The 288,358-nt window shown below is 39.0% G+C and overlaps 4 protein-coding genes across 12 annotated transcripts; 1 reads left to right on the top strand and 3 right to left on the bottom strand.

Annotated features, from left to right (window-relative positions):
* Positions 1–4,261: 4,261 nt before the first annotated feature.
* ZNF131 (zinc finger protein 131) lies at positions 4,262–20,041 on the bottom strand. 4 transcript variants are annotated; one of them, XM_062600362.1, is made up of 8 exons: positions 19,962–20,041; positions 16,556–16,694; positions 14,730–14,831; positions 13,836–13,980; positions 11,604–11,967; positions 11,279–11,501; positions 8,580–8,710; positions 4,262–6,028 (listed from the first exon to the last, which is right to left on the bottom strand). In XM_062600362.1, exons 2-8 carry the CDS (start codon positions 16,677–16,679, stop codon positions 5,369–5,371), a joined length of 1,749 nt encoding a protein of 582 aa, XP_062456346.1. In that variant the 5' UTR covers positions 16,680–16,694; positions 19,962–20,041; the 3' UTR covers positions 4,262–5,368. The 4 variants fall into 4 exon arrangements, with proteins under 4 accessions (XP_062456346.1, XP_062456344.1, XP_062456347.1 ...); XM_062600360.1 differs by having other exon boundaries at positions 11,279–11,967; XM_062600363.1 differs by lacking the exon at positions 19,962–20,041 and adding an exon at positions 19,598–19,663 and having other exon boundaries at positions 11,279–11,967.
* A 12,504-nt stretch (positions 20,042–32,545) lies between these two features.
* Positions 32,546–41,428, top strand: SELENOP (selenoprotein P). The gene is given in 5 exon segments (XM_062599505.1): positions 32,546–32,636; positions 34,052–34,255; positions 36,074–36,286; positions 37,916–38,033; positions 39,747–41,428. Coding segments are annotated over 4 exon segments (906 nt in total). The 5' UTR covers positions 32,546–32,636; positions 34,052–34,064; the 3' UTR covers positions 40,131–41,428.
* Positions 41,429–41,525: 97 nt separating this feature from the next.
* On the bottom strand, positions 41,526–59,370 carry CCDC152 (coiled-coil domain containing 152). Its single transcript, XM_062600137.1, has 8 exons — positions 59,284–59,370; positions 57,562–57,667; positions 47,317–47,385; positions 46,035–46,099; positions 44,062–44,164; positions 43,193–43,320; positions 42,176–42,262; positions 41,526–41,648 (listed from the first exon to the last, which is right to left on the bottom strand). The coding sequence occupies exons 1-8, from the start codon at positions 59,368–59,370 to the stop codon at positions 41,526–41,528; spliced, it is 768 nt and encodes a 255-aa protein (XP_062456121.1).
* A 12,670-nt stretch (positions 59,371–72,040) lies between these two features.
* Positions 72,041–202,839, bottom strand: GHR (growth hormone receptor). 6 transcript variants are annotated; one of them, XM_062600015.1, is made up of 11 exons: positions 202,677–202,838; positions 184,899–185,004; positions 156,932–157,016; positions 140,966–141,046; positions 88,852–88,981; positions 86,328–86,488; positions 85,092–85,270; positions 80,032–80,203; positions 77,757–77,847; positions 75,130–75,199; positions 72,041–74,871 (listed from the first exon to the last, which is right to left on the bottom strand). In XM_062600015.1, exons 4-11 carry the CDS (start codon positions 141,033–141,035, stop codon positions 73,900–73,902), a joined length of 1,845 nt encoding a protein of 614 aa, XP_062455999.1. In that variant the 5' UTR covers positions 141,036–141,046; positions 156,932–157,016; positions 184,899–185,004; positions 202,677–202,838; the 3' UTR covers positions 72,041–73,899. The 6 variants fall into 6 exon arrangements, with proteins under 6 accessions (XP_062455999.1, XP_062455998.1, XP_062456001.1 ...); XM_062600014.1 differs by lacking the exon at positions 184,899–185,004; XM_062600017.1 differs by lacking the exons at positions 184,899–185,004; positions 202,677–202,838 and adding an exon at positions 202,268–202,440.
* Between the last annotated feature and the right edge of the window lie 85,519 nt (positions 202,840–288,358).

The following is a 288,358-nucleotide window of genomic DNA, read 5'->3' on the forward strand; positions in this document are numbered from 1 at the left end:
CTGTAGGAAGGACCCAAAGAAAAATCGTTCTGAGCAAAGGGCTAATCAATCAGTTTATTATGCTGTTGCTGCTTTCTGAGGAACTGATACTTTTCAGTGAAAATTAACTGCCTTCAAAACAGAATTACTAGACCAAAATGTATTGTAATAAATGATTATATTTGCAGTAGGGCAGGCCCTGGTTAGCTTGATTGAGTTACCTGACAGCATCATTCTATTTTCACAGAACAAAGCTAAGGAGCTCGCAGCCGGGCAACATCTTTCAGAATACCCTAGAAGCTTCAATTTCTAAAATAACGGTCTCAAAGAATTCCGAGCACATCAATCAAACCTAAGAATAGTAGAAATCAACATAGGCAGATATCTTTAGGTCCTAACTCCCAAACAGAACAGTTGTCTAAATCTTTTCAAGTTCTTGCATCTGTTTGTGGGGTAAGATACTATTTACATACAAAATATTAGTAGAATTAAAAGCACTAAAAAAATGGGTGACGATACTTGTCAGGAAAAAGATCAAGAAATTTATTCTCCCTCATTTACAGAAAAAAAAGGTATTGCTCAACCCCTGGAACTGAGAAAATATTAGAAAAGAAGTTACCCCAATACTGAAAAGGAAAAGAGAAGAGGAGGAAAAATAGAAAAAGATTCTTCTTCCCTTCCGGTAATGTCCATGACACAGATGTAATCCACGGAGGGAGGCAACCTGCCGCCGCCCTCTCCAGCGCGCACACACCTGCGACTGCCGGGAGCGCAGCTGCCGCCGTCCGGGCCAACACGGGGCCGCATCCTCGAGGGACGCGGCCGCGGGCCGGGCGAGCCGGCGGCGCCGCGCTCAGAAGCGAGCGCTGCGCGACGGGGAACGCCGCCGCGCCGAAAACGCCGAAGCACGAGCGTGGCCCTGGCCGCTCGCCTGGCGTTGGTCGAACGCCCCGCGCAAACGCACGGGATTTCGTACGCTGAAAGTATTTTGGCTTTACGTTCCGATCGGTACTTCAAATGATCTGCATTTAGGTAACAAAAAACAAACAAACAACCCCCAAACCACACGTGTATATCGTGCTCAGTTTTGACAGCAAAAACGCTTTTTTGGCCTTTTAGGGCAGCGCACGAGGAGGTAACGCAACACTCCAAAGGAACCTGACCACGTCCCCAGCAAGGGATGCGATAAACCAGGTCACGCCTCCAGCACGACGACATTTTCTGTTTTAAATACTGCATGTGTTTAAATGTTTTATTAAGAAAAGCCACGATCAGAAGAAACACGGGGCCCCGGCCTCCCAAGCCTTCCCCAAATCGGCGAGCGATGAAAGCGGCCGCCGCCCCGGCGCCCTGCCGCGGCCCCCCGGGGGCTTCCGAGAGCCGCAGCTCCCTCGAGGGCACACGGGACGGCTGGTGACCGAGCCGCGCTTCCCGGCATACCCGCGGGTCCGTCCTCCCCGGCCGCCGCCACAGCCACGGTTCCCGCCGCCGCGGCCGCGCTGCTCGGCCCCGGCCCGCCATTTGCTCCCGTCAGCCCGCCCGCCATTTGCCCGCGCCGCCGCACGCAGCGGGCAACGGCTCCCGGCCGCCGCCGCCGCCCGCGGGGGCCGGGCACGGGCCGCGCCGCGCCGCGCCGCGCCGGCCCCGCGCCGCCAAACCTTGGACAGCTCCCGGCGCCGCCGGCTGCCGCAGGGCGCGCGGGGGCAGCGGCGCTGCCCGCAGCCGCGCGTTGGCGGCGTTTCTCGCCTCCGGGCGGGTCGGAAACGCACGGCGGGCGGCGAAGGCGGGAGCCGTGCCGGCGGTTCTCATCCTCGTCACGGTGGCGAGCCGGTGAACGAGGAAAAGGCTCCGTCTGCCGCTATAACTTACCGCAAATTATTTTTACTTTCTTTGTAAACTGATCATGTGCATTTCTAAGTTGCTTACCAGAAAAAAAAGAAGTGTAACTTCAGGAAAAAAAGTGTCTGAAGCATGGCACCGCCACCAAACTTCTATTTCGATATGGTACTGAGTCCCTATAGAGGGGAGTTCAATCCTTAGAAATAAGCTACACTCAAACAAAATTGTGTTTCCTCATTTGAAATAATAGTTGCTTACAGAATTTCTGTAACTGAGTACCATGTTCTGAAGAATTTTCTTGGAATTTTCACTATGGGCAGAAAAGCCAAAGCATCAATTCAAAGGTCTTCTCTACTAACTATTCCATCCTAATAAGTCTGCGAATTAATTTTTCTTTGGCTCAAATATATTAAAAAAAAAAATGAAACAGCTAATTCTATCTTACACTGAATAATTCAGCAGCTCTCAAACTATTGCTCGGTCCCTTTCCCATCCCTACTCTATTTTCTGAAATAGTTTGTGGCCTCTCAAGGGGCTATTATGTATGATCTAGAGGTTTACCCCTAAAACTCCCTCTGAAGAGAATTTAATGCTCACATTTTGCATCCAAACACACTTCACAGATTTCTGTTCATTTCCACTTTTCCATTTCTCACTGCCTAGACCCACTTGCTTTACCAGATGAACTTCATTCTACATGGATCCAGCCACTTACTCTGCATGCCAAGCAAGTCCACCAGCACGCCATCCCATGGTATATACGAGAAATAGAGACTAATAGTATAGTGTAATACCAGGCTTGGTGATCAAAGTAGGTATTTAGAAGAAAGAACTCCAACGATATATGTATATTTGAGGCAGAAAGATCATGCCAAGGTGGCCACAACAGGGAATGACTAGAACTTGTGACTCCTTAAACTTCTTCCCCCAGGATTAGCTGTTGTAGTAAGGAGACCGCGGGGGCTCTATTGACTTGATTCCTCAGAGGGCAGCAAGTTGTACTTCAGACGTTTCAGAAGGAAATTTTAGGGGTTTGCAAAAACAAAACAAATAAAACCACTGTCCAGTTGAGTTGACTTGAAAAGTCCCTTTCACAGCCCATCCCTCAGGCCATTCAACCAGCCCCTTCCCCCCACAGAACTCAAACTCTTAACCCCACGCAGCCCCCACTCACGCAGCTAGACACTCAATGGCAACCTCCGGCTCTCCGAGCACCTCAGAAACACACACTTGTGGGTACAAATCCCACTTAGGACCTGGGCTCCTCCTCTGTACAGGAACAAAGTGGCCTGTCTTCCTCTCGTTCCTTTGCTGAAGATGTAAGGGACCGCATAGTCTCCCAGGCTCAGCTGGGATCTGGGCAGAGGCAGGGCTAGGTGCGGCAACAGAACATCTCTTCCCTGCTCCCTAATTTGAGGGCTGTTTCACTTAGAAAGTGACAGCTGTTGAAAAGGGAAGAACAAACAGAACAAAGATCCCAACTGTGCTTACCAAAGCATGGCCCTGTAGCAAATACCACACAACTTCTCAATGGACCTTGGACATTTGATTATCTATGTTTTAGTTTCAGTGGATAAACATCCAGCCATTCTGTTCCTTTAATTCCACAGATGCAGACCTTGTCTTTATATGCCCAGCTTTACAACTGCCTGAAAGAAAAATTAGTTATGCAATAACTAAGCAGGCTGTTGTCCCCTGCTTGTTATCACAGAGTGGAGCAGGAACTAATAGAAATCATTTTAGCTAAATAAATTCCATCAAAAAATTAGAATGCTTATTTAAGATTGTTTTAAATGATTAAAAACAGAGTGCAATGATTTCAGAGCCATGTATAAATACAAAAGCCATTTTTTACTTTCATTATTAAACACTGGGCCACATTTTCTCCTCTGCTCAAAATCTCACCATGTCACTTGCATTTTAGAAAACAAAGTTTAAAGCATCATAAAAAGAAAGAATGCAAGTTACATTAATCAAAATTGTTTCAAATTTTAATCAAGATCCATTTGTTGTGCAACAGTTTCTCAGATGCTATGACAAAACACAACAATCATTTTGAGTGAGACTACATAAAAATATTTGAACAAGTCTGAGGAAATCTGCACTTGGAGAAGACTGAGTAGAAAAGCCTAATTTTAATTAAGATCTATAGGATTATTCAGAGCATTAGAGAACTCTTGCATGATTTCCCCCTTAAGGGAAAGTTTTTCAGAAATATGAAGCACCTCTAACCTCAAGGCAATAATTGAAAATTAGAAGTTCTTAGCATCTTCAAAAATACAGCCAGATCAGTATTTACTAAACAAGTCTTACAATAATGAACTCTTATCTTAACAAAATGAGACTGATACCTAACAGTGGGACCTGGCACTGTAATTGATCTGTAAAACAGTCATCTCCTCACTCATTCCCTAACTTATTGGATGAAGCAAATAATGCAACATTTCATGGTTGGTACTGTTTTATTGTCTAATATTGATTAAAATATTTACATTCCTACTTTTTACTCCGTATTTAACACTCATACCTATGGCTTTTACTTTTATTTTTAGCACAACATCTTTGTGTCAAGTGTCAGAATTTCATTTCAAAAAAACCCAGGAACCTGATACCATATAGACAAATCATCTCTATGTTTAAACATAGTCATTTTTAAAAATGAAAGATTTATAAAAGAGGAGTCCGATAGTAGGATGCTTTCTTCCAGCTCATGTTTACCACAGATTCTACTGGGCTTTTCCTATTTTAAAGTGTCCCTTTTAAAGTGTCCCACTGCCTCCATGTGGAATCTGTTTTCTCCCTCAACCCCTCCCCCCCAATCTAAATTGAATGCAAAAAATCGGTTGCTGACAGTTTTAAGCAAAAATATAAAGCACTATAACATTACCTACATTGCCTTTAACTGCACTCGGTTCTTGAACACTCTAGGAGCTTTGTGGAAGTTTTAATCAGTCAGTGTTGAAAAGGCACGGGATTTTTGTGCTCCGAGACCTCCATGATTTTTCCCCAGCCTGAAAGTTCAGAAGTACTCGGCTGATAGAGAACTAACCGGATTAAAAGGAAAGCAAGGACTGCTGTTAGGACACAGCACTGTTGTTGGATGGCAGTTTGCCTAAAAAATTCACAGGTACCCAACTGGCTGTTTACATTAAAACCCAACAGATGTTAACTAATTCTTTTGCTGTAGACACCCTGCAAATCTGTAACAAGAGCTTGATTCTATGGCAAAAGGAAGAGAGGTCAAATTACTTTTATGTATACCTGGGCATGGTATAACAGTGATACAGGCATTTCATTATTAAAATCCTCACAAAGCTGTCCATTTCTCTGGTAGTTTCTGCTCCTTGGTACTACATGAATGGAAAAGTTCTCTCTCATGTATAAGAGATATTTAGTTGGACATGAAGAAAATTAACTTTGGTCCACTTGTCCAGCTTCCTGAGGACAGCATACTGGAAAGCTGATCACTGATGGTGCAAAAACTAATGTAAAAGTTAACAAAAATAATTTGGTATTTCATCCCTAAACCTGCACAATGTGGTTATTTGTCCTAGTCATCCACCTTTTCATTTCGTGTGTCTACTAATTGTTGAGTTAAGTCTTCAGCTTGTTCATGATCTTCCTTATTTGTATCTTCTACTGGACTAGGCTCCTTTTCTTCTGCTTCTCCTTGATCAACATTTTCATATTCTACTTGTTCAAGTTCCGTTCCATCTATAAGTTCTGCCTGTACTTCTTCCATTTGTATTTGATTTACATGCTCAACATGTAACTGCTCCACATGAACCTCAGCACCTTGTTCAGTCTGAATGTGTTCAACTTCCAAGTAGCTAATTTGTACCTGTTCTTGCAGTTCATCTATCTGCGTGCCTTTCACTTGATTGTCCTGTATGAGATCCTGGTGCATCTGTTCCACAGTTACTTGTGCAGGATCCACTTGTACCTGAATTACTGGTAGCACATGGACTTGCTCCACTTGTTCTATTATAGTCATTGACGTTACTGGTTCTGCTTCCACAGCTTCCACTGGAAGAACTTCTTCTGTCACTATTCGTTCTGAAATATTGTGTATGTCTTTGAGGTGCCTTCTCAGCTCACTGCCTTGCATAAACCACAAATCACATAAGGTGCAGTGGTTGGGTTTGTCACCTGTATGTATTACCAAGTGATCTTTAAATTGATCCCAGCTGTTAAACACGCTGTTACACACCTGAAACAAAGGTACAGTATGTTAAACAGTGCCAACTGAAATATGAAAAAGCATACTATTTCACATCATGGCTTTACACAGTGTAGCTTCTTGCTACTTGGATTAAAAAAAATGCATGTTAGAGGTCAAAGCTGTAAATACAGCTTCAAACGTACAGAATGCCTGCTTTTGGGGGGCTGTTTTTCTTAAGAAGCAGCATGTCACTGAATTACATACACAGGATACCTACAGACTTTATGGATCTGTGCAGCATTTGACTATTTTCTTAATTTAAACTTATCATGTGAAATTCACACACAGAATCATGACCCAATAAAATTCTGGTGCTAGAATTGTGTGTGGAAAGCTATTTTTATAAAAATACTGTATGATGAAACTATAACACAAATTGTCCTTTTACTGAAGTTCTAGATGCAGTACCACTAGCCAACTTTTCCTCATCAGCTTTCGTTTGTTATAGTATTGAGATTTAACTGGCTAGAATAAACTCTTCCATTTTGCCATTTCAAAAAAAAAAAAAAAAGAAAAAAATATATATATATACATACACATACACACACACGCAAAGAGTGATTTCAGCAGATAAAGATCTCTGAAAATTTTATCCCTTAAGTCTCTTCCAGTTGAAATTGCTGCCTACACTGCAGATGCACTATTTTCAGAAAGCACTTAAGCACACTTCTTCCCTCAGCTGGCACTGAAATAAGCACCTTGAAAATGATACACAAAAACACTGCAGACATGGATGAGGTGCTAAGATGTAGAGTTGAAGGAGTGGGATAGACTTGTGCCTGGGGTAAAGAGACAGGCTCAAGAGTCTTGTCCATGCTAGTGTTCCTGGCTGTAGAAAGAAGCAAAGAACACTCTACAAGTTTGAACACTCCTTCACTGTCAGCAAATATTTTTGAAACAAAGTATTCTACCTCCTCCTCATTTCCCGCAATAAGCACAGAAAGACAATGGAATATCTGACAGGGATTAATTCAAAGAATAGGTTTGTGAAATGGAGCTAAATATCACCATTTTGCTGTTGAAGTCTGATAAAACCAAGCTAGTGATGCACTCCCTCCACGCTCAGTTTGCACTTCTGAAAAAAGGAAGCTGCATTTACACTTTTAAAAATACTAAGCTTATAGTCAAGCACTCAAAACTAGTCAGTCATTATATTAAGGCAATGACTATCACTAATGCCTAAGTATGTAATTATCGTTCTTGCCATAAATCTTGGCCTAACTCAGCACACAAAATACACAAAAAACACTGAAAGTGCTCGTTGAGCAAATTCATTTTTTTCTCCTCTTTGTTCGTTGAGCTAAGATTTTGTTATTGATCACTATTCTAATTTAGTTGTAGAGTCAAAGACTTACGAAAAATTTATTTAAGAACTACTGTAGTGGCTAAGGGCTTAAGAAACATTAATCCACATTTCACAAAAGTTGTGAAAGAAGGTGATACCATTTGAGAAAATGAAAGCTATAAACCAGAGCAATTAAACTGAAGGATTGCAAAGATAATAGTTTCAAATTGAATATACTGTTTTAAGTACAACTATATAAGTAGTTCTTATGTTCAAGACCTATAAACTTAAATTTATCATTAAGACAGTTGCACTCTCAAGGACTAGCTTCAGAGTAACATAACTATATTATATAACAGCACCAGTGAAACTTCTGGTTAAATGATCTGATTAATAACGTGAAGAATTCAGTTATCTCCTATTGTGTTCACTGCTTTCTGTGAATGAGATCACCCTTTCTTTTGAGGCAAATAAAGCTGATGTCCAGCAATTTTCTTCAATGCGCAACCCAATTTAACCTCAAAACATAGCTGTTCTGTGAACTGAACGAGCTAAGTCTCTTAAGGAAAAAAAGAACAAAAAACCCACAACACATTTGTGTTCTTTTTAAGACTGTAACAGTGTTGGTACAGCAAAATGGTAAATAGAAGTCCTACAACCAATTTTCATTCTCACATTTCTGGCTTTAGAAAGCTGATTATTAAAAGCTAAATAATATTCTTCTGAGCAGCTTTTAGAATGTCAGTTATAAATAGTGTCCAAGTATCTCAGCTATCCATTTATAGCATTTATGTTTAAGAGACACTACAGATTGTCATGAGTTGGAACAACTTTCCAGACAAGAGTCAAGATGTTGGGTATCAAACAAAAGAACAATAAAATAGGAAATAAAATAGTACTTTGCATTTTGGACTTTAGTGAAGCATGCTCACAAGCAGGAAAGGCCTAGGTCTGTGCATCAAGAACCTTGAAAAGGAAGCAGAAAGATCAGTAAAATGCAGCTAAACACTTACCTACCCACAAGCATCTCTATGATTAACAAAGTGTTATGAAGCTCCACATGCTAAATGGAACCACCTAGATATAAATAACTGATCTGGATGTTACAGTCAGATATGATCCTTATAGGTATTTTACTAGAGTGGGTTCATGTCTCCAATAACTACTACTCATTGCCTTTTCAACTCAGTATTCCCACACTTCCTCAACACAGGAAGCAGGTAACTAGCCTCATACCCTACTTCCACTACTCACCTGACATTCATACAGCTTCTTTCTTCCCTTTTTAGCTCCAGCTCCAGACTGACAGGCTGTCAAGTGACATTTGAGTGTGCTATTCCTAGCAAAACGTTCGTGGCAGTTTGGACATTCAAATGGTTTCTCACCTAGTAAGACAGGCACAGAGATTTGTAAGTATAGATGAAAGAACCAGTTTTCTGTCAGCTTTCCCTTTTTCACCTCTCCCCTTTGTGTAGATAGAGATATATGCTGAAAAGACTTGGGGGAAAATATTTTAAAGCGCTAAGAGGCAGTCAACTAGATTATTCTACAAAATAAGAGAAAGGCAGTTTATATAACCTTTACTTATGTAAATAAAAGGGCAAACCTAATGTGGAGTCAAAACTCTCATTTAGAAAAAGACAATTTAACATAATTACAGATAACATTTAAAGTACAGTAAAGTATTTATGCAACTTACAGAAGTAGCTGCTATTTCATTAAAATATTTTACAGAAGAGCAGTTTTTTTTGACTTAATATTTACAGTTAAATACTCAGCTTTAGTAATTATAGTCATCTGTTATTCAGGAAGAAAGTAATTTAGTAATTTAGATAAAATTTTATTTTCAAGAATTATAACTCAGCTTACGCTTGAGAGTTTTGTTTTCCTGAAACAGAGCTCAATATAAAACTGATAACTTGTTCCTCTTTCCCCAGTGTGTCATCCCGCCACTAGCTTAGTCTTACCAAGTAAGATCCGCTCTCATTCTGAGAGGAGATTGTCCGATATAGTGCTGGTCCTTTAAAATCTTACAGATACAGGAAAGAGTTCCCCCCAAATAAATGCTTTTTAATCCCCTCAAAAGAAATTCAGAGTTCTTCATAACAGTACATACTATGATTTTTATTTGCCTAATATATAGGAAACATCAATTAATTCATCTGGTACCATAAAAACACTACATCAGTATTTAAACTGCGTTTAGAGAGAAGTATTAATAAGCCCCCCCCCTTTTTTTTTCCACTAAAATACTCGAGGAAGAAATGTATCAAATGAATTCCTTTGTAGCACTTATTCAAGGTATGCAAACCATTTATATGGCCATTTATTCATTTCTACAGTTTAAAGTACATGTCCCATAAAACTTAGATTTACCACAGAATTGCAAAGACCTTGATTAAATTTTCCAAAGTTTATATTTTTGTAAATACAGATTAGTACAGTTAAAGCGTTGATTAGTTTAGCAGCTTGGAAGTCAAATTCCTTCACTTCCATCTTTGCTCATGTGAGTACCTGCACCCTTCATAAAAGAGAAAAATATCTATCCATAAATCCTATATATCAATCTATCCATCTATAATCAAAAAGGCCTTTTTTTGAGAACTACTCAGCAGTCAAAATTCCCAGTCAAACCACAGGGAATCAAAGTTGTTCATTGTCTCTTTCTGCTAGGGGACAAGCTTCATAAAACACCAAGATTAGACAAGCATATGCTGAACAGTAGCTTCATTCTAAGAATAACTTGTATACAAGTAAATTGTTTTTCTTGTGGAAGACAAGTAACAGCTATTGAATTCCATGGATATATGTTATTTAAAGTGCAGCCTTGCAGAAACTGTCCTCCTGCGAGTTACTTATGATTTTAAGTGAAATCTCATTCATTCTCATAATGGAGAAAAAGATAATCATGAGATCATGTTAATATGTTCAGTTATGTGATATTCAAGGCAATTGTCTTAGAGCAAGCTACCAGCCAGTGACATATTTCTTCTGTTCTTACTCAGATTCTTACAGTCAGAAGCTGCTTAAGGCTCTGCTGAGACAAGGTGGAGGGGGGGGAGGAAAGGAGAAAAGAAAACCAGCAATGTCAAATTATATCAAACGTGATTATCCACATCCATAGGTTGTCTTTGTTCATCATTTCTTCATCATCTGCTACTTTCAGTTTATTACCGGCCTTGTAAATAAGTAGCAACAAGATCACACACATTGTAGGACTTTTTATCCTCAGCCTTTTAATTTTATTTAGTTTTCAATCAATGCCATGCAGAATTCAGAGCTTAGAAAGCTTTTGGCTCAATACAAGTTTTTTTCCCCTGCATTTCCTGTGATGCGCAAAGTTGCTTTGTCCCCAGAACCCTTTGCTGCAACAGTAACCAACCTGTGGTGACATCTGGGTTACTCTGGTAATCTACCACTAACTTCTCTCTGAAAAGACTTCTTGAAGTACCTTTATTTGGCTTGGTCATAACAGAAAAATACTCCCTTCTTTATAAAGGATAAGGATTCCTTAAAGCCTTTTTATAATGGCTACTTTTAAGTGGCTATTGGGAGTAGATAAGATACAGTGTCGTATTAATACCCAGCAGTCCCATACCCAGGTGCAAAGAAGTTCTAGTCAGAAGGCTTTAACAACAAAAACAAGCTGCAAAAGAATAGGGCTGCTACCCTCCATTAAATTCTTCCTGATGAATTGTGACCGACATTAAAAACCATCTAGAGAATGCCCATTTTGAACTGCTTAAAATATGTATCTCACCACAGCATCTATTTTTCACAGTTTATATGAGGGCGGGGGGAAGAAATCAACATTTCAGTTTAAACAGAAGCCAAATATTGCTAGCATTGTTACTGCTCCCAGGTCAGAGCATATGCTTCAGCATCTTCTCTACTTCACTAAAACATGCGAGATGTTAGAGCCAAAGCCACAAGTACAGGAGTAGTGCTCTTACCTGTGTGTTTCCGAAGGTGCTCTTTAAAGTGTCCAAAATGGTCAAACTGTTTATCACAGTACTGGCATATATGTATTTTTTTGCCAGGTCTTTGCTTCTTGCTGGCGCCACCTTCATCAAGGTGGTAACAGGTGAGGTGCTGTTTCAAAGCACTCTCCCGTAGGTACCTTTTATTGCATATGTCACACTTGTAACTCTCAGTAGAGTGTGTTTTCATGTGTTCCTTAAAATGGTAAAACAATTTAAACGAACGGTTACATTTCTCACAGTGGAATAAATTGTTCACGTGTGACAGTTGAAGTTCCACAATTTCAATACCTTCTACCTGTTTGCACGAGGGATCAAGTGCACTGTCACCTTCTTCTTGGATCTGGCATTTTCTCTCTCCCTGACGATACTTGCTGGTGATATCCGCCAAAAGAGCCAAAGCTGATTCATCTGACGTACCAGTAGTCTGTATGTACTTTATGGATTGCTCTGCAGAAGCCACTTCTTCAAGTGTTTCAATGCTGTCATCTTCCACTTCAATTGTCCCTTCAGCAATCTCAACCTCAATTTCAACAGGCTCCGATTCTGCAGATGGCAATGTTTCTGTGATAACATTAGAGGTTTCAGCTATCTTCCTCTTTTTCAGTTTATTTTTACCTTGTGTTTGATTTGATTCTAAGGGTGATGAATTTTCTTTGTTCCTGTAAAAAATTTGCATAAAAATGGTTAAGATCCACCAGCACTTACCTGACAATTCCTCCCTGATATTAAGCTTCTGCATTAAACACCTTCTAGCTGTTTCTCAAAGGAGTTGCATGATGCAAGACCACATAATCTGCATGTATTTCTAAAGGTAATTTGTCCTAATCCATATTCCTTACAGCTGTAAAATAGCATTGTTAAAGCTGTGGAGTCTCTGACATGAGGTTTCTCAACCATTTTCAAAAGCTCTGCTTAAAAGATAAACATATCAAAGAGAAAGAACAGTTAGCCTGATTTCTTGTTTTAATCCAAGAAACTTGTGAAATTCTGCACCTTGGAAGAAAACTTCCCTCAAGGGAGGAGTTTTGCCCCGCCTTCTCAGAAATGAGATTCAAGTCCTTCCTATGCTATTCATCTTCTTTAAGCCCTGGAGAGCAAATGATTGCTCACAGTACTTATGGCTTGTTAGAGAAAACATACAGCTGTGACTTCAAACAATGATTATAATCACATCTCATACTTCAGGAAAGTGCACAGCTTACTGCTGTGTAAGAAAAATCTACATACTGGGATGAGGATAGAGTCAATTTCTTCAATTTTTGGGGCTTAAGAACTCCAGCTCTCTTCCTCCTCCTGTTCAAAAAAGGAGAATCTACAATTATAGAAATAAATGTTTTGTTCACTAAACACAAATGCAAGCCATTTTTTGATTATATTTGTTTCCTTGTAACTTAGTTAAAACATTTACTAGTGAAGGACAACAAATAACCTGCTACCAGGCTTAATCTTGATAATGTTCAAGAAACAGGGAAGAAGGAAAGGGAATAAGAGGATAAGACTAGAAATACACAACTCTGTTGTTTTATTTTTCCTATATAGAAGAGATACAACAACAAGCCATGTGTGCTTATTCAGCTCTGCTGGCAATCCACAGAGTAAGTACTTAAAAATAAAAATCTATGCTAAAAAAAAAATTTTCAGTGTACCATGTTACGGAAGTTTTTAAACAAAATGTTATTTGGTGCCACTATAGGAACTCTGGCCCAGTGCTGTTCCCTTGGCTAATGTGTTTATGGAGAGATAAAAAGAACCAACAGCCTTTCCTTAAGCTTGACACAAAGGCATCTCAGAAGGTCTAGAAAAGACAGCAAGGATGACTGTAAAGCCAGGAACCATTTATTGCTCCCCACTCTGCTTTCATGATGGAAGAGCAGTTCAGCATTCAGAAGGAAAGAGGACATTACAATATTCAGTGTTTAAGAGTGATAGGAAAGGAAAACAGCATAATGGAAATTGCACCTGCTTTTTTCAGGTTGCAGTTTGGTGACAGAGTACAGTTCCTGGCATTGGATAGAAGGTGACAGCAATATCTGATTAAGTGTTCATCCAGTATAAGACTGATTATAACTATTATATCTGTTCAAGTAATTTGAGAGATTAGTTTTGCATCAAGAAGCTTAAATCACTGCCTATTCTCCCACAAATAGCAGAAAGCTATGTGAAATCAAAACACCAGCACAAACTCATTAATGCAGACTAACTACAAGATGCACACTGTCACTGCACGTCCAGCAAACTTCTCTGAACCTGGTATAGGTCACACAAAGTCACAGCCGACAATATACGCAACATTTGCTAGCCATGTCACTGGCCAACGAGTTCCAGTCCAAAGAATGTAACATTCATTTTTTTAGCTTTGTAATTCCTACTCATACCTTACTGTAGAAGGGTATATGGTCCCACAGAAGTTTAGAAGGCTTCAGGATAAGGAATAGTGCTGCAAAACACTGGTAGCCTGCTCTGGTAAAAAGATTCCTCAGACAGTGCATTTCAGTGTTTAGGAAGAAAGACAGACCTATGAGTTTACCTGATTTCAAGTGCTTTGATTGCTTCTAACATCTGTAGGTACTCAGCTGCTTTCCAAACATCATTTGCCTCTTCCTCACCTTGGACCATTAGTTTTGCTGTATAAGTGAACTCAATTAGGTGACGAAATGCCATGTTACTTACACCTGTTTAGAAGCAAGAAAAACAACAATTCAATCAGCAATTTCTCAATCTTGTCTGTTTGAAAAGTCTTGCCCTCTTATCTATGCAGCATTACGCTCAAATACTTTGGCTGCTCATTTTATGAAGCTGGCATTCTTGAAAGGCTCATGCTGGATTAAGAAGTCTACTTTAGAAATATGAAAATCTGGAAAATCTACAAAATCAAGCCATTAAGACAATCATAAAGGAAGAACAGAAGTAGTTTGTACAGGATAGTAAGAAGTAAACAGCCCACACAAATCAAAGACTATTCATTTAAACACAAAAGATACAGTATCTGTCTCAAGAGACCTCTGAGCAGCAAGTTAATGGAGGCTGAAGTGCCCACCAGGGAAGTACTGCTCAATATCTCTGCTGTTCTTCACTCCACCAAGGCATCTGCCACTGACCACCACTGGGTGTTTTCAAGGAAAAGGTTGATATATTAGGTTGTCCTGAAAACATATAGGGACCGCAACCTCTATTAGGAATATATAGGAAAAGAGATAACACAATTTCCCTTCCAAAAGTGTTCTTTTTTTTTTTTCTCCAAGCTGTTTCCTTCAAGGGTAGTTTCTTCCAGTGGCAATAGCTGCCTCATGAACTGATACTCAAAGCTGACTATACGAGCAACCATGCATGTTACTCCATTTAGTCCGTACCACCAACATTGGGTTAATTTCTAGACTGAAAACAGAACTGTAAAGGTGTTTATTTGCATAAATCAGATTACCTTCTATCTCCACCAAAGGTTCCTGAGTGAAATCTTGGAAGAATTTGTAGAAGAACTGGCTACAGGCAGCAAGAACTGCCTTATGAGCTTTGAAATGGTGACCTAGAAAGAGAGACATAAAACTTCAATTTAGGATAATACCTTCCTTATTCACAATAACAAACAAATCACAGATGCAAATAGTTAAAAGAATACAGCTGCAGAACATAGGCTACAAATCCATTCTAGAAGCACATGGTCACTTAATGTAGCTGCTTGCAACACGGGATACCATTGTAGGCAGTCTGTCCTTTCTTGTGCAAAACCTTGCTCACATCACTGACCTTGCTGAAGCTCTGCAACTCAATCACTTCGAGGACTAACTCACTGCAGAGTCTCTCTTTTCAGGTATTTAAGTTACAGGAAATTCCTGTGCGAATCTCTCTCCCTTATTATGTTTTAGCTAAGCTCTCAGGTTTTATCCAAATTCTCCTGTTTCTACTGAGCTTACAGATCAATGTATTTCACCACCATTTCAGTCAACACAAACACCCTTGCAGTTCTGCTCTGTCCTTCCTGTTTTCCAGGTTGCACTGTGCTGCTACCAGGCACAGACATCAACATTCATAACGTACACAGGCAAGAGACAGGAGAAGCAACCTGGATTAGAACTACAAAGCTGCACAGGAAAATAGTTTTGTTCACCACAAAGGACTTGTTAATGCTAGAGCAGGAGCAAATATCCAGGATAAGTTACGAGCAAGCACTGCTACTGAAACTATGGTGACAGATTCTAGAAAAGTAATCTTCTCCCGGTTTGTTTGCCTTTTTCTAATTCAAGACCTTTTTCATTCATGGGAGTTCTTGCTATCCTTTCGAGAGCGAGCTGGCTTTACTCTAGTTAAATCTGTCCTGGTAGATGCTGACTATTGTTTCTTGAATCAGAGTGGTTGAGGTTGGAAGAGACCTCTGGAGATCATCTAGTCCAACCTCCCTGCTCAAGCAGGGTCACCTAGAGCATGTTAGACAAGGTTGCATCCAGGCAGGTATTGATTATCTCCAGAGAAGGAGACTCCACAACCTCTCTGGGCAACCTGTCCAGTGCTCTGTCACCCTCACAGTAAAGAAGTTCTTCCTAATATTCAGGTGGAACTTCCTGTGTTTTAGTTTGTGCCTGTTGCCTCTTGTCCTTGAGCCTGAACAGCTTATCCATTCTAAGACATCTTCAGGACAAGATAAGAAAAGGAGGTGTTTGATATATCACATAAGGCTATTTCTTAACTGGATAAAAGCATGCAAAAGATGCAAGTGCTTATTAAGCTTATATTTGTGTCTCTAAATCACATAGGAAAAGAAAGTTGATTTCTTGTACCCTGCTTTAATTCTACATTAAAATAATGAGCAGATACCACAGAAGCAAATAGTCAATCTTATTTCAAGCTTTGAAAAAGTTTGTACAAGTTCTTTGCATGGATGCAGTTTGCTCAAGTTAGGGAGAAATATTTTAACAATGTTTTGGAAATACTTAGACAACATCTTAAATATAGCACTGCAGTTTCAAAGAGGGCTTCTATCTGAAAATATTTAGCCCCTTGGTTGAAAAAAATGAAGCACTCTTACTAACCACTGCTGGAAACTCCTTTTAAAACCTTGGGGTGCACAGAAAGAAGGAAGCCCACCTGCACCTCGCAGACCTGTACACAAATAGGAAGCAGGTGGGTTTTTTTGGTTTTGCTTTTCTTAAACTAGCCCAGTTTGACAACTGGCCCATGGGAAAAAATGGACAGCTTCCCAGCACAGCTTTCAGAATTCTCTGTCTACCAACAGGCCTATACGCCTATACGTACCATCTACGATCAGAGTGATATCTGTAAACTGGTCCTGCTCACGTTGTTCATTCAATCTATCCAGAATAACTTTATAATGTTCTGGGAACTCCTGGATGCATTCCATTGTCTCTTCAGCTTCCATGGCGAAAGGACTGGTCTACAAAAGATATTAGCAGAATAAGAATATTGTGCCACTCTGTAAATACACACAGTCAAATTAGTATAAAAATATGAACTAGCTGAAAATTTTTAATAGACTACAAAAAAATCAATAGAAACACAGAATTATTCACCTGATTTTAGCTAGCAGGTAGGACACACCTGGGTTAAAGTACAGTATGGCCTTACTTATACACAAAGACCAGTCAAACTCTTGGCCAATACACAAGAGTATTTCTTCTACCAATTCAGCAGAGACCCATCGTCCTCAAAGCAGATAACGCATGGATGCAACATCTTCACAGCTGACTACTGAACAGTATCTCAGGAGCACGTCAGAATCTTTACACAGTTCCTTCATGCTATTCTACCAGTCCCCTTTACGGGCAAACAGTTCTTAAAATTTTCAATTTTAAGCTACATTATAGATCTAGTTAACACAAGATGTTTACTTCCCTTAAATAACAATGTACTAAGGCAGCACTTCCCAGCTTTTGAGCACACAGGATTTGCCAGGGACTTAAAGCATTGTTACATTCAAGAGCAAAGAACATATTATTCACCCAGCCTACTTACCTTGCAGGAGAAGTGTAAAATATTATTTTCCAACCTTTTGAAATTGGCACACAAATCATAAGTTTATAATCTGACATTCCTTCCTTCCTTATTATACAATAAATGTAGCTGGGTGTGTGATTTATGGAGGTTCTCAAATGAGATCAAGCAAAATCTCTGTGCCAGTGGATGAGATGTGGATGTTAGTCTGCTGTTTATGCAAGAGAACCTCTGGGAAAAGTCCAAACACTTGAAGAAAAGCATTTCACAAGCTAACTTAAGGTAAAATGACTTCAGATCTGCCCAGCAGCACTTCAACTCCCACATTCACATTGCTATCACACTGAGAGCATCTTACAAATAGCAAAGACATTTCAGAACTACACTAGCAATTTATTTTCAGAGTCAAACTCACTTTGAAAAACAGTGGTTTCTGAGAGAAAACAATAATTAGGCTTGAATAAGTCTCAAATACACATGAGAAATACCTTCACTATATTGTTTTACTTAGTATGGGCAAAATAAGTTTCATAAACCTGCTCAAAACCAAAGAGAATAACAAGCTGAAAATTAGGAGAGCAGCTAGCATTAAACCTAACAGACTGCAGAGCAGGAAGTGTATAGTGTGACAAATAAGCCAATGTGCCAGAAAAAAACACATCTGAGCTGCCGCTTGCTAACTCCCCAGTTCAGCTGTTTAAGTTCTGCCTCACTTCAAACACACATACTAGTAATGGGGTTTGATGGAAGCAGAGAGGAGAAAAATTACTGGGTTACAATAGAGGCAAATACTTCTTTATTGCTAGCAGACATCAAATAGAGGAAATCATGAAACTCCTATTTTCAGCACAAGACAGACTCTTCCTTGTATCTTAGGAAACTGTCCCACGGAGAAGAGTCGTTTTGCGAAGTGTCAGGGGAGGGAGGGAAGAGCAGAAGCATTTGCTTATGGAAGTCTAGTTCTACCTCTTATCAGTACTTTGCTAATTGGATGGCAAAACATATGTCAGGCTCTTAAAGCATGCAGAGAAGACCAGCCTAGGGGAAGGGATTGGGGGCAGAAGGAGAAGGTGAAATGAAAGAATGCTGTTCCTCCTGTTTTCACTTCACTTCTGTTACAGTGAACCTAAGATGACCAGCAACTCCTGCCTTTCCTTTACCATCTGGTGTCCCACATAAAAGTCTCATGTGAGAGAGACTTATCAGCTTCCTTATCAGCTGTTTACTTCATTGTTTAATTCTGTCTATTTTTGACAAGACATACAAAGATAGATGACTTGAAGTTAAAAGTAAAATTTCCTCAAAGTTAAAAAGTACTTGTTACAGTATCACTTGTGTATTCTCATTTTAAACTCTGTGGTACTGCAGAAAAACAACATAACAGCATACGTCAGCAGGAATACTTTGAAGGCAGAAGTGAGCAATACAGCACCAAGAGAAAAATCTTGGTAACATAACAAGGAAGACAGGCAGAAGAGACCTACTTAACAGTTACAGGCAGGCTTACAGGTAAGTGATAGAAACTATATTTACTACTTGATTCTCTACTTAGATTTTCTTGGAAGACTCCATTACAGGCCTGACTTAACCGTAGCAGCTTGCGAAATTCACGTGACATGCGTAACATCTACAAACTGTTGCTAATAACTACTTCAGTGAAGCCATACTACTACTACTACTCTCCTGGACCACAACAGGAACTCCTCTTATCTCAGGCATCAGACAAAACGCTCTCTCTGCCTGCACTGGCCAGCTCCGACCGTGGCTCGGCCTGCAGGCAGGCCGAGGGCCCTCACAGCAGACCGGCCGAGCAGGGGCCAGCTGTGGCTGCTTTTCGCAGGCACCACAAGAAGGCAGAACCGGAGGGGGCTTTTGGAAGATGACAAGCAAACTGCTCTGCTGGAAGTAGCCGCTTCGCCTCAGGAGCGGGAGGGAGGAATGAGGCATTCTTTTAAGCGCAAGGGGCGAGCACGAGGCAGCGCGCCCGGCCTCGCTGCCCAGATCGCCTCGCTAACGCGCTGCCCTCGCTCCAACGCGCTTCGCTACGCCCAGCTCGGAGGGAGAGCAGCGACGCGAATGCGCCTCCCGCGGCGCCTGAGAACAGCGGCTGCCCGGGGAGGAGGCGACCGCCACCGCGGCCCGCCGCTCCCGACCGGCCGGGCCCGGCGCAGGGGGCCGCGCTGAGCCGGGCGCGGCGGCGGCCCCGGCCCCTCCCGGCCGCGCGGAGGCGCCACGCGCGCCGCCGCCCCCGGGCGCCGCCGCCGCCGCCGCGCCCGGCCCCAGCCCGCGCCGCGGGGCGCCCCAGGCCCAGCCCCGTTGGCGGCCGCCGGTGGCAGTCAAGAGCACCTCTGCCAATCGCGCGGCCGCGGCTGAGCCCGCCCCGGGCGGAGGAGCCAATGAGCGCTCGCCGAATCCCGGGAGCGGGAGAAGGCGGAAGGCCTAGCGAGCGCCGAGCGCCCGGCGGGCGCGGGCGCTGCGGGAGCGGCGCGGGGGGCCGCCGGCAGGGCGAGCATCCCCCGGGCGCGCCCCCGAGACGGGCGCCGGGCCGCGGCCGGCCCGAGCCCCACGCTCGGCGGCACCGCCGGCTCGTTAGTCGTTATTACGTCATCAAAGCGCGCATTAAATCGATCCCTTTTCAATTCCCGGCCGGGCCGCGCCCCGGCGGCGCGCGCGGCCCCGGCGTGGGGAGGGGGGTCCGCCCGGTACTCACGGCCGGGATCCCCTCGCCCCTCCGCGCCGGCTCTGCCGTTGCCGCTTCCTGCTCCCCAGCACGCCGAAAAGCGGGGCGGGCGCCGGCCAATCGCGACTCGCATTCCCGGCCTGCACCACGCGGCGGAAGTGACGGCCGCGTCACCTTTAACACGACAGGACGCGCGGGCGCCGGGGGAGGGGCTGGCCGGGCCGGTGCCTGCTGGGAGTTGTAGTCTCGGGGGAGGCGCCGCGGCGGCCGTTGGGGGCGGCCGTTGGGGCGGGCGCAGGCGGGAGGAGGCGCGCCCGCGGCGGGCCGCTCGCAGCAGGCCTTTTGCAGGGCCGCCGGCAGCCCGCCAGCGGGAGCGGCGCGTGCTCGTGCGGCGCGGCGGAGCCGCAGGAGCCGGTGGCGGCGCCGCCGTTTGGCGCCGCGCGGCGGGAGGCGGCCTGGGCTGTTCCTCCTCGGGCAGGGGCGGGCCCGTCTCGGAACATGAGAGAAAAATGCAATTAAATGCATTATTAAAATGAGACTAAACACTGCCATTTTCCCCAGACCTCAAGTCTGCTTTCATCAGTTTCATAAATGAACCAACAAGTCTGTGCAAATCAGTACAGTAACCGCAGGGACTGCAATACTTGTCTGCCCTTACCATAAGATCAAAAAAACCCACAGCCCCTTATATATGTGTATTTTGATTGCTGAAGCAAAATGCTTGTGTCTGCTCTTCCAGACATACTTTGGAAAGTTATATTGCTGTTATTTTGTGGCAGTGAGGATGTTACTGAGTGGGATCTGCCACAGTATTCTGAAAATCAGATTGGAGCAGGGGCTGGGAATACTTTTCACCTCCAGCCTTTACAAACATGAATCTACATTCACTTGACCGTCTTTTCCAGCTCTTACTCCTCACTGGACCAACCTTCCTCTATGAAACATTTGTTTTTACAAATATGTAAGACAAACACACCATGTAGTTATTATTTTATAATTAAGTGGTATTCAAAATGAGTACTGTTAAGTCGCATCAAAAATGCCTGTGCTATATACCATACCCTGCAACGACATTTTGCTCAGCAGTTTTAAGTGTTCCTTTCGTGGGCTGCCTCTATCCCATGTAGGTCTAAGTTCCCACAACTCTTCCATTAAATTGAATAAGAAGAAAGTAGCTGAGCAGCATCTAGCAGCTCTAAGAGAATTGCTGGTTTATTTGGATGAGATGCCTTAGGAAAAGAAAACCGTAGTTGCCAGTCTGACTATAATTGCTCCGTCCAGTGTCATGTCAAAGGTTGGCAACATGAAACTACGATTTTTCTTCTAGGCCACCAGTCTTCCTGGGCATCCATAGTCAGCAGGGACTTCGTATGTTGTCACCAAATGAAAACTTACTTGTCCAAATAAGCCAGCGCGATAATTTAACTTGTCAAAACCAACACTATGATCATCCCTTTGAGTCATTATGCCAATCTGAACAATAGAAGAGCTGCCACATGCAATGGTAAATGTTTTTATGAGCTTACCCGCATAATTGCTGTTAATGAGCTTGTTTTATGAACTTTCTCAGCACTAACCCCTAGCACCAGATCTACATGATTTTCTTCACCCTGTTCCTCCTTCGTTAAATGGACAAATGCCTGTGAAGTTGATGCACCACAGAAATCCAACAACATCACATCAAATAAAAATTCAGTCAAGTTCATTTTAATGTTTTCATATAGTCTCATAAATTGAAGTGTTTGTTCAGTGTTTTATCATACACTACTACAGAAAGATTGCCAGTTTTATCAGTGCTAATGGTTTGTAATATAACATAAAGAGGTTTAAAGTCCCTCTTATTTCCTCGTGTTATTGCTTGATGGATAAGCCAATGTGATAAAATTATTTTTTGTATTAATAGGTCTGTTTAGACTAACCAATCTGATAGCCGCCTGTGATGGAATGACTGGGTGGGTAGATGAGGGGAGAGCAGTGGATGTTGTGTACCTTGACTTCAGCAAGGCTTTTGATACTGTCTTCCATAACATCCTCCTAGATAAGCTCAGGAACTGTGGGTTAGATGAGTGGACAGTGAGGTGGATTGAGAACTGGCTGAAAGGCAGAGCTCAGAGAGTCGTCATCAGTGGCGTGGAGAGGCTGGAGGCCTGTGGCTAGTGGTGTCCCCCAGGGCTCAGTACTTGTTAGTCAATGACCTGGAGGAGGGGAGAGTGCCTCCTCTGCAAGTTTGCCAATGATACCAAGCTGGGAGGAGTGGCTGACACACCTGAGGGCTGTGCTGCCATTCAGAGAGACCTGGACAGGCTGGAGAGCTGGGCGGAGAGGAACCTCAAGAGGTTCAACAAGGGCAAGTGCAGAGTCCTGCACCTGGGGAAAAATAACCTTAGGCACCAGTACAAGGTGGGGGCTGACCTTCTGGAGAGCAGCTCTGCAGAGGAGGATGTGGGAGTGCTGGTGCATGACAAACTACCATGAGCCAGCAGTGTGCCCTTGTGGCGAAGAAGGCCAACGGTAGCCGGGGCTGCATTAGGAAGAATGTCGCCAGCAAGTCAAGGGAGGTGATCCTGCCACTCTACTCAGCCCTGGGGAAGCCTCATCTCGAGTGCTGAGTCTGGTTCTGGGCTCCCCAGTACGAGAGAGACATGGAGCTACTGGAGAGAGTCCAGCGTAGGGCTATGAAGATGGTCAGAGGGCTGGAGCACCTGCCCTATGAGGAACAGCTGCGAGAGCTGGGCCTCTTCAGCCTGGGGAAGAGAAGACTGAGGTGGGATCTTATCAATGTGTACAAGTACCTGAAGGGAGGGTGTCAAGGGGACGGGGACAAGCTCTTTTCAGTTGTCCCATGTGACAGGGCAAGAGGCAATGGGCAGAAACTGAAGCACAGGAAGTTCTGCCTGACCGTGAGGGGGAATTTCTTCCCTGTGAGAGTGATGGAGCACTGGACAGGTTGCCCAGAGAGGCTGTGGAGTCTCCTTCTCTGGAGATCTTCAAGGCCTGCCTGGATGCAACCCTGTCTACCATGCTCTAGGTGACCCTGCTGAGCAGGGAGGTTGGACTAGATGATCTCCAGAGGTCCATTCCAACCTTACTGATTCTATGATTCTATGATTTTTGGTCTAGGAGTGGTCTGCCACACCTATTCTTGCTTTCTTCTATGTGGGAGTACTTTAAAGAGTGTTGATGCCTTGTGCATTTAATAATTATAAAGGCTCACTTCAAACTATAATGAGTCTAATTTTTAGCTGAAGTACTGTATCTTGAATAGGTTGTAATTCAAACAGAAATAATGCTAAAGTTACCACTGTAGGACCAAAACGCAGTACAACTAACAGTCTTTCAGACTTTCCATTCCAACTCCTCATTATCAAGACTGCTGGATTGCTTATTTTTCATCAATTTATGTTTTTTTTTTTCTGACCATTTGCTTTTTCCCCCTGACATCCCCAACATCTTCCATGTTGTTTCTTTCTTTACTTTTTGCTTACGGCTTTACTCTTCTAATTGTCCTGTTGCAGGTCAGATGGGAGCAAGTAACTCATAATTTGTCCTAAAGCTTTTTAAAGATAAAATTTAAATTTCAAATTTAAAAATTTTTAAAGATAAATTTAGACTAGCTGATATATTACTTTTCAGGTTCTTCTTTTTTTCTCTTAGAGATGGGTGCAATGTTTGCCCACAGCTACCTCTCTGATTTATGACAGTTTTGTTACAAATGAATACAATTTAGTTTTAAGTCCCAAAATAACCTGGTCTATAGTTCATTTATTTATGTGAGAAAAAATATTAAGTAAACCACCTGTAGCATCCAAATGATCTTATCTATATCTTTTCTATTCAATCCATATTAGTCATTTCTATGGCTAATAACTCCGTATGCTTTTTTCCTAATAACATGTGACTTGCTTTTTCCAAAATCACCTCAGCAGCACTCTGGAGAAATTTGTATTCATGAAGATAACCTGATAAAACTTCTGGCACAACATTCAGCTGAGAATAATAGCAAGCTTAGGAAGAATATGTGTTTCCTTCCAGCTATGAGCTTTTTACTGCAGTGTTAAAGAAGGTAGAGAACGTTCAACCAGACTGAGTGTTTGCAGGCTGTCCTGTGGAGTGGCATTAAGCAGCAGAGAGCACAAAATGAATACTAAACTAACCACAGAAAAGTGTGATTAATGCATTTACTTTCTTTAATAAAAAACCCTCATTTAATGCATTTCCCTTCTTTAATAAAAGACCTTGTCTGAAGAAATGAAGGAATTAAACTGCAGATATGAAATCAAATATTAAGAAGCCCTGCTTATATGCAACATTGAGTAGATACCATTTTCCAAAAGCAGCTGAGTCAGATTTTAAGTGAAGGCCAAAAGGGACCATTAGATTATCTAGCCAAAGGCTATCCACCAAGCAGTCTGTGAGGCAGACACAACTTGCTGGAGATTCCTGTCTGGCTTCCTAAATGGTTTTGAAAGCCTTTTAGTGCACTCAGATACGCCCAGATGTATATCCCCACCACACTGTCCTTCATTATGATTGGATGATTGCCCCAAAGAGGTGTAGAACCCTGATAGTCATAATGGGGCCTTTTCTGGCTTCTTCTATTAAAAAAAAAAAAAAAAGAAAGAAAAAGGTCTTATGAAATCAACAGCTCATCCCTGTAGTGATATCAATCATTTGTAAGAAATCTTTTCTGTAGCAGAAGACTAAAAAAGTCTCCATTGTGCAGTGGCTCAGACAGTCATGCCTAGAGCAGGCCAGATGTATGCTATTACGCAAGAGAAAAACATGTCTACAGTGCTGCTTTGATACACACTGAAACAATACCAGTGACTGTTTAATTTTTTTGAAGAAAAATTAAGGTTGGTTGTGCCTCAGCCAGTGTGATAGACAGCATTCTAATTCTCCTCATCCTATTACTATTTCAAGAGAGAAGGAGAGATATAAGAAGTTAACGACAGTGAAGATGCTAGTGATAATTATAAAATGCAATACTTAAAAACTGTCACATGTGGAACTCTGAATTGTTTGATGTTAAAAATCCTTAAATGGTACACCTGTGAGAAAAAGATATCAGCTTGTTCCTTGGTTGTCTTTAAGTTTTTGGAAGAAATGCACAGCTCTTGCAGGATGTGCATTTATTTTTACTCAGTATTTTCTGCTGCCTTACAAACTCCAGGTTACTGTGCTGTAACCTCACAAAATCAGCTAACAAAATCAGTGAGATCAGAGTTTGGGGAATGCTGCAAGAGAAAAGGATTAAAATCTAGCCTTTTTATCCAAATATTTTCTTTTAAATTATTCTAAGTTTCTGGAAGATGAAACAAGTCTAAGAATTTAAGGTTTATGTTTCAAAAATCCTACTGATTTGGATCTGTAAAGGCATGAAAAGCATGCCTAAAATAATTGTATAATGACTTAGGGTTTAAATAAAAGTGTTAAGTATTTTGGTAGTTTTTCCTTTTATCATAGTGTAAATTCAGCGTATCTTGGCTATGTCAGTATTTATCTGGGAAACCTCTTAAGGAATATTTATGTAGAAAGGTTACGTAAGTTTTCTGTTTCAGTAAATAAATATCATGCTATTTTCTGTATGGGTGTGCATTGTTCATTGTAGGTAGAAATAACATATACACACACTGTATGTAAGCACATTCTACATATAGACATACATCTTCAATGGTAACCCAGATTTTCACAAGGAAACCTTCTGTACTCTGATTTGCAAAAATGTTTTGTGTTTTTGATACACAAAGGTTAACACAGGACATGAAATGTGATGATTTTTCTAGGTTTCTTTAATAATCCATGGAAATCTGTACTATCTGAAAAGGTTTAAAGCTGAAATGGTAGACGAGGTTTTGGCTTATTCCACCAGCAGTTCTGCTGTTCCACATATTATACATGTAGAAACATTAAAAGTTAATTTTAAATTCCCTCTTTCAGACCATATCATCTTACTAGAAAGCTGTAGATCTATGGACTATCTTATTGCTGAGAAGACATAATGTCCGGCTGATACATTCTTAAAATGTTCATCATACATAAAAATTTACTTTGGATCCTAGAGCCCGTAATCAGAAATGTTCCACGTGCAATTAAGACGATACTAAGGGCAATAAAAACTGGGAAAGCAAGCAGTCTAGAAATACTAATTCCCAATAACTAAGGGAAGATTTTTTCCTTCAAGAACTTTTTCCCTTCTAGCACAGCCTTCCATCCATGCAAGACTGTGTGCGCTATGTGGCTAACTGTACCTGTGCCGATTAAAAAAGGCATCTCCTTTTGCAGTAACACAGATGGAGCGGCCACCACAGCACATGTGCTCTTGAAAGAACCCCTGGCCTCTATCCCTCCTGTCATTTAAGTTTTTAAGATCATCCTCATCTACTATCCACACTGTAAACCTCAAACAGGTGCTAAAAAGAGCCTTAGCCTGAGCCACTGAGGGCACAAAGATTTGCCTAAACAAAAGATGCAGAAGGAAGCCCTGCATTTGGCTGCAGAATTTGGTATCTTTAACCCTTAATGACCATTGATTATATATTTTGTAACTTACTTCAGGGACATCTCTGTGTTAAAAAATAATCAGAAATTTTATCATTAACTTAGAATTTTTATAAGTGATGAGTTGTGAAGAAAAGGGAAAGATAATTTAGAAATATTTATTGTTAAATACTGCTATTACTGCAGTCACAGGATTACTTATGTATCTAGTTTTCTGATCTCTCTCTCCATCAGAATGCCTGCTAGCAGTATTAAGAAAATGTTCTGCAGCTTTATTGCCATTTGCCAGCATTTTTAAAGTGCTACAAGTTTTTTCACTTCACATTCATATTTTGTTTCCTCTTCTTGAGTTCACACAGGAAATCTGGCAAAGATTGTGATGCAGCATCAGCAGAACTCCCTAAGTTGTCTGTTTTCTTTTTTTTTTCTTTTTTTTTTTCTTTTTTTTTTTGCTGACAAGCACAGTTCAGAGAAATGCAGCTTACAGTTTGGACAGCTGCATAAAATTCCGGTGGTTAAAGATGGGCATAGGAGCTGCTCATCTGCTCCACTATGAGACACTGACTGCAGGCTGTACCAGGAGTGATACAGCCTCTTTAAATCCTATTCCAGTAAAACTACATTTAAGACTGCTATATGCCCAATATGTAAATAATAAATGTTTTGAACATGTCTCACTGCCAAGAGACAGGAAAAAAAAAAAAAGAAAAAAAGAAAGAAAGAAAGAAAGAAAGAAAGAAAATGGAAGTCAGCTGGAGATGAGGACTTACCACAGTAAAATGGCAAACTGGGATACATCTTTCCTGTAGTGGTACAAGAGCCCTCATGGATCTGGAAAGATGAAGGAACAGCCATGCCGTAATGACTATTTCTTTTCAGGACCAGGATTCAGTCACTTTTCAAGTTCCACAAGTTGAGTCAATACTTTTGAAACTGGAAGAATATGATATGAAGACATTTTGGTGTAGAAGTTCTCAGACAAGTCAATATGTTCATCCAAGCACATGTAAACATTTTAAATAAAGGCAACTTCACAGAAGTAACCAATAATGGCTGCAAGTGAGTTTCATAGTGCATTTTTTTCATGCCTTTGTTATCTGTCATGGAGCAATGTAAGGAAATGAGATGGCTTGTGCAGGTGACTTCCAAAGATGACCTCAGGAAAGGGTCATCATATCTCCTTCTCTACTCTCACTTCCCCTCTTCCCTTCAAACACTATGTTATCTCCTCTATGTTGCGCATGTTGGCCTTTCTTCTGGAATATCATTACAGTTCTACTACTATTATTTTGGCTTTTCCTCTTGACCACCCAAAATCTAGGAGACCAAAGATATAGAAAAATAGGAGGACTGTTACAGTCAAGGTAGAGATAGTATGTTTGTCATACACAACAGTCTCCAATCTTTGCTAGCCCATTGCCAACCTATTACAGAAATAACATTCTGCAGTCAAAATTTACTCTCATTGGTATGTTGAAGAACTGTAATGGTGGAAAATAAAATATAGGACTGTAATATCATGGGTTTGGGGACTTCTATATATATATTCTATATATTCAATATGCCCACAAAGAAATGTATGTTACTTAATAATTATCACTTTCAACAAAATGTGAACTCTTCAGAAAAAAAGAAAAAGCTTTGAAATCTGAAGCTAGTGATTATCTTCCTATCAGATTTTTTCACCACTTGCTGTGAATTTATGAAAGATATATTATGTACTCTGATATTCAAGTTAGTCCAGCCACAACTGTACTCTGAGGGAAACTAAGCAACACAGAACCCCCAAAAGAAATGTAAATAAAAATATGTGATCTGTTTTTCATCACAATTCAACAGTCTTGCAAGAGAATTTTTTCATACAAAATCTCTCTTACTCATTAGCTGGATCCAGTCTTTAGTTTTCAGGTATTTTACATCAGATAAGCAAAGAACACACTTGCATTTTGTGCAAAGATCACTAGACTGTCACAGAGTCCCATGTGCTATGCTTCTCTCATAGTTTCCATTCTTTGGCTAGAGTTCAGTGCAGTGAACTATGCTTGGATGATCTGTTATGTTTAATTAACAAGAACTTGCTTTCACAGATAGACTCTGTTGAGACCTGATCTGTTAATGTCAAGAGAACTGTCTGCATACAGCAGAATCAGGATTGCAGTTATGTTTTTATTATGATTTTTCTCTTTGTATTTATTTGTCTGGATCTTAAACTGCTTTAGTTATTTGTTGGATCACTGTATGGCACTGGAAAGCCAAAAGCTGCTTGCAGAATTCCAGATGCAATTGCATCATCCCTATGGAAAGTGGGATCACTGATTACTGTGTGAAATATTAGATCCATAAAGAAGATCTATACAGATACCCCACTTTGTCATCATTGCATTATTAAATTTGCTTCTTCCTGACTTGTTATCCACAACACCAGGAGCCTAAGCAGAGTCCACCAAACTGAAGGAATTTGCAGCTTTCTTCTGTAGCCCACAGGACTAGCAAGTGTTGATAACTACGTTAAAGCACACAAGTACCAAACATTTCCAGTAACTATGATCTTAATGTTCCTCTTTTTAACCACCTGCTATGTAAAGTCAAATAATTTGTCCTTCCTTCAAATAATGAGATGACCCATTGGTTTCAGGCGTTGCTGAGATGACATGTGAAACTTGCAGTTTGATACAAATACTGAAGAGCAAATGCTTAAAGTAAACAGAGCCAATAAGGAATTCAGATATGTGTGTAGGTCTTCAGCAACTAGGGTCAGTTTGCAATTGTAATCTGTGCAGTGATTATGACTGAAGACATATCAGATGAAAAGAATACTTCCCTTGCTAATCACAGTGTACTACAGGTAGGTTAAAGTAGAGAAAGGTATTTCATTATTATAATAGAATTTCCAAGTAGAAAAACAAAACAACATTTATCTAAAAGATCAGAGTCTCATTTTGTATTTAAATAGGCATTTGCATGTATCAGCTGTTCCTTAGTTCACTGAGACAGCCTCCAGGTCTGTATCGGAGCATGTCAGCTTTCTTCAAGTTCTGGGAAGTAGCACCTGGTTATCTCATGCTGCTCTGGATCTCACATGATAGGAGCACAAGACCAAACATTGCACCACTGTCCTTATTTTTGGAGTTACTTTAACTAATGCACTTGTGGTCCCAATTATCTTGCTGAATATACCTTAGTCTAACTCCTTAGCCTTCACTTAAATTACCCTTTAGTTATAGCACTTAACCAATGGTTTAATGCCTCACAAGCAAATGAAAATTTTTCCATGTAAGTATTGGGTAAACCCTGACAGCCTGTTTCTATTGCAATTTATTCCAGTGTAACGTATAAGTCACTCCACTAAAGCTGACACAGTCAAACTGTTATAAAATCAGAGGATGTATAAGAAGAGAGTTATGATCTGGCCAATGGACTTTGAATTCCCTGTTTGTGACATCTTTCATGCACGAAAGCGAAACAGACTTTGAAGTCCTAAGGTCTCATGCCTGAATAAGGCTGGATCCTTATTCTGCTTCTGTCCTCTCATTATTTGCACATTCCAGATGACTACAGCAGACTTTACCAGAGTAGAATTGCCTCATAATTCCCTGTCCACTTCTGGTTTTAAAGAAATGTGTACATTTGTGTTATAAATTGTGTTACCAATGTGTTATCAATTAAGATTACAGAAATAGTGAACGTCAGTTCCTGGGTAGTGGTATTTCTGTGCTGTGATATTTGAAAAGTTTGATTGAGACATGTCAAAGAAGACTTTAATGTTCAAGAAGGAGGAAAAGGTGCTATTATCTCCAACAGCATTACTCCCCCTAAATATGAAAGACAGTGAGTAGAAACAGGATTATAATTATAAAAATTATTGTTTGAAACTAAATACTTGTCCAAATTAGAGTTGATAACTTCCTCCTGCAGTGAGATTGGAACATACTCGACAACTAATAAATACTCACAGTGGGAAGCAAAATTAAGATTTAAGACAATTACTTCTTAGAAGCTAAGGAGAAATGGCTGTAGAGTCTACTAGTTCAAGGGGAATGAATATAAGAAACTGAGTGGTCTTACTTTTACACTGTGATTTAACAATTACTATTTTCTTTATTCTACTGTTCATAAAAAAAAAAGTGGAGGAGGAGTTTTTCCCCACTCAAAAAGTGTAAAGCTTCAGACTGATGTTTAAACATATTTTGGGATTCATACGTATCTAAGACAACTAAATTAGATCTATCTCCTCCCAGACACAACACTACAATATTCCTTACCACCTGTTTTGAGATCAAGGAACTTTTTTTCTGAGTAAATCTTGAGGCAGAATAATGATCTTAGGCAGGGTAGACGTTATAAAAGATGCCTGTGGCTTGTCACTACAAATGTGGTCAAAGTATCCTTTTTAATATTATAAAGGCACAAGTTATTAGCACACTGAGACTTGCTAACAGACACAATAGCTGTTTCTCAGTTCTCTTTGAGAGGTGTATGGAGGTGACTCTGCATACTACCTAGAAGCAAACACTTAACTTTTTACGGGGACCACTGTACAGTTTTATCCTCAGTGTGCTTTTCACAGCAAATTAGCTGTTTTGTAACTTAGTTGCTTCACTTTGCTTTGCTTTGGTCCTTCATTCTTCAGTACTTTGGAGCTGCTGGTCTCAGCAGCACTCAGTGGTAATGCACAGAGCTCACAGACTCAGTACTTGCTAACCCACCCTTGTGCACATCCCTACACACAGTAGCAAAAGGAATATCACTGAAATATTGCTCTTTATTTGATGTTATCTCCACCTGTGTTGCAATTCTGGCAACAGACTAGTCACTACTGAACAGCATTTGATTCCTTTCCCTTTTAATAGAACTACACCTGTACAACCTCTTTTTGGCTACTTCAGTGGTTATTTAGGAGTTAATAGGATGTATATAAATTATTTACAGCAAAACTCACTATTATCACTGAAAATCAACATCCTATCCCGAAGGGTGAGGCCCAGCAAATATTTTATCATTTGGAACAGTAAGGGACATAATCACAGATAGAAGGGTCCTAACTGGGCAGAGAATATGAGGGTCTGTTTCCCTAACAATATGAGCAACTGTGAGCACATCATACCTTTTAAAACATTAGTCCCATCTGTTTCTGCTTTCCATGTTATGTCCTAAGAGACTACTGAATAGAACTGCAGCTCTTTGTCCTTTTCATCAGCTTGAGCATAGGATTTCTAGAGGACAAACCTGAAGGTTGGCAGTTCCATTTCTCAAACTCAGGCCACAAAGCAAAACAACATAGATCTCCTCACCTTAAATTCTGAGGGCACAACTTTTTAAACATTTATTTCTGCACAAACATACATAACATTGACATTAAAGAAAATCAAACTCAAGCAAACTACTACCAAAATAAAGCATTACATGCATAAACAATTGTCCCACTGAGGAGACAGAATAAGAGAACAGTTTAACATGAATGTTCTTAGATACCTCCATGACGATGGAGTAAGAAAACCTGCTAAAATAATATGAAGAACTAAAGAACTTCCACTAAGTTGCCACTTAGGAGAACTTCATGGCTTGCATGTAGCTGCACTGATTTAAATGTCTGGAAACCTGGACTTAAACCTTCAACGTAAGCTGATAAACTGGTAGGCTCTCCAGAAAGTTTTAAAGCCAGCTGACATAATCAAGAGCAGCTGTGCTAATGGAGTTTTGCTATGCACATGCACCCGGACACGGTTTGCCATTGTCTTCTCCAGGCAAATACCAGATAAAGAACAGGAGAAAGAAACTACTAGCTCAGCAAGTTTATGAATAGACAAGTACCTTCCCTCTCACACTGTGGTTACCACTGTGTTCAGAAAATTACTGTTTAGCCCATCCCCCTCCTCTGACTGTACCACTACCTCCAACTTACTGGGGTGACTGGCAAACTGCATAGCCGAATATTCAAAGTCATTATATTAAAAATATCTTTCCATGCTGCATGATAAATGGTTACCACTTGGAATTAGCTAACCAAGAAACATTTTGGCTGCTTTCGCTAACGTGGTTTGCTTTGCTTGCAAGGTCATTTTGAATGACCTCCCTGAACTTTGAACTGTATCTGCACAGTGAGATAAACAAGAGCTGTATAAATACCACAGCCCTTCTCCCTATGCTGTTTTCTTCTGCAGTGCACAGTCAAAGAGAGCAGCCAAGGAGGGGAGGGAGGAAAGGGTAAGTGTGTTGTTTTTGCTGTGAAAGAGCTTCATGACTTAAGGTTTGGCAGACTATGTTTGTTTCTTTGGCTGTAAAGATGAACTGTGGAAATTTCCATTGGAAACCAAGTAAAAAGCTGAAATGTTACAGGAAGTGTAATGCAGAGCATAACTTTTATCTTGTTCGCACAGCTAGGCAGCTGTTGCTAGTCTTTGTACATGAGTGCTGCAGAAAGCTATGAAAGTACAGAAGAATCTCAGCATGGCTTAGGAGCTTTATGCCTTTGCAATGGAGAAAGGGCAGGCAGGTTTCCAGGTGTGCAGGAAGAGTAAAAACACCTGGCCCTAAAGATACCAACTGGGCCATAATTTCATCCTCAATTGTCCCTAAAATGCTTTTGGTAGAACTGCAGGAAAGAAAGAGGGAAAGCGGGATTTCTACAAATGATGTTGAGAGTTCCAGTAGCTGGCTCTTGCTTTAAACGATCAGTAATTAAAATATTTTTTTATTGGAATATGACAAGATTGATGAAAAAAACATGCTATTTATCAAAACTTACTGTTTCCGAAGTATTCTGTTTTTTCTGCTGATGTGAATGGTGGAACTGTAGAATCCCACAACTTATGGCAGGTTGGAGAGCAGTTTTTAAGTTTCATTTCTCAGTAACAGGCATTTTTCTGAACACATTAAGCCAAAATTATTATGTAATTGGAATAAAATGATCACTTTTTTTGATTCTCATAAACATGAAAAGGACTCAGTGTGGGCAGATTTTGTAAAATCTAGGAAATTCTAAAACTGAATTTTCATTTCCTGTTTTTGCAGAATTGCATCTAGTGACTGCATTCTTAAGAGATTTTTATGAATGGCACAAAAATGCTACAAACTGGCTTGCAAAAAACTTTAAGCTTTTTTTGTGCCAGGTTATAGAATATTTTCTATCTATCAAACATACAGTTGGTATAGCTACTTTAAAGTTAGTGGAACTGTGCTGCACTGGACTGGAATCAGACTAGAATCTGGACTGAACTGGTCTAGGTTGTTTCTGGTGAAAACTGGCTCAGCACCACTGACTTAAAAGCACAAGAAATGAGGTCACTTCAAAATCACTGAAGTGTTAAAAACCTGAAATATTGCAAAAAGCAAGGAACAACCTAGTATTTTAGTAGCATTAAAAGAAAAACCCCTTATATTATACTACTTTTAGCTGTTTACACATAACAAAAACCTAGACTTATTTATTATTGGGAAACTCTACTGCAAAACCTAAGAAATATGACCAAGGAGTAAATGTATTGTTCAAATGCATCCTTATACCTTACTATATATTTAAACTGAACAGATAAAATATCCTGCTGTTTTGTTATAGAAATTTCAGAATCTGAACTTTCTGTAAGCATTGATATCATTTTGTTTATTTTCTCTCTTTTCAGATAAAGCCCAGCCATGTGGGCAGGGCTTGGGCTAGTTCTGAGTCTCTGCCTCCTCCCAGGAGGAGAGGCAGAGATCCAGAACTGCAAAGAGCCCCCAGAATGGTATATTGGGGAAGAGAATCCAATGCTGAACTCTAGGGGGTCAGTGACAGTGGTAGCCCTCCTCCAAGCAAGCTGATACTTGTGCCTGCTGCAGGCTTCCAGGTAAGTGTAAATCTCTCTTCCAGTTTTTGTTAAAAAATGATCCGTCAGTTTTAAAAGCCATCTGAGGATAATGTATACCTCCAACTGCAGATATACTCAATGAACTACAGCTTCCTCAAATGACAGTGTACTTGCTAGAATGTGTCACCTGGCCTTGCTGACCTGGTTAATTCCCAGTGGGAACATTTTGGGCCAGTGTTTCAGATTCTTCAGCTTTTGGCTTAGTACTCATTGCCAGATTAGCTTTTCCAGATTGTAGTTACAACATAAAAGTACTATCAATTTAATATTCATGAAAACCAAAACACAAAAGTCAAACAGAAACAGTTCCTCAAGAGCTATACTTCAGGTAGGAACAGATTAATGTAGCAAAGATGCTGAAGCCAGGAAACATTGTAATTGTCTGACGTGGACAGAAACACCTGAAGCAGATCCTTATATTTTACTAATGCTTCATATAAACACATGTTGAATCACATAATCTTTATATAAGTTCTGTAGGGGAAAAGACAAATCAAATGTGAATTTTTACTGTACTTTCCCTAGCCCATGTTCAAAAAAGAAAACTTTAGAAGATACAGTAAAAAGAGTGGCCTTGCAGAAAATAGATGAGATGCTCAAGGGAACAATGCTCTATTTTTTATAAGACCTGAGACATTAGCGTGCTAAGCCCTTATCTTGGATTCAAATAGGTTGTAAATATGTGGTTGTAAAATACCTTTGGTTTAAAAGTTGATAGTGCTGGTTTCACAGCTTGATTTTGGTCAGTGTAATAAAATCTCAGTACCCCTCCACACCCATAAGATACATAACTTCATAATATAGTAGACCTTGCAAGTTTTCCCAGAACTGGATTTTGAAAATTTGGTGGTAAATCTCTGGCTCTAAGTCAAAAGTGGGTTTTGTGGTTCATTTCTAAGGTATTTGGATTTGATTCCATGCACTTTAGAAAGTCTTGAAGGAATCTGACAAATTCAAGACCATTAAAATGTTTTATTTTTTTTCTGAAACTGAAAAAATAATTTTTCTAGAGCCATTCAGTAGGAAAGAATGACTCTGATAAAAATGAAATGAGCAAAAAGCACTGTACAGTAAGAAAGAAGTTTTCTGTATTACACAGCAAAAAAAGTGATATACATATTCTAGTATTAGAGAGGAAATACTAATAACAGCCAGCCAGCCAGCTCATGTATAAATTCCATAGCCATCCTTCTGTTACAGTGGCCATAATACCTCTTTCTTGGTTATTATGGAAAATAGCCATGTCAGGAAGAATAGGAGAATGATCAGCCTTTTAACTGCAGGTTTGCTTTCTTGATTATCCACTTTGCTGCTGTCTTTAGTCTCTGCACCCTTTTACTAGTTGTATGACCCAAAACTGAACATCTAAGTAAAGACATTAGATAAATTATGTTAGAAATATGGGGAAAAAAAAAATGAAATGAAAATATCACCAAAAATCGGTCTGAAAACAAATGTGTCTGCTTGATTTAGCACTGTATTCTACTTAAAAGGACAGGAACCATGACATGTCACTACAGTGCTAGCTGTTTTATGATCTGGTTTTGTGATAATGTAGTTGATGGTGATGACAAATAGGAAGAATCTCTTATTAGTTTTAGACTTGCATCCATTAAAACTTGGAGGAAATAACATTCACTTTAATGAAAGCAGGATGGAACTTACTGGCTTTTGATGAGTAAGGCAAATAATAGATCTCTGGAAGCATGCATATATTAAAAATAACATATTGCAAAGGAAAAGAATTTTATGATTCCCTGTTGATTAATGATCTTCTTTCTTTATATTCTTTATTAGATTGGAGGACCTGCGAGTAAAGTTAGAGAATGAAGGACTGGTCAATATCTCATATGTGGTTGTCAACCACCAGGGAACTCAATCACATAGGAAATTTCACCTACTGAAAGAAAGTGTTTCAGACTATATTACTGTTTACCAGCAGGATGAACAGCAAGCTGATGTATGGACTACCTTGAATGGCAACAAAGATGATTTTTTGATCTATGACAGGTTTGTGTATAAAAATGGGAATATATTTGCATGTACTTAAAATAATGCTTTGTAATTCACTATAATTCATCAATTTGCAAATAACCTAGTTAGCACACACCATAGATTTTATAGTCAGCTTATATAAAGTACTGTGTAAAGAACTTCTACTTTTACAGGAAGAAGAGAATGGAACTCTAAAACAAAAACTGTTTTGTTTTAACAAAACAGAAGTCTATTTTTGTTTAGATAAGTCTGGGATGAATACGTTCCCTTTTTGGTTACTATAGATCTACATTAATAAAAGAGTAGAATTTGATAGTGTGATTCTTGCACTGTTTTTATTCTCTGAAAACTTCATGACATGGATGCATGTGAAAATAGAATCAAGCTAGAAAAGCTACCTAAATTTTCATGAGAACAATTTAATGAGAACTGTTCAAAAATGTCTTGTATCTTCCCATCTCCCTGTAGAATTTTTAGGTGAAACTTAAAACTTTGAAAAAATCCTAGCTTTTTGATCATAAGATTCTGGAATATGTTAGCTTTTGGGACAACTAGTAATAATCGCTTAATTGAAATCAAACATTCTCAATTCATATTAAAGCACAGTTAAGTTTAATAAAGAACTAGAATTCTTTTCTACTATGAAGAAATTGCATAAATTAGATAAATTAGACCTGTGGGCTGCAACTAACACTTCAGTGATCTTTGGCGAGGGAACAGATACTTCTGCAGCAAACATGCCTGAGCATGTGGGAGGAGAGTTGTTGTCACATGACAGATGAACAAAACAAGGCTGTATGCAGCCCATGAAGGAAGCCCAAAACTGACACCTGGCTCACAAAATCTAAAAGGTTGAACCAGTCTGTGACATGGACATACAAGGTGTCGCTACCAATTGTTTTAGCACTGGTTTGGCTGCAGTTCATTATAGTTCAAGGAATATATGTCCCTACTATGTCTTTATTGGCAATGAAGTTTGTCAGTTGCTGGTCCTTGATATGCACTGCACCCATACAGACAGCTATGGCTGGAGAACTTTGTTGTCCATGTTGCAAATGCGGCACTTAATATGGCGTGTGGTGTACAACTTCTGCCTTTGTTCCAGCTGCTCTGAGTGTACCAGTGGTGTACTCCACTCCACTGTACACCTGAAAACTCCAGAACAGACACAGGGCACTATCAAAATCTCCTTGTGCACACTAGATCACTAGTGTGATCCATAATACATATGGATTGCAGTGCACATTAACAATCAAGAAACATGTTACACTGCATTAGAACATTCCGTGAATGAATGCAGCAACGATCCTGCTATTTGTACCACTATGCAAACAGCAGTCCTCATTAACAAGATAGCTATGTAAAGAGTGTACCTTTGGTAGTCCAAATGCTGCTAAATGGGAGGCTTCTGCCAAGAGAATTATGTCAATAAGAAATCATGCTTCACCCTATTGACTGATGTAGTTGAGAAGGTAGAAGTGTGTAACACAGATACTGCTTTTTATTCCTTGGACAGAAGCAGTCTCTGTACAACTGTGATGGTATCGGAGGATTGAGGTGAATAAAATAAAGATACGAGGAGAAGTAGAGAGATTTAATTATGTAACTATGTATACGTAATTATGAAGTTCTTTCTCTCTTTAGATGCGGCCGTCTAGTGTATCATCTGGGTCTGCCCTACTCTTTCCTGTCCTTCCCATATGTAGAAGAATCTATAAAGATTGCATACTGTGAAAAGAAGTGTGGAAATTGCTCTTACACGGTATTTTCTTATTTAATTCTGTACATACTAGGAAGGAAAGTGGACTCAACTGGTATTTAAAAAGAATTCAATATGATTAATTCCAAAATACATAACTTAAAATCTAAACATTTCATGCCTCTTACTAGAGGCATTAAATATTTTTTAAAATAAAGCAAATCTAATTTAGAATCAACTGATTCAGAAAGACTGATTATCTGAATTCCTGCCTTGATAGAAATGTGAATTGTTTTTAGAAATCTAAGTCTGATCTTGGATGCTATTCAATTTCTGGAGTTTATACATACACTTAGCAATCATTTAATATTCCAGTCTTGGGGGCCAGGTAGGTACTTAAACAGTTAGTATACTTGTAGAAGACTCAGGAGTCAGATCTGAGCTGGTTTGAGTTACTATTCTTTTTAGTTTATATTTAAACATAATATATAATACTTTAAAAAGTTGTAATACAAGTTCCAAAAAAAAAGCAGCTTTGTTTTAAGTATAACTGAAGATCAGGACACTACTTCAAAGGTTATCAAAAAATGTACATACCTAGTTGTAAAAGTACAGCCAGAAGCATCACGGTTTCAGTTTCCATCATAGAGTTTTCCAGCAGAATGTAGACCACAGCAGGTCAAATGTGGGATCCTAGCATAAGGAAACATTTTATTAGCAATTATTTGAATTTTGACTCCTCAATTTACATTAGGAGCCTGTGTAGTTATCAGTGACGCTATAGACCAAGGTTCCTTTTGATAGTCACACCTTTCTTCAGTGAAGTAGCACTCTTACAAAAAGAAGCCCTTCTTTCTGAGATAGTCTTAAAGGGGACGATTCAGAAGAATTCAGATGTCAAACACTGTATATATGTTTAGAAGGAATTTCAGAGTGCCTATGTGCCTATCTCACATTCAGTCTGTAGTACTTATACAGGTGCTCATAGTTTAAATCATCTAGCTTGATTAATCAGATTTACTTTGCTCACATTTTTTTTCCTTTACAGCTCAATTACTGTGCTTCCCTTGAATTAAGAACCTATGACATTCAGTAGCACAATAGAGAAGAATTTCCTTCTTGAATTTGGTGTCCTTCGTGTTTTTAAAAGAATACTTAGTATGTAAAGAAAAATAATTAGTTTTACTGAAAAAACTCCAAAACTCCATCTCCCATCAATATGGCCTTGTTTTCATAGCTACTCCACTGACATACTTAAACTACCTGAAGAATACAACTAGAAAAAAAGTGGCAATTAAGCCCAATAACCTGAGGTATACAAAAGACTGAGCCTCACAGATAAATCTTGGAAGCAGATCTTCCTAGTTTTCCCTTTTCCTGGAAGCAGATCTTCCTAGTTTTCCTTTTTCCTGCAAGACCTTTCACAAGGTGCTGCAGATTCCCTGCTTGGCACCAACTTGTTCTGCTTTCCATCTACCCGCATACTTTTGGAACAGACTTAAAGATCTCCAAAAGACAGAACTTTTTTGCATTGCCCTTGTATTTTCTTGATCTTATTGGAAGCAGAAAAGCTAAATGAATTACTGTTTTCTGTAAGGAAGTATAGGCTGTTGTCTACCTTTTATATTACAGCATTAGTCTTTCAAAAATATTTATAAAAATAATTAAAGCAATCCATTGCCTAGATCTCAGGTACTGCAAAAATATCAACAGGATGATTATTTTACAGCTAGTTTAATTAGGTACAATGCCTTATTTGGACTTTTTATTTTCTAGGAACCTGATATTGATGATGTATGTGAAAACATCACTAAAAAGGCAGATGAAAAGCTAGCAGATATAGAACCAAGACCAACTGGCCAACATTCACATCATCACCACCTACACAGACACAGACATCACCACCGGGAGGGGAGTCGTCATCCTGAAACTGCAGAACGACATCCTTCTCAAGGCAGCAGGCGTCATAGAGTTTTTGGCCGTAACAGACATGATCAGAGAGGTAGCCAAGAACAGGTAGAAACGCTTCCTCAGGGAGAAGGTGCAGATTTTCTTACACAAGGTAAAAACCTATGAAAAAAGGGAAAAATCAACTGTAAAAATCAGCTAACTTGAAACTGGGAGAAAGCATCAGATTCAACTTCTAGTAGCTGATGCTGACATTGTCGACACCTTTTGTTTGAACAGCTAGGGAATTCTGTCACTTGACAGTGTCGTGGGGCACTTCCCAATTCTTGCAGGTGACATGGCCAGCTGTTAGCAGAGGACATTACTGAATCTTGACAGTGACGTCTGCTATCAGCTGCCTGACAGTCATCAGCAGCAAGTGAAACTCGTGACACCTGACAGTGACGGGAAAAGGCAGGAAACTGAGCCTGAGAAACAAACTAAACACCTTAAAACACTGCCTAAATTAATTTAATTGTAAGAGTGGAAAAATTAACAGATCAAGTGTTTTTATTGGCCCACAATAAAAAAATCATCTTAAGACAGGTGACAGGGGTGTGGAGTTAAAGTGTAAATACTGTAAACAACCGGTGTTTTGCAGCAGTGCTCTTAAGAGGTACACAAAACCTGTCAAATTCCATCAATGTAAAGCTTTGTTTTTTAAAGTAATTTAATTGACCCATAGTTTGTTTTTCAGTTGTAGCTGAAAGGTGTCTGGATTCTTGATTAATTTGTCTGTCTTGTTATTCTTCTAACATTCTGCTTGCATTTGTGAGGACAGAAGCATAAACTATGACCTAGGGGCTTCTGTTTGATGCCAGCAAACAAGAATAGAAGATGACAAAAAAGATATTTTAATCATACTTTATTATTAAGAAAGAACATGGAATATATTCAGAAGTTTTTTCCTAACCTATGGATACAAAATGTGTACAATGAAAGCTTAGTCCTAAGCTAACACACCAAAATACCTTTTTATCTTAAATGTAACCACTAATTGCATTATTTTAAAGTAACAGATTTATATGTTTATCTTATATTGCTATATACTGTATCAGAGCCCAATAATACATACTGCTGTGGCTTGTAAAATCTCATTAAATGAATAGGATCATGTCTAAAATGAGACAGCCTTAACAGCCCTTGATGCGGATCAGTATCTGTACCACCTCCCCCCCTAAATTCAGTCTTAATGTTTATCTTTGTAACAGTGCTGAATTTGATAATCTATATTGATTTGTAATTTGTAAACTTCTGTTTGTAACTTAGTATTCTTTAACTTTGATTAACCAAGTTGAAGTGAAAAGAAAGTTGTTTGAAAGATTCTTGGATAAGGAAAGGAAAGCTACTTTGAGAGCATACACCATAATTAATGATGGTTTAATAGGGAAATTTTTATTCCTACAAACCTGAAGCTTCTTATGGTGGATAAGCAAGAAAGTAATACTGAACAGAATGTATGCTTATGGAATATTTGACAAGAGAGTTTTCCAATAAAAACAGATTCACTACTTCCTTGTATTTTGCTTTTGCTTTTGAAGTGTGCAGTTTGAGATACTTTGTCATACAGTGAGAACTAAAAATAGTGTATTTCAGCAGTACGAATTCTCAAAACCGTTTCCGTTTGAAGTACAAGTCCTGGCCTTTATTAAGACGTTGCTCCAAGTCTCTTATGGTATTACGCAGAATTTCAATTTCTTTGTTTTTTTCCTCCTGGAGATGCTGCAGTTTCTGTAAAGATGTAAGTAAATACTTCATTATCAAGTATCTTACAAAATTATGTACTGATACAATATGCTGTTGCTAATGAGAAATATTCTAACAATATTTTTCACAGTATTACAAAAATGACTTCCCCAGATTCCTGTTTCTGTGACGTCCCAAAGTTCCTAGACTACAAAACAATAGTGCACATACTTCATTTATATCACAGTCAGTGATGTCACTTGTATCTTAAGTTCCCAAGTTAACAATTCTATATAAGAACCCACTTGACATGAGGGCTTTTGGTGCTGCTGATGTCAAAGTTATTAAGCACACCCATATGAAGAGCAGTGTGAAAAGGCATTAAATAAGTTTTCCAAAGGTGGGAGGGAAGTGTTGGAAAAGTGAATGATATGGATCCTGTCAGACACGGAACATTTTTTTTCCCCTCCATATTTTTTTTGCAGAGCAAACCAAACAATAAAACATAAGGAACAGCAGTTTGAAAGATACTCTAACAATAATTGCAGACTCTAGGCTATTCAATCACATACCCTGCGATAGATACTTTGTGGCAAGACAGATGCATCTGAAAATGGTTTTGCAGTTTTATTCTGAACTCTTGCTAATTTAGCATTAAACTGAAAGAATCGGGAAAAGATAAAACATTAATAACCCAACAGGGGAAAAAATATGCTAAATAATAAACGCACAATTTTCAATTTTTATCCATGTTTTTGTAGTTAGAATAGTAAGAGCAAGCTTATCTACTCTTTAATCATAGGACAATAAAACTAAAAGTTTATTTAAAAAAGAATGCAATTACATGTTAAGTTTTTGAAGTCAATGCTTCAAATTATTTCAAAAAGAAAAAATTGATATAAAATAATGCCAATTTTCCATATATAAATATTTCTGAAATGTTAAATGAACAAAAACTCTGCCAAAAAATGCTCAAAGAACAAAGATGGTTCCCAGGCCCACATGTGCAGGAAGAGAGAATGGGGAGGATGCTAAAAACACTTGAAACCATTACCCTTCCTTCATGTTCCAAGGGGAACTCAGTCCAAACAATTTTAGACCTTATTTCTTTTTTAATGTGAAAGGTTTGAAGTACTTCCTTAATTACTGAATAATTAAGAGAGTGGCCTTAAAACCTTACCCATGAAATACACATTGAATTCTGTGACTCTCAGAGCTCTGCAGGATTAGAAGTTTTTAAGCTCTTAAGTTTATGAATAACCATATCTTCCAAACATTAACAAAATTAAAAAGAAGTAGAAAATATTTTCATTTTATTATAGCACAAAAAAACAGATGACAAAATTTCAAAAAATAACTTAAGAATGCAGAATGTCCTTATATAGCAGATAAAACATTTTTGAGCAGAAACTATTCAGATGCAGTTATGGAAGGTAGTATATGCCACTGCCATTTGTATAATCTCTTGAATTTTCTTAGGTTCCATCAAATTACTCTATTAAAATACCATTTACACCATTCTTCACTACACAAAATCTTCTAAGTATACCAGTGTCCAATTATCTTTAACTTAGCTTCATAATGCATACCTCTATCTGCAGTTTAATTATTTCATTCTGCTTCTCTTCATCTTGAGTTTTCAGCTGTCTGGTTAACTCTAATATTTCCAGTTCTTTTTTCTCGATTTGTTCTTTATACTCCACTTCTATTAGTTCAACTAGTAACAGTAGTAAACCAAAATATGATGATTAAACTATAAAGAGACTTAGATGGAAAAATAATAGCAGTATTTCACAAATATTAAGACTTTCTTGAACAGTCTTGAAGTACCTCACAGGAAAACAATGTTAGTGAAACTGAAAATATATTTTAAAACTACATGGAAATGACCTGTTCCATCACAGTAAGATGGAGTCCCTTTAAGGAGGCACTGCTTTGTTAGCCTTTTTTGAGTTGACTGGATAACCAAAAACACCTACCCTTGAAAGTTACATCAGTAATGAAAAAAATTAATATTGGAATCAGGTATTTCTATGTGGCAGTATTAATTACTTACAAAAATGCACGAAGTCCTGTTCTTCTGAGCAGAGCTGGAACAACAATCTATCTCACGGTTCCAGCCAGCACTTAACTCAAAATTTCATCCCTTTGGATTTTTGTTAGGCCCACATTCCCAGTGTTTGTTCCACCTGATTTGGAATTTCTGATCATCTTGTACTTCTGTACTATTACCTCACTGCAACTGTCTACTCCTGAGCTAAGGTAAAATTCAGTTAAACACTCTATCCACTTAGAGCTTTCATGTGTCTTTTTGAGTACTATATTTGTACTTTACCTAAAAAAATTTTTCCAGTCATATGTTTCCATTAGGAAGTTGAACTATCTTGTGTTTAATCCTAGAATAGATTCCAGTATGGTTTACTCAGCTCCACAGCATTTAAGTCTTTAGAGAACTTACTTTTTTTTCTCATGTCACAATTCAATTGTGTTATTTCTAATTTGTGGTCTTCCTCTTTGTTTTTAATTTCTATCAAAAGCTTCTCAATCTGAAGTTTATATTCCTGTGAATGTAAAAAGCTTCATAAAAAATCTTCAGGTTTCTGTGAACTACAACATTCTGATCAAAATGTACAATACTCTATATAATTCAGTATTTGTATTTCTTTCCTCTAGTAAATTCACAATGTCCAGTTACTACTTCCACAACCTGATGAATTCCACAGATGAAAAAAAATAGCAGATACAAATTGTGTTACAGCTATCAGTATTGTTAAAATAAAATTAGAATCACAGAATCAGTAAGGTTGGCAGGGACCTCTGGAGATCATCTAGTCCAACCTCCCCGCTCAGCAGGGTCACCTACAGCATGTTAGACAGGGTTGCATCCAGGCAGGCCTTGAAGATCTCCAGAGAAGGAGACTCCACAACCTCTCTGGGCAACCTGTGCCAGGGCTCCGTCACTCTCACAGGGAAGAAATTCCCCCTCTCGTTCAGGCAGAACTTCCTGTGCTTCAATTTCTGCCCATTGCCTCTTGTCCTGTCACATGGGACAACTGAAAAGAGTTTGTCCCCGTCCCCTTGACACCCTCCCTTCAGGTACTTGTACACACTGATAAGATCCCCCCTCAGTCTTTTCTTCTCCAGGCTAGAGAGGCCCAGCTCTCACAGCCATTCCTCATAGGGCAGGTGCTCCAGCCCTCTGATCAAAATTGATCTTATTAGGAAAAAGGGATGAATAGAGAGGTAACAGCCCATTTCCCTAAACCAGCGCTCTAGTTAGTTAATGACTAGTTACACATTCACAGAGTTTGACTAAAGATTGTATAACAATGAATTGTATTTATAATATATAATTTTGTTACTATTGTTTATATCAAAGATTCCACAACTTCTCACTGGCAGCAATGAAAATGGTAGGGGTTTTAGCCGCAGTGATGCTGGTGACACCGATACCTGAGGAAAGGAAGTTTGAACATTCCTATTATAAGTTTGCTCTATTATGTTAAGAAATACTCCAGAATTACCAAGCAGTAATTACTGGCTGTAGTTGCCAGTACAGAGATGCTTACTCCAAAGCTCCTGCCCAAGTTCTCTTCTCTAGGCAGTCACTGACCAGAGTAATGTCGAGGCACTTTAAAAAGTAATTACTGATTGATGTTAATAGTATATGTGTCAGTTAAGTGCCTTCAAAACATTGGGAGGCTCCACCATGTATATAATCATAGTTTGTATGCCACAATTTGAAGACTAATAATATAGGTTTTCTTACCCTTTTTGAAAGCTTTACTTATTTTATCCTCAAACCATCAAGATAACAGCTTACAGTATGAATTTAATTTAAACAACTCAGTATTAATGCAGACAAAGAAAATCAGTATTGAGAGTGTTCCAAATACTATATAGGTAACGAATGTGCAATCTTAGTACAGAGTACTGACATGACTCCTCACTAGCATTGCTGGTGTTGTCTCTCTTCCAAAAAAAGTGTAAAATAGATGAAAAGTAGAGAGATACTAGATGGAATCTGTTATGAGCCAAGGGACCTATACTTTGTAGCATTCACTCCCAAGGAAACCAGACAAAATTCAGAGTGGTTCTTGATTCTCTGGCAGTAAAGCAGTTATCTTGTACATCAAAGGTGTTTAAATTTTTGGCCTACAAAGCTGAATTTAAAGCAAATACAGCTAAAAGTAAGTGCAACTTAGACTGTGCCAGAGGTCTCAGCACTTAGTAGAACTGATCTTAGTCTTTGTAACACATTCTCATATTGGTACTGGTTTGAGAACAACTGTTCTCTTTGTACACATGATAAACTCTAGGAAAAGAGAAAAAATAATGATGTGATCAGTAGCAAAGAGTTTAAGCATATATAAACTGTTACAATAGAAAAACTTTATTCCTGTGCCAAAAGAATGACCATTTGTGACAGACCTGTTCACGAGCCTTTAATTTCTCTTCCAAGATGTGAATGTTATCCTTCAGTCTCTCATTTTCATCTATGTAATAATAAAATAAACTGTATGAAACACTAAAAAGTTCATTTCAGCAGTATTATTAAGAGTAAAAAATATTACTTCCATTTGACTTGTCTAAACTTTAAGAACTGTTAACATTTTGAAGACATGATAATCTTCATTTACACAACTATGCAATTTTAGTTGCCATTTTTGAACAGAAAATTTATCGTTTAATCATATTTGCCTAATATTACTACTTTTGTTTTTAGCCTTCTTATTATTGATTCAGTCAATAAAACTGCAAAGTTCTTTAATTCAGAAATTAAGAAATTATTATCATGTCTCTGGCACTTGCAAATAGGAGGTGCAACGCTTTCTTTTTAAGTACCTGTTCCCCAAAATAGGAGCTCAGTAAATATGTGTAGGTTCCCTTGCACCCTGACTGTAGTGATAGTAAATACGCTATTATTAGTAAATATGCTATTAAATTGAAAGTAGCATTGCAAAGACAGAATTTTTAATAAGTAGATGGTTTTATTATTAAAAATCATTCTGATTATTAAAAAAGCCACATACTTCCCATTTTTAGATGTTTATTTCTATGTTTATTAACATTTATGTTACTGTGCCTTGAACACATAATGGGTATAAAATTAAGTATATGATATATATATGATATAATATACACTGTGATAGAAAGTTACCTTGGTTCATGTTATATTAAAAAATGTAATACATATTTATATATTATATATTTACATATTTATATTATACATTGCATGTATATATTTTTATTTTAAAATAGCAATGAGACTTTGTCAAATTTTACAGACAACAACTAAATTTTAAAACATCAGCTGAGGATTAAGATTCTGATCTAATAAAGCACTTAAACATGTAAAAACTATGCCTAAATGCTTTACTAGACTACAGTCCAAAGAACGAATAAAACTCTCACTTCCTTGTAATATTTCTTGGGCAACACTGAACTAAAATTAAAACGCAACTATTGATTAAAAGTCTCACTGAGCTAGAACTTCTTTTACTAGCAGATTTTAAGGATAATTGCAATAGACATTTACTAAGCACACAGACCACTAAAACATGCATAGGATTGATTTTAGATACAATTTGCTTCCTTTCTGATCGGCTGCCAGTGAGCTTTCCTCTCTGAAAAAAAGCATTAAATATAAATTCAACTTTTAAATGCCTTATTTTAAATTATAGTACAGTATATATAACATTTTTGTTTTTACCTTTCACGTTACACTGGTTCTCAACAGTTTTTGTTAGACCATTTATCACATTCTGTAGAGCAGTACATTCTAAAATAAATGACAAATCCAGTAATTTTGAATAATTTCTTCACTATTTTCATTTTGGAATTCATTATAAGTATCAAAACCAAATAATAAACATTACATTTAGGTATTTTTTAAACTGCATCAAAGAATAACATATTTTTATAATAGAAGTCTAAACATACATCAGCTTGACCTTCCCAGAATATTCAGTATTTTGAATTGTAGGAACAAAATAATCCTTTGCCAACTGTAAAAACAACTGAAACTCTTTCTTCAAGAATCTCTGTACAAATACGATCAACTATCTTTTTTTTTTCTAAGACATTCTCCTTATTTCATTTATCATACAACTTTGGAGAAGGCTATGTTTTCAAAGAATGACTTCTGGACTATATTTAATTATATATTATATATAATATATATATATAAGCGTATATGTGTATATATACACATATGTAAAAGTATATATATTTATTATATTTACTTAAACCTCACTTCCATAACTCAGGTTAAAGACTCCTAGTCTTTTATTAACAGACCACAAAACTTCAGAAAAAAAGAATCTATATATTGTGTTGCCCAAAGATTGTACATATAAAACAAAAGTAAGTAAGTTACTTCATATTTGAGATTTAGCTTATTTAACAACGTCATTATCCCAAGCCTCTCCTTTGCAGATGTACTTCAGGTTAAGACAATGGCATGCAAGAAAAAAGGCTGCTGAACATTTTGTTAATGTTGTTAACGGCTATATAAACAGGAAACATTTGGCACGTACAACTGTTAGAATAGTTTATTTTAAAGATTCAGTGAACATGGTGTATAGGATAGGGGCTTGAAAAATAGTAACAAGACAGATATCACTAGATGGATTTGGGAGTTCCCAGTGTATCAAAGTGCTCTGACAGGTAGATGTTGCTCTGTAATTAGACCTGATGTCAGACCCTACATCCTTTAACCTGGATGTTTCTTCTGCTAGTAATTAAATATGCTTGATTACAATGAAAAAAACCCCCAGAGATTGAGCAAGACATTGTGCCAGAAACTGAGGCTAGGATTGGAGGGGCAGGTACTAGAAGTGCCAACAATGGGGACTGGCATAAGGAGCAAAAAGGATCGTAAGGGTAAGATGACATATACAAATCCACCAAGGTGAGGTGGATCATCAGGAAATCTAGGGAAGGATAAAGGCAGGATATAAGAAATCAGGCTTTAGGAATGTCAGCGCAACCCTACTGATGAACCATGATGATACCTGTTGGAATTTCTGTATTTCCCGTTATTTTATTAAAAACAGACACTATATACAAAAATCTATATAAATGGAACATTAAGACTGCAAGTCAAACTTCCAAAAATTTGGATATGATGGAATTAAGATTGCTTAAAAATCATAGTTTGTCTTGAATACATGTGCAGTAATACACAATTCTTCCCCAGAATGAACTAGATGAAGAGAATGAGGAGAGACAAAGACAGTGATCTGGGGATAAATCATTACCATTGCCATTTCAGTTATACAAAGTCAGAATTTTATTTTGAGTGAAATGGGATGCAGTAGGACAGGGAAAGTTTGGTACCACAGCGCAATAGATTCCATCCCTGCCTCCCTCAAACAGTTTCTTTGTAGTACCTCTAAGCCAGGAGATGGTGTCAGTGTGCCACTGTCCATAGTCTGTGCTACTAAGTGTCCTGCAAGCCACTGTGACTACGTAATATATCACATTCCTGCAGGCATATTAAGACCAGAATAAAGTGTCCTTGACCACTTACTCCTCATTTTATGGATACTTACCTTGAGATACGAGCTTCCAGGTACTGCAAATATGTAACTACTAAACAAGACTGTGCAAACCTACCAAATCATAGAATCAGTAAGGTTGGAATGGACCTCTGGAGATCATCTAGTCCAACCTCCCTGCTCAGCAGGGTCACCAAAAGCATGGTAGACAGGGTTGCATCCAGGCAGGCCTTGAAGATCTCCAGAGAAGGAGACTCCACAGCCTCTCTGGGCAACCTGTGCCAGGGCTCCGTCACTCTCACAGGGAAGAAATTCCCCCTCACGGTCAGGCGGAACTTCCTGTGCTTCAATTTCTGCCCATTGCCTCTTGTCCTGTCACATGGGACAACTGAAAAGAGTTTGTCCCCGTCCCCTTGACACCCTCCCTTCAGGTACTTGTACACATTGATAAGATCCCCCCTCAGTTTTCTCTTCCCCAGGCTGAAGAGGCCCAGCTCTCACAGCCGTTCCTCATGGGGCAGATGCTCCAGCCCTCTGACCATCTTCATAGCCCTACGCTGGACTCTCTCCAGTAGCTCCATGTCTCTCCTGTACTGGGGAGCCCAGAACCAGACTCAGCACTCAAGATGAGGCCTCCCCAGGGCTGAGGAGAGGGGCAGGATCACCTCCCTCGACTTGCTGGCAACACTCTTCCTAATGCACCCCAGGACACCATTGGCTTTCTTGGCCACGAGGGCACATTGCTGGCTCATGGTCAATTTGTCATCCACCAGCACTCCCACGTCCTTCTCTGCAGAGCTGCTCTCCAGAAGGTCAGCCCCCACCTTGTACTGGTGCCTGGGGTTATTTCTCCCTAGGTGCAGGACTCTGCACTTGCCCTTGTTGAATCTCATGAGGTTCCTCTCTGCCCAGCTCTCCAGCCTGTCCAGGTCTCTCTGAATGGCAGCACAGCCCTCAGGTGGTCCAGCCACTCCTCCCAGCTTGGTATCATCGGCAAACTTGCTGAGGAGGCACTCTGTCCCCTCATCCAGGTTGTTGATGAATAAGTTGAACAGGATGGGACCCAGTACTGAGCCCTGGGGATACCACTAGCCACAGGCCTTCAACTAGACTCCACGCCACTGATGATGACCCTCTGAGCTCTGCCTTTCAGCCAGTTCTCAATCCACCTCACTGTCCACTCATGTAACCCACACTTCCTGAGCTTCTCTAGGAGGATGTTATGGGAGACAGGGTCAAAAGCCAAGTATAACAGACTATGAAGAATTAGACTTAAAGTGGACACCTACAATTGAGGGATTTTTTTTGACATTCATATTCATATCCAGTACAAATGGATTCCCATTTGTAAAAGGGAAACAATAGAAGATCTGCTTTTCCTTAAATAGTATTTATACACCTTGGGTTCCTTGTAACCTTATCAGTAAAGTTACAAATCATTCAAAGACTGAGGAAAATTTGAAATTCAAATTGCCTGCTCTTAAAACTTTCCTTTTTATTTCTGGAATACCAGTGCATTTCTGAAATGGCTTTTAATTTCTAAAATAAATAAAGCACATTAAACAACAATTTCTCATCCCGTAACACGAAAGCTCTTTTGAAAACAGTAGATCATATAATTAAAGAGTACATCACAAATAAGGCAGTCAATAAGAGGAATTAAGAACCCAGCCCTAAGATTAGGTTTTCTAATCAATTTTATCTTTAATCTGTTTTTCCATCAGACGCTTTGCATGCATCTAAATTGTCAGCTTATCACATTCTCCTGTTGCATGCTTTCAAAGAAGCAGTAGAGGGAGCACTAACAGCACAGAAACTACCTGCCCTCAGTTTCTATACTAGGTACCACAGCAGCTCAAAAGAATTTGCAGAAAAACCTGCTCAAAAGCTGAAGCTCCAAGTTAGTACGCTTAGTACACAGAGAATATTAATTATGCAGAGATAAATCTTAATTTTCAATAGAGATAATTCTGGAGACTGAAAAATTGGGCAAATAGGAAAGGTTTCCCATGAAAAAAACACAAAAAATATCATTTTCACCACAAAATTTCTAAAAATATTATGTCTCTGCTCTAAAATATGAAGAGGCAAGAACTTCTCCAAAAAAAGCTTTAAGATATTCTATCAAAATAATTCTTTTTTGATTTTTTCTGCTCTTGGTTTGGAAAAACACTGACATGTTTGTGTTGAAGTGTAAACTACGTGAATTCAGAGTGAGACAGGCACCTGCTACAGAAATTTGCACTGTGAACTGTCTGACAGAGATATAATCAACTGAAAACCTGTTAATCTTTACCACAGGCAGCAATAGTAACTCACCCTGTAATTTAAAGAACTTAATGGCTCACTCTAAGCCATGGAAGAATGATTCTTCTCTCTTATCACTTCTACTAATAATTACAATGCATTAAACAGTGCATTATTTGGGTGCCTTACAGGTTTATTCTCCTGTAGGTCTGTTTGTGCTGGAAGAAATTTCCACATTTTCATGTATGGACAGAAGCTAAAACAAGACTGCTTTCTTAAAATGTGACTCTTCCAAACTGTTCACAGTGTTTGTACTGAACTAGTTCTACTACAAACTTTCTATCCTTCCAGAATGTATGGATGTCAATTCAAATGCCTGAAATTTATGCAGAAACTGGAAACATCTGGGTAAACGTGGAAACAGCAGCTAGTCTTAACAGTAAACCACAGCCATTTTACATGCAAGTCATTTCAGACAAAACACATCCAGTCCCAAGAATATTTCCTTATTTTTATTATCTTTAAAGCATATAGCTTGACAAAATCATTTTAACAGTTGTGTGACTGTAAAATTTACTGGGAACCCATGGTGAGTTTTGTTTGCCTACATTAAGGAAGAAAAAGCAAAATTGTGCTGAATTGTTGCAACTTTGTTAGGTCATATGGCATTAGCATCTGTTAGCAATCCTGCACTGTTACTCCTCTGTAAAGGATACTCCATACATGCAGAAAAACTTAACAGCCTAATCTTTTTCCATGTTTCTAATTTACTGCAGTTTCTTCCATCTGCAGTTACACTTGAAGCTACTGGCTTTCTTAATAGGGCAAGTTACATCAATCATTTTTTAAGCACATTCAACACACTAAGTCAACATCCTCCACAAATACGTGACCCAGAAGTTGCTCTGAAAATGTGACATGCAATATGTCTGTCCTTGCTTGGTTACTAAGGAGCGTCCTCTACTGCTACAGAGCAACAGTGAAGGAATTAACTGTTAGCAAACATATTCTAACGAAGTGTTAATTTAGTCAAAATGAAACCATAAAGTGTTTTACAGGTAATTAGATTGCTTTCTTTTCAATGATTACAGCAGATGCAACAGTCTACTGCAACAGCAGAGCCTACTTGGTCACCACAGATGTTCAGGGACAGGGGGAAAAAACAAGAATTACAGAGTTTTGTCTGTCTTCTGTGAATCTGCAGTGAGTTTTCATCAAACTAAAACTATGGACCTGAAGCTTTGTTTAGCAAAAAACGTATTAGAATAAAGCAAGGCTTATTTATGACTGTTCAGAATACACTTGCCCAGCTTTCTCACCCTTTAAACAAAACTAGGGTAAAAAAAGGTATCACTCTCCTCTCTTCCTTTAGCTTTAAACATTTTTCTTCCCCTTTTGCATTTTGTTCAGAGTTCCCACTCTTATGCTACCTTAAACAATTCTAGAGATAAATTTTTGGCAATGAAAGAATATCAGGGAGCCCTCAAATTCTCACCGATACTTCACAAAGATTTCTTCAGCCATGAAAATACTATCCCTATCACTGTTTCTCCCACTAAGAATTCTTTAGGTGGAATAAAGTTGCTCCACACCACCACCACTAGCAGCCATGAATCCTTTAGGGTAGATGGAACAAGAACCTCCCTTCCATAATGCTGCTTCTCTTTGCTACTCTGCTGTACGCAGCATGTTTGTTTGGGATTATATGTGAACCGTTCACGAGCAGGTGGCCTCTCATGCTTTTTCCTTAGCCCTTCTGCGAGTCTCTTGGTGGTCTACTATAATGCCTTACATTGTAAGGCTGAATTGTTTACTTACCCTATGAATACATTTACTCCTGTTTCAAACTTGTAATATGATGACCTGAGCATTAAGAATGCATATCGATATTGTTGATCATGATGTTGATGCAACTGTCCCAACCCAGCAATTTCACCTGCCTTTGTACTGACTCTTCAGTTGATACACTTGACAAGTGTGGCTGGTTTGGATTCTGGGAAGTGGTTTGGGATGTGAGACTAGAAGGTTTATCTTTTCCAAGTTGTCAGGATCACTGTATAAAGCCATTCTCATAACAAGAGTCCCTAAGGATAATGTTGCCAGAAAAAGAATGGAAGTGTCAACGCTACATTTGATCCCGTGCATCTTCTCCAGGCCATGAGGATCTATTTCCCCAATCAAAGAAATTTTTAAACACACAGTGCTTTGACTTTCAAAAATGTTTTACAAAGCAGTAATCAAACTACCTGACACAACACTTTTAGTGTTTTGATTCTAAAAATACAGTATACTACTACAACACAATAGACTTAATAATAAATCTGTCTTCTGAAGGGCAGATGTAGGTGAATTTGATGAAGGTGTGAAGAACGTTATCCACTTTAGAAAGAAAAAGCAAAATGCTGTAGTAACATTTTGTAATAACTTATTAAACTCTAATGCCCTTATGAGCTATGGACGTTGGTGATAACCAGTAATGCTGTAACTGTTTATTTGAAGATTCCTCTGACAGCAAATACTGTACATTACAGCAATTTCCTGCCCAAGATAGTTTATGAAACTATGCTCTGATTACCATTAAATGAGTGCAGTTCAAAAGATTATTTATACAACTAAAAGATTACTTCCAACATTCTGGCATATCAGAATTCTATTGGAGTATCTTATTGGTACCTCAGTCTAATAAAATAGCCCTATTAATTGTCCTAATTTCTAAATACAGTCTATTTACTCTGCATCTCTCATTTACTTTCTACCTCTTTAACATCAAATGGCTTTCAGAATCACCTGTTGGATAGCCCATATTGTTGCAAGTTCCTGCTTTTCCTTTTTTTTTTTCTTTCTTTCTGCTATTAACAGTTTGGCAATCTCTCTTACTTCTTAGACTGGAATCCTTGCTTTCCGATAGTTCTGCCTCCCTATCCACATTCTTAATAATTTGTACAACTACTATGACTTGAATATTATTGAAATCTGTTCTTTCCTGACTAACCCTGCTGTTAAAACTCTGGTTCCTATTTCATGCTGATTGCTCTGGTATTTCTACTTGGCCTTCTGCCTTCCACATTTTCTTCCCCCATCAAGTGTTTCAAAACAGCTCCAGAGGTCATTCTCTATCAGTTATGACATCAACGTAGCTATCTCCTCAAATCATTTTGCTCTTATCTCATCAAATTGAGGAGCTACTTTCCATCTAAAAAGCCCAAATCTGCCATCTGACTTCCATCTGTTTTTAGTCCATTTGCTTCCACACTCCTTTCTGCAATCTTCCCAGCTGATCTGACTTCCTGCTTTCTCTCTCTCACATTGCCTGCTCTGTCTTCTCCATTGGTTTTATGTTAGAAATAACATTTTTTGTCCACCTTCTTCCATCCCTCTTTGAAATCTATCTTGTACAAAAATCCTCCTCTTGTTTTCATCAACTATTATTGATGAACCATCTGTTAATCAACCATCTCAATCTGTTTCTGAGCAACTGTCCTACATTGTGTTTTGTGCTTGATTGATTGAAAAACAAATGGTTCAGCCCAGATTTCCATCCAGTTTGCTAATCTATTTTGTTATATTCAGTAGTAGATGCTTCCGGAAGGGGTAAAAAACCTTGGACAAACACGATCCTTAAAATACTCTCTCAGCTTCACAATAATAACAAGCGAACAATAACCACAAGGAAGACCTGCATGAGAGATACTGTCTTTAACAAACTTGATAAAGTTTTCTTTCACAATTTTGTCTCATCTTTTTGGACTCATCTAGACTTTTGACATCCACAAACTCCTGTGACAAATGATTCAAAAACTTCACTTTACAATACGTGGGAAAAGTTCCTCCTTTTGTTTGCTTTAAAGAATATTATCCATCAACAAATTTGATTTCCATCTATTTATTACAATGAACAGTGAATAATCATCCCCTAGTCATTTTCTCCACACCATTCTTAATTTTATCGCTATCAGTAATATCCCAACGCTGCTGTTTCTGTTTAGGCTGAAAAATATCTGTCAGACTAAGTCTTTCCTCAGATATTCCATAATTGTTACCATACCTTCCAGGGTGTTAAGTGCTTCCTCCCCCAATCCCTTCCTGAGGGTTTGACTGCCTGGGCTCAGGGCCAGCTTGGAAAGAGTGCAGCTGGTGACCTCGAAACATGCTGTTTGAACAGAGCTGGAAGACGACTCAGCAATGGCTGCCCCTCTTTCCCTTGGGAGCTGCTTTTACATTGCAGCTGCCTTGCGGCCATGTATCCTGTAGAGCCAGAGCCCAATCATGACCTATGGACTAACTTCCTGGCTTCCTTTCAGACCTGCCTCAATACTATGGACATACTGGTGATCACTGGACCTGTTACTGTTTCTAGACCTGATTCTAACCCCAACTCACCTTCCTGTCTTGACCTCCAACCTGCCTCATCACTATAGACTTGTTCACTAACGTGGACTCTTAGCTGACCCTCACAACCATGCCTGGGCCTGCCCTGCCCTCCTGCTCACGTACAGCGGGGTCAGGTCCCTGTGGGTCAGGTCCCTGCCTCTGTCAGCCTTGTTACATATGAGGCTCCCTGACAATACTGAACTGAATAGATTACTACCACTAGCAAACTTGTATTCACTTTTTCAATAGCTTTTCCTGTTCATTTCTGAGTACATTAAATAATTTAAGTCCCTGCAAAGATGTAAGTAAGTGAAAGCCACTGGCAACTTTACTCCTGTGTGAAACTAAATTTATTCCTACCCTGTTTCCTAACTTAAGCAGTTTGACTTGTCTGAGACTGAAGTTTTGTAAGAAGATACACCTTTCAGTGCTCTTATGAACTACAGAAGAACAGAAAACCACAACACTATATATACATAGATTATATGCTATATATGTATAAATATATAAAGTACCAGATATTATTTCCCTTTTTTAAACAGCCATATGAAAAGATATACTTCCAGCACAGAAACATTAAAAAAGAAAAAAAAAATCCTTCATGTTTACATTCATTTTTTATTTTTAATTCCTCAAATATATGGGAACATTTTTATTACAAGCTAGGGTCTTAAAATTCCCGAAGTATTACAAATAGTTAAATGCCATCTTATTATTTAACTTTAGCTGTTATTAAACAGTTTGAATACTCTTAACATTTAGATAAACTATTATTACTGTCCGTAACTTTTTACTGCCATAATGACATCTGTTATGCAAAGTAAAAGAAATATGATCAAAACCTTGATCACATTAAAACTAACAGAAAGACAAATACATCCTATGGAATAAACTTATGACAGTAATCAGTGTAATTGAACTCAAGCTTGAAGGAATTATGTGTAGTTGCTAACAATACATAACTGAGTTGGAAATGCAACTGTGGTAAAATATTGATGATTACATAAAGTCAAACAGGCTATCACATTGTTTAATCTGACCTCTTAGCATCACAGGGGATTAAATCTCACACAGATATAAAGTCTAATCCCTTTGGATAGACTAAAGCTTTTAATTCCTCAAGAAGTTAAAGAAATGCTTAGGGAGAATGCCAGACTTGGGTTTCACCAATACCTAAAGTCCAATACAATGGCACAGAATTAATTTAGGTTAAATTATTTCAGTGACCAATATTAAAAGAGTACTAGTAGAACTTCAATACACCTGTCATCATGGTGCAGGGAAGAATGTTGTCCAGACCCAAACGAGGCTATCAGATTGACCTTAAATAAACCAAATCGCACAGGCAGCTAAGAGAAAACATTTTTACACCATCTCAGAGCATCACTCCCACCAGCCCGACATCCCATCTCCAATTATAGGCAAACATTGATGTTTTGGAACTCTGACATTTTCAAACTTCGATATTTTCAGAAGACAGTAAAACACGCATCCAAGAATGTGCCAAAAAAGCAGAGAGAAAATACAGAAGGGAAGCTTTTCTTTCATAGATACCACATGAAATCAAAAATCTATTAATGTGGATAGATACTAGTCTTGACTTGAAAAAAATAATTATTTTAACTCTGCTCTCAAAATGCAGTTGTGGATTAAATTTATGTTATGCAAATGAGGTTGACTCCATTGCATTATCAAAAATTAAGCATTACTATTTTTCAAAGTGTTTTAGATCCTTGCTATTTTGTTTTTATATTTGAGATTATCACAGATAAAGGAAATATTTCTCAAAACTTCCTTAATTCAAAAAAAGAACATACTGTTTTCAAAATACTATTTACCTTCTTTTACTGAATCCTCTCTTGATTGGCTGAATTTTACCAACATGTTAGATTTTTCTAGCTGAAGAACCAGTAGGTTATTTGCTTCGTTAATTTTTGATATTTTCTAGAAAATTGGTAAGAGACTGATGTTATACTAAGAATTTTTGATAAAAGTTTTAGATTTAGAATTTTTGATACAAGATCTTGAGTTTTAAATTCATAAAAACATTTACACAACACAATAGTTGCAAGCCTGTTTTACTTGACACTCTGGGAATTCCATTACAGAGAAGAACAAAGTTAGACTCGAAAGCCTGTGCTGTACATAATTCAATATTTACCATCCATAAACACAACCTTGACTTACCTCATTACTTACAAACTCCAGGAATCTTTGCAAGAGAGAGTCCAGAATTATACTTGTCAAAATTAAATATACTAAATAAATGTTACAAAAGGGCACAAAGTAGAAAATGTACCTGCAAAACTGCTTAATCCCACCTTAATTTAATTGCTTCCTCTGAACTCCATAGTCTAGATCAATTCTCAGCACGGTTCTTTCTGTTGCTTTGCATACAATGCCCTCATTGAGTACTGAGTAATGTGTGTGAATAGTGATTGGTGTGATAACTTCCATGAGAATCACAAAATTTCTTCCAGGTGCTCCTTCTGTACTATCTCTGGTAAGCATTTACTGATCAGGATCAATCAGCAGAGAGATAGCCAAAATGGGTCTAATCAAACGAGAAATACAGCACTGATTTTCTCAGTGGATCCATCTTTAAAGAACCGACCTGTTCTTAAAGTAAAGAGAGCTCAGCACATTTGGAATTTAAGAACAGATGCGCCTGCTATGGCAATGACTTAAAAAAAAAAAAAAAAAAAGAATAAGGAACAATTTCTGCAATGAGTACAACAAAGCTGTGTAATATGAGTATCTCCAATAGAGGCTTCTGATGCAAATACTTGCACGTATTTCCTGAGGAACTAAGTTCTACCACAGAACACTTATTGAGCAGACCCCACAGATTTCAACAAGTCAGGCATTCTAAGATAAATTTTAATCTGGGAATCTAAAGGTTTTGGACCATAAAAAAAGTGTCTGTTTGCATGCTTATGCAACCTAGATGGCCTTATAAATCTGATTTTACATCCACAAATTCTGATATTCAGAACTACTACTAGCTTCTTTTAACCCACTCCATCTTTACATACAGAGATTCTGATTCACTATCAGAAAGTTTGTTTTTAAGTGCCTAAAGATAAAACATCTTTGACTATCTATGGACACAGAAGTCTGAAGCTTACTATACTGAATAGGCACATGTAGAGTTAAGTATTCATTAGGAATAACAAAAGAAATACATATCTTTCCTGCAGACAAAAGGCATTTTAATGGATCACATGTAAATTGGCAGTTATCTGGGATCTATTGTTATTCACCTGTGAAAAATGATCCAAGATCCTCCTTCAAACAAACATTAAATGCACAACAGCACAATTTTCACGTGCTACTTCATAAATCAGCAGTAAAAAGGAGGGACATAATCATTCATCTTGAATCATTCTGAGCACTAACAGCCAGTACAGACACTTACTTTCCAAACAAAATTGGTGTTGCAAGACACAATAAGAATAAACAGACACCACTTAGAAGAAACTTTCACCTGAGAAGCATATTAAAACATGCCAAAGTATTTACAGATAGTAATTTCAATGATTTTTACCGTTGTCACTTACCTTTTCTATCACTGAGAAGTCATCTAGAAGTTTACCAAGATTCACCAAACTGATCTTTTTCATAGTTCCTTCACAGCTGTGATCCATTTATTTCTGCAACATGTCATCCAATGTTCATTGTATGCATAAAAAAAAATTCAAAGAATTTTTATATTCCTCACTCACACTATTTCAAAAGAATTCCATAGATGTAAATATAAACAGAATACAGAACACCTTTTTTAAACTTAAAACTATTTTTGCATGTTAAACTAAATTTTAACCACTCTCAGTTCCAGCACTTCTAGGAAGTCAGAAAGCTCAAGCCAAACCTATCAGCTAGATGGTATCACTGAATTTGGAATTTTTGTTGCTGTTTAAAAACAAACCTGAATCCACTTCCGTAGACACTACACCACAATTTTACCTAAAAACAGTGCTCTACATGTTGGATGCTTGTAAAACATTATATGACTGACTCCTCTTTATATGCTACTAAGACAGATTGGTCTTCCTATACTTGTTTTAAAGACTAGGGAATTGAATCAGGGAAGCAATTCAGCAAGTAACCCAAGGCCACAATAATTTTTATGTTTCAATAAACAATTACTCATTCTCTGTGTATATGTTAGAAGCAACAGATCAATTTTTGTTAGATTTGGTAACTTGAAAAATGTTACTGAAGTAAATGAGACTTTACCAAGACTAGATCCTGCATTAACATATTCTGGGCTTTAAGTCCCTTACATGTTCGCTCTGAAGTTATATTCTTCATCATTCAGTATTTACAAGTGTTTACATACATACATATATATATATGTAATTTCCTTACCAAAAAGGTAGATAAAAAGATAGTTCTCTGCACTTAACGCACAATTGTGTCTTCTATCCACTGTTTCCTCAACAGGACTAATAAAACAGCTAATTAACTTTTATTTTCTCTACCAGTAATTTTAAGGAATATGTAACATTAAGAATTAATACTTTTCTCTGTAGGTTAGTTGTTTTCTTCTCTGAAAGTTAAATGAGTAATTTCAATAATCTGTAACTCTTATTACAATGCAGTAACTGTTAGAATGGATTTTGGGAATAAATATTTATCAACTTTGCAAAACAATAATTGATCTTAATATGCTATTGGTTAATAATCTAAATGTACAGTGTGACTGCCAAGTCCTGATCTTTCCAGTCTTCATCATGGACAGCATCTTTTCCATTTGTTTATCACCCTTTTCACCATGCTTTTAGAACCGTTTCTTTGTTGTTATAGTTTTTTGTATGTCATCCTCTAAATTTTGACTGAGGATGGATGTTGAGGGAGCAGTCAGGTTGTACACTGCTTTGCTTGTGTGTCTGTGCACTGCCTGGCATCACCTCTTCTTTTACAGGACAGGATGTGCTCAGCACTTAGCAGCATTAGCCAACAGTACCAAAGGGAATAAAACTCTTGTTGAACTAAAATGCTAAATTCAAAATAATTATAATACAAAATAACTATAATACATTTCCCATCAGGAAAACTCATTGTTTTTATTTTTGTATAAGATTACTACATATGCCAGATCATCCAAAGACACTTTTGTTCAGACTTTCACCTCTACTTTGAACAGTATTTATTTAACTAAAGGAAAAAAAATCGAAGACCTAACACGTATTTTCGACTGTCTTAAAACTATTCAACCTTTCTATGACCCTCCCTCCACCATGACTGTCTCTCAGTATATTTTTTTTATTACTGTAGCTGATACCCGAATTTAGAAATTAAGGTTTCATTTTTGTTTCACGTGACAGTGAAACATGTATTAAAAACCAAAATAACAAGAAAACTTCTTCTTAGATTACTAACTGCATGTCTCCATCGAATATTAATTATTCAGTAACAGCACCTTTAAGCAGTCTCACCCTTTTTCTGCACTTCACCCTTTTTAAAGACAGACAACTAATATTTGCATTGAGTCCAACCTCACTTGAACCACTCAGTCTGTGAGGATCGCGGACCCCGAGGACACCGCAGAGCACCCGCGGCGGCGCGGCGAGCAAAGCGGCCCCGACGGCCTCGCCGAAGGCGGGAAACCAGCGCCGCCCGCGGAGCGTACCACTAGCGACCCTGTGGGGGGTCCCTCCTCCTTCTCCCCCTCTCCCCCGCCGAGCCGCTCTTGGACTCGACCGGCAGGCGCGTGGCAGCCGTTGGAGCTTCGCGCGCCAAGCGCTGCCGTTGCCCCGCCCTGCGGGGAGGGGGCGCTGCGGCGCGCGAAGAGAGCGACTGTTGCGGGGTGCGCGAGGCAGCGGCGGCTGAGGGCGCTCGGGGTGCTCGGCGCTGTGGCCGGCCTCTCGTAACGGTCTCTGTTATGGGCGACGGCTGTCCCTCTGGGGGAACTGGGGAAGCAAGTGGACTGTGCTGTGCGCCCTCATGCTGTATTGACACAACCCAAGTGCTTCAGCGGCACCCTTGCTCAAAAAAAAAAAAAAGCCCCCAAACAAACCAAACAGCCCACCTCAGAGGATCATCCGTGAAGGGCCTGATTTCACTCTGCTGTGCAGTCTGTGAATTATTTTATCAAATGGCTCCTCACATCGACGTTGATGTGAGCTGAGGGGGGTGATTTAATGTGTGAATGCTCCTTTGAAGAGCAGTGAATAGACATCGGGGGGGGGGGTGCTTTTGTGAGTGACAGAGACCGATTCATTCCCTTTATCTTTAGTTTCTCAGCGTTTATACTATGCTTGTAACTATGGTTACCAAGCAGTGGTACTCCCCCTGCCTATCACTCCTTTCTGAGGAGAATTATCACAAAGAGCTTTTGAGAGAAGTTTCCAAGATATCCATGCTAGTCTGGGAGTGTGCCAGCAGGCTTGAGACTGATCAGCTAGGATTTCTTATTACAATCAAGACCTTGTCTCCTCTGTAGAAAGGTTGCTATTTTGGGGCAAAGTGCTCAGATGCTGTCACTGTGCTAGTGTCTGAAGAGTCTGCAGCTGCTTTGAGTAGACTGGGAAAATGATGGTTCTGCTTAAATATGAAAAGGAGCACGTTTCCCTATTAATTGTTCTGTTACTGAAATTTGATAATGAATCCAGTTAAGATTGCTTTGGCCTGATACCTTTTATGTCTTGCCAGACTTTGTTAAAAGTATACATATAAGACTGGAAAGGACCTGTTGCATGATTGAATATCCCTGTGAAATCGCAGGCAACCTCCTCTGTCCCAGCCTGTTGCCACTTTACTACATATAGATTGCTTCTTTTTTCAGGTTAACATTGAGCCCATGACCAAGACATATCAACCTGGCGTATGACAATCCTGCTAGGAGCATCTATATTTGCTTCTTAACACCCTGTCTTACCATGGAAACAAACTGTCCTGGGGCAGTGGGGGCTTTTCTGCAGATAGGTTCATAGCAGTTAAATGTAACTGCAAAGAACAACTCATCAGCTAGATAGTCCTGCTGAGAGGTTCACAGAAAAACATTAAATATTTTAACATTTGCATCATTAGTTTTCAAGGTTGGTAGTACTAGATGAGTAAGAGAATCACAGAATAATTCAGGTCAGAAGGGACCTCTGGAGGTCACCTAGTTCAGAACCCTTTTCCAAGCAGGGCCAGTTTCAAAGCTACGTTGGGTTGCTCATGGCCGTGTCATGTTTGGAGAATCTGCAAGGAAGAGATTGTTTTATGGCATAATCTGAAAAGATTTTGTTTTAGGGTAGGACTTGAAAACACTACACGAATGTAGATTTTTCAGAAAGAAGCTACAATATTATATTCCTAGGGCCACATCTGCATGCTATAAAAAGTGTCCTTGCTCTCAGAAATGCTAAAATATGCCATAGGGTTCCCAGATGGTGCATTTTTATTTGTATTAGAGAGGAAATATGATATAGCTTCAATGCCTTTTGATGCTAATTAGTTGAATGTTGATTGCAGATTACAAGCCAAAGGAGCATGCAGGACTTTACCTGAACGTGTCCAGAGAAGCAACAACCTACCAGGCACAGTGACAAATGCTGTTTGCAGGCAACTATATGATTAGAATGTCAGAGGGTTGTTGTCCACTGGGATATAGACACAGACAAAGTAATTAAAATCATTTTTGTGCATAGAGGATCTGCAGCTGAGATGCAACTGGGAAAAGGAGGACTACGCTATCAATCCTAGCACTAGACTAGGCAGTCTAAGTGTGTTGCAATGGCTGACACTAAGACGATCCTCTTGTCATCCCCTAGTGAACTCTTTGTGATTTCTTGCGTACCTTTCCTGCTTCACTGGTCAATTTTTTACAAAACATGTTATAACCTTTTAGCTGTCCTTGAAAACTGTACCACCCCTAAAACCCTGCTTTAAAGGTTAAGTACTTAAATAAAAAATTCAATCTCTAATAGAACTATTTGTGGACAAGACTAGATCAGTGCTTTAGTCAAACATCACAATAATGACTGTTCTTCTCAGGCCTGGAAAAAGGTGCGCAATCACTTTTGATTGCTATAAAGATTTTTTTTTTAACCTGAGTGGTGAGGAGTTTACAGTACAGTCTGGCTTGTGATTATTTAGTGATGGTTTTATTTTATAGATTGCATTCATAGGAAGACAGAGAATGAAGATCCAACACTCATGATTAGGCAAAAACAGACTTTGACAAAGAAATACATAGCATAATAAAAGACGAGACTTTGGGAGACAGAGCTTTAAACTTACAATAGGTTTAGCAGTCAGCAAGTATTCTTATGTTTTAGCTTCTGAAATGCTGCTAAACTAGGAAGCAATCTGGTAGCTCTAAAAGCCAAAATATGAGAGTTTTGCTATTTATAGACTCTAAACTCTAAACTCATTTAGAATTTATTCTATTTTTTTGCCTTTTTATAGATTAGAAACTTTTCTGGAAAGACACTCAAGGATTCTAGTGGTCACTGGAAGATATAATACATACACAGTGTATTAGGCAGATAGGGTAGTATTTTGTGGCAAAAATCAAGTTAATTGCTGAGTAATGCTGTATTAATACATTGCAACCTGTAGCGGGCTCCTAACAGTGGGAAACACAAATGCATTTTATTGCCATAATGAGCATCCCTGTAAGAGAAAGTTCTCTGTGCCAGAGAACTATGAGATGGTAGTCCCAACCAGATTTCCTGTTACCACAAACAGCATCATCTGTGTACATTGAAAATGTCATTGTTAGGCCGAGACTTGAGTAATTTTTTACTGATCTGTATGTTATTCTTGCATTTTCGCGTTCCTCCCTAAACGTCCCTCCAATCATATCAAAGGAAGGTAGCATCTGCAGTTAAAATACCAACAGTGCTAATATTTACTAGAATTAAGGTTTGCAAAATTCAACTCAATTTACAAAATGATTCTTTTCATATTACTCTAAAGAACACATGGGAGGATGTGCATAGGTTTCAGCTTGCTCTAAACTTTTAGTGTCAGACTCATCGCAGTAGTTAACACTCTACAATGTGAGACTGCAGAGCCATTTAATAAAATCGAGGAAGAAATTATACTATTGTGCATCGTGGGCATCGGCACTGTTCTTGCTGTTGTTATAGTCCTATTGATAAAGGAGTTCATTTTTCTCATTTCAGAAATGAAAGGTTTCAGGTTAGGGTTTTGGTTCAGAGGCATCTGCTTCTGTTGTGTTCTCCAAAAATCTCTGTATTTGTCCAGAAGACAAAAATGTATCAAAATATACAAATGTATGTTTATTAAGTATTTTAATATACTAGAATGCATTTAAATATAGACATTTAAGTGTATAAATACACACATATATAGACACCTTGCAACTGAAGCCATCAAACAATGAAAAAAGGTCACTTAGTTTCAGCGTGTGCTTGAGTTATTTTGTTCAGAAACAAAAAATAAGGATTTTTTTTTCTGTGCAGCATTCTTTTTCCTGCATACTTATGTCTTTTTACTAGGCAAAAGATGACCTAATCCTTCCTTTGTAACTGCAGTAATTGAATAAACAATAGCTTAGCTTTTTTATTTTTTAGTTTTTACAGTATCTATCAAAATACAAGTCTCATTATTTCTAACAGGACAGTGGTAGGCAATAAATTTCTGATATTGCTTATATAAATTCCATATGCTTGTAAACCTAACAGTAGTGGTCTGTGATGCAGGATGAACTGAAAAAAAGGAAGGTATACACCAGGTAAAATGGAAATGAAAACTGTTAAAATGTGTATCACTCTGTGCCTCTGTGATAAGCTTGATTTTGTAGTCTCCAGATGTTACCTATGTCAGATGTAAAATCACACAGTCTTCTGTGTTAGCTGTACTACATGCTTGACTTAAAATATTTTTGGTCTGCCTTCTGAAATAACTTTGTTAGTGATTGGATGAAAAATAACTCACTATATCATGTTGTCTACAAGACTTTGTCTGAAATAGCCTGTGTTTGTCTACAGCATAACTTTTATTAACATATTTGGCCATATGGTGTTGAAGGTAGACAGCATGTTCCAGCACTAGCCTGCCTAGGCAGGCTGGACGTGCTGTTTCCAAGGGGAAAAAAAGCCCCTTGTATTTAACTGGAGCCTAAGAGACCTTACAATCATTTAGCTTGTCAGAGCAATATTTTTCATTTTAAAAGTCTCAACCATCACTCAAGTGAGAGTGAAAACTTTAAATTGTAGCACAGCTTATTGCTTTTTTTCTGACACACATGCTCATTTATGTTGACTCAGTTTTGATTAAATTCCCTTGTGTGTATACATACACGTATACTTACTGAGGCCCAAAGAGAAAGCACATACCTGCATTCAATCATTGTAATACAATATTATCAAATTTTAATCTATGCTGCAAGGCAGAAAATGTCTGTCTACACACAGATTCAGATATCTTTATGTCTTGAGTGAACTTAAATGTCTTCAGTATTTTTCGTGTGTGTCAATATAATTTATAATGTGCGTCAATATAATTTACTTTGTGTCAGATTTTGGGAGAACCTAATTGTGCAAAAAATATATTGTTGATTTTGAAGACATGCATGCATAAAACTTCAAGGCACTAATTAATTATTTTTCCTTCTTGAAAGATTTTCACTGTATGAATCACTGTTAACTGTTTGTACCGTGGCTGTGTCAGCACTGCAACCATGTCAACCGTGTTGCTCTGACTGTGCAAGCTTATTAAAAGGCAGTCTTTGCTTAGAAGCACGTACGAGATAGATGTCATAGGCAGTTTAAATAGGATATGACAAAGAAGATGGATAAACATTAGGGATAAAGAGCAGTGAAGAAAGAAGGACAAAGTCAACATAATAAAAGTCAACAGAAATAATTGTATTGCTTCCACTGAATTCCCAAGTAACCATGCATGCATACCTTTGCTTTCTTATTTACATAATATTGATCTTTTGGCATATTGATGAGTCAAACTGTAATAATTTTTATTTTAATTAGATTTGCAATAATTATGCTGTTTTTATAATTTATTTGTGATTCTGGTTCTGTTGTAATCCTAAAGTAATGCTGAAGTTCTCTTGACTAACTTTTCTTTCTTTTTTTTTTTTAAAAAAAAAAAAACAACCTAAAACTAGGGTGCTTGTGTGTGTGTCAGAAGCAAAATTTCTTAAATGCATCTAAAACACTATAGGACCATGCTGCTTTGATAGGGACCACATTTTTGCGAAAGTATTGTCCCGTCTAATTGATCCCATCCAAAGCAACCCATTTGGATGGCATGTTTTTTATTTTGTCCTGGTTTACTTTCTTTGTTTCTCCCTCTTGTCCTGGCTCCAACTATTACCTATTAGCACTTCTACAGAAGTTAGGCAATGGAATAGTCTTGTAAGGAACGAAAGCTCATGTTGAAAGTGTCATTTACTGCACTATGGAGGTAGAAAGGCAACTTGTGAAGACACATATGCTTTTATTTTCTTGTACTTCAATTTGTGATAGTGTTCAACCATCAGTGTGCCATGCTAAAAACATGCATCTTGCATCTAAATAGTAATTTAGTACATTACCGAATGGAGGTAAATTCAGGAGCCTGTTATCAAATCAGCTAATTAATAGTAATCACATTCCAGGAAGAAAGCGACACCACTTTACAGTTATTTATACTATAGAAGCAACAGGCTTTTTATTCCTATATCTTTTCATAAAATAGGTCATTCTTTGGCCAGTTGTTGTTGTAGTCTGACTACTGTTATAAAATGTATAAAGTAGAGATAGGCAAAATTTTACCCCTTTACATACTGAGGAATGGCAAACCTAACTTGTCTATAGATAATACAGCTCATTGTCCACAGTTGCATGTTCTTCCATCAGCAATTTGGCTCAGAGAATTTAACTTAAAAGATTTCATGGCATTTCAACACACTAGCAAATTGTTCTGATTCCATCATAAAAAATACACCATGACTTAAAATTCCAATATATAGATAAAAACTTAATGAGTCTAAAGAATCCTACACAGCTAGGCCAGAGATGGAGGACAAGGTAGATGCTCATAAAGATTTTAACGTGTCTGGGTAACAAACTTAACAGAGCACAAACTATCACGGAAGCAGTGCTGGACCCCACTCATTTGGTAGCACAGTTTTGCTAGGAATCATGTTGCCTCTGGAAATTTTCCAAGCTGGTGCCTCACTCTCTTCCAAGGAAAGTACATTTAGTTGGCTCACAGAACAAGTTCCTGAAGACGTTTTCCATTGAGAAGGGCAAGCTATTTCCTTAGTTTGTAACTAGAGATTGTAGCTGCATGGATAGCTGCTGTGAGATAGATCAGAAAATATAATTTCTTTCTTAGCATGTGAAAGCTATACAAAAACCATATGGTTCTCTAGCTAAGGTCTTTCTGGTATAATGTAATATTTCATTTAAAATACAAATTAAAAAATGTAAAATAATATTCTGTTTCTTTTTTTTTTTAATAGTAAAATTAACAGAATATTATTTTACATTTTTTGATGTAAATCTTACTGATGAGAGGAATCAGTTTCCTGGCATACATAAGACTCAGATGTCTCTTAGGAAACACATTTATTTCTTTCCACGTAAGTGCAAAAGCAGACTAAGGACAGTAGTGGAAGCATGAGTTATTTCTGCTCCGGTAGTGTCTGTGACTACAGACAGCTCTACAGAGAGCTGACAGCGCTTCAACTTTATTTTTACTCCTGCTCGTTGAGGACAAGGCTCTTACTCCTTCCCATCTGTAAGACAGGAGTTTACCTATGTTCTCTCGCAATTTGCAACATGACATGGAAGGATCCTATGCCTCTCTGACAAATTTCAGGAGGCCAATGCATCATTAGTCTGCTAAATTTCATATATGAGACGAAAGAAGCTCACATTATACGAAAAGAATGTTAAAGCTTGTGGGAAAATATTTAAACCTGTCAAACATTTATGTCAATTTATTGGATGTGTTGATTTAAATAGATGCGTCTGCTTTTCATTACAACTGGCTACAGTTGTCATCTACACACCACTCCTACAGCTCCACCTACAACTAATTACCCTGTGCATGGCTGACTCCTTTTGGCAGCTGCCCCATTTTGCCTGGTTCTCTGACACCACTGTTACTGTCTTCCTCCTCTTCTGTCTCTTTGTAGTGTTGCCTACTCCCTCTACTGGCACTGATTAGTGAAGGTGAGGAAATACCAGAGTGCTTAAGTAATATACAAATCATAGAAATGGACTTAGGCTACATCTTTTGTTTGGCCTAAGGGCATGCGTTCTATGGCAGTTAAAGTGTTGGCTGTGTATATAATTAATAAAGATTAGTCAGAAAGCAAAATCTGTGGAATAAAATTAGATTTAAGCAGAGGGAGTTCCAACAGAGAAATATATCTAGTGGTATCTCTTCAAAGTCAGTCAGCTATAAACTCTGATTAAGTCCTTATCAATTTCATTCTCTTGGTGAATTAGGATATTCTTCTGAATTAGAACTAACAAATATCTAATGTAATCCTCCCTGGCTAACACGCTGTAGGCGACCCTGCTCAAGCAGGGAGGTTGAACTAGATGATCTCTAGAGGTTCCTTCCAACCTTACTGATTCTATGATTAACCTCTTTGTCTTCCCATTCTCCCAAACAAAGTTTGCCCTGCTTCTTTAATAAATATTCTAAACTTTTTTCCTCTCTTTTCTTGGCAAGTAAAGCAATCTATCACCTTGGGTCAGGCACACTCTTTTTTGTGTAGTAATAGCCCCGAGTTACCATGTCTCAGTGCTGGCAAAAAAGGTCATCTGTGGGTACACTTCATACAGCTCTCAGTTTTGCTTTGAACTAGAGCATCATTTCCATTTCTTAAGACTTGCTGATACATAGAAATCTGTGTATAGTAAGGTCTGAATGGCAGTAGAGTGCTCCCAGCTTGGATTGCCATCTTAATAAACTTGAAGCATTTTTAAAAATGGTGCAAGACTACAGAACACCTCCCATTCTCTTTAATACTCTTCCTAGTTTGAAAAAACAGAGCATGTCTTTGACAATGTTAATTTTCATTCATAAAAACTGGACAGCTCTCATGGGCTGCTGATCGCTCCTTTTGCGTCTTGGAAATGCATATTGAGCTATTGTGCACTGTTGTATTTTCAATCAAAATACTCCTCGCTAATAGTATCCCTCTGCGATGTTTGTGTCTTTTCTCCTTCAATAGTTTATCTAGTGATTAAACTTAGCAAATAAAAAATTTAGCTGGCATTTTGCCATGTTATGATTAGAAGTATTTTTAAAAGAATTAATTCTATCACTTTTTCTTTGAATTGTATGTATGGCTAACATCATTGAAACAATATATAGCATTATTTCTCTATATGAGTAAGAGAGGAGATGATAAATTACTGGCCCAAAGGCTCTTTCTATAGACATCAGATATATTTTTCTCCACCACAAAGAGAAGTTGAAAATAAATAAGCATGTTGCTTTGCAACAGTGTAGTACAAGCTTTTCTCTCTCTGACAAACATACGCTGAAATAGTATGTAGTTGTATTCAGTAGAAAAATAGTGAATTGCCAGAATAAGAAAAAAGAAATGGTCAGAGACAACTGCAAGTCTGACGCTCAGACCCCTATATGTGAACAGTGCCCACAGACTGCAATTGCCAGGCATGGGATTACTTGAGCTATGTTACTGCCATAGGGGGCCCAGGTTGGCTTTCCACAATCCGTTAAAGCTGACCTAGGTAATAGGATAGCTACCACCAAGAGTTCTTTACACTACCTTCCTGCAAGCCCACACCTACTTTAAAAGTTGTATATTCCTCCTGCCTCTTCCACAGAGCTGCATGCAGGCTGTTTTGGCTAAAAAGATATTTTTGGGAAGACCCTCTAGTTCCTCCCCTTTCTCTTGTCCATGTGGTCCCGTCTCTCTTCCCTGCTTCTCATCGGGGACTTTAACGAATCACTTGAATTCATTAATCAGCAGAAAAAGGCTTCTGATAGTTTGCTCCCATAATTATTTCAGGTTTTAGAGAGTTGGATCAGCTCACAGAGAAGTCTGGAGAGCACAAGAACTTGCACAGTTAAACAAGGGGAGCAGGAGTTCCCCCCCATGGCAGTGGTGAGTCACTGTGTTCATTCTTTGCCATCTCTTACCTTCCTTCAGTCCACCTACGAATCCTCACATTCCCACCGAAGCACAAGCATTTTTAGAGCCTTACGAAAGGCATAAGCCACTTGAAACTTAATTCTTCACATGGCAAGAGTAAGCAGTGTATTTACTCATCACGTTAGTTCATTTGCACTGAGTTCTAAAGATAAAGTTGTTTTTACACAGAGCATAAGCAATGAGAAAAAATGCCAGTCACTCCCTCTGGCCTAGCTTGTCCACAGGGGTCAGTTAAGGTGAAATTAAGCTCAATATTAAGACACCTTAATTAACACATTTTGGTGTCTGAACGTGAGCAAGATGTCCAAGCTCCCATTACAGTCTGAAGAGTCAAGAACACCAGTCAGCCCATCTAAAACAGACACCTGTATTTGGTCCGCGAAATAGCTCTTTAGACTCCACTAACTATAATGGTAACTTAGACCTGCCTGACACAAAGACATTTACGTTCCTGGTGCTGCATCCTTCCGCGAGGGACTGAGTTGCCAAAACATGGGCTCTGCCATAATTTAGCCTGACAGGTAAGACAGAATCTACAAGAGACCTATTCCGAACCAGCTGCTGGAAGCCAGATTGCATACCCTAAATGACACTGGATTTCTATCTGTAGGCAACTGAATCATAGCCTGATTCCCTTGAGAGGGAAGGGTTTACTCTTATCTGATTGGATTCTTTCAACAGCTCCCTTCATTTCAGTCAACAGGGAAGATGGGCAGTAATGAAATACTGAGCTACATGCTGACAGACATAGAAGATAAAACAGCTTTCATAGAGACAGACTTTTCAGAGTTCATATACTGCTAGGACAGATTCCTTTTAACTATTGCTGTAAGTGACTGATGAGATTTGTCAGAATATCTCATTTGTGGATTCAGCTATAGGTGCAAATCTTGAACTAGTACAGCTTACTTATTTGCAACCACAGGTTGTTCCCACAAAAGGTGAACTGGGCAGCTAAATCAGTAACACATGTCTTGGGCAGTTCTGCGTACAACGTGTCCTATCTCCGTCTGTAAATTTAGGTCTGTGCTTCTATTTTTAGCTATATACATATCAATCAGTGAAAACATGGATCCCAGTTGGCCTTGCTTCTGTATAAAGCAAGCTGCAATCTACTCTATTCAATGAGAAATACTTGATTTCTCCTGATAAAATCTCTACACTCTATAAAATTTAATTATCTGCAATAAAACACATTGTGTCGGGACAGATCAAAGACAATACATTTATTAAACTTTGAGAAAAAACAAACAAAACACTGACATAAGGAAAGTTAAATAGAAACTGAAAGACACAAATCTTCTGACCGGCGCATAATGGCTTGTGTGACCAGTAAAGTACCAAAATGACATTCTGAGTTTGATTGAGGTATTTATCTATTTTTGGCAATAGAAACAGAGTAAGAAACTTCTTCCAAACACACACATAGGCATTAATTGTATTAGTGTCTATCTTCTATGAAATTTTATATGAAACTAAATAACACAGCTGTTAGAAAAATATAGCAGCAAATTAGCAGAATATCTAATGCACATTTACCATAAAGTCTGTGCTAAACCTAAAAATCCCTCCCAATAGTTGGGCCCCATCCTGTAGCCCTTGGTCACAAAGAGCATCAGTGAATTCAGTGGGAGATATCATGAGCAACAGCTGCATTCGCTGCACTTCATAAACTTCTATTCAGGTAACAGAAAGGAAATGAACATCCCTATTTGTTTTCTAAGTAGTACTTCTGCTACGATGGACCTGTGGCCTGCTAAGTTAACTTCTGAAGCCATAACAGTTGATCGCAAAGCTTGTAAAGTTCCTAATGTACTTAGGAACAAAAAGCTTCCCCACTGAGTTTTGTTTTTCTCTCCTTTCCTTCTGAAAGCCTGCCTAACGCAGTCAGAGGAGATGCTGTTAGGCTGCAAAAGGGAGAAACACTTTTCAGCAATACTATATTCACTTCCCTTGTTCCACTGAAGTCATTTAATCCCAATATAGCTTCAAAAATGAACTGCTGGCCAAATCCTGAAGTCCTTATTTTATTTGTTTAATCAATGCTTTATGTGGCACAAACTAATGACTGTAGCGATAGCTTTGGTTGTAAGAGGGCTTCAGAACTTGGTCAAATGTGAAAAGATTATGCTGCTAAATCACTAGAGCTTATTCACATGTGTTTCAAAATTGTTCAATGAAAGTGTAGTTCTACACTGTTAAATATTGTGGTCAACAAAAACTTGCTTATAAAAAGTGTATTATTAGTATTAACGAGGATCTGATGAAGCAGAAAATATCATTTGCCCAAATATTCTGTATATTTTAAAGTTTTCTACAAAACTTTAAATTTAATGTATATTTCTATATTAGTTACTGTAAGAAAGTAATAGGATCAGTTACTGTAAGTTCCTATAATATTTCAAAATTTCTCTATAGGGTTCTTTGGAGGTATAAAATGGCTCTGTAAAAAAATCTATTCTTTTTTCCTTTTTGCTGCAAACAAAATTTTTATAAAACAGAAAATACTTTCTAAGATTGCAGCAATTGCATTGCTTAGATGGGTCATCATAATTCAACTACAGTGTGTAGTGTAATATAAAACATTTATGCTTTTATGACTAAAATATTAAAATATATTTTATTAATTTATATAAATCAAAATAAATGTGTTCTTTATTCAAACTACTTTTGTTTTTTCACCTATATGTTCAGTTCCCAATTACTGATATAAAGATCTCTGCCAACAGCATTTTTATTAAATTCTTAGACTTTAAACCACTTGATTTTTAGCTTTATCAAAAAGCATGATTTACTGTACATTAAACATAGTAATTTCAATGCTTAGTATCACAAAAATCAACACCCACAATAACAAGACAGTCACTGCTTGTAAAACAGTCTCAAGACAAATTCATAGATAATATTTACAGAACACAATAGGAATACTTTGATGAATATTTTATGTTTCAACATTTCAGATAAAATTATAACAACCACAAGAAACTTTTAAACTTCATTTTGGTTTCAGCATACAAGCCCAAGCTGACTCTCTGCTGTGAAATACTGCATACACCTAGTCAAAGAAGAGCTATGGCATGATTTTGTTCAGTTGGTCTGTGCTCACATAGCCACAAGACATGTTAAATTCTTTGTCTGGCACAGGCAGCGCAGTTGCATTGAGCACAAGCCCTTGTGGAGAGTGAACTATATGAATAGAAGTATAGTCTGGGACAGGCATCTCCGAACTCGGAGCCTCTGTTGCCGCCCCTCCAAGATTGACACCAGTAGTGGTAAGGCTCTCTGTGGTGAAGTAAGCGTCCTCATTACAGCTTTGCTCCTGAACGGGTGGATCATCCTCTTCGCGCGAAGTCACAGCAATACATTTTTTCACGTCTGCCTCACAGAAGTAGGCACTGTCCGTGGTGAAGTTTTGTTCTGTGCAGCCTTCACACTCTGCTCTCCCCACCTTGGATTTCTGCCCAGGTGAGAGTACAACACTGCCTGCTGGAGTAATATCACTCACTTGCGCATAAAAGTCAGTATTTGTCATAGAATTCTGGTTACTTAGCTGGGTATGGACTGATGGACTGGCTGATTCAATGCTGTCAGCAAAAGGTGGCCACGACTCGTTATTTTCACACTGAATTTTAGCATTTTTAGTATTAGGCTCTTGGGTGTCTATGTCTAGGATTAGACTAGGAAGTGACTCATTATCTTTCCTATCAAGGCACAAGAGATCCTCTTCTTTTTCAGTTATCTTTTTAAACTGATCAATATCAGAGATGGCATCACATGTGTCACTAGCACTGAAGTCTGTCTCTGGAATATCTGGTTCACAACAACTGGCCCGTCCAGAATCATCATCCTTCGCCCCCAGGCAGCTGTTTGATTTCAAATGATCGTCAGTTAAGAGCCTGTCGGTATCTGAACCTCTGTTCTTTTCATCAGGGTCTTCTATGTCCAACTCAATAAACTCAACCCACAAGTCGTCGTTGTATAGCTGTGTCTTGTAGCTGTCATGGCTGGCTAAGATGGAGTTCACTTCATCTAGCTTTCCTTTCTATAAAGCAAGAAAAAATTAATGTTATAAAGCAACAAGTAAAAATGTGCTTTTTAAGATGTTGACCTAAGGAGATATAACTGTAGCTGATGTAGTAATTGCAAGGTGTGTTCTTCTGTACTTAATGAAAACTAATTTTATGGCAACTCCTCTGATTTCATGATTTCTTTCTGCAAAACTGTTCTGCCTGGGAGAACAACTGTCACCTGGTACTACTACAATGATTCCCACTCAGAAGATTTTAGAACATAACATTACCTTTAGGAGATCGGGGTCAATCCCTTTAATCTTTGGAACTGGCACAGGAGGAAAAATCAGCATTTTTAACCTGGAAAAAAAAGAGAGATGTTTTTTAATTTGAAATTGTTCTTTTTGAGGAGTTCAGAAATAAGGGGTTTTTATTTTTTTCCATTGCATTTATACTTCAAAAGTGAAATGCTTAAGGATTCAATTTACAATAATGCTAAGGAGAAGGATTGTTTCCTTCTTTCATTCCAAATAAAAACCAAGCTTTTTGCAGTCTGCCTTGTTGAAATCACATACATTTATGCTGGACTCCATTCTGGACTCCAGTTTTTGATACCTAATGCTCTATAAAAGGAGAGTAAATTCCTAGAGTGCTGTCAATAGTTTTCCTTTTTACATAATTTGCAGAAGAACTTAATACAAGTCTCAGTGTTCAGAGTGACTTTCCCTCCCTTTTTTTTGGGGGGGGGGGGAGGGCGGGGAGGAGCAACGTAGTCTTGCAGAAGGCCAAGAAATACAAGTAAGGGAACAGAGAAGGAGGAGTTGGTGAAAAGCAGTGAATTACTTTAGTAGTAATGAACAAAACAATTGAAACACAACTGCAAACACACAGGCTAATGTTTTGCCATCTCTGTGATTCTTCTGTCTTCCCAGGTATTAATGTAACAAGTAAATTATAACAACAGCAGTCTGGGTTTTATCCTTGTAAAAAAAGAACTGGTCACTTTCTAATGCATGATTACTTACTACAGAAATAGGTATTATTCTAGTTGTTCATAAAGCAAGTAAATTTCAAATTATTTGAAGAGAAAAAAATCCAAATAGAATGATGATTTTCCATTAATAATACTTGGTCCTTTTGCAAATGAATGATCTGTACTTCCCAAAAGGAAAATCCAGCATTCTCTTTATACTTGCCTATTTCAGAAGGTGAGTAAACTATGCAAATATAACATCCAAATCCAAATATTAGTTTTGCTCTATTGTTAGTGACCTTGGTGAGGCCCAGGAAGGATCTAAGGAGTCTTAAAAAGTGCTAGAGAGATTTAGGCACCTTCTGCTTAACTATGGAAGGCCCAAATTCCCTAGATGCTTTGTTTTTTTGGCAGGCATTGCCCAGTAAGTTAGAATGACAGTCAGAAATCCTGTAACTTTCCACCTAATCCCTGGAGGGGCTGTGCTTGCTGTGCACTGGCCATGCTCTCAGAGCAGCTACAGGGCTGAGCACTGCCTCTAACAAAACAGCTGAAAATTTCTACCTCTTGCTGCTTGGAGAAATCATTCAGGAGGGAGAACTAGGCTCAGTTCCTTTCTTTTCCTCAGATAGTTCAAACCTGCATCTCAACTCTAAGAGAACGAGCTAACCCCTAAGAATAGAGCATCTGTCCTAGGGAGCCTCGTTTGGATCTTGTGAGGTCAGAGTTGAGAGAAATATGAATTGGTACCTGGTATCCTGCAGCTTCAGGAGGAAACTGAACTTTGGTATTTTGTGTTATGAGAAATCTATGCAGCCTTCTCCTCTACAGAAGTTCCCACTCCCACCACAAGGAAAGGGTAAGAGCTAACAGGTCCAAAGCCTTCCCAGATAAAGGGCCCTCAGTGGAGGAAAGCCTCTTCCAATAGTCATGAGTAGTATCTAATCTAAGATATCTGTGATCAGATATGCTTCAGCCTTAGGATCTTCTGTGACCAAGACCAAACCACTCCATGCTGACTTCAGTAAGCTCAAGGTCCTGTATGTGAGCTGCTCTCTCCCTATTCTGACACATCTAGATTTTCTCATGCATTGTAGAGTTTTGATGTTAGCGCCAGATCACAATACTACTACAGGGAGTGGCTGCCTGAAAGTTAAGCATTGCCAAAGCTTAGAGCTGCTTGCCTAAATTATTTTTTTAGAGGTAGCTCAAACTGCACCCGTTGCCCCATCTTATTTTCATTTCAATGATTTCCTGCCATGATGGTACGTGAAAAACACCTCAATGTTCATTTTCAGAGTGTATGTACAAGATCACTGACATGCATGGGGGACTGGCCATGATATTGCTCCATACTCTAGGACAGTACTGCCATGACATCCAAACTGAATTAATTCTGCCAAATCTGAACACACATTTTAGGCAACGAATTCACTTTGAAACCACTGTGTCATTTTTATAAATGACACAATCCCGAGCTTTGTTTTGTTTTAGTCATGTTATTTATAGGAACAGCAGTCTGTCCACAAACACCAAATATTGCCTTATGACTCAAGCTCTTTCCCTTGGCTCAGTGAAGAAATAGTCAGTGATCAGCTGAATAGTCTAAGAACAACAAATATATTGACATATGTTTGTATGAAATTTTTGAACAATAAGTGTAAAATAGTATTTACAAAATTTGAACAGACTAAAAACCCAACCCCATTCAAAGCCAAAGTAAATTAGCCAAATACTGTGCTCTGCAATCCAAAAGCAACAGGAGCTGTCGATAAGACTCCCAATGTTCAAGACCCAATGCTTATAAATGCCAGTATCCATGTAGCTTAAGAGGATGGGAAACAATCCCCAAAATAGTTTCTAGTCCCCCAAATTTAAAAAATCTGAAGCACTTCATTTTTTAAACTACAAGCAAAGAAAACCTGACAGATAAAAACTCCCTACCTTGGTTGCTTAGACAACAGGACTAAGATCACTGTTACAGCCAGCCCACATGCTCCACAGATGACAACTAAGAGCCAGGGAAACTCAATTTCTGAAACAACAGAACAAAAACTTATTAGCAGGAATCTGCATCTCTGTTGCACCTTTAATTTCAATTTTCTCTTCTGCTGCCCAAGGATTCCAAAGCCATAAAAACTGATAAGAGAATTTCTGGTTACTTAAAGGTGAAAATTTAATATTAGGCAGGAACAAAAATACTCTTTTAGTCTCAGTAGTTTCCATATTGCAATTGTGAGTCTTCTTAGACTCCTTAAAAAAACAGACCGAGCTTTTTCATATAAACAAAATCCTAGAAGAGACAACATAAGAAGCCAAAACAGTCATGAGAGGAACATTCTGCCTACTTGGAACACACTAGTAGTCGTGACAGCATATAGGGCTGCAGACCATGTTACTGCTGCTGTCTGCCAAAACCAAGTGAACACTATTTATAGAGTATAATTCTACTAATCATAGGCAAACCATCCCTCTTTCACAAACTAAACATGGTTGTGTCAAAAATTGTAACGTTACTCTTTCAATGGCACAATATTAATTACATTGTGAGCAGTGTCAAATGCAAAAAAATGTGATTTCTTTTCCTCTTTTTATTTACATTGCAGATCATTACAAGGAGACAACTTAGCTGATTGATAGAAGTGGTAGGATTAAAGAACAATGAAGATAAATTAAATGCTTTCTCTCTTAAATACTGGCAATTCCATCATACTCAAGCTGGCACTGTAGAAAAATGTAAAGTATAGAAACATTTCTTCTGGCTGTAGCCTTAGATTCTTCTCATTTGTTCCCAATGTTAAGTTTTCCGTACAAACTTCACTTATTTTTGTGGCCAAGAAATACTGGACAGGGAGCTTTAGAGTTCTATATATGAATATAAATATATAGTCTTTTGGAAAAAAGTAGTTTCCGGCAGTGGTTTTAGCCCTCTATTCACAGCTTAGATTATAGCTGGACATGTTTTGAAGCATGAGTATTTACAGTCTTATGTGGATAGACTGTGCCTATGTTAGACAGTTCCCTGTTTTGATAGAGGAGAAGCAGTAACTCCTTGTCACGTCAGCAAGAGCTGTGAGTATCTGGCTGTTTTGAAAAATTGGAAGATTACATTCAAATTTAAATGCTTAACTTTTAACATTGACAATTTCAAGTTTAATTCAATGTTCCTAAAGGTGAAGTATCAAACAAGCAAAAATAAATTTTGCCACACCATAGTATGGTGTCTCAATTTTCTTGTGTGGAATTTCCAACTTAGTCCCAATCAAGCAACTCAATACACGGAGGGGAAACCATCCATCAAATCAGATCACAGCTGCTATGTGAGACATGCAGATATCCAGGTTGTAGTGATTGAGTAAAATTGTACAAGCACGACAACTTAGATTTTCACAGTGTTTTCATTTTGTTTATATGAAAATTGTGACAATTCAGATTGATTTGGGATAATAAAAATAACGCCAAGTGTTCATATAAACTATGAATGAAAACTATTAATATAAAAAGTTAAAAATGGGAATCTAGCAAGATTTTGAAAGATAAGAGTTATGTCTGGTTTTATTTAACATCTCTACTATATTCTAGAAAACAAAGTGAAGTAGTGTGTTAAAAGAATTTGCTGAAGAGATCATATTTTGAAGAGTTAAGTTTAGTAGCTCAGACCTGAAAATGCTTTAGGATAAGGCACTACCCCATTGTTTTAATGGCGAAAAGGTAGTGCCCAGCAGTTGTTTCTTCTTCTATCTTATTTAATAGCACTTTAAAAGCAAGTACAAGCACAGAAGCAAGAATCAGGAAAACACTATCCTTGACAGTTTCAGGCAGATCAGGAATGCACACCACAGTTCTAGTAACAGACTTAGCCAGCTGTATGGAAGTGATAATTCTCTTCTTCACTTCTGGAGTGATCAGTTTACATAATAAAGTATGAGATTTAACTGTCTTTATTTTAGGCTCTATGGTGTGGGCAACAGCAGCTATTATTTCTGTTTCTTGAAACTATCCATATTTTTGCTCTCTGAAGAGCTCAGAGTTTTTCTGAGTTTACTTCTGAAACTGTATATGAAACTTGTACACTCAATCTCATCAAATAAGTTTCACGTAATAGGCTGAATTACCAATCTATTCAGGTATAAAATATAAAAGGAAAGGAGAAATTAAAAAAAGGGACAAAAACACGGCAATGCTTATTAAAACGTTTTGCTACATTTTGCTTATTTACCTTCAGCACAATGAACAAATTCAACGCCTGTTTGAGAAAAAGATACATAAAGGATTTCACTGAACTCCCCAAATGTTTCGGAAGTACGTTGTCTTGATCGAACTCTTATCTCATAATCTCTTCCCATCTTCAGAGAGTACAGTGGGACCATTGTTGAGAGCCTGGGTTCTAACTGTAAAGACAAAATGACTGTGATTTACTTGTTTGAGTTGTACTTGCAAATTTATACTGCTTCTTATTTCAAAAATAAGCATTGGGAGGCATTTTTGCTACTTGGAATCTTTAAGGGCACCACAAGAAGAGTTCAGAGAAAATTCACACCATTTACTTTGGACTTACTAGCCATCAGACTCTGCTGTGATTCAGGAGACCAAGGTGGAGAATCAAAGTTCCCTGTAAGTCCCATCAATAAAGTAAGGCAGCTGCCTCCAATTACATGCTCTAAGTAGGTGGTGTGAATATCTCCCAATGATCTTATCAAGTTGTAAATCTTTTTTGCTGTTACAACACACCATTATCAACTTCACAATGCCCAAAGCATTGTTAAAATAACATGAAAGAAACTACTGTAATCCCCACTACAGAATCTATCTTAAGAAGGAAAAAAATGATTTAAAGGCCTTCTAGCCAAATTTATTACATATAATACAGATCTGCTTTTTTTTTGGAAGACTGCATAGCTTTCAAAATCTGCAACTATATATAAATGGCATAATGCATAGAGCTGAGATCAGACTAGTTCTAAAGACTTCTATGTTTAAGTATCAACTGCAGCATACTTGGATATTGCTGCATACCAAACTATGTGGGAAGTTACACTGGAGATCTTAATATGTGAAATCTCTCCTTATGTTCCTCTTCTATGGAATATGTTTTCTCGCTCCAACAGACCAGCACGAGTATACAAAAAATAAGGAAAATGTGCAGAAAATACAAATACATCTGGCAGATATTATATTCTACTTTTATTTCAGAATCAAGGATAATACTGGCAAAAATGATCATGGGCTAGGAGTTAAAACGGCTGGAAAACAATAGCCATTGGGGATTTAAAAGAAGCTTCAACAATGCAATCCTACTATTACTGCACCTGCACAACCTACAACTTGAAACACATTCTGTTGGTAGCTATGATCTATGAAGTGCCTGTAATCTTTAGTATCTCTAGACTGAAGTGTTTTGAGTACTAATCAGTCAGATTTTGCAAGAGCCAGTGATCACAGATTCCTTTCCTCTGCCAGTGGTTTACAGCAAGACACTGGAGAAGCATTGCTTTGCGTCACGGAAGTTTTTATACTGTGAAGCCAATTCAGTTGGAAGGTGGCAGGGAGAGAATACGATCGGCACCAGCCCATTTTACTCATTTCAGGCTATGAAGTCACAAAGAAGTAGTACATTAAATTTTTACACTAGATGTTTTTACTGAGACAATTAAAGGAGATTCTTATTACAGGAATGCCAGGCCACATAAAATCGCATGTGCCCCAGATAATAGTGGCCAAAGCACTTGGAAATGGCAGTATATAGCCCAAAACGGAGACCTGAAAAACGTGAAGTATAATTACTGCAGCTGTGTAATTGAATTGACCTGAACTTGCCAGAGTTGCTGAAAACCAGATGATTGATTAGTAGGCAAGATATCTCTAGTTCATCAGTGGACTAACAAAAGTTTATGTAAGACACCTGGATGGTGCAAGATGTATAGATTGAAGAAGGTACAGCATGAACTAGAAGTATGTCATATGGATCAAATCAATTAAAAACTGTATGAGAGACACACAATAAAAGATAACCAATAAAAATGAATGACTGTGCACAGGAAACTCATTTAAAATACCTGAAAGGGAGCTTGGAATCAGACTGCTGGGCTGCTGGACCCTACTGCCTGTGGTTTAGTTAGTGCACGCTGTTACGCCTGTGACCACCATACCGTTCTGACTACGGAAACGTTTGACAAATCTGGTGTCACACTGAGCTGTGAAATTGCTCAGCTTGTGCAAGTCTGGCCCCTGTGAGAGGGTGGTGAAAACTGAGCAAGTGTTTATCAGCAGCAGGCCAGAGCCCCCGGGGTGCTGAGGGTGCCCACTGGGGCACCAGCACCCAAGGCAGAGTCTGGCCCAGGCACAGCAGCCAACACAGCAACCGAACCACTGGCTTTAACTGACCCCGGTGGAAAGAACAGTGAAAACTGGGAGAAGCACCGTGCCAGGGCACAGTTCAGAGTGCACAGGGCAGGCGCAGCACCAGCCGTACGGCACAGTACTCCATGGGGATGTCTATCTAATGCTGGTAGGGATATGAGACTGGCAGCCTCCAAGCACCGCCCTACCTCTCAGGAAGGCTGATCAGCTCAGTCACAGTGGTGTATGGATGTAGCTATGGACTTCAGCTCTAAAGACAGTACATCATGTGTCACTGCCCTAAGAATACTTCACTGCAAAATTGACCTTTTCCTGCAAAAATTCAACAAGGTATGATAGCCAGCAGTGAGTCCTCACTGGTCCATTCCTCTTCGCTGAGGACTGACTTGTGATCATCGGTGTCATCCCATGTCAGGTGGGATGTATTTGGGCCTGTATTTTTTTGTAAATAAATCAGAAGATCAACCCAATCTAAAATACGATAAGAACTAGAGGAAGATTAGACTCTCAAGATTCCCTATTTTGTATATATTTTTAGGCACCTCGTAGTTAGCCACTTCACTTCTAGATCACCACTCTTCACTGCTGTTCATGTAACATGCAAGTTTTCACACCTTATTAGAAGAACACAACAGCCTCACAGAGACTTTATAACTATTGCTACTCATAATTAGCAGACTTGCACTGAAATAAGAGGGGACAAACTTTTAGCCTTGTGAATGAAATGGGCAACATTTTAAGATAAGAGTAGAATTTTAAAAAGATACTCAACAAAGAGCTAGTAACAACAGCAAAAGCTTTTCAAAGAAAGAGTAAACTAGATTAAATTTGGATCTGTCTCATGAACAGCCACTAAACGAGGATGGAGATTTTATTGTTTTAGAAAGTTGCTCAGGAAATAATTTTGTAGCACTGTAGTACTGTAGTACTGTAGCAGTACTTTATTAATTAACTAATGTTTTATCCCTCTATCAATATGTAAGTTATCTACTTTCAATTATCAAATGGATTGAAGGAACAGGTATGATGTACATGAAAAACCAACAAAAGCACCTAAAATAAAATTACAAACAAGTCTGATTTCAAAGTACCATAAATTCATTTTTGTATCAGTTATATATAGAAAGCATTATGACATATTTAAGTAGCCAGAGATCATCCTTTGTGTACAAAAGTAGTAATTTAGTAATGGAAAATATAACTTTCCACTAGACATCCTTCCTTTACTTCTTCAACATTCATTTTAGAAGACATTTGCAGAAAGGAATGCAAAGAGTGAAATCATGGCTATATTGTTGCCATTAGAAGTTTTGCTATTGTCTTAGTCCAGACCAAAATTTTGTCCAGAAATTTCAGTTCTGTGTTCTAACTGATAATTTTGCATGGAATTACGCCATGCTGTGTAGGCTGAAAGGCACAATAATATACAGTACAGCCCTAATACATCATAACCTGTGATACTATATTCTTGAGGCAAGTACAGCATTCAGCAATTCCTTAATTCCTTTTCTGAAAGAAGAAAGAGTAAACTTCAAGTCTTTGCCCTCCTGAGAAGAACTATTCTCAAGGCATACTGCAATTACCAGTACGGGAACAAGCAAAGAGATTTATTAGGGTATTTATATGATTGATAGCTAAAGGCTTATAAAAAAAGCAAGACTGGGCATTTTTAAAGATGTATCTGTATTGCCACCTTCTTTTGCAAGTCTCATAGAAAAACCCTGCAGGCTTTTAGGTTGCTCTTAAGGAGTATGGATTTATTGCCTAAACTTAAACTATTAGTAGACTTTAAAACACAGAAGGTATACAGTAAATAAATACAGCCTAAATCAGTATAGAAAGAAATTCAGACAAGGAAAAAGTTAAGAAAAAGTTATACACATTCTAGCTCCTGCTTGACTATAGATTTACTAATAAGATATAAAATAAACAGAAAATGTTAGTATTGAAAAGGATCAGAGGTGAGAAGGGGTCGAAAGTCTACCACAGATGAAGGCCAACATATCAGCTTGACTATATATGTTTCAGTTGGTAAATTTGCCTTTTATAAATTAACACAAATTCTTAATGGTGTTAGCTGCTTTCCTTCTGTCAGTTAATTCAGTTCCTATTAATAAGATGATCAAAGGTGGGTTCTACTCTGAAAAGATGTTCTTACTTCATTGAACTGATGTTTAGGAAGAAATCCCCATATCCAAATATTCTGCAACACTCTGACACTTAGCCTATACATTCAGGTAAGCCAGGTATAATTTTTTCGTGATAATAGGAAAACTAACTTCATGAGAAGTTAGTGATCTTCAAAAGAAAACTTAAAGATTTGGAGTGTAAACATTTTATTTTTTTATGTCTTATCTTTATAGACACATTTCTCATATTGCTTTCTTGTATGAAACCTGTATGTCTTGTCTATGTTGCATGCTTGCATTTGCTTACTATATCAAAATTTAAATTATAGGTAATTAAAAAAAAAATCATTTGAAAGATTTGAAAGAATTCATAAATACCAGAATTTTACAGATACCCTGGAAAATCTGGACAGACATTGTGACATTTTCCAAGAATAAAATACCTATTCCAGCTATTAAAAATAGCATGCACTGTTTCAAATAGCTGTGATTTAGGAATCTAATAGAGAAATATTTTATCCTTGAAAAACTTGTATATATCTGACTATTACTATACTTTCTAATCTAACACAGGGATCTCAGGGTCTCTTATGTGTGCCAGCTATCTGGACATGAAAAGTTATGGTATTTGCCAGAAAACCTCAGAAGATTCTGAGTATATTGTTTAAGACTTAAAGTATTATCTAATTAGCAATTAAAAACCTGTTACTTTTCATAATAGTACAAAAGTGTTAGGGACAGAACAAGCCTGCACTGTGCTGCTTTTACATAAGAAGTATTTGCTTCATACCTCCTTCCATTTTGTCTCATTAACTTCTTTGTACTGCAATTCATACTCCAGAGTAATCCATCCCTTCTGAACATCTGCTGTTGGTGGTGGATCCCATCTTACTTGGATATCCCCATGGATCCCAGTCTGACTAGTATTTAGCAGAGTCCAGTTAAGGTGGACAGGGGGATCAGGTAGTACTGTTTAAACAGAGTATTTGGAATAAAACAGCCAGTTTTCAATGTGAAATGACCATTCTTGCTATACACTGTTAAATGATTTCAGGACTTAAAAAGCATATTAACCACACATTTGCTGATCATCATCTAATCCTACAAGTTAATGACAAATTCACTAGAAGTTTGGTAATAAGAAGGCATCCTGCTTTGGAGGCAGATATGCTCTGTGTAAATCTTATCCAAATGACTAATAAAGACTAAGAATGTATCACCTATTACACTGTTTTTTCCAATAGCACCTTATAAAGCACTGAGACATACACAATTGTCCATCAAAATTTAAATCTGTAAATTTAAATTTGGAGTTCTGACTATGAATAAAAACAATAATTGAAGTTACATACTTTGTAACTACTTCAGAAATAGTGTAGAAGCTCAATGATAAAGTACCGTATCTGAAAAATGATTGTGATTTGGTTAAGCTGAAGAAAAGGGAACAGTGGGTATTCTAGTCACTTGCAGGAATAAAATGTTAATTGCACGTGTGTACATCCCTGATCTGAACAAACAGTAACATCCAAAAGTCGAAGGACAGTCACAATTCATATAGCAATAAATATAAGCTCTAGCTTAGAAATGCGAGACATGCTGATTCTGCAGACTAGTGCTGATTCAGGAACGAAAACATATTTGGTTCCAGAACTTTGCAGAATCAAGATTTTATGACACTCTCCTTGCTCATACAAAACAGAGCACGTACTATCCATTAGAAAGGGCCTGGAGTGACAGCAAAGGCAAACTCATCTTCATACATTTGAGTGACCACTGGTATTCATAAAGACAAATCACACATTTACTTTTATCCTTTTAGCATTCTTTCATTCTGGGCAATACTTTCTCATATGGATCACATTATGTATGTTACAAAACCAAATCTTTTTCTATACATTGTATTTTTTTAAAACTAACCTTCCCAAGAGAGAGAATAATTAAATACAGTATGAATAATAAGAAACCTTATAGAACCATCCTACTGTGGTATAAAAAAATAGAGTTAAAATGCAAAATGGAAGCATACCTATTTCATCAACACTGAAACATTTTTCATCAAATACTTCATCTTTATTGGCAAGCTTAACGCAATATGGTATCCAAATAGAGGTGTAAGACGTGTTGAAATAACAGCTATTTTCTCCTGCAGTGATATAATCAGGACATTCTTTCCAGTCTTCATCATTCCTAGAATGACAATAGAAACATAATATAAATGAGAGAGAGATTTATAGATTTCGTAAGATACAAATTATAGATTTTACAAGACACATTGTTGGTAAGTCGTAACTTGCATGGAAGTGAGAAATATATGTCAATATTTATTGTGATTTACAATGAAGCCAAACTGCTATCCAAGCTAGATGTGTCTAGATTCTCATATACTGTTAGTGGCATTTCCATGGTTTGGATGGTGCTGCTGAAGGAATATTCAGAGGTAATACTTTAAGCAACTGCTATCCAGGCTAAATTAAATTGCAACAAGATGCTCATCTGCATAATGAGATCTGAAGCACTGGAAGGCAGTCTGTAAGGCCGATCAGTACTGCAAGCTGCAAAGCTCAACCAGGGGAGTGAGTTTCCCTGAGGAACTGAACGCGAATGCAGGCACTGGCGTATTGATGGCTAACCCTGGCAAGCGCCCAAGGGCGAATGCTGCAAGAGACATGGCACAAACCAGCGGAGAACTGTACCCCGTGCCAGGGAAGAGAAACGCAGCGCTGCAAGTGAGGAGAGGCTGAGCTCCTTGGGATACAGGACTTCTACGACACAGGCTCGGAACTACGAGCAAACAAACTACTTATGTTTTTCCATTCTGACTTTGTTCAGAAAGTCATGTTATTTGTAAATTAAAGAATTGCAAAGTAATATCATATTCATATAAATCATTTCACCTCTTAGAAGAGACAACCTAGCAGAGTCATAAATATTGGCTTGAATTTTCAGACAGAGAAACACTGCTAGTGTATACTGTCATTTTCAGGTGGCCAAGCCGAAACTATCTAGCAGGTCCAAACCCCAAAATGTCTTCAATGAAAGCAAAACGGGAAGGACCAGCTTGTCAGAAATGTTCTACAGGAAAAGTGACAGGTGTCACAACAAAACTCACAGTGAATAGATCTGCTGTTGCTGTTGTTCATCTCTACCACTACTCTCAGACCAAATGTAGACTGAATAGGGATCTTTACAAATACTTTTAGATGTTTGTTGGAGAAATAACAGTCTTGTTTTTAAAAAAGTATAACTAAAATGTTTCTTCTTACTAAGAGCCATTCAAGCTGCACAGGAGGATTGCCAAGTGCAGCCTTCAGTACTTGTGTGGCTGTTTAAGAACCCAAATGTGAAATGTAGATGCTACATAAACTGAAAAAAGAGCATTCTTGCCACTAGGCACAGGTCTTGCAGTTACCTGATGAGACTAGACGCTTTTCTAGAAGAAATGCTGTAGTCAGGACCTGATGCAAGTGTTAGGAGATAATATGGCCTGCTCTATGCATGAGACTGGGTTAGGTGGTACAGTTGTGTCCTTAGCCTTAAATGTGGTTTGCAAGTTAAAACAGAAATATGTTCAGTTCACATCTTTTACCTCAATATACTTATTTCTGCGGCAAAGATGAAATGTGTTCAACTTACGTGGCAATGCTTTATCACAGTTTAAGTATTTTTTAAAGTCTGTACTCTCTTGGTGCTTGCCACTAACAACTGTCAGCTAATCATTTACACTTAAACAGTGGTTTTTAGTTTGAGTCCCTGTATTTCTGAGAGACCCAGGAAAAGTAACTAGGAAAGCAAGCTTTGCCATTAAGCTTAAGTTTGCTAAGGAAATGTATCATCATTAGTGGAAAGTTTTAAAAAGTATGAAAACCAGTACATTAGTTGGAACATAAATCCACATCCACCTCTAGTTCATGTGAACAAGAGGGTTTTGTCCTTAACAGCCAGTACTGATAATATGTATGTCCTCTTTCAGGCTGCTCACTTTAATACTTGAAAATTACAGATGCTTAAGGAAAATGTGAATCTAAGCTATTTAATTCAGCAAGACTCAATAAAACATCATCCCCAGTCTCAGAGCAGACCTCCTGGACATACACATTCAAAAATTAAACTAGCACTTGATCAGTGAAGCTTCCATAAAACTAATAAAAATTTGAGAGGGGCTTGGATCCAAAATCCACATACATAATGCAGAGACATAATGAATCCCATTGCTGCATGTTAGGTTGATAAGAAATAAACTGAAGTTCTATATTAACACTCCCTTCTCAAGCCATACAGTGTTCAAACTCAGATTCTGGAACATGGATCTGTATTTACAAAAAATGTTTTCGTAATTATCTCCCAAGTGAGACTGGTCACTGCAAAAGGCTTTAGTATTAACAAAGAATTCTAACATTGAAAAATACATATTTAAAACACAATTTTATGCCCTTAAAACGCAGTATGGTTTATACCATAGCAAGAAAGCAATGAGATAGCAGGCATATCTAAGTATATGACTTCTTTCTTTCTTCTATTCTTTCAGTCTTTTGTTCTTTTCATTTTATTACCTTTTCATGTATAACAATTGTATTGTTCCTGGAGCAGTTAGGTTATAAAAATCTCCATCAGTCCAATAACAAGAAAATGTCTCCAGTTCAGGTGATCTGCACTTGCTGATCTGTGGCCACCGCAGAAGATCTGTCATGAAAAACGCCAGCAGACTGAATGAGACTTAAATACATAAACCAGACTAACATGCTGTTAAAATAAACCTTGGCATTTTTACAAGTAATTGTCTTTTTCTTTCAATTACTTATGCACAATGAGGCAAGATTTAAAATCCTCTTACATGCATCTATCTAGGTGACTATACCTGAAAAAGCCAAATTAGTAAGACAGAAAAAACTATTGTACAGTGTGGAAATTTTAGTATCACAGCTTCATACACAGAGTGGGGATATGTCAGTTCTGTGGCTGTAGTTCAGTACAGACATACCTGAATTAGCCCAGCACTTGCTTTAAAGAAACTGTGGTGCTCCAGAGCTCACCATTAGACTAACTACAACCTAAGTATTTACCCAGCTGAACAGTTTTGCAATGTATGAGGCTCTGCAGGGCTAACTTAGTGTAGGTACCTTGAACTGAGATCAGGTTTGCCTGTGCTACACTGTGTAGATACAACCTTGCTCTAAGAGAGATAAGGGCAACTCTAAGCATGTGCCTGTTGTGCCACATGTTGCTTCTCTACTCACGATTTCTATTCTTTGTCAAAACTGTAATGATGTAGGATCATGCAGTGGCAGGTACAATTAGTCAACCTTATTAATCTTCGTGAAAAAAATAAAAACAAAAGCTGCAAGTATGATTCATTGCTTCCAAAGTAGGTACCTAATTTTTTTCTGATTTTTAATGATCTAATGGTTTTACGAAGCAGTCATCCAAAAATACCAATGGTTTCTATTTAGCCTGCAAAGATTTCCAGAGAGGCATTCATGCACATGGAAGTGGCTACCTCTTTTCACTGACTAGCTAGGAAACACGAGCATTTACTAAGAAAATTTCAGCATTAGGCACCTAAAATTTTGTCATGAGTTGGGCGTTTCTGATGATAGGTGAAATGATCCCTGGCCAGTGAGGAACATAACGCTACTGTATTGTGCATGTGAAGGTCTTCGCAAATATTTTTGCAATATCATAACTGTAAATATTTGGTACAAAATATTAAACACTCAAAATTGAAGAAAGTATCCACAATACAGATGCTTCCTCCTATGTATGAGGATTCCTGCATGTGGAGTCTTACAGCACATTGACTCTTTATTTAAGGCTTTTACAGACTGCAGACACTGAAAGACAAAGCAACTTGTATTTCTTTAGCTTAATGGTTCAAACTGTCCCCTCTACACTGTACACTGCTAACCATCCACAGTGGCAAAAAATAACTAATATATGAATACTATGAATTTCTGATTTGCTTACTCCATATCATCGCCTGATTTAACACTTTGGACATTGAACAAGGCCTGAACAGAAGTGTGTAAATAAAAGATTTTGCAAGTTTGGTGGCTAAACCGAAAGAGCATTTAATATTTTTTTTGTCAACCTAAACTAATTGATGTTTGATTAAACAATTTAAACGAACAGGATTTCCTTAGCTAGAAAGTTCCTTTTTACTGAACTGTAAAGAAATTTCTTTTTTAAATTGAAAAAAAAATTACACAGAAATGTTGCAGCAAATGGAAAGATCAAATTGTTCTTTTTCAGAAAACACTGAAATAAAACATTTTAACTATTGCACATTGTTTTGTTTGGCATGTATTCAGTGTTTGACAGCTTAGGCCTAAAATCCCCCAAACACTTTTGGCTGACCTTGATCTGAGATTTTATATATTTTAACATCATTCTTGAAATAGATTTTTACCTAGTAAAAATACTATGGTAAAAAACATGATAATGAAATTACAAACTACTATAATATATAACCACAAGAAAATGGAATAAAAGATCCAGGAACACTATTATATTTATCGTTTTTAAAATTCATGAATGTTCCAGCTTTCAAACTTTACATTTCTTCTCTATTTAATGTAAAATCAAACCCAAAACAAAGAAAAAGAAATGAAATTTTGTGCACCTCCTTCAGAGACATCACTAAAATTGCCTCAATTGCATAATACCTATAATCAAGGAAATGAGTCTCTCCCTTCTTCTATAAACAGATAATGTGCACAGAAGTATATGTTACGTTTTTTCCTGTTTCTATCCTCAGCTATGAGAACCAAGAACAAATATAGACAATTTCACTGAAGCAGGTAAGAACTTAAGAAAATGATATACTGAAAACATCCTCCTAAATTAGAATATTTCTGTTGATGCTGGCACTGTATTTGTAACTAGGACATAAAATATTTAAAGTCCATGCAGATCATGTCCTCATCTCCAGCTATATATGAAGTCACACGATCATTTCTTAACATGACTGAGTAACAGCTGGAGTCAAACTTCACTTACGCTTTTGGAGATTGAGCAGGAGTTTAGATTTAGGCTCTATTATATCTTAACAATGAACGCAGCTGAACTCACCAGCTTTATATATGAGCTAAATTAAGGACTTTAAGATATGTAAACTCTTCTAGAAAAATGGATTATAGCGTAGCCAGAATTAGCATCAATTACAATAGACAGGATTCGCAATTCACCCTGAACACAAATTCAGATGTGGTCCCTTACAGCCTAAGTTTAGGGGAATGTATTCCTAAAGTCGCACTTGTTTGTCTACTTTCTCATGACAAGACTCCTACTGCTTTGTCTGGACAGATGCTCCTTCAACAGGCCCAAGAATTTTTCAGCAGAGAACAGATTTGTTTAGGATTCATATACTCTTAGTTTAGTGGTTTATAATTTTTATTTTGGTATTTTATGACTACTTCCGTTTGTAAAGAAAATTACCTTCTGATTGATCATTTCCAGTTTGTGTGCCAAATTTTCAGCTTTCAAAACAGCAGGTCTTTGTGACAGACTGGAGGAAACTTTCGTCAAATTGACTTGTTTAATGCTTGGCACTCTTGAGGTAGATCTCCTGAATTCCTTATTTCCCCCCAAATCAATTATCAACATTTTACAGGACCCTGTGTGAGCTCCATCTTCTGAACAAACCGTACTAGAATGTGATAAATGAGCACAACAGCTCAGTGGAATGTGTTTAGGCATAAAAGCAGCAGGCTACTGAGGTAAAGGCTGTCAAACCGAGATTTAAAATAGACCAGAAAAGTAAAACAAAACACAAATACATACTCCCTCTTTTCCCACCTGATTGAATAAATTCTGCTTGGATTGTCACAAACATAAATTTCAATCACTGCATTCAAGTCACAGCATTTAAGACACTGCATATGGGAGTAGTTTGCAATCTCTTACACTTGGCAAAATACTCAGATTCAATGGCAGAAAACACGGAAAAGGACTAGAAACTCTGTGGCTTCCACTATGGCTGCTAAGAAAGTTTGATAGAAAAGTTTGAGAGGAAAGCGAGTCCTGCCTTAGGGTTCGGTGGAAGGTAAAATGTTACGCTACCACAACCACGCTGCATACGAGTAAAGTCTCTTCCCACCCAGCTTTCGTTTTGTTATGACCACGGATTAGCTATGGTCCAACTCTGGCTCAGCTTGAATAAACTGTGCCAACACAGTAGCCAAAACAACAGTGTGGTTTATGGAAAGAATCAGGAATGCAGATGTACATCTCTTCTTACATTTGTCTGTAGGTCATCAGCTTGCAGTTTTCCATTTAGTGTAGTTTCAATGCTATATATAATCATTAAAAACAGAATACTGTAACTGTTGTTAACAGAAATTAATATTTAGATGGCCTGCAAAACAAAAAAAAAGTCTTAAAGACAACCTAACCTTCTCAGCAGGCCAACTCTTTTACAGATCAATTTTCCTCGAGTTATAGTCTGTCTTAGGTATTGTTTGGTTTAGAAGTCCTGCTAACAAAAATCTAACGTTAAAGGGAGCTGGCCACGAGTGTAGAGCAGCAATTGTTAAATACCAACAGGAACTGAAGTTTATAACCTGAGTATAACCGAGCAGGTTACTCTCACCTTGGGGGAAATCCTGCTGCCGCCAGAGCCCTAACAGATCTGTGAGAACAGCAGCAGAGCATTACAAGAGTTGCAAAGAAACTTCTCCTACCAGTATGGTGCAGGTAAATTCATAATGATCGTAGAAAAGAATCAAGCTGACTTGATCACTACGCTAACTTAATCAGTAAATGAAGAAAGAGAATTTTTTTTGCTGAACTCAAGGAAGTATTTCTGGTCGTGGTGATTTTAAAAGCTTTATGTAAAATTGTCCGTTATCAGAACTTTTACAATACCTATCAAACTTAGAACAAACTTACACTTTCAATAACATGTTCTAATATGAAAATCAGTGATAGGGGAAACCTTATGCAACAATATATATCTTCATATGATCAACTCTCAAAGCATACACAATGCGTCATTTGTAGAGCATAACAGAGAAAGATGAAAAAGTAGCAGAACTACATCTAAAATTGGAAATAGTTATGAAAAACTGGAGGGTTATTTGCCATAGCTCAAATTTGTACATTGAAAGTGACTGTTCTGTCAATTAGGATCTGCTCCTGAATCCACTAAGCTCAACAAATGCTGGTGCAATTTACTTCAATAAGAGCAAGATAATTTCTATTACTGGTACTAGGAAGTTCTGATTCTTTCAAATTGCACAAAATAGACAACATTTGCTGTCAGTGGATGACATTTTTAAGTACAGTCCAGTACTAATATATTAACAGACATCACACACATGAGAAGTGGGATGCAGTAGGCAGAGACAACCACAAGGTCACTTCCTAATTAGGTTGCTTCCTAATCTGACTTTTGATCTAGTGCACCCTTGCCATGAACGGCCAGTAGCAAAGTTTCAGAACAACTTTTGGGGAAAAAGAAGAAGAATTTCTTTCATATCAGTAATGAGTGAGATCCTTTCACATGATGTCCTCAACAGAAAGGAAGTTTAGTGACTCTAAAATAGATACTATATTGCTATGAGACCTGAAGGTAAGACAGTATTTTGCCTATGGAATTAGTCTAAATATTGTAATGCTTCTTGATAAATACTGGTGCTTTCCTAAGGCTTGCCTAAAACACTAGTGATGTGTTTTAACCACTGCATTAAGACTATTTTAGTGACTGCTACTTAGAGCAATGATACATCAGCATCCCTGCGTAACATGGGGCTGGGCTCAGAGTTTTGGGGAATGCCAGAAGTAATTTTTAACAACTTTGCAACATAGTTCATGAACAAAAAAATCAAAATCCTGTTCTGGAGTTTGATAACACTGAACAACAGAGATGCAATAGACAGTTATTCTCTTTCAGAACAAACTTCCTTTTATCTTTGTGAGACTGATATGGTGAAAAGGATAAAAGCTTTGCGGAAGCAGATCTGTTCCACAGCACCACAACGCAATCGCTATTCTGTTTTCCCCATGTGCTCTGTGCTACTAAACGTCCATAACAACAGAAGACATTGTAGCTTGCAGAAATGCTGTCGATAAGACACACGATGCTGCTCAGGTACACAACAAAATTAACCAGTTAAAGCTCAGAACTGTGGGAAAAACAGACGCCGCCTGCAGCGCTGCTAGACAGTGCAGGGATTAGCAAGGACGTAGATATGTGCTATGTCCCAAGCTTTTTTGGCATATGCTTTCATATCCTGCTATATGCTGTGGCAAAATCACATAATTCTGTTATATGCAGGCCAAAAAAACTAGCCTGCCTACGTATAAAGGCAAGTGGATAGATGGAGAACACCACATTTGTAAATGAAAGGCAGTTAACGCAACGAACACAACTGCAATTGCTTCTTAATTGATCACATACTTTTAGCTCAAAATGCAATTATATTTTCAAGAAAGTATATAAAAATAATAATGAGTAGTGCTTTTATCTTTTACTGTCGTAGTGGTAGACATTCAATATTGCCTCACATTAGCTGGTAGGGCATATGAGGAAAGCTGCATTCTTACAGGAATGCAAAGGAGGTCCTGTTAGAAAACCGTATGTGCAATAACCAATGATCACAAAAGGTTTTCCATTCCCTTCTTAGAGAAAGCAACTTCTATAGTACTAACAACATAACCCCCAACAGTCTTCTTTCTCCTGTGCATCTAGCAGTGACTTCCCATCTGAAGCCCAGTTCAAAGGTAAGAGCTATTTAATTGCAAACCCACTGCTTTATCGTAATGAAGCACAATAAAGCCACTCAGCTGTGAGAGGACTGGGTTGTCCCACCAGAGCTTCTCAGACACGGCTGTCACCTTCCTGCTGAAAATGGAGCGCTCAAAACCAGAACTGAGGTTTCTCCGGAAGTGCAAACTGGAGCATATAATCTGGCACTCACAAATCCCGTTCCAAGCTGACTGGCACAGCTCCCAAGACTCCAACAGGAAGATGGTTGGAGAGTCTGGGGGTAAGACTGTTAGATTATGCATCCTATTTTGTGAACTGCAGTTTTACAGCTACCTTCATAGAAGCCATGAAAGGGCACATCATGACAGTCTTGGCTAAATCGAACTATTTATTTTCCTTGTTTTGACATTAGGCTGTTTCCTACAAAAAAGAAGGGGCAGTTTGACAGTTTTAGAATGAGCATTCACACGATACTGATATTTTGGTTTGACTTCAGGAGAAGGGGTGATCCAGTCTTGAGCTCCAGGAGGCCTTCAGAAGCACCCGGTGGATCAGAGAAGCCTGCTGAGGATCCAGCACAAGATCCACACCAGATGCGCATGGCAGATGCAATACTAGCAAAGCTGCGTGAGGTGGCAGCAAATAGTTATACAGCACAGTTAGAAAAGCAAACAACAGAAGTGCCAATGTGAGAACAATATGGAGAGTGTTTGTACAAAACAAAAGTTAAAGCACAGCTAACACACACAGTGGAAGTGGACAGATGAAGTACAAGATAAAGAAGGACAAAGAAATAGGAAAAAAGATGAAAAATAAGATTATATATTTGGAAAGAGAAGCATGAGAGAACACAAATGGGATGTGTATAAGAAGAAGACAGAGAAGGGCAGCAAAAGACTTGAGGTGAAAGAAGAAGAAATATAATACTGACAATTTGTAAATGAAATGTTAAGGTGACATAAAGATGCGATCACACTGTCACTCAGTTTAAATAGTGAAGATGACAATTACTTGGTCTGATATATAAATATCCTGATACGTGGAGGAGAAATTGCGTATTTCGGGGATCACCAAAAGAGAGAGTGAGTGAGTGAGAGATGGGGGAGCAAACAAGCAGTGCGAGGACAGTTCAAGTGGCAAGGCAGAGGAAATAAGAAATTAAAGAAAATATTACAATGCACCTCTGTTTAAGGATGTTTCCAGAATGATGGCAACTCAACAGAAATACTGCAGTCTCCCTTACAAATCTAACAAGATTTCAGTCCCTAGGTTTAGTAGAATCAATACTCCATAAAAGCAGGGCCACGGATTTGCTGGGATCCATTAGACAGACACAGCTGTGTATTATCAATTACCAATGACACTATGTCCCCAAATCTGTATTTCATCATCAAAACAGTGCTTGTTATGCACAAGCTCATCCCGACATTTCTTGTTGTTTATTCCCCCTCCACACCCTCGTTACATTCGAATGAAGTAACTCATGAAGATACTGGCCCTCAATCAGTGCTTGTTCTTGACCTTTAATCATTTTAACTCACACTGCTATTGTGAGACCAGAATTAAATGTAAATTCTTGAACTTGTTGTTGCTTCAAGCTACTCCTGGCTTCTGCAGATTTTAACCTTTCTTCAAAATAATGACTGCCTGTTGTGTGAAGAATAACGCTTGCATATAATAGTTAGAAAAATCCTACTCTGCATTCTACAGAGATTTCAACGAGACCCAGTCTCAACAATCTCCATTTCACAAAATTTGAAGTGTTGTAATTTGGTGCTGCTTTCAGTCATCAGAGAAGGAAAAATGTCATTTTTGACTCTATCGGAATGCATTTGGAGGAAACTCCCAGGAGCAATCTTCTTCAGTCCAGAGAGATGTTTCTTGTTACAATCAACACATATCAACTAAGAACTGGAGAGAGAAAAAGCTTCCAGAGGTTGTTATTAAGAGGATTGTTCATACCCTTCCACATCTGCAACCCCAAAGGGCATTACTGATCTGCCAGTCAGAGACTCCTCTGAGATGTCCTGCTACAAGATTCACCTCTCACAGCAAGGGGACATTTACAGAAAAAAGATAATGAGTTTTCAGAGCAGTCTGGGGATTTAGCTGTTGCACTACAATCAAATGTAATGAGAACTGAAACCTAAATACGCTTTGAATATCTGAAGATAGATTCTTCAAATATTTTTTATTCCATGGTGAAAAATGCTTGAGTTCATCTTTGCACAGAGACTGAGAAAAAGACAGTGCTTACATGATATTTTCACTTTTTTTTTCCATATCTGGGCCATAATAACTTTCCTTGGGTCACAGAGAATACTGCATCAATTTGAGTATTTTAGAACTTTCTGGCATAGATTATCTCTCCTGTGCTTTCTGGAGTGTCTGATTTATTGCTGCAGCCAGGATGTTTATTTATTCAGTAATTCAGAGCTTTATTATTGCAATGAATCATGAGCTATGAGTTACCAACTTCAAGAAAAATCCAATGAAATTTAAAAAACAAACTACAGAAGAATAAAGTATTTTCTTCTGCTCAGTTTATCATCAGACTTAGCAAGAACCTGAAACTTTTGTATTTTTGCGTTTTTTTATAAAGCATCCTTTCTTAAATGGTTTTCAAAAAGAAAATGACTGTAACAAATTTTGTCCCCCTACTTATGTAGAGTTATTATAGACTTACTTTTTTTCCCTTTGATAGTATTTCTAAAGTAATAATCTCTTTTTTCCCCTCTCACTTTTAATGGTCTGAAATGAAGCCAATAATGTCATTTTTCACGTAAAACACCTGCTAAATTAACAAGCAAGTTTTCCTTTAAGAAAATCCCACCAACAATCAGAGTATCAAGCAGTTCTCAAGAACATGACTAGCCTGGTATGCTTTGGATCCTGGTTGGACTCTTGCATACGAAAGGAAATACATGCAACACATTTAAATTTACAAACATGGAGTATCTGATGTTCTGCTGAAAATAGGAAAATTGCTGAGCTGGATATGTTTTAACCTACTGTGAAATTCAGGATGATGTAAATACCAAAAGAGAGAGAAATCATGACGATGACTTTAGGCAGATGGAATTATATTAAGAGTAGAAAAACAAGCCCCGGAGAAGCAGTGGACATATAACACTAGGATGAACAAAGCACTAGACAACACAAACAGGGAGTATTCATGACTCAGAGGAGAGCTGAACTTAACAGAATAATACACATTTTCCTTCAGTTTTCATTTCTGCAATCTGGCTGTGATCCCGAAAGAATTTTCTGATCATCTGCATAGCAAGTGGCCTGAAGTATGCTTCCAGATTCATCCTGCATTTAGTGATTCGCATGCACAAGAAACTTGGACAAAACAATCACATTCAAAATCACAGTGGACAGATCTGTGATCTCATTTTTTTCTGACAGACTGCCAAAAATCTCATTTTTTTTCTGTCAGACTGCCAAAAATGATTTAAGTTTTACATATCCTCTGCTGAACTTAACTTTCTCTAACATGCACTCCCTTTTTGTGAGACCTGAGTGGTGTCAGCCTGAGGTTTCACAGCACAGTTAAGTAGGAATTGCAGAGAAAGGTGGTGAGGGTCTGCTCTTCTCAGTGCTTGAAATACACTTGAACTCATGGTATTAAAGACCAATGGGTTTGTAAGAGGTCAAGTCTGATCACTACAAAAAATGGGTTTTCCCACTTGGCTTGTTTCCCAGCTTCCCCCAATGTCTTTTCACAAAGGAGCTTTTTCAAATAAACGTAGGAGGAATGCAGAGGGAAGCCCTCATTTTTTTCTTCTGAAAACACAGCCGTTTCCTCCCTGGTCAAAACAGAGCGCAAACGACCAAGTCACCTAAAGACCAGTCCAAGTATCTAGAATTACAGGTCCCACATTACTCCTCAGCACAACTCCTAGGACAACTCCACTTCCGACAAAAGCATGGACTTTAAGGGTACTGTGCCAAGGAGGGACTCATTCCCAGTGACGGAGCGACACTGATACAGAAGCAATATGGCACTCATGATTTATTTAGATTAACAAGAGATTCATGGGCGCTGTCAATAAACATATACCCAAAGATTCTTTAAAACAATCAAACAAACACAAGTCTGCCAAAAACTGCTCTTACCTATCATCTATAGCAGTCCTTGCTTGTCCTCTCTATCAAGCTTTCCAAAATCCACTTTAGGTCAGTGGGTTCTGGTCAATTATAATTATGTGCTTTGTAGGTCGCCCCATTCAAGCTGTCATTCAAACGACAGCACGTAACTCCCTTAAAATGATTATGCCATACGCATTTTTCTGCATTTTGCAGTAGGAAAACAGGGGAAGAGAGGTTCATTAGGTGAACTCCAGCTGAGCTTGAAAAGTGGAAAGGAAGGACAGTCATCAAAGTCAAAATGATCACTCAGAAATTCCTAGCATCCCCGACTTGCTCTATGTCTCAGACACTGTGTTGCCAATCAGTTACATAACTCCATTCACATTCAGGTTTCTAAACACATGTATTATCATTAATCATTACTATATCTGGTATAGACTGGCACCAGGTATTACTATGAGATATACCTTGCCTGCCTTCAGCCCCTGTAACTCTGGAAAGCCTTAAGGCAGATATTGCAGAATCCGTCACCTCTGACAATGCCCATGTCTCACCTTGCTTCTGGCCCAGCTTTTCTGCTTCTTCTCACTTTTGTCTCATTATCTCTGTGTATTCTGTAGGTATCAATAAATGCAACACTTAAGCCAGCGGTCACTCTGTTGACTTTGCTCCACTGCCTTTGCAATGGAAAATATGGCTTACAACAGCCCACAAACCACTTCGCTGCATTTAGCCAGATTTACGCATTTTGACTATAGTTTCAACAACTATGATCCCATCTACGCTCCTGCACAGTAACAGAGAGAGGTTTCTACTCGGGTCTTTGGAATAATGTTATAATTGCACCATTTTCTCAGCTACAATCACAAGCTGTAATTATACATAAGGACCAAAACTACATTTATGACATAAATAAAACACATGCGATTAAGTGATTCATTCAGGACCTCTACGGGGAATCAGAAAAACATATAAATGCAGGGAGTTTCATCTTCAAACATAATTTCTTAACAATAAGTAGAAATAGTAAGGAAGATGGAAATTGAAGTGAAAGCACCACTGAGTCACAGGATGACAATTTTATTTCAGCAAATGGTTATTTCAGTGAAAACTCCCTAGTTAATGCTGTTCAATTAACATCAACAGGTGAATTGGATTTATCCAAGTGTAAGAGACAAATGAAACCAAGCCCATATCCAATTTAATTTTGGGTAGAAAATTATTGTATAATTTCCTTCATACTCTTATTTTTGGCAAGTATGTTCCACATCCCCATTGGTTTGCAGGCTGGTAATTTTTTGATTAAGAAATACATAAGATTTAAAGAGCTCTTAAAAATTATTCATATTTTAATTTTTATTATGTCATTTTTGAAAGATCTTTTGATCTTTTAAAAATTATATTTAGGCAGCTTTATGGTAAGAAAAGGAACAATCATAGCACTACTAGACTGTACCTTTAATTTCTGCGCATTTACAGCACAGACATATGAACTGTGCCTTCAGACGTACTATCCGTGTATATAAACATCCATTTTTGTTTCTAGAACAGTAAGTTTATTTGTAAATCTAAACTCCTGTATTTATGAAGTCCATGTTTTCCTCATGATACTGAAAGTGGAGTTTGCCCTGGTACAAACCGTCAGGTCCTAATCCCTGCTGATTTTTATCAACTGTAATTCTTTTCATTGCTCACAGAAGTCCAAGAGTCCCAGCTGCAACACAGAAACAGCTTGGGAGATTTTGCCAGCTGTGATTTTTCTTAGCCATGTAGATTAAGAAATTTGTATGGATTTATTGATATAATTTAAGAAAATACAGAGACTGTATGGTAAGACTAGAATTAGAAAATGCAAAAAAAGCAGATGCGAACACCTGATTTTAAGCAGCTAAATGCTTTTTCTTCAGCAACAAGAGAGAACTTGTAAAAAATGTTACCCTTTTATTTAGATCTAATCATTGATTATCATACTGTCTCAGTTTATTTAAGGAAATGCTAAATCTTGATGGCCAGCCAATACAAATTTGGGAAAGTGAGATGATTATACAGTGGCCTTGAGATTTACCTTGAGATTTATAGTGCTGAACCCCTAATCTAACCTTTAAATACGCCTGTATTTTCAGTCACTAAAGATGTTATGCGAGTTAAACGCAGCTGAGAATAAGTAGGTGGAAACAGGCAGGAAAAAAAAAGGAAGAAGAAGAACAACAAAAAAAGCATCCGGAAAGAAAACAAAGCCATGAACTGTAAGCCATGAAGACACCTATACCTGAAAGCTGCCTGCTTTTAAACTCTTATCACAGAAAGCAACTGCTGCAAAGATACTAAAAATGAAGCTAAATTTTTTGATTGTGTATATACCAGTGAGATTTCCTTATGAGTGGTGCTGGCAGACCTGCCTGTAAATGGCAGACGGGCAATGGGCAGCAGCGATTTCCCGGGGCCGCAAGAACTGAGAGATACAGTCGCACTGGGACCGAGAACCGTGTGCTGCGGGTTCAGTCAGTGCCACTCAGCAACAGTGAGACGCGAGAGTTACCAGCAAACTGAAATGCTAGACTGGCAACTTACGTAAAGTTTGCATAAAATTTAGCCAGAAATTACTCTTTTTTTTCCTGCTTAACATGTCTGTTTTAAAAACTTGCCTCATTTCTCATCACATGTTTTAGCGAGAAAAAAATATTTTGATTTTTTCCAGGGCAAACGCATCGGCTCTCCGTTTGAGCGCCTCCCCCTGTTTGCTGGTGACTGAGCGGAGATCCGGTGCGGCTCGGTGCCCAGCTGATGCCAAGTGCAGGAGTTCAAGGTTGTTTCGGAGCCTGGACAGCGAGAGGCAGCTTCACAGCGTGCACGCGAGCACCCACGCAAAACGAACGGAGCCGTGGAGGCCAGCTGTGCCCACCACCTTGCTCGGTGAAATGAACACTTGACCCGAGTGTTTGACTGATCGTGAGAGAGGCCAGAAGCTACAGCAGGAGACAAATTGAATGTTTCTAAGAAAGAAAATAAGATTTCAGCAGTATACACCCGATCTGCGAACAGAAGAGTCCGTGCTACAGGCACAGACAGACACATGTGGTTGTTGAACTGAACTATATTGCACCAATTCTTTTGTATTACAGACACATGTAACATTTATACCAGGTTTCAAAGAAGTCAGAAAGTAAAAATTACACCTACCGGCATTTGTCGTAAGAATCAGCTAGGCTGAATAAGATGTATAATAACAGATAAAAAAAATTAATCAGAAACAAATTCTGTTCTTTTCAACAGATCCAATCCTTGTGATTCCGAGTATCTACAAAAATTTTTTTTTAGTGAAAACAGATAGAGAAAAAATTTTTCTGTGGAAGCTTGACATTCAAGAAACACAAGGGATAAGCAAAAGCTAAGACAAAAGACTGGAAGATCTCAAAAGGCTCCCGACAGAGGAAAAAGAGTAAATGGTAAAAAAATCCTAAACAAAGTAGAGTATGTTGAGACTTATTTGCACCTACTGGAATGTCTGGGAAGGCAATTCATCAGTAAGAGCCTGTAGTATTTGCATTTCATCATTTACTTTGAGATCAGAACTATCCTGAACAGTCTGATGAGTTTACATCGGCAGCTAATGTTTAACTTTGTAGACAGTAAAAAACCCCATTATCTCCTACAGCATTTGCAGTAAAGAATCTACCATAAGAACAGCACTATTTCTACTAAAAACCACTTTCTTAGGAGATGTTCATTAGTGCTGAACACCAGTGACAGTGTTGGACTGACCTCAGACTATCTGAAAGCTTCATTCAGCATTTCAAGCTTGTATGCTTATTTGCATCTCTAGAGACATAGTTTTTTTTAAACTTGCAATCCCGCTGGCTTTAGCAAGGTAAATATTACATTATTAAGAACAGAATATGATCTATGGTCTGCAAATCTGAGTAGGAAGTCTCTGAACAAGCCCTCTCACGGGATCTTCAGCACCATTGTTTTATTGCCAAGCTAAAAGTAACACTAGAACAGTCTCATAATGGTTTTTCCCCTTCTCTATCTAAAGTTTTTGCTTAAACTGTAAATTAATGGTAAATTCCTCCCAGCATTCCACTGTTTCTCACTGATTCTTTATTAAGAAGGGACTGATTGATCCCAAGGTACCATGAAGAAATCTCTTGTATGTGAATCCCATAGTTTGTAACTTCAAGCAACTAACAAAGATCTGCTTCTTCAGCTGGTGGTGCTTTAATGGTCACTACCTTCCAGCATTTCCTGTTTATTCGTAGGCTATCCTGTCTAAACTGTTTAGAGTGGGCTTCATGGATTATAATTATTTTCATGGTCCTTTCAGCACATAAGCTGTCTTCCCTAAGTGATCAACAATTCGATTAACGTGGGCAGTAAGGCATATCTGGCTGAGAGAGAATGAACGGCTCACGCATTGCTCGCAATTGCAGAGTCCATGATTTCATATACACTTATAATTATTAATTGCACTTTTGTTATGCTTAGGTGAAAATAATTATGCCTAGAGAGGCTACCTAGCTTGGATTTGTCTATTTTGCAACACTCACTACTGTGTTCCAGTCCAAATGTAAAAAGACCAATCTACCAAGGAAATATTAAAACTAAATAGGGGCCATTTCAGTGTTTCTTTTCACCTTGTTTATGTCAGAACCAAGACAACATTATATTGAACAACACGGGACATCATATTCTCATGGTCACTTCAGAAATAACATGCAAACCAACTTCTGCTACGTCTGGACAGGATATAGTTATTAGGATGTATAACCAGCAAATAAGCACACACCTAACACAGCACTGAGTCAGGTCCAAGACAACAGAAATTCAAATAATACTGATTATTTTAATGTGCTTTAGCAGCTTCCGTTAGCTGTCAGACAATTCATAAATAGGAAGATGTTATTAATTTAAGAAGCATTAAAATCCTCCAGCTCTCCAACGGCTTCTGTTTCTCCTGAAAAGGTAAGCAACACATGCATCACATCTGATAGTGCCCAGGCAATCACACAACAAATTAATCTTTATAGAAACAACAAAGAGTTGAAATGATGCTATGACTGTAGAGCTTGGAGAAAAGAGAAGTGAGGAAGACACACTCTTACATGCTTTGTGGTGGTAACAACGAACAATTGGTGTTACAAAGGAAGACAAGAAGGAATGGCTGTGAGGAGAGAGGACAGCCGGGGAGTCCTGCTGTGAAGCAGCTTGATGCTGACAATAATATTCAGGAACTCCGTCTCCTGCGGTGCAGCTCACTGTGACGGGGAATTCGGGGCACCTCAGCACAAGCTGTGGCCTTCAAGCAATGCAAACCTAAGGCAGACAAGGCAAGCGCAAGCCACCACTTACAAAGCCCCCGCTGACACTTCCACGAGGAGCAATGAGGTGTGGTGACAATCGCCTGATGCAGTTTTATCATTATGCCACATTTATATTGACCTTACCCAGAATTTTGGGACCTTGCTACCAGTGAAGGAGCCAATGCTGTCGTGGTTTTATTTAAAACATATCAAAACACAGCTAAGAACCCTAAACAGTAAATCTAACTGTATATTAAAATGTTTGCACTAATTGGGAGGTACAGTATGTACAAAGGGTGCAGGCTGGATAATCTCTTTGTGGCGTTCCTCCTAACATTAAAACAAGGAAATGCAGCAAATATTTCCTTGCTGCAGCCTGTTCTGTCTAGCCTCTTCCAAGAAGCCTGGTATCTGGTTTTTAACAGTCCCAACTCGGTGTTGGCAAAACACCCTCGACTGCACGTTCCCCAGACTGCGATGGACCCGCACCACCAGGGCTGCCCCGAAGTCTTCCTTGTTCTGGGCGCGCTCCAGCGCTTTCCTTTTCCCCGGGCACCCTTTCTGGGTGCTAAGATATGGATTCTTGCCTTCTATGTTACAGAAAGAACGTAACTGATGCCCCTGAACTGCCACCTGGAGCTACAGACGGCTCCTCACTGACGGCAGCTCATCGAAGCCGTGGAGAGAAGCAGGCTCAGAGGCCGTTCGCCCCCTCCTGCCCCGCTCCGCGAGCCCGTAGGACCATGGGGTACGCTTGGCTGGGCAAGGGGAACAGCTGAAAGCTACCACTTGGAGGTGGTGGTGGGGGAAGGATTATTTTCCAGTCAGATTGGTTCCTCAAACAGCTTCCTGTGTGACTGCAAAAGAGCTTTTGCCAGCACATCCACGGAGGCAGCAAAGGCTTGGGAATCAGCAGCCAGGCGACAGATGAGCCCACTTCTTTTGGTGGCAATAAAGCACTTACTTCAGAAAAATCTTTGCTCCTTATTTGGTGCCTGAAGGTGAGAACTAGTGTTTCTGCACAGCAAAAACATGATGTGGGGGACGTATATCCTCAGTAAGAGGTTCAGATAAAATCCCGATTCAGCCCCTTGTCATAACTTGCTATGTGACTCTAGCAGCAGGAATTAGGATAAAAGGTAAAACCTACCTCTGAGAACTTGGTTTCTGTGATTTGCAACTCCCACACATGGGCTTACGGAGAGAAACTTATATTGGTTGAATGATTCTGAAATTTTGAATAACGTCTCTGTGTTGACAGTATGTCTGGTTCCAACAATTACGAGATATGTGTATGTTAAAGAGTCGTAAGTAAGCCAGTTTATGAAACAAGAATAGCATATTTTACACAAGCTTATTACTTTGCTTTGTTTGAAATTTGAAAGACTGAAGCTAATTTTTTTTCACTCTTTCATATTTTATTTATTCTTCCTTAACCTTTTAAGTTAGCAGAAATGGAAATGTCAAATTAACATTAAAAAGATGAGTTTCAAAGCACAAATTGTTCCAACAGAAGCAGGAACAAAGAAATATAGGAAGTACTTACACACACCTGTTCTTTTAAGATTTCTAGGCTCATTTGTAGACCGTTAAAGCATAACCTAGGCCTCCAAATTCAATCACAACATTTAAGAGAGAGAGAAGGAAAAAAATGGAAATCAGAACTCATTTTGCCTAGATCTTGGAAAAAAAATGGAAATCAGAACTCATTTTATCTAGATAGTTCTTGGAACCTTATCTTAGCATTAATTATGGAGAGAAAAATTACTGGAAGGTGGAAAGAGTAGGGAGAGTAGAGTGGGTAGGAACAGCATTCACAAGACAGAACAGATATGTAAGATGCCAGACAGTGTGCTACACATCAAAATAAAGTATATATCAGCAGTAGGGCTAGCAATGCCATCTGCTAAGGCTTCCTCATATATCCCACTACAAAATTTGGTATTCATTCACTTGACACGTTGCTATAATTTATTTCTTTGGGCTCAAAATCTTATTATCAGGTGCCTGCCTTTTATGGATAGCACCAGCTAAAGCAGTTCAGCTAGTTCTGAGCAGAAGGCTACAGAAAACAGCTAGCTCATGCTAAGTAATTCTGATGTCCTTCATTTTGAAAACAGCTTTTAGATTAGGAGCATGTCATCTTCCTGTAGAAATCTGCCCTAATTCCATTATGTACCATGCCGAGGGCTTCACGTTGTGCCCAGATTTGCACCAGCCCTCTGCATTGGACCCGATTTTACGACATGATGCTCACATAGACCTTCTACATTTATTAAAGTGACTGCTTATATAATGCTACTGTAGGTCAGGGTAGGTCTCAGTCTATTGGCAAGATGTTCATGGTGTTACCTGAGCTGGGAAACCTAACCCAGGAGCGATCACCTTTGGTATCCTGCAGGCACGCAACGTTGTGGCACATGTTGTGAATTCCTAGGACAGTGGCAAAATGCTGACAGATTAATCTTCACCTGGCTTCAAAAAGTCCTGGCATGTCTCACCAAACTATATCAAACGTGTTTTTACAAGGTTTCTTCTTTTAGAAATAACTCAGCAAATATTTTGAGCTAAAATCAAGCAAGGATCCTTTTTCTCATGAAAGTGCCAAGTCCTTTAAAAGCTACTGTTAATGGAGGAGCTTATTGAAGTGTCACTCGCTTCTGAAAAACACAAACTTTAAAGCAGCTGGAGGAACAAGCACTACAAAGAAAAGCATCTCTCTGATGCTGCTGTGCAGAAGGTAAGCCACGGAGTCATTGCCTACTACCCATGATCCTGTAACATTTCCAGCGAGCTGCCCCCACATTCAGCAGCAGTCTGCATGCCTGGTGGGGTTCTCCGTGCTCCCTTCTGCCCTTGCCCAGTCGCACTACGTGAGGGTGAAAACACCACGGTGCGGAGGGCAGCGTGGCGTGCTGCGTACGCATGCACGTACACACCTGCACACCTCTTCCCCCTCCAACAGACCTGACTTCCCATCATACATTGTTTTCAGACAAGGCCTACCGAGCAAACTAAAGAACAGATTGTTTATGATTAAATAAGCAAGGACATTCCAGCATGGAAAAGAAACAGCTTAGCATGCAGAGATCTACCAAATCAAAAAGGACATAGAAAAGATGAAGTGGAATTGATTAGTTAGCTCTGTCAATGAATGAAATACTCAAACTTAATGTGATTTGCTAAAAAAGAGCTGTGATAAAAAGTTTCTTATCTTTCTTACTCTCAGTTAAAACACATGGAGTTAAAATCATATTAGATCATAGCTCTGTGCCAGTCAGTTCTGCTATCCCATTTTATCTCTGCAAAGGAACCTGAGTTACATACTGAGAGCTCAGAAAGAACAGTATGGCAAGAACAGCAGAAAATTAATGGTTTTGAAAAGTGTGAAGTCCCGTCTCCTTCTCTTAAATGCTGTCCTAAATCTTATGTTTGTAAACTACACCCTCTCAAGCTCCTGTATGTGTTATTATATAGCACAATGCTGTGAGTGTAGCCAGACACGAGGGGATCTAAGCTATATAACCCATTTGGTCCATGGACAAGGTGGTTCTTTTTTTTTTTTTTTTTTTTTTTTTTGAAAAGGCGGCAGAAGGGAGGAAACATCAAGCTGTAAGAAGAGGCAGCCTAATAAATTCCTTCAACATCCAGTAATTTAGCACCAATAAAACTGATATGCCTTTCTTGCATATAAAATTCATACTAATTTCTCAGTTATCAGAATGCAACATTCACGGTGGTTTTTAGCTTGCTTCCCAGCCATAGCTCCGACATACAATAGTGACTTGAAAAACTGAAAGAACAGATTATTTCTTGAACTTTTGCCATGTGATTATTCTACTGCTGAGATAGGCAGGGGACAGACAGAAAAAGATTTATTTTGTTGGAAGGCCTCCTACAAACACTATTAGGTTATGATCTTTTTTTTTCCTCTTTGTAAATCTTGTGGAGCAGTTCATGCAGCATTAATTCTCTCCATGACTTCTACATCACACATGAAGATAAGGCAGAGCATGTACAGCTATGGGGAGTAGTCACTGATGACATACCAAGACCAGTAAGCAAGCAAAATAGCAGGGACTCTATATAACTAGATATAACTCTATGTAACTCTATAAACCATCAAAGGAACCTAAAACGTTTTCAAGCTCTGAAGAGTCAGATGCACTGTATCTTTCGTGAGGGATTTGTGACAGTGCAGCAGGGCAGACTGTTTCACAGCCCTCAGTGATGCACTAGTAAGAAAAGGTGATTAGTGGAATAATCCCAAAGCATGATCAACTTTCCTACTTTTCTGTGGGAACTGAACACCCATGGGGCCAGGCTCCTAGAAGGGTGACAGTCAAATAAAAGGCAATGTTGGGATTTGTTAAGCCCAGTTTTCAAAGAGAATGTCTTCAAGGAAGAATGTGTGTGTGACAGGAAGATAAGAAAACTAAAATCCCTTTCATGTTTCAGAGTACTGAGGAGTTCAGCTTTTGTCCCTTACCCTAGTGATGCAAGTCCCTCAGCACTTTCCATTTTACACTTTTTCTCCTTTCATTCTCCTTTCACTTCCTCTCTTTTCCTCACTGAGCTCTTTACTTCCACTGATGAATTCCTTCATTTCTGTTTTCTCAAAGCCTTTTCCTTTTATCCTCATTTTCCTTCCTTCCCTCTTTGATATCCAACCTTCTTTGCTGGTAGTTCTGCAATTCTGAGTTAATTTTCAGCATTTTCTCTGATGGATGAAGCTGTGAGTGTATGATACATTGTCATGGGATGCCCGTAAGAGGATGCTGCTGTGTACAGCAGACTGCTGCGGAATGAGAAAAATCCAAATACAGTCCCAAGACAGTTCTCTATTTTCTGTTTACAGCCTGAAGTTCCCAGCTAATTTTGTGAAGTGGAAGAGTAGAAACTGGCTAGTTCAGTTCAATTGAAGAAACAAGATTTACTAAGGGATCTACCTTATCATCTGGAAGTAGTACAATTAGGGCTCATTCAACGCTATATACTTCAAAGGAAACATGAAGTTTTTGCTATTGAGTCAATGGCACAGAACTTGAACTACCTATAAAGTAAGAAAATACAATTTGGCCAACATTTGTGCAAATTTTGTTTTGCGTTTTGAAAAGGGCCCATGAGAACTACAGATCTGTTATGTGACCTTTAGCACTTACCAAAGTGTGTTTAAAAACTGCAACAGTAACACATCAAATGAACTGCACAAATCTTTCAAAGGAGAACGCATTAAATCCCTACAATTCTACAAAACTCCCTCAAAACTGTTGTTACAGAATCCTTGCCATTCCTTCTAAAAGCCTTGTATAATGAAGCTGTTGCAGCATTTAGAAATTTTAGAGATGGATTTAATTTTGTCACAGGCATCCTGGTGAGAAACCTTTTGTTGCTGTAGACAATGGCAATTTCTTCTATGGAAACCATCTTTTATGTTCACATCAAAGACGCATCAAACAGACATTAACATTTCTACTGCTTTTAGAAAGTTAGGTTATAAATTAAAAATGTCAAGATTACAGTGACTCCTGACCAATTCAATTCCTGTCACTTGCACTAAAAATACACATTCATTATTAAATGAACACAGGATGGGACTGATTCTTACTGATGCTTACTCATGCTGAACAGCATGTACCTAGATAAACTACCATGGGCTCATTTGGCAAATTGTAGAACAGGCCTTTCTGATTAAAACAGGAGAAAAAGGGTAACCAAACATTTACAGTCTAACACCTTCATATGCAGATCTGCTGAGCCTAATGACACAAAAGTTTGGTGCTCTTCTGGTACACTGCCTAGATGAATCTCAGTCACTAGCAGATTTATGTTTTCTGCTTTCTGCAGCTCTAATGTGTAATGGAAAAACGACGTATGTACATAGGAAGAAAATATATAACAGATAAGAGCCAATCTTTCTGAATGCCAGCTCCAACAACACTGATTGCCTGGATGTGAAAGGCCTAATTGCTGGCTCTCTAGAGCTGCTGCAGATGTGCACTTTGCCGGTGAGATTTGTATCTACTCACTACGAAGCAGCAGACCGGTGAGACTAAGGAATCTTTAGTTCTAATTCAGTCTCAGAAGAAAGCAGGTTGTAGAGCTTACACAGAGCCTCTCTGCGCATTTCCCTGCCAGTGTGACCCCTTCTAGCTCAGTATCACAAACCTGTCCTTACCTGCTTCTGACTTCTCCTTATCACAGGATCTAAACTTCAAGCTTCTGTGCTCAATTCTGCTTTTCTGTTCAGACAATTCTAATCTTTGCTTTGCCTCAGTGGTCCTCAAATATACAGCAAGCTGTTATACAGTTTCTTCCCTTCAGTCCTATCTCAACGAGCCTCACCTAGGTCCTTGGCGGACATCTGGCAAACGGGTGCTCTGCACCGCAGCATGCCCCTGGATGCAGGACTGCATGTCTGCTGTAGTCAGCCTAACGCGAACTCTGGCTGCTTTGTATCTCATCTGCCAGACTACCTTAGGTAGCACCTGCATGATGTTACCAAAACAGCAGTAGATAACACAGGTAAAGGCTGTACAAAGGACTGTATCTGATCATACTGCAGCTAAGTTCATTCCACAGGACTATTTAAACACAAGATACACTGGAAATTTCTCCTGCAACATGAAGAGGGTCACTCCAGAAAGCAGTCCCAAAAGCATTCAAGTAGGTAAGTAACAAAGATGGTTATCTGTCTGGATCATTGAAACTCTTTTAGTTCTGCTCTGTAAAACTGCATAAATTCAACCCTTGCCTATTTCCCTTTCTCCCAGCTTAGTTCTTGCCCCACTAAATTTGAATCTGTTCCCTTCCCCACATGGTCTTGGCACCACCAAGAGGGTCACTGAATGCACACCAGAGACAGGCTTCCTGCTCTCATTTCCAGGACTTGGCCACATCCCAGCCCACAGCAGCTGGCTGGAGCCGCTAAGAGAAATTCTGCTTTGCCTGCAGGACAGAGCATGCTCAGACACCATCGGCGGGCAGCACACGCAGGCTCGTTAGTACTAATTGCTAGGAAAAGCCTAAGCAGACTGTGATGTCGAAGCCTTGGGAAATTTTATCTACTAAATGCAAGACAGTTTTTACTGAAAACATATACAAAAATATGAGAATTCTCATGGGATTACCAAAATCTGAGTACATTTTCACAGACAAGATAAAAGACAATTTCCTAGTGAGTTAGAAGCTTCTTGGAACATTTCAGTAGGAAGAGTTAGGCAACCTTAATCACATACAGTGTTAGCAGCACTTCCTACAGTCATTTTATTATCAGTTAATTTGGAAGTGCAGAGCAGCAAGCAAAGTTAGTCTAGGAACAGCACCAAAACAAGAGCAAAGTTCTCTTACTCTGCAAGCTCCACCATGCACCCTGCACAGAAAGTTTGTGCTACAAAAAATATGCAATATCCGTGCATCTGTCCATTATTTTAAATTGATAATGAACATAATGAATTGATAATGAATTTTGATATGAACAGTGAAAGCCCAGGACCATGAGAGATCAGAACTGAACTGACCATTCTTATCAGGGGTGCTCAGATGTCACATCATTATATAAACAATTATTTTTCAAATCTGACAATCTTTACAACGAAAAATATTAGCCAATTGTCTGTTTCTTATGCTACCCAAGTGAAACCAGAGATTTATCCAGGAAGACCCATAAATATATAAGGGTTCTGAAATCCAGAAACTAACACAGATGCATTGATTTATGTGAATGACAGAATTCAGGTAGGAGGAATTTCAGGCGGTGGTCTAGTACAATCCCATATTCAAAGCACAGCCAACTTCAAAGTTGGATGAGGCTGCTCCAGCCTTGCTCCTATCCTGAGTATCTCCATAGGTGGGATTCTGCAGCCTCTGCAGGCAGCCCGCTCCAGCGCTTAACCACGCTCAGGGGAAGAGTTTTTCTGTATGTCCAACTGGGACGTCTTTTGTTGCAACTTGTGACCACTGTCCCTTGTCCCTTTGCATCTATCTCTGAGAATAAACTGGCTTCTCTATAAAACCTCCCGTAGATAATGTAAAACAAAGCCAGTTTCTTTAGCTTCTTCTTGTATGTCACATGCTCCAGCCCTCTAACTATTTTAATGGCCCTCTAGCGGACTCTCCCCAGCTTGTCAACAGTATCTGTAAGTATAAAGCTCTGTAGAGTACACAATTCTGCAAGAACGTGCTGACTTGACTAAAGAAAAAGAAGTATAATGAATATATGTTACTGAATCTTCATGACTCATTAAAGAAAACGATGGCTAGAAAATTAGTAGATCTGGGCAGTAGTTCTTTATGCAGGAATATTCCACAATAAAGTTTTTTTTTTAAAAAAAGCTTATAATAAGAACCTAAGTATTAGGCACAAAATGTTCTGAAGATCTTGATTACTCTAAAAAGAAATAACTGAAAGCGTATTTGTTATAAGCACAGGTTAGAAAATTTCAGCTGAAGTTCCCTTCTACTAAAAAATATCAAAGCCACTTATTTTTGTGAACTGAAATGGTTTTGATGAGCTTCTGAAAAATATTTCAGAAAAAAAAATACTGGTTAATCATCTTCCACACTTAAGCATTGGAAACATTCCTTGTTGACTGTGTTTTGGTCAGTTTGTCTGAACTTGTGTCGACAGAGAAGCTCTCCAAATTATCAGAAAAATCTCTTGGGAAACAGCTACTGAAGAGAACTGTTCCAGTAGAGTGAGGGCAGTTAATTTATCCCATATCTTTTGTATCTTATTTTGTAAGATACAAAATACAGATAGCATAGATACAGATAACAGTTGATGATTTTATGGATTTGTTGGGTCACAGTTGCTCTCATGAAGTCTGCCTCCTCCTTTTTCAGCACGCAAAAAACCCCCCACAAAAAACACAATGGGGACAGCCGCAACCATATGTCAGCAGTTATGTTATTCCCCAAGGAAAAGAAAAACAATCCGTTTCTGACAATGCTTGCCACTGCATGTAGCAGTGCTGCCCAACCTCATTCCCACATTCCCAACACTGAGAACTGTGTTAGTGGGTTTGGGGAAATGCGACACAAGGTTTCCTGGAAGCATCCCTCTTCCACAGAATGTTTTAGAATGGGAAATGGAAAGAACCACCACATCTGGAAGGCTGATGAACAGAGAGAAATGTGGCTTAGAGGTCCACAATGCCACCTTTGCTAAATGAAAGTACGAAACCCAGGAGGCATCACTTTACCAGGAGTAAACAGTTCCTTCAAATAACCTTGAGAACAGAAACTAACCACGCTACATTCAGGAGCCAGTGAAAATAGCGGCCAGGCTGAAAAAGAAGTTAATGGGGGATTTTTCACACCTCTTCAATACTGCTTGATGTTACCTACTCATATGACACAAGAGGTCCTACTCTGTCCCCTTGGTCACACCATCATCAGGCTCATACTGTGTAGCTTCCTCCTTTTCCAGTGATCCTCCTTTTTCATTTTCCCAGATAAGGCCAGAACCCATGCTACTATCTTTGCTATACTGCAGTGAAATCAATTAACTCCCTGCCTGGACTGAAAAGGGTTGCAGCAATCTATTTTGACAACACAGACGCAGATTGCTCTGAAGCATTTTGGTAGTACAAAGAAAAAGTACGAGCTCTGATTTCATCTCAGTTTGGATTGGACTCACAAAGTTTCATTTTTCAGCCTTGTTTAAGCAGGGAAAGTCATAGTTCTATTATTTCTAGATCAATTTAGGAAGTTAGGAAGTGTTTACTCTTGGGCACCTATGTAAATAGGATGATAAATCTAATCTTACTGACTTCCCTATACAGATAGTCCCAGGGTGACTGCCCCCACAAGGCTCTGCCTTGATATATTCATTCGTTATCCATAAGATTGATTCTACTTCTCCAATTACATTTAAAAATACATTTTAAATCCTTTTTTATTTTTTCCCCAGACATAAGATTTAAATATTTTGGATTTGGCTACAAAGACTGGTAGGAAACTTGCTGGGGACTTTTGTATTTGTAAATCACAGTGTGTGCAGTATGTGAAGGACTGTCTGCAGTCATGACATCAAGACTGACAGAAACCTTACAATATAATTCCAAATATTTATCAACTGTACTACTGTAAAATAAAAAACAAAAATGGTTTTGAGATTCAACATTATGAGGCATTCTAAATTAAAGGGCTAAATATCACTCAAAACTGGTTCAAGTAAATTTAACTACCCAGTAACAGTTTCACATTTAAACAGATACTATTACTGTATTTTTTAGATCCTTACAAGCATTAAAAAAAGAACAATATAACAACAGCCCTACTAAAAGAAATTTTCTTTCTAATTCCCTCTGTTCTTCATATTCTTTCTATTGACATGTTTATTGTCTTCCTTGGTATACAGTCAATTAGTTTCTCCACAGTTGGTCTGCCTCTTTTACACAGTAATGTGACAGCAAGAGAAAAAAAATGGAAAATGAGTATGTGCACACTACGCTACTAAAAATGCTTATGTACTTGGAGACAGGAGGAAAAATTTGGAAATGTTTTAAACAGATTTTGAAAGATCAGTTTCGGAGATGTCCCTTTTAACTCCTGTGCAGTTCCGACACATCTAGACAACGGATGGAAGACCTGCACCAAAGAGAAGCTGGGGCCACGTGCTCGTGTTGCAGCGTTACCTAAAAACCCGTAACAGCTGTCCCCTTGCCACCCTATCTTTACAGAACAACTGCTGAACTCTCCAAATGACTCCCCGCTTCAGCTTCACATATTTCTTTCCTATCTGGCACTGTACCTTCTAGTATGATTTCCAAATGTCCTCTTGACACACGCCTGTGCACGTACTGCTGCATCTGCTATTAATTAGGGATGGATATTTAGCCTGGTTTGAAAATGAGGCTGTTCAGCAGAGAAAGGCTGCAAGTTAAAAATACCTTCTCACTCCAGATTAATTTTTATACATACAGAAACAAAGAGAAGAATCCCCTCTGAATCTCTTCCAGAATACAAGCACATCTGTGAAAACACGTTCAGGTCTCTTTCCAAGATGTCAGAAAGTGTTTTCTTTTGCTTTCTTTTGAACTCCCTGTCAGGTTGGCATTTTTCCACATACCTGTTCATGACAGACCTTTTCTATCAACAGTTGTTAAAATTATGCCTAGGCTTGCACAGACTGAACAACAATTTTGTAATGTTTAACATAGCCAAGCATTACAATGTGTCACTGTAGAACACAAAACAGCAGACAAAATTATCAACGTATCAGCAAACACGCACAGCAAACAAGAAAGCTCTTATAACTCATGTTAATTTAAAAGGCATTGCAAACATTTCAGAGCAAAGAAACAGGATATTTAGTGCCAATAAAAGCTGTGCGCTAAACTAATGTATGTTCTTGTGAATGCTAAATCAAGCACAAATGCTGCTGTTGCCACTGCAACAATATTCCTAAAGGATAAGTAATTCAAAATACAGCATTTATTGTATTCAGTAAATTTGTACTCTGACTCATAGAATGGATTTCAACATCCATGAGCAACAGAAAGATGTGGTCGTATACGTAAGACTCGGCAAAGGTGAGATGCATTTCACTCAATTTTAGGTATCAATATGGTACATAGTACAGTGAGCAGTCTCTATGTTTACTAGAGAGAAAGAGGTGTGATTCATACACCACTTTAAGGACACCTGCTTTAGGATGAGCTGGATTGCAGCTGAGGAGTGCCCGTCACACTTGTCTTACTGTCACGCTGTTAGACTGTCTCTTCCAAAGCCTCTCCAGTTACAAACTTTCGAAATTTCCTCCAAAGCATCAAGTGAGGAAGATTTATTTTCAAAATATATTTTTAAATTACGACAGTGAAATACTCCCAGAGGCAGAACAGCAAGCTGTGGGTAGGTAGGGAATCTTGCAGTCACAGCGGCAGGAAGGCGGACGTGGATGGTCAGCTGCTCCGCCGAACACGTCAGGCTCACTGCCGTGACTGCTCCTTCCACTAAGCCATGCCCGGGCTACGGGCTTGGCTCTGCTGGAAGCGATGTGGTACACTCCTAAAAATTCTTGTCCTTCGTTTTTCGTAGTCAAGGCATACCCCTTTTCAGAAGCCATCTTTGCAACCTCTCTGTGCGTACTGGGGACAGTTCAGGTTGATCCCCCTGGAACCTACTGTGAAAGGTATTTTCTGTGAAAAGTAAAAGGCAGGTATATTTTGGAAAAATTCTGTTAAAAAGAATGGAGCAGGCTGAACTTGTGCTTTAAAAAAAACAGGAAATAGTCTTTCCCTGAAGCCTGTACTACTTTGGAAAATTCAAATTCCTTTTAAACTAAAGAAAACAGAAGTAGCTCAGGAGTAAAGCATTTTTAAAGAATTTAAATTGCATGAAATTACATTGCACTTCATCTCAGTTAATGGTTTATTAGTAATAATCCCCTGAAAAAGCAGTGTGACTGGCAAGCATCCGAACAAAGATGCACATAGCATGTGAAACAATTAGGAGAAATTAGAAGTTTGCTTGCATTCACAGAGCTGTGACATGACTGGGATCAGTGAGCAGAGGTGGGACAGTTTGCATGACTAATACGGAAGTGGATGGACAGAAGTTCTGCAGGAAGGTCAGGTAGGAAAATGAGAAGGTGGGCTGTGCTCTGTGCAGCATCTCAAATACATGGAGTTTTGTTGTAGAGCAGAAGGCAGATGAGCACTGATCAGTCAGGATCAGAGGGAAGGGCATCCAGGGGTGGCTCTGGTGTGCATCTGCCTCAGACTGCTCCAACAAGTGGACAAAGACTAATCTTTAAACAACGGGAAGAAGTCTCTCAGTTTCAGACCCTCGTTCTCCATGGGAACTTTAACCACATCCTTCGTAGAAACAACATGGTGGGGCACAGTCAATCTAGGCACAAAGCCCTGAGCAACCTGATCCAACTTCAAAATCGGATCTGCTTTCAGCAGGGGGTTGGACTAAAGACCTAAACAGGTTTGTTCTGATCTAAGTTATTCCATGACTGTATGATTCCATGATTCAATAAGGGGCATGCAGAACAGCTACTTAGCTTAGAAAATACAATTTCTCTTAAAAGGAGACTGTGATTCTTCTGTTTAATGATCCAGGATTTGGAAATCCAACTTTGGATGAAAATAGTAAAATTTGGAGATGCGATTACAACTTCTAAGGCTTTTCAAAAACTAGATTTCCTCGCAGAAAATCACTCCAATCACATTCAAGACCCAAGATAATTTCTTCCCTGTTGCTGCTATGGAACAAAAAATTAGTAATGTCTGAAAACACAGAGAAAAACTAGGAAGACTTTCTTACAGGTTTTGCCTCTCTTGATGTGACAGAATTATGCTGCTTTTATGGTTTTCAGCTTTTTTTAGAGCTTCCACAAGTTTAACTGCCCTCTTCTTGCCCTCTTCTTCACCCTTTTCCTTTTTATTTCAACTCTCTTTCTCTCCTTAGTCTATTCCCACCACACTCTACTAACCAGTTTATGCTTGATTTCAATTCCAATAACAACTGTGTTATTTACTCTATATTTTCATGTACAGATAAGAGATTAAAATATTCAGATGAATATACAAATACATAAACTTTATGAACATAGACGCACACGTACTCCTTCTGTTTCCATCTAGTGGTCAAACGATGTTTAGTTTTTTTTTTTTTTTTTGTAATAGTCTCATTTCTTCCATACACTAAATCCTTTTTGTCCTATTCCAAAGAGTTTCACAGAGTCCTAGAAGACGAATGCTTGTAGGACAATGTATAAAACTCTGCTGATTCACTTTAGGTTTATCACCATAATATTTGGAAAGAGGCTTCTTGGACATTTAACAGCAAGACTAGGAAAATGATAGTTGCACTTCTCAACCCACCAACAGAGTTCCCAACAATAACTCTTACTACCTCTATGGAATCTGTTATGGTTCTTCACAAAGGAAAAGAAAATCTTCTTTTTTAAAAAAATACTTACATCTCTGTCATAAAAAGGGCATCGTTTGTTAAGAGGCAAAGGCGATAATCACAGGAACTCTAAGCCCTGTTAACAAACAGAGCAGTTTCTCAAGTCCAGGGTGAATGTCATAAATCAACAACTGGTTGCAGTAGGCAGAGCCCCGGGGGTCATCACTCCGACAAAGTAGCAAATGCCTCCAACTTCCGCGACAGACTGCCTGCAGAGTCCAGTTGTGCCTACTCATAAGATTCTGTCGACGTATCACGAGCCGGATGGCTCTAGGGGCCATGACATAAGTTTCTTCTCCACCAAGCCACCACGCTCTCAAGCATCACATTCTCCTTACAATTTCTGAAAAATCACTGTTTCTCCGTATCGGTTTCTCTCATTTGTTGAGCAAAAATAATACTTATGAAAAATATTGTTGGATTGTACATTAAATTTATATTAATCTATTATGTATTTTGGTATTCTCAAATACAAGGTCCTCTCTAAGAAGTGTAAATTGTGGTCGTTGTTGTTTATAATGATACAGAAAGTCTGCACTGTCTGCTGTAGAGTCTGTATTTTACATAAGGACACAAACTGCTTTTAAAATACCACATCATAACATGCTACACTTCTTATACTAATAAAATATTTCACTTATTTCAAACAGAATTGTAACACTAGTACAGATTACAGATATTTTGTTTTTAAGTTATAGTACGTCTTGCTTTTGACTGGTGAACAGGTCACAGCTGTTGCTTGTAAGATTGTTTTAAATTCACAGACACTGGAAACAATTACATGAAAGCAGCTCATCTTGTTAAAACAGTGTGTTAATTCAAACGACATGTTTATTTTCACCAAATGTGCTGAGGTTTTATTGATAAGGATTCATCGAAAATTATGACTTGCTGAACATCTTTGCCTTTAATATAAATAAAGTAATTGGAAAACAAGCTAACTGCCTTTAGGAAGGAGTATACTTCTAAAACAAAGACTGAACATTGATTTCAATGACTAAATCTTTTACCCCACATAATTAAAAAAGGCAGAAAGAGTTCAGATTTCATGAGCAACAGCAGACACTATACCTATGCCACCAGAATTAATACAATTCGCTATGTACTGTGTTATCTTTATGCTTATTTTGAGAGGAAAGCTAAAAGAAAAAAAATCACCCTCCAATTCCCTACTCACATAAAATACAGTAAAAACCAAGAACATTAGATAACTATGTCTAAAGCATTCTCCGTCTCAAGTTTTTACTTTAGAACAGTTATTTCCAGTTCTCCAGCTACATCAGAGCCTGCACCAGTTAGCTGCCAAGAGCATGTGTTCTTGGACATAACTGCAGCTCCTGAGGAGGGATAAAGCCATCTCAGCAGGGAAAATCTGGCTACAGAGGGAACTACCAAAAGACTGTTACCCATCCTTGTGCTCCAGTGTTCTGAAGGTTTGTGTTTTATTATTATTTTTAATATAACTGGAATGATACTCATTACATACCAAAAGCAGCAAAGGAGCCAAGGACTCCCTGAAGTTAACTAGGGATTTGCCTATTTTGAGTATTTTCTGTGGAAATAGCACAAATACCGGAACAAAGGATGACACACCAACACAGGCACCGCACTGATTCCACAATATGCTTCTATTACTCCTGCTCAGTAACAGAATTCACATGCAGGCATGATGTCTTTGAACTCTAGTAAAAAGTTGGCAGAAATAAAAAAAGAAAAAAACTTCCATGGAGTAGTACATGGACTTCTGAGATCCTTACTTTTTTATTGCTTTCCCTTAAACATTGGCTGTGTAGTATTTTGTCTCAGTTAACAGGATTTTTGGCCATGTTATTTCAAAAACTTTGTAATGAGTGCAATAGTGCAAAATGGACTAGAACTATCAAACCACATTTAACAATTATTTGAACCAGTCCGTATGAAAATCTTTTTGACTGCATTGTTTCTCTTGGATTGTGCTGTCTTGAACATTACATATGTTCCATTTATTTTTCCCTAACAGACTAGATACTCATACAGAAAAATCACAACAGTCATCAACTAGTAGTAGAAAACTTGCATGTGATGTTGTGCTTAGGCGAGAAGATCAGAGATAGGCGAGAGTCTGTACTGAGAGGTCCAAGAGGACACAGCCAAAACTATTCTCAGCGTTCTGCATGCACTGGAACAGGACGTTGCTATAGAGAATCAGCCCTGCCCACTGACTTCTCCTTTTAGTGCATGGATCTGATGAAACCAGCATCCCAACATCAGACAGCATCTGCACTCAATATCCTAGTTGCAGCCCACATGAGTGACACCTTTCTTACCAGTTCTTCACTTCAGGATATGGATTTCAGGTGCATCCGAGAAATTACTACTTAGCAAAGGCCACACTGATGAAGACCACCAGTTGTTCTAGCTCAGTATCTTGGCTCCAGAAGTGGTCAGAAGTAGATCCCCAGGGAAGAGAATATAAATAAGAGGAAAGGATAACACGCTTCTTCAGACACCTCCTGAGTTGGGTCTGACTTCCACCTGCTGCAGATAGGTGTGGAACTGGTGTCCTTTGTTCAGCACCTCTTTCAACTTATGTAAACTTAAGGATCCACACGCTGGTTTCTGCAGCTCTTCAGTTGGCCCTTTACTTTCCAGTCCTAAGTAACTTAATATAGCACCAGTAAACTTTGTAACCTCAGTATTTGCCTCCTTTTTGAAGTTGTGTAAGAATATGTAGAACAGAAGAGGTGCCAGCACAGATACCCATGCAGCTTCACTAGCTCCGTCCCTTTTCACTGAATTTGCTCTACTTTGTTCCCTATCCTGTTCAGCCATGCAAGGGACTCCTCTCTTTCACCTGTAAGAGACTGACTTGCCCTTCTACAATTTTGGATGGGCTCTACTCCCTGTTACTATATTTATTTCTAAAATATTTACTGTTTTAAGTCCGCACACCAGCGATAATTCAAGATGAAAAAAATTCCAAACAACCCCACTTTACAACTAGATTTTATATACTTGCTTCAACAGTTTTACTCTCCCAAACAGCTTTGCTGGTTTGGCAAACTGTGCCTGCTATTTTTTAGGAACCGCTGTCAGCCTTGCTCTGGAGAACACAGCATCACTCCATAACTGGCCCAAGCAACGTCATCTTTGGGACTTAAAATTTTTTTTTAAAATACCTTTTATTCACTGATTTTGCATGCAGTGTGGATTGAGGCTGAGGTCTGAGAACATGGCAGACATGCCTCCAAATCTGCCAGCGACAATGGATTATCCCATCCCTCCTCTGGAAATACCAGTAAAGAGGTGAAATGCTGATTTAGTGTGAGGCTTGAATTCTGTCTGGCGAAATTGCTGTGATCTAACTCTGTTCTGGAAGCATAATTTCCCATACTATATCATTTTAGGGGACAAACAAAGGATTTCAGTTTCCACAGATTTCAACACACCACATTTCAAGTATACCAAAACAATTTAAAATAAAAATGAAAACACACAAATGGAAAATGCCTAGTCTCTTCCTGCAAAAATCCTCCCACAACACCAAATTGAAAAGCCCAGTGTATATTTCTGTCTCTTCTAGGCAGATTTTGTTAGCTGTGCTTTATGAACAAACTATTTTAAGCATCTAAATTGCCACATGATTCACAGTGATGATAAAAGCCAGCAGAACACATTTGAACTTTGAACAGATCCATCTCCACTTCTTTTTAATGGATTAGAACTGTCCTAATGTATTTATACAGGTTTGCTAGCTTAAAAAGCTGGAACACAGGAAACCTCTGGGCTAAGCTAAGTGTGATGAAAGTTCAGAGTAATGGATCAAAAAACATATCAGAACAAAATACAGTGAAAACTTTCAGAACTGTTTTGCAACCACTTTAAATAACAGAATTTAGTTGTTGAAAACACAACTAAGTGCAATTTTCTCTGAGTTATCTAGAAGGGACTGCTTGTTTTATTTTGAATTTTTCTTCACGTTTCAAAAAGATTAAATATGACATTTAGAATATGGTATGTACTACATTTTATGCTTTAAAGTAAATTATTCTCCTAATAATCCATCTTATTCAATAAGGTATTTCACAAAGTAAAAGAAAAATGCAGTCAATTGTAATCTCCCATTGTGCCCACAGTTCTACAGATACAACTGTAATATGGCAAATATCTGGATTTTATATAATTTCAAGGAATTGAAACCAGCACTTTAGCTACTTAGAGATCTAAAAAAGGGAACAAGTTTTATGTGGTCCACAAAACACATACAGTGTATTAAGGCAACTCAGGAAAAATACAGCTAGACAAGCTAGGTTTTTATACTCATATGCTTCTATTAATATGTCTTTTGTCCCTTAGCAAATTACTCAGACTAGGAAAGGTCTCAGGTAATGCACAGCAGACAGCTTCTTGGGGAAAACAAAAAATTAAGATGTTTAATTTTGCAACTTTCACTTTCAATATTGTTAGTTGTTACTTTCACAATACTAGATGAAGTATTTTAGTTGCATGAGAGATCTTCTGGTTTAAATTAAAACTGTAATTTAAGTAAATACAAGCAAACAAAACGTACGGCATTTAGAGGTATATTACTTTTCAACCCACCACCAAGTACCCAGGTATCTGCAGTCATCTTCTTATCCTTGAAATTCTACATCTACATTAGTTTATTCATCGTAATCTAATTAGATTAATAGTATGCGCAGTCTCCATCTCTTTGCACTCAAAAAAAAAAAAAAAGGGGGGGGGGGGAAGTATGGAAATGCTTCTTACACTGCCCAGACTAAGTGTGATTAGAAGACATAAAGCTGCAGCTGAAGGACCCTTGAAGCTCCTCTCCTATGACACCTGCACCCCAGTCCTTTATTTAAGAGATAACAGGGTGGTGCTAAAGATCTGCATACCACGGAAATGTTAGACACACAGCAACAAGTACTTGCTTGCCGTCCTATATTATGCTGTAGTTGACATTTATATTAATCTAGTCATTATTTGGATATACATAAGGAATTGGAAGATCAGACTGTTTTAAAGACAGAGAGGAAGCCAAGAATCGTACTCTAGTGCCGGGGTTTCTTTCATCTCAAAATATAGTGCCAAATTCAGAATCCAAAGTAAATGAGCAGCAAAATCAGTGACAAGGCAGTCTTTTTTCACAATATTTCATCAATATGTTTCAACTTGCTTCCCAGAGATTCTGTCTAAATGGACTGTAGTGTACTTACATTTACAGAAGTCCTCAGTCTGCTGATGCACACATAAAAAAACTATCAGATTTCTTGAACCTAATGATCTTCTGACATAGTTTGCTAGCAAGTAGCCTGGCTTCAATAGCGTATCTAAAGCTTTCAGAAATTAAGTAGCTAAAAAAGTCAAATTTAACCTGTCAAAGAGTCTAACTAGAAATTTCAACATCATCTTACAATTCCTCTGCGCCAGTATATCTGCAAAGCAGGTAAGGCTACAGGACTGGTAAAAGCACAGGAGCTGGTGTAACAAAAGTACCTCTATTGGCTTCACTAAACGGTGACAGTGTTGAAGAACAGGAAAGGATACAGAAATCTGTGCCAAAGACAGGGAAGATAGAAAGAAAGTCTCCTCTCTATGTTTCTGTATATAACTGCACCCTTAAAGAAATCTGGCTTTTCTCCTTGATTTCCACAAGCACCTGCTGGTTAGCAGAAATGATGGGCAGTCATTCCCCTGTCAGCCCCCAGTGGAGACTGAGCTTCGGCGCATTCTTCCATCACTCTTCGAATATAAAGACGTTTCAGTCACTGATAACTTCAACCTTAATAATCTGAATTGAGACTACCTAAATCGAGTGTATGTCTCATGCCAAAAGTATTTTAGAAAACTCTGCATGGGCTAAATCAGCCTTTTCTAAGAACAAGAAAATGAAAAATAAAATAAATTCATAATCCGAAAAAAGTACTTTCTTCTTCTTCTTTGAAAAGCTCCAGTACTCCCATTTTTATTTTTGGGCCATAATGTTCAGTGGGGAAAAGGGTTGGAGGGTTACAGTGAGCAATAATTAAGAGTAATAAAAGTGAGAATTTAATCTGACTGGCTTTCATCTGTGGCCTTCTATATGAAGCAACAAAAAAGGGTGCACTGGGTGCATCCCTAACAACCACAGAGAAAGTGTTCAAGGTGCTTCATGCTGCTTCCTTCTAGGAAGCCTTTGTATTTCATCTTGACCATGCTGGACTGGGTGCTTCTATGCACTATGCGCATACATTCATGGACCGATTGAGGAGTATGTTTGAACAAAAGCGTTATTCAGAAATCAAAATGTGGGTGGCCATTTCATAGTTACCCACGGTAACAATTAGTTATGGACTCACCTTAGTACAAGGCCTTGCCTGTTGGAAGAAAAGCAGAGTTTCTGTAAATACAGGATTTATGCAGAAATCAAATATGTACTGGGGGAAACTGTTCAGGGTTTTCTCTGCTTGCTGGTGCTGTCACCTGCTTGCTGACAAACACACGACTGCCCTGGCAGAGGAGGAGGCTGCATGCCAGTTCTGAGTGTTGGAAAAGAAAATTTATCATTTTGCCCTGCACAATAAATGCAACACTGCTGGCAGAGAATATTGCATGACTTCAACAACTTCATCACCCTTACATCTGATCAACTCAAAGCAGCTAAGGAGTTTATTTTCAAAATGCCTTCTTACAGCTAGGGAGTGGGGACACAGATATTAGCTGATTTTCTAAGGACACAAAGGATTTTCTGCAGCACAGCCAGAGGTTGAAAGCTTATTTCAGACCAATGTCTATATTACAGTACTATTATCCTTTCTGGAGTCATAGGGATTTTGTCCACCATAGGACAAATAAGTGGCTTTGGAAGCCTCTCAGTCATTCCTGCCAACCAGCCTCAACCTCATCTGACTGGCTCAGCTTACTGGGACCCTTTTTGTCTTTCTGCTGAGACTGGTGAAAGAAGTGACTGCTTGTGCCAGCTCAGGTACCTGCAGCATGTTTCCTCCAGGAAGCAATCAAAAAATGAAAAAGGAAATTTCACACAGACCATGTGGGAGCCACCTATTAATAAAAACAAAAGCCAATCAGTAAAACCAATGTCATATCTTAGCATTGAAATAAACTCCACTTAAGAGCTCAGGATAGACTGAGTGCTCTACACAACAGTCTCCTTGAAACATCCAGCATGTTTGGCTGTACAGATTTGATTATGCCAGTTCTGCTCCTTCTGGGAACATGTCCATGCTGTAATCAATCCAAAAACTGTCAGAAACTAATTTTTTTCTGTTTATCTATAATCTAAGCCTTGCCCTTATTTAAAGGAAGGAGGACTTCATCACACGCATTCTTCTAACATTCATGTGTCTTTTTAACGTTCTACATTTAAAAGCTATACTGTATTATGCTAACAATCAGGAAATGCTGCAGAGCACCCATATAAGAAGGCAGAGGGACTAAATATCTTTAGTGCAGGAGAGATACAGTGGATCCAACACTTTCCCAGAAGTAATTTGTTAGAAGATTATAGTGACTTTTCATAACCTGTAATTGACTGAATGATGAGATTTCCTCAGGCAACTGGACCAGCAGACAGAGGGCACCTCTGTTGAAATCCAGGAGCCCTACTAATATTAAATCATTTATTTTTTTGATTAGTCCATGCTTCTTTTCTTAAAGGGGGTTAAGATCTACATCTCAAGTTTATTTTTTCTAGGCCTACCTAGGACTTTGGGAAAAATAATGCTGTTTCTCAGGTTAAAAAGTCAATGCATAAATACAGCTGTCTTGGGATTGCTGGAGATCTTAATTATATTTCACACATCTCTGCAAATTCCTCAAATGTAAAACCCGTGGAAGTGAAAAGTATCATCATGGTCATAATTCTCATGTTTCTAAAGGGATTTGAAGGAGACATAACGAAATTAAGTGGCAAGACATTAACTGTTGACGCTTCTCTAAAGCGAGAAGAAAACAGAGCCTCATTCTCTGAAGAAAAACTGCACTTTTGGTTTAACAAGTGGGAAGAAAAAAACATGTTGAATTCCAACAGTAACAAGATCTCATAACTGAAAAACAGCATTTAACAATAATTCACAATCAAGCCTACTGTTACGAAGTTGGACAACAGAGACCTAACAGTAACCTCGATAAATGTAATCCTTGCAGTTTTTCCTGTAACTAGAACTGCTACTTAAGTCTATTAGCTAGATAAACCAGTGTAGCTGAGTATCAAGCCTGCTGTGGGGGGGATAAGATAACATATCAGATTGGGAACTCTGCAAGGAGGATATAGATATTTTCAGATGGTCAGCACTTCTGGAAAAAAAAAAAAAAAAAACAAAAACCCTCACCTCCTGACAGAACACCAATGGGAAGCTGTCACTCACTTATCTCAGCAAAACATTCACAAGATTTCACCACAGGCAAACGTGCCCAGGAGGCCAGAATCTGTAAAGTTTGTCCTCTTGGCAGAAAAAAAAACAAACGTTCCTTGACTCGTGCAGCAAAGAAAGACCAACTCAGAGCAAAACCTAGTTTGAACAATTACCCACTGTTCAGAGCCTGGGGAAAGCAGACAGTAGCAGTTGGATATTATGGGCAACCATCCTAAATTCCGCCAGCTTTGTCTTTGCTACCTATCGTAATATGAAATCTCATTCAGAGGGGATCTGCAGCATTACAAGGATCTTTGTAAAAATGGATGTAATCCTACTGAACCAGCCTGTTCAGCAATGGGAGGTTAAACACAATCACAGCTGGCTGTCCCAAAGAGCTGCCAGGGCAACCTTTCGAGAGCAAAGCCTTGCCTTGTATCTCTGCAAAGCATGACACAATCCAGCTGGGACGTAAATTTAATCCTGAAAGGCCCTAGGTGCTGAGAGGTATGTGCCAAGAGTTACAGGAGATAGCTTGTGTTTTTCTGATCAACTTCTACAGCTTCCTGTTGTGCAAATGGCACTGATTCAGAAAGGAAAGATTTTAAGTTATTGATCACACATCCACTTCATTACTTGTGGAGTTGTCCCAGATGCTTTTCCTAGGAAGTGGCTTGTCAGATCTTCACAGCAAGAAATGTTAGTGCCCTTGGCTCTGGAGCCAACTGGAGGCATCCTTGGATATTAGGGCAATTTCTGATTAAGAACAGATGAGGCAACTACATTCAAAGCTAACTAGATTAGTTAGCTAGACTGAACATCTCTCCACAAACCCACTGACGAGTAGATCCAAGAATGAAACACTGCACTGAAAAATAACGTCTAAATATACAGCAGCATTTTTCCTTATTGTTCACCAATCTTATATACCTCATTTATATATTATTCAAGAATGTTTTCATCCACCCTACGAATATAAACGGACTTAAGTGGTGTAGACCAATGAGATTAGAGACAGATTAGAGACTTATACTTCCAAACATCCCACTCTGACTGATTCCAAATATTCAACACATAGTTCTACCCTCAACCACGTCTGTTTAGAAGCCTTCTAAAATAGATGTTAAGAATTTAAAAAGGCGTTTCTTTTCCTTGCCAAACCATGACTTACTAATAATTTCCATCCCTGTAATAATTACTTGTAACTTCCAGAAAAACATTTTCACTGCAAGCAAAGATGAACCCAGGATATATGCAAACAGATTAAAACAGATGGTTTGAATTAAATCCTATACAACAGTAACTATAGTTGTCATCAGCATTTTCATTGAAATAGTTACCATTATTATTAGCTATTTAATCATTAACAGCAAATAATAGACAATGTTAACATTTATAGTTAATGCCTATATGCACTTCCCCAATACTTGCAATTACCTGTTCAAAGTCAAATTAATATTTGAGTTTCAGTGATTAAGAGGAAGAACACAAATTCAAAGGATATAATGACATTATTTTACTTTGTACATCTTACTGTTTTTGTAGTTTTTAAATGTTACTACAGTTTTCCCTGCTACAGTAGGTCTGGGTCTGGGTAGGTCTGGGTGGCAAACACTCGGCGCCTCTCAGAAGAAGCATGACGCAGCAAGCGGTGCCTGCAAGCCAGGCCTGCTACTGTTCCGGTTACCCTGTCCTCACGGGGTGAAAAACAAGGGGCATATACAGATTCAAATGTAAACTCTTGATCCAAGAGAGTTTTCAGACTTGCCTATAAATTTTCTGTGTCAGCCCTGTCTCTAAAGCCAAGACTACACATTGCTAGGGGAATAATAAACAAACAAAATCTCAGACCAAATAAAGGATAAATATATTTCCTTTCAGTAAGTTTCCATGATATCTTCTGGCTAATAGTTAGGGATAGTCCACAACAGAAAAACTTTTCCAGCAGGGTAGATCTCTTGCATCTCTCCAGTCAAACTGCCCTCCATCATTTGAGCTTTACACATGCACATACAGGAATCCAAGCAGGCCCCAAACAGCTGCTCTGCACTCAGATCCTCCTCTTTCACGTTCTTGGCACCGTGCAAGACTGCACAGATTTCTGTCACGTCCCACCCCTGAGCCTTCCAAGCCAAAAAGTTCTCATCTGCTTAACGTCTGTTTGTACTGACTGAAGAACCACCTTTGCTCTGGTGTCATTTCAAAGGCTCTCTGCAAACTCACACTCTAGAGGCTGCACACGTGTTTGCCCATACCTTTTTTTGAGACACTGGTCTTAAAAGGTCCAGGAGGCACTGGTGACAAACACATACCTTTCAAAACAATCATTATTTGCATAGACTCTCAAATACATCATATTTATCCGTGCATTTACCAATCTATGCTCTTTTCAGAATTTTCTTCTAACTAACCTTGCCCAAAAGACAAACTTTCTGGCATGCAGTTTCTCTGAATTCTTTTTAAAATTGATGTCATGTTTGTTACATCCCATTTCTCCAGTGCCAAGGCTGATTTAAGTGATAAATTCCTATCTATACCTAAGTTTCCTACTGCATTTTTTTGAAACTCCTAGGTAAATTTGACTAACTTAATGAGAATGAAAAATAGGTCCTTACAGAAAATCCACCTGGTTCTCTACACGATATATTAACTCTATTAGCCCTTCTCATGGCTAGAACGTAGCCCCTAAGATGGAATTATCTATTTTCTATAAGATTTTTAATTATCTGCAAAAAAATTCCTGTACTTCAGGAAACAAAAAAGTCTTTGTCACATTAGGAAAGGAGCATTTAAAATCCCTAACAAGTGACAGTTTCCCAGAAGTTTTGCTGAAATCTAACCATTGCTGTTACTATTTAATATTGCTTTCTCCCTTATACGGAAACATGCTGCAAAGTAAAAACCTCTGTCCTGTTAAATCCCAGGACTTTTTCCAGATACAGAAGTTAAAGAATCCTTACTTGTAGCCTGCAGCTCTGCCTGTCGTGTAGAGTCATTCCTAGGCTATTTTTTTTTTCCTATAGTTCATCCTTAGCACCTTCCCAGAAGCAGAGAAGAGAAACAACCTACGCTGGGTACTTTTATTGCCCAAGGGAACAGAGACACCCTTGCCAGAGTTTGGTCGCCGAGGGCCGCTCGACGGACTAGCTCCCCGGCACTACGTCATTCCAGCTCCCCTTTCTGTCACCCCTGGAATCGGGTGAGCAGCCCAGGACCGGTAGCACTGTACCTTTGCTGCTACAGAGTAACTGGAAAGGCAGGGGAGATAGTCAAGGTTTGAAATAACCAGATGAGGGGCTGCCTGGAGCCCGTCTGACCACAAATTCTGCAAGGCCGAACTAAGCCACCCTCCAGACGGCTGATGGCTCCACTTCCCCAAGTACCCAACAGTGCTGGAACTGTTGCCGCAACCCCCAAAATTATCTGGTTCTGCTGACGGGGTCACCAGTGCTAAGCTGTCAGAGACACTCCATGTGATTCAAGGACTGCACTTTGTGAACTCTTGCTTTACAGCATTTCTCTTCTAATTCTGATCTTTCGGAGTGCCTCAAGAGAGCAGAGTGCTGAAATCATGTTGAGGTGCCGAACAGGTGCTCCTTTATCTGCAGTGGCAGGAACCACTTCTGGTCAATGATCCTTCTCCAATTCCCAGTCACATAAAAGAAAAAAAATCAGATCTGTGTTTCTCCTCCCTATGTTTTTTTTTTCTTTTCCAAACGTAATTCTGACTGACTTTTGAAGAGTACAGCACGAAAAGTTGCAACTTTCTAGACAGTCTCTTGGTTCTGAAAACCTGTTGTACTTTAAATCAGGTAGGGCAAGTTACTGTATAGTAACTATATCATTGTTTAAATATTTTTTCCCATGGCCATTTCACCGCATGCTATGAAATGTACAATAACACCAGAGGTTTTTTTTTTCCTTTCTTTGCTGTGTTACAGATTCCCTGTTACAGTACTGAAAGCAACTGCTATGCAGGCACTCCATTGCATGGAATGATCCGTTGTAACTCAGGCAGTATACATTTATAATACAAATCAGTGTTTATTTGCTGGAACTAATTTTCCTCTTCTTTTTTCACAGTCAGTTTATTGATTAAGTTCATTTGGCTAATATTGTATAAAATGCTTAAAAAAGTTCATGTGAAATATACAACTATATTTAAAATACCAAAACAGAAGTGAAAAAATAAAACAAACTGTAACCAGGAATTTTCTCACTTGTTAACTTCCTAAATAGCTGTAACAAACTGCTGGGCCCATTTTTGCTGTGTCCACAATCTAATTTTCCTCCTTAAAAACACGGACTTAAATGCCTGTGTGGGCAAAAGTTTTTGTTTGAAATTAGCTCAGCTGCACAGAAACTGGGATTTTACCATAAGTGGTGACAACTGTAAACAGCAGCACATTGCTTCCGATGGCTGTAATTAGTGAGAAGAATAACTCTGGTAAACGAAGTTTTGGATCAAATTCCAGACTTGGAGATACAAGTGCAGCTGTTCAAGTGGGACTGCACATCTCTGAGGGCAGAAATTAGTTTTGCAGGACAGCTAGATATTTAGGACTCTTGGCTCACTAGACTGGATTAAGCTCATGTACTTTGATCATTGCCTTGACAGAAGCAATTATAAAAGATTATAGGAAGAAAACGTCAGACACATTCTCTCGCTCGCTGCCACTAGAACATCCGACACAGTATCAGAAACACAGTCTGTCCCTCTTCAGATGGGAACTTAAGCATTTGATCAACTTTAAAGCACTTGAGTTGAAGCTACTTCTTACATGCAGTGGGGCGTAACTCAACTGTTCTGATCTGTACCCAACAGCCTTACAGCTTCTCCATCAAAAGCAAGCCACAAGTGACCAGCGGGAGCCAGCAGTTTTGTGTGCAGCTCATTGCTGGTAAAGGAGGAGCAATTCTGGTCCACAGGAGGACAAGTATGCCTGCTGGTGGCTTGGCTGCTTGAGAGAGAGATGTACATTGGGATTACAAGCTTTGCAGCCAAGGGGTGGAAGGATTGACTTCTGCTGCTGACTATTGCTGATGCAAATTACAGAGATGAGGCTGATTTTGGCAAACAAATTCAAAACCGGCAATCAAAGGAGAACAAATTGATGAGTTCGTGTTTAAAACAGAGAAGAAAATATGATGGCAACTAAGCAGTAATAAAAGAAATCTACACAATGGCAGGAATGTTAAAGATAACAGAGATAGCTGGATGGGAAAACTGTGGCATGTATGTTATTTCACAGGGTGTCTGACTGAAGCTGATTGTTCACAAAGTGTTGCCTGGCAGTCTAGCAGACAAAGATATCCTTAGGTCTGAATTTTTCATCAGTAAAAGCTGGAGTCAGATGTGGTTTGGAGGAAAGGACATAGGAGGAAAGTCTGTGACAATGCAAGTTCGCATTTTAACCACTGAATCTACTCACCTATAAGCCTGAATATGGATTTTTAGGGGCTACTATAGCTGAAAATTTCAACAGTATGCTTTTATTTTCTTTTTTTTCCCTTACAAAATAGAGGTCTGTCCACAGTTCAAATGCAGCAAGTACCTCCCACTCTTAAAAATCCCAAATCTCTTCCTGTTAAAGTATTGTGCATATTACCAATACATAAGAAATACAGTGTGGACTTCTTTCTTTTCCATATGAGATCACAGATACTGTCACTTTGGCATAGACAAGTGGCTTATTCGAAACATACAGTACTGGCTAGGAAGCAAGAGTGTTAAAAGCAACTCAGAAGTGCACTGATTCAAGGCCTTCCCTCAAAATTTTCTGCTAGCCATCAAAGCCATGCCTAATCGCAATGGAAAGTGATGATGGAAATACTATTTTGGTCTTTGCCAGAACGAATCTTCCCTCCAGCAGAAATGGCTTAACCAGATCAGAGTGGTATAATTTACACTTCCCTGTGCCAAACTTTCTGATCCTAGTTCCTGGAATGGCTTCTATAGCAATTTCTACTATATAATGGAACATTTTTCTTGCTCAGAGATACTTAAACTTCTGGAAATAGGGCTACTGCTTAAAGGCTTTGCCTGCAGATAAAAGCTTTTAAACCTGTATTCTCAATAACTCTGCCACTGTCCATGTAAAACAAGATGCACTAATCTGGTATCAATTATGTATTTTTCACGGTTTAATGATAACTCTGCTTTGGCTTGTACCCCATATTATAGCAGCACATAACCGCAAATAGACTCCATTTATAAGAATTAAGAAGATGCACTACCAGATATATTATGATGACTACCAACTGTATTATGATATTATTATTTACCAAAAGAAGGCAAGAGTTTGCAGATTAAGCTAAGGAAATATTCTGCCCTTTCCCATTCATCTTTTGGCACTTCCTAACAACATCAGAATATATGCAAAAATATCAAGTCTTCCTGATCATCAAAGAAGTCATTAAGAAGGAAGGAATATCCTGCATGTATGAGAATTGGCTTGTCACTGTATTGACTGCTAAAATTTATAATTGCTTTATAAATTAAATAATTAAATTAAATTACCTTATAAATTAAATTTATACAATTCTAGCTTGCCTAAACCACAAGACACATCTTCAACCAAAATTGCCACACAGCTCCTGATCTTTAGATTTCTGAATATTTCAGGCCAGGCAGCAAAGTCCCTATTATCTTCCAACTCCATGAGCAGATGGACAAATCTCACATTTTTAATCTCATCTCCCACATAGAAAGTGAGACCCCATGGCAAGGAACAGTTTGCCAGTCCTGAGACCAACCTGCTACGAAATTAAAACACAACCTTACCTCTGAGTCGACAATAAATACTTACTTACTTGCTTAGCTCTCCCCATGCGACCAGCCCCACCGATGTGAATGGCACTATGGCAGCACAAAGCTACCTACCTGAGAGTCTGTAGGATAATTCCCAAGGTATCTTTTGTCTATATAAACTACTTCATATCATCTAGCACCACATCTTAAAATGAGAATGTGTTCACACTAAAGTATAGTTAGTTCCTCCTCTTAAAATTCAAAATAAATTCTCATGAATAAAAATAACCATTGTTCTATGAGCTGTACAATCTAATAGATCTCTTCCAAGAATTTAGTTTAGAAATGAATCTCTCAACTCAAAAGTCATCTTTATAAGGGCCACTCATTTAAGAACTCCTCTGCTTGCCTGGTATACCAGATCTAAGAAACTAATTATGCTTGTCTCACTGCGGTCAATGGACTATCCCAGGCAAAAGGTTACTAAATTGCAACGCATACTGACTTTGTCCCATGTGAAGATGAGAAGGTTCGAGGGTCACAAAAAGAGTCTCAAAGAACAAAAACACATTCAATAAATCTTCTAACCAGCTCAACCCCCATGTACTCATCCAAAATGTACAAATATATCAACAAATATTCCAGCAAGGATACCTGTTTATATGTCAGGCATCTGCAACATAGTATTTATCTTAACACTAAAATCATGATCTAGCTATGGCAAAAAATGTTCACGGGAAGCCTATGATGCTCCAATAATATGCACCAAGCCAGCTAGTTAAGAACTCCTGTGACTAACAGTTAAGACTGTATAACTTCCATCTGCGGTACTATAACTGTTACAACGTCTTGTACATAGTTTAAAAGTATTCCTCTTTACTATATAGTTGGGTTATTGAGAGTAATAAAATTTATGATTCAAACATCCAAAAAGGCTTCTGAATTAAGAAAAACAGTAACAAATCAAAATATTATCTTTTAATCCTGCAAAATTCATTTATTTGGTGGGCAGACTAATTCTCATTATCTCAGTACTTTCATAATCTTGATCCTAATGGAATAATAGGTGAAAAGAGCCTTATAAAAATTGTATGAACATTTCTGAAAACATCTTTAATGTTTATTTCTATCTGAGAGTGTTTTCCACCCAACAATCTCAAAGAATCAACACAGAAAAATCAGCTCCCCTCATGTTCCTGTAACAGAGATCATACACACAAGCCATAAAACTACAAGACAGATAAGGAGACACAACCAAATTGCTGGTAAGCAGAACAGTCATTCTGACAAATTCTTATCAAGCTGATATTGACTAAAAACATGCCTTAAACGTGGGTAAATGTTTTTTTCATCTCACCACACTTCAGCTCAACATGAGGACTGCAGTCTATCTTCTAATCAAAGGAACACTTTGGTTTGACCTCAAATTTATATTTTGTACTCAAATTCTGAATATAGTGCCATGAATTTTAAAATCCCACGAAAAAGGAGATCCTAGGTAGCACCATTCCTTTGCTGACACCAAGCATTAATGCACAGCTTTACCCTCTGAGACTTCTCCGTACCGTCACGTAGTGCAGAACTGCATATTATAAGATCACTGAAAGTGAAACCGGCTAGTCTCTTAACTGATTGAATAGTGAAATGCAAAAAAAAAAAAAAAAAAAAAAAACTCTCCATCTGGCTTTTAAGAGTTTCCATTAATCTAACGTCAGGTGATATTTAAACATAAATGGTCACATGTATGTTATAATCAAACATACAGTTTTTAAGATGAGTGTTTAAAATGTGCAACCTGTTAAAAAAGGAAAGAAAGAAGGAAAGAAAGAGAGAGACACAATTAGTTTGCAGGCATGCAATGTAACAGTTTCCTTTACTTTGCTTAGGTACTCGATTCTCAGCAGAGAATATGCTGCAGATTAAGAAATTCCTCTTAGTGTCAGGAAACTCAAATCCATGACTTCAGATAACATCAGCCTGCTACTTAGTTTCATGCTGACAGCTATTATCCTGTCTATTCACTAATAAGACCTCTCAGCCTAGCTGACCACAGAAGACCAATAGAAGACCAATGGTTAAGCAGCTATATTACCATCCGGTAGAAAGCACGCAGAATTACGCGTATCTGGCAAGGCACATAACCGTAACGGTTAAACTCTTCAAAATGAAGAGACCTACGCTTAGCTCTCTATGTGCAATCTAGGGCAAAATTTAGTTGCCTGAACTTCTATGACTATGTCAGATTACTTAGGGTATTCTGCCTGCCTTCAGTTTCTGCTTCAAAAGATATGGTTCTCCTTTAGGTTGTATGCTCTATGTCCAGGTTTCATGTAGATATTTTGGATACCTATAGCATCTACATGGTATTCACAGATAGATGAATCTCACCTTTAGGTGTCCAGCCTCCCATGAAGTCAACAGAGAGCTAGCCAATATATTCCCAACATGAAGAATGGTTCAGCTGCTGCAGTTCATTTAGTTGCCTAAACACGATGTTCAGGAACCTTTGAGATGCCTGGCTTTAAACTGCCATTCCAGAAGGATGCACATCTCCCATGGATGCTCTGTCACCTCCGCCAGCCCCATACAGATGTCTCAGGTACCTAGAGATGTCTCTAATGACAATAAATTCCTGTGCGTAGATAACAGATTCAATCCCTAGATCTGTTAATCGGGAGCTTTGACACTCAGCATACACTTGAATTTAGATAGTTTACTCTGGATATGAAATGCACACAGAGTGTCCAATTACAAGAAGAGAGTAGACACCAGCATAACAAAATAAGATTTCGCTGGAAATACAAGTAGATCTGGTGTGTCTCATCAGGGACACAATTAAGTAATTAATCATATTTCTTATGTAAAACAGGAAAGTACGGCATTTGAGCTCAAAACCTACATAGAAGAATTAGGAAAAAAACCAGCAGAATTCCCCCAAAACAAAGCTGTGTTGCAAAAAATTAAAAACATTTCTGAAATCAGATTAAATAAAATTCAGGCTTGTCTCTCCTAAAATATCATTGTAAAAAACAGTTCACTCTGAAGTATTTTTATTGTGCTAGCATTAAACCTGAGTGCCGTTCTAAACCTGTTTCAGAGGATAAATTAGCAAAGCTTTAATATTCTGGAATGAACTTTGTTTTAATATGAAAAATGATAAAAGATGTTTCCCACTTCTTTTCACTGGGGATGAAATTAGTTTTGGAACTGCTTGAGCTTATGTATTGTTTTATTAACTGGGACTAATTCCCAGTTTACTCCTCTATGTCCTCATCTGACCTACGCTGGTCAGTTGTAGAGAAAGAACAAGCACACAAAATTTATTCTTGCTTCCTAAGCTTTCTGCAACTTGTGATTGGAGCACCCACCCATCCTCTCCCATGTTAGCAGGTATCTTAAACCAAAATAACAAGACATTTCAAATGCATATATTCCAGCATATATTATAGCTATGTATGTAACTATGTAAGCATTCATACTAACTGTTTATGTGTACATGCATATAAATTCTTTATTTTTTCTTAAACCATGATTGTTATTGCACAGAAGTAGCTAATCTATTCATCAATCAGTACTGTCTCTTGTTCATGTACCTCATTAACTAAAAATAAAGCTACAGGATTTTCAGAAGTATGCAATTCCCCATCTTCAAAGCAACCTAAACTCTCAGGAGCCTGAATTCTGTTGACTGCTCCACTCTGAATTATGCATGGAGAACTGCTGCGGCAGACATACTTGGCCACATTTAGCACCATCTCTCAGATGGCAGCCACCGCTGTCTGTTTACTATAGCCATAGCCCTTGTTTAAGGAGCTGGCAACCCAGGCTCTTAGGAAAAGGCGAGTACAAAAACTAACTAAATCAACAGAAGGCCTCTGGCAGAACTGGCACCAGCCCGGAGACAGCAAATGAGTGACTAAATGTCCAATATCTGGTCTTGAATGTTTTGCAGTTCTCCAGCCAACTGCTGGCCTCACACTCTCTTTCCTGCCAGGAGGAAACACGTATGGGATTTAACTGCACGCCAAGGGCGGATCTGACCCCACTGCACAAAGCCAGCTCAAAGCACAGCACTTGTAAAGCTGCACATAAACTTTACTTTCAAGACACAGAAGTGTGCAGCTCTTCTACAGATCCCTCCATGTACAAGTCAATATTACACTGTGTCAGTAACATGCTTTGGTGTAAGACTAGCAACTACCTCTAATCATTTATTGTGCTGTCACAAAAACTGCTACTTAACAGAGTGGATTTCTCAGGGAACTGTGGCACAGCAGATCCAATTCCTCTGGAGCACATATAATTAAAGTATGTAAGAAGGTCTCAGCAAGATTGTGCTGGCAGAGCTCTGTAAGACTGTCAGAATTCATGACGTAGTAATGGGTTGGGCTGGAGGTTCATGAGAACTGTTTGTATACACAGGCACGCTCACACGGAAAAAAGGAACAAAATGATACTGGCTAAGAAACCGATCTCATCTAATAATTGTCCTAAATCACGCAAGAATGATACATGGTTGTTCTGCCACGCTGTTATTTCAAATATTCCCATTCAAGTTACACTTCTGTGTCTGACTTTCCCAGTGGACCAGCTCCCCCACTCTCAAAATAAAAGTGTTGCAACCTTAAATGTAGTTGAAAGTTTAGAATTTTATTAAAACATTAAAGCTCTGTTCCCTTCACATACACAATTCTGTAAAAATACAGCAGATCAGGATGTAGCTATTTAGTATTGTGTCTTGGATTTAAGTACAAGAACACAATCTAAATGTTCTTCAGTATTTTGGTTCCTGAAGTTAGCTCATGGAAGTTACTATTTGACGGTGGATACATAACCAGGCAAAAAGTGACTTTTTTTTTTTTTTTTTTTTTTTTTTTTTTTTAATATTTAACATGAAATTTTCACAGAACTTAGGAGATCTGGACCACACTTCATCTGCCAAAGACCAAAAAATCCTCTTATGCCTTGTGCTCCTGAACTTCAGGAGAGAAATCAATTGGTCCAGCAGATTGCATCTGAGCAGGGATTATTTTTGCCCATTTAATGAACACACTGTAAAATATAGATGTAGAGGGGGAGAGGAGATCAAGTCAGCCACATTCATTTTTTTCTTCTGACCATTCTGTAAGAAGCAATGAATAGAAGCTGGTACATGTATCATATTTCACTGAAAAATACTGACATTTCATATTTTAGCAGAATCAAGGACAAATTTGCAAATTTTTTCAGTTCATAGATCTAAATAAAGGGAGTGGTGCACAAAATGGAGGGGGGAGGGAGAAAGAAAAGAGTACATAGCTTTATTCAGCAAATTCCTATCAGAAACTTCTTTTAACTAACTCAGAAGACAAAGGATGCAAAATAATTTAATAAGAATTAATAAAAAACCCCACTTATTTCAGCCCAAATTTATTATGAAAATAAGCAGTGCACTATCACAGACTTCTTTATACACTTCTTAAACAGGTACATTCATTTCCCGTAAGACAAACACGCGGCAGACTGAAAGTGTCCCTGCAAGTAGGAAGAGAAGAAAGCCAGGGAGCAGACGTGCAAACTTAATTCATTCATTGCCTTTAACAGTCATCCACAGTAGAACTAATGTTAGTGTAACCACTGCTGCTGCGTCACACCCCTCAACTGCTGAAATGCGAAGCAGACTAGCCAAATTAGCAATCAAAATCAAAAACAACCAATGAAGGAACTCAAAATAAACCTGGTAAATGTAACAGAAAATGCCTTAACCTACAAGGGAGAGAGAATCTTGCAGATGATCTGGTGTCTAACAACAAAGATGGCACAGTCTGAGCCACTCATAAAAAGAATGGTTATGTTTCCCCTATCCAATACTTTTTTAAAATAAATAAAAAAACAAACAAAAAACCCTCAAAAAAAAAAATCTTTGTGGAAGAAACCATTGAAAATTGATTCTTTGAAATAGATTTCAAATCTATTGTTACATCTTATTTTCAGCTCCATTATAAGCAAGGTAATACTGATCATATTTCTTCCCTACTTCTGCAAATAGAGATATCCAGAAATGGTAAGAATGCAACTCCAAGAAAATGCAGAACTATATCTGGGAAAAGGATGATGATTATGAATTTAAAATATATGGCAGTTATGACTATGGGAAACTGAGCCACAGCTCTTTGCCTTAGTATCACATGCTAAAACCAATACTAAACTGGCTAGTGAAACACGGTTTGCAACTCTATGCATATTTAATTTGCATTTAGTAATGTTTAGGTAGGAGCAGAACTATGGAGCTAAAGAGAAAAGGAAACGAATCTTCAAAAGATGCAAGAAATTTTCATCAAAGATTTTATCAGTTCATTTACAGTTTATGGTGGAAGCTGTTTCCACTCCTCTTTTTACAAAATTACTTGTCAGACTGCCCCTCTAACCTTCTCTGCTAACACTGTTCTTGGCTAGGTGGTCAGGAGGACACCTGCTCAAGGAACCACTCTAGGGCAGCTGGTTCAGTAGCTCTGGGAGAAGAAATGATGCGTTCATATAACATTAAGTCATTGCAGAAAACTGTTACTGTTCTCTCCAAAGGCCCCAACAAGACAGAGCACATTGAGTAAGCTGTTTTTGTTTGCAAGAGCAGGTCTTAACCAGCATAACCAGATGAGTCTGAAGCAATGCAAAACTCCCACTGAAGCTAATCTTAGTGCTAAAGTAGCTAAAGACCAGCTTCAAAGGATCAAGAAGACTCAAGTCAGGCCTCTAGAATGTACAAACGCTGTTCTAAATCATTGCTACCTGCAAAAAGAGAAAGAAGCAGTGAAAGCTCAGCCGGAGGGAATACTTTCCAGGCTGCATTTAATTTAGAAGATGGAAGTTGATACACACTGAGGTATTTAAGGCTGAGAAGGGGGAGAACTGTGGAAAGCCAAGGGATAGATTCAGTAGCTGCAAAAAACTGAGCAGATCTGATGAATCAAAACCACAACAGGACGTGCATTCAGAATTTGCGCTAGATAAAAAGGTTTCTATTGGCTACCCACAGCAATCTGGCTGGTTGAGGCTGCATGCTCTTTTCAAATTCCTTTTTTAATCCATTCTGCACAATTTTTAAGTGCATTTCTTATGAAATTTGTTTATACTGGCCTTAGACTCAAAACATATGGCCTGAAAATGCTTCCTCCATATTTCCAAAGTTTTACATCTAACATATGAACACTAGAAAGATTTAAGGAAAAAAAAATTTTCTATTAAAAGTTAACCTCCATTCAATTCTTTCATAATGTCAGTACTAGACAGACTAGAACGAGGCAAAGAAAATCTAGATTATCTAACATCAACATTCACTCAACCTCTTTACGTGCCACAAACCTTCACCATCTACTAAATTCACCTTAAATCTGCAACACTTTGTCTTATCCATCATTTTCGTAACAAAATTAACTGACATATTTTTTACATGGTGCATTCAGATTACTGCAGTCAGGGTACTTGCATAGTTCTGATGCATATAATATAAAAATACTCTTCATATAAAGTCTACATATACACAAAGAGACAGAAATATATCATAAAACTTACCATCACTTGTAGAGAGAGAGTCATTTGCACAGACCAGTGCCAAAGTAAACAGTAGATGCCAAAGATCCATACCTCTAGGTTCTGTAATAATAAAAGACAATCAGAGAGTTTCTTTATAAACTTATATTATTACAGTTACATAGTATTTAAGCTACCATTTAGTTTTATTGAATATCTGACTGGAGTTAAACCAGAAGTGTATTTATTTTATGGCTTATTGCCTTGTAAAGTCATATATTATCTTACAGTCTAAGACAGATAGTAAATACCATTTTTTTTTTTAACATGACTAGCTTATGGATCACTAGTTGATTAAATATAAAGGAAAAATATCAGTATTTTCAATGTCTATCTTGCTCATAGGAAATAACCATACTTTTCCTATAACAACCTTTCAAAAATGGAATCCAATGATCAGCCTCGGCTAAACGTGAAAGTGGGAAAAGAGCAATAATATCTCTTTCAAGGAACAAAGATATGATCCTCTTTCCAGGCCATGCTCTCCTAAAGCTGTGTGTGTCTTTGCAGGCCATGTATACTGTTTCCTGGGTCTACATGCAGTAAAACAGAGAGGAGCGATGCAGTTGTATAATGCAGCTCCCACACCAGAAAGTCCAAAAGATGCTAGTAGAACAACCCAGCTTAATGCCTACCGTCACCGCCAGAGGCAAGTAGCACTCAATTAGCAAAGAGCACAGGCAGTAGCTGTGGTGACAGCAAGAATTTGAGTAACCTGGACTAATTCTCTGTTCTGCTCCCCACTGGCTTCCTGTGCAACTGAGAGCACGTGTCTCAGTGCCTCTGCTCTCCGGCCTGTCCTTAGGGACTGCCATGAAGGGTGTCTCACACTGAACACTTCTCTCGGTGTCAATTCTGAGCAGGCATCTTCAGATGGACCCAAGCATATTCACACAGCACACCCCACAGTCCTTGGCCCAAGAGTCATCCCACAAGTCTTTACAACCTCCTCGGAAAGTAATACCTTCCTTCTGCCCAGTTTATTTGCACCACAAACTCATCCTACAACTCCATCACACGACTGCGTATGGGGGACACTATTTTGCTCATGCCATAACCACTGGCCTCTGATAACAAAGAAGGGCAGAACCTGGGCTGTGCTGCACGTGTGGGCAATGTAGCCTTCTGCACAAAACCGTACAAAAAACAAAACAAAAGATTGTGAGGTGTCCATCCATAGTAGGGAAAAATATGTAACATGGACAGCTTACAATAGTGCCAGTGGAGCACAGAGGTTACCAGAGACCTTCAAAAGCAAAGTTAAAACACCCAAATGAACACAAACACTGAAACAACACTTGAGCTTTTGGCATGAAATTGCCAAGCTAAACTGCCATCCCAGCTCAGCGAGGCAGTGGAAGGATATAATAACGACTCCACTTTTGGATTTGCATGGATGACAAACTGTGCTTCTAATCTGAAGTATTTTTAATTGGACATTTTCTTTCTTCATCTAACAGGAGACTACATCAGCAATGTTCAAACAACCAAGCCCACTAATGAGCAACAATCTTTAAATGGGTGTTAACACAACTAATGCTGTCAAATCTGGTATTAAAAAACAGTCTCCCAGTACAATTAGCAAAGTCTGAATTTCATCAACCACTGTAAAACACAAGCACACTGGGTATTTAAAAATATGTTAACACTAAATTTAAGAGACAATTCCCTTTTCTAAATTTTATTGCCCCGAAAGAACATATTCACTCACGCTGCAGAAAGAATGTAGAATAATTAGAAACTCTAAATTTCTCACTCATGCTCTTTAGTACAAAACTTGAAAATCAGAAGGTGTTTTTCACATCTTCTGTGAAGGTGCATTTTCACATCTTCCTTAACATCTTTAGTGGCTCAATAATTTTCAAGTTTCAAATGCAATACAAGAATTTATTTTGACCGCTCTTTAGAGTTTAACCTCTGCAAAGACAAACCAAGAGACCCGCCCGACCACATCTGCTTTGACACCCAGACTGCCTCAGGGATTCCCAGCTCTTACTCTCACACACCCTTCAGCCAGACCTAGTTGGCATACGGCAGAAGGAGCCAGGGTTGCTCAGTGTGACTGGCTGAACGGAGGTAAGAGTCGGAGGAGCTGTCCTCTGGGTGCCTAACAAGACCTGTGCAGGATCTACCCCTGTCCAACCAGACCCAGGTCTGTCTGAGGGCACCTCCTTTTCTCCCAGGCGGACAGGAAGGAAGGAAAATGTATGGCGCGACTAGACACGGGTTACCGAGGATTTAGGACAGAGACTGGTCTGAGAGCGAAGCAGCCTGTGGAGCAGGGCCAAGGCATAGTGGAAGGCTGCAGCTGTGGGAGGGCACAGGGCTGGAAAAAAGCTCCTAAAGCAATGACAGGCCAACAAGCCTTCTGCTCTCAGAGAGAAGCTACACTGACAAATCCCGAAGCGCGTCCAAGCACAGCTGATTTTTTTTTTAAATCACTCCCCCACCCCACTGCATCTGTATTTGTGTTTAAAGGAATCTTATTGTCCCCTATTCATAAATCTCTTACAGAAATGCTTTTCTGTATTTGTCACTTCCTTTCCTCTTATGCTATTTCTACTCTATCAAACAGTCCCTCCTCCCCTCTAGCCTTTCCGCATGAGTATTGCCTGCTTTTGGGGACAGGAAGGAGTTGTGCTCTGGTAAAAATCCTACTCTGTCTTGCATTGAACAACTGGAAGTTTTCCACAGCACAAGAAATTTCTCTTAAAATGTGCTCCTCCAATCGGCTGTGCTCCTCTGTGCACATATTCCCAAACATCAATTTTCCCAGCCCACATTTCTCCCTAAAGTTTTGTTTTGCTCTTTGATAGGCCTGAGCACAATGTCCTTTTCCACACTTCATCTACAATCCCTCTGCTCGCTCTGTACCGTAATACTTACACATTCAGGCTGCCTCTATCCACACTTCCCCCTTCTCTCCTCTCCATCAACCTCTGCTGAGTTTCCTACCAGTCTACTCTAAACTTTCCTATTTCTTCCTGCCCAACAACATGAAAAGAAAACAACAAAAATATCCCCTCCCCCCCCCCCCAAAAAAAAAAACCTCACAGGAATTCTCCACACAAATATCATTAATGGAATCAGTCTTTCAAAGCACATCTGTGAACAGAGTTTCAGCTTTCACAACCACATCACACCGAAAAACTCCGTAATTAGAACGGCATCAATTCTAACATGCAGCCGTCCACAACATGAACATCCCCTTTACCTGTTGCTGTGGCTGGAAGCCAACTCAGCTTCCTCCACAGAAGAGAGGTTTGAGAGCCAGGGTGCTAACCCAGGATCTGCAAATACATCCCAGAGGTCAACAATAATTTGAAACTTGAATGAGGTTTTGTTGCTGCAGACAAAACCAATCCCATTCCAGTACTGCTCTTCTGCTTGTGCTCACAGACTTGTTTACGTACCTACATGCAGTAAACTCCTTCAGGAAATTGTTCAAGTTAAAATTAATTCAGCCAAAAAACTTCCATAAATATTTGTTGTAACAAATCTGTTCGCTGACCTGGTTTATCATATGATTCCACAAAGATGCATACTGGGAACAGAGTGGGGACAGCACAGACGTGGGAATGAGCAGCCAGGGTTGAAGAGAGGACAGACTGCCCCTCCAGCAGCAGCTACAACTTATTTAAGAGCAGTTGTAGGACTGTACTGATCATTTCAGCTTCCTGCTTAGTCACAGACCTTGACCAAAACATTCAGTGGCCTGAAATAGGGCACTAAATGAATTTAGGTTCCTAAACTCTGAAGGTGACTAACTCCCTGCTTAATGCCTCAGTAGTGTGTTGCCGCTCTGTTCAAATCCAAATGGGTCCTCCAACAAAGTGTCTCTCAAGACAAGTGGCATGCAGAAGAAAAATTCCATAGGTGACTGAGTATGGCCAACACACAGGCAAGACTTAGCTCAAAACCCATGACCATTCTTGTTTGAAAATACAAAAAATATGGACAGGCCATGTACCATCCATTGTGCAGAAAACAGGAGGTCCCATGCTACCTTTATCAGAGCTCAAAGCCAGAGTCCTTGAGGCAGGGTCATATTCAAGATCTTCCTCAGGCAAAAAGTGCTGTAGTATGTGCAAGAGCTGTGAAGCACTAGGGATTCTGCAACCTTTGCATCTACCAAGAGCTCAGCAGAGCTGCAGACAAGGCTACCACTTCTAGGAATGCTGGAGGCCGAGGGCATGCTGTACTGCCATGGCTCCGGTAAAGGCAACTAAAGAGAGGTCTCATGGAAGAAAATGTGTTCCAAAGCAGGAGCTGCCCCATCACAGTACTGCTTTCAGTCATACAGAAGAAAATTTCTGAGAAGATTCCTCTGAAGTGCCATCTCCTCCATCAGTAGACAATTATTGCAAAAATTCTCATACACTTGTTTTGAAAAAATCCACTGCTGTTCCTCTAAAACCACTCTTGTAAGCTTGCTGCCAACAAGAACAGTATTGTTTAGAGGCTGCAATGTTAACCTAGCAAGAGACAGCTTCTTGCTTCTCATCAGCTTTAGGAGAAAACTGATCTTTTATGGTGTAGTAGTATCTGTCCTGCAGCACTTATTCCTGTACGTGATGAAAGACAAATGCCACTAACAAAGTCCCTGCCACTTAAAAGGACAAAAAATTTCAGTGTCTGTAATGCATGTTATTTTAAGGAATAATAGTCTACATCTCACCCAACTCTTAAAGCTTGCAGGAAGGAAGGGAGTTAAAACCAGAAAAAAATTACAACAGCTGACTGTCCTCAAGGCAGCTGAAACCTGACCACAGGAACATTTGGCTAGAGGTCAGCTCAGGCTAATTGCTTCAGTAGAGAAAGGGAGCCAGGAGTTATAAAAAGGATTAAAAAAAAAAAAGTGTTTGCTTTTTTTTTATATAGTGATATTAGAGTATGGTCAATCACAAGTGAATCTGAACACAACTCTTCTCCAGTGGGACATAAATATAGTCAGTATAGATGGGGGGAAGCCAGGCTAGGAAAATCTTTGAGAAGAGAAATTGTACAGCTATAATCTACAGAATGGTTTCCACCTACTCTGGTCAGATAACATGTTAAACCCACAATAAGTCATAAAGAGTTTTGCTTAACAACAGAACTGCCGTCTGAGGTAAAATATTAAGGTTTAGATAGTGCCTGAACCTGAGAGGACCAACAGGAGAGTACAGAAAACCTTTCTGTTCTTGTTCATTAAACTGTGCCTAAGAAAGGACTTCTGCTTTTGCCATCTTCATTAACCCACTGATCTCCAAATATGAGAAAAACTTTTCCCCTATAACCTCCTTCAGTTCAGTTTTGCTTGCCAAAGTAACACACGTACGACTATTCCAGAACCAAAGGTGGCTTTTTTGCTGCAGACTGTGCAACAAAATTACTGAGTGAAGGCTTAGTCTGAAAAAGTTCAGATTTTTGTATATTGCTACATCTCATCATTCCATCAGATCAAGAACAGGCAAAGACACAAGAACTTACAACACATATGAATACACAGAAATACTTCCATCACCAAGTAAGTACGATAGCTGAAAAAAAACAGAACGTTAAACCAGGCTCTCAAGTCCTGTGCTGCACTGCACCATACGTTTATGTACAGGTCAAACACATACACACATATTCTTGCAAACTTATTTTAGGGAAAAGGCCTTATGATTTACTTATTTTTGCAGCGTGTGTATTTCTCACAAGTGATCTCACGGCAAGATTTGTGCTACCAACAGAAAATCTTCCTCCTGTGCTTGCGTCACGTAGTACCAACAGGTTTGGCTCCGTATGCGTAGCTGAAATCCCTCTGCCTGCTCAGCCTCATTCCACTGAATGCCATAAGACAGAGTCATTCTGCAGACGAAACGCAGTCTGCAAGGGCCGGGCACTTCAAGACTTCTTTCCTTGCGAGCTGATATTACAGTTTGATTGAATCAGCAGCAGCGCTTGGAAGAAAGCCTGTTTCTATAGACTCCTTGTCAGTGTTATATTCTCAGCTGTGTTAACAAGTAGAAACAACAAGTTGTCTCAAATGATACGAATCGCACAGCATTCACCCAGGCTGTGCAGTAATCCAGGATACAAAAAAAATCAGAATTCATTATCACTGAAACCAAAATTATGCACCACAAGTAAAAAAATTCCTATACAGAGTGCATTTCTGGGGAAGGTTGGGGGTGGGGGAAGCACCACTATTAAAGAATGAAGGTCTCTGGCATAAAACTGCAATTATTATGCATGGTTTGACACCAATTTGAGGATTATCAAAGACTCCTCTTTGTGACAGTCTAGAAGAATGGAACAGAGGTGGTTTCATATCATTAGAGTGCTACATAGGCTAAAGAATTTATAATAATTTTAAGTACTGGAACTGAAAATGGCACTTTTTACTCTGATGGGCCCATTTAAACTGAAAAAAAGGGCAACAAGCCAACCGATTATCAGCTCTTAGATGCTGTTAAGGAGCCTTTCAATGAATCCAGAGTTTGAGCATTCTTCTGCAGTTGTACTGAAAGCTAACAAAGGGATAGCCCCAGAAACTGGCTTAGCAACTAAAAGGCAGATGGCTGTGGCATGTACCATAGTAATTCTTTATTTACAACAGAATATGTTATGCTTTGACAACACTAACCTGATGTACAAGATATTTGCAAGGGAGGACCTTAGCTGTAAAATTAGTTGATCATCTCTTTCAGAAGACAATTGCTAAAAGTGAATTAAAGTTATATTTTAAGGTTCTGCCTACCACCTAGGTATGAAAGTTTTCAACCGGGAAACACTTCATTGTTTGGTTTCCCTTTCAACCCAAAAAAGGTATCACAGCTGCAAAGTAGATGCATCTCAGCTAAAAGTCATGGTAACATCCAGCTGCTATTATGAAGATAGGAATTTTTGAGCTGACACTGGGTTTTACATGTACTTGTGTCACTAAGAAAGGGGATTCAGGCCTCTTTATGGGAATGACAATTCTTTCAGGCTATAAACACTTTTTCAACTTTTTTCAATAATTTTTCCCAGGCCCTTTCTTTCTTTCTTTCTTTCTTTCTTCTTCTTCCTTTTTTTTTTTTAATTTAATAATCATCCAAAAGACAAAATCCATCTCTTTGTTTTGTTATTTGTATACTATATTGCAAAGTGAGAGAATTTTTCTATATGTGTTAAAGCATACTCCATTCTGTTTAAAGAAACATAATGCATCAATATAATGTCAAATATTATGACAAGAAATGTCTGAAAATATATCTAGAATCTCCTCCTAGTAATCTGTATCAAAAAACATCGTTTTACCTAAGCTGCCAAACAAAAAAACATTTTATTATAAGTGCTTACACAGATAATTAATTACTTAGTAGCTTTTTTGTATCTTGATTTTCTGTATCTTTTAAACAGGCAAGGCTATTTTAACGTGAGAACATGGCTAAGTAATTCACCTAGCAGAGTTCTTTAAACCCAACAGAATGAAGACCTTGAACATAGGAATCTTGGTAGAAAGCAACCTATGTGACATTACTGGGAGTTCGGGCAGGAACACAAGTGTAACCTGCACGATAATTAACATGCTCAATATTAAAGAACCTTCTTACACCGGCTACCAGATCACACTTATATAGCAGGCCAATTCTATTGCTCCAGTTGGTATTTTCTTTGTAAACCTTCTTTTGTGTGCTAGTATTTGTGTATCACAGGAGTTATTAAGTATACTAACTAGCACTCTGGCAAATATAAATTAAATTTCAGTGCAGAAGTCCGCATCTGCTCTCGTGAGCTATTTTGTGATATGATCAGTTGATCATGGACAGGGACAGCTCGTGCAAGAAAAATTTCACACTGCAAATGAGGTCCTGCTGACCTCAGGTGAAACAAGGCTGGGTTGTAGCTAATTATTTTTGAAAAAAGTACCTCAATTTCTTTTAATAATCTTGAACTCAAACCTACCTTTCAGATCTCAAAGAATAATTCCAGAAAAATTCTCTATGAGTTTCATTTGCAATAGTATTTACACAAAAACTTTTTCCTCTAGGGAAAACATCTTCAAGAAGCTGTAAAACTCCAAGTTCAAGACCAGATACTTATCCTAGACTAATGGGACTATTTGACAGCTCATTACTACGAGACAACTGAGTTATGTGGTCTAATGCATGCTAAATTATTTACGTGCTGCAAACCAGATTAAACAATACATTACAAGGCTCATATGGCATTAAGGAAGTTATTGACTTAACTACCAGATTAAATGAAAGCTAGTAGCTGGCAGACAAAGGATTTTGGCAGGATTTCAGGATGGCCACTCCTGAGTCAAAGTAGTCACTTATTTGTCTTGGTCATCTGCAGAAAGGAGCAGGAAATCCTTCACATGCTGCTACCTCCATCATCTCCTACTGCTTGGTCAACATATGAAGATTCATCAGCTTGACAAAAGGTACAACTGGAAATAGTGCATTTAAGTTGGTGCGATTCTTTGTGTCTAGAAGTTTGTACCAGTATAAGCAATGATTTATACAGACTTAATTTACATCTGTAATTTATGGATGGAAACTAACTTTAAGTCTAGTTTAAGCTGATACAGGAGTTTGTATATGATTTTGTATCTGTTCAACAAAATTGCTTTTCAAAATAATTTCAAGTAAAATTCTCCGTTTAAAAAGTTTCAAAGTAAAAAATAAACAGACACATATTAGATAATGGGAACCAATGTGTGGAACTGCTTTCCACATCTCTCCTGTAAAATCATATGAGCACTGTTTCCATGGCCCTATTCCCCACTGATTTGCTGCTTCAGGTCCACATAAATCTGAATATACAAGCTGTGCACATCTACCAAGAAGTAGCCTAGTACATTCAAGGATTACATAAAACATTTGGAAAAGTCATATAAAAAGATCATAAGCTAGATCTTTAGTTGGTATAAATCAACAAAGCTGACGGACTGGTAACTGAATGTTACCAGCATGAAAAAAAACATTATTCAGTACTTTTACATGCAGCGTCACAAAAACAAGTCTATGTGAGGTAAGTAGGAACTCCTGAAGGAGAGCTGTTATCTGTCTGGACATTTGATAAAATTTTAAAAAGTCCTTTCACTTCTCCCTCTCCTTGCATTGGTAAGATCTGAAAATTAAAATACCCAAATAACAAGTCCGAAGTTTTTTTTTTTAATGAAGTACCTCACATATGAAAATGTTATGCTTTGATGAGGTAAGAATATATTTTGATGAGACAAGAAAGTATTTTGATGAGAGAGTATTTATTAAGGAAGTGGAGATGTGGGTTACACAGTGAGTGATCAAGCCAGCTTGACCCTTTTAAGGGCAATAAACCAAGAAGCCATGCACGGTAATCTCTAGATTTAGTGACCTGTTAAGAGTTAGTGAAGATGATAATCACCCAGTTAATCTTCTAAGCGGGCACCTGCAGTTAGCACAGCACTATGAGGAAGGCTATATTTTAGAATGAGAAAGGTAAAGGGAGATGACAGGTCATAATTAGAAATTTTTAACTGAAATTGAAAGGGGTTACTCAGGTCCAATGCCCAACATTTCTTCAAAGAAAACCCCAACTAAGACCTCTCTGCAAAATAAGCAACAGAAACAGCAGTACTAATACTGAAGGAGATGTACCACATCTATTTCAGAGATCTTTTAATGCTTTCAGACAGTCTTTCCGGTCAGCAAATCCTGAGGCAGGCTACAGTGGGGGTGAGTGTCATTAACCATTTCACAAGGGGAAATGGAGACACTGGGAAAGGAAATGGCTCGCCTGCGTTTACACCACAGCCCAGGCGCAGGGCAAGGGATGGACCGCATCCCCTTCAGGGTCTAACCTACCAGAGGTGAACTACCAACTTAAAACCAGATATTCTAAAACTTGCATTATAAACAGAAGAGCTTCTCAGGGGATGCCTGGCTGGCTGGCAGGGGGAGCGCAAGTCTGCTTCACGACACCTTCCCCTCCAGGAAGCCCATCATGTTGCACGCTTTGCAATTAAGAAAGCGAATCTTTGGAGCAGATTCTACTACTTTTCAAGAAAATGGAGCAGTACATTCACATTTCCCCATTTCTGCTGTTATTTTACAGAGGATCATGAGTAAGTAGATGTTTACAGACAAAATTTGCAAGGCATCTGCCCTGAGAAACAGCTGAGAGCCTGATCATTCATCCACCGCTACCAGAATTATTGCTTACACTCATACTGATTTTGTGAGGGCTAGCTGCAAAAATAAATCCTGTATGAGGCTAAATTTAAATCTCAAAGCTTAATTCATCTACAGTTTGAACAGCAGACTTGCCTCTGTATCCACTTCCATACTGAAACAAGGAGCAAGGCTGCTTTCACACGAACTTGTCAGCAAAACACTCAAGAGCAACTGGCTCTCTTCTCTCTGATCAGCATGTTTATATCATCCTACTCAATACTTGGCTCTGTGGAGTAAACTGCAGTCTTTTTAGTCTCACCTGTCTGATACGTGGAAGCTTTCTGCACACAAGTGGAACTTACTTCATTTTACTCAGGAAAGAGCATGATTGCCCCTTTTGTGGTTCTTACACTGATTAAATTTAATGAGGGAACTTTATTTTTGGAGAGATAAAAGGTTCCATTAAAAAAAAAAAAAAAAAAAAAAACTTACCACAAAAGTTCAAATATATACATATTCTTAAAGGTCATTAATGATGATATCATCTGCTCCCAAAATGTGTATGATGTTCAACAATCACATTTGAATCATGTGTATAAGCAACTACATTCACAGTGGACTGATTAGTCTCCAGTTCGATTACAAGGTGTAGAGCAGCCTTGGATAAATCGCATTGACCTAGGTTATCATTTAGCCCAACATTACCAGAACTGTAGAATATCACAGTAGATGGAGCTTTGAGTTTGAAATTAGCCTGATGTACAAATTAGTCCTGATTTTTATTTCACTTACTGCATAAAAGTTTGCCTTCAGGAATCAGAATTGATAACAGGTGATTGAACTTGTACACTAAGAGGAAATAATAACTCAGTATAGTTCATTCACGTAAGATATTCTTCTGTTGTTGCTACTGCAAATTCTAACAGGAAAAGTACAGAAAGACTACGGAGACCTGACCAGCCATATTCACAGCCGGCTCTAAATGTAAGTTCATACAAGGTGCCCTCACTCCACGTTAAAAAAAACCACCCAAATCCCACAAAGTCTGTAGCCTTTTCATAGCTTAGAAAATGAATACAGATGTTAGCTGTTCTGTAGGTCGCAGAGAACAATTAATTGCAGGATTACTTGGTGGTCTACTAAATTAGTTTCTTGGTTAACAGGACTCTGGTTTTGGCTGGCTTGGAATTGAGTTTCTGTCTCCCTAGGAAGGCAGGCTATCGTCCAATCTCACACTCCCTATAGCAGAGAGCTACAATTTACAGGAAAAAAATTGTGGATCAGCCAGCTTTCTCACGAACAGCTCAGCTGCCAGAGAAGTACTCAACAGCTATATTCTTACAGAGTACTGAAGTCCCCAAAACATAAAACTTGTAGAGCTCTTATGGATGTGTTTTAATTTCCCTGTGTCTTATTTTTTCATATTAGAGGAAAAGGATTTATTAAATCTTAAATGATTAAAGTATGTGTAACACTTAAATTTCTTGATATAGATACTTGTTACAGATCTTGCTGTAGATACTGCTTTGTGTACTTACATGCATATTTCACATCAGATCTTAAAAACAGTTTTGGAACTGAAATGTTGAGGTACCAAACTGCAGAAATGGTAGGAAATACATATCATGCTGTGCATGATTTTTATGCAACTAGCTTATTCAAAACAACCTGAAAGCTACTTTTTCCAAGAAAAATTTGTCATGATTGGAGTTGTACATTTAACTTACTGGTGTGGCTGAAAGTTACCTGATAGGGTAACAAGCAGCTGTTACTAGGAGCTCTAGCACGAACAGAGATGATGGCAGAGCTGTACAGAAAAAATATATGCAAAAAGGACTAGCACTTCTTTCTTTAAGGATTGTATGATTCTTTAAATAGGTTTTCGTTTATGGTATGTAGTTCATAAACTAGATGTATAGGCCATGAAATGGTGCCATTTAGCCAGTGCCATTTCTGCACAGAGAAGCACAGCTCTTAAAGCAGCGACCACTGCCCAAACACTCCAGTTCTCCTTTCTGCCACCGCAGCCCAAAGGAGACCTTGGCTTCCTCCTGTTGCACTGGGTGAGGAAGGTATGGGGAGCAGCTACTTCTGCAGGAACAGCTCCTTGCCCTCCTCCTTGCCCTTTTCATATTTCTCGACCCCTGCTGATGGTGGAAGTGGGATGGCAACTGCCCAGGAAGGAAAGAGATGGGAAGAGGACAGCTGCTTGCAAAGTGTGGTGAAAGAAAATAGCTGCTTCCACTGCGGCCAGAGACTGAGGGAGGATCGGGTAAAATAGACTGCTCTTGCTATACTAACAGTGGGTCAACTGCTGCTAAGTGTGAAAAAATAGAATTAACCTTTCCAAAATCCAGATTTAGTTTTCACACATCACTGCAAAGATTTTACTAGTCACATGTTATAAACCCTACGGTAATATCTACAGTGCAAAACTTTCTGCTGGTTTTCCTTTTTAAAGCACATAAAACTGTGGGAAGATAGGTTCCCCTACATTCCAATCTGATTGTTCTCACTGGTTCAGTGTTGTATATTTACCCCGAAAGATCTATTTTTAATTTCACAAAAAATTCTTAGACTATTTATGAGATGTTTTAGCTAGCATTCTGTATGAGTTAAAGAGTAGCAGAGTGCCAGAGCAGAAGTGGATACCAATAAACATGGAATATTCTCATTTAAAGAAGTATATATTTGGGGCAGTATATTTTTATGCTTACCCTGTTAGTTTCCTTTCCACCTTATGTATATTTGTTACTAAAATATGACTGCCTGTAGCCCTTCCCCAGGACATAACATCTGGCTTTGCTAGACCCATTCAAACTGAATCTTAGCTTTGATTTGAAATTTGCAGTAACATGATTCAGCAGCAGCAGAATTTGACTCAGTTCATTTAACATTAAATTGTCCTACTGATAGTAGTATTATTAGCTGGTAAAAAGTGAACACTTCGATCAGCATGATGAACTGATAAAGCAAAATTATGAGGAAAGATAATAAAACTAAAAAAAAAAGGCTGTTTTTGTTTTTATAATTAAGAATATACACCTTTTTGATCTACTTGTAACACTAGCACTCACAGAATTTGGATCTGATCCTAGTAGCAAGCTAATGGACGTAACCACAAATGGTGGATATACAGTTTGTGGTAGCCTAAAATCACTAAAGAAGTTGTCTGATGAGAAAAGTATTAGGGCATGTTGGTATTAAACTGATGGATATATTTATCGTCAATGTAACATCTGTACACTGACACTGTTAGTTTAGGTACGTTGTTCCCTGGGTTTAAAAGGTCATTCCAAAGAGAGAAGGCATTTAAGTCTATAAGCTCTTTCAAAATGTGGAGCAAGAGATCACGGTCAGCTTTATTTCCAATTTCTTAGCTTTCCTCACTCGCACATAGTGCCACAAATGGTTTCTGCAGTCTGTACGCTGTATTCCATAGGAAGAAAATTAGCAGATCTTCATTTTAAAATGAGAGAAATGGGCTGACCCAATAGCTGGATAAGTGTTAACAGCTAAAGAAACTTCAGTTACTGGAATATTTTAGAGCAGTTATTTCACAAACACCTCTGCTACTTTCAGCCAGATATTGAAATTTTTTCCAGCATATTCAGCAGAACTACCAACACTGTCAAAATCTATTTAAAGCTGTTCCTTGTGTGTTATCTTCCATTTGGATTGTAAATTCAGTAAGACACAAATTTTGCCACATCTATGGGCCACTTCTAGGATCGCAGACTTGAAGTAACAAGGTATCTGTTTAATTTTTAAGGAAAAATGCTACACATTGATTTAGGATAACAAAATCATTATTTTGAGTAGAACACTTGATTAATCTCGGTTTAGAAAATGTGCAGATGAACATTCCCACTGTGCCTAATGCTTTAAATGCCTCAATTTCACAGAAAAGCTGAGCAGTAAATCCACTTCCAGAAAACTGAATCTAGGGCTGCTGCGGCCAAAGGTATGTTAAAAGGTGAATATATAAAGCCCAGTCATTAGCAGGTCTACTCAGGAACAGTTATCACATTTTAAATTCTTATCTTAATCTAAAACTAACTTAGCACAGATAATGCAAGTTACAGGTATGTAATTTTTAGCATATCTGGTCAGCATAATCTCTCTTCCCCTATGATCACATCATCCTTGGAGAAAGTTAGTTCCTGTTCCCTGTGCCAAAATGTTCTCCAAGTCTAGTTAGTCTAGTCTACTTAGGGGAAAACTCCACAAGAGAAAGCATCAGAGAAATGATCTGTACCATCCAGGGATCCAGTATCAATTTCCAAGCAGGGGGTCACGCAAAAGGTAACAACTCTGCCTTGGTAATGCAACATTAGTACAGAATCAAGCACAGCACGCTATGTGAGCAACAACATCTCCTGCGTATCAGGATGCTTTGTTCCTATGTGGAAGTTAAGTATTAGCAGCCCTCACCTACAAATAGGAAACTGAAACACCACAAAGTTGACCAAGGTGGTGGAATCGTAGAGGGAGCCAGCAGCAGCGCTAAGCAGTGAGTCCGGACCCCGAGTCCACGTTGGGCGCTCCAAGTTCTAGGCGCGCTTCTTGCACTGCTGCTTAGCTGGGGAACAACAGGGATGCTGGGCACAGAAGGCCACGAGAACAGAACATAAAATGAGCTTTCTGTATGGTTGTATTACCAAGTTGCAGCTATAAAACTAGATAAATCATTCATAAAAAAGTGTGCTTAATAATTTTATAAGAGAAGGTAAGGTAATCACAACAGAGAAGGTTGTGGTTGAGGAGATCCCTAATGACTATTATGTTAAGCCTACTTTACATACATATTTAACAGGCAACTTTTCCACTATTCTGACCATTTAATTTTCTTAATTAAAGTTAATTCTTAGACAAGTCTCTCAGGCACAGATTTATGCTACAATGAATGCATATAGAGTTCAATCATCTGATTTTAGAAATATTTAAAATCTAGACAATAGGTGGCAAGTTCTACCTTTATTATATCGCAGCCTAAACAAACAAACTCTAGAATTTCTCTTCTGTTTAATAAAATAACATTTATGTATGCTTAGACAGAAATAGACAGCTAAGCTGCATGAAACTTATGGTACACAGAAGCTGGTTGTAAAATCCTATGTAACTGTTTAATGCTAGATAATGGCTTCCCAGCTCTATTGCATACATAATCACAAGTCTAGATCTCTTATATCACAGAATATTTCTGTGCTGTTTTTGATTCAAATTTACCCCTACAGTAACTGGATTAAGCTCACAGAAATACACTCCAGAAATGAATCGCACCAAATACATACATTCAAATTGGGCATCATTTCAGTGTTATCTAAACCAAGACTGGTCATATATAATGTCACAACAAGCATTTGCAAGCTCTCTTTCCCTGGAAAAACGTGTATATGCATATATTTTTTTCCAGTTGTTTCAGTATTATGTATTGAAAATATCAGGCAATTAATACTTAAAGTAACTTTACAAATGAGAACTGTCTCATAAAATACAAAGTAATTTCTCTCAGACAAAGAAAGAAGAATTTTCAGGACTTCTGCCACTTATTGAGTCCCTTATCTCAAATGCTAGCCACTAGTGCTCAGTACAAATAGGCCTGAAGCCTTAATTCAAGTATTTCTATTGTTTGGGGGAATATGAAAAAGTTAAGATTGGGATCCCGGTCAAATTCTGTATACTGCCTATTATCAATACCACCTTCTGCAGGAATGGATCGTGGGATTTCTGAGGATTACCTGCAGAGCACTACAGCACTCAATCTGATAGCTCTGCTTAGTCAACATTTATCTAAAAAGCTATTTGCAGGTAAAAAAGGTTATCACAGTACCTCAAGTGTCAGCAGGGTACAGATGATGCTTCACGCCTCCCTCAGAGCAACTGCAAAATATGACCACCTCCAGCCATCCCAGCACCTATGCAAAATTAGCAGAAACAGAAAAAATAGATGAGTTCAGCCATTCCAAAGGTCACAATGGAGGGAAGACAACATATTAAAGTACTAGTGGGTGTCCTGACACTGTCCTCCGCCAGGAAAGGCCACTGCGGGAAAGGCCACCAGCTGGACACTTGAACAATGGAGGTGGCAGGTCCACCTGCACTTCTCACTCAAACAGCGACGGCTGCCTCGGATGTCTCCCGTCACTGGTAGCCTGCCAAGCTGCAGTATCCTATGCTAACCTTGACATTAAAATGTATAAACATAGATTTAAATGGCCAAGAGAAGTCAGAGAGACTGATCAAGATTAATTTCCTACATACATCTAAGGTATAAATCAGTAGGACTGGAAGAAAACTCCAAATTATCAAGGAGTGGGTTTGGATGAATGGTATTGCACTCCTACTGCTTTAGGCAACAAAATTATACTGTAATAACTTACAAACTTCTAATTTCCAAAAAGTAACACTTCCTTTTCCTCTGGCAGTATGTAAAACTCACAGGAAGAAGCATGGTGTTAAAAAAAAAAAAAAAAAAAAAAAAAAAAAAAAAAAAAAAAAAGCACAGCATTTGTTAGATTCAGAATTCCTAAGTATATTTATCACTGCCATATTTGGCAGAGCAGCACTGTATAAAATGGTATTAAATTAGTAGTACTTTTGTATTTAAATACATTTTTCTCACTAGAGTAGCAATTAGTGTTCTTAGAAAAAGGACAAGTCCAGGGAAAGAGGGAATGTATTTTTCCAGTAAAGCCAATAAAAAAGCCTTAGCTGGTTCTGAGAGCATAAGCAATAGAAATTTGGATGAACATAGGTGATATTGATTTGCCCTGCAGGAGGGTTGGACTAGATGATCTCCAGGTCAACTGTTTTGTGAAAAGAGTTTTCAAGAAACATGCTGGGTTGTACTGCTAGGATTAAAGATTGTGAGTGAACATTTTATTGTGTTTCTCAGGAATCCTTCTTCATCGCAATGGTAAAAGTCTAAGTGGCACCTCTGTGTTAAAAAAAAAAAAAAAAAAAAAAAGCAACAGTGATAAACAATCACCCAAACAAAAATCTTTGAATCTTGAATCTTTGAAAAATTAAACATGCATCTGAAAATAAGAGAAAGAATTTTCCCGGCAAAAGCAAGAATAATATGCAACATCAGTCAAGGTTAAAATAAGTCGTCCTATGTGTTGTTAGCCAAAGTGAAATCTGTTAAGCAGGGATCTCTCCTGATTATTATCATTAAATAAGAGGGCTGAATAATATGTTACATGATAGGGTTTTACATTTTACACCATAATACACACAAACAAGCCCTAATATCCTGTTTTTCAGAAAGAGCTTGCTCACTTTTATGAGGTTGAAGATCTGATTGTTTGCTCCATTTACATATAATTTTGTAAGGTTTCCAATATTGATTTAATTCATGATTTTCACACAAGCCACAATTCTCTCTTTCAACAATAAATGGACAGCTTCCACCGAAATGAAATAGTAACATCTAAGGCAGCTGTTGACTGAAATGAGCTAACAAGGACTACTGACAAATTCCTGTTTCAAAACACTTGGTAGGGAATTAGCAAGTGGAAACGATCTTCATGTGACAAAGTCAGACTACTACAAAAGCAAAGGCAAAAATTATTCCAGTGGCTTTTTCAAGATATTTTGAAATCCTGCTCAACAGCAAAAAGATTTAGCTACTTTAAGGGCAACAGAAGGGAAGTGCCCTAATTTCTGATTACTTAATTATACTCGGAACATTTTGTTTCACTCTCAGTAGCAAGTGGTGATAGCACACAGACTGCATGCAATGACAACGCTTATTTGCAAGACTGCAGTTTAGAACAAGACACACAAACATGAAGATGGTTGTATTCATACTTGGCTTTGCCACTTCAATGTGTGTGAAAGAAGACAGGCAGTATTCCACATAAAGTAACTAGTTATATGTTTATATGGCCTGCAGCCACTTTCAATGATCTTGGAAAGAACTTCATCTTCAGCAAAAGGAGAACATAGATTTGTACAAATAGACTATACACATGAGGAGGATTTTTTTTCAATAAACTTTGCTTTTATTCTAATAATCTTAATGAACTAATGGGGCAAACAAAAGGATTGCAGCACTGAGTTAAGATAGGGACCATCCAAGAGTAGTTTCCTTCCCAAACTCATTAACAGGCTTAGTTCCTTATCAGCATATCAGGATTCCACCAGAGATCTGTGCCCCTTACATCCTCCTAAATGCCTCATAAGCTAATCTGTTAGAAAAGGGTAAAGTGGAATGGATGAACTGGTCCTAAGCATGCCAACAGTCCTTTCGTTCTTTGAAAGTGCATCTAAGTCAAGAAAAACACCAAACCGGTAGATTTTGTTTTTAAGAAACCATCTGAAAACATGTTATTTTCAGATACTGTTCTGCAGTCAGTTTTAAGGCAAGCAGGAGGCAATGCTCCACTGGATATCTGTGCAGGCATCTGCTCCCGAGGGAGAGGGCTGACCAAAATTAAACCGCTGCTTAAGCTGGAATGTCTGGGAACTGCACAGGCTCCAGTGTGCCTCCATGGACACTCACTGCTCCCCTCGTTAAGTCAAATCAAGTAAGGTGCTCCAATGCAATGCTACTGAGATGGAGTTAATCCTGCATTATGATATAGAGGTCATCAAAATTAAGAGAAATGTCAGCATCTTTTCTAGTATGTTATTCCAGAACACAGTAGGCATAAACTAGTTACTAGTTAACTTGATCAAGGTCATTTTATTCTCAGAAAGAGGTAAGGTAGGTAGAAGAACATATCAGCATGTAGTTTTAGGTTCACATCAGCTTCCTTTCTGTAGCATATGGTCTCCTAATAGAGCAAACAGGAGGAGCAGTGGCCTAGAACTGACAGACAGATACCAAGCACTGCCACTTCATTTATGCATGTTTTTAACTACAAGGCAACACACATCTTTTTACAGATATGTGTGCATACATACATGCATATGCACACAGACTTACTGATGCTGTGCTACAGCGTTTATTTGAATTGCTTATTAAACATATTAAGGTCATCATTTACACGAACACTTTAAACATGCATAAATGTGAGTTTGACAATTAAGGTGAATGACATTTCAGTGGCTGTGGGCTACAAAAATACAGTTACCATGGCTCAAGGGCAAGGGTAACTTGCATTAACAAGACAAAATGTAATTTGCCCAAGAGTTTTATTCTGACTGTATTTGACAGACTTTTATTCATCTCTCCTGTGATGTGTGGGACTTGCAGTGGGTCCCAAACTATTGTCTCCTGAAGCTGTATTGAAAATGACAAAAAGGAAAAATGGGCTCTTCACATGTATTTTCATGATTTCTCCAATCAAGAGTAGGGTTTTGTGCTTCTAATTTACTGAAGCCTCATTAATCATCATACACGCTCTTGTTCTGATGTCTCAGTCCAATCTGCAGCACCAACTGAACACTCACATTTACCCTCAGAATTATTACCTTGATCCCACTTCCACTGAGCAGTATTCCCTTGTTCTGACAGATGCAGGGTGACCTTTTAAGCGTTTTCTCTGAGCTCTTATCAGAATCATTTATCAACTGTATACAGGCTGTCACATTCCACCCCCCCGCAATATCCAGCTCATTCTCACTAATGACTTAGCTCTCTCCTCACTTCCTTTCCTCCTTTCTTTATGATTGCTGATTCTCTCCTTCCTTCAGTTCCTTTCTTCCCTTTCTACTCCTCATAAATGCATCCTCCCACTTCCCCAGCTTTAATTTATCCTCAGTATCTGTTTTCCTTGCTCTTGTTCTTTGCTATAACCATCTCCAGTAAAAACTATGTTTCCAGAAACTCATCCACTATCAAATCATTCCATCCTCCTTAAGTTCAAGCTACTTTAAACTCTACTTCTCTAATATAATGAAGTTTCATATCCTTAGCTGACCTACCTTTTTGCCACCATGAACTCACTCCTCGAACCCTCTCATCAGCTTTTTCTCTGCTCAGGAATTCCCTAAATCCTTTCAAGGAAACACTGAAAAAACCCACCAAGACTTTCCATCATCCTTTCATTGTTTTTCCTCAATTCAGATGGCTTTTTTTTTTTTTTTTAACAAACAAACAAACAAAACTTCTTTTCTGCCTTTAACCCTTCCATTTGCCTCACCAACACATGCTGGCTGAGGAACGACATCTTCATAACAAATCAACCTTCTTTTCCTCAATCCCTTTATATCCTTAGGAGTCTAACCATAAATCTAGACTTGCCCTTCAAGTTTTAAATGCTTTACTGAACCACATTTCTATTCTTACAGATTTGGAAATCTTTGCCTCTTTGATGTAATAATAACCGGAACATTTTCTTAGCAGCACTAAGCTGAGTTACAAAAGATATTTGTTTTGGCATGCATAGTTTTGTGTTTCATGCTGCATTATGCTTACAAATATATCTTCGGACAGGATAGCTCAAGAGTAAGCACTGCAGTCCAAGGCCAAATATAGGAATTAATACACTCCTTCAGGTTATAAAGAAACCATCAGCATTATAAAGGATGTAAACAGAAAAGAAGTCTCAACTTTTTTAAGTAGGTAATAATATCGCACCTGACACACAGGATAAATCTTATGGTAACCAGAAACAGTATCCAGGCTGTCTTTTGTGAGTGAAACATGTCATATTCCCAGCTATAATTAGTAAGTATCTCCTTAAACTGGAAGAATGTTATGAAGAACTGTTTAGTCAAAGTTTATGTAAAGTATTTAGAGATCTGGGTGGCAAGAAATTCAGAGCAAGAGTTGAAACTCTTGCTCACATACCAACAACTTAAAAGGGAAGTTTCCCTGATAAATTAACGGGGAAACATCAAGTAAACCTGAAAAAAACAACAAAACATATTACTGAATTATTGTAGCCAGTTCTCATTGAAGCCAGTCCGCACTAAAGAGACTAACAGACTTCAAAGGAGTAAAGAGCTAGGAATGTTATTTGAAGTCCGAGACATCTTTTTATAATCAAGATGATCTCTCCCATTTATTCAAGAAAAAGATAAAGGATTACTCAACTGCAGTTAATAATAACCTCCATGTGGAAGAAGCTACCGATATTAGACTGCTCTTTAACGAAGTAAGAGAGATACTGGAAAAAAAAAAAAAAAAAAAAAAAGGTACAAACTGGAATTTACTAGAGGTTGAACAAACAAGATCTCCATCACTTGAACTTTCTTTTCAAGCCTGAATATCTTTCAAAAACATGAATTACTGGTTGAAATTCTCTGACCTGTGTAATACAGCCACAGAGAACACGCTGGAAAGAACTGCCAATCTATTCCCATTCTTTACAACCAAATCACCTAATTCTTTCCTGATCTCTGTCTATTGGATTTTTGAAAGAGCTACAAAGATGGAGATTTTGCAATCTCTTCAAGCAATCTATCCCATAATGCCTGACTGTCCTTGCCTCTAAGCAGGTTACTCTAATATGTACCTCGAGTCTCTCTTGATGTAATTTAATCCTTTTTTTAATAGGGGAATGAAAAATAGGTTATTTCCTACATTTTTATCATAGTCCTTTGCCTATTTGAAGGACTTTCAATCAAGTTTTCTGGAACACCGATCGTTCTCATAGCTCTCCTCTGGATTCTTCCCAGTTAGCTCAAGTCTGAAATAGCTTTGATAGCTCAGATAGAATGGTAAGCTGAAAGGATTATTTCATATAGTTGTCTTACAACTTTATACATTCTGCTATATTTATCTTTTCGCAACCAAATGACATTGTTAACTCATGACCAGCTAGTGATCTTCTAAAAGCTGCAAATAACTTTATGCAAAATTGGATGGCAAGGCTTTTGAATATTATTCCCCTTCCCCTCACCATCTTCCCCTGCTTGTGATTAAATATTTTAAAATATGCAAATAAAACATTTTAAAAAAATCGAGAAAACAAGAAAGCAGTTGCTGTTTATTTTATCTAAATTTAAAACTACTGTAAGGATTAGAGGAACCAGGAATGTAAGAAGGCAGAAGAAAACATTTTTCCAAAAGGAAATAAAGACTATTAAGACAGTCATCTATTAAATGCATGTTGCCAAAGTAATCAAAGAAAAAACATGACATATGGAGAGATTTGGCAAAATGTTAATACAGAAAAATACGAACAAGATTCACTGGATCAAAAAAAGCTAATCTTAGCTAAAAACTAAATTGTAGCTAAAAACTAATCACCACAGCGGATAAACAGTTTAGTACTGAACAGGATTAAAAGTTGAGAGATACACAATTTTATTTAAAGCTTACTGCTGTCTTAGCATGCGACTTGGGCAAAGTTACAACCTCGGAGGCTCTCATCTTCTCCCTACTTTTGAAAATGGTGTCATCCATACTTTAGAAGATGGCTCTTGAGGACAAAAGAGAAAGACTAGGTAAATTTGCTGTTATTACCAACATCTCCATCACTGTTATGTTTGAGTTTAATTTGTCCACTAAGCATTGCAGCTACTATCCTAAACATTATTATAGAGCTTCATTTTTAAAGGACTGGCTTTACAAGTTTCACAAGATGGCTCATATTAAAAGGAAGCGCTACTCATGAACTAAGCTACTTTAGCATTTTATTTCTCTTGAAGAATTTGGGTAATTTAGTCAAAATCACAACACAGCAAATATGCAACTGAGACGTTCTTGCTCAGTAGTGTAGATTCACCAGACCCTGCAGTAAAGCTGCACACTGCCTCTTTGGTTCAGGCCTTTCTGCTCCGTGATAGGAAAGGTGTTGACAACATGCTGTCCATCTGATGCAAAGTACAGTCCAACTGTAAGAGTATTAATATCAAAAATTAAGCTTTCTTTACATGTGGCTAACTATGGAACAGAAAATACCTGTGGCAGGAGTTTTTTTGTTTTTTTTTTTTTTTTTTTTTTGGGGGGGGGGGATGGGATGGGAGGAGAGTCAAAATTAACAGAGAAGACAGGGACGGAGAATTCCTTCAAAGCATGTATTCTCTGAGGCGCCAAGCGAGAACATGAATCTTGTGCAATACACGTTTTCAGCCAATTATTTCTCCACTGACTTAGGCTTGTTTTCTCTTCTAAAAATATTAAATCAACAATCGTAAGTCAGACTTGGGAATTCAAAGAGGCCTACTTACAGCAACCGGCAGGAGCACCACTGATGGCAGTACTCAGTTTCCAGTCTGCAGCCAATATTAGACTGTATTAGGTATACAAATGTAAGTATGTATAACTTACTTTTATGTAATATATGTATTTCTCAGCAATTCTCTTTTGTTTGTATATATGTACGCATGCCTAAACGACAGAAGTCTGAGTAACGCCAAGGCAAATGAACTCACTGAACACTTTCGATGGGAAGCAGCGGCGAGCGCTTCCTCTTCCTGTTGCAGCCTGCAGCTATTGCCGGGGAGCCCTGAAGATACCACTGCGTGCCAAATCAGATAACCTCTAACAACTTCCTCATGAAACACTTATAATTTGACTGTAAATGATATCATTAAAAAGCGAGTATGACTTGTAATCTTTTCGCATTTCTACAATATGTTTACTAACGTGTATCTAAATATAGTTCCCTCTGAAAAAGCGGTCTCCAAGTTATCAATACTCCCAAAGTTTGTCCACAAACAAGAGGAAAAGAAACCTAAAACAATGAGATTTTGATTTTTATTTCTCTCCAATCTCAGATCATTTCAGAAGTTTTCATCATAATGAAATAATTGATGCCAACCGTAACTGAGTGGGGGACGTTACAGTGAATGCTCCTGGACATAAATCATTTCTGTCCCCACAGAAAGCATGTGCATTTACACAACTGCAATTTATGATTCACTCTTCTGCCATTTAATGGTAATTTAAGGCAGACTTAATTTATACTTTATATATTATTCTAAGCCTCTCCCTTGAATCCTTCTTTTTAATTACTGAATCATTAATTTAAGGAAGCTTTGATTTATTTTGTCAGTGTTTAAGAATCTAGACTAAGGGATCAAGGCTTTCATTATGTTATATTGTGAACCTTTGAAAAGATTACTGCTAAATAATTATTTCCATAAACAGTTCTGTACTAGGTATAAAGAAAAATAAAGTTAGTTTTCTGGAAATAAAGCCTGATCATGATTTTTAAAAATAAAATATCAAATTCAAAATGAAAATACATGATTTATACAGATAAACAAAAAATGGGCATACTTAAAAGAAATGTTGCTTTAAAATAGCACATTTCAGACAAATTTTGATTCAGCTTGTTCTTCATAGCTCTGGCGTATGTTGCTTTGCCTTGCCAAAAATAATGAATCAGAACAGTGGACAACAGTTAGCTTGCCAGGGCAGAATGAATTATACAATATATCACTTTCAGACTGAAAACGAACAACAATGGTTACATAAATAAGAGAGAAGTATCATTTCAATATCTGGTCCAAAAATCTGAACAAACTTGTGTAGATACTCTAAAATTTAATGCAATCCACATAGTGCTTTGCTTCCTCCTAAACCCAAGTAATACTAAGACCTCAGTCTGCGATTATCTCAGAATGTATGATAATTTTATGACCTGTAACTTCTTTTGACCTTCACTGAGTGATCAGTGGCTCAACTCTTTTAAGAAATATTTCTTAACTTTGGTTCATTTGGCTGATTACTTAAAGAGCTAAAAAAAGAAAGAAATAGTTAACGACTCCAGTTGCAATAGTGATGTGAGATGCTGGCAAATGCTTCTCATTGCAATGACTGCTTTTCTCCAAAGAGCTCATGAATTTTGTATTAAAATTACCACACAAAGTCAGACTGAAATACCAAAGCAGGCTGTAGTTACTGTTCACAAATCTATTGTTTTTGAACATTAGTCTGAAATGCACAGAATAGCAGAGAGACAAAAATCAGCTATACCTACTGCCCGCCTGTGGAAAATCAAATCGCAGAACATTCAAGGCGAATGAGACTTTTTCTGTGATTTCCTAAATTAGTAGCAATCCCTGCCTGTAGTCATAGCTTAAATTGGCGAACAATCAAGAGATATCGGAAGGAGTTTCACCTTAACAAAGACTTGAATTCCTTTTAGAATATATATATATATGTGTGTGTGTGTAATATATACATTTATATATATATAATATATACAGTTATATATACATATAAAGGAATTTTCAAGTGGCTGGCTAACAGCACATCTTTTTTCCCACGCATACCACAGATGCTGTCCTGCAATACGTTCTAGCTGCCACAATGATTATATGATATGTTAAGACTGGCAGGTACAGTTAAATGTCATGCCCTTCAAACCAATCTTTCGAAAGGAGTTCATACTCTTGATGAATGGTTCCTAATCATCTTTCAGCCAGTGGATGAATGTGACTTTGCAGATTGGGACCTATCATATTTCCAAGAACTACATCTGTTGCTGAGAAAGTACTGCATAAAAAAGGGCATACCCAAACGAGCACAGATATCTACAGTTGTGCCAATGCATGAAAGAGCTGATACTTACTATGGTGGGCACTAGAAAAAAGAATTATTAGGGGGAAGAAAAGAAGTAACCTTCACCAGCTCTGGTTCTACTAGTGTGGAATGCAAGAAGAAACTGAAAAATAATCATATCTGTGACACACTTCCAGATGAAAAGCACTATTGTGTGTATAGGCAGAACTCAGAGAAAACAAGAAATCCCATAACAGTTATGGGAAAGGCCTGAAGTATCAAAAGGACTACCAAAAAATTAAAATAAAGAGGAAGAAACTGTAATGAGATACGTTTTAGAAAAAAATAAAATTAGAGTCTAAAACAGTCCAGGAAGAGGCTGGAATGAAAAAGATGGATAGAAATTAGAAGACTCATAAATCATGAGCAAGTATGCACATTTAGTTCAAAGGGACAAGAATGACTGCACAGGCAGGGAAAGAGAAAACTGAGTATCATGTATCAAAGCCTCCACACCTCATACACTGGCAGCTAGCACACAGGCCGAGGTAAAGATTTCATCTGAAGATCCAAAGTGGAGCAACAAAATTAGCAAGACAGGTCTGCCTGAACACCGACCAACGGACTGGCTCTCCCAGTGGAAGCAATGACTAAAGGATAGTGTCATTCGGACAGAGTGGGTAGCGTTGCCTTGCCAGAGAGCAAGGACACCTCCTTTGCCAGGCCAGCCCATAACAGGGCCCAGCTTCTCCCGCAAGTATTCAAATGTGCTTTGGAGTCATTAGGCAGAGCACAAAAGTTACACCGAGATCACTGAATGAACTTCACTTTCACGTTTGATGTCCAAACATTCAAGTTATTCTAAGGCATCAGTCCAGAAGATAATTACAAGTCGCATCAATCCCTTGCTTGCCAAGAGATCGCAAAGCAGCATAGATAAAAGGGATCAGACAGCTGCCTAACTGACTCCTTGAGAATGAAAACCTTTCGAGTGCAAGCATAAGGTCACTAATCGAAGGAATTCTTCCGAGACTTCTCCCCTTCGGTTACTTTTATTTTTGAGGAAGAAAGGAGAGCATTAATGCTGAAATAATCTCAAGATTGCTCTCAGGCATGAAGTGGATGGCAAATTGTTTCTTGTCTATTCTAACCCTTTTAGCTCCCTCCTCTTTCCATTCCTCATACCCCTTCTCTCTCCCTCTCCTTCAGGCTTTCCTCTAACCTTTCACTCTACCTATTATCCTCTCCCTCTTTCCTTTCCCATTACAAAGGAGTTCAAATTTTCTCCTCATATAATTCCTTCCATTCCCTTAGCCCAGAACTACCATGCACCTCACCAAAGCCCCTCAAGGTCTGTTTTTGAATAAACTCAGGATCTGGACTCCACGCTACTGACTGCGCTCTTCCTGGAGTCTTCTCCTGTCTGTGACTCCCTGCCTAAGAACTTCTCAATTCTGCATCCAGAGTGCTCGCACTCCTGCCCCTTTATCTTTAGGCAATTTCACCCCAAAACACTAACTTAACTCATACTTAAAGTTTTCGCTTAGAATTCTCCTCCTATGTCCTCCTCCAAACCCATTTCTGTTTTGTCACATTGAGAAACTGGATTGGGGATAACTGGAAAATAACTGTAAGTTCAGACCAAATTTCACAGAATGGAGATACAAAAAGTTTTTTAAGTTTCAAAGCTTTCTACGGTTAATATCTGTTTCAATGTTATACAAAAAAGGTCAATGTTTTGTTTAAAGATAATCTTTGTTTTTAAAATTTAACCTAAACCAAATTTTAAAAGGTAAAATGACACCTGCAAATGAAAGGTACCATAAAGCCAAAGAAAATATTAATCAGCTCCCCCTTTTTCCCCACATTTGTTTCAGGAAATTCAGAATTTAAAAGTTTCTTGCTAAACTGATAAGCTACTCGAACAGCTCTTAAAACTATACAAAGCAGAATGCCTTCAAATGAGAGTTCACTAGCTACTGGTTTCATTTTTAGCAGATTTCATACAGCAAGTTCTTTTTTTTTTTTTTTAAAAAACCATGCCAACAGTAAAGAACGCCAAGGCAAATTTGGTTTGCATTACATTATTTCAGAGACACTATCAGTTTAAAAAGTCTCTATCTGAAACAATGAATTTATATCCAATGAACCTTTAGTTACTTTTATTTCATACCAATATAACAATAAGTAAAGGCAATTAGAAGGGCTTTCACCACTGCTTATCCTGCAAATAAGTACAAACAGCTAATGCTTTTAAATAGTATTAGCTTTGTCTATATTAAGAACAAAATTACACTGGCTTCTGATTAATTAAAGCAGACCACTAACTGTAGTTACTTCTTTGGAAGTTGTTCACTTGAATTTGTATTTATAAATATAAAATATCAATTATGTCTTGTTTTAGCAGCAATTTGCATTTGCATTAAGAATAACTGTCATATTTTTTTTTAAATGTAGATAAACACATTTCCATGCTACATATTTCAGTAGATGTAAATTTCTGTAAAGTACCATTTTATTTCAAAGATAATTGTTCAAGTACTGGATCTTTAGTATTTCTCTTCCCCTAGGAAAACAACAGAGATGAATGGAGATGCTCAGTTGGAGCTCCAAGAAGGAAGGAAAAAGTTCTGGAACAAGTCTTGTTTATAAATACAGACCATGCAAATCTTCTCTTCTTGGATAGCTAAGCATTGTCTTGAGTTATGTATTTGAGCAAAAGGAAAAGCACAAAATGTGCTTGTAGTCTGCTTCATTAACAAGAATAGGAAATGTTTCTACTGCATCATTTCTATAGTTACTGAACAGTGACAATCCTTAACCAATATGAAGCTGCTAAGAATTAACACCAGGCAGCTAAAACCGCACCAATTAGCATTTCTCTGCTGGACATCCAATCATAGAGCTATCATAGCATTAGACTTCTATATTGTAGAACCACTTGTAGCTGGGTTGCCAGTTTTCTCGATTTTAATCTCTGATTTCTACTACTTCAAGTGAGTAGGAGAAAATACCGTCTTTTATACACTATAGTAAGAGTGTAAATCTTTATGTTCACAGAGGAAAGCTTAAGGTTTTTTTTGCTTTGTTTTTAAAGGCTTGCACACTAGAGGACAATTATATTTAATTTGAGAATACTATTTATACAGTATCTTTTTATTTTGAATTCTTGAGACAAGAGGTTTCAACATAAAATTTCACAGATAAATGAACAATCACATGCATATCTAATGTACTGATCTTCTTCATCCTGGCCTGCAAATACATTAAGCAAATGAGGGGAGAGGGTCCAGATACCAAAGTTACCTCTACGACTGTGGCACAGACATACCCTGTTTCTTTCATTTCTTTTTCTCACAATAACATACTTGAATATGCATCCTACCTTATAGTTCTGAGATGCCTATATTTTTAATATAAACATTTAAAACAGTTTCTCTGAAGCTGGCAATCATACCAGTGCATCTTCTCATTGTGTAGTACCATTTCATGAGGCAGGAGGAAACTACAGCAATACCTAGAAGAATTTTGCTTTCCTCTTTCTACCTAACAGTATATTCTCACACTTCATGTGTGCTGATGCAACTCAACTGCTGCTAGAGATGTTCCCTTCTTTCTTCACCATTTTAGCTGGAATTGCCTCTCCTCTCCCTTCCTTGTTGTTGGCACTACCTGAGCTGATTGCAAACTTGTAATTCTGTTAGGTGAATTTCTACAGGATCAACAGGAACACATGTCCTGCCGGACAGTCTTACATGGACTTAAACTAATCATGGAAACACGCTGTTGATTCATGAATGAAGAGAACACAACCACGAGACTTCCTCCCTTCCACTGCCATGGCACAAGCACTTAATGTGCTCATCAGCCAAACGGGCTCTCTGAGGCTCTAGCACCTTTCAGAAACAGTGGACAACTGAGCACAGCTGCCCTTGCTGTGAGGCAGCGTGGTGGGGGACCCCACAAATGGACATGGCACAAAGCAGAATCAGTGAAGTTTGGCAGAAGCAGGAGAGTAGGAGCTCAAAAAAAAAAAAAATCATACACTTGTGACAGACGTAGATACTGGCATGTCAGAATACCAATTTTCATACACATACATCATGACCATATTGTACAGTGAAGCAGCACAGATATCACAGGAACAGTCAGGAGAGTTAAGCATTAAGAACTTCTTATAACTGGTAAGAGACACTAACCCAAATGCTGTGCACTGCACTGCCAGGAACAGCAATCATCACTTAAAGGACAGCTTACCCTGTGGAAGTACTGTGCATCGCCTGATGAGCACAATACTCCTACAAGCTTCCCTCATTTTTTTAGATGGCGAAAGCAATGTAGGAGGGCTAATGCCTTGAGCCAGCAATGCAGCCATCCATCAACTTAGAACCCATTAACCAAGAACAAATTATCTTCTAGTGCAGGCTTGCTGAGTGCCAGAGGACGGAATGAGACCTGCGAGGCAGCGTGGACGCCCCACAGTTACCATACAGGTACGCAATATACACAACAGGGAAAGAGTTTTGAGTTAAGAGCCCTGTGTCTTAGTCCCAGAATTCTGAAGACATAAACCAAAGAGTTTGAAATGCAAAGTTTTAAGTCTTCATTTTTACATTAACCGTTACTTCCCTTTCCTTAAGCTGCAGTTTCTACATGCAAAACGTGCTGCTTTAGAGTATTTGGAATGTGGTAGTTTTCCCTATTCATTCTTGAGTTTATACAGATTCTATTATGACCACTGATGCTGACATGTACACTCAAAAAGGATAGAGAAAACGTTAGCTGAAATACGCTGAAATTAGATTCTAATTTTTAATGATAAGGAGGAGAAACATCCTAGAGAAAATAAGAGCCTGCATATAAAACGCATCTTGCTTTTGGTGCCCACTAGCTCATTTGATGCTACAAAATAACAGATCCAGCACACAGGCTTTGTATTATTTTGACTACCTTTATTCTAGTAAGCTAAAAAGTACCAGGGCATGGGCCCAACTATTGGCCCAGTCATCTTTACCGCTCAGTTATTAGCACAGTCCCGGCCCATCCAGGCCCTAAGCAGTTAGCACTCTTGCAGACAGCAGGACAGCTGCTCTCCGGAGGGGGTGGAAACACCACCAGCCTGGTTTGGGGTACAAGTGTAGAAGAGCTCAGCTGCATGGACACAAGCTGAGCCAGTCCACTTGGTCTCAAGGCAAGAGAACTGCACCTGGGCTATTTTAGCCTAGATGTAACCTCCAAGGCTTGGGAAATCTGTATTAATGTCGGAAGACAGTTAAAGGGGAGAGAAAAGAGAGAAAAAGAAAAGGAGGGAGAAGGCTTTTACAGAGAAAAGACAGGCCTGAAACCTATCTCACCCAGTAGACAGTTTTTAATCCATAGTTGAACATGTACTCATTAATAATGGGAATTTGGACCTGGCTCAGTCCAGTCAAATTATCTTTCAGGTTTAGTAAAACAAAGGTCAGATGATATCAAAATTGATCATACTCTGAAAAACACTGAATGGCAGCTCATTTATATTTGTCTACCTCTTCTGCTGACCAAAACCCCCAGCCCAAATTCTTTCATTAACCTGATGAAGTCCGTTCACCTTGTTTTCAAGGCCTGATGATCCCAGTGCACTCCATAGCTATCTCAGGCCCTTTCAGTCTAGGCTCCACCAACCTTTAAGCATATAGCCTCTTAGAAATAGTTTTAAGTATTAGAGGGAGATGTGCTTTTCCCAGCTAAAACCACCTTTTATGTAGGTCTTTACACAATTTCTTCTATTTGTAACCTATGTGAACTGCTACCCAGTTAGTTCCTGTTACAGACTTGTACACAAAGCCTTTTCAGAAATATCCCTGCTGCAGAAACTCCCCATGCTAGCATTTACATTTACTGGCCATATTTTTCAAAATCTCTGTTTAAAGAGAAAAATAATATGTGTAACATATGCACAGTTTCTAATATGGAAACCTGCCAAGGCCCCATTACACAATAGTTTACATAGAGGGCTGGATTCAGTGTTTTGCTATGAATGTGTACAGCGAGAAGCACTGTGATCTCAAAGATGCTACATTATTCATGCAAGCTCCTTCTTCCCACTTCTACTCCCCTAGAGCACTAGGGGTCGAGTAATGGTCTATAAAGCACCACCACAGTCTACGAGTCAGATGGCTGCACGTTGTTCTTCTTTAGATTACTGGATAGCAAACAGTGGATTTGCAATGAAGAGCCGAAAGCTTTATTTCCCCCACAATCCTCTTGTATGATTTGTAACAATCATGGTAATTCAAAGCTGGCAACCACAGACCAGAGAGCTTCATTTGTATTGTTTTACCAGCACAATCAAATTACTCCACTTGGGCTTTTACAATTTACTTGTTATTTGCATATGTTATCACTTCTTAAATGGTAATTTCTCCAGATGGAGAAATTCAGCGGGGAATAGCAACAGAAACAATATTCTGAATATAATTCCTAATCTGAGCATCAGTGAGAAGTCCTTTATCATAATATATATTTAAAGCAGAAACATTAAAATTTTAGAGACTTTAAAGGAATCTGTTCTTTCCCATTCCAGTTCAGGTACAAAAATGAAGGAAAGAAGGCCTTCAAAAATAAACATATGAAATTCCTAAACACTAAGATAACATACTGTATTTCATTTGCCAAATCACTACTGCACAGATATTTAACTGATCTTTGAGGTCTTTAAAACTTTTAATTAATACTCCGAGCTACAAAGATTCCTATTGCCAAAGCTAATATCAGCCAGGTACCTGCTTCTTCCGTTTCCACCTCTAGGCTCATGCACTATGACACTAGCCCGTTGTCAACCTGTCCGACGAACCAGCTGGAGCTCTAAAAGGTCATCCTCTTTCTATACTTATCTCGCGTTCGCTTCTGTGGAGAATTTTGTCAGCAACACTTTAAGTTAACTCCACATTATTGACATACGGCTGTGAAGTATACGGAACTTCAAGATGAACAGCATTTCACTGCCATGCACCGTGGTATTACGTACTGCAAGAGGGATGCAGAAGAAAGCTCTCTTGGTATAGCACCTTGAAGAAAAAAGATGAATCACACCAAGTGGGCAGCCTAGCAATATTTGTATGGCAAATGCACCAAAACTAAAAAAGAATCCCTCTCAACCCCCCCCCCCCCCCAAGAAGTAGGATCTCCTGTCCACTTCTTCAGTGGAATTTGGATTTTTAATAAACTGAAGGTTTAAGAATTTCAAATGGGCAGTGAAGAGAGTTCATAGCTCTGAGAAATCAGACCCTTTTCTAGCCATGTGGAGGGAACCCTAAACTGGAATAACAACAATGGCAAACGCCCGCTGTGTTTACACACTGCTCTGCACAGCTGTGGATGGAAAATGAGCTCAATGTTATATCTAGATCCTCCTTCACTGCTCAGATCTTACCTTCATAAACAGGTTTGGTTTTTTTGCAGTCCTGACCTTGGGGATATACTAACTCTTCAAAGGTATATTTATGTTACATGTTTACTCTGGGCTCGAGTTTTCATGCAACGATCCTTGCGGCTTGCTCTCATGACTCCCAAGTTAGTATCTGAAGTCACGTCTTTGCCTAAATATTAAGAGCTCTGCCCAAGCACACCAGCCCTTACGCAACAGCAGTTGCAGAAGTGTCTTGTAGTAAAAATGAAGATTTTGGAAATAGTATCACCATTAGCTACCACTTAAATGCAGCTGCAACTGCAATTCTTGAAAATCTGCCTTTCTAAACAGACTACAAACACTCAAAGAGGGGTTATTTCACAGCAAGGAGATGTTACCAATAGTTAGCTGAGGAGTAGTAACCTCCTGAATCGCCTCCCAACAGCTGCGTGAATGAAGAAGTTTGCTTTAATGCAAAAATCAAGCAGGTTAGTTTAAACCGCTGATAGTAGGTGCCTGCTTAATTCTGCGCTGAAGCGGACAGGGGACCACGGCACAACGGCAAGCTGTCGTTTAGCGGAGTCGCTGATTCAGAGCCAGAAACGAACAGCAGCAAAGGAAAAGCTTCTGAGCAGGGATCAAGCCGCGAGCTCTCGCGCGGCCTCCCACCAGCTCCCGCGCCCTTCCGAGCGTGGCGGGGCCGAGCTCGGGACCTCGCCGCGGGACGGCTCCGCTCCGGCCCGGGGCTCCGCAGAGGGCTAACACGAAGGCAACTGATTTTCACGGTGTGCACAGGCAGCGAGCGAGCTCAAACAAGCAGCGGGAAGCCTGAGTGACTGTACAAAAATAGAATGGAAAGAGCAGCAGTTCACTAGCAGTATTAAATAATATCTGTCCCCTGCCTTGTGGCTGTGTGTGACACATGCCAAAACAGAGGAAACGGAACAGAAAAGTAACTCATTTAAGGAACAAGTGAAATAAGTGCAACACAGAGGTTACGTGAGGTCTGAAACACCTTGAGCTGAATAACAGGAACAAGATTATACGCAGAGTAAGAGCAAACACTGATTAACAGGCAGGAAAAAGCCCAGAACAACACTGGAAAAATGATACAGCACAGCGTGGAAAAATTAAAGCCTCCGAATAATTTAAAGTTCGGCCACTAAGAAGTACAGCTATCCACATGCTGGACTCGGGAAGACCCGGCTGTGAGCTGGTCTGCGGGCACCCCCAGCCCCAGCCCCAGCCGGGCCGCCGGCACCCGCCCCGGAGCGTCCTCACAGCTCACTGAACTCAACAGCCGCGGCGAAATCAGTGTCTTTGCTCAGAGAAAGAAATAAAAGCAGGTGTGTAAATCTTAACAGGGCTGTGGTATTCCGACGTTGATATACGACCTACTGCAGGGCTGTTATTACTTAAGTAAACAGGCTGCGTCTCTGGAGCCACCTCTCACATCTCCCCATGGCCAACCCCTCTCAAATAAATGATTACTCCTAATTATTCCTTTCCACTGCTCACGTACGACTTCATCCAAACCAGCAGTGCCAGCAGAAAGACTCACAAGGTGTTTGACTACCTTTGGTTAGACACTAGTAGAAAAAAAAATAATCTCACAGATCATTCACTAAAAAACAGTTATTTAACAGCCATTATGGGCTGTACAAATACATGGACCACTTACGAACCAACAACCACTGAAGAACAGCTACGTTTTCCTACCGTCAGAGTACACGTTAACCCAAAGGGAACATGAACCTCAACAGCACTGTCAGTACTTACAAAACAGGAATCCACGAAATCAATAAAGTTACGAGAAGTTTCCTTACTATCAGCTGCCCGTAAGGGACAATCAGCTCACCCTTGTGCAATATAATGCTGCTAATCATTAAAAAAAAAAAAAAAAAAAAAAAAAAGGAGAGAGAGAGAGAGAGAGAACCCAACAACTTCTGTGTTAGTTTGTTCATGTTGATAATTTTTACACATAAACACCCCTCGTGTCTCAGAGTCTGTGGCACTGCGGGTACCACGCAACCGGAGACAACACCAGACCACACTGATCCTGCAAAGCTGAAAATAGCGCCCGGAGGGGCCGCAGCGAACCAGCCTGCTTTAGAAGGAAGACCTGCTTGGATGGAAAGTGAGACCCCCCTCCACCCCAGACTTCAAAAGCTATATGGAAATGGCTTCCCCGAATCATCCCAGCTTCAAGTGTGGACTTCTAAGTACACACCCAATGCCTACTGGTAAATACTGATATTTCAGTATTATATTAATGTAAATCAGTTTCTTTTATTTAGATAGTCTTTTATGCTCAGGCCATCCTACTTTGAAAATTAACTACTTGCTGTTGCCAGCTTTAGAAAGGAACTACTACTTACAGAAAATCAAAAAGCTTTAATTTACAGTTCAACCAACCTGGATGATACAGTTCTTGTCACCAAGCAGCCCTTGCTGGAGCTATTCAGTTACCTAAGCGCAGTATAGTATGATGATACATCTCTTCTTTCAGCAAGCAAGTTCAAGTTTTACAAAAGATAAATACAGGGTGTGAAAGCTTTTACTGTATTCATATTGAAGATGTATACTTAAAGAACAATTCCCAGTTGATAATAACAATTCCATTTAGACTGAGAATTGTTCTTTAAGTTTACATCTTCAGTACGAATACTTGAACTTCCTTACTGAAAGCAGAGATATATCATCATACTCTATGGACTGGTCTTGGGTAAGTGAATAGCTCTAGCAAGGACTGCATGACTGCTTTATTACTGCTTTAGCCACCATTTAAGATCAAAATTAAGTAGTTGCACCAGCTGTGCTACGGTACTGTGACCTCTGCTGTCCCTGGACCACACTGGGGAACCAGTTCTGGTAGCCCTTGATAGTATGCAGGGATAGCACCTGAATTCAAATGCCACAGTAGGCGTCAAACTTTCTCAGAATCAGCTTCCATAGTAAGCGGCCTACATATGACATATAAGAATGTGAGTCTCAACAGGGCAGCTACTTAATTTTCCAATGATTCTTGATAGGTCTGCTCCCAAAACTTGCTTGATTTCAGATATTTTCCCTCCACCTACTCATGGCGCTAAGTGCATGCTCACACTTAATACAGCCATGAAGTTTTAAGGAGCATCCAGTTAAGTTCAACATGTGTAAAAGTCTTCTCACATAAATGCCATGTAGATCTATATACTATTTGTGGTAGTAGTAACTTGATACATATGCAAAAAAATAAATATAAATCCACAACCTCACATCCTGAAAACCTGGCCAATTAAAGCCAACAGTAAAGATTTCATCAGTGAAGTTTAGATACTATTTTATTTTTAATATAAATTTACAGCTCTTCTGAGGAAACTGGTATGTATTTAAAAGCTTTTTCATCCAATTATGATACTCCAGATGTAAACACTGTTCATTAACACAGTGCTGACAATCAAAGTGATGTAAACACTAAGTATTCCAATTTGTACCTGCTATTGCACTGAGTACCAAAACTACAACACAATACCAAAGTACATGCAAGATTCAAAGATCAGATGAGAGCAAAAAATTTGAGAAGCCAAATTATGTGTTAATGGAGGGAAATATCTTTTTCCTTGAGGATAATCAGTGGATTCACTGAACACTGAGTTAAATACATACAATATAAATATGTGCAGTACATACAGAAAGTTAATTTTCTTTTGATACTTTCTTACAGATACTAGGAAATCAAACCTACTCTGAGGTTCAACTATTGGCTGACAAAATGCTACTGGAAATCTGCAGACTTTCCTATTTAATTTCCATAACTTGACCATTTGCAAAATGAAAGGTCATTGTAGCCAATCTGATTTTTTAATTTTATCAAAAAAAAAAAAAAAAAAGTAGCAAGGACAGCTGGATCTAGGTTTCATATGGGAAGAGTTCTCAGAGCAGGCCTATGAAAAACAGTGTAAAAGAAATCTGAATAAAAGGGAGCGCCACACACAGAATGAGTAAGTACATTAGGCAAATATACTCCAATTATTTACTTTCTAATTATAAGTTCACATGTCTTCTATGTAACCTCTGACAGTGCTAGTGTGGTGAGAGTAGCAGCATAAATCAGCATCTCCACCCACACAGATGACTCCATTGTAGGTCTGTGCCCCACAGAATATATCACAGATGACGATTCAGGAAAGATTTAGAGAAAAATTTCTCAGTATTAAATGGTAAGCATTTTCACAGGGACTAACATATTCACTTCCATCTCTTGCTGGTTGTATGAAAGCATTGCATCCCTCAAACAGCATCTCAGCAACACTGAGTTCTGCCCATGTCTCCAGGCTTGATCACTGTTACTCATTTGCTTTAAGAATCGAGTCAGACACCCTCGAACAGCTCTGAAAAACTGTAGCAAATCATTTGCTTAGTGAAAGAAATGGAAATTAAAATGCCATCCTCTGCTGTTCAAACTGAACTGAATCAGTACTTCTCTCCTGTTCAAAATCCTCAGCCAAAGTGGCTGAAGTGTCAGTGGGGACATTTCTTCCTCCACTACTAGGACTCATGATGATTACTACTTTTACTCAAAATTTCACAGGCTTGTCCAAATCTAGACAGCTCACTTGCTGAAGGCATACTTATCTTGGTATTTAATGGCAAAGGAGAAGCAGAAGGGCTATTATCACATCTCACCATCTGCACTGGGTCTATACTAGTGAATTTAACAATGCATGGGAACATTTCCAGGCACTTTGCCCCTGGAACAGCATTTATCCAATTCCCCTGAAATTCAGTTATCTCTGAAGTTAAACTGTTAGCATAATCCCTGGCAGACTATTGGCTTGAGTCAAGTAGCTCATTTAAAACAATTCTGAGGCACAATTTCACAACGTGAGCAAAAGCAGCTTGAAAGTAAGGAGGTAGGCTACTCTGCACCAGCTGGTCTCAGTGCCAGGGAGCAGTCTCAGGCAGGCTTAATTTACTGGTTAGCTCTGCCGTCCAAGCAACAAGACAGCCATTTCCCACTAACTTGAGAGGGAGCCTTCATGCCATACTCAGGCAGCTGTGGTGCAACAGGAGAAACGCCATGCCTTCTCTCTCCCATTCCTTGCTCCCAATAATCCAGTGGCTCTCCAGAAACATTCTCCAGAAACATCCAAGGATGCTCCCAGGCAGAAATGGATCAAGATTATTAAGCTCGTTGCAGAACTAAACAGTTCTAGCATTAAATGGAACAGTCTTTTTTCCTTCAAGACAGACTGTCCTCAATATTAGCTTTCTACATGCATAGGCACATAGGACAACACAGCCCCACGTTGACTCAAAGTGGGGAGAAGGCACGAAAGAGGCAGTGTTTTTCCTCTATGTCATGTTTTCTTTTTTCCTTCTCAACAAACACAGAAGGGCTAATTTTAAGTGGAAGTCATGCGATAATGTAAAAGCGCAAGCACAAAATGAGGCTCTGGCTCTCCCATGTTCTAGATTGCTGTGGCACAATATTAGCCCCAGGCTAGATTCATCTGGCCAGCATTAGACTGCCTACCCTGCAGACTAAAAAATATTTTTAAAACAGGTCACACTAACACTGCTGAAACCATAAAGCGAACTAATATACCAAATAGAATAAGTATGTATAAAAATTCTATAAATAGGGCGCCAGACTGGGAAACACAAGTTATGCATGATATTCCCATCATTTGCAGAGATCAGTAGGACTACTTTGGAAGTCACTTTATTTAAGACTATAAAAGAGACGTTAATAAAAATATCTACAACAATAATACTGGTCTCTTTATAAATGCTATAAGCTCTGTAGAGGGAAAACAGTACAGAAGAAATAGTTCCTACTAAAATGTCGTCTGAAAAACAACCAAATAATGCAGCAAAACAAGCTGAATAAAGAGAATACAAAAATAAGATGTCATATATATATATATATAAAAAATACACACACACATATATATGGGACATATGTGGAATGAATGGATTTATCTAGCCTCCTGAATCAAAGGGATGACTTTGAATGAAGGCGAGGGGAAGAAGAAGGATAAAAGGATGAAGAGCAAGAGCGAGTGTTCAGCAAAAGTACTTGCTGAAAATCTTCCTGACTCGCCAGGATGCATACTTACACTAGGGGAGCGCATGACTGAATAGCACTGCCTGGCTCTGCTTAACATTAGCACAATCACTTGTTGCTGTCAACAGGGGCTTCTAATGAAGTGATAGCGAAAGACAGTATGGAGGTGACAAAATCATTCTTAACACCTTGAGAAAAACACATGTTTAAACTGACTACCCACCACAACAGCAGTTGAGCCATTAGCAGCAGAAATGCAGTCTGATCAATAAACAGAAACTATTTATAAAGATCAAAAATACAGAAGTCTATATAAGTGTAGCAGGGTATCCTAAAAATAACAGAATCCATGTAATTTAACGGAGAATGAAAACAAGGCTTTTTAGCACTCTACAGAAATCTTTAAATTTATAACTCTCTTCAGTATGCTATACAATGAATGTTCAAAAGGGCTACAAAACACTTTTCATTTTCTACTATACAAAATACTTTCCATAAAGGAGGGGATTTTTTTATTAATCACATTTCTCACAAAAAGCTGGGACTAATACACTAGTCTGTAACAATATCTGGGAAAAAAAGTGCTTAATAATGATCATTTTTACAGAGTAACAGATGCCAGTAAAACAAAACTAGGTTGTGAAATTTATTCTGTCTGTTTTCTCACTACATACATCAGGATAAGGTATCTATACTATACAAAGGTTTAATTTTTAATAGACCACCTGCAGGCTGAGTTGTTTAACTGCACTATTTGTCTCTTAGAACTACAATTGCCTCATCTCCCCACTGTTTGGATTAGTCACTTGTTGAGTATATGCTGAGCTATAAATTTTAAACCACTCTACTCCTGCGTCTAATTCAGATCCTTTGATCTGAAAAATTATTTCAACTAACTGATAAACTTGCAACAGAAGACAGAGTAGGATTGTCACATCAAAGTAAAGCACGGACGCACAGAATAAAAAAAGAAGAAAAAAGAAAGTCCCTAGAAGAGCACAAATATGCTCTTTTTAAAGAGACACAGTAAAAATCAGAATCCAGTTTGGCAAAAACTGTTACTTAAACTCGTTTCATGGCTGCATCCAACTAAAAATCTCCTGTTAACTTTTCTGGCTGTTTTTCTTATTTCTGACTGTTTTTCTTCTATTTCTCCATAGTATTTCTCCATCTTTCCCTTGTTGACGTACTGTCAGATAAAACTGTGCCAAATAAAGAGGAAAAATGACACAAAAAAGGAATCCAAAGCACAAATCAAACAACATCAGGCACTAAAGAGAATAATAATCATATTATAATTAACAGCTAATTATTTTTTCACTAATTTTTCTAGACACTATCATTTTTCAGGTTATTTGTAACAAAATTTATCTTCAACTGACCAGTGCAAGGTGCATGCAAGGTGCATGCAAGGTGTATCAATTCATGATTAGGGCATTTTTGAAGTAAAAATGCACAAAGAAGGTAAAACAAAAAGGTTTTCTTTTAAAGCCTTTTACTTTTCAACAATATCTAACTCAGTATTAAGAATCCAGTTACTGAAATATATATGTATATATAGAGAAATGAGAAGAGTGTCACCACTGAAAGATTTATGTCTAGTATTATCCACTATTCCCTGATAATGGCAATCAAATCAGACCGGGAAGGTAGGGATGGGAGCTGTGCTTTCACCCTTACATAGGTTACAGCAGAGCTGGTTAAGATCTGCTTCACAGGACAAGGATTCATCATTACCTGATGTCCGTACAGCACCAGGCAAATATAAAGTACTGATGACTATTAAAACCACAAAGGGAAATGCTTCCCTCTAATGCACCAAGTATTAGTCATGAGACATCTCTGCCTTGTGACTAAACCCCATTTTTCTGTAGTCAACCTGGTTAGAAAATTGCAACTATTTAACACTTATATGACAATAATTCCTGGGGCCATAGTCACATACAAAATAAAAACTACCAAATGTTTTACAAACAAAAAAAGGAGACAAGGACTTCGAGACTTTTGCTTACTCCATCAACTAAAATAAATAAAAACAGAAAACCAAAGCCAAAGTAATGCTTTTTTTTTTCCTGAACTGATTGTAGCAATCAATAACAAAGTCTCAAAGAACTCTTTTAGTAAAGCCCAGGCCTAGCCAGCAGGTATTACATTAACTGCCATTATCAATTAGAGCTCACTGGAAACAGATTTTATTTACAAAGTAAGAGTTCTGGGAATTCATTTGTGTGTTAAAACAACCTTTGTATTGCTCCAATATGATGTCAGGAGAACTAAGTGCTCTTTCATTAAGTGCAGTGGAACACATTTCTAATGGAGAGCAACTCTTAATATTTTTAGGGAGTTCAGCAGCATCATCTAGTATGGGATGTACACATTCACGTTAACAATTTCAAAAATGAGATAAAACCCCATTTGTTCATCTTCTCTTCCCTTTTTCTTTCCTCTTAAAAAAGGCAGGATGGCATAAAATGGAGAATTAGTGTAAACCAGACAAACATCCTTCCCATTTATTAAACTTTGCCAACTAACAGCAGATTTTAAACTAACAACTGAAATTTTTTAAAATGTAACAAAGGAAGGAGGCTAAAAGCTGCAAAATATTTCAGCTTCTGAGACTCACCTCACATCATCGGTCCTACTCAGGCATTGATCACTCTATTTTGTGATGGAAATAATCAAACGTAGGAAAAAAAGGACGACAAACATTCCTGATGACTCATTCTTTTCTTTCTCAGTAATTCCTTCCCCTCCCTTTTCCAAATGCCTCCTCCAATAGTTATGGCCATCAGTAATATAATTTATTAAGACAACTGTACTTTTCAAAAGGTTGCTCTTCAATGATTATAAAACACACAACTTACACTAATGCAGAAGTATCACTGTAGCTAAATTCAACTCAAATCCATAAAGGAGGGAAAGAGCACGATTATCTGCATGTCAGACAGCAGCCTAAAGGCTAGCTAACAACGATGACGCGTTCTGCACATACGAACCCAAACTTGTATTTTTGGTAATCAGGACAGGAAGCATTTCTTTTTAGGTGCAGGTGTCCAGTAAAACATAGTATGACCCATATGTGACAAGGAAATCAATGGCACTGTCCTCTTCTCTTGAGAGATCAGATGGCTCTGGAATGTAGTTAACATTTGTCCAAAGAGATGAAAAGAACTTGCAGATGATAGTATCAATCTGCTAATGGAGGAGAAAAGCTTAGCTATTACAATTAAAAGCATGCAAAGACATCTCCTGCAATCAATTAAACGCAAGTCTTTCTTTTTAATAGAGGCTATTTATTGCCACTATCAAGATGCCTATAAATTGTAAAGGGCAAAACTGCTTTCCAGCTCAGCGTTTATATCACTGAGAAAGGTAAGAGGCCTTGGGAGTTCGTTGCTTTAATTGTCATCTAAAGAAAACAGCAGGAAAGCGAAGACAAGACAATTTCTTCACTTTTTAAAAGCAGCTTAACTTTGAAATGCAATTTCTATACTTTAGTAAGTTTGGGATAATGTCCTATTAATCAGGAGGACACCCTCCTGAAATGAAAATATATTGGAGAAGATTCTTGCAAGCAACTAAAATTGATGTTTATTTTAACATGGAAGCTCATTTTTTGTACATAAAAAAGTATGACTCAGTCCTACACAGCAGTTTTACTATTAAGAACTTCCTGCCGCTTCCGCATGCTTACAAGATTCTGTGTAACATTTCCATGCTAAATTATGCCTTGCAGCTTTCCCTCTTTACTGCCCAGTCATGGAATGAGCTCTTCTCAGATAAATGTACGCATTCTCAGAGAGTACCTCTGATTTTTGACAGTGCTTTATGCTGAAAAAGCTCACTTTAGGATTGAGGCCTAAGTAGTGTCCACAGAGAGAGCAATATGCACTCAACTAATATAAAACTTGTACAGTAATCAGTTTGTTCACAGGTTGAAAAAAAGATGTCGAGAACAATACTGTTTCTACTCTCGTTTAAATAACTGAGGCATTCATACACCAACTACAGTGAACAGGATTGTATTGAGAAGTTACTCAAATTGCCAAGTCTGCTACAGGCATGCAAAATTCATGCAGCTGGCTTAAAACTGTGCTAAAAATGAGCTTTTCTACTATTTCTGAGGCATTAACCTTTAGCATTCACATTTGCAAAATTCTGTAGGCAACAAGGAAGGCTATAAACTTTCATCAAAAGCAAACAAAAACATGCCACAATTCTTAAGAAATGAAACGCCTTCAAGCATTCTATAGCACCATGTTTGGCATAAGATCTTTAGGCAGGTGCTAAACAGACAGGGAGGATCTGGGGAGGTAAAATGAACAAATTAAGCTAAGCTTACCATATGCATTCATCTGTTTTCAGCCCCCTCCCTGAACCCTCTGAAGATGACATTACCAATAAATAAATAGGATCCATCAGAAAAGAGAGGCTGTACCCACAACCAAGCATTATTTTTAACATTACTGCATTTCACAATATTCAAGTGGACAGTGTCCTTTTTCAGAATCAACCCTTTTATTACTGTCAGTTGACTGTAGCAAAAATTCACACTCAATGTCCCTCAATAAGACACCAGATGTCTCTTGAATAGCTTGAACATAAAGGGTAACGTGTTTTGTGTGCCCTCTTCGCTTTGCAAATATTTAATTAAATACAAATAGCATTAATTTTCTTCCTATGATCCATTTAGCAGTTTAAGAAGTTCACTCGAACACACAGGACTCGTTTAAGTAGCTCATGGTGCACAGTAATTATATAAGAGCTGTTACAGTGAAAATGGGATGTAAATTAATTAATGCTGCATGAACAAAACATTATTTTTCTGTACAAACCAGTTCACATCTTCAAAGTCTCTGTAAACCAGCCCTTATAATTTTGCACTGCATTCTGTCCTTTCCATCCCCACATAGACCAGAAAACAACAAATAAAAGATAAGATAACTGAGCACCGGGATTGGGAATCCAGCCAAGTCAAAGAACTAGGTTGTTCAATGGGAGCTCACCTGTGGCTCCAGTTTTCAGTACATGTGCAGCTAAGGTCATCTTTAAAGGAAGAAAGAAGCTGTGATGTCCAGAGAAAGGAGGCAGGCTGGAAGACAGCGGGGCAAGCTGTGCCAAGGAGAACGGGTGAAGGTCAGAAGAGTCCTACTGGCAAGTATTCGCCGACTCAGTCCCTCCCAGCTCCCACCCCTTTCCATTTGCCCTACAGGCAGAAACTCCTAGCCAAACACCCCCCCCCAACACACACACACACACACACACACACACACACACACACTTCCTACTTGCCAAACTCCCTCTCTAGGTATGCACCCTGTTCTCACATCTTCTCCAGGAGTTCAAATATTTCCATTTCCAGTGCTAAACACCAGTAATGTGCAAAACTTTTACAGTCTGTCCCATTGAATGTTCTTATAGCAAAAGAGAATGATCACCCTCAGCACAGTTTGGAAACTGTGCTCCCATTTGGTTTTCCAGGAAAAAGCCCTCTGACAGAAATGGGAATAAACAAGAAAATGTGTACAGGGATCATCTGGACATTTCAGGACAAAACTGCACTGAGTGAGCGCAATGGCCCTATGTACCCAAAAGTCAACAACTAGATTCCAAGTATTTTGGAATCTGAACTCAGTATTTCTTTGGTTAACAAAGTTTACAAACCTGAGTTAATGCCAGAGACAGAGAACATTTTCATTTTGCAATAAACCTCAGGGAGAGCAAAAGCTTAGCAAGGTCCTCCTTGTAGATGACAAAAACTACCGTTTAGTAGTTACATTTGCAATGTTGTATTAGTAGCAGTTGAGGCCAAAGGGGAAACTATACCGTCAAAAGCTTAACTTTGACCACCACAGTTATCACCTCAATCCATGAAAAGCACTGTTGGGATCTTTGCTGTCCACAAACCAAACAGGACTTTGCATGTTTACTCTGAAATGGAAAAGGGAAGGGGGAGAGAAGGGAAGGGAAGGGGGAGAGGAGAAGGGAAGGGAAGGGAAGACCTCTTGAATCACAGGCATATGAGTGATTATGACTTGGTTATATCCCATGAGTCAAGATAGTTTTCTCAATATTTTATTATATGATTAAATGTCAGAGTGTAAATACTATTAACCAATATAAGGTAAGGAGTAACTGGCTGGAGTGCAGTTTCGCAAAAGAAAGAAAAATTCAAACATAGCTCTATAATGCAATAGGAGTTTGGAGTAACCACAAAGTGAATGTGAGCCAATGCTGCAATGTCATTGTCTCAAAGGCAAGAGTCATTCTGTAACACACTAATGGGAGCATCACATGTGTGACCCAGGAGATTAATTGTTCCACTCTCCAGGGCTTCTGAACACTATGTTCCGTTTTGGGCAGCTCATTCTTGAACCGGTTGTTGACAAACTGAAGAGTGTGCAGAAGACAGCAATAAAGATAAGAAATTCAGAAAACCTGACCTACACCTATGAGAAAAGTGTAAAGAATGGTGTTTGGCTTACAAAAGAGAAGTGAGACATGGGGAAGCAGAACAGAGAAGGAATGAAGAGAAATACAGTAAATCTTCCAGTCTGTAAAAGTTGTTGCAAAGGAAACACCAATCAACAATTCTTCATGCCTGTGGTGTTAACACAAGTACCAACCGTGATGAAGCAAATTCTGATTAAGTTTTTTGAGTAACTTTCCAACTGGGTAATTAAGAGAAGCAAAACCACCCATAGTGTTGTGGAGCCTCCACAGACTCTCTGACAACTCACTCAACTATGCTCTACAGCTCTGTTGTCCCATCTGCAAAAGAGGTAACAGTTTTCCTATTTACACAGCAAACTCTTCAGGGACAGGCAGATTAGTAATAAATGTCTGCTTAACGTCTACTACGTTATCATTAGCAATAGTATCATGTCTATCATAACCCTTATCTGACATTATCATCTTGCATAATCAACATCTGACATTAGTAAATATTCATTATCTTTTTAATCTGTTCAGTGGCATTTCTAGTATCTTCAGAAACATAACAGAAATAGTCTTCTCCATTAAAGAAAACTAGCAGCAGTTAGCACAAGAGCAAAAGACAAAGTTCAAAAAACACATCGTTTTGGGGTGAGGAAAAAAATTAAGTTGACTCCATTTGTATTGAAATATAATTGTAAAGGAGGACCAATTTATTTTAATTTCTAGTCAATCCATAATATTTTATACAATTCAATGAGACATATATTTTTGTTTATTAGCAGAATTTATTTGATATTATTTCTATTTTGCTTTTTTTTTTTCTTTCAGCTCCATTAAAATCATGCTTCAGGCTGAAAAAATGATTTTTTTTTTTTAGTTAAAATATGTTAGAGCAGTCTCACATTTATGAAATTAAACAGCCCCAGCTACTTTTAAGACAGCTATAAACTGGCTTGGTTTATTGAAAACTCTATTCTTCCAGCAATTCACTACTTGACTGCATCCAGAGTCAAGCTTATAATGAAAAGCTTATACATCAAAGCACGGAGCAGACTAAATATTTTCATTATGAATTAAAAATTCAAGCACTGTAATATTTCATCAGGCTACATTCAAAATTTCCTTAAAATTTGAGATTTCAGAAAAATACTTTCCTACAGCCATTTTAGCAAGTAAAAAGGAGCAGGTAATAACAGGGAGTGTCAGACTGCAGAAGGCTTACAGCATGCCAAAAAAAAATGTATTAAAAGCAGAAGTAGACAACATGTAGCGCAGTCACATGCAACTGTATTTGTTTCATATTGCACTGTAAAATATCCTACCATTCCTGAATGCAGTCAAGAATCCAGTCCTCCAGGGCAGGTATCTTTGTATTCATTTAGCATAATTTACAGAATTGCAAATTATATCTATGACACCGTAATAGTAATGAATTAATATGTCACCTGGGGCAAGAGTCTCCCTTCCTATTTACCATAGCAGATAGCACATACCATGAAAATTTTGCATGTACCATTGAACATCAGGCATTAAACTTAGGTAGTTGAATTAAGATCTTAGTCTTAGGTACTAGCTCATTACAGTCAGTAGACTCTTCAGAAAGGACTAATAATTCAGGCATTTAATGCTTACTTAAACTCTTCTTAATATTAGAACATAGGAATATTCTCCAGTAACTGAAGTCTTGGCCTAGTGACACTTGATATATTGAAAAAGCTTATGATAATGGTGGATATTTATTCACATAATCAATGGGGTATCCAACACACATTTACTTGCCTGACTTCGAACAAACCCAGATGCAAAACAATTAATTGTATTAACACACCTTCACGTATTTTCACTGTTTCCATAAAGGCCTAACACCCTCAGAAGCGCAGGCGATGTAAAAGATGTTTACAATATTCTTTCTCTTCTGCTATAAACTGAGTTGCCTTTAGCAGGTCACAATCACAGGAAGGACCAGACCAACCTGTACTGACAAAATAAACTAACTGGCATTAACCTGTACTTTCAGTTAAAGTTCTGCTTTTTTTCAGTATAACAATTTTGTAGATGCATAATAAGGTTTTGGATTAACATAGCAAGTATTTCTTTTAAATAAAAACATAAATCAAAATTAAAAAAAATAATGTAAACCCTACTTGTATCATCTAACCAGACCAGGCATCATTAGATCGCATCTTCCATTTGCTGCTAAGGTTAAACCTTGTCCATCCCCGCTTGACTGAAACTGGATTGTAATGCCCGACTTGTAGAGCTCTCAAATCCCTTGTCTCTGGTTAAAGGAGTCCTTGGGTCACCCGATAATGACACCCGTGAACTTGGGCCACGTAGCAGTTGTATTGCAGTCAATGTTAAGGAAGTAGATCCCAATGCCAAAGAGTGTCCCCAGCACAGGCATGAGGCACCAGCTGTCCCAAGGTTGCCTCTAACCCCAGTCCTGTGACAAGACGGACTGTATCTGTCATGTGGGGCTGTCAGAAAGCAGCCTCGTGTCTGATTAAAGTCCACCTGGCTGTGGGCTGCCCTTTCTGATGTCAAGGCATCCCACTACCATGGTCTTCCCACCTCTCCTGCTATCCAACACTTGGGTGACAATGCATCAGCTCACCAATTAGGATGAAACTAGGCCTTGCTGTTGCCTTTTTCTTCAGTTAAGATGACCTTCTTGATTCACATGCAAGCTGATTTGTCCTACACTGGCAAAATGATTTATGCTGACACAGACAAAGAGTAGCAACACAAAGCTTGCTTGGGAGAGAGGGTGCAACCACCTTTTCCAGAGGTGGAAGATTCTCTGCTCAGCATGATCCAAGTGTGAAACTGTGCTCTGAACCAGGAAAGCTGCTCTGGCATCCTACTGATGACCTTCATTTCTATGCCACAGAGGCCATAAGATTGATTCATTCAAGAGATACATTATGTAGAACATTTTCATGTTTAATCTTTGGCCAGTCTTTTGAAGGTACTTTGTGTTAGAAACTCTCCTAAACAGACTGTATACTTAAATAGATCCAGCAAAGCTGTGTCACTCTACTTGTAGTGACTCTGAAGATTTAACTTCAGATTCAGAAATTGCAGCTCCTTTGAGAAATAACAGGCTTATACTACAGCAAATTGTCAGGACATTGACAGTCAAAAGATGGTTAGAATGAAATTCCATAAAGCAAAGACAATGCCAGCTGGTAAATTCTCAGGTTTTCATTGATATGGTCTGTATTTACAACTGGCTTCAGGAGATTTTTTGTAGGTCCTAGCATCAAAGGCCAGAACTCTAAATTCACTTCTGTATATACATGCACATTTATAAATTTCTGTGTATAAGATTAGGTAGGTAAACACCATATTTTCCTTTGGTAAAACATGCTACAGGACACAGAATACCTCCAGGAAAAAAAAATCATACACTTAAATGCTCTGCAAGTAACCAAATATGCTTGATGACTAACTCCCAGCTGTGAAATGTAACATCTCATTCCGTCATGACAAAATAGTTGCTGATAAGGGATGAAGCAAATCACTCCTTCAGAAAGGAAAAAGTTGATATATCCACACATTTACTTCCCCCAAAGTTTTTTCACCTTATGGAACTTGCAGAAAAATTTTGTTTCAGCCTACAACTATGGAGGCATTTCAGCTGTATGCTTAAAATAAGATCTATTTTTCCTGTCTACAAAGCAGCCAAGAAAATGCCAAAAATTAATTAGGAATGAGAAGCATACAATGCCATGTGAGCTGAAACAGTTTTTAGTCTGGAAAATAAAACACTTAACAACAGATATGGAATGCTTTTGCTCAAGCTCTTTTATTCAGAACTGGCATGACTGATTTGAAAAATAAGAGATCATGCGCCAGCCTACTCTTCAGGAAGAGTTTGGATGGCTGAAGAATTCAAACAGGAGAAGAAACATCAGACTAATCACATCAGGTGTCTATATTAATTTTGCAGAAAGAAAATGACCATATCCACTGAAAGACAGCACCATACCAGAAGACCATCAGGCAATTCTCCATGAAGCGATCTCCATTCTTGCACACCATTTTCCACTTGGGGAATGCCAGATCCCTGTTTGCTAAAGAGAAAGCTTACAGACATTCTGAGAATCGTGAAAAAATGATTTTTCTCTTGCAGATACATCATCACATGGCAGAGACAGATTATCCATCTGTCTAAAAGGACATACTTACTGGTGTTGCTTGGTTAAGTTTCTCTGGGTTTATGAAAAAAAAATGTTTAATAAACATTTGAAGTCACAAACTGAATTTTATGAAAGTATGCTGAATTTTGAGGAAATGCCCAGAATTCTTGTGCATGATAAAACTCAGATTTGTTAGTGAGCAACAGGAGATGTCTACCGACTCCTTGCTTAGGAATTCTCCATTCAGTCTCACAAGAAGAGTTCTCTTTAGGCTCAACTTGCTGATGAACAATGCAGGGAAGTTTCATGATGAAAAAATTTCTTCGTATCACATAACCTATTGCTGCCAAGTTATCCAATGTGTATCTGTTCCGAACAATGCTGGCTGTGTTTTTCAATTACTTAAAGTAGCTGTGAAGTTATTGCCCTTTGCCTCACAAGACAGGCGTGCTGTGAACTGGGTCATAAAATAATCAACAAACCTGACTCCCAGAAAGGATGTTGGATTGCTTCTAGCAGCACCTACCACCACAGCAACTAAATATAGCTGGTTAACGTAATGGTGGATTTTCATTTCTTTATTAACAAATTGCTCAAGGTAGTGTGATAAGCAGCAAGATAACCTTAATAGCCTGACTTCATATTCCACCATGAATCTTTAATTCACGTAAAACTTTCAGTTCATGCTATTGCCAAAGAGAAAGGCTTTAATAAAGGAGATACAAGATTTACAGTAATCTAAAAACAGGTATTTCAAGGATAATGTATCCAACCCAAGCAAAACCTGACTTTTTACTAATTCCAACAGCACATAAAAACTAAGAGCACAATACACTCAAAACAATACCCAACCACTCACCAAATATTCCACTGATTTAAAGGAGGAAAAAAAAAAAAAAACCAAATTGCTGCAGTGGTTCCACTATGGTTTAGAAGCAGATGCCATTAACACAGTGCTCTGAACATCATCTAAATGTTCACCTCTGGCTGAGGTCTTTCTGAGCTCACTGCAGAGAACACAGTCATGGTGAGAAACATGGCTACATTCCTAGCCACAAGAAGCACAATGCTTCCAGAAACTACTGCTTGGGAAGCTCAGACCAAATCTTTTACTCCAATCCTATAACCTATTCTGCAACTCTTTTTCACAGCTACATTTAAATTCCCAAATGTGAAATATGCTGTATGCACTCCTAGAGCTAACAAGACAGATGAGAAACACTTCGCTCATAAATATCATTTCTACCAGTTTGCCTGTCATTCAAACAGTCAGGTAGTCAGTAAAGTATTAATAAACTCCTAGAAGAACTGGACTTATTATTGACTTTGAGCAATTTTTGAAAACTAATCCCCCCAGTGGTGGCTGCTGTTCTCTCTCATTCAGCATCAGCATCTGGCAACAAGGGATTCCACTGAGTAATCTTGGCAAGACTTGGAGAGACTGTTTTGAATTTTCTTCACAACTTCTCAGTGCCTGACTGAATTAGTAATTCAAGATGAAACAACACTATTGTGAGTTCTTCTGATCCCATGGCAATTATTTCTAATGGTCCTCATGGCACTCCGTCTTCACATTTTCCTAAATTTATTACAATCAAATGACTGTCTTCTATACAGTGACATGCTTGGTAATAAAGGGAAGAAAAGCAGCCAACATTTAAAGCAATGTCCATAGATAGGCTCTGAGATAAGCAATGACCAGAAATTCTAATGACACTACATAAAATACATCCTAATGTATTAAAATACTATCTGCAGAAAGTTCCCTACATATAATCCAGCAAGGTCCTGTTCCACTCGTCTGAGAGCAGTGACCAGGACAGCTTTGCAAGCATCATTTCTCATCCACTAGACAAGACTAGAGGTCTAGGAAGAAAAAAAAGACAGAATGTGAGGAGGGTTGTTTGCTCATTTTTATTGTTTTAATGATAAACAGCACTAGTTGTCTTCTGTACTAACAGAAGTGCTCTACTGAGAGAAAGACAAAGGAATGAATACAAAGAGCATTAGAGGTCAAAAGTCAATGCCCAAAGCCAAAGCTGTCAAAAAGCAACTATTTATAATGCAGAGCATCCAAAAAGTCTGTTTTGTTCACTTCAGACATACACACCTTCAACCTTGACTTGTTATGTTAGAAAAACCTCTCTCCTCTTTTCACACCTCAGTCCCTTTGCACATTCCAAGAAGCTTTGCAACTTAAAGAATCAGTGACAGCCTGGAAGCAGCACTACAATTTGACCTGCTTTTGGTGCTTTTTTGTTCCATTTTGATTCCTCCATAACTGTATTACAGCACCTACAAATGATTGCCAGTCACCTCCACTACAAACTGCACAAATAAAACAAAACTCAGATTAAAATTCATTTTTCCTCAGAAGATGCTTTATTTCTGCCCTTTAATTATGGTAATGAATGTGGCTGCTTGTTCAGACTTCCTGCTGTTCTGTATTAGCCAGCTTCCATATTGGCCAGTGCCCACATACACCAGCTTCTGCAGCTCTACAGCTCTGTAGAGCTTCTGCAGCTCTTAAATTCTCTTATGCACAAATTTTATCATTTGCTGCTCCTTCTGCACTGGAAACCAACTGGTGAATTCACATACATTAGCACGAACTCAGTCAGAGACTTCAGCTTCTGCTCAATAATCCAAACATTGAGGAATAGCAAAGAAACTGTGAAAGGAATACAAGGCAGATGTACTGGAAGACTACTGATTGCACCTCTGAAGCTATGACCGCCTTTTCCTTCAGCCATGCATAGTTCAACACTTTAACAAATTGACTTCTCTATGGATTGGCTGGAAGTGGTCCATGACTTCAGTCAAAGACTTCTAATAACACTTTTGAAAAGCACTTATTTGTATTGTTCAGGTGGAGAGTAAGCAAAACATAAAACACATGGAACATACCAATTTATGAGGATGTTAAGAATGTCACAAACACAGCATTTTGCCACTGTCCACCAGAGCTACCCTGCCAAGGTACAATCACGTGGCAAGAGCTAGAGATTGCTTACTCACCCTATAAAAGAATCTTCTGTAGATCCTTCTGCACCTTCTATAAAACATGCAATTCAGAAAATCATACCCATAATTGCAAGCCAACTTTCTGTCAGAAAAGATGGAATAAACAAAACAAAATAACCTTGCTTGGCCTTTTATATATTACTATGTATGAAGTTCAAGATGAATTATATACAATAAAGCAGCATACAATTCAATAGTTTGGAATTATAATTCTTTATAGATTATTCTGTTAAAGAATGCTCAAAGTCAACTTTAAGCACATAAGTTCAGTAAGTTGTGGATCACCAGTCTGGTATTTGGTTTTGTCAACTATCTAACACAGCTGCTTGTCAGAAGAAAACAAGAAATCCTCAAGTGGAAGTCTTCGCAAGTAAACTGCCTTCTTCCTCATGGTCAATATTGATACTGACACAGCAGAGCTTAAAAGGATTCTTTCCTCCTTCCTCAATCTATTGCTACTTTCCTTCTCTCTAAGGCCAGCTCATACAATTTTTCCAGAGAAAAACGCTTAATAGTTTAATGATTTTCAAGCTGGTAGGCTACTTCAGCAGTACCTATGAAAAAAGGCAGCATAATTAAGTTAATACTTGCTTTAATGTAAATATGTAACATTTTAACAGGGCTCGTACATCCACCAAAAGCGTTTTAATGGTTTACAACTTAAATGAAAAATAATTGCTTGACCAAGCATATTCATCTCCTGCTTTCAGCTGTATGATGGTTTTGGCACGTAGCTCAAGAGGCAAAGGAGTCTGGCCACCCTGATAGAGCAAACAGAAAACAGTAAGAACAGATAGCTGTTTAACTTCTAGATCTAGAGGCTACAGCTGAAGTTGCTACTCTGTAGCACTTGTCAATCTGAAAGGGAATGAATGTACCTTTCATGCTAATCTCAAGACATCTGATAAAGGAAGATGTCTGAGATCTAGGGAAGAAAAAAAAATAAAAAGGGACTCTTCTGTGCCCTTTAAGTGTATTTGTAAGGATATGTCTACATCGTAGGAATAAGATTATCACATTACAGCCTCTGTCAGAACAGGTTCCTTGATAAGAATCTTTTAAACCCGTTTTTTAAAAATCCAGACAATAAATAATTAGTACGAGATACCTCTTCGGTTTCAGGCATAAGAACAAATGATGCCAGTCATTTTTATTGATGTCTGAAGCTTTTCATGCCTCAGTACCAGGAATAAAATGAAAACTGCAGTATAAACATATACTATGAGTACCTATAGCTCACATATAGAACAAGTTGGTGAAAGGTATCAGTTGTTAGATGCAAAAATATCATCTTTCAGTTCCCTGCCTTTTGTTAGGGGCTGCTGCATTAGCAGTCTCCTACAACACACTGCAATCAGTATGCATTTTGGAAGTCACAACAGTGCAAGATCCTTGCAAAACAACTTCCACACTAGTGAAAACATTTCTATTGTTACCACAGATATCATCTGGAAAGTGGCATAACTACTATGGCCAAATCTATAGGACATCACATTTCTAGGTGCAATTCAAGTTACACTTGAATTTTTAATCACCTTGTGTTCTTTTCCTGTGTAGTCCAACCTCAAGCATCCTTACATAAATCCTTAACATTCAGTCTTAAATATGCTTACTTGATCACTAGTTACATGATTAATGCCTAGCTTGCACCTTAACATACTGCCAACGAATAGGTAAGAGTCTGCAACTTCAGACTTTCTAATACCAGCCAACGATTCTCCAGGCTTTTGTACCCTGGTCTTTCTATCTGCACATATTTTATTTTCCTTCTGAAATTATTCATAATCTATACACAGTCCCTGGCTTTTGACCCTTCATTCCACATTACCTTCTCTTCTCTTCTGCATGATCTGGCAAACTGAAACATCTTCAGAATGTGTTTCTGCTGTGGAAAACTTATTCCCTGTTCTACTTTGAGATGTCCTGTGGTTAACCATGCTCTCAGCTTCCTTAGGCTTGAAATAATGTTCAAATGGTAGGCTAAAATTCTTTAAAAATTAATTAGATCTGACATTTATATCTTGGTGTACAAAACCGCAGTGTGACTATGGAAGCTGCTGTATGACTACACGTATGTTTTGGTTATGTTGGTCAATGTGAACAACTAGTGCACAGCATGAAAGTGGGGAGAAGATTTTTTATTATTATTATTCCTAAGCCCAAAATATAGCACATTCTTTCTTTCTGATGGCAGAACTTTTTATTTCCATTGGAACCATAAAGATCTGCGAGGCTTCTGCAGACACCACCCTCAGCCTACAGTTGTAGAATGAGAGGGGGGAAAGCACCTGCAGTGTTTTTCAAAATGTTTTTTGTTACTTTAATAACATATTAACTTCTTTATAATTGGGAAAGAGGAACAGAATGGGCCATAGGAAATGCATGGGCCTGGATACAATAGTGAAAAACATTACTTTTTCCATAATGGCATTATGTGCAATGGTCCATGTCTCCAGGTGGATCAGAGATACCTGTATTGCTTACCTCCCTTGTACATGAGAGCTCTGGCTTTATAGATTTTGACATAAAGCCTGGAAAGTCAATAGTATATAGATCACATTCATATAAATATTCTTGCTCTCATCTTTGCTCTGATGCCTGTTAGGCAGGTCCTGCACAACACTTTTAATTAAATAGGTAAATGCCAACTTTCCTTAATGTCACTGGCTGGCCTTCTGGTAGGTCTGACACCAAAAGCTTCAGCACAATCAAGCAGTATCCTCTGTAGTTAACACACTTGTATATGCCTTTTGGTGCACAACTACATGCCACTGAAGAAGCGTGTCTAAACTCAATATATTAAGTCAAAGAAATTTATTTTTTCAAATCTACCTACTGTTTCAGGTACATTAGTTATTCAAGCAAGACCCTTAATGACAAGCTAGCAGAAGAAGTGGTGCAGACTGTTTCTACAAAAGTGAGTGCTTTTTCTGAATTGATATGGTCACCCTCATTAAATGCACCTTAGTGCTGGGAGATATCAGAGCCCTTCACACAGTTCCACAAAAATAGCCTTCTTCACAGGGCGTTCTCCTTATCCCAGGTTACAATTCCTCCCTGCAGTACAGGCTGTCCCTCACCAGAAGAACTGGCCTGCTTACAGGAGGCCAGCAGCGACCCTATCAAGTAACAAGCGTCTCTACTGTGCAGTGCTACCACCTAGCATGAACGAACTCTTCCCTGAGACTCACTGCTGCTCTCCAAAGGTCAAAGATCACACCAAAAACACCCCAAATGCCATCTCTTATTTTCTCTGATCTTATTGCAGCTGTGAACAAGAGCAGTTCATCTGTATGTACTGGGCCCAGTTTAGCACTGGCTGGAACAAGCATAAGTATAAAGTCTGCAAATTTTTGGCTGCGCGTGCTTCAGTTACACACGCTGTTGAGCCAAGAACTTCTGCAAAGGAATTCAGGAAAAAAAGGTAGGATTTCCTACAGTGTGGTACAAATCATTCCTGAAAGCTTCTCTGAAGGACTAAAGCCTCAAGTTAAGCACAGCTAACTAGCTTTCATCTGTGGGCACTCTTATGTACGGATGGGCTTGTGCAGTCTAGGAGCCTTGACCACACTATATTCTGTAATGTTTACATAACATTTGACTTAGCCCTTAGAGCTGCTCTGTGCTTCAGTTCAAACTGTAATTTCAAAAACAATAGCTTTCCTGAGGGTTTTTTTGTAAGTAAAAGTTCCACAGGATTCTGGATTCTCTAGACTTTTTTCTTATTCTAAAAAAAAAAAAAAAAAAAAAAAAAGTTATACGTTTTTCTTCCCCTTACTAGGCTCAACTATAAAAAATAATTGAATCCAAAGATATGCCAGCTCATTACTTCTAATTAGTTTTCCCTGTCCTTACCCCAAGACCTTCTTTACTCTAGGCAGAACAGATACAGTTTAGTCCCAAATGTAATTGCACTCAGGCTTCTTCAACTTGTATGAAGAAAAGGGCAAGAACCACAATCTGGAAGGAAAATGACCTCCTGGAGAACATCATGCTATCAATCACACTTTCATAGACCTCCTCACTCACTGTTTACAGAATGACATAAAGTGACATGCAATCTCATGAACAGTCAAAACACCAAACAGTTCAGGCTTTCTCCAGATGAACAGTTCTGACTTTTTTGTATTCTTAGAGAACAACTCTGAGTTATAAAGCAAGGTCAAACTGTGTTTCTTGAGCAAACACAATTTAATAAGCACTCAGTACCAGATTCAAACAATATCTGCAGTCAAGCGATAATGGGGAGCCCACTGCACCAACTTGTTCTAAGGTAACACTGATACAAACTTCTACATGTATGTGAAAGAGGCAGGTGAAAAAAAGCCAAACCGGAAACATCAGAAATTTGGCTGCTACCTGAGCATCTGAAAGCAGCTGGAAATTCCAGCAGGAATGCAGTTTGTGAAGCAAAGCAAAATACGACAAGTATGCTCCCTTAACTCAGCTGAAATAAAATTTGTCAGTTCTGTCAGTCTGTTTCTCCTGGCCTATAGATCTCTCAGTCAGACCATATATATCCAATCCCCAACCTACCATTAGGTAGGTTGTTGTTCAGCTGCATCAAGAAGGCTGTGAAGATGAGCCATGTATAGAGTAAAAAGCAAAACTGCTGCACACTGCCCAGACACATAGATATTTGTTCACAGGACTGACTAACAGTGTAGGTAATCTATTTACAGATTACCAGCACTGCATCCTAGAGCTCTACCAGAAAGTGGAGCCAATTTGCTAGGATTTAAATGAATCTAGTGTTTCATATATACAGCAGATTTTTAAGACTAGAAACAGCCTTTAGATGTTTCTACCTGGACAAGAATAGACGAATATACTTCTGTTCTGCTCAAATGCCAGGCTGGCCAGATCTGAGCCAGCAATGTTACAAAAGCTAGAGTACTGAACTAACATATCAGACTGCCCAGCAAAATAACATCAGGATGATCTGGGGCGCAAGCAGACAGACACTTAGCACTGTGCTGGAACAACTTCTGATTACAGGATTTCTTTTTCCTCCTACTGAAGGACCAGGTTTTACCAATCTCATTTCTCCCGAGAGAGTAAAACTTCAGACTCAATTTGACCACCTGCACAATGCAACATGATGGTAAGGAGACAGAAGTGTTATTAATAAGCTAAACTGTGTCCAAATGCTCCACACTGTTATTAGCATTAGCTATTGACAAACTATTGCACAAATTATCCTAGAGCATCTGAAACATTACGTTTGGACTGGTTACTTAAAAATGGAGTATGAACACTGCAATGGACCTATGATAGTATTTAAACAGCTTTTTAAATGCTAAACTTCAAGCATCTCTATCTTTTTTATTCTCTAATATTTACATGGTACTCAAAAGCAACCGTTTACTCTTATTTATAATATGTCTTCATATACAATCTTTGTTCTAGAATGATGAGCAAAAGTCTACTGTGCAATCACAGCCCCAAATCTTTCATCTTAATGAGTATAAGGCTGGTGTAGTAATCTCCTTTTCACATATTCTTAATCCCATATCCCACGTTATATATCCTACACAGTGACCTCTGCTGATCCAATGGTCTAACAGGTCTAATACTGCAACACCCTAACAGTATTTTTCATACCTTTTGCATCTCTGTAAATAACCACAGAAAATGTGAGACAGGAAAGTATAATTCCTTCCACACCTTAAATGCCTAGTCTGTCTCAAAAGAAGGGGTGCTGTGCTTACACTCTAAATTAGAGAGGTTAAAATTTTCTCGTAAATTTATCAGACTCCTATTTCCTCCCATTTACACTCCCCACACCAGAGTTTGCTGTCTCTACCACATCTCCAAAGTTCTCCATACAGTGCTGTTACTTCTCCTTCTACCCAGTGGATCCCTTCCACAAAACATCATTGTTTTAGCCATGTAGCAGTAAAATAAACTAATTGCAGTCTGTATCATTACACAAATACAATTTCAATAACTCAGTGTTACAGGTATGATTTAGAAGATAAGGATGTTTGCACTGTGGTTGGTGGATTTTTGGCAAGTCAAAAGACTAATATGAATGCAATTAGCATGATGACTATACATAGCATGATGGCTAGAATGAGTTTTAAAACTCATATAAACAGAGTGTTTAATTACTGCTGTAGCTTAGCTACCCACTACATTGATAGCTGCATTATATTCTACCTCTGAAAGGATTAAGGTATCCCAGGAACACTACCTGATTTAGGCAAGACAGCAAACCCCATCCTACTGCAGAACACTGCAGTACTTTGAAATGTTTTCAAATTTTCTGTCAACTTACAAGATCATCAATAAAAAAAAACAGAGTTTCAGGCCACAGTTTTCCTTTCAACAGAATAATGTTTTTTTTAAAAAAAAGGTCAATAAAAAAATGCTTAAATGCATTTTCATTTCATAATCTGCAGCAAATGTGATATGGAAAACATCTGTCTCTGTCAGGAGACAGCCTTTACAATTCACTAGGAAAAATCTTCTCGTACATTGAGAAGAACTCTTTGTTAGGATGATGTTTGTTACATCTCTTGCAAATTAAAATGATGCGTAAATAAACACCCACCTCACACAAATAACTTAACTTGGGATTCATATACAGTAAAGAAAGATCTCCCTTGTAGTAAACAATCCAAGCACAAAGTGTTCCTTCAAGTCCTGACATAAATCTGTTCCTGCCAAGCTAGTATCTTGTTGCGTCAGCTTTTCTCCTTCACCACAATTGTAGTGGCAGCTCTGCTGCCTCTCTGCCTGCTTTCCTCACACTGCCCTCTTCCTGGAATTACCATCGCAATTCTGCTGGACCAAAAATTCATCTTTTCGTGAGATCTATATGTGGTGAAAAAAAAAATTTGCAAGGTCCTTTTAGCCAAAAGGAACCCAACCATTTAACAAACCCATCATCCAGGGATTCCCATGTGGACTGAATGAACTTGCTATTGTCTTGCTGTTATCCTCGCCTTCCTGTTCTCCCCTACCTTTATTCTCTATTCTTGGTATTACTATCATTTTTATTATGTGCAATGCCTTGAAAACTTTTAGACAGTTAAGAAAACTTAAGACTACCAATGCTTCAGCTCAGTTGAAAAAAATTTTATCTGCCCGATAAAGCATTTTTCAAAAAAAGAACAAAAAGCATCATTGCCCATTGTACTTCCTCAATGACAAATATTCACAGGTATTTTCTCCAAGAAGATCTGATATTTCAAATAACCTATACAACACTGTAATGATTCAGCTTGATGCTCCCATTAGCAGCCTAAGATAAACATTTGCTTTGTTAAAAAAAAAAAAAAAAAAAAAAAAAAGTCTGCAGTAAAAAGAAGCTTCCTTTGATAGGAGCAAGGCCTATCTTTAATGTGTATATATATCAACAGGAATGTACAAACAGTCATGGGAAAAGACCCTACAAGTAAAAGTTATACAATCAATAAAGCACCAGTATCTATTATACTTCCTCAACCTTTAGACTGCAGAAAAGAAAGGTACCAACCTAGAAATAGGAGAATTACCATCATAGATTTTAATTTTCCCTACTGGAAACGGACACAAGGGACCACATATGGTAACATACGCTGCTTCTGTTAATAAAAAATGCGCAGAATCAAGCTCTATGTCTATGCTACATAGCCAACATTGTGCAGACCCGCAAGCTTACTCTGGTAGCAGTACTGCCATGTTGCAGGGCCCTACAAAGTTCACACCTCTAAAAAAGCAGACATAATGCCTCCAAGTTTACATATCTGCATGGCACTGCACTGTGCTATGCAGACATGTCAATGCCGGGAGACAACGGAGCAGCTCAGAGTAATCAAAACAACACTTGACCAGTTAGGCTCCAAATTACTTATGAGGTATTTCCTTTCTATACATTAGAGTTTCAGAAGTTACTTTCATTAATTTGGCATACTACTGCCATCATTTTCTGGCAATTTTAAAAATCATGCCTCAGGAAACTATTGTGAACTGTCTTGTTTGCACATCCTTTATAACTAAAATATACTAAAGTCCTATATTAAGACAGCAAAGTTGCAATTCTAGTAATACAAGACAGACACTGCATTCCCATTTAAACATTTTAAGCTGTTCTGACAGCTTTCAGTAATATTCATATTTATCACTGAGAACCACAAAACATTTCAATTGCAATCTGCTCTAATCTCAGTATTTAAAATAGCATCTTTTAAATAAACACTCACATAAACTTAACAAATCTGCTCTTACTCATTCTATTTCTGATGCATTTTCACTACTGATGTGACTAAACAATGCTATAATTAACAGTTTTTCAGATTTAAGTCAAGTACCTTTTTATCTGGTGTCTAATTGCAATTTTTCCTGCCGGTAAATACTTGCTTAAAGTTTCACAGGATTTATAAAACAGAAGCAAATTCAAGTCAATTTTTTAAAGTTATTTGTTATTTCTGATTTAACGAAGAACAGAAAGAAGATCAAATGTGCCTGTTTACTAGTTAAAGGAGGAAGAAATTGCAGCAATGACCGAACGTATCAAGCTGACAGAACACTAGGTTCTCAACGAGATACTCGCTGAAAAGATACGGACTGTAACGCACCTCCGCACGCTGGAGCGCTAGAATTAGCCCTGTGGCGATCCACAGACATCACAACGATTTGTGTGTGCGTGCGTGAGAGAGAAAACACTCACTAGTCTAACAGTAACACCTCCTACTTCGTATGTTGCTCATACGCTCAGAATATTCGATTTGCAGTGTTCGTTTTAAAAACACCCTGTTCGGTCTTGCTTCCTGAGCAATACTTACAGCAGACCCCACGCTGAGACACGCGGTCAGTCACTTATCCATAGCGTGGAAAGTTAAAAGGGGGAGAAAAAAGAGGAAGGGAAGAGGGGAGGTGGCAGAAACTGGAGTAAGCCACAGGGCAGAGGCGCTCAGAGCAGGTCCGCAGCAGCCGGCAGCTCCGGTCTCCCCGCAGAACAGGGCCCGCGCAGGACCCGCCGCCCCCTTCCACGCAGCTCCCCCGCGCCGCCCGCGCACGGCGCCTCGCAGAACTCGCGGCGCCGCCGCCGCGCCGGGTCCGCCCGGGCCGCTGCGGGCGTCGCGCTGCCCCGCTGCCGGCGCCGCCCGCTCCTCGCTCGCGCTCCGCCCGCCGCCGCCCGGCCCGGCCCGGCCCGGCCCGGCCGCCCCCGCGCAGCCGCCGCCCGCTACTCACCGCCTCGCGCGGAAACTTTCCCCCAAGTTTTGGCGGCGGCGGCCAGGGCGCCCCGCGGGCGCGGAGACCATGGGAGCGTCTCGGCGAGCGGCCGCCCGCCGCGGCGGCACCGCGCTGCCTCGGCCGGGCTGGCGGGGCAACTTCTGCGGAGGCGACCGCTAAAAACGGGAGCGCTCCGCGGGCGCGCTGCGGCGGCGCTGCCCCCTCCCTGCCTCCCTCCCTGCCTCCGCGGCGCGGCGCGGCCACCCCGCCCCTCCGCTCGGGTCAGGTTACGGCGGCGGAGGCTGACGGCCGCCCCCGCCGCGGGCCCCGCCGGCGGCACGGACTCACTCCGCTCGCCGAGCCGCCGCCGCCGCCCCGGCAGCTGGGACCCCCCCGCCCCCGCCCCGCCCCGCCCCGCCCCGCCCTGCCCGGCGCGGCGCGGCGCGGGGCGCTCAACGGCCGCCGCCAGCCCCCGGCGGCCGCGCGGCGCGGCGCGGGCTCAGGGCGCGGGCCCGGCGGCGCGCGGGGGCAACATGTCCGCCGCGAGGGGCTGGCGGCGGCGGCGGCGGCGGCGGGGGGCTGGCGGCGGGGGGCGGGGGCTGCGCGCATTCCTGCGAGCGCCGCTCGGCCGCCGCCGCGCCGCGCCGCGCCTTGGGGCTCCGTCTAGGGGACGGCGCCGGCTACTGCACGGCATCGCCCGCCGGCCGGCCGGCTGGCGACCCCCGGGGGGCCGCGCTCGCCCCGTCCCCACCGCGCGGCCGGGGCGGCCGCGGGTGGAAGGGGAGGAAACACCGCGACCGGGGGTCCGGCCGCGGCAGGGCAGCGGCTGCCTGGGCTCTTCCTGCGGGAGCACCGGCTCCCCTCTCACCGCCCCAGCACGGAGGCAGCCCGGGCGAGCGGGGCGCCTTGAGGCGTCGCTTACCTCAGCGAAGCGGCGCAGAGAGGCCCCGGGTGGGCAAAAGCCGGCCGAGCCGCGGCGAGCCCGCTCCGGGAGCCGGCCCGGGAGAGCGGGAGCGGCAGGCCGGCGCTGGCCGCTGCGGCTCGAGGACGGGGAGGTTGTCGGGTCGCGGGGGCCGCGCTCATGCGGCTGGGCATCGGCTGGCTTCAGGGGCCAGTCTGGAAAACCAACGTGCGGGTGCCGTCGTCCCGCAGCCGCCAGGCCGTCCCGGCGCCTCAGCCGCTCACGCGAGCGCTGGGCCGAACGAAGAGGCGAAAGCGCACAGCGAGGGGCGGTGGGGTGCGACAGCGTCAATTCTGGATCGGCATCCCCCACCAAGGAGTTGGAGTCTAGGTTGTCAGTAACTGTCTGCCAAAAGTATTACCGAGGCTTTAAACTTAGCCCTGCTCAGGGCACACAGGTAACTCTTCACTCCTACACCAGACCCTTCTCTCGCCTTTCTGTTGTTTCAAAAAAACCCGTGAAAGTGGGGTTCTGTATGCTCTCCATGGTTTTGAGCAATGATGTAGCATGCGCATGTAACATGTATGTAATTTCAGTTCTTACTGCCAGTTGGGGATCCACATCCACATCGACCAGGAGGTGCCTGTGCTACCAGACTGGCGGCCGTTCCTGAGGCCTCTCATTCTTGCTTCATGCCACGAAGGTGTATGGTAGAGCATAATTAGTAACTCCCAGGGCTAGAAATGACAAACTTGATCCTGACCCTCCAGTTTTGTGGTAAGAGCACTCTGTTGGGAGAAGACTTGTACTGCAGCTCTAGAGATGTTTATAGTGTTGTTTAGTACAAGATTCCTACGATGTATTAAAAATATATCTGAGATTATTTCAAATAGTTTTATAGTGGCCTAGTAGCAGTGACAATTGAACATCTAAAATACCAGTTAGATAAGTCAGGGAAAATACTACTCCCTTATTATATGTTTGAGTAAGTGTAGATAACAATACATTAGTAGATGCATTATATATTCCGGATTTATACTCCCTGCACTTACTGTTTGCTATGATAAATACTGGTTTTTATTTCTTCATATTGCAGGTGGTTTAGCTTCACTGGGATTAACATCAAACACCATTTATAGCCAGCAAGACAAGATTTAGACAAAAGATCCCAAATTTTTAGTTTGAGTTTGTGAGGAAACACACACAGGGTTTGAAAAATAAGCAGGGGTGTAGGTAAGTGCTGGTCTAGGATCCTGGCCTGGGCCATCCAAAGGTGCTTTGGAGCAGTAATGGTTATCAATACAAAGGTGGAAGAGGCTTGCGAGTTTGTGAAATAGATTTTCAAAAGGCGGAAGACATGATTGATTTATTTATTTTTTAAGTAATAAGGACTATGCCCCTGAATTAGGCTTAGAGTCTTCATGATACAGATAGTTAGTCCTGAAGTTGCAAAAGGAAAAGGATGTGTGTGTGTTATGCATCTGCAGGATAAGGATTTTGAATTTTCTTCATTACTCCAGTACAAGCAAATAACATAATACATGGTCAATGATGTCTTGGTTTATTATTAAAAAAAAACGACACAAGTCCCCTTTTTTTTTATATATAAATACTATCCTCAGCTTCATTAGAAGATGGCTTTAGGAAGGAGCTTGTGATATGCTCATTCTGTGCTTCCAATCTGTGATAACATTTTAATTGTTAACGGAAAGTCAGCTTCAGTGTATCTGAATTTAGAATCCTGTGAAGTATAAATCTATTAAATTTTAGCTCAACAAAAATAGTCAAATTGTTTATATTCTTTAAACGTCTGTTAGGAAACATCCACCTTTCCAACCATGTATAATTTTATGTTTGTTTATGTATTTCACCTTTCATATTTTTTCATTTACACTGTATCTTCCAGATTCCCTCTGGTCCCCTTTAAAAGCCTGTAAAAGCAATTTCGACTTACATGTACTCAGTGAAGATAATTAAATTCTAACTTTTTTATGACAAACTCTTTCTGCAAAATGTGCAATCATACAGATATTAGATAGTGTAAGTATTCTCTTCTCTAGGTACTCTGTTACCACTCCAGTCCCTTCCAAATGTACCCATACTGAAACATCTCCATTCCAAGTGTGATACTATGAAGCCAGGCACAGTAGACACATTGGCTGAATCCGTGTGTTTTTAGTATAATTTTGATGCATAATGGAATCTATATCAACATGATACCAAAATAGGATTCAAGCAGCTCTATTTGTAAGAGTTCCTTCATCTGGAAGAGGCTCCATTCTTTTGAAACTGGCTACAGGTAACATGGTCTAGTGCACGTTACATTATAATGGTCAGTTCTTTCAGCAGGACTATCTGTGAATTTCTACTGTAATCGCAGGCCTACATCTCCGCTTGTACAGCATAAAGGAAGCTATATCAGTAAAACCTATCATAACTGTATACCTTATTACTTTGGTAAAATTCTGGCTATTTGGTTTACAAGGTGGTAACTTTTCTACAACCAACCAAAGCTGTATGAGTGTGTGCATTTCTAGATCAATATAATGGAGTCCCCGTGGAAGGACCATGCTACACAAAGGTTTTCTTTGGCTGGTACCGTTTATACCAGAAAGGAATAAACAACAAAGCGACTTTTTTGGTTGTTTTGGCTGCAGAGCTTTTAGACTACACCTTAGACTTTGAGAGTTAGTCTTAATAGTTTCAGATTCTACACTGTGTACAGTTTAAGTGAGTAGGAATGTTTTTGATCAAAGAACTGCTTATATGAAAATACAAAAACAGTTTTTTCCAAATTTGCATGAAAAAGTGCATATTCCACATTCTTACCTACAGCTTAAATCATAGTTTTATCTATTCTGTTTGCTTTATGTTTAGCACAATAATAGAAAAATTTGTATTGGAAGAAACTTGAGGAGATCTCTAGTCCAAATTCCTGCTCAAAGCAGAGTCAGCTAGTCAGACCAGGTTGCTCAGGGTTTTGAGACCAGCTGCCTTGAGAACAGCTGAGTTTCAAAAACCACCAAGGATGGAGACTGCACAGTGTCTTGAGGCAGCCTGTTCCACTGCTTGACTGTCCTCATGGGGAAGAAAAGTTTATGTTTAATATGAGCTTCTCTTATTTCAATTTATACTTCATCTCTTGTCCTACTGCTATGCCCTGCAGTGAAGAGCCAGGCTCCACCTCCTCAATACCTTCCCTGTAGGTGCGGGAAGGCTGCTCTGGGACCCCCCAAAGCATTCGTTTCTCCATGATGATGGAGCCCCAGCCCTGAGCATTCTGGTGGCCCACCTAGACTTGTTCCAGTTTGATGGTGTCCTAACAGTGCAACTGGCAGCCAAAACTGGATGCAGTACTCTAGATGCAGTCTCGTATCAGATAAAAATGAATAATCGCTTCTCTTGATCTTTTGGCCTTCAGTGCTGTCAGGGCACAGGGCTGGCTCTTGTTTAGCTTGCTGTCTATCAAGTCCACCTGGACCTTTTCTCCATGCAGTCAGTCCCTAGCTTTCATCACTGTATGTGCTTCTTCCTTCCCAGAGGCAGGACTTTGCCTTTGTCCTGGCAGAATTTCACAACGTTCCCATCAGCCCATTACTCCAGCCTGTGTAGATCCCTCTAGAAGATAGCTCTGCCCTTGAGCATATTAACTGGTCTCCCAGTTTGGTATTATCTGCATACTTGGTGAGAATGTGCTCCGTTACCTCCTCCAGGTTATTGACAGAGTTGTTAAACAGGACAGGTAACTATATAGATTCTGTGGCACCTCACTTGTTACTGGCCTCCAGGAATGGGGACTATGAGGGGTTATTTTAGTAGTGGTAGTATAATTTTTTTTCTCCAATTAATATACTGGTCACATTTGGATGGTAACGGAAACGTGGAGGTTGTAATAGGAACATACTGGTTTTGTAAAAGTAGGATAGAGGATGGTGTTCAGAGGAATGTTATTTTCCCCCTCCCGTACAGTTCCCGTTATGTCACTTCTGAGAAACCCGGCCCAAGATTTCGGTCAGAAGTCCACTAGTTCTGCGTGAAACTTAAGTGATGACCTTTATGAAGAATACATCACTCTCAGGCAGAGACTGTGTTTTGTTGAAATTTCTGTTCATAGGGTAGGAACAAGTAAAAAATTGTGTAGTGTGTAGGTTAGTGCCTGCTATTTTTCTTCACTTCATCTCTGTAATGTTCTCTATTAATTTAACATATAAGAAGAGCTAAAAGAAGAGGAGCATTCTCTTAATCTTATTTCCATCATAAATCAAATTGCAGAAAAAAAATACTGTTTAGGTTATTTTATTATGGCACAAATGGCACATTGCCATGATGGAGAAGCCACACTAATAAAATACATATTCCAACAACGATCAGACTTGTACCAAGAGCTGGGAATGCACAGTGCTTGCTGTATGCAAAAATAAAAACTATTTAATAGCAGCTCTGCTCTCAACCTCTGAATATATGGAAAATCTTAGGTTGTGGGTTGTCTGGGTTACTTCCTTTAAAGCTACAGACAGAGCAGAGACAAAGCTCCCCTGAATACTTTATATGAAAGTAAAATAATTATGTAACCAGCAAGATCTATGGAGACAGAATTATCTTTAAGGAAGTAATCTCCAAGGAATCAATATGAATATGCTTACAGAAAAGGAAGGCACAGGCAAAGTGAGAAAGGAAAATGAAGGAAGAGACCCTGGTAGAGCCTGCAGTATGTTGCACTCTCTTTCTTTTGTTTCTAAGGTATCTATTCTGTTCTCAACAGCTAATGTGAAATGAAGACCTATCAGACTAATGAATATATTGACTTTCTGGTTCTCTGGGAAAAGAAAAGTGACATTGTAAGTATTTTGCTCCCTTTTTGAAGAAGGGAGATGGAGAATAGAAGCATCAGTTTTAGCATCAGCCACTTAATTATTCAGTGTCCTTTTTTTGATGCAAAAAATTTCAAATCTTGTGTCTTAACCTGTTTCTAGAACTGCACAGGCTATCCTGCATCCTCCATGTACATTAGCCAGAAGATACGCTGCAAATGAAGAGTGAAACATATTAACTAACTGTAAAATAACTAACATGCAGGTATTGTGCTGATGGATCTTAGAGCAAATGTCAGAAAATAATCTTACGTTCAAGGTTTCAGTGATACCAGATCAGACTCTGGAACAGCGTACTAGGTGAACACCTGAGGACTGGTCCTTATTTGCTGGGAACTTCTGGCTGCTATAATTTTACTTTTGCACTTCTTTGTTCTGCAGTAGATGCATGTGACCTACTCCACTAAATGTTTCCTCTTAGAAGGTCTAAGCACCAAATATGCAAATCTGCATATTTGCAAGCTCCAGAGAGTACCCAGAGACAACCTCATGCAACGCTGGCTAGGTCAGCATTGGAGAGGGCTGAATGTATTTTGAGGCTGCCTTCTTGTTCCAATTTACTGGGCAGAGGTTCTGATGCCCTAACTCTGGTGCCCACTCACCTGGATCACTCAAGACAGACATTCACTGAAGCACTAAATGTGGTGTGATATTTTGAGCCCAGAGGTACTATGTTATTTCTGCCACCGCCTTATGTATATCTCAGATACTCTATGGCATCCAAAATAGCACTAGATGACTGTAGCAGGTAACTGAATTCCACCTTTGATCTTTTCAGTATTTGTCTGAAAATTGTGACCATGCACATCTGCAAAACTGGAATCCAGGGCCTGAAACCACTTCCTACACCAACATGCCTTCCATTTCATTTTCTTTCATCAATAGCACAAGTTTAGGAATCCAGTGAAGTTTCTGCCTCAAGTGCTAGTGTCTAAAGCATCTCAAGGGTGTCAGAAAGTGAAACAGTATTCTCCTGAATTGGTTTCCAGTACTTAGCTTCGTAATTTCTCGCATGTTAGAAGCCTGAGTGGTTTACTTCTCAAAATGTTTTCCATCTTAGTTCCTAGAACGTAAACCCTTTGTTCCCACATTATATGATTGTTTTCCTGTGACTTATGCTGCATATTTTTATAAGTATTTATATATTTTATATAATAAAGTTATAGGAAATTATGTTTGTAATAACATTTCATATACATTTTATATGTGTGTGTATATGTATACACACACACACACTTTATAACTGTTCTTCTGACCTGTGTACTACAGAGGATGCACCGGACATAGAAATCTCCTCAACATCTTCAGCAGTAAGACCGACACAAAAGATTCACTATATTTCTCTACTGTTGCATAATCTTCCCTGAGCAGCTGATAGCTTGCATAAAAGAGCCCTTTTAATTAACTTAGCTATTTACAAATTTAGAGAAGGCCAGTTCAAAACACTGACAGTCTGTCTTCAGAAATCTTAAGCCTTCATTTTGCAGTCAAAAAGTAGATCTCCTTACCCCCTTCTTGCTCAAAAATCCTTCTCTCCTCCCTCTTCAGGGGTCTCCTATGGACTTCCCATTTCACCTCATAGAAAAAGGTTGGTTTGTCCATCCGCACGATGGAATGTCCTTCAGCCCTCAACTGCTGCGTGGGTGAAATTGCTGAACAGAATTATTTCAAAGTCATTTCATCGTGCATGCATGTACTTTGACAATTCTCAGCATACATAACACGGTACTGAAAGACAGTGAGGGCAAAGATCAGTTGAGAGAGGATTGACCTGAAGAGTCATCCAGTTCAAGGATGGCCAACCTGCCTGATTCAGGGAGCTGCATGACAATATTTTCTTTCGGCCAGAAGCCATGTGATGCACACCATGTACCTTGTAAAGGCCAAGGAATAGGATTCCTATGAACAACCATATCTACTTTGGGACTCCAGAGTGCCATCACAGAATGGAGGCAAGCTGAATATAAAACTGGGTTCCAGGAAAACACATATTTCAGTCTAAATAGGACCTGATGACTTCTTTCCATAGGCAGAGACCCAGATTAAGCAGGAGCTGCCATAACCTGCTCATTGTGTGCTGTAACCTTGACACAGTAACACATTTGAATTACTCAGAGGCCAAACATGGCTAAAACCTACAGGTTGCCTACTCCTTATGTAGTTCATTCATGTGTCCCACAGCAGGATTAACTGTTCCTAATTGTTGATGTATGCTTGACTAACTTTTCTAACAATTCTCAGTGGTAAGGACCCAAGCCATCTATATGAGAGCTTGACAAACTTACTAGAAAATATTTTCCTTAATGCCTAACCTGTATTCTTATTGCTACAATTTTAATAATTAAATTCTTTTATCCATAGTGCAAATAGTAGTCAGATTATTCTCTTCTCTGCATGAGATGCATTGCCACACCCCTTTCAGTTTTTCTTTAGGACAAACAATCTCTATTTTTAAAAATCTTTCTTTATAGATCCCATTTTCTAGACCTCTAGTAACTTGCACTGTTCTAGACTCTCTGGCCCACATCTTTCCCAAAGCATAGTGCCCAAAATGGATCAAGTCCTCCAGTTGAGGTCCTATTAGTCTCGAGTAAAGGAAAAGAATCTTTAAGGCCTGAGGGCTATACGACTATTTATAAGTTACTACATATTCCTTGCCTTTTTCATTTCCAGTAGAATGTTATTTTTGACACATACTCAGTTTGTTACCTATTATCACAGAATGGTTGAGGTTGGAAGGGACCTCTGGAGATCATCTAGCCTAATCCCTCAATTACCTCCAGATACTTCTCTGAAAAATTAATTCTTAAATAGTTGTTCCCCATCCTGTATTTTTGAATTTGATTATTCCCACCTAAGTGAAGATTGCTGTTTCATTTCAGCTACTTTTCAGTCTAATTCTGCATTTTTTCAACATAATTCTGAATTCGAATGATGTCTTCCAATATTTAACTTTGTGACATTTGCAAATTTAATAAGATTGTTGTCCAGATTGTTAATAACATAGAATAAAAATCATACCCAAGGTAGGTCCTAGCAGAACTCTACCAGCAACACCACTGTATCACAAAATTAAAGAAAATTGGCTTGAAATTATGTACTAACAAATTATTTATCATGCTATTAATTTTACTGATATCTTTCACGTGTTTGTAAATAGTTTGATTATTTATTTTCAGTTTTCTTTTTCGTGTGAGCTGGAGTTAAATTGATTAGTATATTATTTCCTGGTTACTCTTCCTCTGCCCTCTCCCCTTCTGTTTTAAATGCAGCTCTTATTTTTGTCCTTTCCCAATCTTATACATCTTATCCATCTGTCATGAATTCTAAAGCAATAACTAATTTGACTACTTCACCTAATTCTTTAAATATCCCAGGCCAAAGTCAATCTGGACCAGCTAACTTGAGAACATTTCTCAACACACACTTACCCTGTTCCTTCCCTGTTCTAGATTGAGCTATTAACCCTTTGACATACAATTAATTTTGCTAGTTACTTGTATGAGCTGACCTGAAAAAAAAGGTTTTAAATATGCTGACTTTCTTGGAATCATCAGTTGATGGTCTTGTCCTGTTTCCTTCCTCCCCCTCCCCACCCTTGAATGGGCAGGAATATGTTCCTTGCTCTTCACCTTATTATTAATGCACATTACTTTTTGAAGTCTTTTGTAATTGCATATCATTTTTTATGTTGTGGTTTTCTGATTGTTTTTATAAAACGTATATAACAGCATGAGTGAAAAATTTGACTTAATTTCCACACTGAACTTGATGAATTTGGGATCAGTTAAAACCTTCTGGTTTACCTAAGCTTATCTCTTACTAGTTTTCCTGGCCTCTCTTTTGACAGGATAGCTTATGTTTTGTACCACAACCGCTAAAATACGTTTTCCTTTGACTTTCTTTTCAAGAAACTTTGACTTGAGTTGACTGAGGTCTCTTTTCAGATATGTTGTTTTATTGTTTTCCCTGCTTTCTTTCTTAGGATTCTGAATTCTATAATTTCATAGTCACCCTCTCCAAGTTGCCTTTTGTCAGCATACTCTCAAACAGTTACACGTCACTGTTTAGAACCACATCTGGAAGAGACTCTATTTGTTTTTTCTACTGCACCACAAATGGTGACTAGTGCTTTTCAATTTTGATTACCAAGCTCTCTCTCTGACCCGATGTATTCCTTTCCTAACAGTTCTATGGGCAGTGAAATTCACTCATGACTCCCTATTCCTGTGCATTGAATAATGACAAGTTGTTCATGACAAAGGCTTCCACATTCTCTGCTTGGGTGGTTTGTTCTAATAATGGTAGCAGATATATTCTTTTCTGCTTTCATCATTACTCAAACTTTTAGCAAGATTGACTTCCTCTCCACTCTAGAATTCAGAACCAGGCTTTAATATTTAATAGTACTGTTCGGTGAGTTATCATACTAAGTAAGTGTATATGTTGTCAATTAAGTAATTACTGTGCTCACACATTAAGTTTTCTTGCTCTTCTTGTGGATTTCATGCATTTCCTCACACATCTTTTTTTTCTTTTTTTTTTTTAAACTTGCTTTGTCATTATTCCTTTATTTATTTAAAGGAAATGTTCAAATCTGCTTTGTGAACTTGAAATAATCAAATACATATGGAATGGGACATTGTATTTAAAATTAAATCTTAGCATGTCACTTACTTCATGTTCTTTCATGTTCTCTCTTTGAGCACGTTCTTTTTTTTTTTAAAAAAAAAAAAAAAAAAAAAAAAGAACAAAAAAAGCTTTTCTATGTTATTGGCCAGATGAGCAGAAACTCAGAACAGAAAGACCAAAGAGGGAGAAAAAGTCTTTTTCAAACTTCTATACCAATCCCATGTTTCTGTTCACTTTGATGGTGGTGTCAAATGGTGCATTTGTCTATCATTGTTGACATGAGACCAATACACTTTAGATAATATCTCTGAATGCATTTGCAAATGTGTTTTAACTGACTTCACTCAACGGCAATGATGTTTGCCTTTTATTCTTTAAAAAAAACAAAAACAAAAAACAGTTATAATCTCAAAGTGAAGTACCAGCAGATGTATCCTATCCAGTTCCCTTTAACTGTACTTGATAAAATTCCACTGATCCTGACACTTGTAAACCAATGCTTATATATCTAGCCAACTGGAACCTCTGACATAGGCCACATCTAGAAATAACTCGTACAGAAATAATCCCATAAATCAACTGACACAGCCAAGAGAAGGGCCCTGTAATGTTAAGAGACTTGTACTGTTTGCATACACTGTTTAGCAAGAACACCATCTACTTTCACCCCAGAGATCACCTTCATGATTTCTTGTGTACTGCATTATACAGTTGTTATGTTTACATTAACTTCCTGTAGTAAGCAGCAGCTGTCACAGAAGTGCCATTTCCTGTTTTCATAAATATAACCTTTTCATTTGATAGCTTCAAAGTAGTTTTCAGCTAATGTCTGTGCAGACATAGTCCTGACATGACGAGGAGGTCAGTGTGGTTGGGACCATGTCTCTGTCACATACTGACGGTGGTGGGTTAAAGTTCTGTTTGTTTCTACCTCTGCTCCCAGATAAATCCGTGCCTGGCTAAAGTGTCAGTATAGAGGAGCCACTGGAATATTTGCTTTTGGGTTTAGTTGGGTGAAGTTTAATTTAGAATATGAAATAAATTGTTAACTTTCCTAAACGCAGGGTAATATAGTGGAAGTCACTCTATGTTGTTATTCTGGAAACATAGAACATTTGAAAGGATAGCTTCTATCTATAGATAGGAGATAATCTATAGATAGAACACTGATCATCTTTCTGATGCTATAGATGAGAAAGGGAACATCAATCCTGAGATTTCACAGCAGCCTGAAGGACTGGGACCTCCAAGTTCTATCCATTTCTTTGTGATGCAGAAAGTCAAAGCAATGTACAGCTAGGCAGGATGGGTTGGGGCAGGCAGAACAAGAGTTATAGCAGTAGCATTACTGAGTTTTGGTATGTACATGTCTGAGTGGTTCCAGTAAAAGGTTGCATTTGTAAATCGACTAACATTTTGGAATTGACTGATACCTATTTTCCCCCCAAATCTACAGACAGATCTGGGACAGCTACAACATCTGATTGTAGTAGGAACAAAGGTTCCCCTAATTGTGCTCTCCACTTCATTTCCCTAATCATTCTGTTATGAATCTGCCTAAAAAGGAGAATTTTCACTTCACTGCAAACACTACTCTTCCCTCCCTCCACCCTTTTTTTAATCCTTCTGATTTGGACCAGAACCCAAACATTTCAAGATTTCTAGTGAATTCTGAGAATGTCATTCCAAAACTATCCATATGAACATCAACTGTTGCATCAGTTTTGCTGCTCAGGATCCCAAGCCTATGGCTCAGGTTGGAGTGGAGATCCCAGGCACTTTGCTCCTACGTTTTGAATCTGACTGCCCTAGAGTCACAGCACCTGAAATCCCAGTCTCATAACATCAGACCCTCATCCAGTCTTGTCTCCTAAGCCAGTGGGGGCAAAGGGTCTGGCTTCTGGTAGGCACCCAGCAATCCAGCCCTGCCTTGGATTCTGCAGAAACTCTTCAAAGCTTCATTTCAGATGACCATTACAGGTTCTGTGAACTGTCTTTTTTTCTTCCTTTAATTAAACTAGAGTTACTTTGTCTAAAAGTCTCCAATCAGCTTTATTTTATTAATCTTTCCCTGCTATTATTGAGGTTGTCCATGATATTCCATCAGTGCACTGTCACTGTATACAATATTAGCGCTTTCTATTTCCGTACACAATCCTTTATCCAATAATCTTTCAGCTTTCTTCCAATAATCTCTCCTTTAGAGTAAGCCATAGTCACTATAATGCTGGATGGAGCTGGGTGGTTTTGAGGCGAGGAGGACACTGCTGTCCTCTGGGGAAAGGAGAAACTGTGCCACATGAGAAAGAAAACAGTCACTGTATTTGCAGGTCGTAATAGGCGTAGCATGCACATAGTGCCATGATTCCTTCAGTATCAACAGCAAGGCCATATTTAGTCACCAGTTCTGTACTCCCTTTTTGGTCTTGTATTAATTCCCATCCCCTCTGTTTTAATGAAAATAATTTCACTGTACTGCTTAGTAAAACATGACCAGACAATGAGCTCACTCTCTGGGCGCTAAATCACCCACACCGCTTAACACACTCCTTGGCATAGATTTGGCCTGAGTCAACAAGTCCCAAATAATGCCAAAGGGATAACACTTGCCAGGGACTGCTCCTAGGAGACGGCATGCAGCTGACTAAACCAGGTCTGTCCTTCTTCTTACATAGCCCTCCAACACTATCCCAGCAGACTCTAGATCCCTAAGTAGTCAGCATGCTACATGTCAAGGTATGCAACCCATGCCCTCAGTTTCAAGCTATGAAAACACTGGTTTGGCAGATGGAAACCTAGTCCCTCGCGATTTTAGACAGCACACAGAAATAATCGTGCTGTACAAGTGTTGGATGGGGGCCCAGAGGAAGCCCATGGCCAAAAGCTATGTGGTTAGGGCACGGCCCATCTCTGACTAGCCCTGCTTAATGTAATAGTACAAATGTACCCATGGTCATCTGTCTCCTTGGACTGTCTTTAATTAATTTCCATAATTTAAAACTCACTAGAGTGAAAAACAAGGGTTTTTTTTATTATACTCTGTCTGAACATCTACCAGTTTTCTGCCCATGTAACCCAACTAAAAGCCTGCTTTCAGCTGATGCACTCAGCTTTTAAATGGTGCTTTATGCAAGCTTCTGACAGTTTTCCTCCCAGCTGGTGTTCTCCAACCACAGACCCTCCACCTCCCAATGAAGATACAGCTGTTGGAGATCACACTTCAAAAGTATACCATTGGAATTAAAAATACTAGAGCAGCTGTTCTCATTGTCTCAATTGCCTCTTTCATTTACTGCATCCTACATCAAGCTTGGCTTTTTTGACCCTCTTTCATGTGAAATAAAAGCATCAACATTTGTGCTGATATTGTTTCCAAACCTTTCCCAAAATACTCAGATCCCACCTCTCTTTCCCCATTTTTAACTGCACAGCTCTGCACCAGATCAGCTTTATATTTTCAGGGAAGCTTAAGTTCCTTATGATAGTTCCCAGCCCACCCTTATATTTAAACTATAAACTCCAAAGACCTGCTTGAGAAAAAGTCTCTTATCTAGTCATTGATCTAATCACTTGTCTCTGCACCATAAAGCACCATTCTTTTAAACGGTGCTTTGACTCATTGGCTCCTCTGTTATCAGAAGTCTGTTAACTTGCTCTGTATTGCATGGGGAGGGGGCAAGGATCTTTCCTTCCTCCTTCAGAGATTTATTTATTTGTTGCAAATTGCTTACAGATATAGGTTTGAAGGGTCCATTTGAATAAATCTGCTAGAGCAAAAGAGAGGGTGAAGAGATATGTCAAAAAGATTTGATGATATTCTGAATTGTCTCATTCATCTGTATTGAGAAAATAAGATCTATGAACTTCTAATGCCAGGAGAGAGATAGTGCTCTGAACTCTGCTGTTTAATTTGTTTACTGCTTTTTAACCATCTGACTCAAATATTGGCCACAGCATGGGACCTATTGACATACCTATGAGAGCTATGCTAACTACAGAAGCTGCAGGAAGAATTTCAGCATCTGAATTCAAGCAGGAAGGCTGCTTACATGAAAGTGCAACTCTGAGCACCAAGGTAAGTAATTAACATGGTTCCCTGGCAACATTTGAGCTTACTTTCTACAACTTACTGGATTGATTTGAGAATACCAAGTCCAAGAATGGACTCAATGTCTAATAATCAAAGCAGGGCTGAGAGCTGTGGAGAGCAATGAAATCACATGGGAATGAGAAGAGGAAAAAGAAAACAAACTTCTGTGCCAGTCTCATTTATGGAATATCACTTTTTCGAGCCAGTTTGGGCAGGACTTACTTAAAATAGGAACTAGGTGTGCAAATATACACAATATTACACATATTAGAGTCTAATCCCCTTCTGTCCCCATTGGGTGGCAATCATCACTTTTTTCAGTAAAGTGACAACTTTGGTTATTGTTACAAAAGTAAAAGTTAAGCCTAATAAGAGGATTTGTCATTAAGCTAAACAGGAAAAAAATATTGCTGTTAAATAGTGCTTTGGTTATTAGCAGAATGAGCTAATGAATGCTATTAGTTAGTTTTACTGCTTATTTCCTCTTGATGCTTTATTCATAAACCTTGCATTTTTTGCCAAGATGGGAATGATAAACAGCTGCAGAGTGTTCTGGGTCACAGACTGAAACTGCCTCTTTCAAAGGCATGTGAAGCTGGTAAAACTGCAGAACTAAGTCTAAATCAAAATCAAATGCAGGCAGGCCAAGCCTGAAGTATACTCATTTGCTCATTTTTGACCTAATTACACCTGATTACAGAAGATGAGAGTGAGTTGATTCTTATTGATAGCAATAGAGTAGTTGCACTGACTCACTTAGTCTTTCTCCTGCTATAATAACCTAGATCATCATCATGTTGCTCAAAGAGCAGAGAGTCAATTTTCCTCTCAACAAGGACGATCACTTTTCCTCCTTTCATATTTCCTAGCTCTTTGCAGCATTCAAATGTGGGCCACTCATCCTTTATCCTATAAGTGTATCTCTACCCTTCAAAGTAGAAGCTTTGGTAAGATAGTTACCTTTCTTCCTGCTTTTAATATTGAGATTCCGTTTATCTTCTCTGAAGGGGTCTTGTTTGTCTGCCTCTGACTGCTGTCAACTGAGTTCATTATTACCTCTTTTCCCCTCCCCCAAAAATTTAGGTGTCTATGGATATAATGGAAGTCCCTCTGGACATTAGCTTGAAAGCTGCTTTTACTATGCTGATGCATCTCTTACTGCTTTTCAACTCCTTTTAAAAAAAAAATGTCCAGTTATTCTTCTCCCCATCCTTAAGTTGCTTTTTATTTTCTTATTATTAAAAAAAGTCTTCAATGTTCCCATAATCTAACCTAACAACAAATGTTGTCATGAGCTATTCAGAGAAATATTTCCCTTATTTTCTGCAAATGCATGCTATTTGTTTAACAGCATACTGGCCATTTGTAAGCAACAAAGAATAGAACAGCTTACTTTCTTCTATGAATATAGAATTATTCTTTTTCTCTCTCTCTCTCTTTTTTTTTTTTTAAAGCCTGCTCATTTGAGAAGGATGGGGCTCCTCTCTTCTGTTTCAGAGACAGAACTGTAACATATTTGTATTGAAATGAAATACTGCCATAACTATCATGGTACTCATTCTTCAAGCTACTCTGTTTCCTAAGCAAGAAAAATTGACCATATAGCTAGGGCCAACCAAATCAAGGACACAAAATTGGTTAAACAACAAGGAGTTTATAGCTGTTATGTACCTGTAATTTTTAGCAAGTCTTACAACTCTCTGCTTCTAAAGTTATGCTATGACCTGATAATCTTGCTCATAGGGACAAAGAGGATGTTGGTACTCCATAGCCTTTTCTGATAATCTCTGCTATTCCATAATACATTTATTTCACAATAAAGTAATGGCCATTGTGTGTTGCAACTTCATCCCAGTGAGCTACTTAATTCATTGGGTTGGCAAGTATACTGTTTGCTGAAATGATAAATACCAACAGAGCTCCAAATTCAGCAAAGTTCATGGTGTGACCTCTGATTACGATCACAGCAGAGACTGGGAGTAGAACGAGAGCAGCTCTGCCAGACTCCGTCTTGTGACCGAGGCAACTGTAGGGCATTCAGATGAGGGCCTTGTCCTTCCAGCCCAGCTACTTAGTGGTTATCTCCTTATTTTTCCCTTCCAAAAGCTAATCTACATGATGGGTTTATAACAACTCTTTGACAATTACAGGGAGGGAATGAGGAAGCATGCAGTGCTTTTCTCTGCTAAAGCAGAAAGCCTTAGAAGGAGAGATTTTACCCTTAACATCTTTGGACTTAGCTCTCCAAGTTTGATGATTCAGTTCACTGCTCCTCCTTTCCCAATGAGGAAGGTTTTGCCCGATCATATGTCCACTAACAGTGTTTCACTACAGCTAGTTATATTTGATCAGCATCTGAGCTCCAGGAAAGATAGGGGCTTTCACAGTAGGACACTTATTTAGCATCCCATTGCTTCTCCATTACAGAATAGGTTATCTGGAGAGCCCATAGCAAGGAGAAACACTGGACCAAGATTCAGGAACTAAAACAAGATGGGCAATAGCAATAAACAGAAGAGTCTATAACATGAACTCCATCTTCACCTTGAGGGGAAAACAAACAAACAAACAAACTCAGAACAATTCACACACACAAAAAAAGTTTGCACTAGTGTAAAAGCAAGGCGTAAAAGGCTTTTTGACAGTATTTTTTTTTTGCTATGAGATCACTCATCATTAACGAAAGCGTAAAGAAAACCCTCTCCTGTCCAGAGGAGAAAGATCCTGCGACATCCAAAGCTGGGGTTGGGGGAGGGGGGAGGAGTTAATGAGTGGCTTGCTTTAAGTCAGCCTGTGAGTTTTGAGCTCTTCTAGGCATTTTTCAAAGGTTACATTCCCTTCAGATTCCTCTAAGAGTACCCTTTGCTGTCAAGCTGTTACACTGGGATAGCAAAGACCTGTTGTTTGCCTACAGTAATACTCGCTTTCTACTCAGCTTGCTCATTTAGTGCTCCTTGTTATAAGTACTAATGAGGGTTTGCAATCACTTGGCACTGCCATTCATTTTCCCTTTTAATGTTCTGCATGTATTCATCTCCCCTTTAGAGTTCAGCTCATCTCTGAGCAGAAATCTCAGTCCTTCTCCAGTTAAAGGTAGTAATTACCATTCTTACAGCCTCTGTGCCTTCAGTAATCACAAATGCCTATGGAAACTTCAGAATCACAGGCGAATCCAAACTCCATTTTCTATTACACAGCTACCTTGACACAGTAAGTTTTATAGTGGAGTCTCCACAACGTGATTGTCTCCAGCACTAACACAGCTGTAATATCAGAGTGAGAATGCCTTGCATCCTTCAAAGCACTTACCTTTCTGAGGCAGCAGAGTGCTTTGATCCCCATTCGTAGTTGGGGAATTTAGACTGTCAGAGGGCAAGTCTTAAAGCACCCTCTGGACATGTCTGTCTGTCCTCATTGCCTCTGCAGATACCTTGATGACTGTTTACACAAGAACATCTAAGTGTGAGTTAGACCCTATAATGAGTTTGTCATAAGTGTCACAGAGGAAGTAGTTAGCAATTCAGAGGATGGAACAAGAGTATTTTGAAGCTCAAAATACTGCTATAGCTGTTGGAAAAAGGTGCAAACACTAAGAAAATTTATCTTCAGGGGAAAAAGAAATTCCTTGGCTTCAAGGGTCAGATGACTTGTCTTGTGGACCAAAGGAAGACTGTTCCTTTGCCTTCCATATGTTTTTAAAAGGCCATGAAAACACAGCCAGTTCCAGAAAGAGTTGGGAAAAAAAAAAAAAAAAAAAAAAAAAAAAAAAAAAAACATACCCCTGCACCTGAAAGAATGATGCGACTCTTTGTAAGAGTTATTTTCTTAAGAGAAATCCCTTACAATCAATACATTATCTGAGGAAGGAAGAAGAGAGTGGTAATTTTGAGAGGTGGTTTTCTTTTATAATTGGTTAGGTTCCAAGCAAGCAAGAAGCACTTGATATGATGGGCCACTATTCTTATTGTATTGTCATTGTAAAAATCAATGAATAACCAGAAAAGGACAAATAAAAATATAGACAACGTTAAGACAAAACCCAGAACAACAAGTGAGGGCTGCAGAGTAAAACTCATAGGCAACCTCTAAAGCACCTTGAAAGCCAATCACTTAACATTTATCATTAACAAGACACAGTATTTGCCATTTAATTTGTACCACATTGTAAACTGAAACTGGGCAATAAATCTTTTTTGGATGCAGCAGTAGTTTTTCAGTATTTAACCATTTCCTCTCCGTTCTAAGATGGATTTCCATAGAAAGAAGATGGATATTCCAGGGTTCCAGCCAGAGGGACATGAACCTCAAAATGCCACAACACAGCTGAAAACTGTTATCATCATGGTCATTTCCAAGACACAGCAATAGCAGCAGTCTCTCACAACTAGATGAGTGTAAGCTTTCCTGATTAAAACAAAACAGAAAAACCCACACAACTGATTTATTTCTCAACGTATGATTAAGATTGGACAAACTGATTTTTTTTTTTTTGGGGGGGGGGGACATTGTCAGGTTCTAGGCCCTTTCTACTGGAAATGCTATCAATCAAAAATGCTGTGGCACAGTTAACATGTCTTTACATATGCCTATACTGAATGCTACTGCACAGATAAACAGTAAAGTTTAGAGCACAAAGTACAACTACCTTTAATTCAACAAATTCAGTAAATAAACCTGCAAGTTCTCATCTGGAATAGACAGAAACTTGTATGCAAAAGAAAGTACTCTGATTGTTGCAATGTTTTAGACTTGGAAATTTATTGCAAGTTATTTATAATCGGTTAAGAACAAAACAGAGATTGCTTAGCTTATTTTAAGATATCAATCCCAAGGGCCTTTGACAGGACAGGAAAAAAAAAAAAAAACCCATCCTGAAGTAATTAAAAGTTCACTCCAAGTCAGACTCAAATATCACATGGATTGAAAACGTGTGTGTGTTGGGGGGGAGGGGGGGGAGAAGACTGATCCTGTGAATTGAAGCTTCTAAATTTCAAATGTCCAGTTTTATTACAGTGCATAGTAGCTGAACACTCACAACAGTGTAAAATGAGGCTGAACTGAAAAGGCCATGTTGCAAGGCCTCTCTGCTCATCTTTGATATGCCTGGTGGAGTCAAGTGCAAGTATTCAACCAAACTGCAGTCCTCTCCAGCACATCTTCCTAGTAAGGAGACCTGGTCAAAGTGCTTTGCTAGGAAAGGTGGAAGTTTGGTGAGGAAATGAGAGAAGCCAGCTAAGAAAGCTGGGACTGTTTGGCTTGGAGAAGAGAAAGCTAAGCAGGGATCTTGTCTATGTGTATAAATATCTGTTGGGAAGGGCTAAAGAACATGGGGCCAGACTCTTCTCAGTGGCATCCAGTAACAGAGTGAAAAGCAGTGGGCACAAACTGAAACACAGGAGATTGTGTCTGAACATACGCAACAATCCTCACAGTAAAGTAGTGTTTTAACACTGGAACGGGTTGCAAAGAAGAAGTTGCAAAGTTGAATATCTCCATCCTTGAAGATATTCAAAATGCAAGTGGACATGATCCTTGGCAACCTGCTGATCCTGCTTGAGCAGGGAACTGGACAAGATGACCTCCAGAGGTACCTGCCAATCCTAACTATTCTGTAGCATAACACTTCATCCTGGTAGTGTTCCTTGCCATTAAAGGCCTGGTAAAGTAAAACCCTTATTCCTGTGTCATTCATTCAATCCTAGCAGTCTCCTCCCACTATTTCTTCTTTTGAATATTCATGCTCCAGTTGGTCTACAACTTATCTTACCAATTGTCACCGTTCATCCTCAGCTGTCAGTGCATGTCCCTCTCCCCACCCCATATCGTCCAGGCTTCCCATCTCCCTTCAGTCTGGTCCCCACTGCCTTCAACCACCTCCTCCATTCATGAAGCCTCATCATTCAGTGAAATCCCTACATCCACAGCTCAAACCTTTTCAGGCTCTAGGTTCCTGGTACTCCCAAGTCCAATTTTAGAATATGCCTCTGCCTCCCAAGACAAACATAGCGTTGCAAGAACAGAAAATTTTCCTGCCTTAAGAGATGACAACGAGCCTTGTCTTGTCCTCTTGCATATCTACACACATCTAGCTGCTTCTCAAACTGTAAAAGCAATGCAAGAAGTGACACAGTACATGTGTGTGATATGTCATCATTGAGTGTGTGTCTCCTCTTACACTGGTGCTACAGAAAATATTTTGGTAGAAGTGAGATGCTATGGGAAGCAGACAGACCTGTAATTACTGCCAGAATAACGTGCTGTAGGGCAAGAAATCCCCTTCATGATCTTGAGTTAAAGCAGATTTTGTCTTATAAGAATACCCATTGCCTCCATCAACACTATTTTGGTGGGGGGGGGGGGGGAGAAGGAGGTGGGGGGAATTAGATACACCTCACAGTCAGGATGTTAATAGGATATTTCCACAAATGGATAGTTATTCCCAATACTACCTTTTGGAATCTTTACACACCCTCTCCAATATGGTGTCCATGTCAGCTGCTTTCTAATACTGCCTGTCATTACTACTGTCACCATATTAATACTTCATTTTATTTCATAATTTAATTCCCCCCCCCCCCCCCAGTATGTTACTGAAACTTTCTATTTGGGTATCTAAGCAAGACATATTTGCATTTCCATAGAGCTCTGCTTTAACGCTCAATTTTGCATCAAATTGATGATCAAATGATCCAGGAAAACTTATACAAGGGTGAGAGAAATCATCTCTATGAAAAGCAGTGAAGCAGTTTTGTAAAAGCATTACTTAACTCTTTCATCAGGATGAAATCCATCTCCCTATCAGATTAATTCAGCTATGGATTAATTTAGTAGATACTGTGCAGCTATTGCAAGAGACCTCTGAATTTTTCATCTGTATTTCACTAACTGGTTTCTAGGCTATGAGATAAGATCCAAACCAACTCCAGCCAGTCACAGAACCTTTACACTGATTTCAGTGGAGCTTGATCCAGCCACAAAAGCATGCAGCCAGGAAAGCACTAAGAAATGCAGGGGAAAGTACTACAAAGTCAAACACAGTTCAGACTAACACTGTGTGCTGTAGCTATGCAGATCTTCTCTGAGAAAGAATACTGAGAGAGGAATATCCTGTGCAAGTTCCATGCAGTAAAGTTTCCTAAAAATGTAAAGTAATAATTCAGCACAGAAGGTGTTGCACTGCTTAGAAAGTAACTCAACTTTGGATCTTATTAGGAAAGATGATGATGAGTTCGAAGTTTATAGTTGCCCAGGCAGTAGCAATCATGACTTGATAACATTTCTTAACAATCATAAGAAGCCAGTAAGACTAGTTTCTTCTGAAAGCTTTTCTTTAAAAATAAATAAATAAATAAAATAAAAATAATAATAAAAAAATAAAAAGACACTGTGCTTTAAGCCTTCCTCTCAGAAATCTAAGAAATAAAGGCACAAAGCAATAAGGATTATCTCCACAGGTCAAAGATGTTTAAACAAAAATAAATTTAATTAAAGAAACATAGTAAGACAATAAATCAGAAAAAAAAAATCTACATAACAAGGCATCAGCAGACAAGATTACTAACCTTTTCATAGGTCCAGGGCAGCAGTCCAAGAATCAGTCAAAGGAAGACTGAGAGACTAAGAAAAGAGCTGGCCTCTTTGCCCCCAATTAAGAAGTATCTGAAACAGTCAATCTCTAATCCCAACAATATGTCAAGCTCTAGAAAATATATTGCTGGGTGAAAGGCAGCTTTTGTTATTTATACCACTGCTCTTGCTGCCTCCCTACCCAGAGCATCCACAATTACCAGTGCAACCCCCAGCTGTTGTTGATCTTCAGCACATGAGCTGCCTCAGCCTCTCCACGAGGTCACCTCTGTATTTCACTAGCATGCAGATTGCAAACTTAGTCCTTATCTCAAAAAGAGACAGTACTGACCATTGCTTTTTCTTGTTCCAAGCGCTTTCACTCTACCATTGCTGGCTGCTGCCGCTGTGAGGGTAACATTTGCCTGTTGGCATATTTATCAAAGATTTCATTTCAGTAATTTTCCAGGCACTTCAACATCAAAATTATTTTTTTTCTAACAACAGATGTATCCTAAGCTACGACACTTGTGGCATGGAATTGGTGTCTGGTGCAGCCTTTCTCTTCCCTTCTTTGTTGACAGATAGTAACAGAGGACTCCTGTGAGACAAGTCCCTGCCTATTTGGGGTCCTCAGGTAGCTCTGAAGCACTGTTAACCCCTGTTTACTTTTAACTGAGTAGCAGCTCTAGAAAGGAGAACAGAGAGTTGAAATGCTCATATTTCTTTCAACATTCCACTTTTTTCTAACATTAAACTTCACATAATTATTTCCAAAATAATTTTCTGGGTAATAGAAATCTAGGACAAAGCTTTTCTGCTAGACTCCAAAGAACGTATGAACCACCTACTTTTGGCTGCTTTGATCACTTGATTCACAACACCTGCAGTTAAGAGCCTAAATTCTCTATAACAGTGTGTGGAGATTTGAAGGCATCTCTGGTCATTCCTGTCCCCTAAGCTAGATACCTGAACTCAGATTCTGTGGTCAATCCCTCCATGGAGTAATCTACTGATCAAAAAGAAAGGGGTGGAGAAATGCTCTGTGTGAAGGAAGTCTAGGTACTTATGGACAATGTGGTGCAAAGACGCCTCAGTGTTTCCACAAGGACACAAAGAGGTTTTATTAGCCCTGGTTTAATGATGATCCTCCTGGACCTTGTCTGGCTTGCACAAGGCCAGTAGAGTGCTTTTCTGTACTAATTTACAGGGCACTGAGTGGGCTCATTGCCTCCAGCACAGCAATATCTAGGGTGAATGCAAGAGCTAGCACAGTTCAAGCAATCACTTATTCCTGGAAGCCCCAAAGTGCTAAGACTCAGGTAAAATATGTAGGATAGTGTAATGAACCTTCAAAAGGAAAAGGACATGAAAGTTAAAATTCTCGACAGGAGCCAGACCTGTCCCATGAGAAAATACTTTCACGTATAATCAAACATTTATAATCCCTTACAAGCAAGTACATTGCTGTGGAAGTGATACCTTCCACAGCCTACATACAATCTAATTATTCTGCTGAAAGAAAATGCAATTTTTCTGACTCTTTGCCTTGGTTTATTTATTGATTTTTGTTCATATAATCAGTTACAAATGGCTGTTAATCGCAGCAGCTCTGAGTTTTCCTGGCATCATCTTTGTGTCACATTAAAAGACTCACTTACTGACATTTAATAGGGCACATACATAAAGAATTCAACTTGACTGGCACACCCTGTCCTTTGGAAGAGATTGTACTACTATTTTCACTGTGAAGCTGGTGTATATATAAAAGAAAGAACCACATGCATAATTTCAAAGGATGAGGCTAGCAATAAGAATTTAAACAGATAGCCATAAGCTTAGTAAAGCCAGGATTAGTACAGACTGTGGTGGAAGTTGCTTCTAGGCTACAGCTTTGTGGATTTTCATTTTATACTAAGAAAACAACCACACACGACCACTAATTGTAGGTTGCTTGTTCTCTGAATCCCGTGCTTGAATCAGCTCGGGCTGATTTTCGTAGAGGCTGACGACTCAGTATAGTGTAAGCCAGCAGAATTCGTGGGCGAGTGGTAGTTATAAGACAGGTCTTGAGCATCTCAGGTGAGGTCCGCACTTAAGTTTAGAGGCACTCAGTTTAGAGGCTGCTTCTGCGAATTCTGGGCTGAATATTTATTTTGCAAAATACTGCGGAGAAATACTGTACCAAGGAGCTGTGAAGGCAAACACATCTGCATTTGTAGGGTACTCAGATGGTTTGGTAACAAGCATCATAGGGAAATTTAAGATACATTTAGGTAACTTGTTTCATTAGGGAGGCAAGGTGCAGATGACATGCAACAGGCAGGACAAAGTCACACCTTGCATGAGGTGCAAAAATTAAATATTTAAATATAATATTATCTCATTCTCTTCTGATTGGAATTATTGAATGTTTTGATATATTTGATTATATATCTATTATTTGAATTATTAATGAATTATTTTGTGAATCTCAGTTTGGACTGTTCATTACTTTTAAAAGGATTTTGTCTTATTTGGATTTAGTTAAAAATGCCAGTTACATTTTGCAGTTTTTGAAAATGAAGTTTTCCTTATTAGATGAAACATCTTGTACTATAAAATCAGAATTTTTAAAAATACAACCTAAAAGATACTAAAAGTCTTTTTTGCTGAAATTTAGAAAAAATGCTTCTTTCCTTCTCCCTCTTTTGGTAAAAGAATATTTTTTGCCAAAAAAATCTGGTAAAAGGCCAAGAACCATTGTCCACCCAATCTCTTTAAAGCATCTGGCGTATTTCTAGATGCTTAGTAATACATAGTCCTCTTACATCATTGCTTAGCACAGCTTTCTTGCTCTGTAGTTTCCTTTTTGAACTAAATCCGTATAATTCTCCATTACAACTTATACAAAATTCAGCTGTCAAGAGAAATTTCTCATCTGACTGGATAGATAAACTATTACTTTTTGGTGAAATAAAACAACATCTCTTAAAAGAGATGCTAAATATGCACTTTGAACAAAGTTGATGAAAGATGAAGTCCATGGAGGAGGCTGGAGGGGCAGTGCAAGCCTCTGGGTCCTTCGAGCCGGGACAACAGGCAACACACTGTTAGAGGATCTATTTCTACTATTTAACAGGGGAGCTTCTTTTCAAATGTCCAACCCACCTAGTAGGTTAACCAAAAATTTCAGTGCATTTAGACTTGACTTACTGTGTTGCAACAGGTTTTTGGCTCCCATATATGCTTCTTTAAACTAGTTATTTCAGGAAAACAGTGACAGTAACTTTTTCGCGGACTAGTATTCTGTATACATTGCACAGAAGATGTGATCCTGAATATCCATTAAAGACAATTCAGCTTAGATATTCATATTTTCTAACCCAAGTTCAGTGTTACTTCCCCAACTGTGAATAACATGAGCTCCTGCCTTTAATTGTTCCTATACTGTTTCGTTATACAATAGAAATCTGTTGTAACCTGCAGAGATTACAACCTTCTATCCAGGATAAAGTATACCTCGGAAACAGGAGGTGAAGCTGGCGTTGCAGATTAACAACAGTCTAGTGATGAGGTTAATTACAAAGGATTATTGCTTTATTATTATAATAACTTCAAGTTCCTGGCGACAGCAGTAGATGCTTTTTAAGGGTAGGTAACAGTACTAGTATGCCAATTATACCAGCGTTACAATTATCAGGGGAGTATTATCGTTTATGGTGTATGGTGGAAATATTTTTGTTGTTCATTTTGTTTTTTTAATAGTATGCATAGCAGAACAGTCTTTTATTTATTTTCCAAAAAATACTTTGAAACAACCTCAGAAATGACATGCTAGCACATCAGTGGCGCAGAACTGCACCTTCCAGATGTCTGGGCTTTTTTTAACTCAGGAACACATTTATCTCATGAGAGTTTTCACATGCTTAAGTGAGACTTACAGTCTTATAAAGGTAGTGCAAGATCAGCCATGGCACATGTATTTCTCCACTACAACTGGTCTCTGTTCAGTTGCAGCAGCAAATATTGCGTTAACAATTCTCAGGGCAGTGGAGCAACTGCAGTGCTAATTAGAAGAGGGCTCCTGAAAGACACTACCAATTGATAGAAATGATTCCTACAGTCTGCTATTTAAATTTACACTTGTCAGTCCTTTGGCATTACTCCTGCTACAGGGCAAAATATCTGAATTCTGAGAAATTAATATTTTGACACATTGCTGGAAGAAGGAAATTTTCAAGCTGGTAGTGAGGCAAAGGACTTAGGGTATTGCTAGGCAATGCATTGCGAGGATTTTTGAATATATTACAACCTGCAGTTTGGCATCTCTCCTCTCTTTCATCATGATGATAACAATATTATAGAAGGGTCTTCTCCTCCAGCAGCTCAGATGACCACCAACAATGAAACAAGCCCTGGAGAAATGGATGATGGTGATTATCACTAGCTTCACTGCATAACCTAAAATGGATGTGGCACGTCTTTATGCAATAAATAACTGATTGGTTTCAGACACAAGAGACACTGTAGAGATCATCTAAGCAATTTTTTGCATGCAGAAATATTTATAAGCAGAGACTTCTCCAAAATCTCTTTTTACTGTGCTAAAATCTGCAGGATTTGCATATAACTTTGGAAGACAAGATTTGTTGCAATGTGTATAAGACGATTCAGTGATTCTTCTGGAGCTATATGCACTTGATTCACTGTCATGTGTGATATGGTCACTGGTCTGACTCTGCAGGGACAACAGAACAGCTGCCCGTCGGACAACCAGGAATACAAGTAAGATTAAGCACGAGATTTTGCTTTCTTCCTGGAGGGAAATTTTATAACCTCCACAGTCTCAGTAGAGAAAATTAATGAGTCAGGCTGTGCTATCCTGGTAATACCGGTCAGGAGCAGCAGGAACAAGAAGTAAAGCAGAATAAAAGTGAGGTCTGGGCCCTCCTGCGTGTTGGGTACTGCCCTTGGCTCCGCTGCCGAACAGCCGGCCTCCGGCTGCGAGCAGAGGAGCAAAGGTGCTGACCGAGAGCGTCCAACGCCCCTGGGAGGCAGAGTCCTCCTAAAGAGTTGGTCACAACAGTCCATCGCTGCCGTAGCTCACGTAGCTCACATAGCTAATGGACTTGCAAAAGTGCATGTGTGCGGTTTGGCTGCTACGGCCCGTGGAACTCCCTCTCGAAGGAGCTCCAGCTGCAGCAGCGAAAGTGGAGCTGGGCCAGTTTCACCCATTAGCTATGAAGGAGCATAAACCCTCTCACAGACTCCCACGGAAGTCTCTTATCCATCAGAGAGTCAGCACTACAAGATGAGCACCAATGTATTTTCTTAACAGCTCTTCGAGGAACAATAAATGGCAATGAAACTGCAGAATGAAATGCAATTCTCTATTGCTGTGCTATTTAAAAAATTCATCTCGTGATTCTTTACAGATCCTTAATACTGCACATCAGAAAAAGTCTCTTTTTGAAGCACTTAACGTATTGTCTGAATGTTTTGAAGCTCTCTTCAGCTCTTCCAGAAAAGTGTCAGCTTGTATCTTTTTCAAAAGTTTGAAACACTAATATACATTGGTCTTTCTATAACATTTCTGTTCACATCTGTATATATTAGGAATAAAATTCTAAGAAATTTTTGGAGTTATATCAAGAGGCATAATTTCCTTTAATCGTGGATCCTGCTTGAATATTATTTTGCACTATAGTTACGTGCAGTTCTGACCCTCAAATCTTTTTCTCCTTGTGTACCGCTTCTCAGCCTCACAGCTGCACTAGAGCAAATTACTCCAATGACCTAAGATAACAAGATTGGGTTTGCATAGGCGTAGCCCTGGGAAGCAGGGCAGATCAGAAGGACCGCAAATGCTGCTTAGTATGAGAACAGGTGTCTCCTAAATGGAGGACAACATTGTACACAAATACAGATAAACTAATCAACTGTTCTGAGTGAAAGTTGCAAGTGTAGCTGGAGAGACTTGCATCAGAAAAAATAAGTAAGAAAGCATTCATTTGCATTGCTAGAACATATCTGTCATCTTTAAAGTTGTAGAAGGTATGTGGATATGTGATACATCTCTCTCTCTCTCTCTTTTTTTTTAATTTGCATTTAAAGATTCACCATGGAATGAATCACATTTTGGCGATAAAGTCCAAGACAGTATTGCTCTAGAATAAAACATATTTCAGCAACATGAACACTGTAACAAGCCAACAATTCCCTTTGTAAAACTAATCCCTGCGTTAGTCTAAAATTCCTTCTCTGAACTCTAATACAGTTCTAGACCTTTCTCCATATAATAATCTATATTCTGACCATGTGCCCAAACACATACCTCAACATGCTGAAGTGCCAATCAGGCTAGCCCACCGGGGATTGTGGAAATGATTTTCAAAACTAAACCGTAGTAGTGTGCCGGGCAACATCACCGTTATCATATATCCAGAGATCCTTCAATGCTAGGGTAGCATGCCTCGGTGGGGAAAATGCATTTCTCACAGTAGCAATCCCTCCTGTAGCAGAAGGAGAGTTAATTTCCTAGAAAGGAGGAACTGAAGCAGTGGAGTTTCTGGACGTGATGGTGCATGACCCTGTGAGCATGGGGAAGTGTCAGGTGGAAACCTCAAGCATCTTCTCGTGCCTGCCCGTGGTGTCAGAAGCAGGCTGGAGCGGGTGCAGGGATGCTGGAGAGGGGCAGCCGTGGCTGAGCAGCACCCGTGCTGCTTCAGTCAGTCCAAACTGCCTCCAGAAGTGCTTGAAGAGGAGTAAAAAAGGAGACTGACTAGGGAGGCATAACTGAGGAACAGAAAAATCCTCCAAGTGTGTTTTGTAAGCACATGTCTCCAAGCAACAGAGAGGGCCATATAAACTCTGCTCAACACATTACTGTAAAAGCTCAAAACTGGAAAGTGTTCGGATTAAGGAGTGACACTGAGAGCAGTAGAAAAACACGTTAGGACTGTAAAAATGCTAGCCTTGCATGTAAATTAATCAAAAGTCTAGGACCTTGGATATGCTTGCCTTGTGACTCTCACAGTGCAGCATAACAAGGGCACACAAAGAATATCGGGGAATCAGTTATTTCAATGCTATATGTTTAGGGATAGCCAATGACACTCAAATGAGCTGTTACTATTCAATCTATTCCAGAGCTTTGCCTAATTCTGCCATTTTATTCTTCCTGGATTTTTTCTTATCTCTTGATCCATCACTAAAAGAGTCACACACTTTTACTTTATAGACCCTTGAGACCCACCTCATCAGTCTTTATTCTTAATTCTTTGTTCTTAGCAACGTAACGAATGGCTAGTTTATACTCGCAGAAGGCAAGAGACATACACAGACACACGTTAACTATATGGTGCAGAAAAAAATTGAGACGGTGCTTTGTTCCGACATTCCCATGTGTAGACAGGGAGAAGAGAACGGCATCAGATACTGAAATACCAAGACTTAGGCAGAAAAATGGTGAACACTACAGAACCAATGATGATTTACTGGAGACCAATTTTTACAACTTGTACAACTTGTTAACAGCAACTGAGGATACAGAAACAAGGACATCTAATGATTTATCAGTTTTCATTAGAAAAGTAATAACCTTGTCACCGCTTAAACAATGATAAATGTGTTATCAGCTTGCTGAATACCTCAAACAGTCTCGTATTAGTAGAGCAGTATTTACACTTTTAGTTAAGATAAAACAGGATTTGTTATTTTAATCTAAAGTAATTTGCTCTGGAAAACCAACCTGCTTACTAGTTTTGTTGTATGAGACAATAAACAAATCAAATGTAGGTGTCTGAGCTCTTATTTTAGCCAGTCAAGTATCTATTGCTTCACTAAATAATGTAGATACCATTACCTGATACAACCACCTTGTTAAAGTAATTAGTCGGTTCTGAAAGAAATCTCAGTAATTGTTCCTATCCTCAGCTGGCGAAAACTAGGGGGTAATGCGAGGATTAATAGCAGAGGCTCTCTCTCAGGTCCTGATATATGGAAAATGCATGTTAATTGCTAAGTTTTGTAACAAAAGTTAAGGCCAGATGCCTGAAAACCAGTAAAATGCAGACCAGAGCTGCTTAGGTTTTCCTTTGGGAGTCTACAAACTGGCCAACTGGGCATATATAAACCACACAGATTTTTCACCCTGTTTAACCTCATTGTACACAACAGCATAAATGAGAACAATATCTTTCACCACTTACACCACTGAAGTCAAAGTTAATCAGCGTCAAGGTTTTTAAGTTTTCATAGGATTCGATAATTTCAAAGACATGTCATGATCTTGTATCATTTTTAGTATATTTGTGCAGTGTGTGAACAACTGTCAATACATTAATTACAGGGATACTATTTACCAGGCTACACTTCTGTGTTTGTGACAAATGTCTTTCAAAAGAGATTTAAATGTATACCCAAAGACACTCTGCAGATAGAGCTAACATTAGAGGTCTGACAGGATGCAGCTCTTCAGACCTGAGTAATCATCTCAAATATTTCAAGCTCTTTTCAACTCTTCTCATGACCTCTTTCAACTTTCAACCCTTCTCATCAACTCATCTTAGTAACAGGCTCAGAGGTAAATGTGCCTTATATGACATCCCACCAAGAACACCCTGATCTCCTAGAGAAACCTGGATTCATAACCACAGATGAGTCATTTTAATTCACTTTCAACCACAAATTCTTCAAAAATAGTGTTGATGGGACTGAAACTGTTCATGAAAACAAGACGAATAAAAAAAAAAAGTAGTTTTGATTAGAAAAGGAGACATGGAGAAAAATTTGAAACTGCTGCAAATTTGAAACACATTTCCAGTGTGTTACTGGGCAGTTCACAATTAGTTAAATCTTGGAAAGAACATTAATAGGATCTCCAGGAACTGATTTAGAGAAAATAATTTTAATAGAATGTGATTAGGAGGTAAAATGCTAGATATCCTTTGCTTCGTAGGTTTGTAGAGTTCCTCCCTCTAACCTCTCGCTCCCCTCCCGCTACCTGCAGTGCAGCAAAGCATGACCAAGAGCAGTTAAAAATGGGGGGAGGGAAAGTAAGTTGCAGGTAGTCACCACCTACGTGTCAGAATCAACCTAAAGTCACATGTTGGATGCACTGATTTAGATGACAAGTCACAAGCATTGCAAGAAGCGCAATGCCTCACATCTCACTGGCTAAGCTAATAAAGTTTGGAAGAAACTTTTCTCATCGGTCCATTGCTCTAGAAATGCCAACTTTAGATTTCTTGTGCTCATGCTGGCCACTGCTAGATCCAGGTTTTGTTGCCTAAGCCTGTACAGAAATTTCTGTCATCCTACTTTACCTATGCGGTGCCGGCGAGCCCGATGGCGTTCCCCCAGCAGCAGCTGCAGGCACCACGTGCCCCTTCTGCGCCCGCGTTGGCCTGGACAGGTGGAAGCCAGCTCCTATGTAGGGGCTATAGAGCGGTGTTAGGACACTGCTGAACCTGACCTGAAAAGTCAGGCAGGAGGCAAGGTGTGTTACCTTGGGCTTGGTGGCATGTTTGCATGAACGTAAGTTTTCTTTACCAGAGCTGGTTTATGCCCAGAGTGAGGGTGTGAAACAGGTATGCATCACCTGCACCCACCTGTGTCAGCACACCCTGCGCCGACCTTAGAGTGGGCATCAGTTGCAGGGTGTAATACAAGGCTATCACTTCATCTCATGGTATTTTATGGGGTTGTCTCTATTTTGTTTCCAAGAGTCAGAAGAAGAAGTCATTTCTCTACCAGAATTCACAAATCTAGTCAGCTTTGCCATCCATATTTGAACACTCTCAGAATGACATCAGGATCTTACCTCTTGTGAGTGGAGGTGTTGTCAATGCAAGGAGACTGACCCAGAAGCTTAGTCCAAAAATATGTTATTTGGGAAAGGCTCTCAATAGAAAGAAACTGTTTGTTTTGGTTGTTTTTCAGTGGTTTGCTGAGAAAGAAACGTTCTAGGGATACTTATTGGCTTTATTGTTAATGCATATTAATTGTCTGCTGCATTGTCTTCTACTTTCAAGTGTCATGAGCTTTGTCACCAATGCAAAAGGCAACTTTTAGAGGCTAAGCGCCTCTGCCAGATTTTAGATGCGTGTTTACATACTGGGAAAAACCTATTGAAGTGAATGGTATGCAGATACATGAAGTGTTTGTTCCGACAAAACAAGACTCATCTTTGAAGTTCCAAAGTCCAACTATTCTATACTTATGCTCCCCTATCACCAAAGGTTACTATCTTAGAAGCGGCAAAAGCTTGCATCTCTATAACACTTCAGTCATAAAGGGAAGGAAAGCTGAAGTGCTCTCACCTGAAAGCAAAGTACATCAGGCACGAAAAATTCCAGACGACGGATTTTCCCTGAAGTCCTCCTGACCCGAGAGTTTCGGTTATAAGACCACCTCTGTGAACAGCAGTTGACAATTTGATCCTGATATTTCCAAGTTACTGTTACAGTCGTGTTAACTCACAGTTTTTGCCTTTTGGGCAATGAATAAAGAATTATAAGATTACAGAAGTGTTAACATGGAATATCATGGTAATAGTAGTCTTAATACTGTAATCTTTGATATTCCTTGGCTCTTTTTGTTTATATCATTTGACTGAATTTGTTCCCCTAAGGATGCTGAAATGCAGAAGATTTACCTGCCCTCAGGAAAGGGTTGAACTCTGAGGGAGAAGAGTTGTGAACGTGTCTCAGAGAACATATCTCGGACGTGGGAGAAACCTGTCTTTCTCCTTCAAGTGATAGGGATATATATATATGTGTGTCTGTGTGTATAAATGCACACATTCAACACAATGAGTGCACCACAAGACTTCACCTGGAAGAGATCTCGGGGCTGTCCGCCTTCCTGCCGGGCCGGACAAGCTAGCCCTATAACAAACATAGCAAAGGTATTTTGAAGAGAGTTTTGTTTGTTGTTTTTTAGTGAACATTATCCAAAATGAATTATACCCAGGCTGTTAAAAACAAAACACAGCAACCTGTGATTCATGTTTTCGAGCTAGAGAAGCCAAGTTTTTTGACATTTATGTTTTTTCAAAGAGGAAAAATCTGGAGTGATCACAGTTCAGTGAAAATATTCTCTGCTAATACTTATTACTCCATTTTCAGCACAGCCTTCACTGAACATTGCTGGCTTGTCGCTAAGAAACATTGATATATGATACCCAGTTATATTACTGACATTGAATTTTTACTCCTTATCATGTTATAGCTTGCTTGAAAACGGTTCCAATTAGGTTTTGAAGGTATTAAAGCTAGCAGCCTCTATTTGGTACCTTTTGTATTTTAGTTACAGGCTGAAGCCTGTATCCTTCTACTACATGCTTATGCTGTTTCTATAGAATTTGAGTTAAAGGGTACAATACCATACATTATTGATCTCCTGAACCTTTATTTCCTACACAGCCATCTTGACAGTGTACAAATGTTTTCCTTAATTTTTACTTAACATGCACCAAATTACAGGACAGTGTTAAGGATTTCTTTATTTTCCACCTTAGTATTACAGTCTATTTGGATCTGCACTTAATAAAGTAAGAAGCACTCAAATTCATAGCTAAGGTTTTGGAGGCACCAAAATTTCATTTGCTTTGATCTACCCAATAGACCAGTTGCAAACCAAAAAGAAAAAACTTTTACAGAATCTATTTTTGGTTTTCTGTTGTTTTGTATGAATTAAAAATATTTTTCTTCAAAATTATCTCTCTCTAATAATTGATATATGTTAAATACAAGTAATTTCTGCTAGGGAAGAAGTAGCTTCCTATATAAATGGTTCACTTATGCTATCTTTTATTTAGCACTGGTGCCCAGAAGCCCCATAGCCAAGAATGGGATTTCAATGTAGTCAGTACTCTAGGAACATATATGTTGAGAGAGTATTCCTTTCCTGCAGAGTTTACACTCCAAAAAGCAAATAAATGACGAGCAAGTAAGGCTAGATATATAAACATTTTGCAAAAGGACTCAGGATCTTAAGCATCTTTGTAATAAAGTCTTTAAGCAACTTGCCCATCATTTCTGTAGCAGGCCATTTGCTGTTGTCTCCTTGCCTACAAAAAATATTTATTGGTTATTTCTCTCTCAGCAATGGGAATATCATTATTTGTTTTAATAGCCATTGTTATAGCTGATCTTAGAGGATTTGAATGTTTTTATTGATAGTCTACATTGTTTTCCACTTTCTTAATTTGTTCTTGTTAAAACAAGTATAAAAAATTAACCATTAACCCTCCTTGCGATAAAATCCAGAAACCCTTCAAGTCAATGACAAAAATTGTAATCACTTCAATGAATTTTATCCTTTTTCTTCACAGATTTAAAACATTTATTTCTTTACAGCTTTAAAACATGCATAGGCAGCTGTTATGGTGCCAGATGTTGCTACCTAATTATAAAGAGAGAAAAAAGGCTTCAGAATGGGTTAGCTTCTGCTGCGCACTCCTTGATCTTCCTGGATTTTCCTGTGATGAGTCTGCAGATGCTCAGTACTTCAGAAAGTAGGATTTCCTACTGATATGCTTCAATACTATTTTAGAATTTTATGTTCTGAGGCTACTGAATGTTTATATATGGAATTAAAATCTTAGTATTTTTTGTGTTTGTGAAAAGAAAAAAAAAACAACGCTTTTATCCTACTAGTCTCAGAGAACAAATTTTGCAAATCCACAGAAATGACTAAACATCAGAATATAAACAAGAAGAAACATCTCCTTAGATCAGAAATAAGGAATCTTTGGCACTAAATACTAAGTATTTCTCAAGCTAACAAAAATGTTTCCATTAAAAGAGGATTAAGAAGTCAACTGGAAGTAAATCACAGAAATCTCAAACAAGTAAAAACATGGTGTGGTAATGGAGAGAAACATCAGTAAGGTGATTGATACCAACTCCTAAAACAGAGTAGAACAGATATCTTTAGACCAACACAATGTAATTTCAATAAGGTTTAAATGTTATTCATCAAAACACTTTTATTTTGATTCTTTTGGTCCTGATGTTAATCATTGACCATTGGCCTAGATCACTGACATCTTGCAGTTTGCAAAGAGGTGAAAATAATAAATCCAAGGAAGGCAGGAATCATCTCATTTATCTCCTGGTATTTACTTTTGTTAACTGGAGAGAACTGAAATTGCGATCCTTGCAACCTCTGCACAGCACCACCTCAGAGAGAGCGCCATCAAAAGAGACTAGTTGTCTTAGCAAGTGTCCCAGTTTAGCATGAACCTTCCTTGGATTTTATTCTGAGTGCACCGGAAAGTGCCTCATTTTCTGTTTATTGGCTGAAATACCAGAATTAAAATCCCAGGATTGGTTGGAGAGATTTTTTTGCACTTAGGTTTTCTCCAAGGTTCAGTAACGCATGCCTGTCGGATTAGGCTCCAGGTGAAATATGGCTAAAGAAACGCTTGCTCTTTTCACCTGCCTCCAGGGTTAGACCAATATCCAGAAAGTGGGAGATATGCATTCAGTTCCTTCTTTTTCAGGATGGATCCAGACACATATTTGCTGTGTACTGAAAGATGGTCATTTGGTTCCATTTGGTCCCCCCAGTGTTATCTCACTTTGTATGGAACTATTAAATATTAAATATTAATTGGGAGTAGTAAGGCTGTGCACAACTATCACCTAGTGGTTAGAGCACTTTATCGAGAGAATGGAGAGGTGGACTTCTATTCTTGTTCTAATTAATATTTCATTATCCGTATTAAATGCTCAGTGGAATAAAGACAGGAGAAATTGGTCTCCAACTTCAAGGGGTGAAAATGAATCTTTCTCATTCATCATCCATCCAACACCAAAATAGCTCAAAGTTCAGAAACAGAAGTGCTAGTGTGGTTTGCTTGCAATCCTGATCAGGAAAACATCACCATCATCCACCATTTCTAGGAGAAAGGACTTTCTCTTCCTTACTGTGGGAAAGCAGCTCACAGGACACAACAGCAGAGGAGGGTTCTGGCTGCAAATTCTTACCAGACAGAAACTCCTCCAAGAAGATGCGAGTAAAGTGCCTCTATCCCAGAAAAGACAAAACTTAATAAACATTCTTTTATTTTCTTGAGGAAAACCTTCTTTACTGTGGGGGTGACAGAGCACTGGAACAGGTTGCCCAAAGAGGCTGTGGAGTCTCCTTCTCTGGAGATATTCAAGCCCTGCCTGGATGCAGCCCTGTCTAACATGCTCTAGGTGACCCTGCTTGATCAGGGGGTTGGACTAGATGATCTCCAGAAGTTCCTTCCAACCTTAACCATTCTGTGATTCTGACATCTTTGAAGGAAATACTGTTTCTTTACAACTTTATTTAGGAAAGTGGAGTTAAAAAAGCAAAGAAAAGCCAAAATTGTTTTGTTAATGTTAGTATTAATTGGGTATCAGACTGGAGTAACATCCCTGGTCTTAATCATTGACCAAATACCAAGAATGAGCCCTATAACTACATTTGGTATTTTACTTCCTATAGGTCATCTTCCTCTATGCTGGAGAAGATAGAAATAAGTCATGAAGGAAAATACTTTAGAAAATATTCTTCACACTGAGTTCTGGCCTACAGAACATCAAAGGTTGTTTGTCAAAACAAGGCAAAGATTTAAATCAAAGGCGCAAAATATTTACAAATACAATCAACCAACGAATCAAAATGGGTTGTATAAAAAATAAATAGGTATTTGGTTGTAAAAGAGAAGTAGGATAGGAACCCTGCACAAAATAGTCTGTGGATGCAAAAAAAAAAGGCTGAGAAACATTACATATGCATCTGATTTGCATATGAAAACAACACCCAGCATAACAGATGCCAGACCTGCTGAGATGCTATGATATATTCAGAAAGTTACTTAGGGTTGCTAGGGTAATGTGGAACATTTTGTTGATTGTGTGGAAGTTTTATCCTCATCATTCATTCTGTGTATGCCTAGTTTCACATGAATTAATCATCTCCAGTTCATACCTTGTGCTCATCCATTTATTGGTACTCTGGATGGTTTCAGTGCCTGTTTATTACTTTTATTTCTTTTTCTTTAACAAATTATTTTCAAATCGGAGACTGCATCATCTCTAGTAATAACGATGATCCTGTCTTCAGAGCTGTAGTTTAATGTGGTTGCAGAGTGTACTGAACACCAGAACTAGGTTTTATCTCTTGAATGATGATGTGGGGACCGATTTTACATCCCTTTTGCCATCTCTAGATTGCATCATACCATGCAACAGCTCTTTGACTGAGTTTCTGGACATGCACGTCCATCAGTGTTATCCCACTCAGCTCCCAACAGTTTTGAGGTTCCGAGCACTTTTCTTTTGGATCCCATGACAATAGATGGTAAAGAAGAAAAAACAAGAATACGTTTTTTTCTTATAGCTTTTGGAAAAAGGCAGTGACTGACCATGCTGCTTCTCAGGTGTAAAAGCAGCATTTTCTACCAAGCATGCTGCTGTGGAAGACAGTCTTCCTGAGGGCAGGTGGTGGGATTTTCCCATGAACTGCTGACCATTACATCTCTCAAGTGCTATACCTAAGCACAAAGCACAGTGCTTCAATCTGCCTTCTCCAGCATCAGCAAGCAACAGGATTTTGGAAGCCCTTCTAAAAACAGCATTCTGCAATACATTCAGTTCTGTTGACAGGAAGAAATGAAAAGAACCTGGCATCTGTGACAGTCATTGTTTATGTGCTAGCAGAAGATGATCATATCAAATTGATGGTGAAAATGATATAAGAACAAAAGGCTTTTAAGCTTTTTAAAGACTTTTTTTTTTTTTAATTGGACAAATTGAACTGTTTCTAAAATGTGTCTAATACAGAGCAGTGCAATATAGGAGACCAGTGCAGGACACTGGTGTGTTCCTAATCCAGGAACTAGGACTGTTAGACTCATCTGTGTCATAAGCAACGGGAAATCCTGTTGTCCTTGGCTTTGAGGTGCTCAGCATGAAGGTTTATAGAAGCTCTGGCTCCTCGAAGCCACCAGCTATCAACTAGCAGATTTGACAGAGGAGTTTTCCTGGGAACCCAGGTTGTACCTCATCAACAGTTGTTAAATGGGGACACTTCAGCAGATCACTTAGCTTTTAACGAACAAAAATCCAATGCAGTTCTAACTGGAATCTAGCAAAAGAGAACAACAAGGTGTTTTCCTCCCTTTTTAATGCATTCTCTCACAGCTGATCTTTAAGCTGTTCTTGCTCTAAAAGTGCTTGTCAGTATGTCCTGTAAGTCAATATATTTCTGATGTTTCATCTCAAGATATGAAAATCTATTTCTTTAATTCCAGAAGAAAGGATCTTTCATAGAAAATATCTTTCTAGGAGCTTTGTTGTTTTCTGATCAAGGATGCTGCTGCTCTTCAGTGCCTTGGTTGATACCATGTTAGAGAAGTAGTTCAGAGAGAGAACCAGATATGTCAGCCAGACATTCAAATACTCTGAAACCCACATTTTCAAAAATTTGTTATTTAAAAGCAGGTCTGATCACTAGAAGAGCTTAGTTCCCATTTGGACAACTCTATAATACGAAAGCTGCAAGAGAACTCAATGCCATGGATGCCGCAAGCAAAATCTGCTTGTGTTTGTGGGTGGTGAAATATTGTGCAAAGTTTTGCCATAGAGCCACAAAGTCAAAATCAGCACTTTTGAAGTCTAAAACTATAGCAACAATGAAGTAGCTGAGTCACAATTTCTTAAAATACCATAGTGCTTTTGGCAACATGCTGTGAAATTGCTCATTGTTGTGGTTAAAAAGCCACAAAAGAATAAGTTTGCTCTTATTCCACCCTTAAAGCTTTGGCACAGTCAGCAAAATGTGTTGTGATTAATGATACTTCCAACATTTTGAAGCAGGTTAAGAGCATGTAAATGTTTTGGAGTGTTAAAGTGTCACATGAAAGCATATTAGTGCTCAGTGCTGTCTAAGGAGAGTATAGCGTCATAGCATTTGTAGCAGAGATTGCAAATAATGAAAACAGAAACTAGAAGTTTGTTCATTTTGAGTTCCCATTACGTTTCCATTAGAAGTAAGAGTGATGCTACCACAAAATGAAATTCTACAATCTGATAGCATCTAATCAAGCATTTAAATAGGAATGCTCTGCTTTTCAGATCGAAAATTTGTCTTGAAGATTAAGGCGTCTGAACATCTGGGGCACAAAGTGTCCCGAGACTCCCACTCCCCTGCCACTGAATCATGAAAGCAACTAAAATTTTTAGCGGACAACTTTGACTTTAAAAACGCCTAAGCTACATTTGTAGTGTACCCAAATGCACTCCCAATTCAGGAGGCACCTAGCTATTAGGCACCTGAACCCTGCTGGAGTCCACAGACAGGCTGGTCCTAGGCCAACCTCAGTGTAAGAATCCAGTCCAGGTCCTTGCTCTAAGCCCTGCTTGTGCGCTTTATTTGGCCACTGTTCATACAAACCGTACACTTACTCAATGGGAAATGAACTGGAGACCTGGCTACGTCTCTGTCAGCTGGAAAACGTACCCATTAGGGGAGCGAGTCGTCTTCATACCCTGTCTGCCTTTTTCTTTCATCTACCAACTGTTTTGGGTCCTTTTTTTGCAAAGTGAAACAGCTTTAACAGGAACGATGCACAACCCTGTTGTGCTCCGTGGCTAGAGTAATTTCCAGAGCTGTGAATTTGAGCTTCTGCAGGCTGAACTGAGCCCAGAGAAGATGCATTTTCGCTGAGCAGTGTTTGGCTATACGCAGTGCTTCAGTTTTGCCTGTGGCAAGGAGTTTGTGTGCAATATGGCTTATGTTACTTCTAGCTGTTTCTTTCAAAGTCTGTTCTATTGTTAAGAGAAGATTAGTTCGTGTATTTATTTAGGGCCTAATTTATCTCCTTTTGGACTTTGAGGGTTTCCTCCTCCTTCTCCTCCCTCCCCCCCATGAACTATTGCCCACTGATCAATTCCAATTCCATTTTAGGCTTTCTCATTGCAAAATTGGATGGTGTCTCTACTGCATTTTTTTAAAAAGACAGATCTATACAGGTATATACAGGTATATTCAGGATCTTGTTTAAAGTATTTGGCTGAAAGACTGTATTCCTTTAATAACAATTAGAGACTTGTGTTAGATCTAAAAACCATGGTTTCAATGAAAGTCTAAATGCCACGTCTGTTTTTGTAAGTCTAGATCAAGCTTAGAAATGTATTTTAATGAAGATATGAAACAAATTCAAGTTGTAGCCCATATTATATGTATTACAGAACAGAATTTGCAATTATTCTTATAATAGCTTTTTCATATTTTCCTTTGAGAAATTGCAATTCTATATCCAACTGACAGACAAAATAAGCAGTTCTTCAAAAATCTCATGCCAAAAAAAAAAAAAAGATTTTTTTTTTTTTTAATAAACGAACTACTGGCAATTGTTAACAATGTTACAAAGCTGAGGACTTATGGTAAAGTCCGACTTACGGAGAAGGTTAACCCACGCCTTGTTCTGTGCACAAGCGTGGCGAGTTTTATTCTCGGTTCACACACTGATTTCAACAGCTCTTTGATCAAGTTTCCCTTCTATTTCAGCTGAGGATCTTTGGAGCAGGAATGTGCTGCTCTCTCAGCATGTGCTTGGTCAGTACTTACCGAAACGAAGGCCAGAGCTCCGCTGATACGTCTGATAAGCCTAGAATTGATAATAGAAAAACATCATTAATTTTCTTACACCAGCCCAGCCGGCATCCTTTCCTCTTAGCTGGCAAAGCGTTTTGGGAGCCTGAATTCTATTACGTGGCCGCGTCCAAGAGGGCAGTTTTCTCCGGAGGAGCCCCTGCGGGAGCCGGCGGGGCCGGGCGCAGCTCCCCGAGCTCTCGTCGCGCAAAGCTAACGGCGGCCAGGCTGCGTCCGCGAATATGTTCCAGGGATCTCGGTTACACCGGGGCCTTGGAGGGCAGAGTACGCTGCGGCCTTATAGGACGGCTCTTACCTGGTAAAACTTGCTTTCTGCTAAGTCGGGATTCAGGGACAAAATGCTATTACCTTTTGCCACTGTGCAGGTTTCAAGGCCCTTGCAATAAGCATATATTTCTTAACAAACAACACGCTTAACAACTCTAGTTACTTAAAAGTCTTTTTGAAATCTGGAGAGTTTATTTCCATAGCTCTATCATTCTGAAAATAATCTTTATAGTGATGGCAATATTCTTCCATGACAAACATGATAAGTCAACAGGCTGACGTGGTCCCCATATCACAGCTGGAAGAGAGAAACAGAGAGGTTACATACCGAATCTGCTCCATTTGGTTTTTCCTTTTAGACAAACGTGGACAGGGATTTTACCAACAGCCAGTGTATTTGGCTATGCCTGTGCATCCTCATCTGTTTCTTACGGGGCAGACATCTCAAAAGCAATCACGGAACATTCGTCACACTCGGGAGCTAAATCAAACACCGGTTTTTGCTATTTCTCTGATGCAGAACACGAGCACACTGCTCTGCTGCGCATCTCCAAAATTAAAAAAAAAAAAACAATCACAGCTCAAGCAGGATGTAACACAGCAGCGCCCGCAACCCCGGCTCCGCGCGGCCCCTGCCCGCCGCCCTGGGCGGCCGCCGGGGGACCGAGGCTCAGCGATTTGGCCGTAACCGCCTCCGTCGGTACGTCTCGCTGGCAGTGAGTTACACCGCCGTCGCGAGACTCACGATACTGTGTTTAAGGTGAAAACTGCCGGATTTGCTTTTGCGTTTCTTCAGAAGTTTATGCTCCTCGTGATGACGGAGGAAAGACTAATCTGACCCACATACACCAGAAAGCAAGTGAAATGAATCCCAGATGTACTAAATTTCTGAAGATTTTTTTTGAGGTTTGATAGATGGTTTTAAGTGCTTAGTATTGGCAGTACTGAATACACATGGCTAGCTGGAAATTTTTCTTTTTTTTTTTTTTTTTTGGTGAAACATGTTTTCATTGGAAATGTTGATTCATCTAAACCAAAATATTCTGTGGGAAAAAGCCACTTTCAGAAAACTTCTTGAACATTTTAAAACATCTTTTCTTAATGCTTTCAAACTCAAACTTTTTGCTTTCTGATCCAAAAAGACTTTACTGTTAGAAATTGAAACTAATGCACTGATTAGGTTGATGTACAGTCAGAAAAAAAGGAAACTTTTTTTTATAAAGAAGGATAATAAGAATCTCTATTCAGTGTAAAGAAACATAATAAGAATTAATCAAATATAGTACATTTCCTGCAAAATTTTATTGTGATTTAGTAAGATTAAAGGGTTTATACTCTATGAGACCTAATGTAACTATATAGCGTATTCTGTACAATTGGCAAAAACTCCTTGGAATACTTAAAAAACACATAGCAGTATAAGAAAAAAAAATCAAGCCAGACCTTCATTTATTAACTGGCCCAGAAGACAACAAGTAGAGCTTCAATGTGGGGGGGGGGGGGGGGGGGGGAAGGAACCACAACCGATTAACTCACAAAGCTGTATCTTACTAAAACTGTATTTTCCATTGTCACTTCATTAGACAAGACAGCTTTCCAGGTCTTCCTTTGGAAGTAGCTCTTTCATCTGTAGAAAAGGGCTGAATAAAAATTATTTCTCTCGTAATCAAATTTCACTTCCTTGCAAGTGGTGATGCCATCAGTCCATTTGTGGTCCAGTCTAGATCTTATACTGTGCCTAAAATACTGATACGTGGAAAAAAAGAAACAAGCCGGCTCCTGAATCTCTAATGAAACTGCCAGAAAAAACAAAACCATCTCCAATATTCTCTAACAGTGAAGTCAAAATCCATCATTCTCCCTGCTGAACTTTTACAGGACACATTTAGGAAAGAATTACAAGGAGCTAAAAGTGAAACAAAAACACCTGGGCTGTTGGGGTGGATGCGGAAAGCTTCGTGCCCTGTGATTACTGACATTTAGAGCATATCTCCACTTCAGTAGCTGAATTTCTCATTTTTTCAAATACTGAGCAACTCATGCTTTTGGTGAGATCCTGCACACACAGGAACTGGAAAGGTCCCATTTTGAGTCAGCAATGAAGACCACTCAGAAGTATAACATAAAGAAAGAAAAACTGGGGGAGAAAACCAGAACAGCCTAGACAGTCTGAAATCTCCTGCTCAGCAGGGCACTTCTGTGCTTTTTGGGGGAAGTTTTATCCCTTTAAAACTCGTATCATATTCCAGACATAGGTTTGAATAGGTGAAGAGCGGAGCTGTAAGAAAAGTTTGGAAATGCTTATATGTAAACCCCAGAGATACTAAGAGCTTTCTTTCGGGTGGGGAAGATAGGATTGAGGTGATACTATGTGATTGCATAGTAAAACTCTCCAGAAAAAATGTGCTAGAGATGAAGCATAATTAGCTCTCTGCTCTAATTTCTGCTTCTTGCCTACTGTTTCTTTGACCTTGTAAACACAGCATTATAATGTAGAAGCCCTAATGTAACTCTTAGTGGTAAAACTCCAGGTGACTTTAAGCATATAAATTCATACATTCTAGTAAAATAACAGAATGTGGCACATCTTTTTTTACAATGCACATGTCCATTTGTTGCAACATATAGAATGAAAAACAGGCTCAAATACATCAGTTAGATGTGTTTTATGTTGGAAGATGTTGCTTATTTAAACACTGGCAGTTTATCATAGCAGAAATGCATTACCTATGCCATTCTTGCAAGTGTAACAGTGAGTGAGAGGTAAAAAACATGAGTGATAGCCAGCCAGCCTTTTCTAAAAGGCTGGCCCTTGAATATCAGCAGCTGTAGCCAGATTTTCATTATTGAATTTGCCTTTTTGCTAGGTAAAATGACAGAAGCGGTAAGCCAAAGAAAAATAGACTGTGAAAGAATTTGGGAAGCAGTAAAAATTTAGCTTTTGGGAATCACACTACAAGTTTTTGTTTGCAGATATCTGCGGCAGCACATGGATTGAAGCAATCCCAGTGAAAGGAAGCAACAGATGGCATTTGAACCAGGAGCAGCCATGGCAGTTTTCCACAGAGCACTCTTCAAACCACTGCAATTCCCCCCTCAGTCCCCCTTCTTGGAAGTATTTGCATAAGATGATTTTGGAATAGTGAAAAATCACCCAAGATGGCTTTCTCTGCCACCTGCTTTAGGGCATTTCCTAGCTGTTCAAACTTCCCAGTAGAAGAGTGGGGAACAGGGATTCTGGCAACAGAGCCCCAGTAACCTTTTGGGTGAGGAAGGGACAACAAAATGCCACCTGAAGCGCACACACAAAACCACAGTGAGATGCAATGTCGCACTACAAGCTCTTCTCAGCATCCGTAAGTTCTGTGGAAATATCAAGTAGGAGATTCGGACAGGAAAGCAGAATGGCTTTGCCTTGGGGTTACATATTGCATTTCAAAGGCTGATTTTAATATACTAGAATGTGCTGTTAACTTGCTCTCTTATCAGGTCTCTCAGGTCAAGATCAAGAGCAGATAGCTCCATCAAAGCTACTTATCAGTAATGTTTCAAAGATGCCTGAAAGGGTGGCAACTTAGATTCCCTTCACCTTCATAGAAAACAGCAATAGTCCTCTTCTTCCTAGATTGTGTTCAAAACAGAGTACTAAACACATCTGCACAACCATTGGGATGGCAGGAGCAGATCTCTAGATTTTGGTGGTAGAAGTCTTCCAGCATCTCAAGTGTCGCACTTTTATTTGTATAGTTCGTATTTTGTTTCATATGTTCTTATATGACATATTCTATGTTACCAGTAATTAAGACATGATTAGATACAGAACAATAGGTCTGATGTAGAATTTTATGATTTTGGAGCAGAGTGAGAGCTTAAATTCTGATATCTATGTTTGTGCTTGGTCAAATGAGATGGAAGTTTTGTCTACCAGATTTATTACATGCACAAACTGCACACTACTTATCTACACATTGCTTTGGAGGAGATGGGAGAAGCATGAATACAGCATGCTATGAGATAAAATGGATGTGCTTACACTAAAGCCACAATTAAGTTTCTTACAGTATAAAACAATTTCTAAATTATACAATCGGACTGTATATTACAGTTTTCGGTACGGTCCTTATGTCTTTTATCTCTAGTTTCTGGGCATTTTTCTGTAACTGATTTCTAAATCACTTTAGAGATCAAGTGACAACCGTCTTGTAATTACATCTCTATACTCACATTTATAGTCTATATCTAAAGGAGCTGCAATATTAACTTTTCATGACAGTCTTGAGGAGTGCAGAATTGCATCTTGCCTAGAAGGAGAGAAGTACAAAATACGTGCCATGATACGCCACAGTTACATTATGACTTTAAAAAAGCCATTAAGAAAGAGTTTAAGGGAAATATCAGTCTAAGTTTGTAAACTGGAGGCTAAGAATGAGTTAAGCGGACAGCTCATCCTTCTTTTGAGCTTTGGGACAGCTCATCCTTCTCTTGAGCTTTCTATCTACTGCCTCTGAAGACATTCTGAACTTGCTCTCCACTTGCAATCTATCCCACAACAAATTCATTCAAAGGACATGCTTTTTCATAAAGGAAAATTCCTAGTTTCTCACTGTCATAGCAATAGAAATAGCATTAATGTTACACAGAAAACATCAACATACAGGCAAATTACCTGCAATAAGAGTATTCCTTACAGTAAAGCAGTTTGCCTTGCAAAAAAATGATATAAGGCAGTTTACCCTTAATGGAAAAAGTTGCCAAGAAGCTGGAGAACATGCCTGCACGTTTACTTTGCAAGAGATGTCACATAGTAATTTATCATGCAGTTACATGTTCCTGAGTCCAAACCCTGAGACTTGGGAAGATTTTTTCTATCTTTCGAACTATGTCAGAGCAAGCAGGGCTTGGCAAGATGTTCTGGCAGCTTATTCAGACACCTTTCTTCAGCGGTTGACACACTACCCCTTTTCTGACTGCTGCTCAGAGAAAACAAGGCTCCTGTAAATTATTTACTGTTGCTGATACTTCTGCCTCTCTTAATTCTACAAAGCAAAGACCATGAAGAGATGAAGAGAAAAAGCATAGAGAAAAAGTCTCTGACAACGGAGGTGACTTTATGAAGCAGTGGCCTGATATGCAGCACTATAACTTCAAGTTACCACCAGAAACTAACAACAACATTTCTGCAAAACCTACCTCAGTTACAGAAATCAGTATTCAATGTATTATTGAAATACCTTTTATCTATGTCTAGGAAGCTCTACCAGGTTTGCTTCTGAAACTTAGCTCCTTTCAGAACTGCAGAAATAAGCTTAAGCTTTACTATCCTCTATTTTGTGTAGCCAGCAGTAGATACAGTTATAAATGGTGATTCTTGAAAGTGAAAAAAATAAGAGTAGCTATTAACTCCTACCTGAAACTACACTGAAAACTTTTTCCTGTCTGTAGCTTCCCTCCCCCCCCCCAAACATTGCAGCTTTACCTGCAACTCAGACATTACTACTTATTAGCACAGTATGATCTTCTGCTTCATCTACTGTGGCATTGGTATACGGCATTGACATGGTGCCTTGGCAAACAAAAGAGTAAAAGAATAATCAGATAGTCGATAAAAGGACTGCCAGTTAGAGCAGACTCTGACCTTTACGATACTTTGCAAATATCAGTTCATTTAAGGTTACCTTGTTCACACAATGCGAGAACTTCTTGTGGTGCGGCTCCAAACGCAGCTTGTGTGCTGACAGGATGGATCTCATTAACAGTAGTTTTCCATCTAACCTAAATTATGAAAAACCATAATACTACAGTAGAATGCTATTTAATCTTAAACTTCTTCCCCAACTTACTGTTCAGCTGTTAATAGAGCAAAAATTTAGAGTAGACTAAAAAAAATCATTTGTCACAGCCCCTCTTTCTTTACAAGAGAGCTATATATGCTTTATATAAAAGCTGTAGTACTTCATCCCCTTGAAAATAAACATGAAAATAAACTCAAGGAGATCTACAACTACAAAAAAATACTTTTAATAGTAGGTGATCTTTATGAGCCAAAGAGACAATTCAGATTACCCATAGTCAGTGCCCCCATCTTGCTTTCGGCACAGAATTACTACTGGCCTCAGAGAGCTTCACCCTGAAACATGAGAGGGGACTTTGAGTCTCTTCTCACAATTTATCAGTACCACTTGACTATGGGCCTGATGAAATCAATTTGCATGCTTAAATATCAACCTTATCAAGGCTTGTGTGCTCCAGGTGTAGTCAGTCTCTAAACTGGAATATCCTTTTGCTGTGAAATACTGAAAGAAATGCCAGGTCTCACAGGTGGAGGCAAGAAACAGGTTCTCTCATCAGGTCAAGTAGAGATCTGAAAAACACCGAGGGAATCTTCAAGCAACAACATGGCTAGCCAGACCAAGGTCAAGAGAAAGATGTTTTGAAAGACAGACATCTTGACAGGCATCAGGGCTAGATCCATCAGGATCCGACACGATCATGAAGCAGATTTTAGCCAACTAGGTGACAGGAACAGAACGAGCAATCAAGTCCCATGCAGGCAGGAGGCAGAGACAGAGCCCAGGAGTGAGGAGCCGAGGCAGGAGCGGAGTTGGAGTAAAGGGGCAGTAGTAGTGTCACAACTACAGAAGAATGATTAAAAGAGTGACTGAGACAGTGGGGTAGAAACTAGGCTCTAGAGAATGGAGAGGTTGCCTCCATCCAAAGACACACAGAGCAGGAAAAAGCAAGCAGTACAGTCCCATCATACGTCTTGCTCTTGCAGCAAAGTGCAGGTCACTCTCCTTGACCAATTTCTACCTAGTTACACAATTGCTGCAATAACAGACTGTGGGCAGCTACACCCTTGGCAAACCTGGGCGAAGGTTTCCAGTAATCAGGTGTCTGGTTAAAAGCTCCATTACAATCTTACAGTCACACCCAGAGGTTCATTCTGTTCTCCTCTACTTCCCCAGGAGCACTGGTGGGGAAAGAGATCCATGTTTCTACATGTAACAGATAAAGCACAGATTGAACCTGGGTTTTCAAGCACAGATTTAATTGGTGGGGCCAGAGGGAGGGCTGCATGCAGATACTCTTTTCTAATGCAAAAAATCTGTAAGATAAGTCAAAGTAAAAATAATGACTATTTTATACTTCATCCAGAACTGCATAGGTTCTGCATAGGGAAGGATGTCCAACTAATTTTATGAGATGCTGCATCACAACAGGCACTTAATATTGACATATTGAAGTATTACTTAACTTTTCTTTCAGCATTGCTGTTTCCATAACCATATGGTTAAGAGCTGCAGAAGTGTATATAGCAGAAAATCAAGGAAAACAGCATATGTGGTGTGCAACAGAAAAAGATTTCGTGATGTCCCTAGTGCTGTGAGGTTCTGTTGCAATTAATTAGGGATAAGTGGGGTGAAATGCTTCATTCCCTAAAGAATACCTGTGCTCCCTTGTCTCTAGGAGCCAGCTAGAATCTTGGATACCAGACATTTATACCAGCATTTAAAATGCATTTTGAAAATAGATGGCAGAAAGAAATGACAGGGGCTTGTACAGCCCACTTAGTGGTGGATTAAACCTAACCTTAAAATACATCTGTGTTTTTGGAGAAGTGTAGATTTCCCAGCACCCAGTTAGGTGCTTACAGCTGAATGGCAAGGGGACAGACCTACGGGCGTACCTTTTTTAGATCCATGCTCTATTAAACTTCTTAGTTTAATAAATTTCTTAGTTCAATGCTCTATTAAACTTCTGAAAATTAATCTAAAAATATTTCTACCAACTTGTCAGTTTAATAATAGAAGGCCTATTTCTTAATGGTTAGTATTTATTATTTGATAATTGGGGAGTTATTCTAAAAATATAGCAACTTGTCAGTGTAGCTGTGGAGGCACTAACTTATTAATGATTAACAGCCACAACTTAATAATTGGGGAATCTGTAATATTTCAGAAGTTCACATAATCCTCCATGTGCTCATCTGACTATCCAGGCTGCTTCTGAAGTTTCTCAATAAGTATTTGTATACTTTGCCAGGATGTGACTTACCCATACTTACCTCATCTCCTCATCGGCTCATTCCAGTTCACGGAGGAGACACATCAGGCCAGCTGTGTCTCCTACGGACACAACACTTCATACTGTGATTGTTGTGATTTAAAAAGCGATAGAAATAATGATACAAATCAATTTCCAAGCTCTTTTGTTTGTACTTTGGGAACATAACATGGAAATAATAGGGTCTATTCATAAACTCAAATGTATTTAGTTCTAGGTTATCAAATACTGTTTCTTCCCCCTTTCTGCTCCTCCTCATCAATTTTCTCTCGCAGTGTTAGTAGTTTCCCAGAGCTCTTTCCATTTTTTTTTGATAAATGAAGGAGTTTTTACAAACACTACCCCTCACTTTTCATTACCAACGGCACTTTTTATAAGAAAATAAGGCTTAGGAAAAGGTTGTTGCACGACACAGAGATACTTCAGCTTGTTCTGAATGGGCTGGAGACAGTACGAAAGCAGGAACAGAGCGCTCTGCTTGAGCGAACACTGCGTGCTGCGCATGGCATTGCGCTGTGCATGAAGACGCCCCTTAACATCTGATTTCATTTTAGATTCAGGCACTTTAGTTTACTCTATGAGGGAATCCTAATGTCCTGTCAAAACCTTACCCCCGGAGGTATAAAACGCTAAAAGAAACAAAGCTGCAGAAAGTTTTGTACAACAGCAAGAAGAGGAACTAGACGAAAGTAAATCCTGCCCGTGAAAAGGCAATGAAACTGTTGCAGGACTGGTGAAGTCAGCTCCTGCGTTCATATTTGAGGGACCTGAACTGACCAAACACTATGGGCAGCAGACACCTGTGAAGACCCTGTAGACAGTACTTGAACTGCTGAGTGAAAACTAAGAAGGGCCACGATTTATCAAGAGCTTCCTGAAAAAAAATGGCTAATTTTGCATGTAATGAACAGCAAACAGAGACATGTTAGGGGAAAATAAAATGACGACATAAAATGTGAACAGTACCTTTTTAAAGTGACTTGACAGAACCTCTTAAATAAATGGCCTAGGCAGTTAGTATTATTGATAGATATTCTTAATGCAAGTTGTATACGCATGTCCATGCATGCTCCAAAAAATACATGAAAATTACCAGATGCAGAATGTAACAGGTTTTGCTTGTCCTGTTTGAGAGCATGCCTATCATCAAAGCAATATTTCAGATGTTTATAAGGCCAAGCCTGAAGCCTTTTCTGTGGGAGACAAATGCACTTGAAAATAAAAATCTTTTAATAACCTGAAGGCAGCAAAGCTCACAAAGTCAATGGAAAACAGAAACAGTCCTTCCCCCAGGAGCTGCATAGGTATGGACCTGCATTTTAAAAATTAACTCTAACGTGCCTCCCACTTTCTGAGTGTTCAGCGAGGAGAAGCCTGCAGATGACTAACCTTCAGAGAGCACTAAGGCAAACATTTAGAAATGCTCAGGAAGGCTCAGGTTCGCCTTTCAAAGACTGATGGTCTCAAAAATCAATTCTACAGGTATTGTCTCAGTTCTGTGCAGCTGAAATAATAAACAAAATAATACTTCAATAAAAAAGTGCTAAAGAGGCAGAGAGAGGATCTCAGCTCCCTCGGAGAAGAGCCCTATGATGGGCTGCTGAACTTGCCCTGAGAGGGCTGCCCTGGGTGCTGGCTGGCAATACCACCATTCTCCTAGCGACACGAGACAGAATAGAAAAACAATCATCTGAAATGCAGATTGCTGCTGACATCTCTGACTGTGATGGAGTGTATGATAGGCTCTTTATCAGTCTCTTCCTCAAGAACCCCAAATATATAGGTACTGTCTCCTTCAGGAAGCGTATTTCTCAATGACTTTTCAGAAAAACAAAGTGTAGCACAGGTATTCTTCATGCATTTCTCTTGAGTGATGCTAATAGACGGAACATTAATAGTTCTTCAGCTTTGCATAAAGCAGGACCCAGTCATTGCTTTCACGTACACATGTGATTAAAGTTATATACCAAAAGAATCCCAGTGAAATCGAATAATTTATTTCATACAAAGAGTGTGTGGAAGCCTTTGCAGGACTGCAGAGCACCAGCGTGGTGAAGTCCCACTCTGAAAGATTTGGTAAGACAGCTACACGGGTATCTAAGAATGACTTTAATGCTAACCTGACATGGCTTGTTCAGTGTTACTTGCATAAGAAAAAATATTTTCCAGATTAACTATTTTCTATTTCAAATATTTTTGAGAAATCCCAGTCAAGCTACACTGTCGGTTCAAGGTGTGGATTTCCTTCCCACCTGTTTTGCAAGGGACTACGCAGAACAAATCCATATGCTACTGAAACCTTTAGCCTCAAATTTTTACAAAACACTACAAACAAAAATACCCTTTTCAAAAATACGGGACCACGCAGGGAAATAATAGCAGCAGAGCATAGCTGATATAGAGCTCTCTATATTTTGAAGTGCGATGCAGTTCATTCTAGAATATACAAGACATTATTCAGAATTAGTAAAATGAGTTACTTCTTCAGCTGCTTTGTGGCAATATTCCATCACAGCAACAAAACAATAGCAGGAAAGAATGAAATGATAGTTGAGAAGGACAAAATGACAGCTGGAAAGACGAATTACAGAAACTCAGCAAAGCTGGCCATTGTCCTTTTTCTAAGAATTTTTCTTCCACCAGATTCAGCTATCCTTCCATGTTTTTTTACTATGTATATTTAACATTTTTCACACTGTTTTAGTAGAAGGGATCAGACTGGACAATACAAAACAAATCAATTTCTTAGAAAGAAGCAACTAAAGTTTACTTTACTCAGAGAATACCCAGAGACAGATATTTTCCTTTTATTTTGTATAGTAAAACATAGAAGGGAAATGTACTGATGTACACTTCATAATTTGGGATGCCCTGTGTTAAAACTGACACAGCCCAATTATCCAGCACTGAAACCCACTTCAGTACTAAGAGGAATTTCCTCCTGATGCACATCAGAACCGAAAGGACTATAATTAACTACAGCAGGTTTGCTATGATCTCTGTAAAGTGCTGATTTAAGCTAAAGCCCAGCATAACTTTGTTGAAAGGCTTTTGAAGAGCTGATATGAGTGAGGAATTGCACCCAATAACTTATTGGCTTAAAAAGATGTAAACAGCATTGGCAGCAGCACCTTAGATTATATACTTTTATTTCTAAGCCCAGGACAACCATTATCATGTCATACTTCACTGCATGAATCCTGAGGGCTTTCTTACGCTGAAAAAAATGGTAATTGCTCATTCCCACTAACCTGAAGTATGTTCTGGACTCTTCTCCCCTCCTAGCTAGAAATGTTCTGATTTCCAGGTCATACCCTCTCTCTGCATACCCGTTGGATATTCACCAGTATTTCACTTTCAGTTTAAATCTCATTTATTTCTTCTTGTTGTTTACCTGAAGTCTGCAGATTTATTTATGTACAGCTTGTGCCAATATATTTTGTGCTTGCTTTTTTCTTTTGTTCTCTAATGGGTTATACAAGATTCCCAACAAATTGGCAGAGCAGACAACCCTAAAAACCAGCGGTTCATTAACAGAAATGCTCTGAACGGGTCACTGAACGCCCCTGGCATCTGCTGGACCCATCTCTTTTTGCAGAGCCTCTTCAGTGCTCGAAGAACACTAGAAACTCCTGCAGAGTTGCACATAGGTACCTGTTTTCTCAGTGATTTCCTAGCAAAGGTAACCTGTCTGTTTCCTACCTCTTTTCTGCCTGAAGGAGAGGTTTCCTGTTTTGTGAATAAATATTTTTACACTCTTTTCTTTCTCCCCACTAGCCTGCATGGAATTTAACTCTGTCAGATACTGTCAGAGACTACAAATGCCTTCTTGGTGTTCCCACTCCTTAAACTTGTGCTCTTGGTCTACAGCCTTTTTTGTTTGAAATTTATGTTCCTTAAAACTGGGATTGTAAATAACAAGCTGTTGAAGCTTATCTGATTCTAGCAAAAATGAATTACCAGCTCACAACAGCTCAGCTTTATCAGGAACTGACCCCTTCATACAACATGCTATGGAAGGTGCTGATACTGAAGTCTGGGGAGCCTCCTGCCCTCTGAGATCAAATATTTATCTAAAAAGTGTGCAAGAAACCTCACGAGGACAAGCAAGATTCTAGCGGCACCTACGGAACAGCAAATCCGCAGATCTTCAAAAAGTTCAAGATGTGTTAGTATTTCTACAGCATGACCTGGATTAACTGCCCAAAACAACAGATAAAGCCCTGAAAAAAACTTCTTAAAACATGAAAGAATTTTGTCGTTGATATGTCTAATCTCAGTTTACATCTCTCTTGTTTTACCAGTGAAGTCTTGAACTAAGGATCCTGCTAGCACTACATATATTCCTTCCAGAACTTTTTTTGGCTAAAGTTTAGATTAAATTTTAGCTGAATTTGTTGAGTGCAAACTCCTTGATCCACCTTTGTACCAGCGGTCTCCTGAGCAGACTCCCGAGCACACATACCTTTACACATCGCTGTGGCCTGATCGGATGAAAAGTCGACTTTCCTCTCCCAGTATCTGGCATGACAGGACATAATACCATTGTTCTGTTCAACTGTTAAGCTTTACTTAGGCCTGCAGCTGAGGTCTTCCGATCATTAATGCCTGGTCTGTCTGCTCTAATGATACCTGTTGATTGGTGTTTTGCAAAAGGGAAAAACCACGCTGAGTTTTAGCTCACTGCTGCGAAAGACAAAAGCATGTTCTGAATCTGCATCCGCTGAAGAGCAGCCACTGTCACTTTTTTCAGCTTGCATCTGAAGCAAAATCTGAATTCTCTCAATTTACTATTTTCCATTGGAAGCACCTTCAGAAGCAAAAGATACATTATGAAAAGCATAGAGAAGAAACAGCAAAAGAAAGATGATTATTCTGTCTAGAAACCTTGATAGTTCAGTAACCTGCTCTTAAATCTAGAGAAGCTACTTTATTAGGTGAGCATTAAGAGCAAATCTCTGCTTAGTCACAATTAAAACCATAGCATTGAGGATCATGTTGTTATTTCCCTGTCTTTAAAGTCTTGTGCAATGAAATCCTTAATATAGAAATACACTTCACAAAAATCTCCTGACCAAAATTCTTTGTTCTAGGAAACTAGCTAGAAAGACACCAGCATTTTCATTTTCATTTTAACCAATGCCAAATTATACAAATTTGAAAAAAGGTACTTCAAAATGAACTTCTCATGAAACAGATTTGCATTAAGCAGCCTAGACAGAGACCACAGAAAGAACAAATAAACAGTAGAACTATTTAATGGTCTATAATAATGAAATAACTTCTAGAAATTAGCTAATGAAACAAGGGTAGAAGAAGGAATGTGTTATTCAAATGCTGAGGAAATCACTGAAAATCAGTGGTTGCACAACGTCTTCCTGGGAGTGGACTGTTAATGCTATAACGTAAACTCCAGGCAGCTCCCCGAATGCAGGCCAAGGTATACTGGAATGTCAATACACTTATCAAGCCAAATTTCTGATTCATTGGTTGCAGGACAAGCCAGATATTTTCTCAGAGCTTACAGCTAGAGGATCACACAAAAATCCTTAGAGGCAAACATCCGAATTCATTTGAATGCCATTAATCCTTTTTGACTAAACAGAATGACGTTACTTGTTCAGCAGAGGCTTCTCACAGATAGCTCGTTCTCAGATGAAAGGAAATAACTTTTTCTAATAGAGGAAGAATTATTCATTGTTGATTTCATTGTGCTTTGGATCAGGCTAAATACAAACAAGGAATCCCTGAAGACAAATATGCTTGATTTTTCTGGTCTAGAAGGAGCAGTAGCTCAATATCCTATATGCTGTGTGGGACACTGGAAGAAAGTGGTGGTGATAAGATTCCCATAAGATGTAGACAAGAAGGAAAACCTTTAAAATTAGCACTCCAGGAAGGAAAGTGAAATCTTTTCCCGGTGAGCTGTTTTTCCACAGTATTCAAGAAAGCAGCAGCATTACATCCTCACCTTATTTCTATTTCTTGTCACAAATCTAACAGTGCCCCTATGGTAGGCATCAACTTCTGCTGTTGCTTTGTTGATGGCATTGGAGGAAAGCCCAGTTAGCAGTGCTGTGGCTACATACATTTCATCCAGACTACCAATTGTTCTACTTTTATCAGCAACAGAGGAAAGGAAAATAAAATTCTGAAGTAAGACAAAAAGGGATTCTTAACACAGAGAAAACAGGCTTTATAAAGTACTACATTATTCCTTTTCTGTTTTCTTTATTTCTCCTTGTTTTTTACTCTGAAAAAAAAAAGCCAAGGAGAAAAACGAGTAGGCAGACCTAATATCACGGTGCCAAAGAGGCTTCCCCCACTTTGGTCTTCTGCTCTGCCTATTAGGACATTGCTCCCCGATGGGCCAGATCAGCGCCTGCCACCCAGCAGGCTTCAAAGGTCCTCCGTGACTGCTCTCCGTCCGAGCTCTCTCGGCACAACTCCTGATGTTGCTGATCTCTCTGATCCCCTCAAACTAGCAAACAAAATAGGCTTTCAGAGTATTTCAGTTTCTTTCTCATTAAGCTTGAGAATTTGGTTTGTTGCAGATATATGCCCTATGGCAGAAAACCAAGCAAATAAGATTTCAGAAAGAGAAAGTGCACTGCAGAACTGTGACGATTTACAATTGAGCGGGTTAGCATTTGTTGCTAGCATATGGCTTAATCAAATAAAACTCTATCTTAAAAGGCTACTCTGTGTGCAGCTGTTAATATGCACTCAGTACTGAGTGTAGAGAAAAGCTCCAAGGCAATTTATTCATTTAAACGTCAAAAAATAAACAAGCACCAAAAGAGAAAATTGGCATTAATTCTTTGATTTTGTTCTGCTGATTTTATTAATTGGAGGCAGCTCCTTAGGAAGCAGGTTTAAAATCTGTAGGCAGGAGAGCCCACCATGAAGTCTACAAACTCAGACCTGTACTCAACAGCAGATGGAAACAGAAGAGGAAATTTCTTTAAAGAGAAAATATTTCTACACATGAAATTCTGAATCTGCCAAAGTCGGCTACAGTTGCTGCTTTATTACTGCCAGCAGTGCATATGTTTTTTACAGGCAAATAAATGCTTTCCATTCAGTGTTTAAGCATCCTCTCCTCTTGACATATATTAACTGGAAATGCTCTAAAAGTCGGAGTCATACAAAAAACCTCTCAGAAATAATTATTTCCTTCTCCTTAAAAGGTTGGAAGTTTTTTATACATGTATATGTTGGTTATTGGTACCAGTGAGGAGGTAGATGCATTCACTTAAAATTCAGAGGAAACAACAACAACAAAAAAAGGTGTCATTTTAAATATGTCTTTGGAGCAGCCTAAGCGGACTTTTTGGCAGGCCCAGGCAGTCCAGGTCAGGTACGCTGTGGGAACACGCTGGGTCTCCTCTCTGGCCTGGATTTTCTCCATAGAAACAAGAGCATGTGTGTGCATGGAGGGAAATGCTCACAGACAGGTTTTGACCTAAAGGGTGCCAGAATGTGCTTGGGGCATGTGGCCAGATCTGAAAACTGGGAAGGTTTCCCACGTCCCAAAGTACGGACGTAGCCAGAGGGAGCCAGGATCTGGCTCCCCAGTTCTCTGCTTTTCATGCTCCAGTTGTCCAAAATAGTCTGGAAACAGGTCGAGAAGGTTTCACCATCATTTGCTTTTTCATAAGAGCTGTCTTCAAGGAACAGAGAAATGTGAATTCAGACATGAAAGGCTTCAGATCTCAGCCCTCGTATCCTTGCGGATCAATCTGTTATAAGAAATGAGGGCCTTAATCAGGTGTGGGACTGAGGTAGAAAAGAAAATCTCTGACAGTGAAATATAGCATATGAGAACAAACTTTTCTGAGGAAAGCCTGTCGTACAGCTCTTGAGCAACAACCATTATCCTATAAGCAGGAGAAACAATATTCCTTCTGCAGGCTAAGAGGGGAGAGCGTTCAGAAATGCAAATAAAATGAAGAAAGATAGTTATGTCCCAAAAGGCTGCCAAGACTGTGCAAGATCTCTATCTTTGTTGTTGGAAACCTATAGCTATTAAGTAGAGTGTTTCTTCCAACGGATTTATGAACTGCCTGGTCTAGAAAAGTCAGCATTTCTGACTTCCATAGGATTCCTGAGCACTTTCCACAACAAAGATTGAATCACACCACACCTCAAATGCAACGGCTTCAGATCAAATGTCTGACAGAGTGCAGAACACGGAGAAACAGAGACTATCACATCTCACCGAAACATTACAGAGAGGGGGTTTTAGAGGTTTATCACACAAAACACTGATTCAGTTTCACTTTGCTTACCCTCTTGATCAGGCAACAAAAAAGTAAATGCAAATGATACAGTACTGCAATGCAATATTCTCCCCTTTTCTGACAGATCGTGATACAAATATTTCAAAAAGTGATTAGGCCAGAATAGCTACTTCTGGAGTCACGACAATCTAATCCCTCCGCTACAGATGCACTTTTCTCTCCATACTTCCAACAATCAAAAAATGCTTGATGTAGCTGATGGAAATAGAAATGTTACGTGTTGATCTCCTTCAGGCTACTAGTAACTTCATCTACTTCAGTGCCAGTTGCCAAGGGAACCAACAAATTGAGTCAGTGATAAACAGGGTAATCAATTTTAGTTATTTCCCTTCGCCTTTCTGTACTGAGGCAAAATGCCCTTTTATCTCAGTAAGCTGATCAAGGTTCTGCTCTCTCATCCTTTTTCTCATAATCATTCAATTAATACAGCTCATATAAAATACAGTAGTTCTGCTGCATCACAACAGTAGAGGTTGTCAGCTAGGTGGACCGAAAATTAGATGCATTCACAAATGTCAAATTGAAGTCCACAAAAAAAAGATACAGCTCTTCGTAACAGATTTTTGCCTGATCATTGAGAGGCAGACAGACAACATGGGCACTTTATACATAAGCTGGGGTTAATTTGATCTTCATTACTCGCACACAGCCAGCTGAAATGAGCCCTAAAATGAGCAAGAGCAGAAGAGATCAAAACAGAAGGAAATAAATTGAGGCCTCAGACTTGAGGCATAGCTGAAATTAAGCAAGAAGAGTCTGAGAGAAAAGAATGCGTGAAATGTGGGTCTAGAATAACATTCTGGAATAAAAATGGAATAAGTACTCTTGCGAGTTTGTGCTTTGCTCAGGTCTCAAGGTGATGACCATTCAGAGGTCCTAACAGAAACAGAGATGACGACAGTCGTGGGAGATGAAACAACCAAAAAACAGAATACTGATCAGTTCATGGGCAGTGGGACGACGATCATATAAATACTTAAAGTCAGGCATCCAGACTGCAATCTGTCTTTCATCTAATATATTCCAGGGTAAAGCCTACTGAGGCCAGTAGGAGTTTTTACCATTAACTTCAATGAGTTTTGAATTAGGCATCTTTATTAGACTCTGTGATTGAATACACTGGCAGAAAAATAATGTAAACTGACAATATAAGCCTTACAGATAATAACTGCAGATATAAAAGCACAAAATTTAGTATGTAATACAGCCCCAAATCACTACTAACTACTTTTTTTAAAGCAACAAATGCCCTTTAATTTAAATTAGGTAAGGAATGGAACAAGAAAATAAAAGTGTTTCTGACTAACACTGACACATGAAATTTTCAATACTACAGAGAAGTTCCAAACTGTATTTTTTATTTCATGACACTGGATTCCCACCTTCTTTTCATTGTCTGTCTGTCCTGTATATTTTGAAGACATTACAAAATCACACTGGAATAGTTTTGAAGCAGTAATTATAAAGGAATTTGAAATCAGGGAGATCTCTATTGACTTGAAAGAGCAGGTTATATTATTTCTATTTATAGCAATGAGATTAATTTCACTACACTGAAGGGTGAAGGGGAATATTCTTTAATGAAGGAATGTTTTGAGAAGGCTTACTTAGCCGTTTTGCAGTCAAGTGTTTGTGCGATCATAGGTATTTTTGAGCACGGAGGCTGCAAATGAGATGGCAATTGATCTCTCCTCCGTGGCCCATTGGGTCATGCTTGATAATACTTTGCTACAGGTGAGCTACGATTACGTCCAGACTCTAACCAGGCCAGCAGATCTTCTCATCCATCTTCTGGCAAAAGACTGTTAACTGTGACATGCTGGAAAAAGAGTCTGTCTTTCTCTTCGTTACCTCGGTGGGTGCAGGGAACACATGGAGGCAAAAAATGTGGAGGCAGAATTGTAGACTAGGAACAGCAAGACTGTATCTTTCCGATTCAGTGAGAAAGAAGCCATCAACACGCAGAACAGCGAGTTCCCCAAACGTGTCTGCGAGGAACTCTTCCCCCGTATACCTCTGCCACTGACAGTGCAAGCACACAATAAGGTGCTTATTCTTGAATTTGGTCCCTGAAAGAAAATCTTCAATTGCATCGCTTTTGCAAGTTCTTTTGGTCCTTTTGAGGCAGACTTGCATTCTCTTGTCAGGCAGCCAGCTAGATTCCCTCTTCTGTTGTTTTTAATACTTCATAATGAGCTGTACCATTAGAAACCCAATCTCAAGATTTTAGAAGACTGATTTTTACTCATTTTCAAACAAGGAGTTAGATTTAATGTTTTGCCTAGTATATATATAAAGTTCCTTGCTTTTCCAAAACAAAACTATATATACAACTGCTCTTCAGCAAAGCGCTTTAAAAACCAGGCTGATCTGAAGGAAATTGCATTTTAAAATATAATTATACTTGTAAATGTAAAAATATATACGTGAATGTAAACATCATGTATTCATAAAGAATCTAACCTTAGCAGCACGCATGATCCCATTGCCCGAATTTCCTTGGACATTTCCACTCCCTCTCTCCTGCTGATGCTGTCAGTCTGGCAGGGCCCTTCAGAAACTGCTGCTGGTGAGAAAGGTTGGTTGAACTGTTTCACTCGTAAACAGCTATGTTTAAAGGGAGAACTGAACAGTTAGCTAGATCCTTTCTTCTGCTAACTCTTCCCATAACGCCTATTTTCTGAAACAGAGTTTAATAAAGATGGTTTGGTTTCCTTCTGGTAGGCATAATTCATACCTAGAAACTATGCTGACTAATTTTGGAACGAACAGGAATTCTCTCCAAAACTATCTAGTCAGACCTGTGTCTGTAAACACTGATACCATTTAATTACGTCTTTATAAAGAATATCAAATAATCACTGCATTTGTATTTCCTACACAAAAATATCCCTGATAAATAGATAATAAGGTTTTGGAGAGATAGATCTAAAACATGTCCTGGATGAATTCAGAGTGGAAAGAACTAGGTTTGGAAGATAGCAAAGCTCCTAGTTCTGGCTTGTTAAACCTTTACCTTTGCCAAGAGATGTTGTTATAGCGAATGGCTTTGAACAGTCCTCATCATCCTTTCTGCACCGTAGCTCTGCCAGTTCCAGCGTTACTAAGACCAAAGAGCTGCAGAATACTTAGCGTTTCGCTTAGAACCGACAGCATTCAGTCATGCCCTAGAGAAAAATCTCTTCATTGTTTATAATCCAAACAGTTTAGAGATTTGTTTTAAATTACTGTAGTCAAAGATCAAAAGGACTCTTTAAAAGCTGGATTACCAGATCACCTTTTGCCTGTTGTAACATTTCACCTAGCCTTATCCCAGAAAGCAAAAGTATTACCACAAAATCCCCACCCTTCTTGCAGGCTGCAAGTCTACAGGTCCTAGAGATATTGTTGCAAGTTACACAGAGCGATCTCCAATGATTCCCACAGACCAACTGACAGAGAGAACTGTATGCTCATCCCTGCAAAAGCATATTCAGCATAAAAAGTGCTGCAAAATGCCTGAACATTTCTCACAAACAATTATGAAAGCTCAGGTTTAACAGAATTTGGAGACAATGTCTCTTCAATGAGTGTTTCCATCAAACAGAGCAGAAAATAAAAAGAGCTTCAGAAGCTCAAGTACCATTCAGGATGAAGGGGAAAATGGTTTTGTGATCGTGAAACTGGGTAGCAATATAAGCTACAAATCGGTCTTCAGTCTGCCAGCACAGCTTCTTGACCTTAGTCACACCACAAAGGGCCAAATTCTGTATTCAACCCTATCCCATGACACTATCTGCCATGGAGTACAAGGAATGTGGTTGTTAAGCTGTGTGTCTCAGTTTGCCCTCTGCAGAAAGACCGTAACAACCTGTTGTCTCTCACATTTAAGTATATGCTTAATTTTATGTGTTTGCTCACATGGCCAGTCCTACCAAAGCCGGTGCACACTTGCTTGTGCTCAGTGATTCTCATATGTGTTTGAATTCATTCTGTGTTCACTCTACTTTTACTATTATCACTACTGTTATGATATAGATGCGGCCACAAACAAGCAAACAAAAAAGCAGACCACCAAAAATGAGGATGAGAGCAGAAAGGAGCAGCAGAAGTGAAACCCAAATCTATAAATAGAAATTTATACATGAATGAAATACAGCGTTTCAGTTCATGTCTGTGCTAAACACTTCTTAGGAATACATACGAGGATAGCCTCAAAGGCTGTTTGCTATGTCTGCTGAAGATATTGGCTATTTATTAAGAATGAAAAAGTATAGCTCTTGAGGTCATTCTTCCATGATATTAAAAAAATAAATTGTACAGAAGGACCTGTGCTTCAAAAGAAATTATTTTCTGGGGAAGCAGACTATCTTAAAGTTGGAAGTAATTATTTTGACAGAATAGTAGCACACCCACAACATATTTCTACTACTTATTTGTCAAAATAACATCTATATCTTTTACTCTGCTTCTGTGACAAGTTATGAGACATGAGAGTGCCTTCTGTAAGACTGTAGGACTTCATTACTCTGTTCATGTTAACATCTTTTTTCCTGACCTCTCCTTTTTTAGAGAGTGGAAAATAATTTTTCAGCTAGAGTGTGTTTATGGGAATATTATTAAAGAATTATAATATTTACAGAACATGTTTAGAATTAACACTCCTCTCAGTTTTGTTAGTATTTCTTAAGTGGTAGCACAACTTCAAGAGTACAAAGTCAAACCATTAAAAAGCCATGGATATTCAAAAATAGGCCTTAGGTTTACACTTCATTAATCTAGTCTTGTGTTGATGACAGAAAATAATAATTTACACGTGTAATTTTCCCTTAATGCAGCAGTAAAAACTTTAATTTGCAACACACGTTTTAGCTATTCAGTCAACATTTGTTCATCAAAACTTGCTTTCTGAGGCAGCTGTGGATTTCAGTCATTGATCTGTACTTAGTCGGTCTCCTTAGAAATCCCTTTGATTTTAGCAATTCAGACTGGACAGATAAAGGAGAGATATAAAGAACAGAAGACTAAATTTAAAAGTTATAGTAATTAACAGGTTGGATGACAGGTTGAGCAGATGACCCAACCTCTAGTGCTCAGAAATTTGGTTATACTTTAGCAGTAAGAGAGACATATGCAAAACAAATTAAAATACATGATGGATGTGCTGTCAGCTCCTTCAAGCACTTTAAAAAAGGAAAGCTCCTTCCTACCAGGTATATTCTTGTATATTGATTCTCTGGTAGCAAACAGGGCCCATTGATATTTCTTTTCTTCCTCAGGGCAAACTGTGTGAAATAGTAGCACGGCAGAGTAGCCAGCCAGATGACCTGAGGGGGTTTAGCTGTTGGGAGCTATGCAGCTTGGAGTGACAGAAATTCAAGTCTCTCCAGTGGTTTCTACATCCTGTGAGGTGTTAATCGCAAATGTCACATGACCACCAGAAGGTCCAACTACGTTCACATTTTACTTTGGTTCAGGCGTGAACTTTCAAGTCCAAAGAGTCTCTACTGTGTTGTGGTTCACAGCACGAGGACAGCTCGGAGCATCGGACCTCGATTCCTTTCTGAACTAGAAGAGATATTCCAGCTGCTAACAGGCCTTCTGGCCAACGGATAAGACCAGAGGTTGTCTGAAGGAAAACTTCTGAAACATGGAGGTGGCAGGCACTGTGTCCTCCTCCTCAGCTGCACAGAGCCGCTCTGCTTGTGCTGCCTGATTGCCCACACAGACACGGCCAGAAGCAGCACTTCTGTAAGGTTTGCGCTGCCCCAAAAATACAGGGAGGTTCAGGTCTGAGAAAAAATGGGTCTGTGCTTCTGGGTGATAACTTCTCTTTCTGCAAGAGCTGCTTCTTGGCTGAGAGAGGATGAGAAGACCATGGCTTCTGAGCACAGAGAAGAGCAAGTTCTTCTGTGACAGAGGTGGCAGTGGCAGATACGGTAATAGAAAGAACTATGTCTCTGAACCATGGTATTTCTTGTTTGATCAAGTTTCAGGGCCCTGCAACTTCCTATCACCCTTTCTTCTGGGTATAATCCTCCTCCTCCTCACTCTTCCTGAAAGGCTCCACTTCCCCTTGTTTCTCTTCTGATCTGTGTTTGCTTGCTGAGGAGGAGGAATTGCCCCCTACAGAAACTGTTATCTCATCGGGCTTGTGGCCCAGCTAAGGGTTGGATTTCTGAAGGTTGATGCAACTTTAAGAAGGCCCTAATTATGGGGTTGAAAGATTGCAGGATCCAGTCCATTATGGGATCAACAACTATCCTCAGCAATGATTTAACAAAGATTTGTACCGAAATATATCTGGATCCAAACCTGAGGCTTCCTTTAACAGCGTTCCAAGCCTGACAAGTCAGGTGTATTCGTTGCACCTCCTGCGTAGTCAAAACTGGATTGACGTGATCAGTTTTTTAAAGGAACTTACACCTTCATCACTTCTCTTCTTCCCTAGCACTAATCTCCTCTCTTAAGTTGCCCCCCTATGCAGTTGGACTAGAAACAAAGAGTAAAATATTTCTCTGCAAATAAAGGTGATCTTCTTAAAAACATCTGACATGATTGTTCCCTATTTATTGTGAATTAGATTGAAAATCCATTTGTAAGAACTGTAATGATCTCTATAAACTCTAGTCCAATTTTAAATTAATGTTTTTATCTTCCCATAATAAGTAAGCAATTTAAAGTATTTAACTTAATCATTTATACTGCTGTAAATGACTCAGTGTTTCCCAAAATTATACAAATGAAAGTACATTCCAAATCATCAGTTTAACACACTCAAAGTTTTAGAGTGCTCTTTATTTCTTGAAAATATATATTTTCTTGAATTAGATAAATAGTTTTCAATTTTGAATTTAATATACACAATGAAATTCTTATTTTTCAGAGTCATCTTCTGTTCTTATTGTCTGAAACAGATCTGCAAGGTGCCTAAATGCAGAAACACCCCCCAATGAAGGCTTTATAACTAATCAAACAAGAAATGCAGCATTTATTTCCTACCTGCTGCTAGACCTCACAGAGTCCAGAGTCTGCCCTTTCATGAACAGCTCTTCTCCCTTTACAGACGTGCATGCAATTATGAACGGAACCACGATGTCATAAAATTAACAAGCAGGTGCAAAATCATCTTTTTTAAGCAACAGAACCTTTATTTTTATTTCAAATTGGTTCTGGCCCTGGAATTTGTAGTTTTCTGGTAGGGTTTTTCAGAAGGGATCATTAGAGCTCTAATTTTGTTTTTCCGGCTCACTTTTTTCCTACTATATTTTCGTATTTGTTTTATGTCTGTTTATAGGGTGAAACTGGGAATCTACCTTCAGTAAGATTCCCATGCAAATGGTTTGCATTTGTTGTGGTGAACAACAGAGGATACAGAATCCCTCAGGAACAAAATTTTTGTGTACGATCCCAGTGTAGCAAAACTTAGGCTATCAGTACATCAAAATCACGCAGGCTGTCCTGAGATCACTCATGGGCTAAAATGTTTGTCAGGCCTGATACCAGCATAAAACTTTGACAAAAATAGAGATAATACTTATAAGTTGTTCATAACATCTATAAAGCAATAATATTTAACATATGCAAAGATGACAGAATATAGCTCTATCTATCCACTTCATTCAGATTTGACAGAACTGAAGATCATTAGAAGAACATTTATTCCTCAATCCGTTTTATGCTAGAGTCCACTCTAAAACATTGTTACGTGAGGTGAACGGCAACATTCCTAAACAAATTAATACCTTATAACATTCAAAAAGGGAAAAGGGAAAAAGGAAAAGAGAAAAGGAGAAATTGCTATATTTTTAGCCTAGGTAACTATTTAGGTTCAAATATTCAATGTAATCTGTTGCAATAAAACAAGAAAAGAAGAAATTCCATCTCCACGTGAAGATCAGCCAGTACGCCCTGGTGTCAGCTCTCTGTTTTAGGATTCAAGTTAATCTTTTGAAACAAGCACTATGGACAAACAGTTTTCACCGCCTGGTGAGGAACATGAGCTCGTTGCATGCAAGGTTTAGCTGAGGCTTACAACAGTTTTATGGTATTGTATCTGACAGCTTCCAAAATAGAGCAGTCTCTGGCGTTTTGAGGATGATAATTACATAGCTCCATTTCATTTATTTAGGATGCACAGAAAGCAGTTATCTTTAAACTGTTGAAATTGCCTGATGCTGAAATGTAATTTCACCCTATTTTATTTGTAATTCATCTGGGCTGGAATAATTTTCTATTTCATAGCTCAGTGTTATCCTTTCCTGTAAATAGCTGATCGATCTGAACAACTCTAAATGTTATAATCCAAAAGAGAAAAAATAATTTTGAATGTTTAGATTTCTACAGCAGAAAAGATAGTTCCTTATGCTCAGGACTCCCTATTAAGTAGCATTCAGAAATGATAAGCAGAAATTGCTGCTGATGGGTAATTGTCAAACTATACAGCGTGGAGGCTGTCAGCTTCCTTCCAGCGCAGTCAGAGACAAACCTTCCTTGTCTCTGCACGGTGACAACCAAATCTGATCCTAGCAGCACATCAAAACCGGCACTGACAACGATTTCCACCTGGCACACTTCCACATCAGAGCCATTTCAGCAGCCACAGTAAGTCTCGTCAGGTTACTCACTCTTATTCCTTGACTATCAGCCAATGATCATTATCCGAGTCTACTTCAGTGATGTAAACTCACGTCACGATCTCGGTCCATCTGAAGGACACGTGCTCGCCGCCAGCACCACCTCCCATGCAGACAGCTGGGGAGCCACAGGAGCAGAGCAAATTCAACGTGGTTGTGACCAGTATTGTTGAAAGAGCAACAGAACACTTACTGTTGTTAAGTTAAATTGAAAAGAGAGAGAAAAAAAAAAAAAGTGGCTGAAGTCACTGCATAGTGATTCCTATAGCAATAGGAAAAAAAGCAGTTCCTGAAGGAATAAAATCCAGATTATTTAGGGACATCTTTAGACTTCCCTGTGCACTTCCCTCTCCAGGTCGTTGATGAAAATGTTGAAGCACTGATCAGTCTCAGCACAGATCCCTGTGGGACCCCCACTGCTGACTCTTCTCCACCCTGAAAAGTGATCATGAAGCTCTATCCTGTACCGTGAAGCTGTATCCTTTAACCAGTCTTCAGTCCTCAGAGAGGCCTTTTCTCCAGAGCTGTGCCAACTTCCTAAGAAGAACATGCTCGGAAATGCAATGTTAATTTGAAAGAAGGATGCCCCCCCTGGAAATTTCTTCATGAATTCTGTACACACACAGTGGCAGACTAAGAAACAAGGATATGCCACGAGGAGGGAGGGAGGGCAGGAATACGACACCTCTGTGCCTTGCTTGCTGAATCTTACTTTGGCTGCAAGAGGGCCACAGCATCCCTTTCGGTGATCAGCAATACTGCACGGAGCCAAAGCCCTGCGGGTTGTCTAGTGTTCACTGTGCAGGCAGGAGCACGCTCCTCTATCGCAGAGGGACTCTTGAGCTAATAAGAAATGATGCCTGAGATAAAGGGCATCTAGAAAACCATACAGAAGAATCCTGAAGGAGTTTAAGAGTCTAGCTTAACCAGCTAAAATTTTTTTTTTCTCCAGCTATAATAATAGAACAGGGAAACTGCAGGTAAATACAAATGGGTAAGCCCCGCTAAACTGCAAAAATCATAAAAAGCCCACAACCATACTAGAAAAAAAAATCTTCCCAGTAGAGGTACCCCAGAAAACAAGTATAAAATTGTTTCCCCAAACGACTCTTCCAAAACTGGTAATGATGATGGCAGTAGTGAAATACCTGGATAAACATGATGACAGCACACACCAAACGGGTATTAGAACCTGGCTACCAGAGAAAACAAAAGCAAAGCCCTAAAGAGCAAGAAAAGGGATTTGAAACAGCAGACTAAGAATTCATAGTGAAGAATGGCATTTGATGTGCCCTTAGTTATCTAGGACATGATGAGCCCTATGTTTCTTCATCAGAAACATAATTACTGACAAAAAAATCTATTGTTATCTTTAAGGCATTTTCCTCTTTTGTGCGATCCCTCAAATGCTCTGTGAGTTGCCTATATAAGATTTATTTCTTATGCCAAGCTGAGGCAAAATATTTATTTGAGTGGACTATGATAACAAAAAGTATAAAATAACCCCACCTATGACTTTCATGATCAAAATTTTAGACATATTCGTACTCATAACTACAATCCATTAGAGAAATGTACTGTAACACAACTTGAAAGCTGGTATTTTAAATACATTTTTTAGACATTTAGAGTCTTACAATATTCTTTCCCTGTTTAAACTCCCTAAAGACTATATATGAAACACAATTCTTTCAATGAAACTTATTTCTAAAGAAGTTAAGAATGCAACGTGACACTGCAGAGATTAATTGAACTACCATGTTCCAAGGTAGTGTATAATGAAATTGTTAAAAGCTGCCCTGGAGTTTTCATTAGCACTAATACATTTGTGCTTGAGATAGAAATGATTGTGTTTTCTTTATACTGGATAATTTGGTTAGAAAAGAAATTTGATTACCCGTATAATCGTTCTGCATACTAATGAATTGAAAACAGCATCCAATTTATTCTACACCTTTATCTCCCCGAGCATAGTTTGCATGGCCCTGGGTAAGCGGAGTAGGGAAAATACTCCGAGCAGCGAGCTCTCAGGCCTCGGCCCGCCACGTATAGCTGCAGGTTGGCCTGGAGGTCTCCCCTGGCCCCAGCCGCACCTCCTGCCCTGCCTAGACGCTTGCAGTCACCCCAGTCCCGGCAGAAATTCCGTAAGAGCAGAGCAATAATATTTCCTGTGCTGGAAGTACCTGTTACCTAGGTATTAATAGCATTACCCAGGGGGTCTTTTCCTGAAAGACCGCACATAATTTTTGCTCTACAATTGAAAAAGAGAAGCTGAAAAAAAAAAGTTGTTCAGAAAAGAAGTCTACAAACAACCTGAGATCTACTCCTTTATTTCACCTAGACAAGACAAAGTGGTCTACAAGGATATACACCAGGAGATTTCTGATACCAAACAGTTCCTTCATCAAGCACAAAGAAGTATGATAGAATTGAACAAATAAAAGACCAGTTGGGTCCAAAAGAGAGGGATTTTGACTAAAAGAAGTGATCATTCTCATGTGCTGCAATAATTAACCTGTAAATGTAGTGGATTCTCCGTTATGTGAAGTTTTCAAACAACAGAGTGGGTAGTTATCATCTTGTTGCACAAATTATTGCTGAGGACTACATTAGTAAATAGACCTCTATAATGGAAAATGTCAGCTATATGTGTCTGGGAGTTCTGTGTGATGAAACATATTTAAATGGAATATTGCCTGATAAGAGCTGAACTGCTTGTCTCCCAGAAATATGAGCAAATTATCAGATAATCAAGAATTCTCTGACTCATTCCTGGTGTTAGCATATTATTGCGTCTTCAGCCACATGGACAAAGTTACTGTTGCTTCTTGATATTAGCCATTCATATATCACAAATACATTAATCTAGTTCTTCATTTGTATTGACTTCTGGTTGTTTGCCTTTTATAGTTGTCATCTGAAGTTTTTAGACCTTGACTTAAATATAAAATGCTTCTATGTAGTTTTATGTGCACAGTTAAAAAAATGTTCCCCATTGAGAAAGTCAAACCTGACACTGAGAAAACTGTTTGAGGAGGTTTAGATTATTAAACCTAAGTCTTTCACTGTCGTAAGAACTTTTTTGCTGACATTTTAAGGTCAATAATTGCATCCATGTGGTGTAACTCCAGCACTCAGGAATGGAATTGTGCCCGGAGACACCGGCTTCCACACCTGCTTCCCTTCCAGAGAGGAGCTGGTAAGAATCAGATGGGAGCTGAATGGAAATTAAATACAAAGGTGTAAGCTCTTGAGTCTCTATCCAGAAAGATTTAAAGCAATTTGCTTGGAGTGTGGAGCTTTCTCACCCTTTGCTTCTGCCCTCTTTGACGTGCAACATGTTGCAGAATTAGATCTTATAAGCTTCCCTTCATGCCCGTCGGAAACTTTCCATTCATCCTTCGCTGGCGTTAGACATGGCCATCAGCTACGTTGTCTAAATCTACTTAGCTTTTATTTGTTATGACAGAAAACAGAACAAGTAAAATTGCATAGTTACTCCTTTTGGACTAGCTCAAACACATTGTTCAGGGCTATATATTACCGTTGGCAGGAGAAATTGGTGGCAATCACCTTTGTCATGAAGTCCTGGTTCCTAAACAGGAAAAGACAACCAACAGGAGTCCAGGGGAAAGATTTGCTTTGCCTAGCAGCATTTTGCAACCTAGCAAACCTTTCTCTCTTTTTCTGTCTTTTTCCTTCAGGTCTAAGCTAGCAGTGACTCCGTATCTGGTGTCTCTTTGATGCTGTCTCTTACCTGGCTGCTTATTCCTCCTAAAAATGAAAGCAACCTTAGTAAAGGCACTTAGTAAAATCTTTCTGTCTTTGTTTTTCATAGTGTTGTAATTCTTCTATGTGATGGACACTTCCTATTTCAATTAGCTGGTTTATATAAAGACCTTAATTCTTAAAGAGAATCTTTTAATTCTTTTTAAAGATTAAAAGATCCTTTAATTCTTAAAATTATGGTAAATTAAGGGAAGTGTTTACATTCATCAGAGATGTTAGATATGGCTTACTGAAGCCAAATTCCCAATAACTATATTCCAGCTTTTTCAGAGTAGACAATCTACACTCCTAGTAAAATAATGGCTCATAGTCCAAAGACCTCAAATGTGCAAAAATCTTACTTTACCAGATGTGCAGGTGGAGAGTCATTCTCCATCCAGTATTAATCAGACTCTATTAATTAGCTCTGAAAGATCAGATTAGAACTTACAGAATAGCTGTAGCACTCATCTCTTTCCCTCTCCATTCCATTCCCTCATATGCTATTTTCAAAGGTATTATTTAATATATTTGGTCTAACAAGAATAGGATAAAAATTCTTAAATTCTCATTTAGTCAAAGCCTGTCAGTGCAGATACATTGATACCTACTTGGATGCCAGGAAAAAAATAAGTCACCTTAATATTCTGAAAAACATGGCCAATATTTATCAAATAACCTATTTTTCAAATAATTTTCTAAGTGATTTTTCTATTAAAGCAAAAAAGTAACTAATCAGAATGTCTCATTCAAGTTTAGGAAGATACTGTCATGTACCCAGATGTACTGCAGATATGACATATTGTATCATATCATAATTTTTAAATACATTTATTAGCTCCATATAAAATGATGGAAGTTTTTGGTATTTTAATGGCAATAGACCATTATGCCTATCTCTGAAATCAAAATTAGAAATAAAACCTAAACCAAAGCCAATCCCTAATTTTCAGTTAATAGTTTGGAACCATTTCAGCTCAGGGGCTGGAGGGAAAAATGCAGGGTAATGTTCTGTTAAAAATTAAGTAATTCAGATCCCACTTTTTTCATGTTTTCTGTCTGCTGAGACACATTAAGCTCGTGTCTTTATATTGAAACAAGTTTATCTGTGCCAGTCACATATGACAGAGTATATGGTGGGTATATGAAATACTTTAAAGGTAAAGAGAGAAAAATGCTGACAGTTTAATGGAGTAATAAAGATTTTCATGGACTGAAATTCAAAATGAAAATTCTCAATGACTTCCCATTACTTCAACTCATTTCTTCAGGGAAGTCACCCTCACATCTCCTCACATGTATTATAGTTGGATAGAAAGAAGTTTTTGCCTTCATATTGTTAGGGCAGGTCAGTCCTACCTAGCAGAACAGGAAGCTGTTGCCTCGTCTTCCCCCCAGGAGGTCTCATGCTGATCTTCTCCGTCCCCCCACTTCCCAGGCTCTGCACTGCTCCGTTTGGCCGGGGCTGTGGTTTGCATGGACATGGGTGTCAAAATGGAGAGAACTGGACAGCAGGAGTAGGAGTCACAAACTGTGATCTTGAACTCTGCTCACCTGCCATCCAACTCAGAAGGAAACTTCTGCTGTGGGTTCCATTAACACAATGCAGAGGTGGCTCCTATCGCTGGAGCTACTGCCAAAGATGCAGGAAGTATTTGTTATAACTGAATGTAAACAGCAATGCAGCATAACAACACGGATTTCAATAAATGCTGAGTGACTGTGAGCCAACAGAGTTAAAAGAGCAAAACCAACATGCTTGCGAACAAGCCTAAACTGCTTTTGCTTCAAATTTTGAAGATATGCTGCAAAAAAGTATAATCTACTTACTTGTATATGCTGCAAATCAATTGAAATTAGACTAATTTTTCACCTAGGGGTCTCAACTATTAGAATATTGTTTTAAAACTTTTATGATATCTGTAAAATATATCTGAGTTACATATTAATAGTTGAGATTATGAACAACTTTGTAACAATCTCTAAACTATATGGGATTACAGATAATTGGTGTGTTTCAGAAGAGCAAACTTCCAGAAGCCTAGTTTTAGGAGAAGAGCCAGGCTGTAGACACTCAGAAGAAAAAGGCACCTCACCACAGTCCTGATTAAGTTACCCAAGGGACAAGAGACTATCACATATTGGCAAAGTTTTGGCAGTAGGTATCTTTAGAGAGCTACCTCCTGAACATGTGATTTGGGGCACAATAACTACATAAATCATTTCTCCTCCTTCACAAAGACCTTAGAGAAAGCTGTTTGTTACTGAACAGTGTGTTAGAGTAGGTAACGACGACTTCTTCATTTCTAGCGACATCAACACAGGTATTTCATTTCGGAGGCTACACCATACATTTTTATTATTCCACTTCATATATCCTCTTGCACTAGATTTACTAGATAGAAATGCACAATCTGTTTTAACCGCAAAGAGAGGGATATCGCTCCCCAAAATAGGTTGTAGTGTTGATTTTAGGTACCGTGGGTATCTCATCTAGCTTCCAGATGCTGCTCTGAAAGGACATGACTCTCAAGTTCCACGTCAGTTCCATGAAATCTTTTATAGTCTCAGCCGAATCATGCTTTAGCTTGCTATCCAGTTTAAAGCAATATGCCTACAAGCGAACACTTCCAGATTTTTCAGAGATACTTTTTTGGACATGTGACATAATATCCAGACACATTACTAAACAAGGATTTGGGAAGATATGTTTATCCTTAATTTTAACCATTTTCTCAAGCCAACTTTTCCCATTCAGAGTAGAGGAAATTACGATACTCACATAACTACAACCTCTATTTAAATACACTTTCACCTTCAGTCTAAACTTTGTGTTGAATTACATTTCTGTTAGGAAAATGCAAACGTACTATATAAGTAAAAGACAAAGCCTACAAATTATCACTGGCTACAAGCAACATTTGTTATTACAGCTATCCCACAGTTCTTTGTGATTATAAATAAAATAAACGCTAACTGAAAATCATTTTTAATGGTAAAAGATGGGTGATATTTTGGATTTTAGAAATCGTTTAGAAGAAAAAAAAGGAAAGGACTTTCCAGGTTTCATTTAAAAAAATATATGGAGATGTTCTCTGTTTTTGGTTAGATCATTTTCTCTTAAAAATATTTGCTGCAAAGCTGACATCAACATGGTCAGAACTGTTGTAAAACAAACAGTAAGTGAAAAATATTATCTGAAGGGAAGGTCAACACACTTGGAAGCTGAGCAAGGCGACCAGTCAGAAACCAAGAGTAAGGAGAACAAGCATTGACATAAGATGGTCTTATCTATAAATCACAGCCACGTCCCCACTGTAGTGCAGACCTCTCTGGCTGGCCAGCACTGTCCCAGCCCTAGGCCAGGATCAGCTCTGGAGTCTTGTACAGATTTGAATGTGGGGACGGGAGCGGTGACATTTCTTCTTCCTAATGCCTTTTCCATGTGCTCTAGACAAGCAAGAATGAGTACAACAGGAACAAATATGAGAGATTTCAAGCGCCACACATGAATGTGTGGAATTGTGACTAAATAATGTATTGAAATTTGGTTTCGTTTACATTAAGTAAGTAGTAATATTAATGACATCACTGGTTCAGATTTGAATTTCAGTTACACTGGCATAAATCCACAGGGGTTTCCCCTGGATTAAAAATGTTACTGATGATTTATGCATACATAAATGAGATAAATATCTGATTCAGGAGAGAACTAGCAATGAGTAAAGGAAGCAGATAAACATCTAAAGAGAAAGACAATATAAGAAATTGGAAAAAGGAAATTAAAAGACACCAAAAAAACCTAAATTAATATCAGAGTAAGATTAAGAAAGCGTAAGAACAAGAGCTGTGTCCTAATTACAGTATAACCAAGGCTCTGGCCATCTTTTCTCTCAACCTGTCAACTCTTCTCTCAGTCTTTCAAACAGAAGTTAAGAACAACAACCTGGTGTATCAGCTCTAGCCCGCAGCCCTGCAAAACTGGTGTTATCAAGACTCAACAGTAACTGGGGCAGCTCTGGAAAGAGCATTTCTAGGCCTGGTGAAAGGGAAATCAGTACCCTGTAACCCAGCACTACGAAAGCCACTGGGCAGGAAACAGCATTAAGACAGGTATTTTTTATTTAGCTCTGATCCTGACAGCAGCTGCTCAGCACGTCTTACACAGGGGAGAAGAACGCATGTTCTATGCATAAACAGTACTTCTGACCATGCTATTCCGTGTAACACTGAGAAAGACACACACACTGCAACACCCGCAGGAAGAGTTAAGCTCCAATTCAGGAGGAACAAGCAAATCTATTCCAATTGTGTTCCCGTGTCGTCGTTTGCATGGTTCTGAAAAAAATAGGCTGGAGAAAGCATCTTCCTGCCTGATGTAAATGCAGATCTCTTCAGCAATCTTGATTTTGGCAATAACAGGTCATGTTTCAGATTAGGTTTTCTCTAAAACAGATATTAGCAATAACATCTGCTTCCTGTGTGTGCTAGTGAAAATTCAAGTACCCAATTCTATTACCAACAGAAATTTTTTTTAAATGGTGCATTTATATAAGTGTTTGAGAAACCTAAATCTCATATGGCTCATACCCTTTTCTGTCAAAACAGATTAATAGTCCTGTTTATCCACCCAGCACATGCAGCACCATTACTAGAAGATGGGCTTTCCCACATCACTCTGGCAACGAGCAGCTGCATGAGGACCTGGGTACAGCTCTGTCATTAGACTGCTGCATTGGCATTTTCCATTTGCTGTTTTCAGGTGAGAAATGCAAGAATGCCTTTGCTGGAAGATGCTGAGGTACCACCTCAGCACTCAGGCATCCTCCAACTAGCCCACCATGCGCTAGACTCAGATCCAGGCGATAAGGCCCTCTAAAAGATGACTGGGAAGGTTCGGTTTATGCAACAGACCCTGGACTTCTGCAGGAAGAGGAGGGAAGAGGCTCTCAGTTCCTGCTGCTTGCTTTGGTCTTTCAGAGAAGGGATTTGAACCTAAAGACTTATCTGGAAGCCTGAGAAGGGTCTCAGTCCCTTCGTGGAAGGAAACCTCCTTCCTTTGAAGAGAGTAATCCCCGTTCCCCTTGTCTTCAGGAGAAGATTTTGAATTCCACATCCTCCATGGAGATCGTAAAATGATATCTGAGTACAGCATATGAAAAGGTGCTGAACAAAGATGTATCCTAAAATTTGCATGGATCTCCACAGCACTGGACTTCTCAAGCAACATGAAGTGTAGTAAAGTCAAGCATTGCAGCACTCAAGCTACTTTTTTTGGATCTATCCCCAGATTTACACATACAATCTTTGCTAATCTGTTTTACTGTGTTTGTAAAATAAACAGCCTCAAAGAAAGTTCCTCAGTATGTTTTAGATGTGGTGGCTACAAAACACTATGTCCTCTTGGGACAGGGGAAGTGGCCAGCAGCTAAGGCACTTATTATTGTTGTCCTTATTAAACACAAGGACATTGCATGTTAACACATAGAATTAAGATGTTGCATAAGTGATGTAGCTGCAAGCAGAGCCTAGCATGTACAGTACTGCCTGTTCCCAGAAAGCTAGGGCCTTGCCTTCCAAAGCCAAAAAACGCAGTTGTTCTCCGCAGGCTTCTGCCTCAGTAAGACCTGCTCCACCGACGCAGTGCCTCCGTCAGGCACCGGACTGAGAACACCAGCTCACCGCAGCGGGAGCGCAATGCCCCGAGTTCAGACCATTAAAAGACGTAGGAATCTAGACCAGGCGCTTACCCCATGCCCCGGACGTGCTCCCTAGAGCTCAGCGCCTGCAGGCCCTCGAGGGCCTTGGAAAATGCTCATTACATAAAATATGGCTGCTGTTTGATCAGGCTACAGGGATCTCCGGTCATTTCTAAGTATATTTTAGGCATTGCCCCGGAAAGAGGGTGATGAAGGGGCTCAGGTACCTTCTGTAGAAGAAATGGAATTTAATACAAGGGATAACAAAATGTGCTGAAGTTACCGTCAGTTACGTTGTCTTTAAGGTGTGATACAGCTGGTTTCGATTTCATCCAAGGTTTCACAGCAGCCGTCCCTGCCAAAGTGCTACAGCTCCTAGCTACAGCACACCTGCTGCCATCAGAGGAAAAGCTCTGCGTGTACGAATACTCAAGGTCTGTTCACTACTGATCAAAACAGCAGCAGGTCGTGCTCTGCTGAGTGCACACATTTTGGAATAAACACGGTTTAAACATTCTTTACACTGCCATTCTCCCTACGGTATCGATTCCCTTCATTTTACCTTTTTTTCTTCTCCTGCTTGGTACAAGTTGGCCTACTTTCTAATATTTAGCAGCACCACTGTGTCGTGCTCAGCATTTTCTTTATTCATCCCATATTTCTGAATGCATGTAAGTTAATGGAAACCATGCATTGAACTCTCAGAAGTATTTTGGCGGATGGGCCCACTTCCCTTCCCTGTCTATCCAATGTACAAAACCAGTCTGCAGATAAATGCCAGAAGTCAAAAAGAAAACAAATGCCCTCACACATGAACAAATAAAAACAGAGAGGTCATCATTAGCCACAAACCAGATTGTTTGTAGGCAAGCTTTCTCAATACCACATTACCACAAAAGACAATACAGGACAGCAAAGGAAAAAGAACTTCTTGTTCTCAAATAAATTTTTTGCAGCATATTTATGAAATGAAGAGTTTTAAGACACTGAAAGCATGAAAATGAACTAAGCAAAAAGATCAGCTGAGAACCACCTAATTAAAAAAACAGAAGGGAGCTAGACAGAAATTGGTGAGTGGTCTGTGTGGCAGCCACGCAAACATAGGGGATGAGATTTGCATAGGTTTTTCAAGACAGGAGGACCACCAAGGCCAGGAGTGGCAGAAATGAAGGAGCACAGGACAGTGCAGATTTGGAACAGTCAGCTGGCCAGGAAAATGCAAAACAACAGCAGGGACATATTACAGCCTAGAAGAAAAATATCAAGAATTTGCTTTGAAAATTAAAATCTGTTCTAAAAAGGGAAAGGGCAAGAATGGCAAATATATTTGCAGTTACCAGAATAACAACAGAACTGAATTTGCATTATTCCTTTGCAATAGCTGAGGCTAAAAGGCATTAAATGATTAAGTGATTACCTGCTAGGTAAGATGGTATGACATGGAGCATGAACTGAGCTCCATAACAAGCACATTTAATGAGACCTGTCTTAACCAAGCCTTAGCTACTCGGTAGTTAACAAGACATCATTAGGACCTCTCTCTGCCACTTGCTTCCTTCATAAAAACTTTGAAGATTTTTTACTAGAGTGGGAGGACGCAACGTGACAGAGGCCAGTTAAAATAGTAGATAGTGTATGCATATTGTAGTCGGGAATGACTATTGAATACTAAAATGGAAGTTAAGGGTTTTCGCTGAAGATATAAGTAATATTGAGACAGACTAAGGAAATATATTTCGATCTACAATAAATTAATCGATAGAAGTCACTACCACAGCATGCTAAGGAGGCCAAAGGGATTGGACCAATTCAAGGAATACACATCTCCCCCTAATCATGGAAAAGCGGTGCTGTGGACTACAGCTCAGTACGTCCTGAATGCACTGACTGCGGAAAGCCAGGAGACATGGCAGTGGAAAGATGCTTGCACGTTTCTTACACTCTCTCTAAGAATTTACCGGCCCAATTCAGTATAGCTGTTCTTAAACTGTATGAAAAGGAAATGTTACAGGTATGAAAACTTTAAATGGGAGAGCACACAAAAAACAAAAATCCAGTACAGAACAAAACATTTGACTGTCAGCTCCCCTTTCCCTTCAGCAGAACAGCTTTCTTGAGGCTTTCCTTTTGAGATTTATTGTCATTTGCTGATACATAGACCTATGATGAGAAGAGACATACAGATTTCTTTCTACAAAATAAAAAACAAATATTTATTTTCAGTGGTGGTGATTTAGAACTGCAAAGCAGGAACCAATCCACTCCACATTAAAAATGAAAATGCTGTAAGTTCATTAAATACTGCAAAGGGACTCCATGAAAATATCTGCTGCCTTTTTGCACTTAGCTTTGTTGAAGTTGATATCTTACATATCCCTGTAGCCTTTCCTCTTGAGATTGATCCAAGGTCCAGCCTCATTTTGCAATGGCCACAGCTTGACTAAAGAAGCACATCCCAACCCAAATATGCAAAGATGGTATTTTTATTTTTATAGTTCAACTACAGGAAGAGAAACCGTTTGAGTTCACTATGCATTGGCTCCCACATTTTAACCACACGGAGCTCCTGATGGTTAAAGTAGTTAGGATCAAGTAGAAGTGGATGCCATCCGGCCGATATTTGGGTTCTAAAGTCCAAAGACACTAAAAATGAACATGGCTTTCATACTGCAACTCTTGGTTTTTTTGAGTTCCTGTTCAGGCCTTACTCATGCGTTTAAGACTGCTCTTTTCAATACAGAGCATGATTTTACAAAATTCAAAGGTTTGTTTAATGTTACAAACAGAAAGCTTTGGGAAAATTCAAACATTTGGGCTACCATACTTCCTGTACTTCATAGGCAGAATCACAGCTGGTATCTTGGAAAAAATTGTAAATAAAAGCATATAAGAAGGTGACCTAGAGCATCTGAGGCTAGGTAAGAAAGCCCACAAACATCCGTGCATAACTCTAACTGTGCGTGGTTTGGAATTTCACTCTTCCACACTGAATGCCTGCCTTCCAAAAGCCTATTAACAAAATCTGAAATATGTTTGCTCAGTACACCGGTAAACACAATTACAAAAGCTATAACTAACAGACCAGAAATTAATACTCAGGATGTGGTGCAAACCTTGTTTAATCAGATCCGAGTGCACTTCCACCAAAATGGGAGTTTCTGCATTCCCTTGGGCTGGCAGCAATGCTCAGGTGGCTCCACAGTCAGCTGGATCAGGGGACTCACCCTGCTAAAAAAGCTTAAGCTTCAGCTTAAGCCACTTGCAAAACTGTACACTTAAAAGCATTTAATCAAAATCATGTTCAAAATCCTGGCTGTTTTTCATCAATAAAAGACAATAAAGTTTTACTTTTGAAACTGTAAATACGGAAATGGTCCTTGGTTCACTGGTGTGCATTTACCACAGGTAAATCCTATGTGACCAACTTGGTTGCCCTGTAGGATGAAATGACTGGCCCTGGGGATGAGGCAAGAGCAGCGGATGTAATCATCAGGTTTTAGCAAGGCAACATTGTCTCCTGTAAGAACCTTGTATCCTAGCTGAGGAGATCGGGATGGAATGGGTGAAAAACTCACTTTTGCACTCAAAATGTGGTGTTCAACACTTTGTAGTCTAACTAGTAGTGATCTGGACCACGCATTCTTCTCATCTGTCTTGTTCAGACCAGCTGCTCATTAGATGTAGTTTCATAACTGCTCTGATCTGATTTCAGCAACTTCTAGAAGTAAAAAACTAATTTTAACAAAGCGTTAATCCGGGTTTATATTGCTGGACTTGCAAATTTTGGCTGGCTGCAGGATGCTCAAGAGAATTCCTCTATCTTCTACAGATTTCAGAATTGTTACTTATCCCAAACTCTTACTGTTACACTTAGTGCTGAGAGATTTATGCTCTTCCGTGTGAATAGATTATTGTATCTGACAGGGCAATCTTCAAAGAAACAAAAATAGTTTACTTCATTGTGGATTGCAGAACTAAATTCCAAAGAGTTTTATTAAATCCAAATAACTAGTAAAATTACTATTAAAAATGCAGTATAACTTGAGTTGTAGCAATCCTGCAATGATCCCTTTGGGAGCAACATTCTGGTTGCCATAAACGATCATTTGCAGTTTACTTTCTGCTGGGAACCTTTGCCGAACAAAATAAAACACTGTATTCTTCGATACTTCACTAATAAAATCATTAAAGCGTGCAAAGCAGGGTGCTTTTAAAACAGTACCAAGTGAATTGCAATAATGCCCTTGATCAATAAGAAAGCATGTCCTTCAGCCTTCGGTTTTGGCAAGGATGTACTACTGATCACCTGAACACAAAACTAGATCCAACAAAAGAATTGCGTACCTGTATGCTGTTTTTACTACTTCCCCTCTGTTTCAGTGACTCACTGCACACCCACACTCAAAAGATAAATGAAAATGGACACTAAGGCAGACCCTTCCTCCTGGTCTGTGAGTATCGCTGCAGGCACGCTGCACACATTTTCCAGCCTGTCTTTCAGCTCTATCTTTTATTTACATATCTTCAGCCAGATTTTGTGAGGACAGTTACACCATAGCATCTATTAACGTATGTGCGAAGGATGTGCACCACTCTAGTTGCATTTGCAGCAGTGTGTTAGCTGTTTATGTCTCATCAGTGTAAGGCAACCAGTGTAAGAATCTTAGTTGCCTGAGGATATAAATAAATACTTTACAGATATTTATAGCTTTAGCAATTAAATTTCCATAAAAATCTGGCCCTTGAGGACTTCTGAAAATTTTAAACTATAACAAATAATATTCAGTTGCTTAAGGAAAAAGGTCATGAACCTTGCATCTATTAAATTTGTAAATGTATTACACTGAGCACATGGGTAGTAATCAACTTTATGAACCCATGTTGCACCATCTTTCTGTTAAAGTAGTCTAATGTGAATCTTTTATAAATGCTCTGGCAACCAAGTGTTTGCAGGATTTTTATTTCTTTCTAGGTGTCCGATATAATCTTTCATGTGTTGTTCTGTAGCTACAGGATTGTGCAAATATTGAAAGAATCTTTAATTAAAATCTTAGAGAATCAAACTACATACAGCATTGAAAATGCCTAAATAGAAAAAAAAAACCAAACATTTTTATTGAATTGTACTGGGCCTTGTACTAGACTTGAATTTCTTACAGTACAGACTTGTTAATTTTTTTTCTTCCTCTCAGATTCATCTCATTCTGGAAGGAGTTCTTTCATAGCAATACAAGTAATTTTGGTCATTTTGGCTTGCAGATAAAAAACTGTGAAACAATAGTCACATACATGCAAAGAATGAGCCTAAAGGGCCAGCCTGGAAGGAAAGAGGAATATACAGGGCCTCCTGCAGTCTTGTTGAGATGGGGAAAGATGCCTGTCTAACTTCTGAGTTGTCTAGCGGGTAAGGATAAAATCCATTCCTCGTAGGTATTCAGTTAGTCTCTAACTGGCTTCTTGGAACAATCATTTGAATGCTTTTAGTCTTTGGTACCCACATGGCTATGAGATAACTTGTGCTACGAGAAGTGCAGTGCAAGTCTTAGAAAGTGGGAGACAGGCTCGCAGAAGCATTAAATCCCTAATGATAAGCTACAGACTACAACTGACTGGCACGGAGACATCCCTAAGTGAATTCTCCTCAGCAAATCTATGGCAATAGCTACTGAGAAAATGCGGCGTACATTGGCTCTTTCCCATAAATGCCCTATGTTACCATTTTAGACTTTGTGGTAAACAATTTAATTTCAATCTTAGCAAGCACACTTGAAAATACGTTCTTCAGTGTTTACCACCTACAAACAACAGCAGGTAGCTAAATCCTCTTAATTTAAGCTTTTAGCAGTCGTTATCCAAACTGCTTTCTACCTGTGCTTCTGTCCATTGCCAATTTATAGGAAATAAAAGTTGCTAATATTAGGTGCCACAAATTGCACAGAAGTCAGACACTTAAAGCAGCTGGTGTGAATACTCCTAACGCAAGTACTTTTATTTACTTATTGCGATGTGTTGAACACTCTGGATGATTACAATGACCAGCCGCGGTCTGGTCGGGTGGAGGCATTCCCAGGAGATGGAGCGGCCCTGGCAGAGCTGCGCAGTCCCCTGTCGCAGAAGTGACCTCTCCATACTGATCCTGAATGGTCAGCACACAGGGATATGTCAGAGAAGCCAATAACTGCCAAACTCACAGACACATCCAGAATCACAGTCTTTGGTCCAAGGGGAAACAAGACTAAGAGACTACTATACCACTAAGCAAAACACGGGCAGGGATCACACTCCCCCTCAGACCAGAGGCACATACTAGTCCAGAGGGTCCTTCTAAGCCCTGTATGAGGGTGTCCTGAGGCATTATTACTATTTTGAAGTCAAAGTGCCTGGAGTAATGTGGGGGCTGTTTTGCAACTTGTCAGAGCAGTGTTTCTGTAACAGCAAGCGGAAGGGATGTGCTGGGCGAGTATGGCACGAGAGCATGTAGGAGTGCCTGAAGATGCTGGGAGTGTTCAGGGCACTGCAGCCTCGTCATTCCCACACTGCCTACTGAGAGTAGTCTTGGTGCATGCTATCCCTTAAGCTGTGAGTGCCGACCATCTAGCTGGCACAGGCCAAACTACACTGCGGTGCTTGCTAACAGCTAAGCAATCCGGACCATCAGTGGTCGAGCGCTCGTTCTTGCGCTCTGTCCCTTCTTTACTTAGCAATATAAACACAGTGTAAACCAACCCAGAATTTAGAATCAGTTTAGAATCTGAGGCATCAGATCTAGCAGAAAACCATCCTAACTTGGTAGAGGAATGCTTATTTCTGTGGTTACTGTTTACTGCAACAGAGGCATGCTGCTTCTGTAAAACAGCCAATGCTCCAATTACTGCTGTTCCAGACTGCAACTCCAAGGCTGGGAAACAGCAGTAAACATGTGCAAAGTTCAATATCTCAGCTTCTTTAAACCTTTGACTCACACACTGGCAATTGCACAAAGTTACATCCCTCACTGCTTGTCAGAAGACAGATATCACTGCTTGTAATCACTGAACATCAAAGATGCAAGAGAGCTATGGGCCGTTAGCAATAGGCCAGATTGCACACGTGCACCCTCAGACTTATCTATAAGGACAACTTTATCATTTTTAAGACTCATAAATGGAAAATCAATTACTCACCTCAGGTTACCTTGGTTGGATCACCTGCATATCTATCAGCTTTTACTCTTTTAGTCTATTTTTTAAATTATATGCTCATATATATAATGTGAACTGGCACATGCAATATTACTCACCTGAAAAAAAACAGGTACGCTTTGAATTCTCTTTTCTGTGTGGACATTGGTGCTTCTTCATTAATCTTCATTAACCTTTAAAATCTGCGTTTGATTTAACTTCTAATAGTATTTGTGGTTCCTGTGCTCATTTTCCACTTAGTGTTCTGCAAAGAAGTTTTTAAAAAAATACATCTTTGGAGTTGGGTGAAGAATTGTGAAAGACTTTACAGTCCCTTCACGACTTAGCTCATGAGACAAGCTGAGTCATCCCAGACAATTCTGCTCTCGACAGCTCCATCAGGAAAATAAACCATGCATAGTATGAAGGTAACATGCAAAATAGCACACTAAAAAAAAAAAAAAAAAATCTTTAAATGTATGAAGAAACTGATAGTTTAAAGGATCTGAATAGATGGTCCACAAAATATAAGATATGCCTGTACCCATCAATCTGTATGTTAGGAACATTCAAGGACTTTTTTTTAATATACAGTTTCAAAGGAGATATACTTGGCTTAAATACTAACTCAACATTTAGTCAAGATTTCCCAAAAATTCTGATAAAATGTCACTAGAATCTGTGAAATGTTTACATTTCTCCTAATAGATAACTCCAATTCATGGAATACATGTTTTGCTGACAAAATTGGGAGTATTTCTAAAATCCCCAACCTGACTAGCTCTAAAAGTTTCTTACGTCTGTATTTTTTTCCCTAGGAATTAAAAAGACTACCCCAGAACGATTTGCTACAGAAATCAGTACAAATACAAATAATATAAACAAACAAACAAGAACAGCCTTTGGAAGTAAAGATATTCCTGTCATAATTTGTGCACCTCCACCATAAACTTGCTAATATTTGGGAAGAAGAGAACAAAAGCAAAGCTTTAATTCCTTTCTCCATTGTCAAATATAAATATTTAATATTTTTATCAGAAGATCTACAGGATATATTCTACTGCCCAGACAACACTGTCAGAATAACCTGAATTTTGGGCTCTTTCAAAATTTTTCAGCACTTAATGTTTCAGTCTTACCACCATGTTATCAAAATACATTTTTGCAGCTGTTCAAATAACTTTTTGATTTGCTTAACTCTTAAATAAGTTATTTCATGTTACAGATTATTATTCCTATTATTTTAGGAAGTTAAAATGCAGCTTTGTTGAAAACAGATGTTTGGAGATTTGCAGTAATTCAGGAAGGAAAAAATGAGCCTAGGTCCCCCATCCAGGAAAGTCATTGGAAAAATGGTACTATTGCAAAGGCTTCTGGAACAGACAATTTTTCTATTTTAAAGAATAATTCTTTCAAAGAACAATTTAAGGCCTCACCTTGTTCCCTGCTGGTAGCTCTGCATTATCTAAGGACAGCAATGGTGAAGTCACCTTCTCTTTCCAGAGAGTTAGCTCCTAGCTGAAACTTTCACCAGGGGCTGAAAACTTGGATAATAAAACTATATAGGATGTTATAGGAATGTCGACAGTTAATATTGATCGGAGATTTATTTTTTTTTCATCCAGTCAAATGAAGGTTAGTGTAAAAGGTAGATTTCACAAAAATTCAGTGAGTGGAAGATTCAAAGATACTATTTTTCAATGGAAAATGCTAGTAAGCAATGGAGGAACAAAAGTGCTGCTTATAATAGCATTTAAAATACCAGAGGATAAAAGTCACCAATATAAGCTTAATTTATTCAGGGGCAGAAGAATGAAGCTCTAGTGAACTGATGTGTTTGTGCACAATCCAAACACAGGCTCATAAAAGGCAGCAAGACTGAACAACCAGATACTCTGAGCACCACCCTCTTAGGCGTTACCTTGGAGGAGAAGTTTGGGACCCCCGAGGCTGAGCAGTGGCTCCGAGCAGCAACCAGGGCTTTGATTGCCCGAGGCTGTCCGCAGGCCACAGCAGAGACAGACCCGAATCGTGGGGTGTCACACAAAGTTGCCACAACCCCTTCAAGCTGCCAGTGACCCTCTGGCTCCAAGCAGAGGAGACTGAATGGTCTCCCCTGAAAACATCATTCCACCCTGGTAGATCCACACTCTGCTGTCGCTGGGATGTGAAAAGACGCCCTAGCTGTGAGTGGTCCCCAGCAGCCACGAGTGCATAGCCACAGTCAATGCTAGTACAAATCAGCGTACTAAAGACCTGAATGTTTCTGAAAATATAAGCACTGGTGGGTGTTCCTTGGCATACAGTGTAGACAGGTGGTAGCTATGCTGTCCACGATGCCTGTTGTGCCTCTCTTGGTTGGACCTGCTCTTTCTGTCAGCCTTTACTGTACCCAGAAATTCCACTTCTTGATTCCTCGTTTTATATGACAGCTTTTTGAACAAAGCTACTTCAGTGTTCATGGAGCTAACTCCATTAAGACTCTTAAATTCTTGTGAAATATTGAACCAGGGGATGATTCAGAAATCTTCTCATGAATGCTTGTGAAGTAATCCTAGAATAAGCTTTGTTGGGTTTCAAATATATTACATCAGCAGCCATCATGCTCCTTTTTCTCTGGAAGGAACTGATTTTTGCTGTCAGTTGTTAGGCGCCATGATCAATAGGTTATGATTTCTTTTGACATAAGAAATGCAAATCAGCAAAGCATGCCCACCACACTGAAATCTCCTAGGGAATACAAAGATACTAGCTGGTTCTCGTGCACAAGCTCCAGCTTCTACCATGTATTGCCAAGCAGCCTGGAAAAACGGGTACAAGAATGGTTGTTCGGAGCTCATCTGCAGAGACAACATAGGGAAAAGGTGCCAGTGCCAGGCATCCAGAGCACCTGGGCAAAGCAGATGTTGTGATGCTTTGTGCTTCCATGCACAACTTTATTTATAAATGCTAACCCTTGAAGACTACCCTTTGCTGGTCAGTGCACTCTCTTCTGCCTAATTATGCTTTCTTTTCATGCTCTGTTTCCTCTCTTCCTAAAATTCTTCCCTCCAACCTCTCCCCGTGTTGTTTGTGAGGAAGAACTTTCCCTTTGTTCTAGCCGTAATTGTTAATTAAACTATAAA

This window comes from Rhea pennata, chromosome Z (assembly GCF_028389875.1).
Source record: "Rhea pennata isolate bPtePen1 chromosome Z, bPtePen1.pri, whole genome shotgun sequence".
NCBI lineage: Eukaryota > Metazoa > Chordata > Aves > Rheiformes > Rheidae > Rhea > Rhea pennata.

Excerpts from the sequence above, each read along its gene's own strand:
- ZNF131 (XM_062600360.1), bottom strand. The coding sequence starts at position 16,679 with ATGGAAGCTGAAGAGACAATGGAATGCATCCAGGAGTTCCCAGAACAT. Across the intron at positions 13,981-14,729 it reads ACCTTTGGTGGAGATAGAAG|GTGTAAGTAACATGGCATTT; the intron begins GTAATCTGATTT and ends GCTTCTAAACAG. Across the intron at positions 6,029-8,579 it reads AGAAGCTGTATGAATGTCAG|GTGTGTAACAGCGTGTTTAA; the intron begins GTGAGTAGTGGA and ends CCTTTGTTTCAG.
- CCDC152 (XM_062600137.1), bottom strand. The coding sequence starts at position 59,370 with ATGGATCACAGCTGTGAAGGAACTATGAAAAAGATCAGTTTGGTGAAT. Across the intron at positions 57,668-59,283 it reads ACTTCTCAGTGATAGAAAAG|AAAATATCAAAAATTAACGA; the intron begins GTAAGTGACAAC and ends CCAATTTTCTAG. Across the intron at positions 47,386-57,561 it reads AGAGGATTCAGTAAAAGAAG|AATGTACTGCTCTACAGAAT; the intron begins GTAAATAGTATT and ends CATTTATTTTAG.
- GHR (XM_062600019.1), bottom strand. The coding sequence starts at position 141,035 with ATGGATCTTTGGCATCTACTGTTTACTTTGGCACTGGTCTGTGCAAAT. Across the intron at positions 88,982-140,965 it reads CTCTCTCTCTACAAGTGATG|ATCTTCTGCGGTGGCCACAG; the intron begins GTAAGTTTTATG and ends TTTTCATGACAG. Across the intron at positions 86,489-88,851 it reads CAATTGTTATACATGAAAAG|GAATGATGAAGACTGGAAAG; the intron begins GTAATAAAATGA and ends TTGTCATTCTAG.